The sequence below is a fragment of the Eumetopias jubatus genome, unplaced genomic scaffold (genome assembly GCF_037043125.1).
Source record: "Eumetopias jubatus isolate StellerSeaLion01/CBP00866 unplaced genomic scaffold, mEumJub1_p1.0 scaffold_11, whole genome shotgun sequence".
Lineage (NCBI taxonomy): Eukaryota > Metazoa > Chordata > Mammalia > Carnivora > Otariidae > Eumetopias > Eumetopias jubatus.
This window is the reverse complement of record NW_028274817.1, coordinates 78569915-78858272: the sequence shown is the minus strand read 5'-3', so window position 1 is coordinate 78858272 and position 288358 is coordinate 78569915. Positions and strand designations below refer to the sequence as shown.

At 39.1% G+C, this 288358-nt stretch overlaps 1 protein-coding gene and 1 pseudogene across 1 annotated transcript; both read right to left on the bottom strand.

Annotated features, from left to right (window-relative positions):
• Positions 1-49163: 49163 nt before the first annotated feature.
• On the bottom strand, positions 49164-170031 carry KLF8 (KLF transcription factor 8). The gene is given in 7 exon segments (XM_028093087.2): positions 49164-49345; positions 117966-117986; positions 117989-118104; positions 118751-118862; positions 129398-129485; positions 164404-164483; positions 169974-170031. Coding segments are annotated over 6 exon segments (591 nt in total). The 5' UTR covers positions 164476-164483; positions 169974-170031.
• On the bottom strand, positions 54408-56987 carry LOC114200786 (tetratricopeptide repeat protein 14-like; annotated as a pseudogene).
• Positions 170032-288358: the final 118327 nt, after the last annotated feature.

Below are 288358 nucleotides of genomic sequence, written 5' to 3'. Positions count from 1 at the left end.
CATGGGTGTGGGACATAGTGTATGCAACTTAGGCAGCCAGTGGGTACTACCCTGCAACCTGCATGTGGTACTATGTTTGTGCTGAGGGGTTGGGGAGTAAAATGGTGTCAGCCATCTCCTTTATTCCTGGAGAGATGTTGCAAAGAATACTGACTCTCACATATGCACTGTAAGAAGAGCAAATATTCTCCCCACTTTGTGCCCCAGGCACTCTTCATTTTGCTGTTTCCATTCTGTCTGCCCTCATCTTGCAAGAACTCATGAAATTCAGCTGCTCTCAGTTTCAAAGCCAATGGCTTTGGGGAAATGTTCTGTGCATTCCCCTGTGTGCTCCCCTCTCCCTCACCATTCTCCATAACCACAGCTCCCTCTCCTTCACAACACCTGTGATCCATTTCTCCCCTAAACCATGTCTCTACACTTCCTTCCTACTTTGATGTGGCCTGTTCTCTCCCTTTATTTGTGGAGTTTTTCTGTCAGTCTTCAAGTCGATTTCTGGGGTATTCAGGAAGAATTAATGATTATCTAGTTGAACTGGTGGGACAAAGTGAGCCTGGCATCCTCCTAATCTGCTGCTATCTTCCTACTCCTCAGTATTTTCTTAATACCCATTTACACTTTGACCCATTTTCCTACTCATCTCACCTCTGGTAGCCATCAGTTAGTTCTCTATGCTTAACTGTGTGTTGCTTGGTTTATCTCCCTTTCTTTTTTTCCCCCCATTTGCTCATTTGTTTTGTTTATTAAATTCAACATATGAGTGAAATCATATGGTATGTGTTTTTCTCTAAACTGACTTATTTTGCTTACCGTAGTACATTCTAGCTCCATCTATGTTGCTGCAAATGGAAAGACTTCATTCTTTTTGATGCCTGAGTAATATTCCATTGTGTATATATACACCTCATCTTTATCCATTCATCAGTCAATGGATATTTGGGCTCTTTTCATAGTTTGCTTATTGTTGATAATGCTTCTCTAAACATTAGGGTGCACGTGTCCCTTCGAATTTGTATTTTTGTATCCTTTGGGCACACACCTACTAGTGAAATTGCTGCACCATAGGGTAGATCTATTTTTAACTTTTTCAGGAAACTCCATACTGTTTTCCAGAATGGCCGCACCAGTTTGTATTACATCAATAGTGTAGGAGGGCACCCCTTTGTCCCTGTCCTTGCTAACATCTGTTGTTTCCTGTGTTGTTGATTTTAGCCATTCTGACAGGTATGAGGTGATATATAATTGTGCTTTTGATTTGTATTTCCCTGATGAGAGATGTTGAACATCTTTTCGTGTATCTATTAGCCATCTCCATGTCTTCTTTGGAAAGGGGTCTATTAATGTCTTCTGCCCATTTCTTAATTAGGTTATTTGATTTTTGGTGTTGAATTTGATTAAGTTCCTTATAGATTTTGGATACTAACCCTTTATCAGATATGTCATTTGCAAATACGTTCTCCCATTCTGGAGGCTGCCTTTTCATTTCGTTGTTTGTTTCCTTGGCTGTATAGATTTTTATCTTGATGAAATCCCAACAGTTCATTTTTGCTTTTGTTTGTTTTGCCTCTGGCAACATGTTTAGTAAGAAGTTGCTATGGCTGAAACCAAAGAGGCAGCTTCCTGTGTACTCCTCTAGGAATTTGATGGTTTCCTGTCTTACATTTAGGTCTTTCATACATTTTGAATTTATTTTTGTGTATGGTGTAAGAAAGTGGTCCAGTTTCATTCTTCTGCATGTGGCTTTCAGTTTTTACAACACCATTTGTTGAAGAGATGATCTTATTTCCATTGGATATTCTTTCCTGCTTTGTTGAATATTAGTTGACAATAGAGTTGTGGGTTTATTTCTGGTTTTTCTATTCTGTTCCATAGGTCTATGTGTCTGTTTTGGAGGCAGTGACATACTGTCTTGATGATTACAGCTTTTGAATATAGCTTGAAATCTGTAATTGTGATGCCCCCAGGTTTTCTTTTCTTTTTTAGGATTGCTTTAGCTCTTCAGGGTCTTTTGTGCTTCTTTACAAATTGTAGGATATTTTTTTGTTCCAGCATTGTGAAAAATGCTGTTGGTATTTTGATAAGGATTACAGGAAATGTGTAAATTGCTTTGGGCAGTATAGACATTGTAAGAATATCTGTTCCTCCAATCCTTGAGCATGGAATGCTTTTCCCATTTCTTTGTGTCCTCTTCAATTTTTTTCATAAGTGTTCTGTAGTTTACAAAGTACAGATGTCTTACATCTTTACACATCTTTGGTTAGTTTTATTCCTAGGTTTCTTATCGGTTTTGGTGCAATTTTAAATGGGATCAGTTGAGGGGCGCCTGGGTGGTTTAGTCAATTATGTGCCTGCCTTTGGCTCAGGTCATGATCTCAGGGTCCTGGGATTGAGCCCCATGTCGGGCTCCCTGCTCAGTGGGGATTCTGTTTCTCCCTCTTCCTTGGCCCCTCATCCCCACTTGTGCTCTCTCCTTCTCTCTCAAATAAATGAATACAATCTTTTAAAAAACAAGATCAATTTTTTATTTCTTTATCTGCTGCTTCATTATTGGCGACATAAGTGCAAAAGATTACTGTATGTTGATTTTTTATCCTGTGAAATTGCTGAACTCGTGTATTCTAGAAATTTTTGTGGAGTCTTTCAGGTTTTCAACATATAGAATTATGCCATCTTCAAACAATGAGTATTTGCCTTCTTCCTTGCCAATTTGGATGCATTTTATTTCTTTTTGTTTGATTGCTGAGGCTAGGGCTTCCAGTACTATGTTAAATAGTAATGGTGAGAATGGACTTCCTTATCTTGTTTCTGACCATAGGTAAAAGGCTCTCAGTTTTTCCACATTGAGAATGATATTACCTGGGGGGTCTTTCGTATATGGCCTTAATGATGATGAGGTATGTTACATCTATCCCTACATTGTTGAGTTTTTATCAAGAACAGATGCTGTATTTTATGAAATGCTTTTTTGCATCTATTGAGAGGATCATATGGTTCATATCTTTCTTTTTTTAATGTGCTGTATCAAGTTGATTGATTTGTGAATATTGAACCAACCCTGCAGTCCTGGAACAAATCACACTCGATCTAAGTGAACAATTCTTTTAATGTATTGGTGGATTCAATTTGCTATTATCTTGTTGAGAACTTTTGCCTCCATGGTGATCAGGGATATTGGCCTGTAACCCTCCTTTTTAGTGGGGTATTTGTCTGGTTTTGGAATCAAGATAATGCTGACCTCATGGAAGAAGTTTAGAAGATTTCCTTCTATTTCTATTTTTTGTAATAGTTTAAGAAGGTTAGGTATTAAGTCTTTTCTAAATGTCCCTTTGAATTCCCCTGTTAAGCCATCTGGCCCTTGACTTTTGTTCATTGGGAAATTTTTTATTATTGATTCAATTTCTTTTCTGGTCATGGGTCTGTTTAAATTTTCTATTTCTTCCTGTTTCACTTTTGTAATTTGTATGTTTCTAGGAATTTGTACATTTCTTCCAGATTGCCACACGTCTTGGCATATAATTTTTTATAATATTCTCTTAAATATGTTTGTATTCCTGTGGTGTTGGTTGTGAGCTTTCTCCTTCATTCACTATTATATTTATTTGGGTCCTTTCTTTTTTCTTTTTTGACTAGTCTGGCTAGGGGCTTACGAATTTTATTAATTCTATCAAAGAACCAGATTTTAGTTTTGTTGATTTGTTCTACTATGTTTTTTGTTTGTTTGCTTCTATATCATTCATTTGTGGTCTAATCTTTATTATTTCCCTTCTTCTGCTGGCTTAGGCTTTATTTGCTGCTCCTTTTCTAGCTCTTTTAAATGTAAAGTTAGGTTGTGTATTTGAGAATTTTCTTGTTTTATGAGGTAGGCCTGTAGTGTCATATTCTTCCCTCTTAGGACCACCTTTGCTGCATCCCAAAGGTTTTGGACCGTCGTGTTTTCAATTTCAATTGATTCCATGAATTTGTTAATTTCTTCTATTATTTCTTGGTTAACCCATTTATTCTTTAGTAGGGTGTTCTCTAACTTCCTTGGATTTGAGGTCCTTCTGAATTTTTTCTTGTTGTTGACTTCAATTTTCATAGCAATGTTGTCTGAAAATATGCATGATATGATCTCCATCTTTTTGTAGTTGTTGAGATATGATTTGTAACCCAGTTTGTGATCTATTCTGGAGAATGCTCCATGTGCACTCAAAAGAATGTGTATTCTGCTGCTTTAGGATGAATTACTCTGAATATATCTGTTAGGTCCATCTGGTCCAGTTTGTCATTCATAGCAATTGTTTCCTTGTTGATTTTTTGCTTAGATGATCTGTTCATTGATGTAAGTGGGGTGTAAAATTCCCCTACTATTATTGTATTATTATCAATGAGTTTCTTTATATTTATTATTAATAGATTTACATACTTGGGTGCTCCCAAGTTGGGAGTATAAATATTTACAGTTGTTAGATCTTCCTGATGGATACATCCCTTAATTATGAAGTAATGCCCTTCTTCATCTCTTATTACAATCTTTGGTTTAAAATCTAGTTTGTCTGATATAAGTATGGCTACTCTGGCTTTCTTATGGCATCCATTAGCATGACAGATGGTTCTCCATCCCTCTATTTCAATCTGCATGTGTATTTAGTTCTAAAATGAGTCTCTTATAGATAGCATATTGATGGATCTTGTTTTTTTTTTTTTTCCATTCTGAAACCCCATGTCTTTTGATTGGAGCATTTAGTCCATTTGCATTCAGAGTGATTACTGAAAGATATGAATTTCTTGCAGTTGTGTTACCTGTAGTGTTTCTGATGTTCTCTGGTCCTTTCTAGCCTTTTTTGCTTTTGGTCTTTTTTTTCTCCAGTCAAAGTGTCTTGAAGATTTCTTGCAGGGCTGGTTTAGTCTTCATGAATTCCTTCAGTTTTTTGTTTGTCTGGGAAACTATCTCTTCTTCCATTCTGAATGACAGCCTTTCTGGATAAAGAATTATTGGCTGCATATTTTTCCCATTCATCACGTTAAATATATCCTGCTACTCTTTCTGACTTGCAAAGTTTCTGTGGACAGATCTGTTACGATTTTGATCTGTCTTCCCTTGTATGTTAAGGACTTTTTTCCCTTGCTGCTTTCAGGATTCTTTCCTTATCTGTGTATTTTTTGAATTGGCAATGGTCGGCCTTTGTTGAATTTGTTTGGAGTTCTCTGTGCTTCTTGGATTTTGATGTCTGTGTCCTTCTCCAGACTTGGGGAGTTTTCAGTTATAATTTGTTTGAAAAATTTTCTGCCCCTTTTCCTCTCTCTTCACCTTCTTGGACTCCTATCATATGAATGTTATTATGTTTCAATAATTTTCTGAGTTCTGTATGTCTACCTTCGTGGTCCATTAGCTTTCCTTCCCTCTTCTTTTCAGCTTCATTATTTTCCATCATTTTATCTTCCATATCACTAATTCCTTCCTCTCTTTCATCCATTTTCGTTTTTATGGCATCCATTTTGGTTTGCATCTTGATTATGGCATTGTAAATGTTGGCCAGACAAGATTTTAGCTCTTTGATCTCTGCAGTAAGGGATTCTTTAGTGTCTTGTATGCTTTTTTCAAGCCCAGCTAGTATCCTTATAATTGTTGTTTTAAATTCTAGTTCAGACATCTTATATCTGTATTTATTAAATCTCTGGCCATGAGTTCTACTGCCTATTATTTCTTTTGAGTTGAATTACTCCAACATCTCATTTTGTCCAGAAAAGAAAAGAAGATAGAAAAAATAACTAAGAAAACAAAACAAAAAACAAAGGAAAAAACTGCAATACAAGATCCTGGGTGTGTTTCGTCTGCTTGTTAAAAGAATCCTGATCCTAATATCTATAGCTATATCTATATTTATATCTATATTTATATCTATCTATATTTATATATCTATATATATAGATATATATAATGGATATAAATGAAACATATAAAATATATAAAATTTTTAAAAATAATAAAAAAGAAAATAAATGAAAAAATGGTAGTAAAATATAAAGCATAAAAGTAAAAAAGAAGCTAGGTCTTATTTCCCCTAGAGCTGAAGCTTTGCAACAGTCTATGATCAGTAGACTTAGGGTAAGCAAGGTGTTTGTGCTGGTCTTCTGTGAGAGGGGCCTGTTGTGCTGATTCTCAGGTGGACTTGCCATTGTGGAGATGGGCCTCTATGGTACAGGGGGGATGGGGCTGGTGTGAGTGGCTCCAGCTTCCAGTAGGTAGTCCTGTCTTGTTCCCTGAAGGCTTTCAGTACTGATGGGCGGGATGCATCTGGTAGAGACCTACTCTCTAGCCCTGGAGCTGAAAGTTCTTGCCCCCCACTCTTCAGTGAGCCCTCACAGAACAACAGTCAATCACCTCTTTTTGTCCCTGGTTTCCATCAGAACCCTGTGTTCCCTCTGCCTGTGCCTGAGGTTTTTTTTTTAACTCTGACATGTGACTGAGTTTAAGAACTCCAAATTTTAGGGACTACAATGGCCTGGACCCACACCCTTCCTCTAGGGAAGAGTCTCACCATGCTTTTGCCATTTGCCAGGCATCTCAGGAAAGGGGTCCCACCACTACACTGAGATTTACAGTTTATGGCAAAACAGAGCAGGGAGCCAGCACCCAAGACTCACTGTTCTCAGCAGGTTATCCCTGTTCCTATGCCTGCAAAATGTACAGCATGTTGGCACCACCTGTGCTTCTTGTGACCCAGAGGATCCTCAGACCACTCTTTCACTTCTGAGATTCCACCTCACTTGGCCTCATGAGCACCATTAAGCCGGGCACATCCCCCTCATCAGCAGACCTTTCAGTTCAGATTTTGCACTGCACTGCTTGGAGTAACCTCCATAAGCAGTGTTCCCCCCGCCACCCTACCCACAGGTATATCTCTCCCAAGTGAACTCCCTGTACCTCTTACTTTCACTTGCAGTTTTTGTTCTCTCATACCTCTGATTGATTTCTATGGCATTTAGAATGATCTGATAACTATCTAGCCGTGTTTGCTCCTCTGCCATCTTAACTCCTCCCCCATAATTTCATCTTCTATATCACTGATTTCTTCTGTTGTTTCAGCCATCCGCATTGTCCATTGCATCCATTCAGTTTTGCATCTCAATTACAGCAAATTGGCTACTTTTTAGTTCTTTTATCTCTGTAGTAAGGTATTCTCTAGTATCTTCTATGCTTTTCTCAAGCCCAGCAAATACCCTTATGATCAGTTTTAAATTGTGATTCACTCTGTACTCAGAAAACTATAGAATACTCATGAAAGAAATTGAGGACAACATAAAGAAATGGAAAAACGTTCCAGGCTCATGGATTGGAAGAACAAATACTGTAAAAATGCATATGCTACCTAGAGCAGTCTATACATTTAATGCAATATCTATCAAAATAGCATCAACTTTTTCAAAGAAATGGAACCAAATAACCCTAAAATTTGTATGGAACCAGAAAAAAAACCAAATAGCCAGAGGAATGTTGAAAAAGAAAAACAAAGCTGGTGGCATCACAATTCCAGACTTCAAGCTCTACTACAAAGCTGCAATTATCAAGACAGTATGGTACTGGCACAAAAACAGACACATAAATCAATGGAAGAGAATAGAGAGCCCAGAAATAGACCCTTAACTCTATGGTCAACTAATCATCAACAAGGAAGTAAGGAATGTCCAATGGAAAAAAGACAGTCTTTTCAACAAATGGTGTTGGGAAATTTGGACAGCCACCTGCAGGAGAATGAAAGTGGACCATTTCCTTACACCACATACAAAAATAGACTCAAAATGGATGAAAAACTTAAATGTGAGACAGGAATCCATCAAAATCCTTCAAGAGAACACAGGCAGCAACCTCTTTGACCTCAGCCACAGCAACTTCTTCCTAGAAACACTGCCAAAGTCAAGGGAAGCAAAGGCAAAAATGAATTATTGGGACTTCATCAAGACAAAAAGCTTTGCACAGCAAAAGGAAACAGTCAACAGAACCAAAGACAATTTTTGGAGAAGATATTTGCAAATGACATATCAGATAAAGGGCTAGTATCCAAATCTATAAATAACTTATCAAACTCAACCCAAAGAATAAATAATCCAATCAAGAAATGGTCAGAAGACATGAATAGACATTTCTGCAAAGAAGACATCCAAATGGTCAACAGACACATGAAAAAGTACTCAAGATCCCTCGGAATCAGGGAAATCCAAATCAAAACCTCAATGAGATACCACCTCACACCAGTCAGAGTGGCTAAAATTAACAAGTCAGGAAACGACAGATGTTGGCGAGGATGTGGAGAAAGGGGAACCCTCCTACACTGTTGGTGGGAATGCAAGCTGGAGCAGCCACTCTGGAAAACAGTATGGAGGTTCCTCAAAAAGTTGAAAATAGAGCTAACCTATGACCCAGCAATTGCACAAGTGGGTATTTACCTCATGGATACAAATGTAGTGATCCAAAGGGGCACGTGCACCCCAATGTATATAGCATCAATGTCCACAATAGCCTAACTATGGAAAGAGCCTACCTAGCTGTCCATCAACAGATGAATGGATAAAGAAGAGGTGGTAAATATATATATATATATATATATATATATATATATATATATATATATATATACACACACAATGGAATATTATGCAGCAATCAAAAAATGAAATCTTGCCATTTCCAATGACCTGGATGGAACTAGAGGGTATTAGGCTAAGCAGAATAAGTCAATCAGAGAATGACGGGTATCATAGGATCTCACTGATATGAGGAATTTGAGAAACAAGAAAGAGGATCATAGGGGAAGGAGGGCAAAATGAAAAAGACAAAGCCAGAGGGGGAGAAAAACCATAGGAGACTCTTAATTTTAGGAAACAAACAGGATTGCTGGAGTGGAGGGGTGTGGGAGGGATGGGGTGGTTGGGTGATGGACACTGGGGAGGGTATGTGCTATGGTGAGTGTTGTGAATTGTCTAAGACTGATGAATCACAGACCTGTACCCCTGAAACAAATAATACAGTATATGTTAATAAAAAATTTTTAAAAAATAAAATAAATTGTGATTCAGTGAGGTCCTTGTGTGGCTCAGTCGGTTAAGTGTCTGCCTTCAGGTCAGGTCATGATCCTGGGGTCTTGTGATCGAGCCCCACATTGGGCTCCCTGCTCAGCTGGAAGTCTGCTTCTCCTTTTTCCTCTGCCCCTCCTCCTTCCTCGTACTCTCTCTCTCAAAATAAACAAATAAATAAAATCTTTTAAAAAATAAATATATTGTGATTCAGACATCTTACTTGTATCTGTATTGATTAAATCACTGGTCATGACTTGTTCCTGTTCTTTGTTTTGGTGTGAATTCCTCCATCTTGTCGTTTTGTCTGGGTCACTCTTCTTTTTGTGTGATTGTTGGAAAGCCTGTTGTAGTCCTGCTCCTGAAAGTAATGGCTATATTAAGAAGAGGAAAAAAAAAAAAGAAAGAAAGAAACTAGATCCTATTTCCCTTAGAGCTGAGGCTTTGCAGCACTCTATGATCTTTAGACTTGGTGCAGGCAGTGGGTTTGTGCTGGTCTTCTGAGAGTGGGACCTGCTGTCCTGGTTCTCACGTGGACTTGCCCTAGTGGAGAGATGCACCCGCAAGTTACAGGGTGGTGGTGCCAGGTGGTGTAAGTGGCTTTGGCCTCCACTGGGAGGTGCTGTTGTGCTCACTGAAGTTGGTCAGTGTTGATGGATGGGAGGCCAAATGGCATCGCCATCTCTGTCATCTCTTGGATCTCATGCCCATCACTCTTCCAAAAGCCATTACAGAAGAGCAAACAATCACATCTCTTGTGTCCTCAGATTCTGCCAGATCCCTGCCTTCACCCTCCCTGTGTCAGAGCTGTCCATCTGCCAGGCAGCACAGTACCCCTTTGTTTTATCTCGGGCACCTGACTGGGCTTCAAAATTCCAAATTTTATGGAACTGTGCAGCAGAGACCCATACTGATCCTCTGGCGGAGGGTCTCACTGCTCTCTGTCTGGTGTTGGCTTGTTCAAAAAATGATTGCAAGCCCGGGCAGTAGTTCAGAGTTTTTGGTAACATGTAGCACAACCTGGAACCAAGTCTTGCTGCCCTCAGCTATTGTTTTTATTCCTATGGTAAGGAACAAGGCAGCATATTGGTGCCACTAGTTCTTTTGTCCCTGGAGAGGCCGCGCTGACACTCCCAAATGCACTTCAACCATGGGAAATGTTTCTCCCTGTGTGACCCAGGGTATCCTCAGAGCAAGACACCTGCTCCTGCGTCTCCACACTCCTTCCCCACAAGAGCACAGCCAATCCCAATAAGCATGACCCTGGCAAAGGCACAGACCTCCAAATGTTCATACTGGGCTCCACTACTTATGAAAAACTTGCATTAGTTAGCCCCTCTCCTTTACCCAGACAGTGGTTTTGGGGAAAGATTTTTTCTTGTGCAATCCCCTGCATGGGCTTTCACTCTTTTATCTCTCTCTCTTTCCCTTTCTCTCTCACTCCTCTTTCTGTGGTCAGGGTTCCCTCCCCTTTGCAGCACCTGCAATTCTTTTTCTTCCCCAAATCAACACTCTGTAGCTCCTATCTTCCATGGTGTGGCTGTTTTCTACATGTAGTTGTGCGGTTTTGCTCTCTCAGTCCTCATGTTGATTTCTTGTGTGTTCAAAATGATTTGATATTTATCCAGCTATGTCGAGGGCTGAGGCAAGGTTAGGACACCCCTACTACTCTGCTATTTTAACTCTAACCTCTGCTAGTTATTCTTTTAAATCATGGATTTCTTTTCTGTGCCTCAGGGCTTTTGGGTCTGTGGTGGGTTAAGGACACTGGGCTCAATGAAGCAGCAAATCAGCTCTGAATTTTGGACTCTGCTGTGGTGGGCACTTTCAAAGTAGAGGGGAAGTGTAAATTGTGTTGCTAAGCAGTCTGTCTCATCCATAGAGAGTTAAATCAGTTCCTCAGTCATTTGGTGAATTTCTAGAACAAGATCTTTTATAAACTAACTGGTCTTTTAAGCCATGGTTTTTTTCTGTCCACAAGGACAGGCAAATCTACTCCCAGTTATTCAGTGCTGATTCTTCACATCAGTTCACAGCTTCATGAGTGATGGTTCATTTCATTGCTGTGTCTCCATCTCTGTAACTTTCTCTTTTGTCAACCTTTCTATCTTTTCTTGTCTAGAAGTTGTTCAGTCAAATCTCAGTTCCAGTTCAGGAGGAGTTGCTCTATTAAAGCTGTAATTTGGATCTCTGTGGAAGAGGGGAAAGAAGGGTATTCCTGCATCACCATCATGGGCCAGAACTTCCTGTAATAATTTTGCATGTTGACAGATGGTAACTATACTTCCATGGTGAATATTTCATAAGGTATATAATTGCCAAATCATTATATTTCATACCTTAAAATATTATAATATTGTATGTCAAATATATTTCATTTAAAAAAATTAAAAATAAAAGAGAAGAGTTAATATGGTGAAGGAGTAGGGGGACCCAAAGTTTGTCTCATTCTTTGAATACAGCTAAATAGTTATCAAATCATTCTGAACATGGGAGAAATGAATCAGAGTCCTGAGAGAACAAATACTGCAAGTCTACAAGTAGAAAAGTGTTCAGCATTTGGAAGGTAGGAGGTGGGGATACTTGAATCTGGTGTGATATAGTTGTGGGTACTGTAGCAGGGAGGGAGCCTGCTTAAGGAGGCTACTGCAAAGTATTATAAGCAGGGGAGTACAAAATCAGATTTTCAGAAAATTGCTACAGTGGGGGATATGCCTAGATTAAAGGTTCCCAGGTGATGAAGTGGGATGGAATTACAAGTATGATAGTGTGGTCTGAGGATCTGAGGTCTTGCCTTGGGTGGCAAGAAGAATGGGTGATGCCTAAGTGCTGCACTGTTCCCAGTCATAGGCTCATAGAAGGTGGTTGAGAACAATGAGTCTAGGTGCTGATTTCTGCTCTGTATTGCCATAAATTGTGAACTGCTGCATGTTCCTACCATTTGCTTTCCTGGGACAGGTCTGGCAAAAAGCAGAAGGGTAGTGAGACCCTCCTCCAGAGGTATCATGTGGGTCTATGCCTCAGGAGTCTCTAAAATTTGGAGTTTTGAAACTCAGGCACATGCCTGAGATGAAAAAAGCTCTGACACAAGGTGAACACAGGGTTAGGTTGGAAACCGGTGACACAAGAGTGATTGATTTCTCTTCTATAGAGGCTCACTGAAGACTGGGGGGGGACATGAATTTCCAGCTCCAGGAGTAGTTAGTGGGGAGCCACCATATTCATTCCTCGCATCAGTGTGGAAAGCCTTGATGGAGCAAAAGAGCTGCACCTAATGGAGTCCAGAGCTGCTTACTCCAAGCCACGCCTCCCTGGAGAGGCACAGAGGACTCCCCTTAAAACATCTTCACTAGGACAAGTCCTACCTGAGAATCAGCACAACAATCCCTCTGCCAGAAGACCAGCACAAACAACTGGACCCACACCAAGTTTACTGATCATAGAAGGCTGCAAAGCTTCAGCTCTAGGGGAAAATAGTATCTACCCTCCTTTGTACTTTTTATTTATTATTATTTTTTCACTTATTTTCTTATTTTTAATTTTTATTTTTATATATACTTTATATATACACATTATTTTTGTTCCCTTTTATTGTATTATATAAGTATATCTATTTCTTTCCTTTTAAATTATTTTTTTATTTTTTAATGATTTATTTATTTATTTATTTGAGAGAGAGAGAGACAGCATTAATGGGGGGAGGGGCAGAGGGAGGAACAGACTCCCCAATGAGCAGGGAGCCCAATGTGGGGCTTGATTCCAGGGTCCTGGGATCCCAGAGCCAAAGACAGACACTTAACTGAGCCACCCAGGCTCCCCTCTTTCTTTCTTATTTTGGGATCTAGTTTCTTTTAATAGGCAGACCAATACACACCCAGGATCTAGTTATCTTGTTTTGTGTTCTTGTTCTTGTTATTTTTGTTTTGTTTTGTTTTTCTTTTTCATTCTTCTTTTCTTTTCTGGACATAATGACAAGAAAGAGAAATTCATCCCAAAAGAAAGAACAGGAGGTAGTACAAACAGCCAGGGATTAACCACTACAGATATAAGTATGATAGAATTCAAAACAATAATTACACTAGCTGGGCTTGAAAAAAATGGAGAAGACACTAGAGAATCCCTCTCTGGAGAGATAAAAGAACTAAAATCTAATCAGGCCAAAATTAAAAATGCTAAAACCAAGATGGAGTTCTAAGTGGAGGACATAAAAATGAGGATGGAGGAAACAGAAGAGCAAATCAGTGACATATAAGGTAAAATTATGGAAAATAATGAAGCTAAAAAGAAGAGGAAAAGAAAACTATTAGATCATGAAGGTAGACTTAGGGAAGTCAGTGTTTCCATAAAACAAAGTAATATCTGTAACATGTGAGTCCAGGAAGAGGAAGAGTGGGAAAGAAGGGCAGAAGGTTTATTTGAACAAATTATAGCTCAGAAATTTCCTAATCTGGGGAAAAAAACAGGCATTCAAGTCGAAGAAGCATAGAGAATTCTCCTCAAAACAACAAAAACAGGTCAGCACCACGACATAGAGTAAAATGTACCAACTACAAAGATAAAGAGAGAATTCTGAAAGCAGCTTGGGAGAAGTCCTTAACTACAAGGGTAGATATATAAGGTTGGCAGCAGACCTGTCCATGGAGTCATGGCAGGCCAGAAAGGACTGGGATGCTGTATGGGAAAAATATGCAGCCAAGAATAATTTATCCAGTGAGGCTGTCTTTCTGAATACAAGGAGAAATAGGGAGTTTCCCAGAAAGCAACTAAAGGAGTTGATGAACACTAAACCAGGCCCACAAGATATATTAAGGGGAATCTTTAAGCAGAAACAGAGACCAAATATAGCAAAGGCTATAAAGGAACAGAAACAATCTACAGGAACAACAGCTTTACAGGTAATACAATGGCACTAAATTCATATCTTTCAATAATTACTCTGAATGTAAATGGACTAAATACCGCAATCAATGACATACGGTATCAAAATGGATTTAAAAAAAAAAGACTGATCATATACGGCTTACAAGAAATTCATTTTAGAGTCTAAGATACCACCAAATTGAAAATGAGGGGGTGGGGAACCATTTATGCTAATGGACGTCAAAAGAAACCTGGAGTATCTATCCTTATATCAGACAAACTAGATTTTAAACCAAAGATTGTAATAAGAGATGAAGAAGGACACTATATCATAATAAAAGGATCTATCCAACAAGAAGATCTAACAATTGTAAATATTTATGCCTCTAACTTGGAAGCAGCCAAATATATAATCCAATCAATAACAAACATAAAGAAACTCATTGATAATAATACAATAATACTAGGGGACTTTAATATCCCACTCACAGCAATTGACAGATCATCGAAGCAGAAAATCAAGAAGGAAACAAAAGCTTTGAGTGATACACTAGATCAGATATACTTAACAGATGTATTCAGACCATTTCCTCCCAAAACAGCAGAAGACACATTTTTTTTTGAATGCACATGGAACATTCTCTAGAATAGACCACACCTGGGTCACAAATAATGACTCAACTGTTACAAAAAGACTGAGATCATACCATGCATATTTTCAGACCATGATGCTATGAAACTTGATGTCAAACACAAGAAAATTTTTGGAAGGTCCACAAATACATGGAGGTTAAAGCACATCCTACTAAAGAATGAATAGGTCAGTCAAGAAATTACAGGATAATTTAAAAAAATAAATGGAAGGAAATGAAAATGAAAAGATGGCAATGCAGAACAGCAGCAAAGGTGATCCTATGAGGGAAGTACATTGCAATACAGACTTCCCTGAAGAAACAAGAAAACTCCCAAATACAGAACCTAACCTTACAACTAATGAAGCTGTAAAAAGTACAGCAAATAAAGCCTAAATCCAGCAGGAGGAGAGAAATAATAAAGATTAGAGCATAAATCAGTCATATAGAAATAAAAAAAAAGTAGAACAGATTAATGAAACTAGGAGTTTTTCTTTGAAATAATTAACAGGATTGATAAACCCCTAGCCAGACTTACCAAAAAGAACAGAGAAAGGACTTATATAAGTAAAATTATGAATAAAATAAGAGAGATCACAACCAACACTGCAGAAATACAAACAATTATAAGAGAATATTATGAGCAATTATACGCCAACAAATTAAGCAATCTGTAAGAAATTGATAAATTCCTAGAAAGATATAAACTGACAAACCCGAGACAGGAAGAAATAGAAAACCAGAACAGATCCATAACCAGCAGAGAAATTGAATCAGTAATCAAAAATCTCCCAACAAACCAGAGTCCAGGCTGCAGGTCTTCTCAGGGGAATTCTACCAAACATTTAAGGAAGAACTAAAACTTATTCTTCTGAAACTGTTCCAAAAAAAAAAAAAATAGAAATGGAAGGAAAACTTCCAAACTCATTCTATGAGGCCAGATACCTTGATCTCCAAAGCAGACAAAGACCCCACTAAAACGGAGAAATACAGACTGATATCCCTGATAAACCCGGATACCAAAATACTCACCAGGATACTAGCTAGTAGGATCCAACAGTACATTAAAAAAACATGGCCCCATGGGATTTATTCTTGACCTGCAGGGGGGGTTCAACATCTGCAAATCAATCAACATGATAAGTGACATTAATAAAAGAAAGGATAAGAACCATAAGATTCTCTCAATAGATGCAGAAAAAGCATTTGACATAATACAACATCCTTTCTTGATAAAAACCCTCAACAAAGTAGGGTTAGAGGGAACATACCTCAACATCATAAAGGCTATATATGAAAGACCCATAGGTAATATTATCCTCAAAGCAGAAAAATAGAGAGCTTTTCCTGTAAAGTCAGGAATACCACGGGGATGTCCACTATCTCCACTGTTATTCATCATAGTACTTGAGGTCTTAGCCTCAGCAGACAGCAAAAAAGAAATAAACGACATTCAATTTAGCAAAGAAGTTAAATTTTCAGTCTTTTAGATGACATTATTTTCTATGTAGAAAACCCAAAAGACTCCACAAAAAATTGCTAGAATGGATACAGGAATTCAGCAAAGTTGCAGGATATAAAATCAATGCACAGAAGACTGTTGCATTTGTATACGCTAACAGCAGAAAGATAAATCAAGGAATCGATCCCTTTTACAATTGTACCCAAATCCATATGATACCTAGGAAGAAACCTAACCAAAGTGGTAAATGTACTCTGAAAACTTTAGAACACTTATGAAAGAAATTCAGGAAGACACAAAAAGAATGGATAAACATTCCATGCTCATGGATTAGAAGAACAAACGTTCTTAAGATGTCTATACTACCCAAGGCAATCTACACATTCTATGCAATCCCTATCAAAATAACACCAGCATTTTTCACAGAGCTGCAGCAAAAAATACTAATATGTGTGTGTAACCAGAAAAGACCCCAAATAGCAAAAAAATGTTGAAATAGAAAACCAAAGCTGTGGCATCACAATCCCAGACTTCCAGGTGTATTACAAAGCTGTAATCATCAAGACAGTATTGTACTGGCATAAAAACAGACACATAGATCAATGGAACAGAATAGAGAACCCAGAAATGGACCCTCGACTCTATGGTTAACTAATATTTCCAAAGCGAGGAAATAATATCTAATGGAAAAAAGATATTCTCTTCAACAAATCATATTGGGAAAATTGGACAGCCACATGCAGAAGAATGAAACTGGACCACTTTCTTACACCATTCCCAAAAATAAACTCAAAATGGATGAAAGACCTAAATGTGAGACAGGAATCCATCAAAATTTTAGAGAAAAACACAGACAACAACCTTTTTGAACTTGGCTGCTGCCTTTTCTTGCTAGAGATGTCTCCAGAAGCAAAGGAAACAAAAGCAAAAATAAATTATTGGGACTTCTTCAAGATAAAAAGCTTCTGTATAGTGAAGGAAACAATCAACAGAACTACAAGGCCACCTATGGAATGGGAGAATATATTTGCAAATGACATATCAGATAAAGGGTTAGTAATCAAAATCTATAAAGAACTTATCAATGTGAATACCCAAAAAACAAAACAAAAAATCCATTCAAGAAATGGGCAGAAGACATCAACAAACATCTGTACAAAGAAGACGTACAAATGACTAACAGACACATAAAAAAATGCTCAATATCACTCATCATCAGTGACATGCAAATGAAAACCACAATGAGATATCACCTTACAGGGGTAAGAATGGCTAAAATTAACAAATCAGGAAAAAATAGGTGTTGGTGAGGATGTGGAGAAAGGGCAAACCTCTTACACTAGTTGGTGAGAATGTAAACTGATGCAGCCAGTCTGAAAAACAGGATGGAGTTTCCTCAAAAAGGTAAAACTATTCTACATCTCAGCAATTGCACTACTAAGTATTTACCCAAAGGATACATAAATAGTGATTTGAAGGGACATTGCACCCTGATGTTTATACCAGCATTATCAACAACAGCCAAATTAGGGAAAGAGCCCAAATGTCCACCAGCTGATGAATGGACAGTGAAGATGGTGTGTGTGTGTGTGTGTGTGTGTGTGTGTGTGTGTGTGTGTGTGTTACTCAGCCATCAAAAAGAATGAAATCTTGCCATTTGATTTGTGATGATGTGGGTTGAGCTAGAGAGTATTATGCTAAGGAAAATAAGTCAGTCACAGAAAGACAAATACCATGGGATTTCACTCATATGTGAAATTTAAGAAATGAAACAGATGAACATAAGGGGGATAATGAGAGAAATAAACTGTAAAACAGAATCTTAACTATAGGAACAAACTGAGGGTTAATGTAGGGAAGGTGGGCAGGGTAATGGGTTAAATGGGTGATGGGTATTAAGGAGGGCACTTGTGATGAGCCCTGGGTGTTATATATAAGTGATGAATCACTGAATTCTACTGAAACTAATACTAAGCTATATGTTAACTGATTGGAATTTAAAAAGGAACCTGATGCAAAAAATTATAATGTCATATACTATGTATTAGAAAATAATTATGTAAAATTAAAAAATCTATTTTTTTATTTTTGGAAACCAGAAAAAGAAAAAAATAAACATATTAAATTCAAAATATGGAACGCCAAACAAGATGCTGACATACAAGGCTCCCAAACTCCCTTCATCCCATAAACACACAAAATGTACAGTTACACAGGGTACAATTCCCTCTAAATGAGATCTGGAACTTAGGTAAACAACTCTTACACATTGGCCAAATGTGAAAATACCCACATTGAAATGAGTAGAAAACCTGAGATACATTTTTACCATAAACCCCACCCCAAGCATAATGCCATACAATTGGGAGGGAACTACCAACTCCTAGTTTCTCTATTAAGACCAAAGAATTTGGACCCCACATTTAGCGCTACAACCTGTAAAGCTCTCGCCAAAAAAGATGGTTTCCCAAACCACTTACCTCTGAAAGCCAGTGAGGCTTGTTCCCACGAATCTCACAAGTATAGCAAACAAAGAAATAAGCCTTGTGGATATATGAACACTCACCATGGCTTTTTCTCCAGGGCTTTATGCATAGGGAGCAAGTAAAAATCACCTTTCTCCAAGTCTTTCCTTGAATGAAGTTTATCTGCATATTTTAAGCCTGCTTGAGAATCAGGCTTTTAATTTAGCAAGCAGTATGTATTGAATGTGATTTTCTCCAGAGACTGGGAATGCTGGTGGGCAAGACTCCGGCTTTCTCTCTCTAGATTGTTCCAAGTCACAAGTATCTCTCTGGAAGGATCTTGTACACAAGTCTGTGCTTCTGTATTTCCAGCTTCTACCTAAGAGATGGGTCTCATAACTGTCTGACTTTCAGAGATAAAATGGCTTCCATTCACAAATTCCATAAGACTATAGCAAACAAACAATTATTAACTAGCTATTCCCCTAACCCCAGGACTATGTGCAAAGGAAACAGGCAAAATTACCCATCTTTCAGCCTTTCTTGAAAGAGATTTATCTGCATACTTTAAAAGTGGCTTCCTGTGGGAATAGGCTTCTAATTCAGCAGGCACTTAAGGGATGGCTGCAATCCTCTTGAGCCTTGGGAAGTTGTCAGACACCACTCAAATCTCCCTCCAGCCCTCTGTGATAATAAAACCAAGCCACCAGTATGTAGAAAAATCTTCTACATGCATCTGATGCTCAAGAATTTGCAAGAGTCAACCAAGCAATGGGACCCCACGTTGCCTGGCTCTAATAATCAACAGGGCTTGCATTCACAATTCTCACAGAACTGTAGAAAAAAATAAACAGTTCATAATGGGTGCAAGAGCACCCCCTCCATTGCCATACATTTGAGCTCAGCAGAGAAAGACCAGGCAAAAATGCTCATATCCCAGTTTCTTCCAGGACAGTGCTTAAATACATACTTTCCCAAATGGTATCTGAGGGTTCAGCTTCTAGTCAGTCTCAATCTAGATATCAGCAGTGATTCTCTCCTTTGGGACACTGACAAGTCTTGGGATATCCTCAAATACTGTGAGTAATAAGAACAAAGAACACATTTTGGACAATCGCAAATGTTTGAGAGAAAACTAGGATCATGGGCTGGGCTGATCAATGAGGTTCATTTTCTACAGAAGATTATTCTGTCAAGACTGGGAAAGGTGGCAGTTTTATCCAATATGAAGAAATCACCACAGAGTGTGAAGGAAAATGAAGAAAATGAAGAATATTTTCCAAACAAAAGAACGTGAGAAATAGAAAGTATAAACAAGTACCAAAAAGAAATAACAGAGATAATACAATGACTGCATTAAAAAGTTAACAATTTTAATAGCAGACTAGATAAAATGGAAGAAAAGTTCTGTTAATTTGAAGACAGAGTGGTAGAATTAATTAAATCAGAGGAGTGAAAACAAAGGAACAAACAAAAATCTATACAAAGAATGAAGATAGCTTATGGAATTTATAAAACATCACCTTACACCAGTTAGAACGGCAAAAATTAACAAAACAGGAAACAACAAATGTTGGATAGAATGTGGAGAAAGGAGAACCCTCTTACACTGTTGGTGGGAATGCAAGCTGGTATAGTCCCTCTGGAAAACAGTATGGAGGTTCCTCAAGATGTTAAAAATAGAGCTTCCCTATGACCCAGCAACTGCACTGTATTTACCCCAAAGATACAGATGAAGTGAAAAGAAAGGGCACATGCACCCTACTGTTCATAGCAGCAATGTCCACAAGAGCCAAACTGTGGAAGGAGCCTAGATGTTCTTCAACAGATGAATGGATAAAGAAGATATGGTTCATATATACAATGGAATATTATTCATCTATCAGAAAGGATGAATAACCCCCATTTGCATCAACATGGATGGAACTGGAGGGGATTATGCTTAGTGAAGTAAGTCAGGCAGAGAAAGACAATTATCATATGGTTTCACTCATATGTGGAACATAAGTAGTAGCATGGAGGACCATAGGGGAAGGGAGGGAAATCTGAAGGGGGAGAAATCAGAGAGGGAGAAGAACCATGAGAGACTATGGACCCAAGGAAACAAACTGAGGGTTTCAGTGGGAAGGGGGGTGGGGGGATAGGGTAACAGGGTGATGGGTACTAAAGAGGGCACATATTGTGATGAGCACTGAGAGTTATACATAACTGATGAATCGTTGAACACTACATCAAAAACTAATGATGTACTATACAGTGGCTAACTGAACATAATAATAAAAATATATATTATAAAAGTAAAATAAAATAAAAACTTGAAAATAAACAAAAACAACCCCCTCAACAGCCCAAAAAACTAATATACATATTGTAAGGGTCCCAAAATGAGAAGGGAGACAGAAAGGGGCAGAAAGCTTCTTTTTAAAAATGGTTGCAAATTTCCCTAACCTAGCAAAAGTAGACACCCACATTCAGGAAACCCAGAGAATTCCAAATAATATGAATTCTAAGAGATTCACACTAGGACACATCATTAATAGTCAACAGTTAAAAAAAATAAAGACAAAGAGAATCTTTTTTAAAGTTTTTATTTAAATTCCAGTTAGTTAACATTCAGTGTAATATCAGTTTCAGGTGTACAATATATAAGAAAAAGAGAACCTTTAAAACAGCAAGAGAAATACAGCATGCTACATACAAGGAACCCCCTCCATAAGACCATAAACAGATTTTTCATCAGAAAACTTGCAGGCCAAAGAGGAGGGGATGATGAGCTTAATGTGGTGAAAGAAAAAAAAATGCCAAACAGTAATACTCTACTCAGCAAAGTTATCCTTCAGAATTCAAGGTCATATAAAGAGTTTTTCAGACAAACAAAAGCTGAAGGGGTGTATCACCAGTGGACTTAGGTCTTATAAGAAAGGTTAAAGGAAGTTCTTCAAGCTGAAGAAAGGACACTAACTAGTAAGAGAAAAATATATATAAGCATAAAACCCACTGGTAAAAGTAGATCTATATTTGAAAATCAGAATGCACTAATATTATAGTGGCAGTGAGTAAATCATATATAATTCTAACATGAAATTTAAAAGTATTAAAAATAACTATAATTAGGATATACAATATAAAAGGAATCAAAGTGTCAAAAATGCAAAATGTTGGTGTGGGGCATCTTTCCTCTGTATTCAAAGTAGTTATAAGAACCCCAACATTATATATGTTTTATGTAAACCTCATTATAAGCACAAAACAAAAGCCTATTGTAGATACACAAAAGACAGACAGAAAGGAATCTAAGCATAACTTTACATTAAATCATCAAATCACAAAGAAGAGAGCAAGAAAGTGAGAAATAGCAAAAGAATTGTAATACATCTAGAAAAGAATTAACTAAATGGCAATAGTAAGTCCATACCTATCAATAATAATGTTACATGTAAATGGACTAAATTCTCCAATGTAAAGACATAGAATGGTTGAATGAATATTAAAAAAAAGCATTTGCTTTAAAGAGTCTCACCTCAGCTTTGAGTACACATAGACTGAAGGCAAGGGGATGGAAAAATATATATACCATGCAAATGAAAATAAAAAGAAATCAGATGTAGGTACACCTATATCAGACAAAAATAAACTTTAAGATGGCATTAATAGACAAAGAAAGCCATAATATAATGATAAAGAGGCCAATTTCCTAAGAGGACAATTCTAAATATTTATGCACCCAAATAAGATCACTTAAATATAGGAAGCAAATATTAACAGATCTGAAAAGGAGAGATAGACAACAATATAATAATAACAAGGGACTTCAATATCCCACTTTCAACAATGGATAGGTCTTCATATAGAAAATCAGTAAGAATTGGACTTCTGGGGAAGATGGTGAAGTAGGAAGATCCTAAGCTCACCTCTTCCCATAGATATAACTAGATAACACCTGCATCAGTGTAAATAACTCAGAAAATGACCTAAAGACTGGGAGAACAGATTCTTCCCAGCTTAATGTAGAGAAGAGACCACATTGAAGATGGTAGTAGGGACAGACTTAGGGCTGGGAGCTAAATGGAACTACAGGACTGTTTGCGGGAGGGAGGGACATGGAAGGCACTAGTGGTGGGGGGGAAACAGATCTTCACCCCAGGCACCCCTGGCACAGGGGAACTGCACGGGAAGACAAATCCCCATAACATTGGCTCCGAAAACCAGAGTGGCTGAATTTCCTGAGTTCATGCAATCAGTTGGGCTTAACAACTGGAACTTTTAAAAAACAGTTGGTTCATTCTTCTGATTCATGAGCATGGAATGTATTTCAATCTCCTTGTGTCTTCTTCAATTTCCTTCATAAGTGTTCTGTAGTTTCAAGACTATAGATCTTTTTCCTCCTTGGTTAGGTTTAGTTAAAGGTGTCTTAAGGGTTTTGGTGCTAATGTAAATGGAATGAATTCCCTAATTTTTCTTTCTACAGTTACATTGTTAGTGTATAGGAAACCAAATGATTTATGTGCATTGATTTTGTATCCTGCCACATTACTGAATTGCTGTATGAGATCTAGTAATTTGGGGGTGGAGTATTTTTGGTTTTCCACATAAAGTATCATGTCATCTGTGAAAATAGAGAGTTTGACTTCTTCTTTGCCAATTTGAATATATTTTATTTCTTTTTGTTCTTTGATTGCTGTTGTTAGGACTTCTAGTACTATGTTGAACAATAGTGGCAAGAGTGGGCATCCTTGACGTGTTCCTCATCTTAAGGGAAAGGCTCTCAGCTTTTCCCCATTGAGGATGATATTTGCTGTGGGTTTTTCATACATGGATTTTATGAACTTGAGGAATGTTCCCTCTATCCCTATACTCTGAAGAGTTTTAATCAGGAAAGGATGCTGGATTTTGTCAAATGCTTTTTCTGCATCAATTGAGAGGACCATATGGTTCTTGTCTCTTCTCTTATTAATGTGTTCTATCACATTGATTGATTTGCGAATGTTGAACTATTCTTGCATCACAGGGATAAATCCCGGCTGGTCGTGATGGATAATCATTTTAATGTACTGTTGGATCCTACTAGCTAGGATCTTGTTGAGAATTTTGGAATCCATATTCATCAGGGATATCAGTCTGAAATCCTTTTTGATGGGGTCTTTGCCTCTTTTGGGGATCAAGGAAATGCTGGCCTCATAGAATGATCTGGAAGCTTTCCTTCTGTTTCTATTTTTTGAAGCAGGTTCTGGAGAATAGGTATTATTTCTTCTTTAAATGTTTGGTAGAATTCCCCAGGGAATCCATCAGGCCCTGGACTCTTGTTTTCTGGGAGTTTTTGATCACTGCTTCAATCTCATTACTGGTTATTGGTCTATTCAGGTTATCAATTTCTTCCTGTTTCAGTCTTGGCAGTTTTTAGGTTTCCCAGAATGCATCCATTTCTTCCAGGTTGCTTAATTTATTGGCATATGGTTGTTGATAACAATTTCTAATAATTGTTTCTATTTCCTTGGTGTTAGTTGTGATCTCTCCCCTTTCATTCATAATTTATTAATTTGGGTCCTTTCTCTTTTCTTTTGGATAAGTCTGGCCAATGGTTTATTGATCTTATTAATTCTTTCTTTTTTTCCCACTTCTTTTTTTTTAAATTTTATTATGTTATATTAGTCACCATACAATACATCATTAGTTTTTGATGTGGTGAAAAACAGACATATAGACCAGTGGAACTGAATAGAGAACCCAGATATGGACCCTCAACTCTATGGTCAAATAATCTTTGACAAAGTAGGAAAAAACATGCAATGGAAAAAAGACAGTCTCTTCAATAAATGGTGCTGGGAAAATTGGACAGCCACATGAAGAAGAATGATATGTGACCATTCTCTAACACCATTCACAAAGATAAACTCAAAGTGGATGAAAGACCTCAATGTGAGACAGGAATCCATCAAAATCTTAGAGGAGAATGTTTGCAGTAACCTCTTTGACATCGGCCACAGCAACTTCTTTCAAGATCCATCTCCAAAAGCTAGTGAAACAAAAGCAAAAATGAACTTTTGGGACTTCATCAAGATAAAGAACTTCTGCACAGCAAAGGAAACAGTCAACAAAACAAAGAGGCAGCCCCCAAAACGGGAGAAGATATTTACAAATGACACTGCAGATAAAGGGCTGGTATCTAAGATCTATAAAGAACTTCTCAAACTCAACACCCAAAAAACAAATAATCAAGTCAAAAAGTGGGCAGAAGTTATGAAAAGACACTTCTCTGAAGAAGACATACAAATGGCTAACAGACACATGAAAAAATGTTCATGATCATTAGCCATCAGGGAAATGCAAATCAAAACCACATTGAGATAACACTATACACCAGTTAGAATGGCAAAAATGGACAGGGAAAGATCTTATTAATTCTTCTAGTTTCATTGATCTGCTCTACTGTATTTCTGGTTTTCTAATTCATTGATCTCTGCTCTAATCTTAATTTTTTCTCTTCTGCATGGCATAGTCTTTATTTGTTGTTCTTTCTACAGTTCTTTAAGGTGTAAAGTTAGCTGGTGAATTCAGGATTTTTCTGTTTTTTGAGTGAGGCTTGGATGGCTATATATTTCCCCCTTTGGATCGCCTGTGCAGTATCCCATAGGTATTGGACCAATGTGTTTTCGTTCTCATTGATTCCCATGAATTGACTGAGTTATTTTTTTGACTTTTTTTTTACTAATGCATAATGTATTATTTATTTCAGGGGTATAGGTCTGTGATTCATCAGTCTTCACAATTCACAGCGCTCACCATAGTACATACCCTCCCCAGTGTCCATTACCCAGCCACGCCATCCTTCCCACTGCCCTCCATTCCAGGAACCATCAGTTTGTTTCCCGAGATAAGAGTCTCTTATGGTTTGTTTCTCCCTCTGGTTTTGACATGTTTCATTTTACCCTCCCTTCGCCTATGATCCTGTCTTATTTCTCAAATTCCACATATCAGTGAGATCATATGATACTTGTCTTTCTCTGATTGACTTAATTTGCTTAGCGTAATACCCTGTAGTTCTATCTACTTCATTGCAAATGGCAAGATTTCATTATTTGATTGCTGCATAATATTCCATTGAATATCTATACCCCATCTTCTTTATCCATTCATCTGTTGATGAACATCTAGCCTCTTTCCATAGTTTGACTATTGTGAACATTGCTGTTATAAACACTGGGGTGTATGTGCCCGTTCAGATCACTACATTTGTATCCATGGGGAAAATATCCAGTAGAGCAATTGCTGGGCCATAGGGTATCTCTATTTTCAACTTTTTGAGGAATTTCCATACTGTTTTCCAGAGTGACTGCACCAGTTTCATTCTCACCAACAGTGTAGGAGGGTTTCCCTTTCTCCGCATCCTCGCCAACACCTCTCGTTTCCTGAATTGTTAATTTTAGCCATTTTGACTTGTGTGAGATGGTATCTCATTGAGGTTTCGATTTGGATTTCCCTGATGCCAAGTGATGTTGAGCGCTTTTTCATGTGTCTGTTGGCCATTTGGATGTCTTCTTTGCAGAAATGTCTGTTCATGTCTTCTGCCCATTTCTTGATTGGATTATTTGTTCTTTGGGTTTGATAAGTTCTTTATAGAGTTTGGATACTAGCCCTTTATCTGATATATCATTTGCAAATATCTTCTCCCATTCTGTCAGTTGTCTTTTGGTTTTGCTCACTGTTTCCTTTGCTGTGCAAAAGATTTTGTCTTGATGAAGTCCCAATAATTCATTTTTGCCCTTGCTTCCCTTGCCTTTGGCGATGTTTATTGGAAGAAGTTGCTGCAGCTGAGGTCGAAGAGGTTGCTGCCTGTGTTCTCCTGAAGGATTTTGATGGATTTCTGCCTCACATTTAGGTCTTTCATCCATGTTGAGTCTATTTTTGTGTGTGGTGTAAGGAAATGGTCCACTTTCATTCTTCTGTATATGGCTGTCCAATTCTCCCAATACCATTTGTTGAAGAGACTGATTTTTTTCCATTGGACATTCTTTCCTGCTTTGTTGATGATTAGTTGACCATAGAGTTGAGGGTCCATTTCTGGGCTCTCTGTTCTGTTCCATTGATTTATGTGTCTGTTTTTGTGCCAGTAACATACTTTCTTGGTGATTACAGCGTTTTGGTAGTGCTTGATGTCTGGAATTATGATGCCACCAGCTTTGCCTTTCTTTTTCAACATTCCTCTGGCTATTCAAGGTCTTTTCTGGTTCTGTGCAAATTTTAAATTTGTTCCATTTCTTTGAAAAAAGTTGATGCTATTTTGATAGGGATTGCATTAAATGTGTAGATTGCTCTAGGTAGCATAGACATTTTTACAGTATTTGTTCTTCCAATCCATGAGCCTGGAACATTTTTCCATTTCTTTGTGTCTTCCTCAATTTCTTTCATGAGTATTCTATAGTTTTCTGAATACAGATTCTTTGCCTCTTTGGTTAGACTTGTTCCTAGGTGTCTTATGGGTTTGGGTGAAATTGTACATGGGATCTACTCCTTAATTTCTCTTTTTTCAGTCTTGTCCTTAGTGTATAGAAATGCAACTGATTTCTGCATTGATTTTATATCCTGCCACTTTACTGAATTCCTGTATGAGTTCTAGCAGTTTTGTGGTGGAGTCTTTTGGGTTTTCCACATAAAGTATCATATCATCTGCAAAGAGTGAGAGTTTGACTTCTTCTTTGCCCATTTGGATGCCTTTTATTTCTTTTTGTTGTCTGATTGCTGAGGCTAGGACTTGTAGTACTATGTTAAAAAGCAGTGGAGATAGTGGACATCCCGGCCGTGTTCCTGACCTTAGGGAAAAGCTCTCAGTTTTTCCCACTGAAAATGATATGCACAGTGGATTTTTTATCGATGGCTTTTATGATATTGAGGTATGTGCCCTCTATCCATACACTCTACAAAGTTTTAATCAAGAAAGAATGCTGTACTTTGTCAATTGCTTTTTCTGCATCTACTGAGAGGATCATGTGGTTCTTGTTCTTTTATTAATGTATTGTATCACATTGATTGATTTGCAGATGTTGAACCAAACTTGTAGCCTAGGACTAAATCCCACTTGGTCGTGGCGAATAATCCTTTTAATGTACTGTTGGATCCTATGGGCTGGCATTTTGGTGAGAATTTTTGCATCCATGTTCATTAGAGATATTGGTCTGTAATTCTCCTTTTTGATAGGGTATTTGTCTGGCTTTGGGATCAAGGTAATGCTGGCCTCATAAAACAAGTTTGGAAGTTTTCCTTCCATTTCTATTTTTTGGAACAGTTTCAGAAGAATAGGTATTAATTCTTCTCTAAATCTTTGGCAGAATTCCCCTGGGAAGCCATCTAACCCTGGGATCTCGTTTGTTGGGAGATTTATTTTTTTTTAAGATTTTATTTATTTGACAGAGAGAGATGCAGCAAGAGAGGAAACACAAGCAGTGAGAGTGGGAGAGGGAGAGGGAGAGGGAGAAGCAGGCTTCCCGCCGAGCAGGGAACCCTATGCGGAGCTCGATCCCAGGACCCTGGGATCATGACCTGAGGGAAAGGCAGACGCTTAACCATCTGAGCCACCCAGGCGCCCCTGTTGGGAGATTTTTAATTATTACTTCAATTTCCTTAGTGGTTATGGGTCTCCTCAGGTTTTCTATTTCTTCCTGGTTCAGTTTTGGTAGTTTATACATCTCTAGGAATGCATCCATTTCTTCCAGATTATCTAATTTGCTAGCTCATAATATGTTCTTATGCTTGTTTGTATGTCTTGTAATCTCTCCTCTTTCATTCATGATTTTGTTTATTTGTGTCCTTTCTCTTTTTCTTCTTGATAAGTCTGGCCAGGGGTTTATCGATCTTATTAATTCTTTCAAAGAACCAGCTCCTAGTTTTGTTGATCTGTTCTACTGTTCTTTTGGTTTCTATTTCATTGTTTTCTGCTCTGATTTTTATTATTTCTCTTCTCCTGCTGGGTTGAGGCTTTATTTGCTGTTCTTTCTCCAGCTCCTTTATGTGTAGGGATAGGTTGTGTATTTGAGACCTTTCTTGTTTCTTCAGAAAGGCTTGTATTACTATATACTTTCCTCTTAGGACCGCCTTTGCTGCATCCCAAAGATTTTGAATAGCTGTGTTTTCATTTTCTTTTGCTTCCATGAATTTTTAAATTTCATCTTTAATTTCCTGGTGGCCCATTCATTCTTTAGTAGGATCCTCTTTAGCCTCCATGTATTTGAGTTCTTTCCGACTTTCCTCTTGTGATGGAGTTCCAGTTTCAAACCATTGTGGTCTGAAAACATGCAGGGAATGATCCCAATCTTTTGGTACCGGTTGAGACCTGATTTGTGACCTAGGATGTGATCTATTGTGATCCTAGAATATTATATGGGCACTAGAGAAGAATGTGTATTCTGTTGTTTTGGGATGGAATCTTCTGAATATATCTGTGAAGTCCATCTCATCCAGTATGTCATTTAAAGCCTTTATTTCTTTGTTGATCTTTTGATTAGATGAATTGTCCATTTCAGTGAGGGGCGTGTTAAAGTCTTCTACTATTATTGTATTATTGTCAATGTGTTTCTTTGATTTTGTTTTTAATTGGCTTATAATATTGGCTGCTCCCATGTTAGGGGCATAGATACTTACAATTGCTAGATCTCCTTGTTGGATAGACCCTTTAAGTAGGATGTTGTGTCCTTCCTCATCTCTTATTATAGTCTTTTCTTTAAAATGTAATTTGTCTGATATATGGGTTCCCACCCCAGGTTTCTTTTGATGTCCATGAACATGGTAAATTGTTTTCCACCTCCTCACATTCAATCTGGAAGTGTTTTGGGTCTAAAATGAATTTCTTGGAAAGAACATATCAATGGGTCTTGTTTTTTTAATCCAATCTGATAGCCTGTGTCTTTTGATTGGGGCACTTAGCCCTTTACATTCAGGGTAACTATTCAAAGATATGAAATTAGTGCCATTGTATTGCCTGTAAGGTGACTGTTAGTGTATATTGTCTGTGTTCCTTTCTGGTCTATTTTACTTTTAGGTTCTTTCCTTCCTTTGAGGACCCCTCTCAATATTTCTTGTAGGGCTGGTTTGGTGTTTGCAAATTCTTTTAGTTTTTGTTTGTCCTGGACTATTTTTATCTCTCTTTCTGTTTTCAGTGACAGCCTAGCTAGATATAGTATTCTTGGCTGCCTATTTTTTCTTGTTTAGTGCTATAAATATATAATGCCAGTCCTTTCTGAACTGCCAGGTCTCTGTGGATAGGTCAGCTGCCAATCTAATGTTTCTACCATTGTAGATTAGAGACTTCTTGTCCTGAGCTGCTTTCAGGATTTTCTCTTTGTATCTGAGACTGGTGAGTTTTACTATTAGATGTCAGGGTGTTGACCTATTTTTATTGATGTTGAGGGGGGATCTCTGTGCCTCCTGGAATTTGATCCCTGTTTCCTTCCCCAAATTAGGGAAGTTCTCTGCTATGATTTGCTCCAATATACCTTCTGCCCCTCTCTCTCTTTCTTCTTCTTCTGAGATCCCAATTATTTTAATGTTGTTTCGTCTTATGGTATTGCTTATCTCTTGAATTCTGCCCTTGTGATCCAGTAGGTGTTTATCTCTCTTTTTCTCAGCTTCTTTATTCTCCATCATTTGGTTGTCTCTATCACTAATTCTCTCTTCTGCCTCATTAATCCTATCTGTTAGAGTCCATTTTTTATTGCACCTCATTAATAGCCTTTTTGATTTCGACTTGGTTAGATTTTAGTTCCTTTATTTCTCCAGAAATGGATTCTCTAGTATCTTCTATGCTTTTTTTTTTTTTTTACAAGCCCTGCTAGTATCTTTATAATGGTCATTCTGAACTCTATTTCCGACATCTTTCTAATGTCTGTATTTATTAGGTCCCTGGCAGTCGGTACTGCCTCTTGTTCTTTTTTTTCTTTTTGAGATGCGTTTCTACATGTTGTCATTTTGACCAGAGAAGAATAGATGAATGAGAGAACAAAATGCTAAAAGGATAACAACAACCCCAGAAAAATATACATTAAAGAAATCAGAAGAGACCCGAAACTTCAAGAAATTTGTCATTTTTCTGTTCATAGAATTGCGGCTATTCTTTTCTTCCATCTTCCATTGATTTTGTACGTGTTCTCAATGGTTTGATAAATATCTAGCTGAATTCCTGGGACCAGATGAAATTTCAGAGTCCTAATCCTCTGCCGTCTTACTCCTCCTGAATTGTTTAAGTTCTTCTTTGATTTCCTCATTGACACAAACATTCTATTATTCTTAATTTTATTTTATTATGTTAGTCACTATACATCATTTTTTTTGATGTGGTGATCCACGATTTATTGTTTTAGTATAACACCCAGTGCTCCATGCAGTATGTTCCTTCCTTAATTCCTATCACCAGTCTAACCCATCCCCCCATTCCCCTCCACTTTGAAACCCTCAATTTGTATCCCAGAGTCCATAGTCTCTCATGGTTCTTCATTTTTCCCTTCTGTGACTTAATGTCCTCCATGCTATTCCTTATGTTCCACAAATAAGTGAAACCATATGATAATTGACTTTCTCTGCTTGACTTATTTCACTTAGCATAATCTCCTCCAGTCCTATCTATGTTGATGTAAAAGTTGGGTATTCATCCTTTCTGATGACGGAGTAATATTCCATAGTATATATGGACCACATCCTCTTTATCCATTCATCTGTTGAAGGGCATCTGGGCTCTTTCCCCAGTTTGGCTATTGCGGACATTGCTGCTATGAACATTGGGGTGTGTATGGCCCTTCTTTTCACTACATCTGTGTCTTTGGTGTAAACACTCAGGAGTGCAATTGCTGGGTCATAGGGTAGCTCTATTTTTAATTTTTTGAGGCACCTCCACACTTTTCCGAAGTGGCTGTACCAACTTGCATTCCCACCAACAGTGTTAGAGGGCTCCCCTTTCTCCACAAACTATCCAACATTTGTTGTTTCTTGCCTCGTCCATTTTTGCCATTCTAACTGGTGTAAGGTGGTATCTCAATGTGGTTTTGATTTGAATTTCCCTGGTGGTTAATGATGATGAACATTTTCTCATGTGTCTGTTAACCATTTGTATGTCTTCTTTGGAGAAGTGTCTGTCTATGTCTTCTGCCCATTTTTTTACTTGATTATTTGTTTTTTGGGTGTTAAGTTTCAGAAGTTCTTTATAGATCTTGGATACCAGCCCTTTATCTGTAGTGTCATTTGCAAATATCTTCTCCCATTCTGTGGGTAGCCTCTTTGATTTGTTGACTGTTTCCTTTGCTGTGCAGAAGCTTTTTATCTTGATGAAGTCCCAAAAGTTCATTTTTGCTTTTGTTTCACTAGCTTTTGGACATGTATCTTGAAAGAATTTGCTCTGGCTGATGTCAAAGAGGTTACTGCCTATGTTCTCTTGTAGGATTTTGATGGATTCCTGTCTCACATTGAGGTCTTTCATCCATTTTGAGTTTATCTTTGTGTATAGTGTCACAGAATCATCGAGTTTCATTCTTCTATATATAGCTGTCCATTTCTCCCAGCACCATTTATTGAAGAGACTTTCTTCCATTGCATATTTTTTCCTGCTTTGTCGAAGAATATTTGACCATAGGTTTGAGGGTCCATATCTGGGCTCTCTATTCTGTTTCATTGGTTTTTATGTCTGTTTTTGTGTCAGTACCATGCTGTCTTGGTGAACACTGCTTTGTGATGTAGCTTGAAATTGGGCCAGGTGATGCCCTGGCTTTGTTTTTCTTTTTCAACATTTCCTTGGCGATTCAGGGTTTTTTCTGATTCCATACAAATTTTTGGATTGTTTGTTACAGCACTTTGAAAAAAGTCATGGAATTTTAATCGGAATGGCACTGAAGTTATAGGTAGCATAGACATTTTATTATTGTTTATTCTTCTGATCCATGAGCATGGAATGCTTTTTCATCTTTTTGTGTATTCTTCAATTTCTTTCATGAGTGTTCTGTAGTGCCTAGAGTACAGATCCTTTACCTCTTTGGTTAGGTTTATTCTGAGGTATCTTACGGTTTTTGGTGCTATTGTAAATGGAATCGGTGCTCTAATTTCTCTTTCTACAATTCCATTGTTGGTGTATAAGAGAGCAACTGATTTCTGTGTATTGATTTTGTATCCTGCCACATTACTGAATTGCTGTATGAGTTCTAGTAATTGGGGGTGGAGTCTTTTTGGTTTTCCACATAAAGTATCATGTCATCTTCGAAAGGAGAGTGTTTGACTTTTTCTTTGCCAATTTGAATACCTTTTCTTTTTGTTGTCTGATTGATGTTGCTAGGACTTCCAGTACTATGTTGAACAATAGTGGCGAGAGTGGGTATCCTTGATGTGTTCTTGATCTGAAGAGAAAAGCTCTCAGTTTTTCCCCATTTAGGATGATATTTGCTGTGGGTTTTTCATAGATGGATTTTATGAACTTGAGGAATGTTCCTTCTATCCCTATACTTGAAGAGTTTTAATCAGGAAAGGATGTCTTTAGTCAAATGCTTTTTCTGCCTCAATTGTGAGAACCATATGATTCTTCTCTCTCCTCTTATTAATGTGTTCTATCACAATGATTGATTTGCAAATGTTGAACCACCCTTGTATCCCGGGGATAAATTCTACTTGGTTGTGGTGGATGATCTTCTTAATGTATTGTTGGATCCCATTACATTGTATTTGGGGGTGGATTTTGGAATCCATATTCATTAGGGTTATCAGTCTGAAATTTCCTTTTTGATGGGGTCTTTGCCTGGTTTGGGGATTAAGGTAATGCTGGCCTCATAGAATGAGTCCATAAGCTTTCCTTCTGTTTCTATTTTTTGAAATAGCTTCGGTAGAATAGGTATAATTTCTTATTTGAATGTTTGGTGGAATTCCCTAGGGAATCCATCAGGCCTGGACTCTTGTTTTTTGGGAAGTTTTCGATCACTGCTTCAATGTCGTTATTGATTATTGACCTATACAGGTTGTCAATTTCTTCCTGTTTCAGTCTTGGCAGCTTATAGGTTTCCAGGAAGGTATCTATTTCATTCAGATTGCTCAGTTTATTGGCATATAGTTGTTGATAATAATCTCTAACAATTGTTTCTATTTCCTTGGTGTTATTCGTGATATTTCCCCTTTCATTCATAATTTATTAATTTGGGTCCATTCTCTTTTCTTTTGGAAAAGTTTGACCACTGGTTTTTCGATCTTATTAATTCTTTCGAAGAATCAGTTTCTGGTTTCCTTGATCTAATCTACTGTGTTTCTGGTTTCTAATTCATTGATCCCTGCTGTAATCTTAATTATTTCTCTCCTAATGTGTGGCTTGGGTATCCTTTGTTTCTTTCTCTCTAGTTCTTTAAGGTGTAAAGTTAGTTGGTGAATTCGGGATTTTTGTATTTTTTTTGAGTGGGGCTTGGATGGCTCTGTATTTCCCCCTTAGGACGGACTTTGCAGTATCCCATAGGTTTTGGACCAATGTGTTTTCGTTCTTATTGGTTTCCACGAATTGTTTAAGTTCTTTTGATTTCCTGGTGGACCCAAACATTCTTGAGCAGAGTGGACTTTATATTCCAAGTGTTTGCATTTCTGCCAAACTTTTTCTTGTCATTGAGTTCTAGTTTTAAAGCATTATGGTCTGAGAATATGCAAGGAATAATCTCAGTCTTTTGGTATCGGTTGAGAACTAATTTGAGACCCAGTGTGTGGTATATTCTGGAGAAAGTTCCATGTGTGCTCGAGAAGAATGAGTATTCTGTTGTTTGAGGGTGGAATGTTCTGTATATATCTATGAGGTCCATGTGGTCCAGGATGTCATTCAAAGCTCTTGTTTCTTTGTTGATTTTCTGCTTAGATGATCTGTCTATTGCTGAGAGTGGAGTATTTAGGTCTCCTACAATTAACGTATTATTGTCAATATGAGTTTATTTTGGTTAACAGTTGGCTTATGTAGATGGTTGTTCCCATGTTGGGGGCATAGATATTAAAGGGTGTAGACCCTTTAGGAATGATATAGTGTCCTTCTGTGTCTCTAACTACAGTCTTTAGCTTAAAATCTAATTTGTCTGATATAAAAATTGCTACCCTAGCTTTCTTTGAGTTCCATCGGCATGGAAGATGGATCTTCATCCCTTCAGTTTCAGTCTGGATGTATCTTTAGGTTCAAAATCCAGCATATGGATTGGTCCTGTCTTTTTATCCAATCCACAACTCTGTCCATTTTATGGGAGCATGTAGGCCATTCACAATGAGAGTGATTATTGAAAGATATGAATTTATTGTCATCATGTTGCCTGTGAAGACGTTATTTCTATAGATTGTCTCTGTAAATTCTGTTCTATATCACTCTTGGGGTCGTTCTCCTTTTTTAGAACCCCCCTTAATATTTCTTGCAGGGCCTGCTTAGTGGTCACATATTCTTTCAGTTTCTGCCAGTCTTGGAAGCTCTGCATCTCTCCATCTATTCTAAATGACAGCCTTGCCGGATAAAGTATTCTTGGCTGCATGTACTTCTCATTAAGTACCCTGAATATGTCTTGCCAGGTCTTTCTTTCATTATTCTGATGTTCCTCCCTCTGTACATAATTAATCTCTTCCCCCTAACTGCCCTTAAGATGGTTTCCTTGTTTCTAAGATTTTCGAGTTTTACTATTCCTTGTTCTTGGGAGAGGTACTCCCTGCCTCTAGGACACAAATATTCGTTTAATTTCCCAGATTAGGGAAGTTCTCAGCTATGATTTGCTCAAATATATCTTCTAGTCCACTTTCTCTCTCCAACCCCTCAGGGATCCCAATAATTCTGACATTGGAATGTTACCTGGTGTCACTTATTTCTCTGATTCTATTTTCATGGATTTGAGTTGTTTTTCCCTGGCCTCCTCTTCTTCATTCTTTTCTATGAATTGGTCTACTACTTCACTAATTCATTCTTCCACCTTGCTTACTCTAGCTGTTAGATTATCTAGATTAGATTGGATCTCATTGATAGCATTTCTAACATCTGCCATTTCAGCTTTCATTTCTGGCCTTAGAGACTCTATGTTGCCATTAATCGATTTCTCCATTCTAGCTATCATCTTCACAACTGCTACCCTGAATTCCATTTCTGACATCTTGGTTATATCTGAAACCATTTGCAAATCTGTGGCAGAAGTCAGTCTCTGAGTCTTTCCTATTTTGGGGGTTCCTCCTCCTAGTCATTGTGTTGAGGGTTGGTCGAGGGAATGTACAGATTCCAAATTATTGACCACAACCCAAGCAAGATGCACCTGTTTTATGGGGACCTTAGGGTTTTTGTCCTCTTGTTCTCCCAGCCTGTCTTCTGGGGGAGGGTCCTGCCATGATGTTACTCAGGCAACCCTATTTGGGCAGAGTTGCCCTTCCCCCTGTGTGTATGGGGGGGGAGTGGGCTCAGTTAAAACCGTTTTTGGGGGACTTTTGTTCTCTGGAGTCTTTCCCTGGTGGCTTTCTGCATCTCTTCCGAGAGTCAGAGCAGAAGAGATTGTTTCCAACCCTCTGCCTCAGAGGAGAGAGATCACAGTCTGTTCTTCAGTGAGCTCTCCAAGCCACAGTATCTTTGTTTCTGTCTGTGCTGCTATAAACTGCAGCATCCTGGGTTGTGCTCTCCTCAGTAGTGCTCCCAGTCCTCGCCTCCAGGTCAGGGCACATCTCTGCCCTTTGTGCTTCTAAAACCTCCAGCCACCCCCAGTTAGCACTTATGGCCCTGCAGCTCCAGATTTTAGTCTGGAGGGTTGCCCTAAAGTCCTTTCCCTCTCACTACCTGTCTGCCTTCTTCAAGTCTGTGCCTGGTCCCCAGTGCCAGAGGCTCTTGCACTCCTTTGTTATTTCACCTTCTCGGCACCAGTGCTTATGGCAGGTCCCTCCCCCTTCCATTTATCTTCCAATATCTGCTTGTGGAATCATGACTCCCTGCTTCATACCTCGAAACCAACTGCCTGCGATATTCTGTTTGTAGAGATCCAGATCTATCTTACATTTCAGGCTGATTTCATGGGTGTTCATAGTGTTCTGTTTGATATCCAGCTCAATTCCGGGACCGGTTGGAATAGGGTCCCCTACTCCTCTGCCATCTTTTCCTGCTATCCCCAGCTATTATTTCTTCAAATAAATTTTCAGTCTCATTTTCTCTCTCTTCTTTTTCTGGGATCCCTACAATGCAAATGTTATTATGCTTGATGTTATCATTGAGTTCCCTAAGTCTATTCTCATTTTGCACAATTTTTTTCTCATTTTTCAATATTGATTACTTGCCTTTACAGTGTCTTCCAGGTCACTAGTTCATTTCTTGCTTCCTCTAGACTGCCATTTATTCCATCGGGTTTATTTTAATTTCATTTATTGTGTTAATCTCTGATTGGTTCTTTTTAAAAATCTCTTTGTTAAGGGTCTAACTGCTGTTCTCAATTCCTCCCAAGTCCAGTGAAGTACTTTTATGATCATTACTTTAAATTGTCTGTTGGGCATATTACATCCATTTCTCTTAGGTTGCTTGTTGTGGTTTTGTCTTGTTCTTTTATTTGTAATATAGTACTCTGTCTTCTCATTTTGTCTAACTTTCTGTAGTCTGTTACTGTGTTAAGAAATTTGGCTACATCTCCTGGTTTTGATGATAATGGCTTTATGAAGAAGATGTCCTGGAATGCCCTGTAGTACAGTATTCCGTCTTCCCCAGGACTTGCTGCTTAAGGGAGTGTCCTTTATGTGTGCTGCCTATGTCCTGCTGCTGTGTCCTGGCCATTTTTTCCTTTAGTCCGGTTGTCTACAGGGTCTCTCGTTGCCTGTTGTGGGCAGTATTTTGTCCCAGTCAGGGTGGGGTGAGTTTTATCAGGATGCATGCTGGTCTGCTTGCTAAATGAGCACTGTGGCTGCTACAATACCTGAAGGTCAGAGACATGGTGTTGGCAGGGTTTGTAACAGGGTTTCTTCTGGGGGAGGAAACCCATAGTGTGGGGACTGAGGCAAGTGTGACTGGGAAGGGCAGATCTGCTGAATTATGAATTGTATGAATTATGAATGATGGAGCTTAGGTGTAAGGAAATTAGGTAGTGAGTATGGGTGCTTCACTGCTTCCTGTCAGTGGCCATATGTTTATGCCGGAGGTTTATGGTGGGAAATGGAGCCTGTAAGCTCCTTTCTTCCTGGAATGGTCTCCCTGTGATCCCTGTGATCTAGAACATGCTCTGTTATAAGTAAATAACTTTCCCTCTTGTATGCCTGAGACCTTTTTCAAAGTGCTTCTTCTGCTATATCTCCAGGAGCTGTTTGTCATGCTTTCTCTTTAAGGGCAGGGACTCAGCTTCCTAACACCCTCCAGGCTTTCTCGGAACTGAGCACACCGATTTTTGAAATTCCAGTCTTTTGAAAATCCCACTGGTTGTAACAACCCACGAAATTCAGGCCCTCTCAATTTCAAAGACAAATATTACTGAGATTCATCTTCATTCAGGCTCCCTGGTTTGGAAGTCTGTTTCATGTTCATCTTTGTGCACTGGCTCCCTCCTGACCATAGAGAAGGATGCTCCATTTCCCTTCCAAAGGTTATTTCTGTCCATCATACATTCATTGATGTAAGCTCTTCTCTACTTTTCATTTGTGGAATTTGTTCTTCCAGTCTTTGGTTCATTTTTTTTTTTTTTTTTGTTATTTGCACTGATGTGAATATTTTTTACTTGTATCCCTGGGCCCAGACAAGCCTAATGTCCTCCTATTCTGCCATCTTCCCAGCCTCTGGCAAAAATAATCACTCTTCTGACTTTGTTGTTTACCAGCTATATTACCTTGGGTCACATTCTTATCTGAGCATCTGTTTTCATGCATTTAATTGGAGGTAATGAAGTCTATTACATTGAGTTGTTGTAGAGACTGAATGAGATATTGTATATACAATTATTTACATAAGTATTGTTCCATAGTAATACTATATTATTATTATCATTATTATCTCAAACACTTTTAAAACAAAGTTCTTAAGGACAGTAATAGGTATTGTATTCGCCAAATGTTTTTCTGCTTTAACTGTATATATAGGCATTCTAAATCTGTTTGGCTATGTTGGGATCTTGTTCAGGAAAGATTGAGAACACATGCAAATATTTATACCTGCACTATCTTGTGGAAAAAGAAACAATAAAGACCAGAGCTTAAACTCAGGTTGTCACAGGTTTGGATACCATGAAATGATGATAGATTCAACATTTCCAGAAAGGAACTTTTTATCTGAATTTTCTTGCTATGTTCTGTCACTTGGGGTGGGCTACTCAGTGAACTCTTTGAATAATAATTTACTCAAGCCTTAGTATATCTTTTTCAGGAAAGCCTCACCAAACTTCAGGATGTGATTCTTTCCACATGCATTACATAGATTTGTTATCTCTGAATGTGAGTGAAGCTGCCCAGCATCATCAGTGATGAAATCTTGGGCAAGAGACTTTCATAGTCACAGTAAAGCCTCCTTTCTGTACCACCACCATGTCCTGAACCTTTATGGTGCCCAAATTAAATTGCCTCATGATAAAGTGATAGTGATTTAGTGAATAGCCCTTTCAGTTCTTATGTACAGTCTTCTTTTCCCACCAGACTCACACTGGGGAGATTTGAGGGATATCTGCTATACTCAGAAGCAAAAGTCTACCCTGAAGACAGTTCCAAGGTCAATTTCTATTGTATCCTTCAAGTATGTTGTCTTCTTCTTCATATCTTGGAATTTTTTTTTTGTCTCCAATAGGATATTTCTTCCACCTTCTCATGCTCAACTGCCTGTCAGTTCTCTTTCCAAAATATATTTCTGTTGCATCATGTAGACTCAGTTTACAAGTCATTCCCAGAGATATTTTAATCTTAATCATGGACACATTTTGAGTTATTTCATAACTCATGTTCCCTAAACAACATACAAAAAATTGACTTAGATTTAAGCTGAGAATCCCAATATAGACTCAAGCTGAGATTCAAACTCCACAGAGAAAACTCATGGAAGGAAGAAGGTTGGGGTCAGGATATTTTATATTTTTCTGTCCTCTACTGTTTTTTTAAAAGATGGCTCTTTAAATTTACTATCATATTTGACGTTTTTCATTCTGTCCATCAGCCAAAGAGTCAGTATTAAACTCTCAGTGCACTAGTACTTCTCTTTCTCTCACATTTTACCTTTAAATAAAGACTTTCCAGCCTGTCTTTATCTTTGAACCCATGATTTTCCATGCAGGTATATAAATTGTTGATCGTACTTAAAAAAATTGCAATTTGTCAAACTAATGCAAAGTGCTTTACTTGCATCATCCCATTTAATCTTTATCATGACCCTCTGATGTAGACATCAATACTACATAATTTTTACAAAACAGGAAACAAGGACTTAGATTAATATTTTTACTTAAGTTTAGATTACATTGTTAGTGAGTGGTAGAACTGGCATTAAAATCCAGGCAGATCCACCATGTTTGCAATGATTCTCCACCAGTGGTGGTACTATTCTCCTAAGGGACATTTGGGAATTGGGGGGGTGTTAAAAAATCATGACACATGTTGAAGAAAGTAAGGTAGACTTTATTCAAGGGAAGCAATGCCAATAGGAGTAGGGACCACTGCAATAGAGTCTTGCAGCTGGGGACAGAGATTGGACTCAATTCCGAATACAGCATAAGCAAGTGGGAATTTATAACCAAGAAGCAGGATGGGGTTATGTGAATGAAAAATTACTAAGAGAAAACATCAAGGATAAAGGAGGTTCTGGCTAAAAGGCATTAACAAGATTCTTGCTGAATGAAGGCCAAGGTGACCAGATATCACCTGGGGAATGGTGAAGAATGATGAACCCAATAAGATATTGAAGGTGATAGGATATCAAGTGAGGAGGTTCCAATTAAACTAATTAAGCAGGACTATTGTTGAAATTGAACCATGCAGAGATGATCATGGAAGCCCATAAGTAAGATACATTGAAAAATACTTCAAGTGAGACGCCAATAGGTTTTCGTTAGTGATAGAATCTTTGTCAATACTTTTTTTTTCTTTCAAGAAAAGAAGAGACAATTTTCTTTTCTTTTTAAAACTTAATTTAATTTTATTAAGTTATGTTAGTCCCCATACATTTTTATTCATTGAACAATATAAGTCAATTTTCTCAGTTAGTCAGCTTTTGTTCAGTAAAGACCAACTGAACCAACTGTTGATAATAGAGGATAGTTGTTGGATGCCATGAAAAGTCAGAAATTTAATTAGGGGAGTTTCTATAAAAATAAAATAAAAACAAAAAGTAGTAGTTGAAAATTCAGATTCTAAGCCCAGAAAACAGCCAGTTGAGAAGATTTCTAGATGTTGGACTAGAAGCATATTTAGAAGGAAGATGAGTTAAATGGTGGGAGTATTAGGGAAACCCTGGGTTGCCTCATCCTTCAAACACAGCTAGATAAACATCAAATCATTTTGAATAACTAGGAAGTTGATCTGAGGATTAAGAAAACAATCCACACAATTGGAGGGAGAGAATGTGACAGATATGAGGTTCAGAAATGTGAATTCAGGGAGGGAGAGGCCACAGTGCAGCAGAGGAGAGGGAGACCTTTACATGGAGAGAAGTCAGGGACAAAGGGAGAGAGCAGGAGATAGAGCAGGGCATAAGGTTCACACAAGATGCCTCGGTGTGGAGTTCCCCTGGGTCGCACTGGGAGAGAATGTTCCCCTTCTTGGAGTACATGTGGAAGAGGGTATATTGCCTCTCCAAGGACAAAAGATCCACTGGACACCATTGAGCTACCATTCATCAGCAGAGGACAGAAGCACACACAGAGAGTAGATAACCTGGTGGCAGCTTTTTGCTGTGCTTCACCATAGACTCCAAGCACCTGTGAGGCCATGCAACTGCATTTTTGGGACAGGCATAGCATATGAGGCTCTCCTTTGGGGGATGTTGGAGTGGGTCCATGCCTTGCAGTGTCTTTTAAGATTTAGAGTTTTGAATCCCAGCTGCTAGCCAGAGAGAAAACAGGAGAACTGTGGCACCAGATATGCCAATGGCCAAGGCACAGACAGGTTGAGGGCAGGGATCTGACGAAAGCCTGGGACACAGGAAGAGAGACTATTCACTTTTCTGTGAAGGCTTCCTGAACAGTGGCAGCCTCCCTGGGGATGAGAGGATGGGGTGACGCCATCTTCCACCCCTTCCCCCACTCCTACCAGCACAATCAGAACTCAGAGAGAAACACAGCACCTCCAGCAGAGGCTGGAGTTGCTTACACCAAAACCTGCCCCCTACCCCTGCACCGGGCAGGGGCATCTTTACTAGGGCAGGTATGACTGAACCAACACAGCGGGCCTCTCCCTCGGAATACTAACACAGCTCCCCCCTCAGCACGTACCAAGTCTACTGATCATAGAGTGCTCCAAACTGTCAGCTTCAGTTCTGGTGGAAATAAGGCCAGGCTTTATTCATTCTTTCTTTCTTTTTAAATATTTTTTTAATTTCATTTTATTATTTTTTATTTTTTCTTTAGAATCAGCTTATAGTTTTTTTTTTTTTTTATGTTCAGTTAGCCAGCATATAGTACATCATAAGTTTTTGTTGTAGTGTTTGATGATTCATTAGTTGCGTGTAACACCCGGTGCTCATCCCAACATGTGCCCTCCTTAATACCCATCACCCGGTTACACCATCCCCCCACCACCCTCCCTTCTGTAACCCTCAGTTTGTTTCCTGGAGTCCAGAATCTCTTATGGTTTGTCTCCCTCTCTGATTTCTTCCCATTCAGTTTTCCCTCCCTTCCCCTGTGGTTCTCCCCACTATTCCTTATGTTCCACATATGAGTGAAACCATATGATAATTGACTTTCTCTGCTTGACTTATTTTACTTAGCATAACCACCTCCAGTCCCATCCATGCTGATGCAAATGGTGGGTCTTCATCCTTTCTGATGGCTGAGTAATATTCCATTGTATATATGAACCACATCTTCTTTATCTATTCATCTATTGAAGGACATCATGGCTCCTTCCACCATTTGGCTATTATGGACATTGCTGCTATGAACATTGGGGTGCATTTGCCTCTTCTTTTCACTACATCTGTATCTTTGGGATAAATATCTAGTAGTGCAATTGCTGGCTCATAGGGTAGCTCTATTTTTAATGTCTTGAGGAACCTCCATACTGTTTTCAAGAGTGGCTGCACCGGCTTGCATTCCCACCAAAGTGTAAGAGGGTTACCCTTTCTCCACAACCTCTCCAACATTTGTCGTTTCCTGTCTTGTTAACTTTTGCCATTCTAACTGGTGTAAGGTGGTATCTCATTGTGGTTTTGATTTGTATTTCCCTGATGGCAAGGCGAGACTGTCTTTTTATATCATTGATTTCTGCTCTAATTTTTATTGTTTTTCTTCTCCTCCTGGATATAGACTATTTGCTGTTCTTTTTCCAGATCCTTTAAGTTTAAGATTAGGTTGTGTATTTGATACTTTTCTTGCTTCTTGAGGAAGGCCTGCTATATACTTCCCTTATCAGACTGCATTTGCTGCATCCCAAAGGTTTTGGAGTGTCATGTTTTCATTTTATTTGCTTCCATGTATTTTTCTAATTCTTCTTTAATTTCCTGGTTGACCTATCCATTCTTTAGTAGGATGCTGTTTAATGTACATGTATTTGTGGTCCTTCCAAATTTTTTCTTGTGTTTGACTTCAATTTTCATAGCATTATGGTTGGAAAATATGCATGGTATGATCTCAACTTTTTTTTTTTTTTTTTTTTTTTTTTACCAGTTGAGGCTTGATTTGTGACCCAGTATGTGATCTATTCTGGAGAATGTTCCATGTTCATTCAAAAATAATGTGTATTTTGTTGTTTTAGGATGAAATGCTTGAATATATCTGTTAAGTCCATGTGGCCCAGTGTGTTATTCAAAGTTTTTGTTTCCTTGTTGATCTTCTCCTTAGATGATCTGTCAATTGCTGTGAGTGGGGTCATAAATTCCCCTAATTATTGTATTATTATCAACGGTTTTCTTTAATTTTTTTTATTGATTGATTTATATATTTGGCTGCTCCCAAGTTGGGGGCATAAATATTTATAATTGTTAGATCTTCTTCTTGGATAGACTCCTTTATTATGATATAGTGTCCTTCTTCATCTCTTATTACAGTCTTTGGTTTAAAATCTAGTTTGATATAAGGATGGCTACTCCAGCTTTCTTTTGATGTCCATTAGCATGATAAATGTTTCTCCACCCCCTCACTTTCAGTCTGGAGATGTCTTTGGCTCTAAAATGAGTCTCTTGTAAGTACCATATCGATGGGTCTTGTTTTGTTATCCATTCTGATACCCTGTGTCTTTCAACTGAAGCATCAAGTCCATTTACATTCAGAATAATTATTATAAGATATGAATTTAGTGCCACTGGATTACCTGTAAAGTTGTTGTTCCTGTAGATTGTCTCTGTTCCTTTCTGGTCTTTGTTACTTTTAGGCTCTCTCTCCACTCACAGGATCCCCTTTAATATTTCTTGAAGGGCTGTTTTAGTGTTCATAAATTCCTTTAGTTTTTGTTTGTCCTGGAAATGCTTTATGTTTTCTTCTATTCTGAATGACAGCCTTGCTGGATAAAGTATTCTTGGCTCTGTATTTTTTTCCCTCATTTAACACATTGAATGTATCTTGGCAGTCCTCCTGGCCTGCCAGGTCTCTGTGGACAGGTCTGTTGCCAGTCTTATGTCTCTACCCTTGTAGGTTAAGCACTTTTTCTCCTAAACTACTTTCAGAATTCTCTCTTTATCTTTGTATTTTGCACGTTTTGTTACCATATGTCACGGTTTTGACCTGTTCTTATTGATCTTGATAGTTCTCTGTGACTCTTGGACTTGAATGCTTGTTTCCTACTCCAGAGAAGTTCTCACCTATAATTTGTTGAAATAAACCTTCTGCCCCCTCTTCCTATTCTTCTTCTGGGACTCCTATGATACAGATATTATTTTGCTTTAGGAATTGCTGAGTTTCCTAAGTCTGCCTTCATGATATAATAGCTTTTTCCCCCTTTTGTTTTGAGCTTCAATATTTCCCCAAATTTTTATCTTCTATATCACCTACCCTCTCTTCTACTTCTTCAATCCTCATAATTATTATATGCAGTCTGTTTTGAATCTCAGTTATAGCATGCTTTATTTCAGCCTAATTTTTTAAGTCTTTTATCTCTGCAACAAGGGTTTCTCTGGTGTCTTTTATGCTTTTTTTCAAGTCCAGCTAGTAGTCTCATGACTGTTTTCTAAATTCTTGTTCAGATATATTGCTTATATCTGCTTTGAGTAAATCCCTGGCTGTGATATCTTCCTGACATTTCTTTTGGGGAGAATTCCTCCATCTTGTTATCTTGGCTGTCTCTATCTTTTGCATGTTATGAAAGGTTGTTATGTTTCTTGCACCTCAGAGTAATGCTAAATTAAAAAGAGGTCATACAGCAGGGCCTGGCACTTGAGGAAGTGATTCTGTTGTATGCTGTGTGCACTCTGCTCTTGTGTGTTTTTTAAAAAACATTTTAAAAATGTTTTTTAAAACATTTATTTTATTTTAAAGATTTTATTTATTTATTTATTTGAGAGAGAGAGCACACGACGGGGGGGAGGGTCGGAGGGAGAAGCAGACTCCCTGCTGAGCAGGGAGTCCGATGCGGGACTCAATCCAGGGACTCCAGGATCATGACCTGAGCCGAAGGCAGTCGCTTAACCAACTAAGCTACCCAGGTGCCTTCTGCTCTTGTGTTTTGGCTGCTCTTTCCCACTGGTCAGTCCTCTGCAGAGTTCCTCCTTGCTTGCTGTAGGGAGTCTTTGGACGTTTATTTAAGTGTGCTTTGATTTGTTTGAAAAAGCCTGGGAAAAAAAGGAAAGAAAGAAAAAGAGAAAAAAGAAGCTGCTCCAAAAATAAAAGAAAAAGAAAGGGAATAAAAAAATAGAAAGAAACAGAATAAAAAAAACTATAAGCCTGATTCCAAGGAAAAAGAAAGAAGAAAAAAAGAAAGAAAAAGAAAAGAAAAAAAATGTAGCCTGATCCAAAAATAGAGAAAGGGAAATGAAAAAAATATACTAACAAACAAATAAAAAACTATAAGCCTGATTCCAAAGTGGAGGTGGGGGGAGAAGAATTAGAAAAAAAATATATAGCCTGGTCCTATTTCCATCAGAACTGAAGTGGACGCTTTGAACCACTGTATGATTAGTAGACTTGGTGCCTACATTGTGTTGCCTGTTTTGCTCTTCTGGGGGAGAGGCCTGCTGAGCTGACTCCTAGTCAATCCTACACTAATTAAAACAAACAAACAAACAAAAACACTTGCCAAGCACAGAAGAGCAGGGTTTGATGTAAGTGGCTTCCACCTCCACTGAGGGCCACTGTATTGTTTTCTGATGTCCTATCGCATTGGGCGGAGGTGTAAAATGGTGACACCCACTCTCTTGTCCCTGGACAGGGGATCTCACACCCCCTACTGTTCAGGAAGCCCTCATAGAAAAGTGAGGGCTGTCAGAGCACCTCTCCTGTGTTTATCTCTGGTGAGGCTGGGATTCAAAACTCTTTAAAGGCACTGGCAGCATTGGATCTGCTCCCTCCTCTGGATTAGAGGCCTGCTGTGCTCTGGCCAGTGCCCCTTTTCCATGAAAAACAGTCTCCCACCTGCACAGTGCATGGATTCTGTGCTGTGGCACCAGGAAAAGCAGTGATCTGGTTATCTCCCTTCTGCGTGCATCATAGTCCTTTCTGGAAGAAAGGCTGTTTGTTGGTGCCTGCAGGGTCCTTTGTCCTTGGCGAGTCAATATACCCTCTAACAAATGTACTCCAAGAAGGAGAAAATCTCTCCCTGTGCATCCTTGGTGATCCCTACTCCACTTTGTGTGTGCTCCTTGGCCAGAGTCCTCCTTCTCTCCAAGAATGCACTCTACAACTCCACTCTGGCGAAAATCACACAGTTCCAAAAGCTCAGAAATTGAGCTACAATCACTGTTTACAAAAAAACCTGTGCCACTCAGTTCTCCCAGCCTCCCAGTCTGTAGTCTGATACGTTTTCTTCTTGTGTGAACCTAATGCTGCATTCTCTCAACCTCACTCTCCTTCTTTCCCTTTTCTCTTTCTGTGGAAAGGGTTTCCTCCCCTCTGCAGTGTGGCATATTTTCTCTCCCCCAATTCATTTCCATTCACCTTGCACCTATCACCCTGTCTCCCTCCAACCATGGGAATCCTTTTTCGAATCCTCAGGTCAATTTCCTAGGTGTTCCAAGTCATCTGGCCTCATTACAGTGGTGTTTGAGGGAGGAGGAAAGCCCCGGGTGTCCCTACTTCTCCACCACGTTCACTCCCCACCCCCCATGGCTTCCACATCTAGACTATTGTAAATAATGTTGCAATAAGCATAGGGTGCATATATCTTTTTGAATTAGTGTTTTCTTTTTCTTTGGTTAAATACCCAACAGTAGAAGTATTGGATTATATGGTATTTCTATTTTTATTTTTTGAGGAACTTCCATACTGTTTTTCACAGAAGTTGTAATAATTCATATTCCCACCAACAGATCACAAGGATTCCTTTTTCTCCAAATCTTCACCAACACTTGTTATTGTTTGTTTGTTTGTTTTTATTTTAGCCATTCTAACTGGAGTAAGTGATATCTCATTGTGGTTTAGATTTACATTTCCCTGATGATTAATGATGTTGAACAACCTTTCATGTGTCTGTTGGCTATCTGTAAGTTTTCTTTAGATAAATGTCTATGCAATTTGCCTGCTATTTTTAGATTGGTTTGTTTGTTTTTTTTTGGTGTTGAGTTGTATAAGTTCTATATATGTTTTGGATATTAACCTCTTATCAGGTATATCATTTGCAAATATATTCTCTCATTCAGTAGTTTGTCTTTTCTTTTGTTGATGGTTTCCTTTTCTACATAAAACGTTTTTATTTTGATGTAGTCCCAGTAGTTTATTTTTGCTTTTGTTTCCCTTGCCTCAGGAGACATATCTAAAAAAAAAAAAATGTTGCTAAGTCCAATGGTCAGAGAAATTACTGTCATGCTCTCTTCTGTTTTTATGGCCTCGGGTCTTACATATAGTTATTTAATCAATTTTCAGCGTTGTTTTTTTTTTTTTTTAGTATGGTGTTAGAAAGTGGTCATTTCATTCTTTTGCACGTTGCTGTCCAGTTTTCCCAAGCCATTTATTAAAATGACTGTCTTTTCCCCCATTGAATATTCTTTGTTAGATTAATTGACCATATAATCATGGGAATATTTTGGGGGGGGTCCCTACTCTGTGTCATTGATCTATGTGTCTATTTTTGTACCTGAATCATCTTATTTTGATTACTGTGGACTTGTAGTATATTTTGAAATCTGATACTGTGATACTTCCTTGAGATATAATGTCACCTGTTCACCATACCCAGGTGCTCCAGTGGTGTCTCGTATGTTGGCTGCATGTACCCTACAGTTGTGGGTGAGCTTCATTTGCCTTTAATCCAGTCAGCTGCACTGGCACACTTTGCCTATTGTATGTGCACTGATCAGGGTTTGGTCCTTGTGCTGTTTAGGGGCTTGTTTAAGGCTGCTGTGTGTTTGTCACTGGGTTTTGTCAACAGTCATGCTACCTGCCTGGTCTCAGTCCATCTGTTGCAGTTTTGTGCATGTCAAACTGCAGGGCACTCTCCCTGTACTACCCCCTGAAAATCTGTCATTAGTCAGCTGGGCCTACAGTCAAAGCATATTTCTACCCCAAATCTGAATGCTGGGGCTACAGTCACAGTGATCAGCAGATACTCTGCACTGACAGCTATAAGCTCTGGTTTCTGGGACTGTGAACACACTGGTGTGTGACTATCTCTTCCTCTCTCCAGGGCAGGAGTCACTTTGGTGTGGCACCTAACCATGCCAGCATTGCTTATAAGGCGCTTCAGTGCAGGAGTCACTTTGCAGGGATGCCTGTTGAGTGGAGCAGATTGACTGGTGTGGATTCACAGGGGAACATGGGAGTGGAGCACACGTTGCTAGCAAAATTGGTAGGAGAGTGTTTGAACTGGTTCTGGCTATTTATGTTTAGAGTGTTCTCAAGTGTCCAGTAACTTATGTTTGGGAACAGTAATAGAAATGGTGCCCACCAGCATTTTTGTTCTTGTATTAGTGTATTTTGTAGTGTACAAGTGTAATCTTGTATTAGCCTAAACATGCCTGCCTCTCCAGTACATGTTGTAAGTAAGATTAGTAAATAAATCTATTTTATGTATACCAGGGGCTCTACTAAAACTGCTGCTTCTATGCTGTGTGTCAACCTGGTTGTTATGCTAGCTCTTGAAGGTTGGGATTCAGTTTTTTTGCTTTTTGTTTTTGTTTTTGTTTTTTGCCCTCTGGCTTTCCCAGATCTATGCTCACTGATTTTTTTTTAAGTACCCAGAGTTAAGATCTGCTGATTATAAAAATTCTCAAAGTTAAGCCCCACTACTTTTCAAAGCCAAATGATATGGAGACTCATCTTCCCAGTTTGAGTTCCCCATGCCCTTGTTTGAGGTCTGATCCTCTGTTCTCTGTGTCTGTGGCATTTCTCCCATTTATGGTTCGTCTTGTCAGGGGTATGGTTCCTTACTGCATCTCAGGCCCTCTTACACTTCTTGATGTGGTTTTGTGTCTATGAAACTGTGGAAAGTCTATTCTAGTGCAGTCTATGCTGCTCACATGGTGTCATGGCGCCTGTGGTGCAGGGATAGGTGGTCAGAGCGAGAAAAGCTACGGTTGTAGTCTGTGCACTGGAAGGGCTTGATGCCTGTGCGCTTGCAAAAATGGCAGGTAAGTTCATCTGAACGAGCAAATTTCCAGGAGCAGCCATCCAAGGTACATTTATAAGGCTTCTCTCCTAAAAAGGGGAATATGACAAAATGAAGGGAATCAGAGAAGAAATGTTTGGATACTGGAAAGAGAACAGAGTATATAACCCTTTATCAAGTCTTCGGTCAAAACTTGTTGCAATCGCTTTGAAGAAATGCTCTCTACCCTTACAGAAATACTAAAGAGAAGCCAAGATGGCAGAGTGGAAACCAGGTAGGTGCTGGCTGAAACGGGCCTTTGCTTGACTTCTGGCTCTACTACATACTAGCTGTGTGACCTTAAATAAGTCACTTCTCCCTGATTTTCTCATCTCTAAAGGGGGATAAAAATACCTCAAAGGATGTTTGAAACATTTTTTAAAAAATCACAATAAACAATAAAACTTGGATCCAAACCCAGGTCTCTGACACTATACCACATTATAGTAACCATTACCTCTTCTAATAGCTCCTAATAAATACTCAAAAATAAAACCATACACACAGAGAGAATGTGATTCACTAGAATGGGCCTACCACTAAGGCTACAGGCCTTCTTCTCTGTAAGGTCAGACACTCAAGGGTATGGAATGGAGTTAGAAGACGCTCATCAAACTTTTTGAAATAGCTTTATGCTTGGTATCTTTAGGTCACATTGGGTTTATATATGAAATATGTCTGCTCCAGATAGAAAGGTAAATGAAAAGAAAAGCAATATAAAAAACATTAACACATTATGACCTCATTATGTTGTACAAATCATACACCACATATGTATATACTCAGAATAAAGGCAATATCAATATACTTAAGTGTAAATTATGAGAAATGATTAACAGTGAATGAATATATGGAAAGTGAGGATGAGAGTAGTAGGAAAATAACTTCCTTTTTTCCCACCTTTCTGTATTGTTTGAATGTTTTAAAAATCATGCTGTTGTATCTTATAATAAAAATTTTAAAATAGGCACAGGGAAATTGATGGTTGGAAGTTGGTGATGAAGTAGGAGGACCCTAGGCTCACCTTGTCCCATGAATGCAACTAGATAACTATCAAAACATCCTAAATACTCTAGAAATTTACCTGAAGACTGGCAGAAGAAAGTCCATAACTAAAGGTAGAGAAGAGGCCACACTGAAGAATGTAAGAACTGAAAAGAGAGTTTGGGAGAGAAACCAATTGTGGCTGCTGTGGTGGAGAGGGATCCATGGCTATGGAGAAAGGCAAGAGTCAAGCTAACACACAGGGGAACACACAGAGAAAAAAAATCCCCATAGCAGTTGGCTTAGAAAGCAAGAAGGATTGAATTTCATGAGCCTTGCATCCAGCAGGGCTTAAAACCTGGAGTTTTAAATGTCAGTGGGCTTTGATGGGATAGAACCTGGAGGGCACTGGGGCTGCTCCTAGAGAGAGGGCAGGCAAACGACCAATGGACATACAAATGGAAACAGCAACTGGAAGAGTGCCTAGGGCACAGAGTGGGGAGGTTATTCACTCATCTCAGAGCCTATCCCAGAGTGGTAGTATTTATGGAGAGATCCCTCTGGGAACGAAGGAACTGGTTGGTGCCATTTTCCTCCCCTGCCTCTCAGCATAAGCACAAGACCACCTGTGGGAACCAGCACAGTGCTTACACTCCCTACTTAACCAGCTTGCACCAGGCCCCGCCACCCCATGCTCTGGTGGAACCACCCCTCTGTCTAGCTTGCCTCAGTCCCAGCAGAGTGGACCCCTCCCCCAGAAGACTGCCTCAAAACCCTACTCACATTTTGTCTCCCATCTCATGAGTTTTGCAAAGACTCGGTTCCAGCAGCAGTGGTGACAGGTCTCATTTCACAAACAGTCCAGAGCACAGCTAGTTAAAAAACACTACATTCAGGCCATGGACCAAACATTCCCCACAACAGGTAAGAGAGCTTCTACAGACAACGGCCTGAAGGATATAATGGCCAGGACAAACAACAGAGCACAAACAGCACACAACGGAGACACTCTGGAAAGTGTGAGGACCTGGGGAACAGGGGACACCACAGAAGAGGGCACTACAGGACCTGTTCTTCATAAGGCCATTACCCTCAAGAACAGGAGACATAGCTGAATTTCCTAACACAGAGAAACAGACACAGAGACATAGACAAAATGAGAAGATAGAGAAATTTATCCCAAATGAAAGAACAGGAAAAGGCCACAGCCAGAGATCTAAGCAAAACAGATATAAGTAACATGCCTGATAGAGGATTTAAAGTAATGATCATAAGGATACTCACTGGGCTTAATAAAAGAGTGGAAGACATGAGTGAGACCCATAACACAGAGAACAGAGAGAAGGAATAACACAGTAGAGATAAAGGGCTCAATACATGAAATGAGAAACACACTTGATGGAATGAACAGCAGGCTGGAAGAAGCAGAGGAACAAAATAGTGACCTAGAATATAGAGTAATGGAAAGTAATCAAGCTGAACAAAAGAGAGCAAAAGGAATTATGCAAAATGAGAATAGACATAGAGAACTTAGTGACTAACTCATTCATATAATAGGAGTTCCCAGAAGAAGAAGAGAGAGAAAGGGGCAGAAAATTTATTTGAAGAAATAACAGCTGAAAAGTTCCCTAATCTAGAGAAAGAAACAGATATCCAGATCAAGGTGGCACAGGGAACTCCCATCAAAATTGATAAAGGCAGACCCACACCAAGACAAATAGTAATTAAATTAGCAAAATTTAGTTATAAAGAAACACTTTTAAAGCAGCGAGACAAAAAAAGACAGTAAGTGTCAAGGGAAAACCCATAAGGCTTGCAGAAGATTTTTCAACAGAATCTTTGCAAGTCAGAAGGCATGATATATTCAAACTGCTGATGGGAAAAATCTGCAGACAAGGACACTATATCCAGGAAGGCTATCATTTAGAATAGAAAGAGAGATAAAGAGTTTCCCAGACAAAAACTAAAGAAGTTCCTGACCACTAAACTAACCCTGTAAGAGATATTAAAAGGGATAATTTGAGTGGAAAAGAGAGACCCAAAGTGACAGCCTGAAGGTAAGAAACACAAAAGCTATAACAATGAATATTTTTGTAAAAATGAGCCAACAAACTGACAAAATAAATGGATGTAAAATATGATAACATGTACCTAAAATGGGGAGGAAAGGAGTGAAAAATGGGTTCAAACTTAAATGACAATCAGCTTAATATAGGCTACTATATGCAGAAGATGTTATACACAAACCTAATGGTAACCATATGTCAAGACCCAATGATAAGTTGGGGAAAGATAGCAGTGGAGTAGGAGGACCCTAGGCTCACCTCATCCCATGAACACAACCAGATAACTATTGAATCATCCTAAATATCCAGAAATAGACCTGAAGACTGACTTTTATTGTGGAGAAAAACTCCACAAATAAAGGGAGAGAAGAGGCCACATCAAAGAAGATAGGAAGTGTGGAGACATGGTTTAGGGTAGAAATGGATCCCAGGGGCTGTGGAGGGGAGGAACCATAGTTTCAGAGAGGGTGAGAGAGAGAGAGAGGAGCATGCAGGGGAACATGCAAGAGTGTTTCTCAAAGACACTGTCTTGGAAAAGGAGAGGGGCTGCAATTCATGAGTTCTTGCAATAGTGGAGTTTAAAGCATGGAGTTTTAAAGGACAGCAGGCTTGAATGATATAGAGCCGAGAAGGCACTGCACTGTTCCAGGAGAGTAGGCAGGCAAATAACCCAGAGAGAGCATGGAAACAGTGATCTGAAGAGTGCCTGAAGCACATGGGGAGGAGATAATTCACTCTTCTTGGAGTATGTCCCTGAAGCAGCATTCTCAGAGACATCTCTCTAGGAAAAAGGTGTTGGCTGATGCCATTTCCCTCCTTTGCCCCTCAGCATAAACAGAGCAACCTGTGGGAAGCAGTGCAGTACCAACACTGGCTGCCTAACTTGCATACACCAGGCCTCACACTCCTACACTTTGGTGGGACAGCCCTTCAGAGTCATGCTTGCCTGAGAGCCAGTGCAGCGAACCCCCACCCACCCAGAGCACCTGCACAAATCCCTGCCCACACCATGTTTCCTAACCAGAGATCTCTGCATGGCCTCCGTTCTGGTGGAAGTGGTGACAAGTCTCATTTCATAAGCAGACCAGAGCATACCAAGTTAAAACTCACCAGATTCAGGCCAGGGACCAAACATTTTTCCACAGTAGGCAAGAAGAGCCTGTACAGACATCTGACCTGAAGGATAGAGCAGCCAAAACTCAACAGCAGAATACATGCAACACACACCAGACACTCCTGAAGTGCCAGGCACTGGGCATTACATGACCAGAGAGAAACAGGAGACATAACTGGCTTTTGTAACACAGAGAAGGCAGAAATATTAGATAAAATGCAAAGACAGAGGAATTTATTTCAAATGAAGGAACAAGTTGAGGCCATGGGCAGAGATCTAGGTGAAACAGATATAAGTAATATGCCTGATGGAGAATTTACAGCAACAATCATAAGGATACACACTGAGCTTGAGAAAAGTATACAAGACATCAGTGAGACCCTCTACCACAGAGATAAAAGACTTAAAGAACCAATCAGAAATGAAATTAGATATAAACATGATGCAAGGGAGAAAAGGCTGGAAGAAGCAGTGGAACGAATTATAAACCTAGAATACAAAGTAATGGAAAGTAATTAAGCTGACCAAAAGAGTGAAGGAAGAATTATGCAACATGGGAATAGACATACGGAAGTCAGTGACTCCATCAGACATAATGACATTTGTATTATGAGGAGGTAATTTCCCCTTATCAATCCTTTTTTAAAAAATCTTTTCTATTTTTCATTTTTTTCCAAGTGTTCAATGAACAAATTTAATTTTCTCTCAATCAGCAGGATAAGGTGGACCCAAAGAATTCTCATACACTATAATACCATGAGGAAGCAATACTTTTGAGAATTATCTTTAGGTGAAGTTTAAATCATCACAGTAAGAAATACCATACAGAAACATACACGTGGAAAGCCTAAAAAATGAAGCTGTGAGGAGAACCACAACTGAAACAAATATACTTTGAGAATAGCTAAAAAGCATCTGCTTTCTGCAATCTCTACAAATAAAGTAGCTTTAGGAGTAGAGATTCTTCTGGACTAGAAGACCCAAAACTTTCATTAACAACCTTTTGTGTAATGGCGCTGAATCCCCTGGCATATTATTTTTTTGGCTTATTTCCTTTTTTTTCTCAAATGCAGCTATCTGATTAAATATATTGAGTAAATTCTGAGGTGATTTTTTTTTTTAACTCCACTTTCTGACTGCTCTTTGCTATTCAGGCCATCTGCTTCTGGAACCTCTGTTTTGATATCCTCTTCATAATTATCCTCTATTTCATATTCTCCCTGATTTTTATTTAACGGATATCTTTGCTCATGTCTACTAAAATCACGTGATCCTGAATAAGTGTATTTTTTATATTTTTCAACTGACTTACAGAGTAGTCTGAGCTTGCTGGTGAAGTGGAATGCCTCACGGAACCTGGCTCCCACCTTCTATAGTGCTCTTTTCTTCCCTCTGTATATTTTTCAAATCTTCTATAACTGTAAGTTTTCACTTTGTCCTCTGAATTCCTATAAAAGGAATCTGAGGAATCTCTTCTACTGGAAAAATATTTTTCTGATTTATATGGTTTTTCTGTTTTGCTACTACTTGCCTGAGTATAAAAATCTCTTGGATCTTCAGACCTACCTCCAAAATCATCCGGAATTTCAACTGAAGATGAAGAGAGAGGGCATCTATCTTTCTCTTTTACCTGTTTCTTTTGATATGGTAACCTGTCCTGCTTTTCCAGTAGCTTTTCCACTTCTTGTTTTTGGTTAAGAAAAGATGCTAAAGTATTGGTTGGAACTGGGAAGCACTCATCTTTCCTATTCTGATCTATCTGACTTGAGGAGGCCTTAGCTAAATGCTTTTTGGAACTTCGAGAAGACTCTGAATGGTTCCTCTTATGTTTCTTATGCCTTTTGTGACCAGAAGAGGAAAAGGATGATAATGAAGAATCAGATTCATCAGCAGAAGAAACACTTGAAGAGGAAGAAGTTGATTTTCTTCTTTTCTTCTTTAGCCTTTTCTCCTCTTTTAAGAGCTTATGCAACTTTTCTGCACTTGTTTCTATTTTCTTTGTTTTCTGCTTTTCTTCCTATTCAGCTTGTTTTTCTCTGCATATATTTATGAAGCTTCTGCAAAGCACACTCCGCATCTTTTTTTTTTTAAGATTTTATTTATTTATTTGAGAGAGAGAGAGAGAGAAACAGCACGACAGGGGAGAGGGTCAGAGGGAGAAGCAGGCTCTCCGCTGAGCTGGGAACCTGATGTGGGACTCGATCCCAGGACTCCGGGATCATGACCTGAGTTGAAGGCAGTCGCTTAACCAACTGAGCCACCTAGGCGCCCCCTCCGCATCTTTAAAAGTCTCATCCAAAGCCAAAGCTTTCTTGTAGTAACTTTCAGCATTTAAAAACTTTTCTTCTTCTTCTAACTGCCCTCCTCTTTCTACAAGTGTCTGGCAGAGGTATTTCCTTGCATTCCTATGAGTTGGACAGTTTTCCAATGCAAGCTCAAAATCTTCTATTGCTTTGTTCAGACTTCCTTTTGTTGCATATAATGCTCCACGAGCTACCAAAGCTTCCACATTTTGTTTGTCTATTTCCAAAGCCTTATTGTATTCATGCATAGCATCTACATGGCGTCCAACCTTAAAATAATCAACTCCAATCTTCACACATTTTAAAACCCAAGATGCAGACTGTTTCTTTCTTAATGCAGAAGCAAAATCATCTTCAGAGAAGTTTTTGCTTTGTAGGCCTCTCATTAAAGATGGTGGATTAGATTCATCTATTCCTAGTTTTCCTAGAAGGAATTCAACAACTCCTGGATTAACAAATCCCAAAGAACTCTGCATGATATTTTCATAGGATTCCAAAGAATTGCTATTTAGTTCAACACTTCTCCTGTAGTATAAAGGAAGCTCTTCAGAACTAATTACACCTAGTTTAATACCAGATAGATGTGGTGGAAGAGATGAGCTATATAGAGACACTGCAAGCTTTTCATGGTATCTGTCAATATCTTTGATTCCAGCTCAAATCATGTCACCAGTTTGGTAATATGATAAAGGATCCCCGTGATTACTGTGAGAAGGCACATCTCTTAACAGACAAAGAGCTGTGATTTCTAATGAGATATATCTCTTATGATGCCACTGCCTAAACAAATCAACACCATGAAAAACCCAAATTCCCGAATGGAACTATTTCTTCCAATCACTATATCACCAGGCCCAATATCTCAGAAAAAGAGCTCTCCCCAGTCCATACTAGGTATCTCCATGAACTGTTGTAAAGGTGGCCTGATTGCATAACCACCTTCATTGTCTTCACTGACTTCAGAAGTTGCAGGTGCATCTGATTTCCAGGAAAGTGCAAAAAGCAAATCCGCTTTTTTGGAAATGAATTTTTGTATTTCAATGTTGTCAACTCTCTTCTCTTTTCTGCCCTGTAACTGCTGCTGGGGCAGCGGGCCCTGGGCAGGCACGGCCACCGACCCTAGGAGGCTCCGGAAGTGAGGACTCTCCTGCTGTTCGCTCTGGAGCAGGGAGAGCAATGATGGCCCATGGTAGTTCAGTGACTGCCGCAGAAGGTCCCAGTCCATGGCTAGAGATTGCTGGACCCAAGGACAGGTGAGCTGCTAGCCCTCCCGTTCCGTACCCACTACTTCATCCTGATGGATGCGGAACGAGCCTGGAAGCCGCCGGAAGCACACATCACAGACACTTACACAGTTGTCTCCTTCTATTTTTCATTTTTAGAGTCATATTCTATCCCTTCATTGTAGTTAACCTTATTTTTGGTATATATATATAAGTTGTTCTCTCTTTAAAATTTTGGGATACAGTTTCTTCTAACCGACCAAAATATACCTTAAATCTCTAGTGTATGGCTTTCTTCCAGTCTTTTGCTTGATCACATACTCTCCCTTTTTTTCTTTAATTTCTCTTCTTTCTTTTTTCAACCAACTTATCAATTCCTTTTATAAAAACTTTTATAATTTTCATCATTACAGTCATATTCCATCCCTTCATCATATTTACCCTTATTTTTGTGCATGTATAAGCTTTTCTTTCTTTAAAATTTTGGGAGGCAATCTCTTCTAACGGACCCAAAATCTAGTGTGTGGCACTGATCTCTGCACCAGCCTGATCATATCTAATCACATTCTTTTTCTTTCTTTTTCTTTTTTCTTTCTTTCCCTTTCTTTTCCCCTGGTTTAGGGTCTCTTCTGATTTGTTTAGTGTATATTTTTCTGGGGTCATTGTTACCCTGTTAGCATTTTGTTCTCTCATTCATCTATTCTCCTATGGACAAAATGACAAGACAGAAAAAAATCACCTCAAAAAAAAAAAAAAAGAAGAAGACGACCAAGAGGCCGTACCAACTGCTAGGGACTTAATAAATACGTACATTAGTAAGAAGTCCGAACTAGAGTTCAGAATGATGATTATAAAGATACTAGCTGGGTTTGAAAAAAGCATGGAAGATACTAGAGAAACCCTTTCTGGAGAAATAAAAGAACTAAAATCTAAACAAGTTGAAATAAAAAAGGCTATTAATGAGGTGCAATTAAAAAATGGAGGTTCTAATTGATAGGATAAATGAGGCAGAAGAGAGAATTAGTGATATAGAAGACCAAATGATGGAGAATAAAGAAGCTATGAAAAAGAGAGATAAGGAACTACTGGATCACGAGGACAGAATTCGAGAGATAAGCAATACCATAAGACAAAACAATATTAGAATAATTGGGATCCCAGAAGAAGAAGAAAAAGAGAGGGGGCAGAAAGTATATTGGAGCAAATTATAGCACAGAACTTCCTTAATTTGGGGAAAGAAACAGGCATCAAAATCCAGGAGGCACAGAGAACCCCCCTCAAAATCAATAAAAATAGGTCAACACCCTGATACCTAATAGTAAAACTTACGAGTCTCAGCGCCAAAGAGAAAATCCTGAAAGCAGCGTGGGACAAGAGGTCTGTAACCTACAATGATAGAAACATTAGATTGGCGACAGACCTATCCACAGAGACGTGCCAGGTCAGAAAGGAGTGGCATGATATATTTAGAGCAGTAATGAGAAAAATATGCAGCCAAGAATATTATATCCAGCTAGGCTGTCACTGAAAATAGAATGAGAGATAAAAAGCTTCCAGGACAAACAAAAAGTAAAAGAATTTGCAAAGACGAAACCAACCCTACAAGAAATATTGAAAGGGGTCCTCTAAGCAAAGAGAGAGCCTAAAAGTAACATAGACCAGAAAGGAACACAGACAATATACAGTAACAGTCACCTTACAGGCAATACAATGGCACTAAATTCATATCTTTCAATAGTTACCCTGAATGTAAATGAGCTAAATGCCCCAATCAAAAGACGCAGGCTATCAGATTGGATAAAAAAACAAGACCTGTCAATACGCTGCCTGCAAGAGACTCATTTTAGACCCAAAGACACCTGCAGATTGAAAGTGAGGGGGTGGAAAACAATTTACCATGCGAATGGACATCAAAAGAAAGCTGGGGTAGCAATCCTTATATCAGACCAATTAGATTTTAAACCAAAGACTATAATCAGAGATGAGGAAGGACACTATATCCTACTTAAAGGGTCTATCCAGCAAGAAGATCTAACAATTGTAAATATGTATGCACCTAACATGGGAGCAGCCAATTATATAAGGCAATTAATAACAAAATCAAAGAAACACATTGACAACAATACAATAATAGCAGTGGACTTTAACACCCCCATCACTGAAATCGAGAGATCATATAAGCAAAAGATCAACAAGGAAATAAAGACTTTAAATGACACACTGGACCAAATGGTCTTCACAGATATATTCAGAACATTCCAACCCAAAGCAACAGAATACACATTCTTCTCTAGTGCCCATATAACATTCTCCAGAATTGATCACATCCTAGGTCACAAATCAGGTCTCAACAGGTACCAAAAGATTGGGATCATTCCTTGTATATTTTCAGATCACAATGCTTTGAAACTAGAACTCAATCACAGAAGGAAAGTCAGAAAGTACTCAAATACATGGAGGCTAATGAGTATCCTAATAAAGAATGAATGGGTCAACCAGGAAATTAAAGAAGAATTAACAAAATTCATGGAAACGAATGAAAATGAAAACACAACTGTTCAAAACCTTTGGGATACAGCAAAGACAGTCCTAAGAGGAAAGTATATAGCAATATAAGCTTTTCTCAAGAATCAAGAAAGGTCTCAAACACACAACTTCACCCCACACCTTAAAGGAGTTGGAGAAAGAACAGCAAATAAAGCCTAAACCCAGCAGGAGAATAGAAATAATAAGGATCAGAGCAGAAATCAATGAAATAGAAACCAAAATAATAGTAGAACAGATCAACAAAACTAGCAGCTGGTTTTTTGAAAGAATTAATAAGATTGATGTAACCCTGTCCAGACTTATCAAAAAGAAAAGAGAAATGGAACTCACTCAAATAAATAGAAAAATCCTGAATTCACCACCTAACTGTATACCTTAAAGACCTAGAGAAAAAGCAACAAATGATGCCTAAGCCATGCATTAGAAGAGAAATAATTAAAATTAGAGCAGCAAACAATGAAATAAAAACCAGAAACACAGTAGATCAGATCAACGAAACTAGAAGCTGGTTCTTTGAAAGAATTAATAAGATATATAAACCACTGGCCAGACTTATCCAAAAGAAAAGAGAAAGGATCCAAATTAATAAAATGATAAATGAATGGGGAGAGATCACGACTAACACCAAGGAAATAGAAGCAAATATTAGAAATTATTATCAACAACTCTATGCCAAGAAACTGAGCAATCTGAATGAAGTGGAGGCCTTCCTGGAAACCTCTAAGCTGCCAAGACTGAAACAGGTAGAAATTGACAACGTGAATAGGGCAATAAACAGTAATGAGATTGAAGCAGTGATCAAAAACCTCCCCCCCAAAAAAGATCACAGGGCCTGTTGGATTCCCTGGGGAATTCTACCAAACATTCAAAGAAGAAATAATATCTATTCTACTGAAGCTGTTTCAAAAAATAGAAACAGAAGGAAAACTTCCAAACTCATTCTATGAGGCCAGCATTACCTTAAATCCTCAAACCAGCAAAGACCCCATCAAAAAGGAGAATTTCGACTGATATCCCTGATGAATACGGATTCCAAAATCCTACACAAAATTCTAGCTAACAGGATCCAACAATACATTAAAAGGATCATCCACCACGACCACGTGGGATTTATCCCCAGGATGCAAGCGTGGTTCAACATTCCCAAATCAAACCATGTAATAGAACACATTAATAAGAGGAGGGAGAAGAAACATATGGTCATCTCAATTGATGCAGAAAAAGCATTTGACAAAATACAGCATCCTTTCCTGATTAAAACGCTTCAGAGTATAGGGATAGAGGGAACATTCCTCAAGTCCATAAAATCCATCTATGAAAAAGCCACAGTGAATATCATCCTCAATGGGGAAAAACTGAGAACTTTCCCTTAAGATCAGGAACATGTCAAGGACGCCCACTCTCGCCACTATTGTTCAACATAGTACTAGAAGTCCTAGCAACAGCAATCAGACAACAAAAAGAAATAAAATGTATTCAAATTGGCAGAAAAGAAGTCAAACACTCTCTTTCCTCAGAGGACATAATACTTTATGTGGAAAACCCAAAAGACTCCACCCCCAAATTACTAGAACTCACACAGCAATTCAGTAATGTGGCAGGATACACAATCAATGCACAGAAATCAGTTGCTCTCTTATACACTAACAACACAACTGTAGAAAGAGAAATTAGAGAAACGATTCCATTTACAATAGCACCAAAAACCATAAGATACCTCAGAATAAACCTAACCGAAGAGATAAAGGATCTATACTCTAGGAACTACAGAACACTCATGAAAGAAATTGAAGAAGACACAAAAAGATGGAAAAATATTCCATGCTCATGGACCGGAAGAATAAACATTGTTAAAATGTCTATGCTACCCAGAGCAATCTATACCTTCACTGCCATCCCGATCAAAATTCCAATGACATTTTTCAAAGTGTTGGAACAAACAGTCCTAAAATTTGTATGGAATCAGAAAAGACCCCAAATCGCCAATGAAATGTTGAAAAAGAAATACAAAGCTGGGGTCATCACGTTGCCCGATTTCAAGCTATATTACAAAGCTGTGATCACCAAGACAGCATAGTACTGGTACAAAAACAGACATATAGACCGGTGGAACAGAATAGAGAAGCCACATATGGACCCTCAACTCTATGGTCAAATAATCTTTGACAGAGCAGGAAAAAACGCGCAATGGAAAAAAGAGAGTCTCTTCAGTAAATGGTGCTGGGAAAATTGGACAGCTACATGCAGAAGAATGAGACTCGACAATTCTCTAACACCATTCACAAAGATAAACTCAAGGTGGATGAAAGACGTCAATACGAGACAGGAATCCATCAAAATCCTAGAGGAAAACACAGGCAGTAACCTCTTTGACATCGGCCACAGCAACTTCTTTCAAGATACATCTCCAAAAGCTAGTGAAACAAAAGCAAAAATGAACTTTTGGGACTTCATCAAGATAAAGAACTTCTGCACAGCAAAGGAAACAGTCAACAAAAGAAAGAGGCAACCCACAGAATGGGAGAAAATATTTGCAAATGACACTACAGATAAAGGGCTGGTATCCAAGATCTATAAAGAACTTTACAAACTCAACACCCAAAAAAAAATAATCAAGTCAAAAAGTGGGCAGAAGATATGAAAAGACACTTCTCTGAAGAAGACATACAAATGGCTAAGAGACACATGAAAAAATGTTCATCATCATTAGCCATCAGGGAAATTCAAATCAAAACCCCATTGAGATACCACCTTACACCAGTTAGAATGGCAAAACCGGACAGGGATAGAAACAACAAATGGACAGTTTGTGGAGAAAGGGGAACCCTCTTACACTGTTGGTGGGAATGCAAATTGGTACAGTCACTTTGGAAAACAGTGTGGAAGTGCCTCAAAATTTAAAAATAGAGCTACTATATGACCTAGCAATTGCACTCCTGGGTATTTACCCCAAAGACACAGATGTAGTGAAAAGAAGGTCCATATGCACCCCAATGTTCATAGCAGCAATGTCCGCAATAGCCAAACTGTGGAAAGAGCCGAGATGCCCTTCAACAGATGAACGGATAAAGATGTGGTCCATGTTTACAATGGAATATTACTCAGCCATTAGAAAGGATGAATACCCAATTTTTCCATCAACATGGATGGGACTGGAGGAGATTATGCTAAGTGAAATAAGTCAAGCAGAAAAAGTCAATTATCATATGGTTTCACTTCTCTGTGGAACATTAGGAATAGCAGGGAGGACATTAGGAGAAGGAAGGGAAATATGGCAGGGGGGAATTGGAGGGAGAGATGAACCATGAGAGACTATGGACTCTGAGAAACAAACAGGGTTTTAGAGGGGTGGGGTTTGGGGGTTGGGTTAGCCCAGTGATGGGTATTAAGGAGGGCATGTACTGCATGGAGCAGTGGTTTTTTTTATGAAAACAATGGATCGTGGATCATCACATCAAAAACTAATGATGTGCAGTGTTGTCAGGCTACAGGTGGGTGAGACTGATTAAAGTTTGCATACAATTTGGAGGCGGAGCAAGATGGCAGAGTAGTAGGAGACCTGGATTTCGTTTGGTCTCAGGAATTCAGCTGAAAGGGGATCAAACCATTCTGAACACCTACGAACTCAACCGGGATCGAAGAAGAAAGTAGCAACTCTCTGAATAGAGAAGAGACCACTTACTGTAAGGTAGTATGTGCGGAGAATTGAACCCGAGGCAATATTTGGGAGGATAGACGGCGGGGGAGGGGGCTTCTGTCGGCCGCTTCTGGCAAGTGGTAGAGCCGCAGAGCACAAAATTGGAGCTTTTAGAAGTCAGCTCTGCTGAGGGATGTGGCTCCAGTACCTAAGCTGGGGGTGGAACCCTCCTGGCACAGTGTGGTCTCAGGACCCTCGGGGTCACAGAAAGTCCAGGTGAGCCTGAGTGCGGCAGAGCTCCCAGGTGTCAGAGCGGGGAAGCCAGCTGTAGAGACAGCTGAGGCGCGGGATCTCATCTCGGGGTTGCCATAAACTGGCGGCCCAGTCGAGCTGCTGCTCCTCCAGCAGGGACCCAACAAGCAGCAGAGCTGGGGAGACTCCCCTTCCTCCCCCGGGAGGAGTGGCGCGGGAGCACACTGCAGGGATCTGTTGGGTTTGGAGACTCCACACGGGGTCGGGTGCCAGAGATAGAAATACTCGGTCACAGGCCGGGTGAGCATGGAGTGCGCCTGGAGACCGGGGAGCCGGGAGTGACTGACTGATTTCTCTGGGGGCGCACTGAGGAGCGGGGCCCCGAGTTCTTGGCTTCTCCCGACGGATATTGGGAGGCCACCATTTTCACTCTCATACTCCAAAGCTGTACGGAGAGCTTGCAGGGAACAAAAGCTCCTGAAAGCAAACCCCAGCAGATTGCTTAGTCCGGACCGACAAGGACGGGTCAGTTCCGCCTCCGGCAAAGACATTTAGGTACCACGGCAACAGGCCCCTCCCCGAGAAGATCAGCATGAACAGCCAGCCAAGACCAAGTTTACCGATCAAGGAGAACGGGAGAATTCCAACGCTAGGGGAATACTGCACATAGAATTCATGGCTTTTTTACCATGATTCATTAGTTTTTCAAAGTTAATTTTTTTAACTGTTTTTTTTTAATTTTTCTTTTTCCCTTTTTAAACCAACATCTTATCAATCACTTTTGTAAAAAAAAAATTATTTTTCGTTTTTAGAGTCATATTCTATCCCTTCATAGTAGTTACCCTTATTTTGGCATATATATATATATATAAGTTGTTCTCTCTTTAAAATTTTGAGATAAATTTTCTTCTAACAGATCAAAATATACCTTAATCACTAGTGTATGGATTTGTTCTAGTCTCCTGCCTGATCACATTCTCTCCCTTTTTTTTTTAATCTTCTTCTTTCTTTTTTCAAACAACTTCTTATCAATTCCTTTTATAAAATCTTTTATAATTTTCATCTTTACAGTCATCTTCCATCACTTCATTGTATCAACCCTTATTTTGTACATATATAAGTCTTTCTTTCTTTAAAATTTTAGGAGGCACTTTCCTCTAACAGACCAAAATACACCCAAAATCTAGTGTGTGGCACTGATCTATGCACTAGCCTGATCATATTTGATCATATTCTGTTTTTTTTGTTTTGTTCTGTTTTTGTATGTTTTTATCTCTTTCTTTTTCTTTTTCTTTTCTTTTTCTTTCCCTTTCTTTTCCCCTTGTTCCAGGTATTTTCTGGTTTGTTTAGAGTTATTTGTTGGGGACATTGTTAACCTGTTAGCATTTTGTTCTCTCATTCATCTATTCTCCTCTGGATAAAATGACAATATGAAAAAAATCACCTCAGCAAAAAGAACAAGAGGTAGTACCGTCTGCCAGGGACCTACTCAATACGGACATTAGTACGATGTCAGAACTTGAGTGCAGAATCATGATTTTAAAGATAGTAGCTGGGCTTGAAAAAGCATGGAAGTTATTAGAGACACCCTTCTGGAGAAATAAAAGAACAAAAATCTAACCAAATCGAAATCAAAAGACTATTAATGAGGTGCAATCAAAAATGGGGGCACTAACTGCTAGGATAAATGAGGCAGAAGAGAGAATTAGTGATACAGAAGAACAAATTATGGAAAATAAAGAAGCTGAGAAAAAGATAAAAAACTACTGGATCACGAGGGCAGAATTTGAGAGATAAGTGATACGATAAGACAAAACCACATTAGAATAATTGGGATCCCAGAAGAAGAAGAAAGAGAGAGAGGGGCAGAAGGTATATTGGAGCAAATTATAGAAGAGAACTTCCCTAATGTGGGGAAGGAAACAGGCATCAATATCCAGGAGTCACAGAGAACCCCTCTCAAAATCAATAAAAGTGGGTCAACACCCCAACATCTAATAGTAAAACTTACGAGTCTCAGAGACAAAGAGAAAATCTTGAAAGAAGCTCGGGATAAGAGATATGTAACCTATAATGGTAGAAACATTAGACTGGCAACGGACCTATCCACAGAGACCTGGCAGTCCAGAAAGGACTGGCATGATATATTCAGAGCACTAAACGAGAAAAATATGCAGCCAAGAATATTATATCCAGCTAGGCTGTCACTGAAAATAGAAGGAGAAATAAAAAGCTTCCAGGACAAACAAAAACTAAAGGAACTTGCAAACACACATCCAGCCCTCCAAGAAATATTGAAAGGGGTCCTCTAAGCAAATAGAGAGCCTAAAAGCAGCATAGACCAGAAAGGAACACAGAAAATATACAGTAACAGTCACCTTACAGGCAATAAAATGGCACTAAATTCGTATCTTTCAATAGTTACCCTGAATGTAAATGGGCTAAATGCCCCAATCAAAAGACACAGGCTATCAGATTGCATAAAAAAACAAGACCCATCGATATGCTGTATGCAAGAGACCCATTTTACCCAAAGGCACCCCCAGATTGAAAGTGAGGGGGTGGAAAACCATTTACCATGTTAATGGACACCAAAAGAAAGCTGGGGTGGCAATCCTTATATCAGACAAATTAGATTTTAAAACAAAGACTGTAATAAGAGATGAGGAAGGACACTATATCCTACTTAAAGGGTCTATCCAACAAGAAGATCTAACAGTTGTAAAAATCTATGCCCCTAACATGGGAGCAGCCAATTATATAAGGCAATTAATAACAAAAGCAAAGAAACACATTGACAACAATACAATAATAGTGGGGTCTTTAACACCCCCTGATTGAAATGGACAGATCATCTAAGCAAAAAATCAACAAAGAAATAAAGACTTTAAATGACACACTGGACCAAATGGACTTCACAGATATATTCAGAACATTCCATCCCAAAACAATAGAATGCACATTCTTCTCTAGTGCCCATGGAACATTCTCCAGAATAGATCACATCCTATGTCACAAACCAGGTCTCAACCGGTACCGAAAGATTAGGATTATTCCCTGCATATTTTGAGACCACAATGCTTTGAAACTAGAACTCAATCATAAGAGGACAGTTTGAAAGAACTCAAATACATGGAGGCTAAAAAGCATCCTACTAAAGAATGATTGGGTCAACCAGGAAATTAAAGAAGAATTAAAAAAATTCATGGAAACCAATGAAAATGAAAACATAATGGTTCAAAATCTTTGGGATACAGCAAAGGCAGTCCTAAGAGGAAGGTATTTAGCAATACAAGCCTTTCTCAAGAAACAAGAAAGGTCTCAAATACACAACCTAACCCTACACTTAAAGGAGCTGGAGAAAGAACACCAAATAAAGCCTAAACCCAGCAGGAGAAGCGAAATAATAAAGATCAGAACAGAAGTCAATGAAATAGAAACCAAAAGAACAGTAGAACAGATCAACGAAACTAGGAGCTGGTTATTTGAAAGAATTAAAAAAACTGATAAACCCCTGACAGACTTATCAAAAAGAAGAGAAATGAACCAAATCAACAAAATCATGAATGAAAGAGGAGAGATCACAACCAACATCATAGAAATACAAACAATTATAAGAACATATTATGAGCAACTCTATGCCAGCAAATTAGATAACCTGGAAGAAATGGGTGCATTCCTAGAGATGTATCAACTACCAAAATTGAACCAGGAAGAAATAGAAAACCTGAACAGACCTATAACCCCTAAGGAAATTGAAGCAGCCATCAAAAATCTCCCAAGAAACAAAACCCCAGGGCCAGATGGCTTCCCAGGGGAGTTCTATCAGACATTTAAAGAAGAATTAATACTTATTCTCCTGAAACTGTTCCAAAAAATAGAAATGGAAGGAAAACTTCCAAACTCATTTTATGAGGCCACCATTACCTTGATCTCCAAACCAGACAAAGACCCCATCAAAAAGGAGAATTATAGACCAATATCCTTGATGAACATGGATGCAAAAATTCTCACCAAAATACTAGCCAATAGGATCCAACAGTAGATTAAAAGGATTATTCACCATGACGAAGTGGGATTTATCCCTGGGCTGCAAGGTTGGTTCAACATCCGCAAATCAATCAACGTGATACAATATATTAACAAAAGAAAGAACAGGAATCATATGATCCTTTCAATAGATGCAGAAAAAGGATTTGACAAAGTACAGCATCCTTTCTTGATCAAAGCTCTTCAGAGTATAGAGATAGAGGGTACATATCTCAACATCATAAAAGCCATTTATGAAAAACCTACAGTGAATATCATTCTCAATGGGGAAAAGCTGAGAGCTTTCCCTCTAAGGTCAGGAACACGGCAGGGATGTCCACTATCACCACTGCGATTCAACATATTATTAGAAGTACTAGCCACAGCAATCAGAGAACAAAAAGAAATCAAAGGCATCCAAATCGGCAAAGAGGAAGTCAAACTCTCACTCTTTGCAGATGATATGATACTTTATGTGGAAAACCCAAAAGACTCCACCTGAAAACTGCTACAACTCATATAGGAATTCAGTGAAGTGACAGGATATAAAATCAATGCACAGAAATCAGTGGCATTCCTATACACCAACAACAAGACAGAAGAGAGAAAAATTAAGGAGTCGATCCCATTTACAATTGCACCCAAAACCATAAGATACCTAGGAATAAATTTAACCAAAGAGGCAAAGGATCTGTACTCAGAAAACTATAAAATACTCATGAAAGAAATTGAGGAAGACACAAAGAAATGGAAAAACGTTCCATGCTCATGGATTGGAAGAACAAACATTGTGAAGATGTCAATGCTACCTAGAACAATCTACACATTCAATGCAATCCCCATCAAAATACCATCCACTTTTTTCAAAGAAATGGAACAAATAATCCTAAAATGTGTATGGAACCAGAAGAGACCCGGATAGCCAGAGGAATGTTGAAAAAGAAAAGCAAAGCTGGTGGTATCACAATTCCGGAATTCCAGCTCTATTACAAAGTTGTCATCATCAAGACAGTATGGTACTGGCACAAAAACAGACACATAGTTCATGGAACAGAGTATAGAGTCCAGAATGTACCCTCAACTCTATGGCCAACTAATCTTTGACAAAGGAGGAAAGAATTTCCAATGGAAAAAAGACAGTCTCTTCAACAAATGGTGTTGGGAAAATTGGAAAGCCATATGCAGAAGAATGAAACTGGACCATTTCCTTACACCACACACAAAAATAGATTCCAAATGGTTGAAAGACCTAAACGTGAGACAGGAGTCCATCAAAATCCTAAAGGAGAACACAGGCAGCAACCTCTTCAACCTCAGCCGTAGCAACTTCTTCCTAGAAAGATCTCCAAAGGCAAGGGAAGCAAGGGCAAAAATGAACTATTGGGACTTCGTCAGGGTAAAATCTTTTGCAGAGCAAAAGAAACAGTCAACAATAACAAAAAACAACCGACAGAATTGGAGAAAATATTTGTAAATGACATATCAGATAAAGGGCTAATATCCAAAATCTATAAAGAACTTATCAAACTCAACACCCAAAGAACAAATAATCCAATCAAGAAATGGGCAGAAGACATGAACAGACATTTTTCCAAAGAAGACATCCAAATGTCCAACAGACACATGAAAATGTGCTCAACATCGCTCGGCATCAGGGGAATCCAAAGCAAAACCTCAATGAGATACCACCTCACACCAGTCAGAATGGCTAAAATTAACAAGTCAGGAAATGACAGATGTTGGCGGGGATGCGGAGAAAGGGGAACCCTCCTATACTTTTGGTGGGAATGCAAGCTGGTGCAACCACTCTGTTAAACAGTATGGAGGTTCCTCAAACAGTTGAAAATAGAGCTGCCATACGATCCAGCAATTGCACTACAATTTACCACAAAGATGCAAGTGTAGGGATCCGAAGGGGTATGTGCACCCCAATGTTTATAGCAGCAGTGTTCACAAGAGCCAAACTGTGGAAAGAGCCAAGATGTCCATTGACAGATGAATGGATAGAGAAGAAGTGGTATATATACACAATGGAATATTATGCAGCCATCAAAAGAATGAAATCTTGCCATTTGCAACGACGTGGATGGAACTGGAGGGTGTTATGCTGAGTGAAATAAGTCAGTCAGAGAAAGATATGTATCATATGATCTCACTGATATGAGGAATTCTTAATCTCAGGAAACAATCTGAGGGTTGCTGGAGTGGTGGGAGGGTAGGAGGGATGGGGTGGCTGGGTGATAGGCATTGGGGAGGGTATGTGCTATGGTGAGTGCTGTGAATTGTGCAAGACTGTTGAATCACAGATTTGTACCTCTGAAACAAATAATGCAATATATGTTAAGATAAAAAGAAGAAGAAGATAGCAGGATGGGAGGAATGAAGGGGAGTAAATCGGAGGGGGAGACTTACCATGAAAGACAATGGACTCTGAAAAACAAACCTAGGGTTCTAGAGGGGAGGGGGCTAGGGGGATGGTTTAGCCTGGTATGGGTATTAAATAGGGCACGTCCTGCGTGGAGCACTGGGTGTTATGCACAAACAATGAATCATGAAACACTACACCAAAAACTAATGATGTAATGTATGGTGATTAACATAACAATAAAAAACTAATGATGTATTGTATGGTGACTAACATAAGAAAATTTAAAAAAAAAGAAAAGGAAAGAGAAATGACCCAAATAATCAAAATCATGAAGGAAAGAGGAGAATTCACAACCAACATCAAAGATATACAAGCAATTATAAGAATATATTATGATCAACTATATGCCAGCAAATTAGATAATTTTGAAGAAATGGAAGCATTCCTAGAGATGTATCAACTACCAAAACTGAACCAGGAACAAATAGAAAACCTGAACAGACCTATAACCACTAAGGTAATTAAAGCAGCCATCAAAAATCTCCCAACAAACAAAAGCCCAGGGCCAGATGGCTTCCCAGGGTAATTCTACCAAACATTTAAAGAAGAATTAATACCTATTCTTCTGAAACTGCTCAAAAAAATAGAAATGGAAGGAAAACTTCCAAACTCATTTTATGAGGCTAGCATTACCTTGATCCCAAAATCAGACAAAGACCCCATCAAAAAAGGAGAAGTTACAGACCAATATCCCTGATGAGCATGGATGCAACAATTCTCACCAAATACTAGCCAATAGGATCCAACTGTAAATGAAAATTATTATTCACCACCACCAAGTGAGATTTATTCCTTGGCTGCAAGGTTGGTTCAACATCGGCAAATCAATCAATGTGTTACAATACATTAATAAAGGAAAAAACAAGAACCATATGATCCTCTGAATAGATGCCAAAAAAGCAGTTGACAAAGTACAGAATAGTTTCTTGATTAAAACTCTTCAGAGTGTAGGGATAGAGAATACATATGTCAATATCATAAAAACCATCTATGAAAAACCTACAGCAAATATCATTCTCAATGGGGAAAAACTGAGAGTTTTCCCCTAAGGTCAGGAACATGGCAAGGATATCAACTATCACCGCGGCTATTCAACATAGTACTAAAAGTCCTAGCCACAGCAATCAGAGAACAAAAAGAAGTAAAAAGCATCCGAATCAGCAAAGAAGAAGTGAAACTCCCACTCTTTGTAGATGATTTGATACTTTATGTAGAAAAGCCAAGACTCCACCCCAAAACTGCTAGAACTCATACAGGAATTCAGTAAAGTGTCAGGATATAAAAATCAACGCATAAATTAGTTGCATTTATATACACCAACAGCAAGACAGAAGAAACAGAAATTAAGGAGTCGATCCCATTTACAATTGCACCCAAAACCATAAGATACTTAGGAAAAAATCTAATCAAAGAGGCAAAGAATCTGTAGTCAGAAAAGTATAAAATACTCATGAAAGAAATTGAGGACGACACAAAGAAATGGAAAAATGTTCCATGATCACGGAATGGAAGAACAAATATTGTGAAAATGTCAATGCTACCTAGAGCAATCTACATATTTAAATCAATCCTTATCAAAATACCATTAACTGTTTTCAAAGAAATGGAACAAATAATCCTAAAATTTGTATGTAACCAGAAAAGACCCTGAACAGCAGAATGTTGAATAAGAAAAGCAAAGCTGGTGGTGCACAATTCTGGACTTCAAACTCTATTACAAAGCTGTCATCATCAAGACAGTATGGTACTGTCAGAAAAACAGACACATAGATCAATGGAACAGAACAGAGAGCCCAGAAATGGACCCTCAACTCTATGGTCAACTAATCTTCAACAAAGCAGAGAAGAATGTCCAATGGCAAAAGACAGTCTCTTCAACAAATGGTGTTAGGAGAATTGGAAAGCCACATGCAGAAGAATGAAACTGGACCATTTCCCTACACCATGCACAAAAATAGACTCAAAACGGATGAAAGACCTAAATGTGAGACAGGAGTCCATCAAAATCCTAAAGGAGAACACAGGCAGCATCCTCTTCGACCGCAGCCACAGCAAATTCTTCCTAGAAACATCGCAAAAGGCAAGGGAAGCAAGGGCAAAAATGAACTATTGGGACTTCATCAAGATAAAAAGCTTCTGCACAGCAAAGGAAACAGTCAAGAAAACCTGAAGACAACCGACAGAATGGGAGAAGATATTTGCAAATGACATATCAGATAAAGGGCTAATATCCAAAATCTATTAAGAACTTATCAAACTCAATAGCCAGAGAACAAATAATCCAATCAAGAAATGGGCAGAAGACATGAACAGACATTTCTGCAAAGAAGACATCCAAATGGCTAACAGACACATGAAAAGGTGCTCAACATCACTCGGCATCAGGGAAATCCAAATCAAAAGCTCAATGAGATACCACCTCACACCAGTCAGAATGACTAAAATGAACAAGTCAGGAAACGGTAGATGTTGGCAAGGATGTGGAGAAAGGGGAACCCTCCTACACTGTTGGTGGGAATGCAAGCTGGTGCAGCCACTCTGGAAAACAGTATGGAGGTTCCTCAAAAAGTTGCAAATAGAGCTACCATATGACCCAGCAATTGCACTATTGGGTATTTATCCCAAAGATACAAATGTAGGGATCCGAAGGGGCACATGCACCCCAATGTTTATACCAGCAATGTCCACAATAGCCAAACTATGGAAAGATCCGAGATGTCCATCAACAGATGAATTGATAAAGAAGATGTGATATATATATATATATACAATGGAATATTATGTAGCCATCAAAAAAGAAACCCGGAAATCTTGCCATTTGCAATGACGTGGATGGAATTAGAGGGTATTATGCCACCTGAAATAAGTCACTCAGAGAAAGACATGTATCATATGATCTCACTGATATGAGGAATTCTTAATCTCAGGAAACAAACAGCGTTGATATAGTGGTGGGGTGTGGAAGGGATAGGGTGGGTGGGTGATAGACATTGGGGAGGGTATGTGCTATGGTGAGCACTGTGAATTTTGTAAGACTGGTGAATCACAGACTTGTACCTCTGAAAGAAATAATATATTATATGTTTATAAAAAGAGAGAGAAGATAGTAGGAATGGAATAATGAAAGGGGGGATATCGGAGGGGGAGACGAACCATGAGAGACTGTGGACTCTTAGAAACAAACTGAGGGTTTAAGAGGGGAGGGGTGTGGGGCAATGTGTTAGCCTGGTGATGGGTATTAAAGAGGGCACATATTGAATGGAGCACTGGGTGTTATACACAAACAATGAATCATGGAACATTACATCAAAAACTAATGATGTAATGTATGGTGATTAACATTACATTATAAAATTAAAAAAAAGAAAGAATCAGAGAAAATATTCAGAAAGGATGTCAAAGGAAGTAATAGAATAGCACTAAATACATATCTATCACTAATTACTTTGAATGTCAATGGGATAAATGTTCCAATCAAAGACATAGGATGTCAGAATGAATAAAAAGAATAAGACCCATTTATATGTTGCTTACAAGATACTCATTTTAGACCTAAGGCCACCTGCAGATTCAAAGTGAGGAGACAGAAACATTTTTCTTACAAATGAGGGTCAAAAGAAAGCCAGAGTAGCAACACTTATATCAGACAAATTAGATTTAAAACAAAGCCTGTAACAAGAGACAAATAAGACAATAAATACAATCGAATAGAGTAAATCAAATAGGAAGATATAAAAGTGGAAATATGTATATACCCAATATGGGAGCACCCAATATATAAAACAGTTAATGACAAATATAAAAGAACTAATTGACAATAATGGAATAATCGTCCTTAACACCCCTCTTGCCCTCAATGGGCATATCAAATAAACAGAAAATCAATGAGGAATCAATGGGTTTGAATGACACACTGGGCCAGGTGGTCTGAACAGATATGTTCAGAACATTTCTTTCTAAAACAGAATACACATTCTTTTCAAGCACACAGGGAACATTCTGCAGAATAGATTACACATTAGGTCATAAAACAGGCCTCAACAAATACAAAAAGACTGAAATCATACCATGGACCTTTTCCAACCACAACTGTATGAAACTAAAGGTAAATCATAAAAAAATCTGGAAAGACCATGTGGTGTCTGGGTATCTCAGTCAGTTAAGAGTTTGCCTTTGGCTCAAGTCATGATCCCAGGGTCCCTGGATCAGTCCCCGTGTTGGGATCCCTGCTCAGCAAGGAGTCTGCTTCTCCCTCTTCCTCTGGCCCTCCCCAAACTCTCTCAAATTAGCAAATAAAATCTTAAAAAGATCTGGAAAGACCAAATATACGAGGAGGTTACACAACATTCTACTAAAGAATGAATGGGTCAACCAGAAAATAAAAGAAATTTAAAAAATATAGGGAAACAAATAAAAATGAAAACACAGCACTCCAAAAATTGGGGATGTAGCAAAAGTGGTCCAAGAGGGAAATATATAGCAATACATGCCTATCTCAAGAAGAAAAAAATCTCCAACAACCTAACCCCATACCTAAAAAAGCCAGAAAAAGAACAACAAAACTTAAAGGCAGTAGAAGGAACAAAATAATAAAGATTAGAGCAGAAATAATAAATGATATAGAAACAAACAAAAAAAAACATTGGAAGAGATAAAACAAAGAGGCGGGTCTTTGAGAAAAATAATGAAATTGATAAACCCTTAACCATAGCTATTAAAAAGAAAAGGAAAAGGATGCAGATAAATAAAATCACAAAATAGAGAAGAGAAATAACAATCTATATCACAGAAATACAAGCCATTATAATAGAATATTATGAAAAATTACATGCCAACAATTTGGACAACCTGAAAGAGATGGATAAATTTCTAGAAACGCAAACTACCAAAACTGAAACAGGAGCCTAATAACCAGGAAAGAAAATGAATCAGTAATAAAATATATATGTATAACTCAGTCATAAAATAAATGAAATCTTTCCATTTGCAATGACATGGAAGGAGTATTATGCTAAGCAAAATAAGTCTGTCAGAGAAAGACAGATACCAAATGATTTCATTCATATGTGGAATTTAAGAAACAAATGAGTAAAGGGGGGAAAAAGAGAGAGAGGCAAACCAAAAAACAAGACTCTTAATTATAAAGAACAAACTGATGTTACCAGAGGGGAGGTGGGGTTGGGTGAGTAAAAGGTGTAATGGGAGTTAAGGAGTGCCCTTGTTGTGATTAGACCTGTGTGATCTATGTTATTGTTGAATCATTATATTGTGTACCTGAAACTAATATAACACTCAATACTAATCATATTGTAATTTAAAATATAATAAAATATATATTAAAAATAATTGTGATTACTAGGGGCTGGTGGGTTTTTGATAATGGGTACAAAGTATGTTTTGCAGGGTACCTAAGTCTTGGAGATCTAATATAAAACAATTTGACTCTATTTAAAAATATTGTACTGTATACTTGAAGTTTCCTAAGAGGGTAGAACTTAGAGGTGTTCCCCTTACTAAAAAATAACTATGAAGTAGGGAATATGTTAATAGCTTGATTGTGGTGAATATTTCACAATGTGTACATATATCAAATTAATAAATTGCATATATTAAATATATACACTTTTATTTATTAAAGTTTTTATTTAAATTTGACTTAGTTAACATACAGTGTAATGTTAGTCCCAGGTATACAATATAGTGATTCAGCACTTCCATACAACACCTGGTGCTTATCACAAGTGCACTCCTTAATCTCCATCACCTATTTAACCCATCCCCCCCCAGTGGGCTGGTAACAATCAGTTCGTTCTCTACAGTCAAGAGTGCATTCCTTTGGGGTGCCTGAGCGGCTCAGTCAGTTAAGCGTCTACCTTCAGCTCAGGCCATGGTCCTAGGATCGATCCCTGTGTCGGGCTCTCTGCTCAGCAGGGAGCCTGCTTCTCCCTCTGCCTGCAGCTCCTCCTGCTTGTGCACTCTCTTTCTCTCTCTGTCGAATAAATAAAATCTTTTATAAAAGAGAATGTGTTTCTTCATTTGCCTCCCTCTTTTTTCCCTATGTTCATTTGTTTTGTTTCTTAAATTCCATACGAGTGAAATCATATGGTATGTCTTTCTCTGACTTTGCTTAATAACCTGTAGCTCCATCCACATCACAGCAAATGGCAAGATTTCATTCTATTTTAAAGCTGAGTAATATTCCATTGTATATATATACTATATCTTCTTTATCCATTCATCAGCCAGTGGACACTTGGGCTCTGTCCATAATATGGCTATTGTAAATAATGCTGCTATAAACATCACGGTGCACGTATTCGTTTGAATTAGTATTTTTGTAGTGTTATTGCTTAGCCATAGGGTAGTTCTATTTTTAATTTTTGAGGAACCTCCATACTGCGATTTTTCTGGAAAACATTCGGTTTTTCCAGAGTGGCTGCACCAGTTTGCATTCCCATCAACAGTGCATGAGTGTTCCTTTTTCTCCACATCCTTGCTAACACCTGTTGTTTTCTGTGTTGTTGATTTTAGCCATTTTGACAGGAGTAAGGTGATGAGTGATGTTGAGCATGTTTCCATGTGTCTGGTGGTCATCTGTATGTCTTCTTTGGAAAAAAGTCTATTCATGTCTTCTGCCGAGTTTTTAATTGGATTATTCATTGTTTGGATGATTAGTTTTATAAGTTCTTTATATATATTGGATACTAACCCTTTATCAAATATGTCATTTGCAAATATTTTCTCCCATTCCACAGGTTGCCTTCTGTTTTGTTGATTGTTTCCTTCATTGTGCAGAAGCTTTTGATTTTTATGTAGTCCTGACAGTTTATTTTTGCTTTTGTTTCCTTGTGTTAGGAGACATATCTAGAAAGAAGTTCCATTGGCTAATGTCAAAGAAGTTACTCTCTGTGCTGTCCTCTAGGATTTTTATGGTTTCAGGCTTCACATTTAGGTCTTTAATCCATTTTTAATTTATTTTTTGTGGTGTAAGAAAGTGATCCACTTTTATTCTTTTCCATATTGTCCACTTTTCCCAACACCATTTGTTGAAAAGACATTCTTTTCCCATTGATATTCTTTCCTGCTGTGTTGAAGATTAATTGACCATATAGTTGTGTGTTCATTTCTTGTTTTTCCTTTTCTTTCTTTCTTTCTTTCTTTCTTTCTTTCTTTCTTTCTTTCTTTCTTTCTTTCTTTCTTTCTTTCTTTCTTTCTTTCTTTCTTTCTTTTTCTTTCTTTCTTCTTTCTTTCTTTTCTTTCTTTCTTTCTTTCTTCTTTTCTTTCTTTCTTTCTTTCTTTCTTTCTTTCTTTCTTTCTTTCTTTCTTTCTTTTTCTTTTCTTCCTTCCTTCCTTCCTTCCTTTCTTCTTTCTTTCTTTCTTTCTTTCTTTCTTTCTTTCTTTCTTTCTTTCTTTCTTTTTCTTTCTTTCTTTCTTTCTTTCTTTCTTTCTTTCTTTCTTTCTTTCTTTCTCTCTCTCTCTCTCTCTCTCTCTCTCTCTCTCTCTCTTTCTTTCTTTCTCTTTCCTTTTCATTCTGGTTTTTCTATTCTGTTTCATTGATCTACATGTCTATTTTTGTGCCAGTACTGTAATGTTTTGATTACTAATGCTTTGTAATATTACTTGAAGTACACAATTGTGGTGCCTCCACCTTTTTTTTTTTCAAGGTTACTTTGGCCATTCAGTGTCTTGTGTGGTTCCATACAAATTTTAGGAATGTTTATTCTAACTCTGTGAAAAATGCTGTTGGTATTTTGATAATGAATTACCTTAAATGTTTAGATTTCCTCGGGTAGTATAGACATTTTAACAATATTTCTTCCGGGCGCCTGGGTGGCTCAGTTGGTTAAGAGACTGCCTTCAGCTCAGCTCATGATCCTGGAGTCCTAGGATCGAGTCCCGCATCAGACTCCCCACTCAGCGGGGAGTCTGCCTCTCCCTCTGACCCTCCCGCTCTCATGCTCTCTCTGTCTCTTTCTTTCTCTCTCAAATAAATAAAATCTTTAAAAAAATATTTATTCTTCTAATCCATGACCATGGAATATCTTTTCATTTCTTTTTGTCATCTTTAATTTCTTTCATGAGTGTTTATAGTTTTCACAGTACAGGTCTTTCAACTCCTTGGTTACATTTATTCTTATGTATTTTATTGGTTTTGGTGCAATTGTAAATGGATTGTTTTGTTAATTTTCTGTTGCTTCATTATTGGTGTATAGAAATGCAACAGTTTCTCTACATTGATTTTTTAAATCCTGTGACTTTGCCCAATTCCTTTATCAGTTCTAACAGCTATTTTTTGGTGGAGACTTTCACGTTTTCTATATAGAGTATCACATTTATCTGCAAATAATTAAAGTTTTATTTCCTCCTTGCTGATCTGGATGCTTTTTATTTTTTTCATTGTCTGATTCCTGTGGCTAGGACTTACAGTATTATGTTAAATAACAGTGGTGTTAGTGGACATTCATATCTTCTTCCTGACAGCAGAGGAAAACCTCTCAGTTTTTCCCCATTTAGGATATTAGCTGTGGGTATTTTGTATATGGTCTTTATTATGTTGAGGTATGCTCCCTGTAACCCTACTTTGTTGAGGGCTTTTATCATGAATGGATGTTGTACTTTGTTAAACGGTTTTTCTTCACCTATTGAAATAATCACATAGATCTTATCTTTTCTTTTATTAATGTGATATATCATGTTGATTGTTTTGTGAATATGAGCCACCATTTTAAGCCAGGAATAAATCCCACTTGATTGTGGTGAATGAATTTTTTAATGTAATGTTGGATGCGGTTTGCTAGTATTTTATTGAGAATTTTTCATCTGTGTTCATCATGTATATTGGCCTGTACTTCCTTTAGTTAGTTAGTTTGTTTGTTTATTGGTGTCTTTATCTGGTTTTGGTAACAAGGTAATGCAGGCCTCATAGAATGAATTTGGAAGTTTTCCATCCTTTTCTATTTTTTGGAATAGTTTGAGAAGAATAGGTATTAACTCTTCTTAAATGTCTTGTAGAAGTTGCTTGTGTAGCCATCTTGTCTTGGAATTTTGTTTGTTGGCAGTTTTTTGATTACTGATTCAACTTTTATCCTGGTTATTGCTCTGTTCAAGTTGTCATTTCTTAATTTTCAGTTTTGGTGGTTTGTATGACCTTAAGATCTTATCCATTTCTTCCAGGTTGTCCGATTTTGGGGCTTATTGTTTTTCATAATATTCTCTTATAATAGTTTGTATTTCTGTGGTGTTGGTTGTTATTTCTCCTCTTTTTTATTTGGTCCTTTCTCTTTTTGATGGGTCTGGCTAGAGGTTTATCAATTTCATTAATTTTTCAAAGAACCAGCTCTTTGTTTCATTGATCTGTTTTATTATTTTATTTTATTTTTTATTTTTTATCATTTATATCTGCTCTAATCTTTTTTTTCTTCCTTCTGCTGGCTTTGGCTTTGTTTTTCTTTTCCTAGCTTCTTTAGGTTGAGTTGTTTATTTGAGATTTTCTTGCTTCTTGAGATAGACCTATATCACTATATATTTCCCCCTTACAACTGCTTTTGCTGCATCTCAAAGGTTTTGGACCATTGTTTTCATTTTCATTTGTTTCTATGTATTTTTAAATTTCTTCTTTGATTTTCTGGTTGATTCACTCATTGTTTAGTAGCATATTGTTTAATCTCTATATTTTTTTCTTATGGTTGACTTCTAGTTTCATAGCGTTGTCATCAGAAAAGTTGTATGGTACGTTTTAAATCTTTTCATATTTGTTGAGGTCTTTTTTGTCACCTGATATATGATCTATTCTAGAGAATGTTCCAAGTGCACTTGAAAAGAATGTGTCCTCTGCTATTTTAGGATGGAATCTTCTGAATATATCTGGTAAATCCACCTGGTACAGTGTGTCATTAAAAGTCATTGTTTCTTTGTTGATTTTCTGTTTAGTTCCTCTGTTCATTGATGTAAGTTGGGTGTTCAAGTCCCTTACTTGGGCGCCTGGGTGGCTCAGTTGGTTAAGCATCTGCTTTCGGCTCAGGTCATGTTCCTGGCATCCTAGGATTGAGCCCCGTGTCTGGCTTCCTGCCCAGTGGGGAGCCTGCTTCTCCCTCTCCCTCTGCTGCTCCCCCTGCTTGTGCTTGCTCTCTCTCTCTGTGTCAAATAAATACAATCTTAAAAAAATAAAGTCCCCTACTATTGTTGTATTATTATCAATTAGTCCTTTTATATTTGTTATTAATTATTTTATATATTTGGTTGCTCCCATGTTGGGTGCATAAATATTTTTACAATTGTTATATCTTCTTGCTGGATTGTCATCTTTATGATTATACATTGCCCTTATTTGTGTCTTGTTAAAGTCTTTGTTTTAAATCTAGTTTGTCTAATGTAAGTATTGACACTCTGGCTTTCTTTTAACAGCCATTTGAGTAATAAAATTTCTCTGTCCCCTCATTTTCAGTCTGCAGGTGTCTTTAGGTCTAAAATGAGTTTCTTCTAGGCAGCAAATAGATGGATCTTTTTTTTTTTTATCCATTCTGACACTTTATGTCTTTTGATTGGAGCATTTAATCCATTTACATTCAAAGTAATTATTGATAAGTATGTATTTAGTGCCATTTTGTTACTTGTTTTGTCCTTGTTTCAGGAGATTTTCTCTGATCCTCTCTTGTCTTTGTCACTTTTGGCCTCTCCTTTGCACTCAGTGAGTCCCCTTCAATATTTCCTGCACATCTGGTTTAGTAGTCCTGAACTGTTTTTGTTATTTTTCTGGGAAACTCTTTTTTTTTTAAGTTTTTATTTAAATTACAGTTAGTTACCATATATGTAACATTTGTTTCAGGGTAAAAAATAGTGATTCAGTGCTTCCATACAATACCAGATGCTCATTAGAACAAGTGCACACCTTAATCCTTATCACCTATTTAACCCATGCCCCTACCCACCTCCACTTTGGTAACAATTAGTTTGTTCTCTATAGTTGATGATGTTTCTCATGTTGCCTTTCTTTCTTTCCTTTTTCCCCTTTGCTCAGCCGTTTCTTAGAGTCCAAATCACATGTTATTTGTCTTTCTGTGCATGTCTAATTTTGGTTAGCATTTGTCTCTCTAGCTCCATCCAGGTTGTTGGTAATGGCAAGATTTCATTTTTTTTTTAATAGCTGACCAATATTCCATTGTGTGTGTGTGTGTGTGTGTGTGTGTATCACTTCTTTTTTCTTCTCCTCCTCCTCCTCCTCCTTTCTCTTCCCTCCTCCTCTTCTTCCTCCTCCTCCTCTCCTCCTCGTCCTCCTCCTCTTCTCCTCCTCCTCCTCCTTCTTCTTCTTCTCAAATGTAGAGTTATGTTTTATGGTCTGGGTTAGGGTATATGCCTGGTATCTTGCAGTTTAGAGAACTCTCCAGAGGTTTAGATTTAGGGTTAAGAATTAGGGGTTAGGGTTAGTGTTAGGCTTAAGTTGTTAGTGGTTTATATCAATGAAAGAAGATGATACTTGAATGACAGTTTAAACACAGTGTAGTTTCAATGTGTTTAAGCACAATGCTCTTCCCTTATGCTCCTATGAAGCCATTTACAAACACACATATATTAATGAAAGATGTTATTTGAACAAGGGATTATACACAGTATAGTTTCTGTGAGGTAAGGACAGGGCTTTTCCCATATGCTTCTAACATGTTTATAAATACTTTATATCTTAATGAAAGAAGGTGTTACTTGAAACATGCATTATACACCGTTTAGTTTCATTCAGGTAAGAATAGGCGTATTTCCCCCCATGCTTCTACACATACATTTATAAACACATATATATCAATAAGGAAGTTGCTACTTGAGCGATGATTTATACATAGTGTAGTGTCAATGAGTTAAGCATATGACTATTCCCATATGCCTCTACAGGTATGGGTAGAAACTTTTAATGAAAGAAGATGGTACCTGAAAGAGGGATTATATATAGTGTGGTTTCAGAGTGTTAAACATGTGGATATTCCCATATGTTTCTACACATACATTTACAAACACCTATATCTTATTCAAAGAAGACATTAGTTGAAGAATGTATTACACACATGGTAGTTCCAATGAGCTAAGCATACAGCTATTCTCGTATCTTCCTACACATAACTTTACATACACTTATACCTTAATGACAGTTGATGTTACTTGACAGAAAGTTTATACAGTGTGTTTTCCATGTGTTAAGCATGCAGCTATTCCCAAAGGCTTCTTTTGTTTTTGTTTTTTTTTTAAATTTAAATTCAAGTTAGTTAATATACAGCATAATATTAGTTTCAGGTGTACAATTCAGTGATTCTATACTTACATACAACACCCAGTGTTTATCACAAGTTCACTCCTTAATCCCCATCACAAGTTTAATCCATCCTCCCACCCACCTGCCCTCTGGAAACAATTGATTTGTTCTCTATAGCTAAGCGTCTGTTTTTTTTTTGGTTTGCCTCTCTTTTTCTCCTATGATCATTTCTTTGTTTTTTAAATTCCACATATGAGTGAAGTCATTGGTATTTGTTTTTCCCTTGCTGAGTTATTTCTCATTTCACAGTATGCTCTAGCTCCATCCACATTATTGCAAATGGCAAGATTTCATTCTTTATTATGATTAATATTCCATTAAATATATGTTATATATATATAAGATAGATATATGTATATGTGTGTGTGTGTGTGTGTGTGTGTGTGTATATATATATATATATATATATATATATATATATATATATATATATATATATATATATATATATATAACTTCTTCTTTATCCATTCATCAGTGAATGGACATTTGGACTCTTTCCATAATTTGGCTATTGTTGATAATGGTGTTATAAACATCAGGGTGCATGTATCCCACTGAATCTGTATTTTTGTATTCTGTGGGTAAATACCTAGTACTGCAATTGCTGGATCATAGAGTAGTTCTAATTTTGACTTTTTGAGGACCTTCCATACTATTTTGCAGAGTGGCTGCACCAGTTTACATTCCCACCAATACTGTAAGAGGGTTCCCCTTTCTCTGCATTATGGCCAAAACCTGTTCCCTGCATTATTAGTTTTAGCCATTCTGACGGGTGTTAGGTGATATCTCATTGTAGTTTTTATTTGTATTTCCCGGATGATCAGTGATGTTGAGCATGTTTTCATATGTCTGTTGGCCATATGTATGTCTTCTTTGCAAAAATGTCTATTCATGTTGTTCTGGGCCACTTTTTTACTGGATTACTTGTGTTTTGGGTGTTGAGTTTCTTAAGTTCTTTATATATGTTGGATACCAACCCTTTATCAGATGTTATTTGCAAATATCTTCTCCCATTGCATAAGTTGCCTTTTAGTTTTGTTGGTTGTTTCCTTCACTGTTCAGAAGCTTCTCATTTTGATGAAGTCTCAATAGTGTATTTATGGTTTTCTTTCCCTTGCCTCAAGAGACATATCTAGTAAGAAGTTGTTATGGTCGATGTCAAAGAGGTTACTGCCTGTGTTTTCCTCTAGTATTTTAATGGGTTTTTTGTCTCATATTTAGGTTTTTCATCCATTTATTTATTTATTTTTTGTATGGTGGAATAAAGTGGTCCAGTTTCATTCTTTTGCATGGTGCTATCCAGTTTTTGTCTGGGAAATTCTTTCTTCCTCTTATTCTGAATGATAGCCTTCCTGGATAGAGTATTCTTGGCTGCAGATTTTTCCCATTCAGCACTTTGAATATATCATTACACTCCCTTCTGGCTCACCACATTTCTGTTGAGATATCCCTGGCTATTCTTATGGGTTTTCCCATGTATGTTAAGAACTTCTTTCATTTTGCTGCTCTTAAGATTTTTTTTCATCACTATATTTTTCAAATTTAGTTACAATATGTCTTTATGTTCGCCTGCTTTTGTTGATTTTGATGGGAGGTCTCTGTGCCTCCTGGATCCAGATGTCTGTTTCCTTTCCCAGATTAGGGAAGTTTTCAGCTATTATTTCTTCAAATAAATTTTCTGCCCCCTTTTCTCTCTGTGCTTCTTCTGGGATTCCTATAATAGAAATGTTAGTATGTTTAACAGAGTCATTGAGTTCCCTAAGTCTATTCTCATGTTGCATAATTCTTCCTCTCTTTTGTTCAACTTCATTATTTTCCATACTTTGTCTTCTAGGTCACTAATTCATTCCTCTGCTTCTTCCATCCTGCTGTTCATTGCATCAAGCTTGTTTTTAATCTCATTTATTCCGCTCTTCATTTCTGATTAATTTTTTTAACTCTTTGGTCTCTGTGGTAAGTGTCTCACTGATTATTTGTATACTTTTCTCAAGTTCCGTGTGTATCTTTATGATTATTCTTCTAAATCCCCCATCAGGCATTTTACTTATATCTGTTTCACTTAGATCTTTTGGGTTTGGCCTTATCTTTTTCTTTCTTTTGGGATAAATTCCTCTGTCAATGTCTCTTCCCTCTTCTCTGTGTTAGAAAAGCCTGTTATGTCTCTTGATCCTGAAAGCAATGGCCCTATGAAGAGGTCATGTAGTGTGAGGGCTTGGCACTTCATAGAGTGTCTCTGGTGTGTGCTGCATGCACACTGCTGCTGTATTTTGTCTGCTCTATCCTTCAGGCCAGTCATCTTCAGAGGCTCTCCTTGCCTACTGTGGGTAGTGTTTGGTTTCTGCCTTGATGTGGTTGAATTTTAACTGCGTGTGCTTGGTCTGCTTGTGAAATGAGATCTCTCACCACCTTTATTGGAACTGAGGCCCTGCAGCACTCTCTGGTCAGGAGATGTGGTGTGGGCAGGTATCTGTGCTGGTTTTCTGGGGGAGGGGTCTGCTGGGCAGGGACTGAGGCAAGTGTGACTGAAAGGGCATTCCCACCAATTTGTGTGGTTGTGGGTGTTTGTATATGCAAGTTAGGCAGTCAGTGTGCACTGTACTGCTTTCTGTAGGTGGTTCTGTGTTTATGCTAAAGGGTGCGTGAAGAAAATAGCGCCTGCCACCTCCATTGCTTCTGGAAAGGTATCTCTGTGAATGCTGCCTCTCAGGGACATGCACTGAGAAGAGCAAATAATATCCCCACTGTATGCCCCAGGTGCTCTTGAGATCACTGGTTCCATGTTGTCTGCTGACATGTATTTTGCCTGCTTTCTTTCTAGGAGCAGAGCAATGCCCCTTTGTGCTATATCCAGCCAAGCCTGTTGGCCATTAAAACTCCAGGCTCGAAGCCCTGCTGGTTGCAAGAACTCAGGAAATTCAGGCCCTCTCATTTTCCAAGCCAATATCTTTGGGCAAACATTTTCCTTGTGTGTTCCCCTATGTGATCTTCTCTTATCCTTCTCTGTGACCATGGGTCCCTTCCTTTTGCAGTACTGGCAATCCATTTCTCCCCTAAACCACATTTCCACACTTCCTACATTCTTTGATGTGGCCTCGCCTTTCATTTAGTTGTGTAGTTTGTTCTGTATGTCTTCATGTCTATTTCTGGCATATTTAGGATGGTTTGATAGTTATCTGTTTGTGTTCATGGGACAAGATGAGCCTAGGGTCCTTCTACTCCACCACCATTGTTCTCTAGCTCAAATATACAATTTTAATTCTCAACTACAGTTCATCAAAGTTGTTGGGAAAAAGAATTAAACAAGACAAAAAGCCTGGGGGTGGTGGCAGTAAGATTGGAACTGAGAGCACCTTAATAATAGCTAATATTTGTTGAATGTTTCCTATATGCCAGATATTCTGTTTCACATTATTAATATCCCAAGATAAGTAAAGTGAGGCAAAAAAGGTGAAGTAACTTTCTGCTAATGATGGTAGACTGGGGATGTCAAATCCAGACAGTGTAGCTTCACAATATATGCTCTTGGTCATTTTGTCTACATCCTCAATAAAAGAACTATTTGAAGAATGAGATAATGAAAATTTAGAAACAAATAACTGAGGGCATAAAAGAATGTTAAAAATCAATGATCGATTTTGAGCCAAAGTGATTGAGTAATGCCGCTATTAAAAACTAGAATTTGAAAGTTATGTTTAATAGAAATTGTTGTATCTGCATCTCTTGTTTTTATAATTGTAAGCTCAGTGGAGATGAAGTGCTGCACTGTATGCTAGAGGTGGTACCAAAATAAGTACAAACCTCATGGTTCTCTGCTGAGAGTGTGTCTACCAGAGACAGGGATATTATTCTCTGGCACCCATTGCAACGAACCCTAATCTTTGGAAGCCAACAAAACAGGTATTTCTGCAGTTATCTCAGTTCCAAAGAATCTGTGGAATACCAGGAATATAGAAAAGTATACCTTGGTTGCATACCAAGGTTTAATTCCTACTTACTGTGTTGAGTATTGGAAAACACTCTATCTCTCTAAATGACACCTCTGTCCACCCAGTCCCCCAAAACAGAAATCTGAGTGTTATCAGTGTCGCTTCAATCATCAATACACTTCCTTTTCTGCACATCCACTCCCAAAATACAAGTCAGGTTTTCATCATTTTTTTGTCCTGGATCACTATAGTAGCCTCTTAAGTGGTCTTCCTTCTTCCACTCTTGCACCTGAATGCTTCTCCCACCAATCACTGTACTCAATATGCCCTAGTTATGCTGAACTTCTGTCAGTTATTAAAAGAAGGCAAGCTTATCCCCATATCACAGCTTTTGTATTCTGCTTAGCCAAGAACACTCTTTCCTCAATCTTTGGCATCCCTGGCTCCTTCCCATATGGATTAAATTATTCTATGTATGACTCTTGTTTAAATCTTGACTTGAACAAACATTAAAAAAAACCATTTACTAGACAGTTGGGGAAATCTGATATTAAGAAACATGATATTGAGGGGGCAGAGTTAAGATGGCAGAGAAGTAGGGGGACCTGGGGATTTCTTTGTCTCTTGAACACAATTGTATTGAGGTCAGATAACTTGGAACACCAAGGAAACCTATCTGAGGATTTGAAGAAGTATTTCCATGGTTAGACAAAGAAAACATGGCAGGTGCGAGATGCATGGAAAGGAATTGGGAGAGAAAAAAGCTGCTGTGCTGTGGAAGACATGAAACCCTTTCCACAGGGAGAGAAAAGGGAGAGAGGTGTTGAGAGAGTGTGGGATGGGGTTTGCACAAGAAGAAAACTTCTCAGAGGATAGACTGGGGAGCTAGGAGAATTGATTGGGACAGGTTTTTTTTTGCCAACAGTGAATGTAGCTCAAACTCTGAACTTTGTATGTGTTGGACTTTCACCAAAGGGGAGATGTAGCATGTGCTCCTGGGGAGAAGGAGGGCTCTGGCCCAGAAGCACACCCAAGGTGGTGTGGGATCTCAAACGTCGCACTGGGAGAGATAGCTCCCCTTACCGGAGTATATTTGGAAGAGAGTATATTGATTCTCCAAGGACAAAAGACCTGCAGATGCCAAGAAACAGCCTTTCATTGTCAAGTGTCCAAGGCATGGGCAGAGGGTGGCTAAACTAGCCACTCCCTTTCTTGTTGCCACAGCATAGACTCTGGACACTGCAGAGGTGGTAGACTGTTTTTCTAAGGCACTAGCCAGAGCACAGTGATCCTCTAATCTGGAGGAGGGAGCAGATCCAAGCAGTGTTGCCTCCTTTAAGATCTGGAGTTTTGAATCCCAGCAGCATGCCAAAGATAAAACACAGATTTGGAGTTTTGAATCTCAGCTTCACCAGAGATAAATGCAGGAAAGGTGGGCTCCAGACATGCTGATAGTCCTCGCTTTTCTGTGAGGGCTTCCTGAACAGCTTGGGGTGTGAAAGCCCCTGTCCAGGGACCAGAGAGTGGGGTGCCATTTTACCCTTGATACCAACCCAGCGGGACATCAGAGAGCAGCACAGTGGCCCCCAGTGGAGGTGGAAGCTGCTTATATCAAATCCTGCCTTCTCGTGCTTGGGGCGTGCTTTTCTTTTACTGGGGCAGAACTGACTCTGAGCCAGCATGGCAGGCCTCTCACCCAGAAGAAAAATACAGGCAACACTCGGCATGCACAAAGTCTACTGAACATAGAGTGCCCCATAGCATCCCCTTCAGTTCTGGTGGAAATAGGACCAGGCTGTATTACTTCTTTCTTTCTTTCCTTCCTTCCTTTCCTTCCTTTCCTTCCTTCCTTTCCTTTCCTTTCCTTTCCTTTCCTTCCTTCCTTCCTTCCTTCCTTCCTTCCTTCCTTCCTTCCTTCCTTCCCTCTTTCTTTCTCTCTCTCTCTTTCTTTCTTCTTTCTTTCTTTCTCTCTCTCTCTCTTTTTCTTTCTTTCTTTCTTTCTCTCTCTCTCTCTTTTTTTTCCTTTGGAATCAGGCTTATAGTTTTTTGTTTGTTAGTCTGTTTTTACATTTCCTTTTCTTTTTGGGGGGTAAAGGTTTTTTTTTTAAAGAATATTCCTTTCAGATTTTATTTTATTTTATTTATTTGAGAGAGAGAATGAGAGAAAGAGAGCACGAGAGGGAAGAGGGTCAGAGGGAGAAGCAGACTCCCCGCCGAGCAAGGAGCCTGACGTGGGACTCGATCCCAGGACTCCAGGATCATGACCTGAGCCAAAGGCAATCGCTTAACCAACTGAGCCACCCAGGCGCCCGGGTAAAGGTTTTTTTTTTTTTAAATTTAATTTTATTATGTTATGTTAGTCACCATACATCATTAGTTTTTGATGTGGTGATCCATGATTCATTGTTTTCGTATAACACCCAGTGCTCCATGTAGTATGTGCCCTCCTTAATTGCCATCACCGGGCTAACCCATCCCCCCTCCTCTAAAACCCTCAGTTTGTTTCTCAGAGTCCATAGTCTTTCATGGTTCATCTCTCCCTCCGATTTCTCCCCCTTCATTTTTCCCTTCCTTCTCCTAATGTCTTCCATGCTATTCCTTATGTTCCACAAATAAGTGAAACCATATGATAATTGACTTTCTCTGCTTGACTTATTTCACTTAGCATAATCTCCTCCAGTCCCATCCATGTTGATGTAAAAGTTGGGTATTCATCCTTTCTGATGGCTCAGTAATATTCCATTGTATATATGGACCACTTCCATTTCTTTCTTTCTGGATCAGGCTTCTTTTTCTCTTTTCCATTTCTTTTTTTTTCTTTATTTTTCTTTGGAATCAGCTTATAGTTTTTTCAATTGTCTGTTTTTTTTTTCCCATCACTTTTCCTTTTCTTTTTATTTTGAAACAGGCTTTTCTTTTCTTTTTTTCCCTTTCTTCCTTCCTTTCTTTTTTTCCAGGTTTTTTAAACAAATAAATTGAAGCATGCCTAGATAAAGGTACAAACACTCCACACTGCAAAGAAGGAGGAACTCTGCAGAGGACAGACCAGTGGGAAAGAGAGCCAAAAATGCGACAGCAGAGTGCACACAGCATACACCAGGAACACATCCTGAAGTGCCAAGTCCTGAACAGTGGATGACCACTTCATAAAATAGCATTATTCTGAGGTGCAAGAAACATAACAAGCTTTCATAGCATGCAAAAGATAGAAACTTAGCCAAATTGACAAGACATAGAAATTCTCCCCAAAAGAAAGGTCAGGAAGATATCACAACAAAGGACATGCTCAAAGCAGATATAAGCAATATATCTGAACAAGAACCTAGAAAACAGTCATGAGACTATTAGCTGTACTTAAAAAGAGCATAGAAGACATCAGAGAAATGCTTGCTGCAGAGATAAAGACATAAAAACTAGTCAGTTGATATAAAAATTGCTATGACTAAGATGCAAAACATATTGAATATAATCACTACAAGTAATGAAGAAGCAGAAGAGAGTATAGGGGATATAGAAGATAAAATGATGGAAACTAATGAAGCTGAAAAAAGAGGGCAAGAAAACTATTAGATCATGAAGGTAAACTTAGGGAATTCAGTGATCCCATAAAGCAAAAAATATATCTGTATCATAAGAGTCCCAGAAGAAGAGTGGGAAAAAGGGGCTGAAGGGTTATTTGAACAAACTATATTTGAGGACTTCCCTAATCTGGGGAAAGAAACAAGCATTCATGTTCAAGAGGCACAGAAAACTCCCCTTAAAATCAACAAAACAAGTCAACACCATGACATATTATAGTGAAACTTGCAAAATACAAAGATAAAGAAAAGAAAGAATTCTGAAAGCAGCTCAGGAGAAAAAGTGCATAACCTACATGCATAGACATATAAGGTTGGCAGCAGACCTGTCCACAGAGACCTAGCAAACCAGAAAGGACTGGCATGATATATTCAACGTGTTAAATGGAAAAAAAATATGCAGCCAAGAATACTTTATCCAGCAAGGCTGTCATTCAAAATAGAAGGGAAGATAAAGAGTATCCAAGACAAACAGAAAATAAAGGAGTTCATGAACACAAGCAAGCCCTACAAGAAATATTAAAGAGGACCTTTTGAGTGGAATGTGAGACCAAAAATAACAAAAACTAAAAGGAACAGAGATAATCTATAGGAACAATGACTTTATAGGTAATACAATGGCACTAAACTCTTATCATTCAATGATTACTCTGAATGTAAATGGACTCAATGCTCCAATCAAAAGATATAGGGTATCAGAATGGATAAAAAACAAAACAAAACAAAAAAACCCCCACAAAAAACAAAACCTGTCAAATATGCTGCTTACAAGAGACTCATTTTAGAGCCAAAGACACCTCCAGATTGAAGGTGAGGGGATGGAGAACCATCTACCATGTTAATGGACATCAAAAGAAAGCTGGAGTAGCCATCCTTAGACAAACTAGATTTTAAAACAAAGGTTGCAATAAGAGATGAAGAAGGACACTATATCATAATAAAGGGGTCTATCCAACAAAAAGATCTAACAATTGTGAATATTTATGTCTCTAATTTAGGAGGAGCCAAACATACAAATCAATTAATAACAAAGAAACACATTGATAATAATACAATAATAGAAGAAGACTTCAACACCCCACTCACAACAATGGACATATCATCTAAGCATAATATCTACAAGGAAACAAGGGCTTTGAATTACACACTGGACCAGATGGACTTCACAGATATATTTAGAGCATTTCATCCTAAAGCAGCAAAATACATAATCTTTTCAACTGCATATGGAACATTCGCCAGAATAAATCACATCCTGCGTCACAAATCAGGACTTCAACTGGTACAAAAAGATTGAAATAATACTATGCATATTTTCAGACCACAATACTTTAAAACTTGAACTCAATCACAAGAAAAATTTGGAAGAAACACCAATACATGAATGTTAAAGAACATGCTACTAAAGAATGAGTGGGTCAACCAGGAAATTAAAGAAGAATTAAAAATATATGGAAGCAAATGAAAATGAAAACGAAAACATGACAGTTAAAAACCTTTGGGATGCAACAAAGGCTGCCCTACAAGGGAAGTATATAGTAATACAGGCATTTCTCAAGAGATAAGAAGAGTCTTAAAAACACAACCTACATTACACCTAAAGGAGATGGAAAAAAAAAACCCAGCATATTAAGCCTACATCCAGCAAGAGAAGGGAAATAATAAAGATTAGAACAGAAATCAATGATATAGCAAATAAAAAACAAAACAGAACAATCAACAACAGTAAGAGCTGGTCCTTTGAAAGAATTAACAAAATTGATAACGTCCTAGCCAGACGTTTCAAAAACAAAAGAGAAAGGACCCAAATAAATAAAATAATGAATGAAAGAGGAGAGATCACCACCAACACTGAAGAAATACAAACAATTATAAGAGAATATTATGAGCAATTGTATGCCAACAAAGTAGGCAACCTGGAAGAAATGAATACATTCTGAGAAACATATAAATGACCAAAACGAAAACAGGAAGAAATAGAAAACCTAAATAGCCCCAGAACAAGCAACAGAATTGAATCAGTACTCAAAAATCTCCCAACAAACAAGAGTCCAGCCTGGATGGTTTCCTGGGGAATGCAATCATACATTTAAGGAAGAATTAATGCTTATTCTTTGTTTTAAAAGATTTTATTTATTTTTGGAAGAGAGAGAGAGAGAGCACAAGCAAGGGGAGGGGCATGCAGAGGGAGAGGGAGAAGCAGGCTCCCTGGGGATCCTGATGTGAGGCTCAATCCCAGGACATTGGGATCATGACCTGAGCTGAAGGCAGATGCTTAACTGACTGAACCACCCAGGAACCCCAATACTTATTATTCTGAAACTGTTCCAATAAATAGAAATAGAAGGAAAACTTCCAAACTCATTCTATGAGGCCAGCATTACCTTGATCCCCAAACCAGACAAAGACCCCACTAAAAGGAGAATTACAGATGAATATTCCTGATGAACACGGATACAAAAATGCTCAGCATGATACTAGCTAATCAGATCCAAGAGTACATTAAAAGGATTATTCACCAAGACCAAGTGGGTTTTATTCCTGGGCTGCAGGGGTGTTTCAAAATCTGAGAATCAGTCATCCTGATACATGACATTAATAAAGGAAAGGATAAGAACCACAAGATCCTCTCAATAGATGCAGAAAAAGCATCTGACAAAATACAGCAGCCTATCTTGATAAAAACTCTGAACAAAGTAAGGATAGAGAGAACATACTTCAACATCATAAAGGCCATATAGGAGAGATCCACAGCTAACATCATCCTCAGTGGGGAAAACCTGACAGTTTTTCCCCTAAGGTCAGGAACACGACAGGGATGTCCACTCTCACCACTGTTGTTCAACATTGTACTGGAAGTCCTAGTGTAAGCAATCAGACAACAAAAAGAAATAAAAAAGCATCCAAGTCAGCAAAGAAGTTAAACTTTCAGTCTTCATATGGCACTCTGTAGAAAACCCAAAGACTCTACAGAAAAACTGATAGAACTGTTACAGGAATTCAGCACAATCACAAGATATAAATTTAATGCACAGAAGTCTGTTGCATTTCTATACACTAACAATGAGGTACAAGGAAGGGAAATTGAGGACTCTATCCCATTTATAATTGCACCAAAAACTGTAAGATACCTAGGAATAAACCTAACCAAAGAGGTTAAAAAAAAATCTGTACTCTGAAAACTATAGAACGCTTATAAAAGAAATTGAAGGAGACACAAAGAAATGGAAAAATATTCCATGCACACAGATTGGAAGAAAAAATGATGTTAAAATGTCTATAGTACTGAACACGATCTACACATTCAATGCAATCTCTATCAAAATAACACCAGCGTTTTTCACAGAGCTTGAAAAAAGAATTCTGAAATTTGTATGGAACCAGAAAAGACCCTGAATAGCCAAAGAAATGCTGAAAAAGAAAACCAAAGCCAAGGATGCCTGTGTGTTTCAGTAAAGTGTCTGCCTTCAGCTCAAGCCATGATCTCAGGGTCCTGGGATCAAATCCCACATCAGGCTCCTTGCTCAGAGGGGAGCCTGATTCTCCCTCGTCTGCTGCTGTTCCCCATATTTGTACTCTCTCTCTCTCTCTCTCTCTCTGACAAATAAATAAATAAAATCTTAAAAAAAAGAAAACCAAAGCTAGAGGCATCACAATTCTGTATTTCAAAATGTATTATAAAGCTGTAATCATCAAGACAGTATGGTACTGACACAAAAACAGATGCATAGATCAATGGAACAGAACAGAGAACCCAGGAATGAACCCTCAACTCTATGGACAACTAATCTTCAACAAAGCAGGAAAGAATATCCAATGGAAAAAAGACAGTCTCTTCAACAAATGGTGTTGTGAAAATTGGACAGTCACATGCAGAACAATGAAACTGGACCATTTCCTTACACCATACACAAAAATAAATTCAAAATGGATGAAAGACCTAAGTGTGAGACAGGAATCCATCAAAATCCTAGAGGAGAACACATGCAGCAGCCTCTTTGACCTCAGCAGCAGCAACTTATTTCTAGGCATGTCTCCAGAGGCAAGGGAAACAAAAGCAAAAATACTATTGGGATTTCTTCAGGATAAAAAGCTTTTGCACACCAAAGGAAACAATGAACACAACTAAAAGGCAACCTAGGGAATGGGAGAAGACATTTGCAAATGACTTATGAGATAAAGGGTTGGTATCCAAAATCTATAAAGAACTTATGGGAATTTAGCTGGGTATCTATCAAACCATTTTGAACACCCACGAAATCAGCCTGAGACATAAGAATATATATCCGGATCTCTACAAGCAGAAAAGCGACTGCTCTTTGCAAGGTGGGACGTGCAGAGTCCTGAATCTGTGGGGAGATATAGAAAGATAAACAGAAGGGGGAGGGAGCCTCCTTAAGCTGGCTCCTGGAAAGTGATATAACATGGGAGCATGAAATTGGAACCCTTAGTAATCTGCTCTAGGGAAGAGACATCCCTCTCTGAAAGGGGCTCTGGAAATGAAAAGGCAGAATTCTAGGTAGGGTTTTGGGTCTCAGGTTATGAGAGACCACAGGGCAAAAGGGGATTCCTGAAATGGTAAAGGGCCTGAGCACTGGAGCCAGGAAGCAAATTATGGTCAGCAAACCCAGGAATGGACCCTCAGCTCGGATCGCCAGAAACCGCGAGCCAGGCTGGTAGGTAACTGCTCTTTCCTTGCACAGCCTGAAATAATCTGGAACCTATGCCTGTGACAAGGCAAAATCTTGCAGAGCGGTAGTGGCCCAGAAAGGGCTTTAGGGTGGAACCCAGGACTGATTCTCAGAGCTTCTGGTGCACACAGGAGCCAGCAGCCACTTGCAGTTTTAGAATCACAAAGGGCAGAGGCACTTCTGGGCCCCTGAGACTGCCTCTGAGAGAGTTGCTGTGGGCCTGCATTACAGCAGGCTACAGTTTTCAGTGGCACATGAAGATGTAGAGACTGTTTCTCCTGGGGGTCCATTAAAGAGTGCAGACTGAGATTTTTCTGCTCTGGACCAGAGGTTTGGCTGTGGCCATTTTTGCTCTGATCCTCTGAAGAAGCACCCAGGGAACAAAAGCCACACAGAAGACTGGTTTCTACTGAGCCTATCACCCTGATGAGGGAGGGGCAACTATGCACAGGCAGGGTTACCTGAGAAACAGCTTGGCAGGCCCCTCCCCCAGAAGAAAGCTGGATGAACTGGTGGATGACAATTCTATGGATCCTATAAGAGTGTAAAATCCCAACGCCAGGGGAAAATTGTATATTGACCTCCATGTGTGGCCTCACAGCTTGTTTATTTTTCAGATAGAATTCTCCTTTTCTTTTATTTCTTTTTTTTGCCTTTTTTCATGTTTTTTTCTCTGTTGTATTTTCTTTTTACCTCCTCATTTCAACTAGTTGTCTACTATATCTACTTATTTTTCATAGTCGCTTTTTAACTTGCATTTTTACACACCTATATTTTTTATAGATATATGATTTATTTTAGTCCCTTTTCTTACTCTATTCAGTTTTACCTTTCTATATATACTGATAAGGAAAATCTGTGTCCTAAGATGGCCGACTGAGCCAGCAAGAGTCCCAGTCCTTGCCCCGGGGCTCTTCCAGGTTCTTCTCCCTGCTCTGTTTCCCACGTGGACCAATCCGGGTTCTTCTCCCTGCCCTGCTTTGCAAATGCACCAAAAGTGCCAAGTATGTGGAAGTAGATGTGTATAAGTTGCCCCCTTTGTTTGTGCTCGGGGCTCAGACCTTTGGAGACCACTCTTCTCTGAGCCCACTGGTGTTAAATAAACCTATCCTCCAAGATCTCCAGGTGCCACTTGGTTCTTCCATTGGGTGATCCAGTCCAGTTCTATAACACTTGGTTCCCTGACCAGGAAACCCAACTGCGCTGGCCCATTGTTGCCACCTGTTTGGGGCAATGGCGGGGTGGTGACAGAATGAGGGAGAAGGCGCACCTTGCCTAATTTTCGGCAGTCTCCCACCTCAGTCGCCTTGGGCCGGCCCTGCTCCACTGTTCCTGCTGGACTCAAGGAGACTTGACAGGTGGGGACCTGGTCCCAACATTGGATTCCGGTAAGGCCTGGGGCCCCAGGACCCAGACAAGCCCAAACCCATTGGGGTGGAAGGGGAGCCTGATCACCTCCCAGAGACCTCTTAGAGGTCTCACAGGTAGGGATTCCCAGGGAAGGAATGTAATAACTTCTGGAGTGTGAATGTGTGAGTGAATGTGCAGTCCAACCTGGCTTGCTCAAGTGGACTGATTCTGTGACTCCATGGGCAGCCACCCTTAGGTCCCCAGAAACCTACGGAGTCTGACTGGGCCTGTCTGCGATTCTGTGGTGAATGGCATACAATCTAGGGTGGCATCAGAATAGTTTCCGATCATAAGTCACAACACTGAGACCGCTATGGCTAAGCCTCACCTCAGCTCCTTTGGGACATGGCCAGATTGACATCTGACTGGTTTCCACATCTCAGGAGGCACCCCTTCCCTTTGTCTGTCTCTGTGCCATTGCACATGGGGACATCACCATGGGGTCAGGGCAGAGTAAACCTATGATTCGAGAGACCATGATCATAAATTTCAAGAAGGGGTTTTTGGGAGACTATGGAGTCAGGATGAACCCTGGCAAGTTGAGAACCCTATGTGAATTGGAATGGCCACTTTTGATGTCGGGTGGCCTTCAGAAGGGACATTGGATGTCCCAAGGATTCGTCGAGTATGGCGAGTCATAACAGGAGAACCAGGACACCCTGACCGGTTTCAGTACATTGACTCCTGGCTAGGAATTGCTCAGACCCTTCCTCCCTGGGTGCGATTCACTTGCAATAGGCAGGGACAGGCCAGAGTCTTAATTGCCTCATCCAAGCGACATAAAGAAAATCAGTGAAAGCCCCAGTCTCCACAAATCTTAGCCGGAGATCCTGAGGATGAACCGACCCAGCCCCCACTGTATGTATCCCCAAGACCACCTACACCTGGCCCTTCAGCTCCAGACACTCCGCTGCCATCAGTTTCACTGGTGCCCCCAGGCCCAGAGGATCCACTGGTGCCCCCAGGCCCAAAAGATCCACTTTCTCCAGGACCAGCAGCCAGGCTGTGCTCCAGGCTGGGTGCCAGTGCCCTCCAAATGCCAGTACGAGAGACACGGGAACCCGAGAGGCACAAGGAAGATGGGATGGTCCAACCCGGCCGTTCCATGTTGTATTATCAGCCCTTCTGCACCACCGACCTCCTCAACTGGAAACATAACATCCCAACCTACTCTGAGAAACCACAGGCCATGGTAGACCTCATAGAATCCCTCCTCCAGACTCATCGGCCATCCTGGGAAGACTGCCAACAGTTACACCGCACCCTGTTTAACACAGAGGAAAGGAGAATAATGAAAGGAGCACGACAGTACCTGTAAGAGCACACACAAGGGGGAGTCACAACCCTGCTGCCTGGGTTAATACGGTCACACCCAAAGAACGCCCAGCATGGGACTTCACCACACCTGAGGGACAGGCCCACATCTGCCTATACCAGGAGGTCCTCCTCTGGGGAATCCAGGCAGAGCTAAGAAACCCATGAACATGACTAAGGTATCCTCGGTCACACAACAACCAGGGGAGTCCCTCGAAGACTACTAAGAAAGACTATGTGAAGCCTACAGGATATACACTCCATTTGACCCCAAGGCACAGGAAAGCCAACAGATGGTAAACACCTCCTTCATGGCTCAGGCCACCCCAGACATCAGAAGAAAACTTCAGGGGCTCCTGGGTGGCTCAGTCATTAAGCGTCTGCCTTCGGCTCAGGTCAGGATCCCAAGGTTCTGGGATGGAGCCCCGCATCGGGCTCCCTGCTCCATAGGAAGCCTGCTTCTCCCTCTCACACTCTCCCTGCTTGTATTCCCTCTCTCTGTGTGTCTTTCTCTGTCAAATAAATAAAATCTTAAAAAAAAGAAAAAACTTCAGAAACTAGAGGGTTTTGTTGGGATGAACATAACCCAACTAATAGAGATTGCCAATAAGGTCTACATGAACAGGGAGGTCACAGCCAAATGGGAAGCTGACAAAAAGATGAAAAAGAAAGTCAGCCTCCTCACCACTACCCTGAAAAAAAAGGAAAACACAAAGATGGGGAGACCCCAACCACCAAAAGGGGGGAAACCCAGAACCCCCTTGGCAAGGGATCAATGTGCCTGTAAGAGAAAAGGCATTGGAAAGATGAATGTCCCAACCGGGGAAAGGCTCAAAAGTCCAGCTGGTACAAGGAAGAACCCTGAGAGGAGGACCTCATAGGCCTTGCAGGAATGGACTCAGACTGAGGGGGACCAGGCTCTTTCCACCTTGGCCTCCATGAGCCCCTGGTCAGAATGAAGGTGGGGGGCCAAGCAGTGACTTTTATGGTTGATACTGGGGCCAAGCACTCTGTTGTCACCTTCCCAGTGGCCCCTTTCAGCAAAAGGACTACAACTATCCTTGGGGCTACTGGGACGTGGGCGATACAGCAGCCCTTTTGCCAGGCTCACCAGTGTGAACTAGGGGGCCACAAGGTCCAACATGAATTCCTTTATCTGCCTGATTGCCCCATCCCTCTCCTGGGCTGAGACATACTCTCCAAGCTTAGGGCTTAGATAACCTTTGAGCCCACTGGACACACTAACCTCTGATTGAACCCAAGGCAAGAAGAGATGGAGTCTCTAATACTAGCCATTACTATGCTAGGGGAAGAAGAATGGAGACTATTCTGTGCCCAGGCCCAACCGACCAGCCCGCTAGAGTTCAGACTCACCTTCCCTTCAGTATGGGCTGAAAATGACCCACCTGGACTAGCCCAGAATCGGGCCCCTATCATTGTTGAACTGATCCCAGGAGCCCAAACTCAGAGGCAAAGGCAATACCCCCTTCCACAAGAAGCTAAGATTGGCATCCAAGAACATCTGACCAAACTCATAGAAACAAGTATTCTAGGGACGTCTGGGTGGCTCAGTTGATTAAGCAACTGCCTTCGGCTCAGGTCATGATCCCGGAGTCCTGGGATCGAGTCCTGCATTGGGCTCCCTGCTCAGCAGGGAGTCTGCTTCTCCCTCGGACCCTCCCCCCCCTCATGCTCTATCTCATTCTCTCTCTCAAATAAATAAATAAAATCTTGAAAAAAAAAGAAACAGGTATTCTAGTCAAGTGCCAGTCAGCCTGGAATACTCCACTCCTGCCAGTCAAGAAGCCAGGAGGGGGATACCGACCAGTTCAAGACCTGTGGGCCATCAACAAGGTGACCATCTCTCTGCACCCAGTGGTCCCGAATCCATACATGCTCCTCAGCCAAATCCCAGGGTCATCCAGATAGTTCACTTGCCTAGATTTGAAGGATGCTTTCTTCTGCCTCCACTTAGGTCCCCAGAGCCAGCCACTATTTGCCTTTGAATGGTCTGAACCTGATACAGGGTGCCAGATGCAACTGACTTGGATGCGCCTCCCACAGGGGTTTAAAAACTCACCAACCCTCTGAGGACCTCACCAGCTTCCCAAGAGAGGCCACACGATGCACCCTCCTCCAGTATGTGGATGACCTCCTCCTTGCCAGTGACACACAAGAAGACTGCACAAAAGTCACAAAGGCCCTCCTACAGCTCCTGTCAAACCCAGGATACTGAGCCTCATGGAAGAAGGCACAAATCTGCCAACAACAGGTCTGATACCTTGGTTTCCTCCTCACCCAAGGGAAAAGAGTACTAGGGCCAGAAAGGAAAAGGGTCATCATCTCCCTGCCATAGCCCCAGACAAAAAAAGGGCCTATGAGAATTCCTGGGGGCTGCAGGATTCTGCCACATCTGGATCCCTGGGTACTCAGCAATAGCAAGACCCCTTTATGATATCTCAGGGGGACCAGAACAAGAATCCCTTGCCTGGACTGAGGAAGCAGAAGTCGCTTTCAAAGAGATAAAGACCGCCTTAGGGCAGGCTCCAGCCCTGGGCCTACCAGATGTAGAGAAACCCTTCAATCTCTTTGTGCATGAAAAGGAAAAAATAGCACTCGGGGTACTCACCCAGACTGTTGGACCCTGGCAACGGCCAATTGCTTACCTGTCAAAGAAGCTGGACCCCGTGGCAGTGGGATGGCCACCGTGCCTCAGGGTGCTGGCAGCCACAGTCCTACTCATCAAAGAGGCAGACAAACTTACCCTGGGGCAAGAACTTAACATCAAGGTCCCTCATGGAGTGTGTCCCTCATGCATGCACAGGGACACCGCTTCCTTTCTAACTCTCCTAGCATAATACCAACGGCTCCACTGTGAAAACCCGCAGGTCACCCTCGAAACAGTAAGGACATTGATGAGGAGGAAAAGATGGCAGAGGAGTAGGGGACCCCATTTCACTGGTCCCTGGAATTGAGCTGGATATCTACCAGACCACTCTGAGCACCCATGAAATCAGCCTGAGATGTAAGAAGATCTGGATCTCTACAAACAAAATATCACAGGCCATTGGTTTCGCGGTATGAAGTGGGGAGCTGTGATTCCGCGGGCAGATATCAGAGGATAAACAGCAGCGAGAGGGAGCCTGGCCTTGGGGATCCTACACTGCCCGTGAGCAACAGCCTCACCCGCTGGGGATGGGGCACAGACTCGCAGACCGGTAGTGGCATGGAAAGGACTTTAGGGCAGCTCCCAGAGCAGAAACCTGAAGCGGCAGGATTGTGCATGCGAACTAGGAGTGGCTGGTGGTTTTAGAAGCACAAATGGCAGAGATGTGTCCTGACCTGGAGGCAGGACTGGGAGCGCTGAAGAGGGGCGCACAAACCAGGATGCTGCAGTTTATAGCAGCATGGACAGAAACAGAGACAGTGTGGCCTGGAGAGCTCACTGAAGAACAGACTGTGATCTCTCTGCTCTGAGGCAGAGGGTTGGAAACAGTCTCTTCTGCTCTGACTCTTGGAAGAGACGCAGAAAGCCACCAGGGAAAGCAGCCAGAGAACAAAAGCCCCCCAAAACTACTTACCACTGAGCCCATCCCCCACCATAGGGGAGCAGGGCAACTCTGCCCAAACAAGGTTGCCTGAGGAACAGCGAGGCAGGCCCGTCTACCAGAAGACAGGCTGGGAAAACAAGAGGCCAGCAACCCTAAGGTCCCAAGAAAACAGGTGCCTCTTGCTTGGGTTCTGCTCAATAATTTGGACTCTACACATTCCCTCAACCACCCATCAACAGAAGGACTAGGAGGAGGAATACCCAAAATAGAAAAAACGCAGAGATTATGACTTATGCCACAGATTTACAAATGGATGCAGATATAACCAAGATGTTGGAGATGGAATTCAGGCTAGCAATTGTGAAGACAAAAGCTAGAATAGAGAAATCAATTAATCACAACAGAGAGTCTCTAAGGGCAGAAATGAAAGCTGAATTGGCAGAACTTAAAAATGCTATCAGTGAGATCGAATCCAATCTAGATAATCTAACAGCTAGGGTAAGTGAAGCAGAAGAATGAATAAGCGACCTGGAAGACAATATAATAGATAAAATGGGAAAAGAGGAGGCCAGGGAAAAACAACTAGAATCCATGAAAATAGAACCAGAGGAATAAGTGACACCATGAAGCCTTCCAATGTCAGAATAATTGGAATCCCAGAGGGAGTGGAGAGAGAGGACTAGAAGATGTATTTGAGCAAATCGTAGCTGAGCAATTCCCTAATCTGGGGAATGAAACAAACATTCACGTCCTAGAGGCAGAGAGGACCCCTCCCAAGATCAAGGAAAATAGGTCAACACCCCGGCATGTAATAGTAAAACTTGCAAATCTTAGAACTAAGGAAAACATCTTAAGGGCAGGTAGGGGAAAGAGATGCCTTACATACAGAGGGAGGAACATCAGAAAAACGTCAGACCTATCCATAGAGACCTGGCAAGCCAGAACGGCCTGGCAAGACATATTCAGGGTACTAAACGAGAAAAACATCCAGCCAAGGATACTTTATCCACCAAGGCTGTCATTTAGAACGGATGGAAAGATGCAGAGCTTCCAAGACCAGCAGAAACTGAAAGAATATGTGACCACTAAGCCAACCCTGCAAGAAATATTAAGGGGGGATCCTAAAAAAGGAGAAAGACTCCAAGAGTGACATACAACATAAATTTACTGGGACAATCTAAAAAACGTCTTCACAGGCAACAGGATGACAATTACTTCATATCTTTCAAGAATCACTCTCAACGTGAATGGCCTAAATGCTCCCATAAAACGGCACAAGGTTGCAGATTGGATAAAAAGACAGGAACCATCCATATTATGTCTACAAGAGACTCATTTTGAACCTAAAGATACATCCAGACTGAAAATGAAGGGATGGAGATCCATCTTCCATGCCAGCGGATCTCAAAAGAAAGCTGGGGTAGCAATTCTTATATCAGAAAAATGAGATTTTAAACTAAAGTCTGTAATTAGAGACACAGAAGGACACTCTATCATTCTTAAAGGGTCTATCCAACAAGAAGATCTAACAATTGTAAGTATCTATGCCCCCAACATGGGAGCAGCCATCTACATAAGCCAAATATTCACCAAAATAAAGAGTCATATTGATAACAATACATTAATTGTAGGAGACTTCAATACTCCACTCTCAGCAATACACAGATCATCTAAGCAGAAAATCAACAAGGAAACAAGAGCTTTGAATGATACACTGGACCAGATCAACCTCATAGATATATACAGAACATTCCACCCTACAACAACAGAATATTCATTCTTCACGAGTGCACATGGAACTTTATCCAGAATAGATCACATACTGGGCGAAATCAGGTCTCAAGTTATACCAAAAGATTGAGATTACTCCCTGCATATTCTCAGACCACAATTCTTTAAAACTGGAACTCAATTGCAGGAAAAAAATTGGCAGAAATTCAAACACTTGGAAGCTAAAGACCACTCTGCTCAAGAATGTTTGGTTCCACCAGGAAATCAAAGATGAACTTGAACAATTCATGGAAACCAATGAGAATGAAAACACATCGGTCCCAAACCTATGGGATACTGCAAAGGTGGTCCTAAGGGGGAAATACAGAGCCATCCAAGCCTCACTCAAAAATATAGAAAAATCCTGAATTTGCCAACTAACTCTACACCTTAAAGAACTAGAGAAAAAGCAACAAACGATGCCTAAGCCATGCATTAGAAGACAAATAATAAAATTAAAGCAGAGATCAATGAATTAGAAACCAGAAACACAGTACATCAGATCAATGAAACTAGAAGTTGGTTCTTTGAAAGAATCAATACGATCGATAAACCACTGGCCAGACTTATCCCAAAGAAAAGAGAAAGGACCCAAATTAATAAAATTATGAATGAAAGGGGAGAGATCACGACTAACACCAAGGAAATAGAAACAATTATTAGAAATTTTTATCAACAATGCTATGCCAAGAAACTGAGCAATCTGGATGAAATGGAAGCCTTCCTGGAAACCTATAAGCTGCCAAGACTGAAACAGGAAGAAATTGACAACCTGAATCGGCCAATAACCAGTAACGAGATTGAAGCAGTGATCAAAACCCTCCCAAAAAACAAGAGTCCAGGGCCTGATGGATTCCTTGGGAATTCTACCAAACATTCAAAGAAGAAATAATACCTATCCTACTGAAGCTGTTCAAAAAATAGAGACAGAAAGTTTCCAGACTCATTCTATCAGGCCAGCATTACCTTAATCCCCAAACCAGCCAAAGACCCCATCAAAAAGGAGAATTTCAGACCGATATCCCTGATGAATATGGATTCCAAAATCCTCAACAAAATCCTAGCTAACAGGATCCAACAATACATTAAAAGGATCATCCACCACGACCAAGTGGGATTTATCCCCGGGAGGCAAAGGTGGTTCAACATTCTCAAATCAATCAATGTGATAGAACACATTAATAAGAGGAGGGAGAAGAAACATATGGTCTTCTCAGTTGATGCAGAAAAAACATTTGACAAAATACAGGATCCTTTCCTGATTAAAACTCTTCAGAGTATAATAGGGATAGAGGGAACTTTCCTCAAGTTCATAAAATCCATCTATGAAAAAGCCACAGTGAATATCATCCTCAATGGGGAAAAGCTGAGAGCCTTTCCCTTAAGATCAGGAACACATCAAGGATGCCCACTCTCACCACTATTGTTCAACATAGTACTAGAAGTCCTAGCAACAGCAATCAGACAACAAAAAGAAATAAATGTATTCAAATTGGCAAAGAAGAAGTCAAACACTCTTTTCACAGACGAAATGATACTTTATGTGGAAAACTCAAACGACTCCACTCCCAAATTACTAGAACTCACACAGCAATTCAGTAATGTGGCAGGATACAAAATCAATGCACAGAAATCAGCTGCTTTCTTATACACTAACAATGCAAGTGTAGAAAGAAAAATTAGAGAAAGGATTCCATTTACAATAGCATCAAAATATAAGACACCTCAGAATAAACCTAACCAAAGAGGTAAAGATCTATACTCTAGGAACTACAGAACACTCATGAAAGAAATTGAAGAAGACACAAAAAGACGGAAAGATATTCCATGCTCATGGATCAGAAGAATAAACATTGTTAAAATGTGTATGCTACCCAGAGCAATCTATACCTTCACTGCCATCCCGATCAAAATTCCAATGACATTTTTCAAAGCGCTGGAATAAACAATCCTAAAACTTGTATGGAATCAGAAAAGACCCCGAATCACCAGGGAAATGTTGAAAAAGAAAAACAAAGCTGGGGGCATTACGTTGCCTGATTTCAAGCTATATTACAAAACTGTGATCACCAAGAGGTCATGGTACTGGCACAAAAAGAGACATATAGACCAATGGAACAGAATAGAGAGCCCAGATACAGACCCTCAACTCTATGGTCAAATAACCTTCGACAAAGCAGGAAAAAACATGCAATGGAAATAAGACAGTTTCTAGTAAATGGTGCTGGGAAAATTGGACAGCTACATGCAGAAGAATGAGACTCGACCATTTTCTAACACCATACAGAAAGATAAACTCAAAATGGTTGAAAGACCTCAATGTGAGACAGGAATCCATCAAAGTCCTAGAGGAGAACATAGGCAGTAATCTCTTTGATATCAGCCACAGCAACTTCTTTCAAGATACATCTCCAAAAGCTAGTGAAACAAGAGCAAAAATGAACTTTTGGGACTTCATCAAGATAAAAAGTTTCCACACAGTGAAGGAAACAGTCAACAAAAGAAAGAGGCAACCCACAGAATGGGAGAAAATATTTGCAAATGACACTACAGATAAAGGGCTGGTATCCAAGATCTATAAAGAACTTCTCAAACTCAACACCCAAAAAACAAATAATTAAGTCAAAAAATGGCAGAAGATATGAAAAGACAGTTTTCTGAAGAAGACATACAAATGGCTAAGAGACACATGAAAAAATGTTCATCATCAATAGCCATCAGGGAAATTCAAATCAAAACCACATTGAGATACCACCTTACATCAGTTAAAATGGCAAAAATGATCAGGGATAGAAACAACAAATGTTGGAGAGTTTGTGGAGAAAGGGGAACCTTCTTATACTCTTGGTGGGAATGTAAGTTGGTTTAGCCACTTTGGAAAACATGGGCAATTTCCTCAAAAAATTAAAAATAGAGCTACCCTATGACCCTCAATTGCACTCCTGGGTATTTACCCCAATGACACAGATATAGTGAAAAGAAGGGCTATATGCACCCCAATGTTTATAGTAGCAATGTCTGCAATAGCTAAACTGTGGAAAGAGCCGAGATGCCCTTCAACAGATGAATGGATAAAGAAGATGTGGTCCATAGATACAATGGAATATTACTCAGCCATCAGAAAGGAGGAATACCCAACTTTTACGTCAACATAGATGGGACTGGAGGAGATTATGCTAAGTGAAATAAGTCAAGCAGAGAAAGTCAATTATCATATGGTTTAACTTATTTGTGGAACATAAGGAATAGAATGGAGGACATTAGGAGAAGGAAGGGAAAAATGAATGGGGGGGAATCGGAAAGAGAGATGAACCATGAGAGACTATGGACTCTGAGAAACAGGGTTTTAGAGGGGAGGGCGGAGGTGGGATTTGTTAGCCTGGTGATGGGTATTGAGGAGGGCACATACTGCATGGACCACTGGGTGTTACACAAAAACTATTGATCGTGGATCACCACATCAAAAACTAATGATGTATTGTATGGTGACTAACATAACATAATAAAATTAAAAAAAAAACAGTAAGGACATTAAATCCAGCAACTTTTCTCCCCACAGAAGAGGGGGAACTAGGCATGACTGCTCCGAGGTGACTGATGAAGTCTACATGAGCCGTCCAGATCTGCGGGATCAAGCCATAAAGAATCCAGAGCTCATGGTGTTCAGCGATGGCAGCAGTTACCTACAAGAGGGTGTCCAGAAAGCAGGTTATACAGTAACCACAACCACTGAAGCCCTAGAAGCTAAGGCATTACCAGCTGGATGGTTAGCTTAACAGGCTGAGTTATATGCCTTAGTCCGAGCCCTTACACTCGCTGAAAGCAAATGAATCAACATCTATACTGACTCTTGGTACACCTTTGCTACTGTACATATACATGGAGCCATCTACAAGGAAAGGGGCCTCCTAACTGCTGCAGGAACATCTATCAAGAACAAGGAGGAGATACTGAGACTCCTTGAAGCCATCTGGCTTCCAAAGGAAGTAGCAATCCTGCACTGTAAGGGACACCAGAAAGGAGATGACTCCATAGCATGGGGAAATCGTCTGGCAGATGAGGCAGCCAAGATTGCAGCCAGTGAGGACATAGACAGAGCCCCCTCCCTCACTATGGCCCTAACAACTCTGGAAGAAGTCCCTCCACCCCGTTACACTAAGAAGGAAAAAGAATGGGCCATGGCTAAGGGAGTCACCCTGACTGAAAAGGGATAGTGGATGATGCTAGATGGGTGCATCTTTGTTCCAACATCAACTAGAGGGCATCTAGTCAAGGAATACCACCAACTCACTCATCTGGGGAAAACTGCATTAGAGGCCCTTCTCAAGAAGCACTAGTACATCAGTCAGCTGCCAGCACTATGCCAAGCAGTGAGTGAACGATGCATAGCATGTGCTAAAAATGCTTGGTTTGCACCATGGCCCCCGCCAGGTGTCCAGAGGATGGGAGCAACCCCCTTTGAAGATCTAGAGGTAGACTTCACAGATGTGCAGCCAAGCAGGGGATTCAGACATCTCCTAGTAATAGTATTCACATACTCTGGGTGGGTTGAGGCCTTCCCGACTAGGACAGAGCAAAGCCAAGAAGTAGCTAAAGTCCTCTTGTGGGAGATCGTGCCCCAGTTCAGCCTGCCACTAACAATCCATAGTGACAGTGGGCCCGCATTTGTGGCAGACATTGTACAGGTCTTGACCAAATCTCTCAACATCACCTGGAGACTCCACACCGTTTACTGGCCCCAAAGTTCAGGGCAAGTAGAGAGAATGAATCACACCCTCAAGGAAACTTTAGCAAAATTTTGTCAGGAGACTAACCTCCCATGGCTGGATCTGCTACCCCTAGCTCTCCTGCATGCTCGCCGCATACCTGGGACAGTTTTTTCCCCATTTGAATTAATATATGGACGGCCTCCCCTGTGCTTAGGAAGCCTTCCAGGAAACTTGCGTCAAGTTGAAGATAAAGGGATAAAGGAACAGCTTCAGGCCCTGGGGGCCACCCAAAATAAATTACAAAAGTACACCATCGAGAGGGCCCCAATCTCCTTAGGGTCTCAGGTATACTCCTTCCAGAGAGGGGACTCAGTTTGGGTCAAAGATTGGAAGAAAGACCCCCTCAAACCGCAGTGGACAGGGTCCCACACTCTTCTAACCACTTCCACTGCCCTCAAGGTCTCAGGTGTCACCCCATGGGTCCACCACTCCAGAATGAAGAAAGCTCATTATTTGAATGAGGAGCTGCCCCAGCGGAGAGTCCAGGCAGATTTCATGAACCCACTCTGGCTTCACCTTCGATGAGACCCCACCAACTGATGGACACCTGCTCACCATGGTCCCTGGCTCTCATCAGCGTGATTTCCCTCACCTTAAGAGTCGGACTCTACACTGTTGCCCCTCCTGACTGGACTTTCTCCCAGAGACTTACTATTGTCATTGCTTATTGGGTGTCTCTAAGGTGTATTACTGCACTCACTTGTCCACGGGTTTCATCTGCTGACGGGTTAGCCACAATGACTCCCTCTACCTAAGGTCATAGATCCCACTTTTATTGGCCTTCTGCTGTCTACTCCTGAGTGCATTTCACCATGATTTTCCTGGCCCCAGTCAGTCCCGGTCTTCTGCTACCTGGTGTGCTGTTCCTCCTCACTGCCTCTAGCTTGCCCAGCCCAGCAAGGAGGGCAAACTCTTGTATCACTGTCACTGGCAGATGGACTTTCCAGCTTATCCGCCTCAATCCCGCACCAGGGCCCCCACTGACTTCTTCCACTTGGGATGGGCACACACCAAAGTTTAACCTCCATTTTGATGTATGCCAGCTTCTTGATACCTCCTGGGAACCTCATAGACGGTGTTCCTACCATGGCCCTCACTCTGATTACTGGCTGGTAGATATCTACATCTGTGGGGGCCCTATGCCTCAACAGCCAAACACCTGCCCTCAGTTCTGCTTGCAAGCAAGGGGATGTGAGTCATGGGTGGCAACTTGGCTGGGAATGGAACGATGGTCCACCAGGTGTCACCTCAAACAGTGCAGTGATATCTGGATTTCCTTGTCACGCAAGGCCACCCCATCCTCTTGCCCTATCACTGTATATGCTCAACCTCTCAGTCTAGAAACCAGTGCCACATCATGGGCTACAGGAATTATTCTCCTGTTGGGCCAATATCACCCTATGGGGACTGACCCCATGGCCAAATTTATGATTAAGTCCGTGTTCACTCCAAGACTTATAGTCAACCCCCAGAGTCACACAGAAAATAACTTGCCTTGGTGCATCCTTGGGTCCCCCATCCACATGCAGCAAGCATCTATAGCACAACTGTTAGGTATGATTAATGCCTCCCACCAAGCTCTTAACCATTCAAATCCACCCATCTGACTGCTGGATCTGTATGAAGCCTGGTCCCGCCCAATACCTAGGTGTCATCCTCAACCAATCTACTATGTCACCTCTCATCTCAGCACCGGGGACCTCAGATTATCCCTTTCTGGCTCTGGTACCACTGTATGGCAACACTTCCTCTCCCGTCATGGGCCACAGTTGGGTCTGTGCACCTAACAACACTTTTTTAGCTTGTGATCAAGGTGTATACATATGCATCACCCCGCATAATCAATCATGCACCCTCGTCAGTCTCTTACCTGATCTTTCAGTCCTCCCTGGGAATGATAACCCACTCATATGGAGACATCCTAGCTGCGCTCGGCACTCTCCCGCAGCCATCCCTCTTATCGTGAGCCTGCTGGCCACATCAGGTGTTGCCCTCAGCGGCGCTGGTGTTGGGATGTCTCAGATTCAGTACCAGGGGTTAACTCAACAACTCACGGCGGACTTTTCCGCCCTCACTCAGTCAGCCCTGGCCCTGCAGCACCAACTCGATTCATTGGCCTCAGTGGTCCTCCAAAACAGGCATGGGCTTGACTTGCTCACAGCCACCCAAAGGGGGCTCTGCCTCTTCTTACAAGAGGAATGTTGTTTCTATGCTAATGAGTTGGGGGTGGTCCAAGAAATTCTGACCCAATTGCAGGAATGAGTACATCGCCGGTTGGAAACACTCCAGTGGACAACTTGGTGGGATACCCTCTCACAATGGTTCCCTTGGTTTGCCCCCCTCTTCAGCCCCCTCTTATTGCTTTTCCTCATAGTAGCATTTGGTCCTTGTATTCTTAATGCCCCTTACTAGGTTTATCACTACTCAAATTGCTAAAATCAGACTCTGGTTACTCCTTACTCACTATCGCCCCTTAAAAGATGAAACTGATGCCCTCTAAACTAGGTGTTTCAAGGGGCATGAAAGGGGGGAATGATAAGGAAAATTTGTGTCCTAAGATGGCTGACTGAGCCAGCAGGAGAGTCCCAGTCTTTGCCCTGGGGCTCTTCCGGGTTATTCTCCCTGCTCTGCTTCCCACGTGGACCAATCTGGGTTCTCCCTGCCCCGCTTCATGCACATGCCAAAGTGCCAAGTATGCGGAAGTAGATGTGTATAAATTGCCCCCTTTGTTTGTGCTTGGGGCCCAGATCTTCGGAGACCACTCTTCTCTGAGACTCCTGGAGATAAATAAACTTCCTATCCTCCAAGATCTCCGGGTGCCGCTGGTTCTTCCATCGGGCCATCCAGTCCAGGTTCTGTAACAAGTTTTACTTTCCTTGTAATTTATGGACATAGTGTTCTCTAGCACACAGACCCACATACACCCAAGAACAACTGAAACACCCAGCTTTGTTCACACTGATAGATTATAGCACCACTTCCCAACCCCTCCTTTTTAAAATTTTTCAATTTTTTAAATTTTATTCTTGTGTTTCATTTTGGCTTTGTTTTTTTGATGGTGGCGTCTGACCACTCCTGATTTTGCTGGGGTGCAAATAGCTTGGGTCGTGATTGATATTTTGTACTCTCTTCATTCGCTCAACCATCCCTCAAAAGAATGAGTAGGAGGAGGAACTCCCAATAGAGAAAAGAACCAGAGAAAATGTCCTCTGCCACAGAACTAATGGATACGGACATAAGCAAGTTGTCAGAGAGAGAATTCAGGATAACAATCATGAAGTCAATAGCTAGGCCTAAAAAAAAGCATTAGTGACGGTATAGAATCTCTAAAGGCAGAAATGAGATCTAATCAAGCTGAACTTAAAAATGCTATGAATGAGATGCTGTCTAAACTGGATACTGTAACAGCCAGGGTAAATGAGGAAGAAGAGTGAATCAGTGACCTAGAACATAAGCTGATAGAAAGGAAGCAATCTGAGGAAAATAAGGATAGGCAGCTAGTAGCCCATGAAAATGGACTTAGAGAGATCAATGATGTCATGAAACACTCCAATGTCAGAATTACTGGGATCCCTGAAGGGGTGGAGAGAGAGAGAGAGGACTAGAAGGTACATATTGAGCAAGTAGCTGAGAACTTCCCTAATCTGGGGAAAGAAGCAAGCATTCATGTCCAAAGGGCAGAGAGAACCCCTCCCAAAATCAATAAAAATAGATCAACACCCTGACATATAATAGTGAAGCTTACAAACCTTAGAGCCAAGGATGGTATCCTGAAAGCAGCTAGAGGGAAGAGATTCCTTACGTACAGAGGGAAGAACATCAGAATAACATCCGACCTGCTCACAGAAAACTGGCAAGCCATAAAGGGCTGGCAAGACATATTGAGGCTATTAAATGGAAAGAACATGAAGCCAAGAATACTTTACCCAGGAAGACTGTCATTCAGAAAGTATAGAGAGATAAAGAGCTTTCAGGACAGGCATAAACTGAAAGAACATGTGTCCACCACACCAGCTATGCAAGAAATATTAAGGGGGATTCTGTAAGAAAAGAGAAACCCCAAGAGTCATATAGACTAGAAAGAAACAGAAAACCTACAGAAACAAGGACATTACAGGCAAAACAATGGCACTACATTCATATCTTTCAATACTTACTCCAAATGTAAATGGGCTCAATGTTCCCATGAAAAGACACAGGGTCTCAGATTAGATAAAAATGCAGGACCCATTTATATGCTATCTACAAGAGACTCATTTTGAACCTAAGACAACTCCAGATTGAAAGTGAGGGGATGGAGAACCATTTACTGTGCTAATGGACCTCAAAAGAAAGCTGAGGTAGCAATTCTTAATTCAGACTAATTAGATTTTAAACCAAAGCCCATAGTAAGAGATGCAGAGGGACACTATATCATACTTAAAGTGTCTATCCACCAAGAAGATCTAACAATTGTAAATATCTATGCTCCCAACATGGGAGCAGCCAATTATATAAACCAGCTAATAACTAAAATAAAGAAACTTATTGATAATAATACATTAATAGTAGGAGAACTCAACACTCCAATAACAGCAATGGCAGATCAACTAAGCAGAAGATCAAGAAAGAAACAAGATGGGCACCTGGGTGGCTCATTTGGTTAAGCGACTGCCTTTGTTTCAGGTCATGATCCCAGAGTCCTGGGATCAAGTCCTGCATCGGGCTCCTTGCTCGGCAGGGAGTCTGCTTCTCCCTCTCACCCTATCCCTTTTGTGCTCTATCTCTCTCTCTGTCTCAAATAAATAAAATAAAATCTTAAAAAAAAGAAAGAAACGAGCTTTGAATACATTGGACCATATAGACTTCATAGATATATTCAGAACACTCCAACCTAAAACAACAGAATACTCATTCTTCTCGAGTGCACATGAAATTTTCTCCAGAATAGACCACATACTGGATCACAAAACAGGTCTCAAATGATACCAAAAGATTGAGATTATCCCCTGCATATTTTCAGACCACAATGCTGTGAAACTGGAACTCAAACACAAGAAGAAATTTGGAAGGAACTCAAACACTTGGAAGTTAAAATGCATCCTGATAAAGACTGATTGGATCAACCAGGTAATTAAAGAAAAAATTAAACAATTCATTGAAACTAATGAGAATGAAAACACATTGGGCCAAAACCTATGGGATACTACGAAGGCAGTCCTAAGAGGGAAATACAGCCATCCAAGCCTCTTTCAAAAAATTTAAAAAATCCCAAATGCACAAGTTAACCTTAAACCTAAAGGGCCTGGAGAAAGAAGAGCAAATAAGTCCTAAACCAAGCAAAAGAAGAGAAATAATAAAGATTAGAGCAGAAATCAATGAAATAGAAACCAGAAAAACAGTAGAACGGATCTACGAAACCAGAAGCTTGTTCTTTGAGAGAATTAATAAGATCAATAAACCTCTGGCCAGACTTATCCAACAGAAAAGGGAAAGGACCCAAATTAATAAAATCATGACTGAAAGGGGAGAGATCACAACTAATACCAAGGAAATAGAAACAATCATTAGAAATTATTATCAGCAACCATATGCCAACAGATTTAGCAATCTGGAAGAAAAGGATGCATTCCTGGAAACTTATAAACTACAAAGACTGAAACAGGAAGAAATAGACAATCTGATCAGACCAATAACCAGCAAGGAAATAGAAGTGTTAATCAAAAACTTCCCCAAAAATAAGAATTCAGGGCCAGATGGTTTCCCAGGGAAATTATACCAAACATTTAAAGAAGAAATTATACCTACTCTACTGAAGCTGTTTCAAAAAACAGAAATAGAATGAAAATTTGCAAACTTGTTCTATGAGGACATTACCCTGATCCAACAAGAGGACAAAGATCCCATCAAAGAGGAGAATTACAGACCAATATTTCAGATGAATAGCAATGCCACAATACTCAACAAGATCCTAGCCAATACAATCCAACAGTACATTAAAAGGATTATCCACCATGAATAGGTAGGATTTTTTCATGGGATGCAAGGGTGGTTCAACTTTCACAAGTCCATACATGTGATAAAGCACATTAATAAAAGAAAATACAAGAACCATATGATCTTCTCAATTGACCCAGGAAAAGCATTTGACAAAATACAGCATCCTTTCCTGATTAAAAGTCTTTAAAATATAGGGATAGAGGGAACATACCTCAATATGATAAAAGCCATCTATGAAAAGCCCACAGCAAATATCATTCTCAATGGGGAAAAACTGCGAGTTTTTTCCTTAAGGTCAGGAACACAAAAGGCATGCCCACTCTCACCACTGTTGTTCAACATAGTACTGGAAGTCCTAACCTCAGCAATCAGACAACTGAAAGAAATAAAATGCATTCCCATTGGCAAGAAAGAAGTCCAACTCTCTCTCTTCACAGATGATATGCGAATTCCACCTTATGTGGAAAACCCAAAAGACTCCACCCCCAAGTTGCTAGAACTCATACAGCAATTCAACAACATGGCAGGATACAAAATCAATGCACAATCTGTTGCATTTCTATACAATAAAATGTAACTTAAGAAAGAAATTAAGGCATCAATTCCATTTACAATAGTACCAAAAACCATAAGATACAAAGGATCTATACTCTAGAAACTACAGAACATTTATGAAAGAAATGGAGGAAAACACAAAGAGATGGAAAAACATTCCATGATCATGAATTGGAAGAATAAACATTGTTAAAATGTCTATGCTGCCCAGAGCAATCTACACTTTCAGTGCAATCCTTATCAAAATACCACTGACATTTTTCACAGATCTGGAATAAACACTCCTAAAATTTATATGGAAACAGAAAAGACCTTAAATAGACAATAGAATGTTGAAAAATAAAACCAAAGCTGGGCGAAACACAATGCCTGACTTCAAGCTATATTACAAAGCTATTGTCATCAAGACTCTATGATATTGGAACAAAAACAGACCCATGGATCCACGGAACAGAATAGAGAGCCCAGATATGGACCCTCAACTCTATGGTCCACTAATTTTGGATAAAGCAGGAAAGAATATCCAATGGAAAAAGGAAAGTCTCTTCAATAAATGGAGCTTGGAAAACTGAACAGCCACAAGTAGAAGAATGAACCTGGACCATTCTCTTACACCATACAAAAAGATAAACTCAAAATGAATGAAAGACCTCAATGTCAGACAGGAGTCCATCAAAATCCTAGAGGAGAACATATGCAGTAACCTCTTTGACACTGGCCACAGCAACTTCTTTCAAAAAGTCTTGAAGGCAAGGGAAACAAAAGCAAAAATGAACTTTGGGCTTCATCAAGATAAAAACTTCTGCACAGCAAAGGAAACAGTCAACAAAACTATGAGGAAACCCACAGAATGGGAGAAGATATTTTCAAATGACATTACAGATGAAGGGCTGGTATCCAAGATCTATAAAGAACTTCTCAAACTCAACACCCCAAAAATAAATAATCCAGTCAAGAAATGGGCAGAAGACATGAACAGATATTTCTCCAAAGAAGACATACAAATGGCTAACAGACACATGAAAAAATGCTCATCATTAGCCATCAGGGAAATACAAATCAAAACCACAATGAGACACCACGTTACACCAGTTAGAATGGCAAAAATTAACAAGCCAGGAAACCACAAATGTTGGCACAGGTATTGAGTAAGGGGAACCCTCTTACACTGTTGGTGGGAATGCAAACTGGTACAACCACTCTGGAAAACAGTATGGAGGTTCCTCAAGACAGAAAAATAGAGCTACCTTATGACTCAGCAATTTCACTACTATGTATTTATCCTACAGATACAGATGTAGTGAAAAGAAGGGGCACCTGCACCCCAATGTTCATAGCAGCAATTTCCATAATATCCAAACAGTGGAAAGAGCTGAGATGTCCTCAACAGATGAATGGATAAAGAAGATGTGGTTCATATATGCAATAGAATATTACTCAGCCATCAGAAAGGATGAATACCCACCATTTTCATCCACATGGATGGAGCTGGAGGGGGTTATGCTAAGTGAAATAAGTCAAGCAGAGAATGACAATTATCATATGGTTTCACTCATATATGGAACATAAGGATTAGTGCAGAAGACCGCAGAAGAGGGGAGGGAAAACTGAATGGGAAGAAATCAGAGAGGGAGACAAACCATGAGAGACTCTGGACTCCGGGAAACAAACTGAGGGTTACAGAAGGGAAGGGGTGGGGGGTTAGGGTAACTGGGTGATGGGTACTGAGAAGGTCACATGTCATGAGCATTGGGTGTTATATGCAACTAATGAATCATTGAATACTACATCAAAAACTAATGATGTAGTATATTTTGGCTAACTGAATATAAAAAAAGAGAACTTATGAAACTCAACACCTAAAAATCAAATAATTCAGTCAAGAAATGGGCAGGAGACATGGACAGACTTTTCTCCAAGGAACACAGATAAATGGCTAACAGACACATGAAAATTTGCTTAATGTCACTCATCATCAGAGAAATACAAATCAAACCACAATGAGATGCCACTTCACACTGTTCAGAATTGTTAAAATTATCAACTCAAGAAACAACAAATGTCAGCAAGGATGTGAAGAAAGGGGAACCCTCTTACACTCTTGGTGGGAATGCAAACTGGTGAAGCCAGTCTGAAAATCAGTATAGAGGTTTCTCAAAATGTTAAAAATAGATCTACCCTATGACCCACAATTGCACTACTAGGTATTTATCTAAAGGTCACAAAATAGTGATTCAAGAGGGCACATGCACCCCAGTATTCATAGCAGCGATGTTCATATTTGCCAAACTACGGGAAGAGCCCAGATGTTCATCAACAAATGAATGGATAAATAAGAGTTCACACACACACACACACACACACACACACACACACAGAGAGAGAGAGAGAGAGAGAGAGAGAGAGAGGAATATTACTTAGCCATCAAAAAGAATGAAATCTTGCCATTTGTGGCAAAGTGGATAGAACTAGAGTGTAATATGCTAAGTAAACTAAATCAGTCAGAGAAAGACAAATACCATATGATTTCACTCATGTTTGGAATTTAGGAAACAAAACAGATGAACATAGTGGGAGGGAAGGAAAAATAAAATAAGATAAATACAGAGAGAGAGGCAAACCGTAAGAGACTCTTGACTATAGGGAAGAAACTGAATGTTGCTGGAGGTGAGGTGGATGGTGGGATGGGATAATTGGGAGAAGTAGAGCACTTGTTGTTATGAGCACTGAGTGTTATATACAATTAATTATTCATTAAACTCTACCCTGAAACTAATAACACAGTACATGTTAACTAACTTGAGTTAAAAAAAAGAAAAAATAATTTAAAAGAAATATGATATTGATATTATGGAAAATTGATATCAGGAATTTTTATGTGATAGTAATCCTTTGCCTATTTTTAAAACAAAATAAAATAAAATAAAAATATATTTGAAGTATTTATGACTAAGATGATTTGATGTCTGGAATTTATTACAAAATATTACTGTGGAGAATGTGGGAGTCAGTAGGGATGTGAAAATACAAAATTGGCCATATACTGATATAATTGTTAAAGTTGGGTGAAGGGTACATGAGAGTATAGTAAACTATTCTACTTTTACATTTTGAAATTTTTAGTTTAAATAATATATATTTATACATGTATGTACACATATATACACACATACACATACATGCACATACACACATACACACGTGTGTGTGTGTGGGTGAGTGGAATCAGCCTGCACTCTACATCAAGGAGAAGCAAAGAAAACATCAATAAGAAGAGTGTCACAGGAATGTTGTGACAATGCAGCCTGGAAACTGATCACCTGTTCAGAGCTTCAGGGCACAGCATCTGGGATTCTGGTTTCTTCTATACAAATCCTAACACAGCAAATGTAATGCAGTGCATGTTTACAAGAAAGAAAGGTGCCTTTCTTATCCATGGTGTCCAAAACTCAATTCTGAGCTGGAGATTATTGGGGAGAAGGAGTTTCCAAAGCAGAGGGTACAAATTAATGATTGAGAATCTACATCTGGCCCATAGACAGGTTTCTTTGAGTCCATGGTGCTATAATAATTTTTAATTATATGCCAACATTCAAAATCTAGGACATTTCACATAAAAATCTTGATTTTCTGGTTTTCTTTAAAATTTGGGAAATTTGGTAATGCTTAGTTGGATTTGAATGACAGTTCTTACATTGGGCAGTGCCCTCCAGTTTGGCACAATCTCCATCAGGTCTGCTTTACTTATTATTATTTTTTTAATATGCACATTTTTTTCTAGTGAGCAAAGGTATGCTATAGGTTAGTGGATTGTGCTTAGCTCCAAAACCCTGCTCTAATTTCACCTAATTTAAACTGCCTTTGTGTTTTTCAATACTCAGTAAAACCTGTGGGACTCTGGTAACAAGGGAGGGAGTGATGTTTTTGCTGCTTAATCTTAGCATAAGTGTTATTACTTCCCTATTAGAAAGACCCACGAGTGTTTAATGTGGATAATGCCTATTCAGGAGACACCAGACTTAGTGTTTTCCTAGGTTGGTTTTATAAAAGCTACAACTGAGTAGGAACAAGACATAAGGGTAAAAATCCATTAATGAAGCCTCTGTCCATGAGTATAGATGGATCAGTCTTTGTTTTAAGACTTTCTTCTCTTTCTATCTCTCACAGACTCATGTGTGTGTGTGTGTGTGTGTGTGTGTGTGTGTGTGTGTGTGTGTTGGGAATATGGTGGAGGTGCGCAGACCTGTATGGATTCTGTGGTGGGCTTCAGGTGGGAGCTCTTGGTATACACTTTGCTGCATCCTGCAAAATCACATTGGTGAATCTGTCTTCTCTTCAACTCAAGTGACTCTTCTCCCCGCATTTGGGTCATTGCTGATGGTCTGAGCAAAGAAAGAGATAGTACCAAAGAATGATTTTACCATGGAAGCTAAATAAATGGACTTACATACAATGGAATCCCCTCATACATGCATTTAATTTATGCAAATTTAAGAGTAGGCCTTCAAGAGAAGAAATAATTTAAATAGGTCAAGCAATTCTCTCAACTAGGACATTCTTCTCAGTAAGTGGAGGTCCCAGGAGGTGGTAATGTTTCCTTGGGTTGTTTCTGTTCCCAGTGTGAGCATTTCACTCTAACAAGACTCATTTTTGTATTTACATAAATGTATTTTTTTCATACTACATAGTTGTTAAAATGTAAGACAAGTACTTTATTAGTTATAACACTGGAAGACAAGAGTGCTGCAAACTTACAGAGAGAAAGAGTATGCAACTGTACTTTATGGGAAATTTATAGATTTTCAAGGGCAAAATTGGTGGTCTAGACAATTAGGACATAACTCTGCCATAACATGCATGTCTATGCACATGTGTGATTATAAACTCACACCTTTGCCGGGAAAGCAATTTACCTATATTTTGTTATCCTTAAATGCTTACTATTGTGTCTGAGAATTTGTTCCACTTCTACAACAGACACACACATATATACACAGACAGACCTGAAATAAAGACAAAAGTACTCACTCTTGCTGTAGTCCCTTAATACCCTGTAAAGCCAAAGATCCACTCTCAGTTGCACTCTCCTCACTGTCACTTGGGATATCCAGTGAAGACTTGGAGGTGGTGTAAACTCTCACTAAAATCAAAGAAAAAGAACAGTGTGGGTTACAAATATGTGTGCCTCTGTATCATTTTCAGGATTCCCAGTATGGTTCACAATGAGAAGTAGCAGCAAGATAGAGAAAGAAAAAGCCAAGAAAAAAGAAGTGCATTTGTATGGAAGGAAGAGAAAAACATTTAAATTTTCTTTTTTTATATTTTTATATTTTTTATTTTATTATGTTACTCACCATACAATACATCATTAGTTTTTTTTTCAATATGGAAAATCAATTTTATTTCAATAAATACAAATAAAGAACTGGAAATTGAAATTTAAAATAAAAATAGTACCATTTAAAATAACATAAATCATGAGATACTAAGGCATAAACCTTAGAAAATGCCTGTAAGATCTCTATCTTTTTTTGTTTAAATTATTTTATTGTTATGTTAATCACCATACATTACATCATTAGTTTTTGATGTAGTGTTCCATGATTCATTGTTTTCGTATAACACCCAGTGCTCCATGCAGTACATGCGCTTCTTAAAACCCATCACCAGACTAACGCATTCCCCACCCGCTCCCCTCTAAAATCCTCAGTTTGTTTCTCAGAGTACATAGTCTCTCATGGTTCATCTCCCCCTCTGATATCCCAGCCCCCTGTCATTTTTCCCTTCCTACAATCTTCTTTTTTTTTTTTAACATATAATGTATTATTTGTTTCAGAGGTACAGGTCTGTGATTCATCAGTCTTACACAATTCACAGTGCTCACCACAGCACATATCCTCCCCAATGTCTATCACCCAGTCACCCCATTCCTACTACCCCCTACCGCTCCAGCAACACTCAGTTTGCTTCCGGAGATTAAGAGTCTCTTAGGGTTTGTCTCCCTCTCTGGTTTCGTCTTGTTTCATCTTTCCCTCCCAGTATTTTTTTCAGACTAATTTTATTTTTGTAAATTTTTTTGCCATTTTTTATTTTATTTTATTTTTTTAAATTTTAATTTAATATGTTTTGTCAGTCAACAAACAATACATCACTGGTTTTTGATGTGGTGATTCATGATCCATTGTTTTCGTATAACACCCAGTGCTCCATGCAGTATGTGCCCTCGTTAATACCCATCACTGGGCTAACCCATCCCCCCACCCCCTGCCCTCTAAAACCCTGTTTGTTTCTCGGAGTCCATAGTCTCTCATGGTTCATCTCTCCCTCTGATTTCGCCCCCTTCCTTTTTCCCTTCCTTCTCCTAATGTCCTCCATACTATTCCTTATGTTCCACATATAAGTGAAACCATATGATAATTGACTTTCTCTGCTTGACTTGTTTCAAGTAGTTCCATCCATGTTGATGTAAAAGTTGGGTATTCATCCTTTCTGATGGCTGAGTAATATTCCATTATATATATGGACCACATCTTCCTTATCCATTCATCTGTTGAAGGGCATCTCAGCTCTTTCTACAGTTTGGCTATTGCGGACATTGCTGCTATGAACATTGGATTGCACATGGCCCTTCTTTTCACTATATCTGTGTCTTTGGGGTAAATACCCAGGAGTACAATTGCTGAGGTTGTAGGGCAGCTATATTTTTAATTTTTGAGGAACCTCCACACTGCATCTAGGATTCTGGTTTCTTCTATACAAATCCTAACACATTTAGTGGATTTTCCAAAGTGGCTATACCAACTTCCATTCCCACCAACAGTGTAAGAGGGTTCCCCTTTCTCCACAACCTTTCCAAAATTTGTTGATTCTTGCCTTGTCAAATTTGCCATTCTAACTGGTGTAAGGTGATATCTCAATGTGGTTTTGATTTGAATTTCCCTGATGGCTAGTGATGTTGAACATTTTTTTCATGTGTCTGTTAGCCATTTGTATGTCTTCTTTGGAGAAGTGTCTGTTCATGTCTTCTGCCCATTTTTTGACTTGATTATTTATTTCTTGGGTGTTGAGTTTGAGAAGTTCTTTATAGATCTTAGAAATCAGCACTTTGTAGTGTCATTTGCAAATATCTTCTCCCATTCTGTGGGTTGCCTCTTTCTTTTGTTGACTGTTTCCTTTGCTGTGCAAAGCTTTTTATCTTGATGAAGTCCCAAAAGTTCATTTTTGCTTTTGCTTCACTAGCCTTTGGAGATGTATCTTGAAAGAAGTTGCTGTGGCTGATGTCAAAGAACTTACTGCCTATGATTTCCTCTAGGATTTTGATGGATTCCTGTCTCACATTGAGGTCTTTCAACCATTTTGAGTTAATCTTTCTGTATGGTGTCAGAAAATGGTCGAGTTTCATTCTTCTGTATATAGATGTCCAATTTCCCCAGCACCATTTCTTGAAGAGACTGTCTTTTTTCCATTGCATATTTTTTTCCTGCTTTGTTGAAGATTATTTGACCATAGATTTGAGGGTTCATATCTGGCTCTCTATTCTGTTCCATTGGTCTATATGTCTGTTTTTGTGCCAGTACCATGCTGTGTTGGTGATCACGGCTTTGTAATATAGTTTGAAATCAGGCAACGTGATGTCCCCAACCTTGTTTTTCTTTCTCAACATTTCTTTGGCAATTGAGGGTCTTTTCTGATTCCATACAAATTTTAGGATTGTTTGTTCCAGTACTTTGAAAAATGCAATTGGTATTTTGATCGGGATGGCACTGAAGGTCTAGATTGCTCTGGGTAGCATAGACATTTTAACAATGTTTATTCTTCCGATCCATGAGCATGGAATGTTTTTCCATCTTTTTGTGTTTTCTTCGATTTCTTTCATGAGTGTTCTGTAGCTCCTAGAGTATAGATCCTTTACCTCTTTGGTTAGGTTTATTCTGAGGTATCTTACGGTTTTTGGTGCTATTTTAAATGGAATCAATTCTCTAATTTCCCTTTCTACAGTTGCATTGTTAGTGTATAAGAAAGCAACTGATTTCTGTGCATTGGTTTTGTATCCTGCCACATTACTGAATTGCTGTATTAGTTCTAGTAATTTGGGGATGGAGTCTTTTGGATTTTCCACATAAAGTATCATGTCATCTGTGAAAAGAGAGAATTTGACTTCTTTGCCACTTTGAATACCTTTTATTTCTTTTTGTTGTCTGATTGCTGTTGCTAGGACTTCTAGTACTATGTTGAACAATAGTGATGAGTGTGGTGTGTTCCTGATATTAATGGAAAGGCTCTCAGCTTTCCCCCATTGAGGATGATATTCGCTGTGGGTTTTTCATAGATGAATTTTATGAACTTGAGGACTGTTCCCTCTATCTCTGTACTCTGAAAAGTTTTAATCAGGAACATATGCTGTGTTTTGTCAAATGCTTTTTCTGCATCAATTTAATGGATCATATGGTTCTTGTCTTTTGTTAATGGGCTCCATCACTTTGATTTGCGAATGTTGAACCACCCTTGCATCCTGGGCATAAGTCCCATTTGGTTGTGGTGGATAATCCTTTTAAAGTACTGTTGGATTCTGTTAGCTAGGATTTTGTTGAGAATTTTGGAATCCATATTCATCAGGGGTATTGGTATGAAAATCTCCTTTTTGATGGGGTCTTTGCCTGGTTTATGTAATGCTGGCCTCATAAAATGAGTCTGGAACCTTTCCTTTCGTTTCTATTTTTTGAGACAGGTTCAGGAGAATAGGTATTATTTCTTCCTTGAATGTTTGGTAAAAATCCCCAGGGAATCCATCAGGCCCTGGACTCTTGTTTTTTGCGATCACTGCTTCAATCTTGTTACTGGTTATTGGCCTATTCAGATTGTCAATTTCTTCCTGTTTCAGCCTTGGCAGTTTACAGGTTTCTGGAAGGCATCCATTTCTTCCAGGTTGCTTAATTTATTGGCATATAATTGTTGATAATAATTATGTTTATTTCCTTGGTGTTAGTCGTGATCTCTCCCCTTTCATTCATCATTTTATTAATTTGGGTCCTTTCTCTTTTCTTTTGGATAAGTCTGGCCAGTGGTTTATCGATCATATTAATTCTTTCAATGAACCAACTTTTAGTTTCGTTGATCTGATATACTGTGTTTCTGGTTTCTAATTCATTGATCTCTGCTTTAATTTTAATTATTTCTCTTCTAATATGTGGCTTAAGCATTGTTGATTTTTCTCTAGTTCTTTAAGGTGTAGAGTTAGATGGTGAGTTGGGATTTTTCTATTTTTTTGAGTGAGGCTTGGATGGCTATGTATTTCCCCCTTAGGACCGCCTTTGCAGTATCCCATAGGTTTTGGACTGATGTGTTTTCGTTCTCATTCGTTTCCATGAATTCTTCAAGTTCTTTGATTTCCTGGTGGACCCAAACATTCTTGAGCAGAGTGGTCTTTAGCTTCCAAGTGTTTGAATTTCTGCCAATTTTTTTTCTTGTGATTGAGTTCCAGTTTTAAAGCATTGTGGTCTGAGAATATGCAGGGAATAATCTCAGTCCTTTGGTTTAAGTTGAGATCTGATTTGTGACCCAGTATGTGGTCTATTCTGGAGAAATTTCCATGTGCGCTCGAGAAGAATGAGTATTCTGTTCTTTTAGGGTAGAATGTTCTGTAAATATCTATGAGGTCCATCTGGTCCAATGTATCATTCAAAGCTCTTATTTCCTTGTTGAATTTCTGCTTAGATGATCTGTGTATTGCTGAGAGTGGAGTATTGAGTTCTCCTACAATTAACGTATTGTTATCAAATGACTTTATTTTGGTGAATATTTGGCTTATGTAGATGGCTGCTCCCATGTTGGGGGCATAGATATTTACAATTGTTAGATCTTTTTGTTGGATATACCCTTTAAGAATGATTAAGAATGATATACTGTCCTTCTGTGTCTCTAATTACAGACATTAGTTTAAAATTTGTCTGATATAAGAATTGCTACCCCAGCTTTCTTTTGAAGCCCGCTGGCATGGAAGATGGATCTCCATCCCTTCACTTTCAGTCTGGATGTATCTTTAGGTTCAAAATGAGCCTCTTGTAGGCAGCATATGGAGGGGTCCTGTCTTTTTTTCCAATCTGCAACCCTGTGCCGTTTTATGGGAGCATTTAGGCCATTCACGTTGAGAATGATGCTTGAAAGATATGAACTAATTGTCATCCTGTTGCCTGTGAACACATTGTTTTCATAGATTGTCCCTGTAAATTTCTTTTGTATATCACTCTTGGGGTCTTTCTCCTTTTATAGAACCCCACTTAATATTTCTTGTAGGGTCAGCTTAGTAGTCACATATTCTTTCAGTTTCTGTCAGTTGTGGAAGTTTTGCATTTTTCCATCCATTCTAAATGGAAGCCTTGCCGGATAAAGTATTCTTGGCCGCATGTTCTTCTCATTTAGTACCCTGAATATGTCTTGCCAGGCCTTTCTGGCTTCCCAAGTATCTGTGGATAGGTCTGATGTTATTCTGATGTTCCTCCCCCTGTATGTAAGGGATCTCTTTCTCCTAACTGCCCTTAAGATGATTTCCTTGGTTCTAAGATTTGCAAGTTTTACTATTACATGCTGGGGTGTTGGTCTGTTTTCCTTGATCTTGGGAAGGGTCCTCTCTGCCTCTAGGATGCGAATGTTTCTGTCATTCCCCAGATTAGGGAAGTTCTCAGTTATGATTTGCTCAAATACATCTTCTAGTCCTCTCTTTCTCTCCACTCCCTCTGGGATTCCAATTATTCTGACATTGGAACACTTCATGGTGTCACTTATTTCTCTGATTCTATTTTCATGGATTTTGAGTTGTTTTTCCCTGGCCTCTTCTTTTCCCTTTTTATCTATTATATTGTCTTCCAGGTTGCTTATTCATTCTTCTGCCTCAGTTACCCTAGCTGTTAGATTATCTAGATTGGATTGGATCTCATTGATAGCATTTTTAAGTTCTGCCAATTCAGCTTTCATTTCTGCCCTTAGAGGCTCTTTGTTGCCATTAATTGATTTTTCCATTCTAGCCATTGTCTTCTCAATTGCTAGCCTGAATTCCATCTCCGACATCTTGGTTATATCTGCACTCATTTGTAAATCTGAAGCACAAGTCATAATCTCTGAATCTTTTCCATTTTGGGGGCTCCTCCCTCTAGTCATTGTGTTGATGGGTGTTTGAAGGAATGTATAGAGTCCAAATTATGGACCAGAACCCAAGCAATTGCACCTGTTTTCTTGGGACCTTAAGGTTGCTGACCTCTTGTTTTCCCATCCTGTCTTCTGTAGTAGGGGCCTGCCATGCTGTTATGCCCTGTTTGGGTGGAGTTGCCCTGCCCCCCTGTGGCAGGGGATGGGCTCAGTGGGAATCAGTTTTGGGGGCTTTTGTTCTCTGGGCGCTTTCCCTGGTGGCTTTCCATGTCTCTTCCACAAGTCAGAGCAGAAGAGACCGTTTCTAAACCTCTGCCTCAGAGCAGAGAGATCGCAGTCTGTTCTTCAGTGAGCTCTCCAGGCCATACCATCTCCATTTCTGTCTGTGCTGCTATAAACTGCAATGTCCTGGGTTGTGCGCCCCTCTGCAGTGCTCTCAGTCCTGCCTCCAGGTCGAGGCACGTCTCTGCCCTTTGTGCTTCTCAATCTGCCAGCCGCCCCCAGATCGCACACGGGACCCTGCTGCTCTGGGTTTCCGCCCCAGGGGCTCCTCTAAAATCCTTTCTCTGCCGCTACCCGTCTGCACGTCTGTGCCCCGTCCCCAGCGCACTAAGCTGTTGCTCACTGTCGGTGTAGGATCCCCACGGCCAGGCACCCTACTGCTGCTGTTTATCCTCCAATATCTGCCCACAGAATCACGGCTCCCCACTTCATACCTTGAAACCAACCATCTGCGTTATTCTGTTTGTAGAGATCCAGATCGTCTTACATCTCAGTCTGGTTTTGTGGGTGCTCAGGGTTGTCTGGTAGATATCCAGCTCAATTCCAAAGACGAGTTGAAATAGGGTCCCCTACTCCTCTGCCATCTTTCCTTCCACAAAACGCATTTTTAAGTTCTGCCAGTTCAGCTTTCATTTCTGCCCTTAGAGACTCTATGTTGCCATTAATTGATTTCTCCATTCTAGCTATCATCTTCACAATTGCTACCCTGAATTCTATTTCCGACATCTTGGTTATATCTGAATCCATTTGTAAATCTGTGGCTGAAGTCATAGTCTCTGAGTCTTTCTTATTTTGGGGGTTCCTCCTCCTACTCATTCTGTTGAGGGGTGGTTGAGGGAATGTACAGAGTCCAAATTACTGACCACAACCCAAGCAAGATGTACCTGTTTTATCAGGAAGTTAGGGTTGTCAGCCTCTTGTTCTCCCAGCCCGTCTTCTGGGGGGCGGGGGGCTGCCATGCTGTTACACAAGCAATCTTGTTTCGTCCGATTTGTCCTGCACCCTGTGGGGGGGATGGGCTTAGTAAAAACCGTTTTTTTTTTCAGCTTTTGTTCTCTGGTGGCTTTCCCTGGCTGCTTTATGCATCTCTTCTGAGAGTCAGAGCAGGAGAGATCGTTTCCAACCTTCTGCCTCAGAGCTGAGAGATCACAGTCTGTTCTTCAGTGAGCTCTCCAGGCCACACTGTCTCTGTTTCTGTCTGTGCTGCTACAAACTGCAGCGTCCTGGGTTGTGCGTCCCTCAGCAGCACTCACAGTCCTCACCTCCAGTTGGGGCCCGTCTCTGCCCTTTGTCCTTCTAAAACCACCAGCTTCCCCCAGTTCACACTTGCAGCCTGGCCGCTCCAGGTTTCAGTCTGGGTGGCTGCCCTAAAGTCCTTTCCTTGTCGCTACACAAATTTTGTGACTTCTGACCAACAGTAGAACTTAAAGCCTGGAATTTTAAAGGTCAATGGTCTGGATGGCATTGTATTGCTCTTGGAGAGAAGGCAGGGAAATAACTTATGGAAATAGAGTATGGAAACAGTATTCTCAAGAGCACCTGAGGCACAGAGTAAGGAGGTTATCTGCTCATTTTTGGAGTGCATTCCACAGAGGCAATATTCATGAAGAGACCCTCTGGGAACAAAGGAACTGGCTGGAGCCATTTCTTACACCTGCTCCTCACCATAAGTACAGGGCCACCTGCAAGAACAAGCCCAGCACCAATGCTCACTGACTAACTTGTTTACACTAAGGCCTCATGCTCCAGAAAATGTCCCCTCCAAGTCTTGCCTGCCTCAGTCCCAGCACTGTAAGTCCCCCTTCCCTAGAAGACAGGCACAAACCCTTGCTCATACTGTGTCCCCCACCTCGGGAGATTTGCAGAGCCTTGGTTCCAGTTGTGGTGATGACAGCTCTCATTTCACAAGCAGACTGGAGTACACCTAGTTAAAATATGCCACATTCATTCCAGGGGCCAAATACTTCCCACAACAGGGAAAGACAGCCTCTGGAACTATTGGTCTGAAGGATAAGGCAGCTAGGGTAAAACAGCAGTGCATATGCAGAACATATTGGAGACACTCCCAGATGTGCCAGGCCCTGGGAAACAAAGTTCACTACACAGCAGGGCACTAGAAGTGACTGTCTGAAGGTATGCAACACAAAAGCAGTAAAAATTAGTATTTCTGTAAAAAAATAAGTCAAAGAACTCACCAAAGAAAGGATGCAAAATGGGACAAAATTTGCCTCGAATATGGGGAGGAGAAGAGTAAAAAATGGGTTCAAACTTAAACAACCATCAACTTCATATAGACTGCTATATGCAGAAATGGTTATATACAAGCTTAATGGTACCCATACAGCAAAAAACAGTAATAAATATGCAAAGAAGAGAGAGAAAGAAATCCAAATACACCACTACAGAAATCTAGAAAAGCATGAAAGAGAAATAAAAAAAAAAAGGATCAGAGAAAATCTTCAGAAATAACCACATAACAAATAAAATGGCAATAAATCACAAATCTATCAATGATTGCATTGAATGTAAATGGACTAAATGCTCCAATAAAAAAACATAAGGTCATAGAATGGATAAAAAAAAAAGACCCATCTATATGCTGCCTACAGGATACTCATTTTAGACCTAAAGATACCTGCAGATTGAAAGTGAGGGTACTGAGAAATATCTATCATGCATATGGATGTCAAAAGAAAGCTGTAGTAACAATATTTATATTGGAGAAGATAGATGTTAAAACAAACACTGTAACAAGAGACAAAAAAGGACACTACACAATAATAAAGAGGACAATCCAACAATAACATAAAAACAATTGTAAATATTTATGCACTCATATACAAAAAAATTAATAACAAACATAAAGAAGCTAACTGATAATAATACAATAATGGTAGGGGACTTTAACACCCCATTTACAACAATGGACAGATCATCTAAACAGAAAATCAACAAGAAAACAATGGCTTTGAATGACACACTGGAACAGAAGGACTTAACAGATATATTCAGAATATATATTCTAAAATAGTAGAATACACATCCTTTTCAAATGCAGAAGGAACATCCAGAATAGAACACATAATAAGCCACAAAACAAACCTCAACAAATCCAAGAAGATCAAAGACATATCATTCAACTTTTCTGACCACAATGTTATGAAACTAGATAGAAGTCAATTACAAGAAAAAACCTGGAAAGAACACAAATATATGGAGATCAAGTAATATGCCACTAAACAATGAATGGGTCAACCAGGAAATCAAAGAAAAAACTAAAAAGAATAAGAAAATTAAAACAGAATGGACCAACGCTTTTGGGATGCAGCAAATCACTTCTAAGAGGGAAGTTTATAGCAATACAGGCCTACCTCAAAAAGCAAGAAAAATCTCAAGCCAACACCTGATCTTACACATTAAGAAGCTAGAAACAGGAAAGTAAACAAAACCTGAAACCAGGAGAAAGAAGGAAATAATGAAGATTAGAGCAGAAAACAAATAGAACAGATAGATGAAACTTGGAGGTGGTTATTTGAAAAAAAAAATCAATACAATTGAATCTCTAGCCAGACATATGAAGAAAAAAAAGAAAACTCAAATAAATAAAATCACAAATGATAGAGGAGAAATAACAAATCACCACAGAAATACAAACCATCATGAGAGAATATTATGAAAAACTATGTGCCAACAAATTGGACAACCTGGAAGAAATGGATAAATTCATGGAAACATAAAAACTACCAAGACTGAAAGAGGAAGAAATAGAAAATATGAACTGACCAATAACCAGCAAAGAAATTAAATTAGTATTCAAAAAACTCCCAACCAAAAAAAGCCCAGAAACAGAGGGCTTAAGGGTGAATTCCGCAAAACATTTAAAGAGTTGAATAAGAAAGATACCAGGGGTGGAGTTAAGATGGCAGAGTAGTAGTAGGACCCTATGCTTGCCTGATTCTTGAATACAGCTAGATAAATATCAAATCATTTTGAACACCCAAGAAACCGATCTCAGGACTGAGAGAACAAACTGCACAACTCGAGGGAGAAAAGAAGCTATGTCATGGAAGGTAGGAGATGCAGAGACATGATTTGAGGAAGAAAAGAATCACTAGTGTGGTGGAGGGGATGGAGCCCTGATCACAGAAAGAGGAGACAGAGAGAGAGGGAGAGTGAACAGAGCACAGGACACTGCACAAGAAAAACACTTCCCCAAAACCATTGATGAGGAAAAGAAGAGGGGCTGATTACCGCAAGATTTACAAGCAGTGGAGCTCAAACTAAAGTTTTCGAAGTCTGCACTATCACTGGGTGGAGCATGGTGGGTGTAGAGGTGTTTCTGTGGAGAAGGAAGACATAGGTTGGGAGCAGACAGCATGGTCTGAGGATCCCCTGGGTCGCACTGGGAGAGACAGTTCCCCTTCTTGGAGTGCATTTGGTAGAGGTGGTTCTGCTTCTCCAGGGACAAAAGAGCATGTAGATGCCACTGAGCTGCCCCATTCATTAACATAGGAGCAGAGACACCTGATGAGGGCAGCTAACCTGGACCCAGTTTTTTGCTGCACTTTACCATAAACTCCAAGCCTCTGCGGTTCCTGCAATTGCCCGTCTCAGACAAACCAGCACCAGCCATAGTGTGGTGAGACCATCCCCCAGAGGATTAGGATGGGTTTCTGCTATGCCAGGGTCCTAAAGTTTGGAGTTTTGAAACCTAGCTGGTGTGCCTGAAATAAAACACAAGAGCACTGCATGGCCAGGTGGGCAGACGGATTGGACACAGACAGGGTGAAGGCAGGGATCTGAGGGGTCCCTGGGACACACAAGTGCAGATTGTTTGCTCTTCAGTGAGGACTTCCTGAATAGATACACATGAACTCCCATCTCTGGATGAGAGAGTCGGCTGATGTGATTTTCCTCCTGCCCATCAGCACTGATGGACTTCAGTAAGCATTACAGCACCTACAATGGAGACTTGACCACTAAGACCAAGCTCTGCCCCTTAAGCTCTCTGCAGGTGCTGCTGAACTAGGGCAAGTATGTCTGAAATCCAGAGCAGCAGCAGGCCCCTCCTGCAGAAGACCAAACTCCCCACATGCACCAAGTCTACTGACCCTAGGGTGCTACAAAGCTTCACCTCTAGGGGAAATAAGATCTAGATTCTTTCAACAAGCAGACCAGAGCACACCTAGTTAAAACTCACCACATAATGGACAAGGTCCAAACACTCCCCACTGCAGGTATGGAGAAACTCTACAGAGGACTGACCTGAGGGAAACAGTAGCCAAAACAAAACAGCAGAGTACACTCAGCATATACCAGAAACACCTCCTGAAGTGCCAGGCCCCTGACAGTATAGGAACTTTTTAAAATATAGCCATTACTCTCAGTTGCAGGAAAAATAACAGGCTTTCATAACACATAGAAGACAGAGTCCTAGGCAAGATGCTAAGACAGAAGAATTCACCCCAAAAGAAAACAAGAATAGGTCTGGCCAGGTATCTAATAAAAACAGGTATAAGTAATATGCCTGAACCAGAATTTAAAACAACAATCACAAAGATACTAGCTGGGTTTGAGAAGAACATAGAAACACCAGGGAATTCCCTCAGACATAAAAGACCTAAAAACTAGTCAGGCCAAAATAAAAAGTGCTATAACCAAGATGCAAAACCAACTGTATGTAATGATCACAAGGATGGAAGAAGTAGAGAAAGGAATACGTGATATAGAAGATAAAATTATGGAAACTAATGAAGCCAAAAAGAAAAGGGAGAGAAAAATACAGGATCACAAAAGTAGACGTATGGAACTCAGTGCCTTCATTAAGCATAATAACATTCCCATCAGAGGAATATCAGAAGAAGGAAAGGGAAAAGGGGGCAGGTTTATTTGAACAAATTGTAGCTGAAAACTTCCCTAATCTGGGAAGAAAAGAGACATCCAAGTCCAGCAGGCACAGAGAACTCCCATCAAAATCAAAGAAAACAGGAGAACAGCAAGACATATGGTAGTAAAATTTGAAAAATACAGAGATAGGGAAAAAATCCTGAAAATTGCAAGTGAAAAGAAAACCCTAAACTACAAGGGGAAGAAAAATCAGGTTCACAGTAGATCTGTGCACAGAAACTTGACCAGCCAGAAGACAGTAGCATGATATAGTCAACCTGCTGAATGGGAAAAATAGGCAGCCAACAATATTTTATCCAGCAAGGATGTCATTTAGAATAGGAGAGGTAAAGAGTTTCCCAAACAAAACCTAAAGGAATTCGTGAACACTAAACCAGCCCTTCAAGAATTTTTTTGTGGGGGGGGCCCCTGGGTGGCTCAGCTGGTTAAGCAGCTGCCTTTGGCTCAGGTCATGATCCCAGGGTCCTGGGATCAAGTCCCGCATCAGGCTCCCTGCTCAGCGAGGAGCCTGCTTCTCCCTCTCCCTCTGCCTGCCTCTCTGCCTACTTGTTCTCATTCCCTCTCTATGTCAAATAAATAAATAAAATCTTAAAAAAAATAATTTTTTTGTTTTATATATTCTTTTTAAAAAAATTATGTTAGTCACCATACAGTACATCATTAGTTTTTATTTTATTTTATCTTATTTTATTATGTTATGTTAGTCACCATATAATACATTATTAGTTTTTGATGTAGTGTTCCATGATTCATTGTTTGCATATAATACCCAGTGCTCCATGCAATACATCCCTCCTTAATACCCATCACCCCACTCCCCTCCACTCTAAAACCCTCAGTTTGTTTCTCGGAGTCCATAGTCTCTCATGGTTCATCTCCCCCTCTGATTGCCACCCTTCATTTATCCCTTCCTTCTCCTAATGTCCTCCATGCAAGAAATATTAAAGGAGAATTTTTGAGTGGGAAATAAAGACCAAGAACAACAAAGACTAGGAAAGACCAGGAAAAAATTTCCAGAAACAATGACTTTATGTGGAATACAATGGTGATAAATACATATCTATCAATAATCACTCTGAATATAAATGGACTAAATGCTTCAATCAAAAGACAACGGGTATCAGAATGGATAAACAAACAAACAAACCAGGACCTATCTATATACTGACTAAAAGAGACTCATTTTAGACTGAAAGACACATGCAGATTGAAAGTGAGAGCATGGATGTCAGTGAGAGATTAAAGGATGTCAAAAGAAGGCTGGAGTAGGCGCTTGGGTGACTCAGTCGGTTGAGTTGTGGTTTCGGCTCAGGTCATGATCTTATGGTTTGTTAAATCAAGCCCCAAGTCAAGCTCTGGGCTAGGTGGAGAGTCTGCTTTGGGAAATCTCCACCCTCCCTCTCCACTTGTGCATGCGTGAATACTGTCTCTCTCTCTCTCTCTCTCTCTCTCTCTCTCTCAAATAAATAAATAAATTTTTTAAAGATATTTTTTAAAATAAAAAAAAGCTGGAGAGCCATACTTATATCAGACAAATTAGATTTTATTTTTTAAAAAAGATTTTATTTATTTATTTATTTGTGAGAGTGAGAGAGCACAAGTAGGAGGAAGAGCAGGCAGAAGGAGATGCAGGCTCCCTGCTGAGCAAGGAGCCTGATGCGGGACTCAATCCCAGAACCCTGGGATTATAACCTGAGCCAAAGGCAAACGCTTAACTGACTGAGCCACCCAGGTGTCCCCAGACAAATTAGATTTTAAACCAAAGACTGTAAATAGAGATGAAGAAGGGCACTATATCATAATAAAGGGGTATACCCAACAGGTGATCTAACAATTGCAAATATTCATGCACTCAGCTTGGAGCACCCAAATATATAAATGAATAATAACAAACATAAAGAAATTCATAAGAGTAGGGGACTTTAACACCTCACTTATAGCAATGGAAAGATCATCTAAACAGGATATCAACAGGAAACACCTGTTTTGAATGACATACCGGACCAGATGAATGTAACAGATATATTCAGAACATTTCATCCTAAAGCAGCATAATACACATTCTTTTATTTTTTTTAAATAGACTATATTTCCTTGGTGATTCAGGGTCTTTTCTGATTCCATACACATTTTAGGATTGTTTGTTCCAGCACTTTGAAAAATGCCACTGGAATTTTGATCGGGATGGCATTGAAGGTCTAGATTGCTCTGGGTAGCATAGACATTTTAACAATGTTTATTCTTCCGATCCATGAACATGGAATATTTTTCCATCTTTTTGTGTCTTCTTCAATTTCTTTCATGAGTGTTCTGTAGTTCCTAGAGTATAGATCCTTTACCTCTTTGGTTAGGTTTAATCCGAGGTATCTTATGGTTTTTGGTGCTATTGTAAATGGAATCCTTTCTCTAATTTCTCTTTCTACAGTTGCGTTGTTAGTGTATAAGAAAGCAACTGATTTCTTTGCATTGGTTTTGTATCCTGCCACATTACTAAATTGCTGTATCAGTTCTAGTAATTTGGGAGTGGAGTCTTTTGGGTTTTCCACAAAAAGTGTGATATCGTCTGTGAAAAGAGAGTGTTTGACTCCTTTTTGCCAATTTGAATACCTTTTATTTCTTTTTGTTGTTTGATTGCTACTCCTAGGACTTCTAGTACTATGCTGAACAATAGTGGCGAGAGTGGGCATCCTTGACGTGTTCCTGATCTTAAGGGAAAGACTCTCAGCTTTTCCCCATTGAGGATGATATTCACTGTGGGTTTTCATACATGGATTTTATGAACTTGAGGAATGTTCCCTCTATCCCTATACTCTGAAGAGTTTTAAACAGGAAAGGATGTTGTATTTTCTCAAATGCTTTTTCTGCATCAATTGAGAGGATCATAGGGTTCTTCTCCCTCCTCTTATTAATGTGTTCTATCATATTGATTGATTTGCGAATGTTGAACCACCTTTCATCCCAAGGATAAATCCCACGTGGTTGTGGTGGATGATCCTTTTAATGTATTGTTGGAACATTCTCCAGAATAGATCACATACTGGGTCATAAATCAGGGCCCAACAGCTAAAAAATGATTCTGATCATACTATTCATATTGTCAGACCACAACCCTATGAAACTTGAAGACAACCACAAGAAAAAATTTGAAAAGACCACAAATACATGGAGGTGAAAGAACATCTGACTAAGGAATGGATGGGTTAACCAGGAAAGTAAAGAAAAAATTTAAAAAAAATACATGGAGAGAGAGGAGTAAAGATGGCAGAGGAGTAGGGGACCCTAAGTACATCTGGTCCCTGGAATTCAGCTAGATAGTTAGCAAATCATTCTGAACACCTGCTAAATCAATTGGAGATCTGAGAAAAGAAAGGCTACAATTCCACAAATAGAAAAGTGACCACATTTTGGAAGTTAAGAGGTGCAGAAAATTTAACCCAGGATGATATATCAGAGGAAATGGCAGTGGGGCAGGAGCCGACTTAAGGAGGCTACTGTAAAGTATTATAAGCAGTGGAGCACAAAATTGGAACCTTTAGAAGTCTAGTACAATGGGGCACATCCCTGGCTTAAAGGTGCTCAGGTGGTGAAGTGGGGCAGAATCTGAGCTGGGTTAGCATGGTCTCAGGATCCCTGGGGTCACAAAAAGAATGGAGGTGCCTGAGTACAGAAGAGTTCCCAGCCATCAGAGTGGGAAAGCCAGCAGAAAACAACAACTCTAGGCACCAGCTTTCTGCTTGATGTTGCCATAAACTGTGAACCACTACATGGTTGCACCACCACTCTCCTGGCAGGGGCTCAGCAAAAGGCAGAAGCATGGTGAGACCTCTCCCTCCCCTGGGAAGAACAGTGCAGGTCCACACCCCAGGAGTCCATAAAATTTGAAGACTTGAAACTCAGTTGCATGCCTGAGATAAACCTGAGATAAAAATGTTCAGTCACTGGCTGGTGAACACAGAGTACAGGGAGATCGAAGTAATTGACTGCTTTTCTGCAAGGGTTCACTGAAGAGTGGGAGTTGGGAATTTTCAGGTCTGGGGTGAAAGAGTAGGGCACCACTATTTTCACACCTCCAATCAGTGCTGAAAGCCTTCAAGGAGCAAAACAGCACCACAGAGTGGAATCTGGAGCCGCATAGACTAAGTCCGACACCCTGGCAATGGAGGCGCATTTCCACCAGGGTAAGGGCACCTGAGAATCAGTGAAACTGGCTCCTGCCCCAGAAGACCAGCAAGAACAACTGGATAGCAACAAGTTTACCAATCATAGAGAAATGCAAAAATTCAGCTCTTGTGGAAAACAGTACATAACATTCATTGTGGTTTTTTTTTAATTCCTTAATCTTTCAGTTTTATTTTTTCAGCTCTTTTCTTATTTTTTCAAATCTTTTTCTATTCTTTCTTAATTTTTATTTTATATATATGTTGTACATATTATTTTTGGTTTCTGTTTGTTGTATTTTTTGTATTTTACTTTATTTTCATGTATATATATGAGTCTTTCTTTCTTTCCTATTTTGGGATCTAATTTCTTTTAAAAAGGAGACCAAATTACACTCAGGATCTAGTTTATTGTTTTGTTCTGTTTTCTTTTTGGTTTGATTTTTTTCATATTTGTTTTGTTTTTGTTTTCTTCTGGTTTGTTTTCTTAATTTTCTTCTTTGGCTGTTGCTGTTGGTATTGCTGTTTTTTTTTTCTTTCTTTTAATCCTTTCTGGACATAATGACAAGACACAGAAATTCACCACAAAAGAAAAAAAAGGAGGTAGTACTCACTGCCATGGATAGAATCAATACAGATATAAGTAAGATGTCTGAACTAGAATTTAAAACAACAATTATAAAGATACTAGCTGGGATTGAAAAAAGCATAGAAGACACTAGAAAATCTTTTACTGCAGAACTAAAAGAACTAAAATTTAAACAAGCCAAAATTAAAAACGCTATTACTGAAATTCAATCATAAATTGAGGCTCTAACAACAAGGATAAATGATGTAGAAGAGAGAGTCAGTGGTATAGAAGACAAAATGATGGAAAATAAGGAAGCTGAAAAGAAGAGAGAAAGACAAATCCTGGATCACAAAGGATGACTTAGAGAACTCAGAGTTTCCATACCTTGAAATAATATCCAGATAATAGGTGCCCCAGAAGACAAAGAGAGAGAGGGGCGGGGCAGAAGGTTTCTTTGAATAAATTATAGCTGAGGATTTTCCTAATCTAGGGAAGGAAACAGGCATTCAAAACAAGGAGGAACAGGGGAGAGAAAAGATGGCAGAGGAGTAGGGGACCCTAGTCCAACTGGTCCCCAGAATTGAGCTGGATATCTACCACACCACTCTGAGCACTGACAAAATCAGCCTGAGACATAAGAAAATAGATTCAGATGTCTACAAACAGAATATCACGGGCGGTTGGTTTTGAGGTACGAAGCGGGGAGCCGTGATGTCGCAGGCAGATTTCAGAGGATAAACAGCAGCGGGAGGGAGCCTGGCCATGGGGATCCTACACCGATGGTGAGTGACAGCATCCCGCACTGGGGATCAGGCACAGGCTCACAGAACGGTAGCAGCGGGGAAAGGACTTTATGGCAGCCCCTGGGACAGAAACAGGAGTGGCAGGGTTGCACGTGTGAACTGGGAGCAGCTGGCGGTTTTAGAAGCACAAAGGGCAGAGATGTGCCCTGACCTGGAGGCAGGACTGGGAGGGCTAGAGAGGGGCACACAACCCAGGACCCTGCAGTTTATAGCACCACAGACAGAAATGGAGAAACTGTGGCTGTAGAGCTCACTGAAGAAAAGACTGAGATCTCTCTACTCTGAGGCAGAGGGTTGGAAATGGTCTCTTTGGCTCTGACTCGCGGAAGAGATGCGGAAAGCCACCAGGGAACAAGGGCCCCAAAAAACCGGTTTCCACTGAGCCCATCCCCCGCCATAGGGGGCAGGGCAACTCTGCCCAAACAGGGTTGCCTGAGTAAAAGCATGGCAGCCCCCCCTCCAGAAGACAGGCCAGGAAAACTAGAGGCCAGCAACCCTAAGGTCCCTAGAAAACAGGTGCATCTTGTTGGGTTCTGGTCGATAATTTGGACTTTATACATTCCCTCACCCACCCATAGACAGAATGACTAGGAAGAGGAACCTCCAAAATAGAAAAGACTTCAGAGATTATGACCTATGCAGCAGATTTACAAATGGATGGAGACATAATCAAGATGTCAGAGATAGAATTCAGGCTAGCAATTGTGAAAACAATACCTAGAATGGAGAAATCAATTAATGGCAACATAGAGTCTCTAAGGGCAGAAATGAAAGCTGAATTGGCAGAACTTAAAAATGCTATCAATGGATCCAATCTAATCTAGATAATCTAACAGCTAGGGTAAATGAGGCAGAAGAACGAGTAAGTGATCTGGAAGACAATTAAATAGATAAAAAGGGAAAAGAGGAGGCCAGGGAAAAACAACTCAGAATCCATGAAAATAGAATCAGAGAAATAAGTGACACCATGAAGCGTCCCAATGTCAGAATTATTGGAATCCCGCAGGGAGTGGAGACAGAGAGAGGACTAGAAGACATATTTGAGCAAATCATAGCTGAGAACTTCCCTTATCTGGGGAATGAAACAAACATTCGCATCCTAGAGGCAGAGAGGACCCCTCCCAAGAACAAGGAAAACAGGCCAAAACCCCAGCATGTAATAGTAAAACTCGCAAATCTTAGAACCAAGGAAACCAACCTAAAAGCAGTTGGGGGGGCAAGCAAGATGGCGGAGGAGTAGGAGACCTGGATTTTATCTGGTCTCAGGAATTCAGCTGAATAGGGATCAAACCATTCTGAACACCTACAAACTCAACGGGAGATCGAAGAAAAGAATAGCAACAACTCTCTGAACAGAAAAGCGACCACTTACTAGAAGGTAGGATGTGCGGAAAAGTGAATCCGAGGCGATATTTGGGAGGATAGACAGCGGGGGAGGGGGCCTCCATCAGCCGCTTCTGGCAAGTGATAGAGCAGCGGAGCACAAAGTCAGAAATTTTAGAAGTCGGCTCCACTGAGGGATGTCACTCCAGTGGCTAAGCTGGGGGTGGAACCCTCATGAGACAGTGTGGTCTCAGGACACTCGGGGCCACAGAAAGACCGGGGGTGCCTGAGGGCGGCAGAGCTCCCAGGTATGGGAGCGGGGAAGCCAGCTGCAGAGACGGAGCCGAGGCACGGGCTCTCACCTCGGGGTTGCCATAAACTGATCTGCGGCACAGTCGGGCAACTGCTCCTCCAGCAGGGACCCAACAAGCGGCAGAGCCCAGGAAACTCCCATTTCTTCCCTGGAAGGAGCGGCGTGGGAGCGCACCACAGGGATCTGCTTGGTTTGGAGACTCCACACGGGGTCGGGTGCCAGAGATAGAAACGCTTGGTCACAGGCTGGGTGAGCACAGAGTTCGGCCAGACACAAGGGAGATGGGAGTGACTGATTGCTTTTCTCTGGGGGAGCAGTGAGGAGCAGGCCTCAAGTTCTTGGCTCCTTTGGGCAGAGATTGGGAGGCCGCCATTTTCACTCTCATCCTCCAAAGCTGTACCGAAGCTTGCAGTGAACAAAAGCTCCTGAGAGCAAACCCGAGCAGATTGCTTGGCCCGGACTAACAAGGGCGGGGCAATTCCACCTCCGGCAAAGACATTTGGGAACCATGGCAACAGGCCCCTCCCCCAGAAAATCAGCACGAACAGCCAGCCAAGACCAAGTTTACCGATCAAGGAGAACGGGACAACTCCAGCGCTAGGGGAATACTGCACATAGAATTCATGGCTTTTTTACCATGATTCATTACTTTCTCAAAGTTAATTTTTTAACTTTTTTTTTGAACTTTTCTTTTTCCCTTTTTCAACCAACATCTTATCAATCCCTTTTTGAAAAAAAATTTTTTATTTTTCATTTTTAGAGTCATATTCTATCCCTTCATAGTAGAGACCCTTATTTTTGGCATATATATATATAAGGTGTTCTCTCTTTAAAATTTTGAGCTACAGTTGATTCTAACAGATCAAAATATACCCTAAATCACTAGTGTATGGTTTTGCTCTAGTCTCCTGCCTGATCACATTATCTCCCTATCTTTTTTCTTTTTTTTTACATCTTCTTCTTTCTTTTTTCAAACAACTTCTTATCTTATCAAATACTTTTATAAAATCTTTTATAATTTTCATCTTTACAGTCATTTTCTATCCCTTCATTGTATCAACCCTTATTTTGTACATATATAAGTCTTTCTTTCTTTAAAATTTTAGGAGGCACTTTCTTCTAACAGACCAAAATACACCCGAAATCAAGTGTGTGGCACTGATCTATGCACTAGCCTGATCATATTTGATCATATTCTGTTTTTTTTTTGTTTTGTTCTGTTTTTGTTTGTTTTTATCTCTTATTTTTTCTCTTTCTTTTTTCTTTCTTTCCCTTTCTTTTCCTCTGGTTTCAGGTTTTTTCTGATTTGTTTAGAGTATATTTGCTGAGGACATTGATAACCTGTTAGCATTTTGTTCTCTCATTCATCTATTCTCCTCTGGACAAAATGACAAGACAAAAAAACTCACCTCAGCAAAAAGAACAAGAGGTAGTACCGTCTGCCAGGGACCTACTCAATACGGACATTAGTACGACGTCAAACGTAGAGCTCAGAATCATGATTTTAAAGATAGTAGCTGGGCTTGAAAAAAGCATGGAAGTTATTAGAAACACCCTTCTGGAGAAATAAAAGAACTAAAATCTAACCAAATCGAAATCAAAATGGCTATTAATGAGGTGCAATAAAAAATGGGGGCACTAACTGCTAGGATAAATGAGGCAGAAGAGAGAATCAGCGAAATATAAGACCAAATGATGGAAAATAAAGAAGCTGAGAAAAAGAAAAACAACTACTGGATCACGAGGGAAGAATTCGAGAGATAAGCGATATGATAAACCAAAACCACATTAGAATAATTGGGATCCCAGAAGAAGAAGAAAGAGAGAGAAGGGCAGAAGGTATATTGGAGCAAATTATAGAAGAGAACTTCCCTAATGTGGGGAAGGAAACAGGCATCAAAATCCAGGGGGCACAGAGAACCCCTCTCAAAATCAATAAAAATGGGTCAACACCCCAACATCTAATAGTAAAATCTACAATTCTCAGAGCCAAAGAGAAAATCTTGAAAGAAGCTCAGGAGAAGAGATATGTAACCTATAATGGTAGAAACATTAGACTGGCAACAGACCTATCCAAAGAGACATGGCAGGCCAGAAAGGACTGGCATGATATATTCAGAGCACTAAACGAGAAAAAATTGCAGCCAAGAATACTATACCCACTTAGGCTGTCATTGAAAATTGAAGGAGAGATAAAAAGCTTCCAGGACAAACAAAAACTAAAGGAATTTGGCAACACAAAACCAGCCCTCCAAGAAATATTGAAAGGAGTCCTCTAAGCAAAAAGAGAGCCTAAAAGCAGCATAGACCAGAAAGGAATACAGACAATATACAGTATATTGTATACTGTCACCTTACAGGCAATAAAATGGCACTAAATTCATATCTTTCAATAGTTACCCTGAATGTAAATGGGCTAAATGCTCCAATCAAAAGACAAAGGATATCAGATTGGATTAAAAAACAAGACCCATCCATATGCTGTCTGCAAGAGACTCATTTTAGACCCAAAGAAACCCCCAGATTGAAAGTGAGGGGGTGGAAAACCATTTAGCATGCTAATGGACACCAAAAGAAAGCTGGGGTGGCAATCCTTATATCAGACAAATTAGATTTTTAAAACAAAGACTGTAATAAGAGATGAGGATGGACACTATATCCTACTTAAAGGGTCTATCGAACAAGAAGATCTAACAATTGTAAATATCTATGCCCCTAACATGAGAGCAGCCAATTATATAAGGCAATTAATAACAAAATCAGACAAACACATTGACAACAATACAATAATAGTGGGGGACTTTAACACTCCCCGACTGAAATGGACAGATCATCTAAGCAAAAGATCAACAAGGAAATAAAGACTTTAAATGACACCCTGGACCAAATGGACTTCACAGACATATCCAGAATATTCCATCCCAAAGCAACGGAATACACATTCTTCTCTAGTGCCCATGGAACATTCTCCAGAATTGATCACATCTTAGGTCACAAATCAGGTCTCAACCGGTACCAAAAGATTGGGATCATTCCCTGCATATTTTCAGACCACAGTGCTTTGAAACTAGAACTCAATTACAATAGGAAATTCGGAACGAACTCAAATATATGGAGGATGAAGAGCATCCTACTAAAGAATGAATGGGTCAAACAGGAAATTAAAGAAGAATTAAAAAAATTCATGGAAACCAATGAAAATGAAAACACAACTGTTCAAAATCTTTGGGATACTGCAAAGGCAGTCCATAGAGACAGGTCTATAGCAATACAAGCCTTTCTCAAGAAACAAGAAAGGTCTCTCACAACCTAACCCTACACCTAAAGGACCTGGAGAAAAAACAGCAAATAAAGCCTAAACCCAGCAGGAGAAGCGAAATAATAAAGATCAGAACAGAAGTCAATGAAATATAAACCAAAAGAACAGTAGAACAGATCAACAAAACTAGCAGCTGGTACTTTGAAAGAATTAAGAAGATTGATAAACCCCTGGCCAGACTTATCAAAAAGAAAAGAGAAATGACCCAAATCAACAAAATCATGAATGAAAGAGGAGGGATCACAACCAACATCATAGAAATACAAACAATTATAAGAACATATTATGAGAACTATATGCCAGCAAAATAGATAACGTGGAAGAAATGGATGCACTCCTAAAGATGTATCAACTACCAAAATTGAACCAGGAACTAGAAACATGAACAGACCTATAACCACTAAGGAAATTGAAGCAGCCATCAAAAATCTTCCAACAAACAAAAGCCCAGGGCCAGATGGCTTCCCAGGGGAATTCTACCAAACATTACAAGAAGAATTAATACCTATTCTCCTGAAACTGTTCCAAAAAATAGAAATGGAAGGATAACTTCCAAACTCATTTTATGAGGCCAGCATTACCTTGATCCCAAAACCAGACAAAGACCCCATCAAAAAGGAGAATTACAGACCAATATCCTTGATGAACATGGATGCGAAAATTCTCACCAAAATACTAGCCAATAGGATCCAACAGTACATTAAAAGGGTTATTCACCATGACGAAGTGGGATTTATCCCTGGGCTGCAAGGTTGGTTCAACATCCGCAAATCAATCAACGTGATACCATATATTAACAAAAGAAAGAACAAGAATCAAATGATCCTCTCAATAGATGCAAAAAAAGCATTTGACAAAGTACAGCATCTTTTCTTGATCGAAACTCTTCAGAGTATAGGGATAGAGGGTACATACCTCAATATCATAAAAACCATCTATGAAAAGCCTACAGTGAATATCATTCTCAATGGGGAAAAGCTGAGAGCTTTCCCCCTAAGGTCAGGAATGCGGCAGGGATGTCCGCTATCACCACTGCTATTCAACATAGTATTAGAAGTCCTAGCCACAGCAATCAGACAACAAAAAGAAATCAAAAGCATCCAAATTGGCAAAGAAGAAGTCAAACTCTCACTCTTTGCAGATGATATGATACTTTATGTGGAAAACCCAAAAGACTCCACCCCAAAGCTGCTAGAACTCATACAGGAATTCAGTAAAGTGGCAGGCTATAAAATCAATGCACAGAAATCAGTGGCATTCCTATACACCAACAACAAAACAGAAGAGAGAAAATTTAAGGAGTCGATCCCATTTACAATTGCACCCAAAACCATAAGATACCTAGGAATAAATTTAACCAAAGAGGCAAAGGATCTGTACTCAGAAAACTATAAGATACTCATGAAAGAAATTGAGGAAGACACAAAGAAATGGAAAATGTTCCATGCTCATGGATTGGAAGAACAAACATTGTGAAGATGTCAATGCTACCTAGAACAATCTACACATTCAATGCAATCCCCATCAAAATACCATCCACTTTTTTCAAAGAAATGGAACAAATAATCCTAAAATGTGTATGGAACCATAAGAGACCCCGAATAGCCAGAGGAATGTTGAAAAAGAAAAGCAAAGCCAGCGGCATCACAATTCCGGACTTCCAGCTCTATTACAAAGCTGTCATCATCAAGACAGTATAGTACTGGCACAAAAACAGATACATAGATCAACGGAACAGAAAAGAGAGCCCAGACATGGACTGTCAACTCTATGGTCAACTAATCTTTGACAAAGCAGGAAAGAATGTCCAATGGAAAAAAGACAGTCTCTTCAACAAATGGTGTTGGGAAAGTTGGACAGCCACATGCAGAAGAATGAAACTGGACCATTTCCTTACACCACACACGAAAATGGACTCCAAATAGTTGAAAGACCTAAATCTGAGACAAGATTCCATCAAAATCCTAAAGGGGAACACAGGCAGCAACCTCTTCAACCTCAGCCACAGCAACTTCTTCCTAGAAACATTCCCAAAGGCAAGGGAAGCAAGGGCAAAAATGAACTATTGGGATTTCATCAAGATAAAAAGCTTTTGCACAGCAAAAGAACCAGTCAACAAAACCAAAAGACAACTGACAGAATTGGAGAAAATATTTGCAAATGACATATCAGATAAAGGGCTAGTATCCAAAATGTATAAAGAACTTATCGAACTCAACACCCAAAGAACAAATGATCCAATCAAGAAATGGGCAGAAGACATGAACAGACATTTTTCCAAAGAAGACATCCAAATGTCCAACAGACACATGAAAAAGTGCTCAACATCGCTCGGCATCAGGGAAATCCAAATCAAAACCTCAATGAGATACCACCTCACATCAATCAGAATGGCTAAAATTAACAAGTCAGGAAACAACAGATGTTGGCGGGGATGTGGAGAAAGGGGAACCCTCCTACACTTTTGGTGGGAATACAATTTGGTGCAACCACTTTGGAAAACAGTATGGAGGTTCCTCAAACAGTTGAAAATAGAGGTACCATACCATCCAGTAATTGCGCTACTGGGTATTTACCCCAAAGATACAAATGTAGGGATCTGAAGGGGTACGTGCACCCCAATGTTTATAGCAGCATTGTCCACAATAGCCAAGCTTTGGAAAGAGTCAAGATGTCCATTGACAGATGAATGGATAAAGAAGATGTGGTATATATACACAATGGAATATTATGCAACCATCAAAAGGAATGAGATCTTTGCAACCATGTGGATGGAACTGGAGGGTGTTATGCTGAGTGAAAGAAGTCAATCAGAGAAAGATATGTATCATATGACCTCACTGATATGAGGAATTCTTAATCTCAGGAAACCAACTGAGGGTTGCTGGAGTGGTGGGGTGGTGGGAGGGATGAGGTGGCTGGGTGATAGACATTGGGGAGGGTATATGCTGTGAATTGTGCAAGACTCTTGAATCACTGATCTGTACCTCTGAAACAAATAATGCAGTATATGTTAAGAAAAAAAGAAGAAGAAGATAGCTGGAGGGGAAGAATGAAGGGGAGTAAATCGGAGGGGGAGATGAACCATGAAAGATGATGGACTCTGAGAAACAAACTTTGGGTTCTAGAGGGGAGGGCGTGGGGGGATGGTTTAGTCTGGTGATGGGTATTAAAGAGGGCATGTTCTGCCAGGAGCACTGGGTGTTATGCACAAACAATGAATCATGGAACACTACATCAAAAACTAATGATGTAATGTATGGTGATTAACATAAAAATAGAAGAAGAGAACTTAGGGGGAAGAGATTCCTTATCTACAGAGGGAGATACATCAGAATAATGTCAGACCTATTCACAGAGACCTGGAAAGCCAGAAAGGCCTGGCAAGACATATTCAGGGTACCAAACAAGAAGAATATGCAGCCACGAATACTTTATCCAGCAAGCCTGTCATTTAGAATGGATGGAGAGATGCAGAGCTTCCAAGACCAGCAGAAACTGAAAGAATATGTGACCACTAAGCCGATCCTGCAAGAAATATTAAGGGGGGTTCCATAAAAGGAGAAAGACCCCAAGAGTGATATACAACAGAAATTTACAGGGACAATCTGCGAAAATAACGTGTTCACAGGCAAGAGGATGACAATTAATTCATATCTTTCAATAATCACTCTCAACGTGAATGGCCTAAATGCTCCCATAAATAGCACAGGGTTGGAGATTGGATAAAAAGACAGGACCCAACCATATGCTATCTATAAGAGACTCATTTTGAATCTAAAGATACATCCAGACTGAAAGTGAAGGGATACAGATCCATCTTCCATGCCATCGGACGTCAAAGGAAAGCTGGGGTAGCAATTCTTATAACAGAAAAATGAAATTTTAAAGTAAAGTCTGTAGTTAGAGACACAGAAGGACACTATATCATTCTTAAAGGGTCTATCCAACAAGAAGATCTAACAATTGTAAATATCTATGCCCCCAACATGGGAGCAGCCATCTATATAAGCCAACTGTTCACCAAAATAAAGAGTCATATTGATAACAATACGTTAATTGTAGGAGACCTCAGTACTCCATTCTCAGCAATGGACAGATCATCGAAGCAGAAAATCAACAAAGAAACAAGAGCTTTGAATAACAACCTGGACCATATGGACCTCATAGATATATACAGAACATTCCACCCTAAAACAACAGAATACTCATTCTTCTTGACTGTACACGGAAGTTTCCCCAGAATAGACCACACACTGGGTCACAAATCAGGTATCAACGGATACCAAAAGACTGAGATTATTCCCTGCATAATCTCAGACCACAATGCTTTAAAACTGGAACTCAATCACAAGAAAAAATTTGGCAGAAATTCAAACACTTGGTAGCTAAAGACACTCTGCTCAAGAATGTTTGGGTCAACCAGTAAATCAAAGAAGAACTTAAACAATTCATGGAAACCAATGAGAACGAAAACACATCAGTCCAAAACCTATGGGACACTGCAAAGGTGGTCCCAAGGGGGAAATATATAGTCATCCAAGCCTCATTCAAAAAAATTGAAAAATCCCGAATTCACCAACTAACTCTACACCTTAAAGAACTAGAGAAAAAGCAACAAAGGATGTCTCAGCCACACATTAGAAGACAAATAATTGAGATTAGAGCAGAGATCAATGAATTAGAAATCAGAAACATAGTAGATCAGATCAACGAACCTAAAACTTGCTTCTTTGAAAGAATTAATAATATCGACAAACCACTGGCCAGACTTATCCAAAAGAAAAGAGAAAGGACCCAAATTAATAAAATGATGAATGAAAGGGGAGAGATCCTGACTAAAACCAAGGAAATAGAAACAATTATTAGAAATTATTATCAACAACTATATGCCAAGAAACTGAGCAATCTGGATGAAATGGAGGCCTTCCTGGAAACCTCTAAGCTGCCAAGACTGAAACAGGTAGAAATTGACAACGTGAATAGGGCAATAAACAGTAACGAGATTGAAGCAGTGATCAAAAACCTCCCAAAAAACAAGAGTAAACGGCCTGATGGATTCCCTGGGGAATTCTACCAAACATTTAAAGAAGAAATAATAAAGCTGTTTCAAAATATAGAAACTGAAGTAAAACTTCGAAACTCATTCTATGAGGCCATCATTACCTTAATCCCCACAGCAGGCAAAGGCCCCATCTTAAAGGAGAATTTCAGACCAATATCCCTGATGAATATGGATTCCAAAATCTTCAACAAAATCCTAGCTAATAGGACCCAACAATACATTAAAAGGATCATCCACCACGACCAAGTGGGATTTATCCTTGGGATTCAAGGGGGGTTCAGCATTCGCAAATCAATCAATATGATAGAACACACTAATAAGAGGAGGGAAAAGAATCATAAGGTCTTCTCAATTGACGCAGAAAAAGCATTTGATGATATACAGCATCCTTTCCTGATTAAAACTCTTCAGAGTATAGGGATAGAGGGAACATTCTTCAAGTTCATAAAATCCATCTATGAAAAAGCCACAGTGAATATCATCCTCAATGGGGAAAAGCTGAGAGCCTTTCCCTTAAGATCAGGAACACGTCAAGGATGCCCACTCTCACCACTATTGTTCAGCATGATACTAGAAGTCCTGGCAACAGCAATCAGACAACAAAAAGAAATAAAGGTATTCAAATTGGCAAAGAAAAATTAAAACTCTCTTTTTTTGCAGATGACATGATACTTTATGTGGAAAACCCAAAAGACTCCACCCCCAAATTACTAGAACTCATCCAGCAATTCAGTAATGTGGCAGGATAAAAAAATCAATGCACAGAAATCAGTTACTTTCTTATACGGTAACAATGCAACTGTAGAAAGAGAAATTAGAGAGACGATTCCATTTACAATAGCACCAAAAACCCTAAGTTACTTCGGAATAAACCTAACCAAAGAGGTAAAGGATCTATACTCTAGGAGCTACAGAACACTCATGAAAGAAATTGAAGAAGACACAAAAAGATGGAAAATATTCCATTCTCATGGATTGGAAGAATAAACATTGTTTTTTTTTTAATGTTATTATATTATGTTAGTCACCATACAATACATCATTTGTTTTTGATGTGGTGATCCAGGATCCATTGTTTTCGTATAACACCCAGTGCTCCATGCAGTACGTGTCCTCCTTAATACCCATCACAGGGCTAACCAATATCCTCTCCCCCCTTCCCTCTAAAACCCTGTTTCTCAGAGTTCATAGTCTCTCATGGTTCATCTCTCCCTCCAATTCTCCCCCCCCACATTTTTCCCTTCCTTCTCCTAGTGTCCTCCATGTTATTCCTTATGTTCCACAAATAAGTGAAACCATATGATAATTGACTTTCTCTGCTTGACTTATTTCACTTAGCATAATCTCCTCCAGTCCCATCCATGTTGATGTAAAAGTTGGGTATTCATCCTTTCTGATGGCTGAGGTATTCAAATTGGCAAAGAAGAAGTCAAACTCTCTCTTTTTGCAGACATGATACTTTATGTCGAAAACCCAAAAGATTCCACCCCCAAATTACTAGAAATCATACAGCAATTCAGTAATGTGGCAGGATACAAAATCAATGCACAGAAATCAGTTGCTTTCTTATACATTAAGAATAAACATTGTTAAAATGTCTATGCTACCCAGAGCAATCTAGACCTTCAGTGCCATCCCAATCAAAATTCCAATGACATTTTTCAAAGTGTTGGAACAAACAATCCTAAAATTTGTATGGAATCAGAAAAGACCCTGAGGGCGCCTGGGTGGCTCAGTTTGTTAAGCGACTGCCTTCGGCTCAGGTCATGATCCTGGAGTCCCGGGATCGAGTCCCACATTGGGCTCCCTGCTCAGCGGGGAGTCTGCTTCTCCCTCTGACCCTCCCCCTCTCATGTGCTCTCTTTCTCTCTCATTCTCGCTCTCTCAAATAAATAAATAAAATCTTTAAAAAAAAAGAAGAAAAAAAGAAAAGACCCCGAATTGCCAAGGAAATGTTGAAAAAGAAAAACAAAGCTGGGGGTATCATGTTGCCCAATTTCAAGCTATATTACAAAGCTGTGATCACCAAGAGATCATGGTACTGGCACAAAAACAGACATATAGACCAATGGAACAGAACAGAGAACCCAGATATGGACCCTCACTCAACTCTATGGTCAAATAATCTTCAACAAAGCAGGAAAAAACATGCAATGGAAAAAAGACAGTCTCTTCAATAAATGGTGCTGGGAAAATTGGAGAGCCACATACAGAAGAATGAAACTCAACAATTCTCTAACACCATACACAAAGATAAACTCAAAATGGATGAAAGACCTCAATGTGAGACAGGAATCTATCAAAATCCTAGAGGAGAACAGAGCTCTCTTTGACATCAGCCACAGCAACTTCTTTCAAGATACATCTCCAAAAGCTAGTGAAACAAAGGCAAAAATGAACTTTTGGGGCTTCATGAGGATAAAAAGCTTCTGCACAGCAAAGAAAACAGTCAACAAAACAAAGAGGCAACCCCCAAAATGGGAGAAAATACTTGCAAATGACACTATAGATAAAGGGCTGGTATCCAAGATCTATAAAGAACTTGTAAAACTCAACACCCAAAAAACAAATAATCAAGTTAAAAAATGGGCAGAAGACATGAAAAGACACTTCTCTGAAGAAGACATACAAATGGCTAAGAGACACATGAAAAAATGTTCATCATCATTAGCCATCAGGGAAATTCAAATCAAAACCCCATTGAGATACCACCTTACACCAGTTAGAATGGCAAAAATGGACACGGAAAGAAACAACAAATGTTGGAGAGTTTGTGGAGAAAGGGGAATCCTCTTACACTGTTGGTGGGAATGCAAGTTAGTACAGCCACTTTGGAAAACAGTGTGGAGGTTCCTCAAAAAGTTAAAAATAGAGCTACCCTATGACCCAGCAATTGCACTCCTGGGTATTTACCCCAAAGACAGAGATATAGTGAAAAGAAGGGCCAATATGCACCCCAATGTTCATAGTAGCAATGTCCGCAATAGCTAAACTGTGGAAAGAGCCAAGATGCCCTCCCACAGATGAATGGATAAAGAAGATGTGGTCCGTATATACAGTGGAATATTACTCAGCCATCAGAAAGGATGAATACCCAGCTTTTACATCAACATGGTTGGGACTGGAGGAGATTATGCTAAGTGAAATAAGTCAAGCAGAGAAAGTCAATTATCATATGGTTTCACTTATCTGTGGAACATAAGCAATAGCATGGAGGACATTAGGAGAAGGAAGGGAAAAATGAAGGGGGGGGAATCGCAGGGAGAGATGAACCATGAGAGACTATAGACTCTGAGAAACAAACGGGGTTTTAGAGGGGAGGGGCGAGGGGGGATGTTTTAGCCCGGTGATGGTTATTAAGGGGGGCACGTACCACACGGAGCACTGGGTGTTATATGAAAACAATGGATCCTGATCACCACATCTAGAACTAATGATGTATTGTATGGTGACTAATATAACATAATAAAATTTAAAAAAATTTAGAAAAGAATGAAATCTTGCCTTTTGCAATGATGTGGTTGCAGCTAGAGTGTATTGTGCTAAGTGAAATAAATCTACCAGAGAAAAACAAATACTATATGGTTTCCCTGATATGTGGACTTTAAGAAATAGAACAGATGAACACTGGGGAATGAAAAATAAAAAGAGAGAAGGAGGCAAACCAAAAGAGACTCTTAACTACAGAGAACAAACTGAGGGTTGATGGAGGGTAGATGGGTGGGGGAGTAGCTAAATGGGTGATGGGTTTTAAGGAGGGCACTTTTGATGAGCACTGGGTGTGATGAATCACTAAAATCTACTCCTGAAACAACTATTACACTATATGTTAACTATCTAGAATTTAAATTATAGAGTTTCAAAAAATAAAAAATAAGATACCACAATAACTAAAAAAAGTCAATACATATTCTTCCCAAGCTACTCCAAAAAAATAGAAAAGGATGGAAAACTTCCAAATTCATTCTATGAGGCCAGCATTTCCCTGATAGGAAAATCAGATAAAGCCACCACCAAAAAAAAAAAAAAAAGACAGAGAGAGAGAGAGAATTACAGGCCAATATCCCCGATGAAAATAGATGCAAAAATCCTCAATACAACACTAGCAAATCAAATTTAACAATACATTTTTAAAAAGTCATTCCCCACAATCATGTGGGATTTTTTCCTGGGTTGCAAGTATATTTCAGTATTTGTTAATGAATCAGTGTGATAAATCACATAAATAAGAGAAAGGAGAAGAAGCATATGATCCTGTCAATGAATGCAGAAAAAGCATCTGACAAAGTACAACATCCATTCATGGTAACAACCCTCAGCTAAGGTTTAAAGGGAATATACCTCAATATAATAAAGGCCATATATGAATAACCCACGGCAAACATCATCCTCAATGGGGAAAAACAGAGATTTTCCCCCAGGTCAGGAACAAGACAGGGTTGTCCACTTTCACTATTATTATTCAGCATAGTACTGGACGTCTTAGTGACAGCAATCAGACAACACAAATAAATAAAAGGCATCCAAATCAGTAAGGAAAAAGTAAAACTTTCACTATTTGCAGATGACATGATTCTATATTCTATATATAGAAAATCTGAAAGACTCCACCAAAAAACTGCTAGAACTGATGAATGAATTCAGTAAACTCACGGGAATCTGTTGATTTCCATACACCAATAACGATGCAGCAGAAAAAGAAATCAAGGTATCTATCCCATTTACAGCTGCACCAAAAAATTAAGATAACTATGAACAAACCAAGCCAAAGAGATGAAAGACCTGTAGTCTGAAACTCATAGAACATTTATGGAATAAATTGGACTACACAAATAAATGAAAGACATTTCATGCACATGGATTTTAAGACCAAATATTATTTAAATGTCTATAGTAACCAAAGCTATCTACACATTTAATGCAATCTCTATCAAAATACCAACAGCATTTTCCAGAGGTAAACATTCCTAAAATTTGTATGGAACCACAAAATACACTGAATAGCCAAAGCAATCCTGTAAAAGAAAAGCAAAGGTGGAGGCATCACAATTCTAGACTTCAAGTTATATTACAAAGCTGTAGTAATCAAAACAGTATAGTAGTGGCACAAAAAATAGGCACACAGATCAATAGAACAGAATAGACAACCCAGAAATGACCCCACAGCTATATGGTCAATTAATCTTTGACAAAACAGGAAAGAACATCCAATGGGAAAAAGTCTCTTCAACAAATGCTGTTGGGAAATCTGGACAGCAACATGCAAAAGAATGAAGTTCGACCATTATTTTACACCATACATAAAAATAGTTTCAAAATGGATGAAAGACCAAAGTGTGAGATAGGAAACCATCCAAATCTGAGAGAACACAGGTAGTAACCTCCTGGACATCAGCCATAGCAACTTCTTTCTAGATATGTCTCTTGAAGCAAGGGAAACAAAAGCAAAAAATAAGCTTTGGGGACATCAAAATTAAAGCTTCTGTACAGCAAAGCAACCAAACAACAAAACTAAAAGGCAACCTAAGTAATGTGAGAAGATATTTGTAAATGACCTATCCAATAAAGAACTAATATAAAAAATATATAAAAACTTATAAAACTCAACACCCAAAGAACAAATAATCCAATTGAAAACTGGGCAAAAGGCATGAACAGACATTTCTCCAAAGAAGAAAGGCATCCAAATGGCCAACAGACACATGAAAAGATGTTCTTCATTACTTATCATTAGGGAAATGCGAATCAGAACTGCAATGAGCTATTATCTCACACCTGTCAGAATGGCTAAAATCAACAAGACAAGAATCAACAGGTTTTGGTGAGGGTGGAGAAGGAACACTTGTGCACTGTTGATGGGACTGCAAGCTGATGCAGCCACTGTGGAAAACAGTATGGTGGTTACTAAAGTAGTTAAAAATAGCACTACCCTATTATCCAGCAATCACAGTACAGGGTATTTACCCAAGGAATACAAAAATATCAACTCAAAGGGATACTGATGTTTACAGCAGTATTATTTACAATAGCCAAATTATGGAAGCAGCCCAACTGTCCACTGATTGATGAATGGATAAAGAAGAGGTGGAATATATATATAGAATAGAATATTATTCAGCCATTATAAAGAATGAAATCTTGCCATTTGTATCGACATGAATGGAGCTAGAGAATATAATGCTAATCAAAGTAAGTTGGTCAGAGAAATACAAATACCATATGATTTCACTGATACATGGAACTTAAGAAACAAAACAAGCAATGGGAAAAAAGAGAGAGACAGCCATATCAAGAAACAGATTCTTTAATTATAGAGAACAAACTTATGGTTACAAGAGGGGATGGAGGTGTGGGATGGGTTAAATAAATGATGGGGATTAAGGAGTGCACTTGTCATGATGAGCACAGGGTGTTGTAAGGAATTATTGAATCACTATATTGTATATTATACTGAAACTAATAAAACACTATGTTAAAATGAATAAATAAATAGCATATCTTTTAAAAAGGGTTTGATAAAACATTACCATTATATGTATGTATGTAGGTAGGTAGGTAGGTAGGTATGTATGTATGCTCCACACTCAGCATGGAGCCCAACTCAGGGCTTGAACTCACAACCCTGAGATCAAGACCTGAGCTGACATCAAGAATCAGAGGCTTAACTGAGTAACCCAGGCACCCCCGTTATGATTTTTAAAATTTTAGGTGAGAGTTAGTAAATGCCTGAACTCAGAAAATGAAGAGGGGCAAGAAAAGGCAGTGTCTTCTTCATTTGCCTTTTTTCTTTTTTCCTTCAAGATTTTATTTGTTTATTTTAGAGGTAGAGGGAGAAGGAGAGAGAATCTTAAACAGATTCTGTGCTAAGCACGGAGCCAGACATGGGGCTCGATCCCAGGATCATGAGATTACAACCTGAGCCAAAATCAAGTCACATGCTTAACTGACTGCGCCTTCCAGGCACCCCTGCATTTTTTCAAAAAACCCTCTGAACATGCTCAGAGTGACTAAAAGCATCAAGAAATATGCATACTTTATCTACAGAATCTACTGTTCTCCCTCTACTATGCTATGTCACTCTTGGTTTCTTGGTTTATAAACTTAGAACCCAACTCAGGCCTTGTCTGTGGTCCAAATATTGTTTCAATCTGCCCCTATAAGCCTAACTTCTCTGATTTCCCCCACTGTTACACATACTTTTAAATTTATTTTTATTTCAGTGTAGTTGTCACACTATGTTACATTAGTTTCTGGTGTACAACATAGTGATTCAACATTTCTCTAAATTATCCTATGCTCAGCACAAGTGTGGCTATCATCTGTCACCATATAATACTATTACAGTATCATTGACTATATTCCCTATGCTATACACTTTAATCCCATGACTTATTCATTTTATAACCAGAAGCCTGTATCTCCCACTCCCCTTCATCCATTTTGCCCATTCCCCCACCCCCTCCCTCTGGCAACCATCAGTTCATTTTCTGTATTCAGTGTTTCACATACTTCTAATGTGATCTATCCCTCATGGGTGGATTCATTTCATCCAGGTAAGGAAGTCAGTAGAATTCTATTGGGAGGTAGGGGAAAAGGGAGGGAAGTTGTCAAGAATGGCTCTATTGAACTTAAAAATTTCCTTATACTCTGTACAAAAATACTGATTTGAAGGTACATATACACCCTGATGTTTATAGCAGCATTATAATAGCCAAACTATGGAAAGAGCCCAAATGTCAATCAACTGATTAATGGAAAAAAATGGATATATATATTCCCAGATTAAAAGGCAGAATCCCAGGAATCTCTAAGGAAGAGTAGGACAGCTGTTACTCAATCCATGTTATTTATTTTACTGAAAAACACATTATTCAGGAAAATCCATATTGGAACCTGACCAATAAGAGTATAGAAACTGAAGAACATATAGACTATTCTTTTTTTTAAAGTGTTTTTGAGTATAGTCAACATACAACAGTACATTAGTTTCAAGTGTACAACATAATGATTCAACAACTTTATACATTATGCTATGCTCAGCACAAGTGTACCTATGATCTGACAGCATACAACACTATCACGGTATCATTGACTATATTCCCTATATTGTGCCTTTTATTCCTGTGACTTATTTATTTCATAAATATCTCCCACTCTTCTTCATCAATTTTGCCCATCCCCTCAGCCCTCTGGCAACCGTCAGTTTGTTCTCTGTATTTATAGATCTGATTCTGCTTTTTATTTGTTTGTTTATTCAGTATTTTTTTTTAGATTCCACCATGAGTGAAATAAAGTATTTGTCTTTCTCAATCTGACTTATTACACTTGGCATAATACCCTCTAGGTTCACGTATGTGGTTGAAAATGACAATATTTCATCCCTTTTTGTGGCTGCATAATATTCCGTGTGTGTGTTTGTGTGTGTGTGTGTGTGTGTGTGTGTGTGTGTGTGTGTGTGTGTGTACCACATTTTCCTTATTCTTTAATCTATCAGTGGATACTTAGGTTGCTTTCATATCATAAACACTATTCTAATTGATGAGATAAGGTATTGTAAGGCCTTGTTTCAGCACCCATCATGAGTTGTGCTTCTGTAGACCAAGGCTGCCCTGTGGTCTAGCAATTCTTAACAAAACCCTGTCCATAACAGGGCTTCAATCATTACTCTTCTTCTGCCATCATTATAAGACTTTGTAATGTTGGAAGGACAGTTGTTTGGGTTTTCCTGTTTTATTTTTTTAAAAAAGATTTTGTTTATTGGGGTGCCTGGGTGGCTCAGTTGGTTAAGCGACTGCCTTCGGCTCAGGTCATGATCCCAGGATCCTGGGCTCGAGCCCCGCATAGGGCTCCCTGCTCTGCGGGAAGCCTGCTTCTCCCTCTCCCATTCCCTCTACTTGTGTTCCCTCTCTCGCTGTCTCTCTCTCTCTCTCTGTCAATTAAATAAATAAAATCTTTAAAAAATAAAAAAAGATTTTGTTTATTTATTTGAGAGAGGGAGTGTGTGAGCAGGGGAGGAGCAGAGGGAGAGGGACAAGTAGACGGACACTGCGCTGAAAACACAGCCCAACATGGGGCTTGATTCCAAGACCTTGAGATCATGACCTGAGCTGAAATCAAGAGTCATACACTTTTCAAAGAGATAAAAGACTTCAGGAGTTGAAAATGACATTTTAAAAATGGTCTAGGCCACCCAGGCACCCCTGTGTTTTCCCGTATTAACAGTAATTCTTCACAATGTATCATCACATATTTCCTTCTGTATATATCACTTTCAAGTGTACCTGTTATGCCTAAGTGAATCCAGTCTGTGACAAGGATTTTCTGATTTGTGAATGCTATATTATGCAAGGAAGCTTCCTCAAGAAAAGTCTATGCTCAAAAGCAGCTCTGAAGGTTGAACTTACTGTTTCTTCTTTGTAGCACAAAGACATAATACGACAAGCATTTCATATCTACGTGTTACTATAGTGAATAATTTTTGTGTGCACTGAGAATTCTCTTTTCCATATGGTCAAATAATTTTAATAATAATTCTAATATACAGTCTGATTTCTTCCATATTTTGAATATAACTACACCTATTGTTAAACAAAAAACCCCAAACACTATCTGCTTTACCTTCTCCTTGTACATGACATACTATACTCAAGGATTCTGAAGAGACATAATGTAGGGAGTGAGTTTTCAGCCCAGGGTTTTGATTTTTAAAAATTCTCACTGAGATGACTCAAGATGGCTTCCCATTCCACATATTGAATATAATTACCACAGTTTTAATAGTTCATCTAAGTATTAATTTAAAGCTGTTGCATCAGATTTTTCTCTTTAAATAACCTCTTTTCATCTTCAACATCGTGTGATGGCTTCAGGTTTTAAGGGTTCTGTAGTTAGTCATTATCACTTTTCAAAGAAAGAGAATAGCTACTTTATGCATTTGTTTTTTTAGAACTTCAGGCTGCAGCTTTCTCAGATTTCTGAGTCTATGAAGAAGGCTGGGTATGAAAAAAAACACAGACATGTATGGGAGTAGTTCAAAGAGGAATTTTTTTTATTTCCAAAGTCCTTCTCAAATGTCCAGAATCCTAATCAAATTTTAAGTCAATTTGAGTTGACAAAAAAAGAGTTATTTTTTGATATATCATCAAAGATGATGGATAAAGGCACATAGGACCCCCAATTCTAGAATGAAATCTAGAAAAAGAGTGGTCAATTCAAAATATTTAAGCTCTTGAGCATTTGATGAAGATAGATAGAATGCCTTGGGAGGTCGAGGGTCAGGGGAATCAACTGTCTAAAATAGCTCTGATTTATTTTTTTATTCTAATTTTTCCAAGTTTTTATTTAAATTCCAGTTAAAATACGGTATTATATTAGTTACAGGTGTAGAAGTTAGTGATTCAACACTTCCATACAACACCCAGTGCACTCACAACAAGTACACTCTTTTTTTAATAGCTTTTTTATTGTTATGTTAGTCATCATATAATACATCATTAGTTTTTGATGTAGTGTTCCATGATTCATTGTTTGCGTATAACACCAAGTGCTCCATGTAATACATGCCCTCCTTAATACCCATCATTGCGCTAACCCATCTCCCCCCTCCCCTCCCCTCTAAAACCCTCAGTTTGATTCTCAGAGTCTAGAGTCTCACATGGTTTGTCTCCCCTTCCGATTCCCCCCCTTCATTTTTCCATTCCTTCTCCTAATGTCCTCCATGCTGTTCCTTATGTTACACAAATAAGTGAAACCATATGATAATTGTCTTTCTCTGCTTGACTTATTTCACTCGGCATAATCTCCAGTTTCATCCATGTTGATGCAAATGTTGGGTATTCATTCTTTCTGATAGCTGAGTCATATCGCATTGTATATATGGACCACATCTTTTTAAAAATTTTTTTATTAACATAATATATTATTTATTTCAGGAATACAGGTCGGTGACTCCTCAGTCTTACACAATTCACAGCACTCACCATAGTACATACCCTCGCCAATGTCCATCGCCCAGCCACCCCATCCCTCCCACACCCCTCCACTCCAGCAACCCTCAGTTTGCTTCCTGAGATTAAGAGTCTCTTATGGTTTGTCTCCCTCTCTGGTTTCATCTTGTTTCATTTTTCCCTCCCTTCCCCTATGATCCTCTGTCTTGTTTCTCAAAATCCTCATATCAGTGAGATCACACAATACTTATCTTTCTCTGATTGACTTATTTCACTTACCGTAATACCCTCTAGTTCCATCCACGTCATTGTAAATGGTAAGATTTCATTTTTTGATGGTTGCATAATATTCCATTATATATACATATCACATCTTCTTTATCCATTCATCTGTTGAAAGGCATCTCTGCTTCTTCCACAGTGTGGCTATTGTGGACATTGCTGCTATGAACATTGAGGTCCATATGGCCCTTCTTTTCACTACATCTGTATCTTAGGGGTAAATAACCAGTAGTGCAATTGCTGGGTCATAGGGTAGCTCTATTTTTAACTTTTTGAGGAACCTCCACACTGTTTTCCAAAGTGGCTGTACCAACTTGCATTCCTACCAACAGTGTAAGACGTTTCCCCTTTCTCCACAACTTCTCCAACATTTGTTGTTTCTTGCCTTGTCAGTTTTTGCCATTCTAACTGGTGTAAGGTGGAATATCAATGTGGTTTTGATTTGAATTTCCCTGATGGCTAAAGATGATGAACATTTTTTCATGTGTCTGTTAGCCATTCATATGTCTTCTTTTGAGAAGTGTCTGTTCATGTCTTCTGCCTATTTCTTGACTTGACTATTTGGTTTTTGGGTGTTGAGTTTGAGAAGTTCTTTATAGATTTTGGATACCAGCCCTTTGTCTGTAGTGTCATTTGCAAATATCTTCTCCCATTCTGCGGGTTGCCTTGTATTTTGTTTACTGTTTCCTTTGGTGCACAAGCTTTTTATCTTGAAGTCCCAAAAGTTCATTTTTGCTTTTGTTTCCCTTGCCTTTGGAGACGTGTCTTGATAGAAGTTGCTGTGGCCAATGTCAAAAGTTTACTGCCTTTGTTTTCCAGGATTTTGATTGATTCATGTCTCACATTGAGGTCTTTCAACCATTTAGAGTTTATCTTCGTGTATGGTGTAAGAGAATGGTGGAGTTTCATTCTTCTGTATATAGCTGTCCAATTTTCCCAGCACCATTTATTGAAGAGACTGTCTTATTTTCCATTGGATATTTTTTCCTGCTTGGTCAAAGATTATTTGACCATAGAGTTGAAGGTCCATATCTGGGGTCTCTATCCTGTTCCACTGATCTATGTGTTTGTTTTTGTGCCAGTCCCATGCTGTCTTGCTGATCAATGCACAGAAATCAGTTGCTTTCCTATACACTAACAATGTAACCGTAGAAAGAGAAATTAGGGAATCGATCCCATTTACAACAGCACCAAAAAACATAAGATACCTTGGAATAAACCTAAACAAAGAGGTAAAGGATCTATACTCTAGAAACTACAGAACACTTATGAAAGAAATTGAAGAAGCCACAAAAAATGGAAAAAACTTTCCATGTTCATGGATAGGAAGAATAAACATTGTTAAAATGTCTATGCTGCCCAGAGCAATCTATACTTTCAACGCCATCCCAATCAAAATACCAATAGCATTTTTCAAAATGCTGGAACAAACAATTCTAAAATTTGTATGGAACCAGAAAAGACCCCGAATCACCAAGGAAATGTTGAAAAAGAAAAAGCTGGGGGCATCACATTGCCTGATTTCAATCTATATTACAAAGCTGTGATCACAAAACAAGTGCACTCCTTAATCCCCATCACCTATTTGTTAAATAAATCCCCCCCACACACACACACATCTATCCTCTGGTTACATTCAGTTTGTTTTCTAATTAAGAGTCTGTTTCTTGGTTTGCCTCTCTCTTTTTTTCCCCCACGATCATTTTTTTTGTTTCTTAAATTCCACATATGACTGAAATCATATGCTATTTTCTTTCTCTGACTGACTTATTTCACTTAGCATACTTTTCTAGCTCCATCCACATCATTGCAAATGGTAAGCTTTCATTCTTTTTATGGCTGAGTATTATTTCATTGTATATATGTGTATTACCTCTTCTTTATTCATCCACTGGTCAGTGGACACTTGGGGGAAAAAAAAGAATACTGGGTGTAAGAATGCTGAGTAGTGGGCGCCTGGGTGGCTCAGATGGTTAAGCGTCTGCCTTTGGCTCAGGTCATGATCCCAGAGTCCTGGGATCGAGTCCCGCATTGGGCTCCCTGCTCCTTGGGAGCCTGCTTCTCCCTCTGCCTCTCTCTCGCTCTCTCTCTCTGTGTCTCTCACGAATAAATAAATAAAATCTTTAAAAAAAAAAGAATGCTGAATAGTTGTATGCTACGTTCTTTTCTATTTTGGAACAGTTTTCTTAAGATGTAATTTACTGTCATACATTCACACATTTAAATATAAAAAAATAAAATAGCTCTGATTTAGAGCTTGAAAGTGGGAAGGCAAGACTAGAAATAAAATGAAAGAACAAAATACTCCAGTCAGCACAAGAGGAGGAAAAGAGAAGAAAGAGTATTTTTATGGTAGTAAGATAAAATCCAGTCTCCTAAACAGAAAGAGGAAAACTGCTCTTGTACTCAAGTCCCTTCTAGCTTTGCTCTAGGTTTAAACTAATCATTTTCATGACTGGGTGCACAAATATGTACATCAAGATACATATGTGCACATTCATTGTTTAAGTCAAAAAGTCAGTTTAACTTTCTGAAACTCCAATCCTTCTCCAATAGGAACATCAGGTGTTCATGTATTCAGAGAAAAGAGAGGTGATTGGAGTTGAGTGTTATTATTAAAGAGGGCACGTACTGCATGGAGCACTGGGTGTTATACACAAACAATGAATCATGGAACACAACATCAAAAACTAATGATGTAATGTATGGTGATTAATATAACATAATAGAAAAAAAGTAAAGCCAAAATAAACTTAGAGGGATTTCAAATTTTACATCACCACCAACTCAATAGCATCCGGAAATGTAGCACTATGAGATAAAAGAATTCATCAATTTGTAAAAACTAATGAACTAGGCAATCCTAAAGGCTTGGGATATAGCATCGAGTATAGTGTCAGCTGCGTCCAGGCAAAATAATGTTAGACATGTATATATGTATGTTGTATGTATGCATGTATATATGTGTATGCATATATTGATTCATTAAGTATTTGATTAGTACCTAGCATGAAAATATGGAAAAATTATTACCTAGCATGAAACTATGAAAAATGTAAAGTATAATATGGTGAAGAACTTTTTCTTTCTCAAAGCATCTAAGATTGTTTTGGGGTGCTGTATTATTTACTATATATTAGAAATATATGTATAACACACTGTAGTGGGCTGGATGATGTTCTCCCAAAATATATGTCCACATCCTAATCTCCAGAAGCCATGAATATTACTTAATTTGGAAATAGTCTTTGCAGATATAATTAAACTAAGGATCTTGAGGAGATTATCCTGGGTTATTTGGGAGGGCCCTAAATTCAATTACAAGTGTCCTTAAACAGGTACACAGAGCAGAGACACACACAGAGACACAGAGGAGAAAGCGATGTGAAGATGCAGGTAGATACTGGAGTGCTGAGTCCACAAGCCAAGGAACACCAGCATCCACCAGAAGATGGAAGAGGCAAGAAACAGTTTCTCCCCTAAAACCTTGGAAAGCATCATGGTGATGACACAATTTTGGACTTCTGGACTCTAGAGCCATGAGAGAATACATTTATCTTGTTCTAAGCCACCCAACTGGTGGTAATTTGTTGCAGCAACCCCAGGAAACCAATACCCCACATCAAACCCAGAATATAGGTATTTATTTATTTATTTATTTTTAGCTGCACTAATCTTCTAAAAGTAAGCATAATAAGGATGTGTCAAAAATTGTGTAAGTGGTACACAATAATTAAAGTTTCAGAGACAAAAAATATCAAGTGTAAAAACAAGAGATAGTTACCTAAATTAGTTGACGACTAGAGAACAAGTAATAAGCAGAGCCACATAAGTAAATGGTACAGATAATTTAGCATTCCAGGAAATCAACTGCACTAAGATTAGTAAGAATAATTATCAGTGGAAGTTTTATGGAAGAGATGGAATTGAAATTTGGGCCCTAAGAAAAGTTGGGATTTGGTAAATTAGACAGGCTGATTGAGGGACATTCCAGGCAGAAAGAATGGTATGAGAAAAGGTGTCACTGAGAACCTTTTAGAAATATATGACCCAATTAAATAATACTGTTAACAATTGTTAATTACTTGGGTGTAATATTATTGATGTACTTATGTATGAGAGTGTCATTTGTAGTTGATGCATGTTGAATTATTTATGGGTGAAGTTTCTCGATGCAAATTACTTTCAAAGGCAAAAAATGAGAGAAAGAGACACAGGGAGTTGGAAAGGGTAGAGAGAGAGTGTGTAAATACATGCAAGTATGTGAGAATATGTGTAAAATGTTAACAATATTAAATTGGAGCGGGGGAGACATGTATGCTACAATATGAGCCCTAAAGTTGCTCATACACTTTGTCCAGCTTCTACAAAATAATCAGAAACAAAAAACAAAGGGCAGTGACAACCAAGTATATTCATTATATTGTATATGGTGATATAAGAATTCAAAGAAGGTTGAGCAGCATATGTGTACTGAACTAGACAGCCCCCCACTAATCCTATCTCATGACATAAAAAAATCATATAATGAGCCAAACCAGTAGGCTTCTGCCCACTAGAATATTGCCAACATGGGATTTTTATAGAACACAAGTTCTGAGCCTTTGTTCCCTGGGACATGGCCAGTGTTCTGTGGCCATGTAACCACAAGCACCTTAGCTTTACTAAAAACATGATATCTTGGAGAAGTCAAGAAACAAAAAAGTTTTTAGATTATCTATTATCCAGAATTTTCTATATACTGAACCAATTTCAAAGTGCCTTCAAATTCTGGAAACTTAGTATACTTAAACAATGCATTGAAAAATAATTTTGGAATTGTACTTAAGTGTACTGAGATTTCAAAATAAGGTATCTATGCATGCTTGACAACATTTCACTGAGTATTTTTTATTACATGTCCAACAGATTTTTGTCTAACACTTATACTTGGCTTCTTTTTAGTATTAATTATGACTTAGCACCAGAAACCAGCAGATGTTCTGCAACAATAAAACAATTAAATAATAAAATAAAATAATTAGCAAGTGTTGTGCTAATAGTCCCTAAATGGCAACAGCTACAAGTAAGGTAAATTAAATATTGAATTGGGTTTGGTATTAATACAGTACAAAGGAAAATCACCCCTATGTGCATGTACCTTAAAGTCAATTGTACACCAAAGGCAAAACATTTAATGAGTAAAATGTGACTCTTAAATGTAAGCCAGATACTTAATCTGGTGACTTAAATAAAGAAACAAAGGGTGCCTGGGTGGCTCAGTTGGTTAAGCATCTGCTTTCAGCTCAGGTCATGATTCCAGGGTCCTGGGGTCAGGTTCAGTGGGGAGTCTGCTTTTCTCTCTCCCTCTGCCCCTCCCCCTGCTTGTGCTCTCTCTCTCAAATAAATAAAATATTTTTAAAAAGAGAAACAGATAGTTACTGGATACACAAAACTGCATACTCAACTTTATAGACAATTTAAGGGATTTTCAAGGGTAATTTTGACTGTATTGGGTTTTACTCATGGAATGACTTTAAAACTTAAACCTGAGCAAAATGGGACTTCCACGTCTAACACAGACTGCTTGCCTTTTTAAAAAAATAAAAAGCCTTGTTCTGGGGTGTTCCCAAAGTTACAATTTTCTTATCTGTAAGATGGGAATATTAATAATACCTATCTGTGATGATAAATTTTTTGTCAGTTTGGGTGGCTCAGATATTTGGTCAAACATTATTCTGAATGTTTCTGTGAAGATGTTTTTGGGTGAAATTAATATTTAAATTACTGGACTTTGAGTAAAGCAGATTACCCTCCATAATGTGGGTTGGCCTCATTCAATCACTTGAAGACCTTAATAGACAAAGACTAAGCTCCTCCAAGCAGGAAAGAACTCTTTCACCCAACTGCTGTTGGAACTGCAACTCTTCCCTGGCTCTCCAATCTGCCAGCCTACCCCTATTAAATTTTAGAATCATCAGAATTCTATAGTCATGTGAGCCAATTCCTTAAAATCTCTCTCTCCCTCTCAATAGCTAGGTAGATAGATATATTTTATTTTATATATAAATATATATGTATATATGTGATACATACATTGTTATCTATATCTATAGATATAGAGATAGTGTGTGTGTGTATATACATACGTATATACACATATATGTAGATGGGGGAGAGAGAGGGAGAGATTGAGACATATACATTCTGTTGATTCTGTTTCTTTGGAGAACCTAAATACAGTATCCAACAGAGTTATTATGAAGATTAAATAAGACAATGTATTTAAACTTCAAAGTGTCTGAAATGTGGAACAGTGTTAGGTAAATGACTGCTATTGCCTACCAAGTGTCTAACTTGCCCCTATAGCCTTGACCCCAGAGGTTGTATTTCTTTTAGGCCAGATCTATTCCAGTATTCAGACTTGAAACCCAGGCTTTCAAGTACTTCCTAGAAACCTTCCTTTCCTCACCCCTTTTCAGTTCCCAACATTGTTAGAGAAAAAAAAAAAGAGCTTTAGCTCTATAATGATTACCAGGTACTCAGCACTATTATAGCTCAATATTAGTGTCTCATTTTCCTGATAACTGACCTGTTTGAAGACATGCATTGAGCCACCTTCTGAATTAAGTTGGACTTCCAAGTTGTTTATGAGTTGATCCATATCTGGAAAAAAGACAAGGGACACACAATTTTAGAATAAGATCTAATCCACTATATGCATACAGTATGCCATTTACTCTTGGTTATACCTGTTTGCATTCTATGAACATCATTTTTCAGGACTTACTAGATATTGAGAAGTCAGTGTTTGGATAACATTCTAATTTGTATATTCTACTCATCAAGATGGCCCTGGCTTGTCCCCAACAATATTAGCTGCCCTCCACAAATCCAAATACATGAGAATCTGCTTCTTTCAACCACTCCAACCAGCCCTACCTACAAAAGATCCTGTATGAATATTTACCCTAATGAGCTTCTAAACACATTAGCAGCAAATCTCTCTAAGGAAGTATTTTCTATCTATCTCTCTTAAACACACAAGCTAGGTGGAGTTAATATGAGCAGTCTTCTATTTCCCTGTTCATTTGTTGTTCTATAAAAAGAGAGACTTGGTGGCCTCATTATGCTGCCCTATATACACCATCATAATCATTCCTACCAGAAGTACATACCAGTACTTCTTTAACCAGATTTCCTTTGATCTATCTACAGTTTAATCTCACTAAAGAGGAAAACATAGGGCAAGGAAGATAAATCCACAGCTTGCTTATAACTTAGTTGATCAGATTTTGGATTATTCTAAGTGTCTCCAAATCAATTACAATTTAAGACCTGATTGTGTTTCAAAAGGTAGTCCATAAATCAGTTAATTGTTTTCGATGTCAAATACTTTTACCCATAAAAGTGTCCATTTTATATGTTACTTCACAGTAGCCATTTAATACCTAATGCAGTTAAAATACAACAAATACACAATGAGCAAAGAGACAAAATTATAATACAGCCACACAGAAAAGCAAAAAATAAACCTAAAAATAATTCCTTTATTTTTTGAATGTCAGGAATTGAGGAAACCAGTCCTAATTTGATGGCAATAACACACAAAGAATCTTCTATTGAGATGGTGAGGAAAACTTTCGTGCCACTTACCAAAGAATCTGGAGAATTTTGACACATTAAAGTAGCTCCAATTTAGGGGTGCCTGGGTGGCTCAGTCGTTAAGCGTCTGCCTTCAGCTAGGGTCATGATCCTAGGGTCCTGGGATCAAGCCCCACATCGGGCTCCCTACTCAGCGGGAAGCATGCTTCTCCCTCTCCCACTCCCCCTGCTTGTGTTCCCTCTCTCGCTGTGTCTCTCTCTGTCAAATAAATAAAATCTTAAAAAAATTAGCTGCAATTTAGCTAGAGTGTATTATGCTAAGAGAAATAAGTTAGTCAGAGGAAGACAAATACCATATGATTTCACTCATATATGGAATTTAAGAAACAAAACAGATGAACCTATGGGATGGGGGAAAAAAGATAGAGGGAAACAAACCATAAGAGAGTCTTTATAATAGAGAACAAACTGAGGGTTGATGGAGGGAGGTGGGTGGGGGATGGGCTAGATGGGTGATGGGTATTAAGGAGGGCACTTGTTATGATGAACACTGGGTGTTGTGTGTAAGTGATAAACCACTGAATTCTACTCCTGAGCCAATATTGCACTGCATGTTAACAAACTATAATTTAAATAAACATTTGGAAAAATAAATAAAAAAATAAAATACCTCCAATTTTATCTCAAAACACATGGATTTTCTTTTCTTTCATCCAAGTATATGAATAGAACTGCTCACATATACATCCATCATTTACCAAATATTTATTGCATAATTACTGTGTGTCAGAGGTTATGCTAGGCACATTGTTATCAGTTTGGGATCTGGATCAATCAGACATAGAGTCAGCAAATGTAGCAGAGAGCACAGACCTGAGAGCTAGATGCCCAGGGATTATATCCAATAATCTTTGTCAAGGCCTTTTTATGTAAGCCTCAACTTCTCCATCTAGAATTAAAAGATTTCAAACTGTTTTCTGCAGAGTCCTAAGGCTTCTCTGAAGCCTCTTGGAGGGTGAGGTCAGGGTTGATGGAGGAAGAAGCATATATTTTTTAATTTATTTATTTTTATTTATTTATTTGACAGAGAGAATGCACAAGCAGGGTGAGCAGGAGAGGGAGAAGCAGGCTTCCTGCTGAGCAGGGAGCCCAATGTGAGGCTCGATCCCAGGACCCTGGGATCATGACCTGAGCTGAAGGAAGGTGCTTAACCAACTGAGTCACCCAGGTGCCCCAAGGAAGAAGCATATTAAGGAATAAGCACAGAAATCAGACACAGAAAAATCCAATTTCCATTAAACTGTAAGCTCTTTGCAGGCAGGGTTTTTCATCTTTGATATTTTTTTCCACTGATGTATTTCAAGGGGTTAGAATACTACCTGGCATATGATAGGTGTTCAAACACATATCTGAAGCTTTTTGATGAATGACAGAAAAGGAGAATGAAGAAGTATGCTTTCCCAAGTACAGGAATTAGACAAGAGTGAGAAAGAATGAAAGAAAATTAGAGACATTGTGTATAAGAGATGTTTGAGGTGTAATTAACTATGAAGTATGAGGTGCCAGAGAGGGCAGCTTTTTCTGATTTCAAGGAGGGAAAAAGGGGATGCGATGGTAGAAAAAGAATATTAGGTCAGATGACTGTCATATAGTCCACAGGGGGGCACCACGGAAACCAGGAGAATTTGCTTGGTTGCTGCCAGAAACATTTGTAGGAGAGAGTGAGTGAACTTGGTTCTTTCCATTCACCTATCCTTTCACTAGATGTCATCATTTTTAGCCAGACCAACTTACAAAAGCCATCTCCTATCTGGTCTTCTTTAATTTCTATGGCTTATAAGACAGCAGGGCTGAGGAAGCAGAGTGATTTTGACAAGATATTTATTCCCTATAAACCTAAGACTTCACCTGCCAGAGGCAGGGTGGTAGTGGTAGTACTGATTTAATAGGGTTAATATGAGGATTCCTTGAATTACACTTAAAACAGTTCTTGTCATATAAAAAGTTCTCAATAGCTATTATTATCATCACTACCATTATTATTGTTGATGGCCAGAATCTTTAGCCTTAGCCCAGTAGGTTATCTCCTAGGCATCAAGGAAGTCTTTCCTACATAATGTGTTCACAAACCTCTCCATATCTTATGTTTACAGTCTCAGTTTTTAGCACCACCATCAACCTAGTCTCAGTCTAAAAACCTGAGAGTCAGTCACCTTTGACTTCATTCTCACCATCTCCAGAGATGCAACTGGTTATCAGTTGCAATTAACTCTACAGCAGAAATATCTTTTAAATGTACCCCTTCAGGGCGCCTGGGTGGCTCAGTTGATTAAGCGACTGCCTTCGGCTCAGGTCATGATCCTGGAGTCCAGGATTGAGTCCCACATCGGGCTCCCTGAGTCTGCTTCTCCCTCTGACCCTCCCCCCTCTCATGCTCTCTCTCTCTCTCAAATAAATAAATAAATAAAATCTTTAAAGAAATGTACCCCTTCATCATCTTCTAGTCACTTCTCCTAGCCATGGTAAAAAGGTGTGGGCTCTAGAGTGAGTGTCTACAGTCACATCCTGGCTCTGTAACTTCTTTTTTTTAAGATTTTATTTGTTTATTTTAGAGAAAGGCAGGGGGAGGGGCAGAGGGAGATGGAAAGAGAGAATCTCAAGCAGACTCCCTGCTGAGTGTGGTGCCCCAAGCAGGGCTCAATCCCACAACCCCGACACCATGACCTGAGCCTAAATCAAGAGTCAAGTCCCATGCTTAATGGACTGAGACACCCAGGCGCCCCCTGCCTCTGTAACTTCTTTACAATAAGAACTTGGACAAGTTTTTACTATCTCCTTGTGTCTGTTTCCCCATCTGCAAAATGGGAATAATAATAGTACCAGTATAGAGTTGTCATAAGGATTTATCAAGTTAATATGCATTCAAGTATTTACAACACTTCCTGGCACAAAGGGCATTGTCTGTATGTTTCCCTGACCATCAGGTGAGCCCCCCAATAGTTAACTAGTGACTATTACCTACCTTCTTTTGTATCTTTTAGCAGAGTATCTCCTCTGCTAATTAATGTGCTATTAGTGTCCAATGTGCTAATTAATGTCCAATGAATGAATGATAGTGGGAATAGGGATGGTTATTTAACAGCAATTATATTATAATATTAAATAATACCAATATTATTTAATAGCAATAATCAAGGAGTCTGGGTAACACTTATTGCCCCACTCATACCACCAATATTTTAGTCAAATGACATAAGGGAGATAGCTGACAATTAGGAATATCTCAGCCCTTTCTGCTTAGTATCTTCTCACTTGAAGAACAGCCAAATTGGAATAGCCAATAGGTAACTCTTAGATAACTCTGGACAACATTCTAAATGTTGGTGGGAGTATATATAGAGAAAGCTATCAGAAAGGTGTGTAAACTCTTCCTTTAAAAAATGTTTTAATATTTAGTCAGCCAAAATTTAAAATTGAAGGAAATTTGGGCCTACAGAATGGTCTTAAAGAAAGCTCAGTTTTTCTAAAAAAAAAAAAAGAGAGAGAGAGAGAGAGAGAGAATGAGGACTTTTTAAACCTTTTGCTTTTCTCTAGAGTTGGAGCTTCTGCTCTGTGTCTGGAACAAGACAGTTGCACAGAAGCTGTGAAGAAAGTGGTGAAGAAATGTCCAAAGGGATTTAAGGTATGTCCTGGCCCACTGAGATGTGAATTATATAGTCAGGAGGGCTTTAGAAATACAAATTATCTACTTGAGATAATAACCATCTTTCTGCCTGGATTGGCTCTTCAAGCATTTGTGTCTGGAAGCTGGACTTTTTGGTCCTTCCCCTGAGGGAGTACTGGAGAAGGAAATAGTGGAGGAGATAGGGAGGACTGAGCCTCATCCATAGCAGGTCAATGTCTTATATATGCAGAAAATCACAAACCATATTCCAGGGACTATGATCAGAGAAATTTGATTTGGTAATTTTATCTTCATCATGTTCCCAGGTTTATTTTGTTACCAAAGTGGCATTTTCCACAGTGATCTGTTTGTTTTATGAAAGTGAACAGTTTGTCTAAGGTAGAGGAGCAGATGGCTGGCTAATAGACCATATCTCACTCTTTGGTCAGCCCTGAGAGTGGGAAAAAATGTCTAAGGACAAAAGTGAGCAGTTAAACCTTTAAGGTGGAAACCAAGGAAGAGTCACTGGGGTGTACAACTTCAAAATCAAGCAAAACACTGGGGACCCTAAGAGACTTAAGAAAGTACCTAGTGTCTAAACAAGATAGAGCATTTGGACAATACAAATAATAATTCCTCATTTGTATCTACATAGCTTTACAGTAAGGACATAGTTTTCATATATCATTCCCATTTCACTGATAATGAATTTGGAGGCCCAAGGTTATATAGTTTAGAAATCATGGAATCAGAACTGGAATTCTTATCCTCTGACTCAAATTACGGTGCTCCCTCACTACTTTCCAATATCATAAATCTGGTAAGCATCTTCTTTAAAAAAAAAATAGAACTATCTGCTAAAAGAAGAAGTTTAAGGAAAACAAACCAATCATTTTGGGAAGATCTTGAGCAGATATCATTCACTTTCAACCTCTGATCTGTAAGAAATGCTGGAACTATTGAAAATTGAAAATCAGTATTTTAGAGTTCTGAGATTGTAATTTTTTACAAGTATTACCTGTGTCCTTAATATTAGAAAAAGATAACTAAAGAACAACTAGAATACACATATATTTTCAGACAGTTTAATTGTGTATCTTCCAGGGGAATAGAAAGTACTTTTGGGATGGGCCTCTGGGAAAACCTTCAGGCTACTTTGCAGCATCACATTAACAATAGAATGGTGATAAAAGACCAAAAATTGCCAACATTCACTGAGTACTTACTATGTTCCAGATACTGTCCTAAGAACAAATACTTGTATTAGCTCATTTAATCTTCATAATTCTCAGTGGGCACATTATTTCTTCATTTTTAAAATGGGGAAACTGAACCACAGAGAGATAAAGTAGATTATTCCCAAATCACCCAGCTAATAAATGGCAGAACTGAGATATGAACTATAGCAGTCTAGAACTATAATGAAGCTATAATTCTCTTTGACCTGAGAGCCAGTGAGATCCCCCAGCTCCTGCTTGAAGCAGATCACATAATGAAGAGTAAGTGGTTGCTGGAAAGAAACTACCTAATAAAAGAAGATTGCAAGATCCTCATTTCCCCCAAATAGAGTCACACCTATCACCACAGGAACCACTGGAAAACAAAAATTCAAAGAACCCCCACATATGGCATCTCAGCAGGTAGCTCACTATGATTTTAAAAGTATATTGTATAAATATAGTCTCAGTGTTTTAGAACTAGTCTCCTTGTCCTGTACTGTCATCAAAAGGTAAATTTATTTTTAAACAATAATTAATCTTACATGCAATAAACTGACAGAATGTATATTAAAAGTACTATAATTAAAGAAGGAAGTGTGAAAAAAATGGGAAAATCTTTTAACTAGGAGAAGGGGAACCTAGGTTCTAGTCTAGGCTCCACTGTTATCTAGCAATGTCATTTTGAGTAAACTACTTAGCCCTTTTCAGGTCTCTTCAGTTATAATATTGTATGATATATGGTTCTATGACTAAGACATACAAGGAAGATCTAGAATATCTTTCCAAGTTTCTGCTTAATCTGTGAAATTAAATTCAAGAAAAGCAATTAAGTTCTCCACAAAATTAGGTAAACTTGAGTGTAACTCCCACAGCATTAAAAAAAAACTTTTTATTATGTATAATTTCAAATACATACAAAAATAAAGATGATCCCCCATGTGCCTATTACAAGCTTCAGTGATTTTCAGCTCATGGAAAATCTTGTTTCATCTGTACCCCCACTACTCCCCACCAACTCAATGGGTATTTTTAAGCAAATACCAGATATCATATTATTTCATTCCTATGGCATTTCCGGTAAGACATATTTAATCTTCACAATCCCTGTGAGGTAGGTACTATTGTTGATTCCATTATACACATGAAGAAATAGAGGCTCAGAGAGAGTAAGTAAGCCCAAGGTCACATAGCTGGTAAATTATTGGGATTTGAATCCAGGGATGATGTCTGATACCAAAGCTTCTTTACCCCTTAAAGTACTTGATACTATTCTGCACTTTTTTGAATAGTTTGATGATGTTGAAGATCATAAAAGGTGATTTTGTACCTTAGCAGTGAGCTTTACAATTAAACATTTGCAGAGAGTATTAAAGGATTCCCACTAATCATGATGTTAACCATCAGACAAAACCTCAAGAATACAGAACTCCAGCATGGCATTAAGGCATCAGTTTAGAAAAAGGACAAAGAGCCACAGTAGTATAAGCTCATTGCTCTACAATATCATGTAAAATCTCATGCAATTCACTTAAATACAACATTATTTCATTATTTCATGCAACAGTCTCCCTCCAACAAATTAAACATGGTGCCACTGCAGCAACCAAAAAGAATTTACAATACAGTCGTCCTTGTCAATGGTTAGTACAACAAGTGTTTAAAGGTAGAGACTTTATCTCTTGAATGGCCTTTCCACTCAATGCCTGGGCTCAGAAGCACCAAGTCAAGAAGTTCTAGAAGAGTCCTGGGCCATCTCAATTTGTAGGACAAGAGGTCAGGTTAATAAAGGAACCAATAATCATCAAAGCTACATATTGATTATTAATATTTTTCAAGGCTACTTATTAATTTTATTATTATTTTTCAAGGCTACATATAGATTCTAGAATATAGTTACAAAAACTAGAGGAACTACACAATGTATATTTATCAGAACTAGTTTTTTAAAAAAATAAGAAAATAGATTCACATGATACATTACTATTCTAATTTAAGATGAAACAAGATAACTGACAGGCACAGAAATAAACAAAAAAGCTAGGATGATCAGCCCCAAATAATTAAAAGGTAACTATATGCTCAACATTGTGAAGATCTTCCTGAAGATACTGCACCTTGTTTGCGAGTTTGTAATTCAAAGGAAATAAAATGGAAGCGAAATGCAGAAAAAATGAAAGATATTCTAGAGGAATAAAGGATCAATTTTTTAAAATTAAAAAAATGGAGCTAGGTCAAGGAATTTGCATGGTTACATTTGAGAAAAAAGGAAATAGAGAAAAGACTGTCTTGATAATTATCTTTAAAGGCACACATTAGGAATTTGGAGAAAGCAGAAGTGTTATATTATTATTGGAGATTATAGTCGACTTAAAGAGAAACTTAGTGATAATATTCAAGTCTTTACAGAGAACCTACTAAATACCCAACACTGTAGTAGACACTGTGTGTTTGAGAGGGAAAAGCAGATAATGGTAGATTTCCACCTGTTCCCTACCTGGTTTCTACCCTCAAGGAACTTGCAGTCTAGGTCAAACAGAAAAAACTGGCAGCCCATAGTAGATGCTGGCTTATTCTCACAGTGATGTGAAAAATTAAACTCAAATTAGCTAATAATCTTTCAAAAGCAGATTTCTTTTTTTTTTAATCCGTTTTTTGCTTTTCTGAAAAAGTTGGGAGATCTTACAACATGGAGTCTATACTAGCATGGAGAAAAATTAGCTAGAGCTGATTAATTAGCTCTAATTAGAGAAAAATTAGCTAGAGCTGAAAAGGGTGCTCCTTTTATACAGTGCATGCTTTTCTTTTTATTTAATTTATTTTATTTTATTTTATATTTTATTTTATATTTTATCTTATATTTTATTTATTTTATATTTTATTTTATTATTTTATTTTATTATTTTATTTATTTTATTTTATTTTATTTTATTTTATTTTATTTTATTTTATTTTATTGTTATGTTAGTCACTGTACAATACATCATTAGTTTTTGATGTAGTGATCCACGATTCATTGTTAGAAAATAAGATAGAGAGATTTCAGATTCCAGGTCTATGTGGTGAGATAAAACTAAGAATAAAACAATAGCAACCAAACATCACAAGATAATAGATGCTGCAGTGCTGGATTATGATTTGAGGCTATGAGCACTAATTAGAAGAGGAGACAGCTAAAAGTGGAATAGTAAGAAAAAAATCCAAAGAAATGACCTGTGGTGAGATGGGCCTTGAGGATCTAAAATTGGTCAAGAAAAGACAGAAAGGAAATCCAGTGAGAAGAAGAGTAAGTAAACTCTGCACTCTGTGAAGTCAAGGGTCCCATCTAAATTATTCACCACTCTAACCACAGCTTCTAGCATGATGCCTAGAACTTTGTAGGCATCAATAATTGGTTGCAAAGTGAAGGATAATGGCATAATTTTTTTAAATGTGTTTTAAGGAAGATACCCTGTCAGCGGTCTACAGAATATAGAAGGCAGAAAAAATCAAGGTAGAACTAGAAGCTATTAGAATATTCTATTCGTATCATGGTAAGAGCTTACAAAGGTGTCACAGACTCAATACCTAGAAGAGCCAGGCAGGTTAAGGTTACCTAAGCCAGATGGGGAATATGGTGAACTGAGAATACATGTCCTATCCAAAAGGGGAGGGAGGGAGCGGCTCATCAACTCCACATAATTGTTGACAAGAGGGAATACTGGTGCAGTATCTTCTGCTTATTCAAAAGAAGCTGGAATTCTGAGTTTTAATTAAAATATGATTTTGAAATTCTGGTAATCAATCATTTTTTTCAAAGTATGTGTCTGGGCAAACTGACATACTGGTGCTAAAGACTGAATTGTGTCCCCCACCCCCAAATTCATATGTTGAAGCCCTAACCCCCAATGTGACTATATATGAAGATAGGGCCTTTATGGAAGTAATTAAGTTTAAATGAAGTCTTAAGGGTAGCGCCTTCATCCAAGGGGATTAAGGTCCTTATAAGAAAAGACACCAGAGAGCTCACTCTTTTTCTCCAGGAGCACAGAGAAGAGGTTATATGAGCATACAAGGCAAAGACAGCCTTCTACATTCCAGGAAAAGGGTTCTCACCAGAACCTGGTCATGCTGGTACCTTTATCTCAGACTTCCAGCCTCCAGAACTATAAGAAAATAAATTTCTGTTTTAACCCTCTTAGTCTATGGTATTTTGTTATAGCAGTCCTAGCAAACTAATAAACATACTTACAAGGTTTTTATTGCTGTTAAAAACAACACTGCAAATGTTGGGAAATATATTAAATGCTATTCAATAGAAGACTGTTTAATAAATTGTGGTTCATCCATATAGAGTTGACCCCTGAATGATGAAGGAGTGAGGGGAGCTGACCCCTACACAGTCAAAAATCCACATATAACTTCTGATTCCCAAAAACTTAACTACTAAGAGTGTATTGTTGACCAGAAGCCTAACCAATAGTATAAACAGTTGATTAACATATATTTTATATGTTATATGTATTATATACTGTATTCTTACAACAAAACTAAAGAAAAGAAGATGGTATTAAGAAAATCATAAGGAGGGGGGCACCTGGGTGGCTCAGTCAGTTGAGGGTCCGACTCTTGATTTTGGCTCAGGTGGTGATCTCAGGGTCATGACATTGAGCCCTGCCTGGGGCTCCACTCTTAGCATGAAGCCTGCTTAAGATTTTTTCTCCTTCTCTCTCTGCCCACACCCCCAGGCTTGTACGCATGCTCGCTCACTCTCTAAAAAAAAATCATAAGGAAGAGAAAAATATATTTATAGTACTGTACTGTGTTTACCAAAAAAAAAAAAAATCCATGTATAAGTGGACCCACATAGTTCAAACTCATGTTGTTCAAGGGTCAACTGTAGTGAAAAACTATGCAGTCACACAAAAGAATTTAGGTATTTCTTTACATCAGATAGGGAAAGGTCTCCAAAGTATATTTCAAGTAGACAAAGCAAGGTGTAGAGCAATATACAGAGAGTTTAAAAGTGAAGGGGAAGAAAAAATGTATACATTTACTCATTTTTTGATATGCATAAAATGTCTGTGGAAGGATCCCTAATAACTATAACTTTAGTTGCCTCCAGTGAGGCAAAATGAGTGCCTAGGGGACAGGACTAAGAGGGAGACTCATTATTGTATATCCTTTTGTATATTTTGACTTTTGAGCAATGTAGAATGCATTACCAATTTAATAAATTTTTAAATAAAAAATTTAACAATTTAGGGCAAACAAAATGTGTGTGAGCTGTTTTTGGTCTGTAGGCTAATTGTTTGTACCTCTGGACTAAGTTAAGGTGGTGTCAGAATAAAAAGAAAGGAACTGATGATAGATACAAAGGGGAAAAAAAATAGCCCTTGACAACAGGTAGATAAAAAACTGAGGAAGAGGGAAAAGTTGATGCCAGCATTTTGAGCGTGGAGTATGGGAACCACAACAACCATATTTCCCCCACTGTTTACTACACTGTCATTTATTCTTCTAAGTGCCTTATAAAATTAACATATTTGTTCCTTACTGCAACCTTATGAGGTAGTTTCTACTAGTAACCTCAATTCGTCAATGAGAAAACAAGTGCAGACCTGAAATAACCTCATTAAGATTATGATGATGGTAAGCTGCACGACCAGGGAGGTGAAAAGAAGTTTGGAATGAGGGATGGGGGATGGGGGAAGAGTCTAGGAGTGATGAAGAATTCTATTTTAGAAATGATGAGTTTAAGGATACAATAAAATAGTCAAAATGCTAGTGATTTGATACCTGTATTGGTAACAAATACCTGGATTTGGCTACAGAGTTATATTATATCTTCTTAATTTAAAATGTTTAATAATCCCAGAGTTTTGTTTGCCCACATTACATATATTTAGTTGAAGTACAAGATAACATCTTTTAGTTTATTACACAAAGCACCTAGCATGTTACAGACATTTAAATCGAGAATCTTGCCCCACTACTCTACTTTCTACTCCAAACACACAAGCAACATTTAAATAAAATAAATCACTTAAAGTAACAAAAATGATGAGACTCTCCACTTATGGAATATGAATTAGAAGTCAGGTACTGGGTCCAATGTTTTACTTACATTATTTACAATTACAAATTACCGTATTATTTTAGAGGTGAGGAAACTAAGGCTAGATGATAAAGCTGAGTTGGGAATAATATATACATCAGAAACCCAACTTCAGGTATAAAATCCAAATTAAGGGGTACCTGGGTGGCTCAGTCAGTTAAGCCTCTGATTCTTGGTTTTGGCTCAGGTCGTGATCTCAGGGTCCGGGAATCCAGCCCCACCTCAGGCTCTGAGTTCAGCAGGGAGTCTGTTGGAGATTCTCTCTCCCTCTCCCTCTGGTCCTTCTCTCTCTCTCCCTCTCTCTCTCTCAAATAAATATATAAATAAATCTTTAAAAAATTCAAAATTTGAAAACATTATTATATGAGCATCAGAAAGTAAGTCAAACAAGTTCTCACACTTTCTTTGGGTAAACTAGTTGAGCTTGATATGACAGTTACTCATTCCTACTCTACTTAATAATAAGACGGCCATTGTACTAGATGATCTTCTAGATCAATAATCCCGATTGGGAAAAAGATGGCAGAGGATTAGGGGACCATATTTCAACGGGTCCCCGGAATTGAGTTAGATATCTACCAGACCACTCTGAGCACCCACAAAATCAGCCAGAGATGTAAGATCTGGATCTCTACAAACAGAAGATCACAGGCGGTTGGTTTTGAGGTACAAAGTGGGAAGCTGTGATTCCCTGGGCTGATATCACAGGATAAATGGCAGCAGGAGGGAGCCTGGCCATGGGGATCCTGCACCGCCGGTGAGCGAGAGCCTCCCTCGCTGGGGATGAGGCACAGACTAGCAGACTGGTAGCGGCAGGAAAAGGACTATAGGACAGCCCCCGGGATGGAAACCCAGAGCAGTGGGGTCGCAAGTGAGAAATGGGAGAGGCTGGTGGTTTTAGAAGCACAAAGGGCAGAGACGTGCCCCGAACTAGGGCAGGACTGGGAGCAGTGCAGAGGGGTGCACAACCCAGGACGCTACAGTTTATAGCAGCACAGACAGAAACGGAGATAGTGTGGCCTGGAGAGCTCACTGAAGAAAAGACTGCGATCTCTCTGCTCTGAGGCAGAGGTGTGGAAATGTTCTCTTCTGCTCTGACTCTCAGAAGAGACACGGAAAGCTGCCAGAGAATGAAAGTCCTAAAAAACTGGTACCCACTGTGCCCATCCCCTGCCACAGGGGGTGGGGGCAGGGCAAATCTGCCCAAAAAAGATTGCCTGAGTAACAGCATGGCAGGCCCCTGCCCCAGAAGACAGGCTGGGAGAACAAGAGGCCAGCAACTCTAAGGTCCCTAGAAAGCAGGTACATCTTGCTTGGGTTCTGGTCAATAATTTGGACTCTATACAATCCCTCAACAACCCATCAACAGAATGGCTAGGAGGAGGAACCCCCAAAATAGGAAAGACTCAGAGATTATGACTTATGCCACAGATTTACAAATGGATGCAGATATAAACAGGATGTTGAAGATGGAATTCAGGCTAGCAATTGTGAAGACAATAACTAGAAAGGAGAAATCGATTAAAGGCAACATAGAGTCTCTAAGGGCAGAAATGAAAGCTGAATTGGCAGAACATAAAAATGCAATCAATGAGATCCAATCTAATCTAGAAAATCTAACAGCTAGGATAAGTGAGGCAGAAGAACGAATTAGTGACCTGGAAGACAATTTAATAGGTAAAAAGGGAAAAGGAGGCCAGGGAAAAACAACAGAATCCATGAAAATAGAATCGGAGAAATAAGTGACACCATGAAGCGTTCCAATGTCAGAATTATTGGAATCCCAGAGGGAGTGGAAAGAAAGAGAGAACTAGAAGATATATTTGAGCAAATGATAGCAGGGAACTTCCCTAATCTGGGGAATGAAGCAAACATTCCTATCCTAGAGGCGGAGAGAACCCCTCCCAAGAACAAGGAAAACAGGCCAACACCCTGGCATGTAATAGTAAAACTTGCAAATCTTAGAACCAAGGAAACCATTTTAAGGGCAGGTAGGGGGAAGAGATTCCTTACGTACAGAGGGAGGAACATCAGAATAACGTCAGACCTATCCACAGAGACCTGGCAAGCCACGAAGGCCTGGCAAGACCTATTCAGGGTACTAAATGAGAATAACATGCAGCCAAGAATACTTTATCTGGCAAGGCTATCATTTAGAATGTATGGAGAGATGCAAAGCTTACAGGACTGGGAGAAATTGAAAGAATATATGACCACTAAGCCGGCCATGCAGGAAATATTAAGGGGGATTCTATAAAAGGAGAAAGACCCCAAGGGTGATATACAACAGAAATTTACAGGGACAATCCATAAAAACAATGCCTGCACAGGCAAAATGATAACAATTAATTTATATCTTTCAATAATCACTCTCAAAGTGAATGACTTAATGCTCCCACAAAACAGCACAGGGCTGCAGATTGGATAAAAAGACAGGACCCATCTATATGCTGTCTACAAGAGACTCATTTTGAACCTAAAGATAGATCTGGACTGAAAGTGAAGGGATGGGGATCCATCTTCCATGCCAGTGGACCTAAAAGAAAGCTGGGGTAGCAATTCTTATATCAGACAAATGAGATTTTAAACTGAAGTCTGTAGTTAGAGACACAGAAGGACACTATATCATTCTTAAAGGGTCTATCCAACAAGAAGATCTAACAACTGTAAATATCTATGCCCCCAACATGGGAGCAGCCATCTACATAAGCCAACCTTTAACCAAAATAAAGAGTCATATTGATAACAATACATTAATTTTAGGAGACCTCAATACTCCACTCTCAGCAATGGACAGATTATCTAAGCACAAAATCAGCAAAGAAACAAGAGCTTTGAATGACACACTGGACCAGATGGACCTCATAGATATTTACAGAACATTCCACCCTTAAAGAACAGAATACTCATTCTTCTTGAAAGCACATGAAACTTTCTCCATAATAGACCACATACTGGGTCATAAATCAGGTCTCAACCGATACCAAAAGATTGAGATTATTCCCTGCATATTCTCAGACCACAATGCTTTAAAACTGGAAATCAATCCCAAGAAAAAATTTGTCAGGAATTCAAACACTTGGAAGCTAAAGACCACTCTGCTCAAGAATGTTTACGTCAAGCAGGAAATCAAAGAAGAACTTAAACAATTCATGGAAACCAATGAGAACAAAAAAACACATCAATCCAAAAACTATGGGATACTGCAGTCAGTCCTAAGGGGAAAATACATAGTCATCCAAGCCTCACTCAAAAATATAGAAAAATCCCAAATTCACCAACTAACTCTACACCTTAAAGAACTAGAGAAAAAGCAACAAACGATGCCTAAGCCACACATTAGAAGACAAATAATTAAGATTAGAGCAGAGATCAATGAATTAGAAACCAGAAACACAATAGATCAGATCAACAAAACTAGAAGCTGGTTCTTTGAAAGAATTAATAAGACTGATAAACCACTGGCCAGACTTATCCAAAAGAAAAGAGAAAGGACCCAAGTTAATAAAATGATGAATGAAAGGGGAGAGATAACGACTAACAACAAGGAAATAGAAACAATTATTAGAAATTATTATCAACAACTCTATGCCAAACAATTGAGCAATCTGGATGAAATGGATGCCTTCCTGGAAACCTATAAGCTTTCAAGACTGAAAGAGGAAGAAATTGACAACCTGAATAGGCAAATAACCACTAATGAGATTGAAGCAGTGATCAAAAACCTCCCAAAAAACAAGAGTCCAGGACCTGATGGATTCCCTGGGGAATTCTACCAACTATTCAAAGAAGAAATAATACCTATTCTACTGAAGCTGTTTCAAAAAATAGAAACAGAAGGAAAACTTCCAAACTCATTCTATGAGGCCAGCATTACCTTAATCCTCAAACCAGGCAAAGACCCCATCAAAAAGGATAATTTCAGACCGATATCCCTGATGAATATGGATTCCAAAATCCTCCACAAAATCCTGGCTAATAGGATCCAGCAATACATCAAAAGGATCATCCACCACGACCAAGTGGGATTTATCCCCGGGATACGAGGGTGGTTCAACATTCGCAAATCAATCAATGTGATAGAACACATTAATAAGAGGAGAGGGAAGAACCACATGGTCCTCTCAATTGATGCAGAAAAAGCATTTGACAAAATACAGGATCCTTTCCTGATTAAAACTCTTCAGAGTATAGGGACAGAGGGAACATTCCTCAAGTCCATAAAATCCATCTATAAAAACCCCACAGCAAATATCATCCTTAATGGGGAAAAGCTGAGAGCCTCTCCTTAAGATCAGGAACACAACAAGGATGCCCACTCTCGCCACTATTGTTCACCATAGTACTAGAAGTCCTAGCAACAGCAATCAGACAACAAAAAGAAACAAAGGTATTCAAATTGGCAAAGAAAAAGTCAAACTCTCTTTTTTCGCAGATGACATGATTGTGGAAAACCCAAAAGACTCCACCCCCAAATTACTTGAACTCATACAGCAATTCAGTAATGTGGCAGGATACAAAATCAATGCACAGAAATCAGTTGCTTTGTTACACAATAACAATGCAACTGTAGAAAAAGGAATTAGAGAAACAATTCCATTTACAATAGCACCAAAAACCATAAGATACCTCGAAGTAAACCTAACCAAAGAGGGAAAGGATCTATACTCCAGAAACTACAGAACACTCATGAAAGAAATTGAAGACACAAAAAGATCGAAAAACATTCCATGCTCACGGATCAGAAGAATAAACATTGTTAAAATGTCTATGCTACCCAGAGCAATCTATACCTTCAATGCCATCCCAATCAAAATTCCAATGACATTTTTCAAAGTGCTGGAACAAACAATCCTAAAATTTGTATGGAATCAGAAAAGACCCCGAATCGCCAGGAAATGCTGAAAAGGGAAAAACAAAGCTAGGGGCATCACAACGCCCAATTTCAAGCTTTATATTACAAAGCAGTGATCACCAAGACAGCATGGTACTGGCACAAAAATAGACATATAGACCAATGGAACAGAATAGAGAGCCCAGATATGGGCCCTCAACTCTATGGTCAAATAATCATTGACAAATAGGAAAAAATATGCAAGGAAAAAAGACCATCACTTCAATAAATGGTGGTGGGAAAATTGGACAGCCACATGGAGAAGAATGAAACTCAATCATTCTCTAACACCATACAGAAAGATAAACTTAAAATGGATAAAAGACCTCAATGTGAGACAGAAATCCCTCAAAATCCTAGAGGAGAACATAGGCAGTAACCTCTTTCACATCGGCCACAGCAACTTCTTTCAAGGTACATTTCCAAAGCTAGTGAAACAAAAACTAAAATGAACTTTTGGGACTTCAACAAAATAAAAAGCTTCTGCACAGCAAAGGAAACCATCAACAAAACAAAGGCAACCCACAGAATGGGAGAAGATATTTGCAAATGACACTACAGATAAAGGGCTGGTATCCAAGATCTATAAAGAACTTCTCAAACTTAACACCCAAAGAACAAATCATCAAGTCAAAAAATGGGCAGAAGATATTAAAAGACACTTCTCTGAAGAAGACATACAAATGGCTAACAGACACATGAAAAAATGTTCATTATCATTAGCCATCAGGGAAATTCAAATCAAAACCACATTGAGATACCACCTTACACCAGTTAGAATGGCAAAAATGGACACAGAAAGAAACAACAAATGTTGGAGAGGTTATGGAGAAAGGGGAACCGTCTTACACTGTTGGTGGGAATGCAAGTTGGTACAGCCACTTTGGAAACCAGTGTGGAGGTTCCTGAAAAAATTAAAAATAGAGCTACGCTATGACCCAGCAATTGCACTCCTGGGTATTTACCCCAAAGACACAGATGCAGTGAAAAGAAGGGCCATATGCACCCCAATGTTCATCGCAGCAGTGTCTGCAATAGCCAAACTGTGGAAAGAGCCCAGATGCCTTTCAACAGATGAATGGATAAAGAAGATGTGGTCCATGTGTACAATGGAATATTTCTCAGCCATCAGAAAGGATGAACACCCAACTTTTACATCAACATGGATGGGACTGGAGGAGATTATGCCAAGTGAAATAAGTCAAGCAGAGAAAGTCAATTATCATATGGTTTCACCTATTTGTAGAACATAAGGACTAGCATGAAGGACATTAGGAGAAGGAAGGGTAAAATGAAGTGGGGGGGATCGGAGGGAGAGATGAACCATGAGAGACTATGGACTCTGAAAAACAAACAGGGTTTTGGAGGGGAGGGGGGAGGGGGGATGTGTTAGCCTGGTGATGGGTATTAAGGAGGGCACGTCCTACATGGAGCACTGGGTGTTACACGAAAAAAATCGATCATGGATCACCACATAAAAAACTAAGGATGTAGTATATGGAACTAACATAACAAAATAAAATTTTTAAATTAAAAAAAATAGATCAATAAAAAGACACTGAAGACATTTAAGACTTAAGACATTAAGGTATTTAATAAGGAATAGAAAATAAATTTTTAACAAATTTTTCAGTGCCTGACACAAAGTATGTCAACACATATTTGCCAAATGAATTATATAGCCAAAGGCAATCTTCTCATTATTCATCAATTTAAATGAAGTAATAAACTACAACTGACTCGAGACAAGGGTGAATATGAATGTGTCAAATAATAATGATGCCCCTGCTGGAAGGATGAAGAATAAATGGGTGATCTTTCTCACCACCAGACATACAATATATAGAGAGAAATGATGACTGGACCAGGCTTGGTTTGCTTGGTTATTGGAATTCAATTAGCTGAACCAACAAGGGCCCCATCTCAGAAATGCATATACTAGAAAGATGGGGGCTGGGGGTAAGAAAGTGGTAGTGGCGATCTAGTTCATGTTTTTTAACCAATTTTCTTTCCAATGTATCCCAAAAGCCTAAACAAGAGGGACCTATAGCTCCCCAGAACTCTAGAAGTAGAGCCATTAACCAGTTTGGTCTTGAGGAGGGACTAGATGTACACATCACTTTTACTTGAGTTTATATTTCTCTCCTTCCTGTTAGCTGCCCTCCAAGCTAACCTGAAGACACTGTTCCCAACCTATTCTCTGTGTCACCAAAGATTAACAACCCTCATATACAAGGGTTCCCCCCAAAATTCTGAAGAATGGAATGAGGTCATTTGTGAGTCACTGGATTCTGGTGTCCAAAGGTCCTGTTGGTTATATCATCTTGGTTAAGTTGCCAGAAGAATGAGGGTGAAAAGCAAGCTAGTGGCTCTTTCTCTCAGATGTACTGAAGTCCAGTGGGGGGCACCTGGGTGGTTAAGCATCTGCCTTCAGCTCAGGTCATGATCCCAGAGTCCTTGGGATTGAGTCCTACATCAGGCTCCCTGCTCAGCGGGGAGTCTGCTTCTCCCTCTGTCCCTCCCTCTGCTTGTGCTCCCGCTCTCTCCCTCTCTCTCTCAAAAATAAAGTCCAGTGGAAACAATGTTAAATCAGAAGCAAATAAAACCTGTGTTCTAGCCTCAGCCTTAGGGCAAGCTAATTCAATCTTCTGAGATCTCCTTTTATCCCATCTGCTAGAAGTTTTAAAAAACAGGGAAACACTAGGGCACGTGGGTAGCTCAATTGGTTAAGTGACTGCCTTCCGCTCGGGTCAGGACCTGGAGTCCTGGGATGGAGTCCCCCACATCGGGCTCCCGGCTCAGTGGGGAGTGTGCTTCTCCCTCTGACCCTCTCCCCTCTCATGCTGTCTCTCTCTCTCTCTCTCTCTCTCTCTCTCTCTCTCTCTCTCTCTCTCTCTCTCAAATAAATAAATAAATAAATAAATAATATCTTTAGGAAAAAAACAAACAAGGAAACACTAATTCTATCAATAGTGCTCCAGGGAAAGTCTCAAACCGAATAGGAAAATGAAGACTAAGAGGTACATGCAGCCTCTGTCATATACACCATGGTATTTAATCTATTCAAATATCTTTTGAGATAACATTATCAATCGGCATTCTCTAGAGGAGAAAAGCATTGTCCAGGGTCATGCAATAAGCAGTGGTAATTAGGTTTCAAATCAGATCTGTCTGTTACCCCAAACCATCACAGTCTCTATCAGAATTAAATTCAAATTTAGAGATTATTCTCTTGGTCAAGTTGTTATCACACTGAGTGACATCAGACAAGTGCTTAATGTTTTCCTTTACAATAAAGACAATACCAAAGGAAATAGGGGGCCATTCCCTCGACCATCTGTTTGGATTTATTTTTCCAAAGAATAGATTTTATTTATTTTGCGATTTATATTTCCTCAAATTCTTAGAATTAAAAAAAAAGCCCACAAAAAGGACAGTTCTTCCAAATGACCATTGCAAGTCGATTCGCCACAGCAACCTCAGCAATTCAGCCCAATTCACCTACACAGAGGAACCAACTCCCTTGGCCTTGTCTTGAAGAGCCAGGGAGGGACCTAGACTCCTCCTCTAACCAAGCTCAGCCCCTCCTTAAAGAGACAGCAGGCCCAAAGCAGCTCCTACCCAGGGGCTGCCTCCAGGGGCCTGCCGCTCAGTACCCCAGGTAGCCCCTGCTAGAAACTTCACCCCCTGCCCGCTCCTCTTTCCTTTCTGAAGCATCTCTAGGTATCCTCTACTGCTTAGAGGGTTACTTGGGAGCGTTGGCCTTCTGAACTCTGTTCTCTCTTGCTGCAACTTTGGCTGCATAGGGTTAAGTCAAAGACAAACCTCTCCTTAAGGAGAACTGAGAGGGCCGAGCCAGGGACGGATTAAATTAGACAAATCTATCCACTCCTGGCCCCCCACTCATTTCTCCCTCGAGTCTCCCCCAAAGTGCTTCTCCCCTTCCTAGCCTCTCTTTGCTCAGCCCTTTAGCAAAGTCATTTTTTCCTTGGGTTTCATTTGATTCCACATAGGGTTCATACCCTTGGTTCCCCAACTCTCCTCCAGGCTGCTAAAACCTAAAAAGGTATGGGGGTGCGGGGTAGAATTCAGATCCAGGAGACAGGGGTGTGTGGGTTCTAACCCTGGAGTCACTTACCATTCATGTCGCTAGCTGGTGACTACTGAAGGGTCCGGAGCTCATGCTGTCCTCTGGGAGGCTCATAGTCCTGAGCCAATCCAAGACAGCTGTCTCTCTCACACCCGCCCCTGTCAGCGCACTGGGCGACTAGCTCTCGCCTTCTCTTTCCCGGGCCCCCGCCTGCTATTTTTCTCCTGGCCGGAAAATGAGGAGGAGGGCCAGAGCAGAGGGATTCAATTCAGACACAGCTGGACTACCCTCAAAAAAAAAAAAAAAAAAAAGGGAAACAAAGCCCTCAAGCATCCAACCCCAAACTCGGGGGTTGGGGGTAGGTTAGCAAAGCAGACTTTCTAAAAAGAATCTTCCCCCTGCTTCCAATGCAGATCTTCTCCTCTGCTAAAAATAAAGTGAATTCGCCAAGTCGAAGTGGCCAAGGCTGAGGATCCTCCGTTTCCCTTTCATCTCTGCTAATCCAGTTCCGGCCAAGCCCACTCTCCACCCATCTCTGAACTCCACACACCCTTGAAAAGAGGACTGGGGTAGGAGCTAAGAAAACCAAGCCAAATCCCCAAATACTACTTCAATACAAAGTTGAGGCAGAGAAGGACTCCTTCAAGACAGGTACCCACGAGAAGATACTTCAAGGAGATCCCTTTACTGCGGCAGTTGACGCCATACACCTCAGCGCCTTCCTTTAAAAAAGGCGGGGGGGGGGGGAAGAGCAAATGTTTACATTTGGTGGAAACATATATGGGCACCCCCAGCTCAGGGGAGAGGCTTCGGCGGAAAATGGTAACAATTTGTGAGGGTTCTTGGGGCGAGGTCTCTTAAAGGCACCTAAGTTGTCCCATTAGGGACCTCGCGCCCATGCGGGTCAGAACCTAAAGTGCTCGTTGGGCGACCTGAGTGGATGGGGTGACTCTGTCTCTAGCCCAGCTAGACCCAGAGGAGAGGTGTGACTGTCATGAGGATGGAGTTCCTTAAATGGGACACGCAGGCCGCTAGAGGAGAGTGCGGTGGGAGAAGGTGGAGAAGGGTGGGGCTGAGAACAGAAAGGGAGAAGGGAGGGGGTGGGGCGGAGCCCTGGGCGGAGAGCTCTGGCTTAGCCCTTGGCAGCCGCTTCAGTCTCCCGCAGCAGCAGGTATAACTAATCAATTTCACTTCCTTATTGGTCCCGGAAAGAGGCTTACAAGCACACTGCTTGGTCACCTATCCTTTCTGGTTAAGCTAACCTACCAGGGGAGGATGAAAGGCATGCGGGGATACTGGATGGGGGCTCTCTAGGAAGAGAGGAATGGGAAAAGGGAAGAGCAAGAAAGCTGGTAACTGTAAGCGATAATTACCCGTCCCCGCTCTCCATGGTAACAGTATGACACCAGCAAGGACAGTGAGGTTACAGTATCTTCTAAGGGAGGAGAATAAGAGCAAAGACGAAGGGAGCTGGGGGCATTTTCTCACAAGAGATAAGGGAAGGAGGTGAGGGTGAAAGAGTGGGTGGAGAAGAAAGAATTGAAGGAATTGTGAAACAGAAAGCTCAACACCCTGAGACTGCCTCTCAGCCAAGCATCGGTAGATCCCTGTAGAGATGATTCTTATGGATAACAGCCACATTTCCAGGATTTCTTTGTCCTTGCCTGAAAGTCCCTCTCTAGCTCATTTTAATAGGAGGCCAGGAAGTCATAAGCAACCACAAGCTCTTTTCAGTGCCTCTTCTCTACCACAATTCTTTTAAAGGGGAAGGACGAGAAGAGAGACAAGAAACAAAGCAGAGGGAGTGAGAGAGCAGAGGAACAGAATAAATAATAATAGCTACTGTATATTCAGTACCTAATATGGGAAAGTCACTGGACCAGGTGCTTTTATATTCATCATTTCTCCTTTCTTTCTTTTTTAAGATTTATTTATTTGTCAGAGAGAGAGAGAGAGATCATGTAGAAGCAGGGGGAGCAACAGGCAGAGGGAGAGGGAGAAGCAGGCTCCCAGCTGAGCAAGGAAACCGATGTGGGACTCATCCTAGGACCCTGGGATCATGACCTGAGGTGAAGGCAGACACTTAACTGACTGAGCCATCCAGGCGTCCCATTTCTCATTTATGTCTGATAACAACCCTGGAAAGTAGGTAATATTATACTCTCCAAGATACGTTTTTTTTTTTTTTCAAATAAGGAAATTGAGATTCAGAGCCCAGTACTTCCCAACACATATATGTCCACTTGCTTAATATTTCTACCTGAATGTCTTCTAATCATCTTATCTTCTCTTAGTCTGTCCCAAATTCTCTGTTCTCCCTGCTGTAGTTCACCTGCTAACTACTTGAATGGAAACAACATGCACCATGGCCTTTAAAGCAGCACGCTGAGATTTACCTTTAATCTGCTGTAATCTGAAATCCGTCTACCTCTCAAGCAACAGAGCTTTTGCTGCTTACCTGTTTTACAAATCCCTGAGAATGCCAGCCTTGTTCCATCCTCTATACTTTGGCTCATCTTGCTTTCTTTGTCTGAAATGGCCTAAGATCTCTATCCACCTTCTTGAAAGGACTAATTGAAGATCATCTCCCTTCCTTACTTAATTCCTTCATGCAAAACTAATCATTGCTTCCTCTGTGCTCTTCTCTACCTCAGTGCACATATTTGTTGATATAATTGCCTCCCCCTACTAGATTATAAAGTCCTTGGGGTTAGGCACTAAGCATCATCATTTCTGTAACCTGGGTACCCGGTATTATTATTCACAATAATAATAGTTACTGAGCATTAACCATGTGCCAAACTCTATTCTAAGCATATTCTCTCTCTTCCTCTCTCATATATGTATATGTATACAAACATATATACATATATATTTTATATACACATATAGTCATTGAATCCTTCTAACAACCTATAGGTAGGTTTTGTTACTATCCCCATTTTACAGATGAGGAAAGTAAGGGACAGAGATTAAATAACATGAATATGCATTTGTTGAATGAAATCATATCCCTGTTGAACAAAAGAATATCCCTGTAGTAGGGGTTTTATAAAGAACTCCCTATCTTACTATACCATATTTTTCCACCATCTGCTTAGCTTACAAAGTAAGATGTGTTGACATGAAACCATGTAGACAGATGTACAACTCTCCACACATTCTTTAAAAATGAATCACTTTATCCCATGGAGACTTAGTATCTCAATGTATAAAATTTGGGGAGTTCTACTCAACATAGGATTCCCACTACTCCAACCAATGATATTTTCAGCAACACTAGAAAGTTTTCTCTTAGATTCAAGTTCATGAAAGGAAGTTGAACTGTTTATAGCAAGAATTAATGCATTTTCATGATGTACAGATAAAAATCAGCATGTAACTGAAGTAAAAATTTAAGGAGTAGCCAATACAATTCCTGATTTAAGATAGGTGTGCCTCAAGGTCATAATTCCGAGTTCCTTGTCCAATCTGGAAAAGCTTCTCAAGAAACCATATTCATCTGCAGATAGCTGAACAGTTTACATTCTTATTAACAGTCTTTCTTTCATTTATTTTAAGCCCAAGCTTCTTGTTTGCTTTTTAGTAATACTGCTTCAACTTTATTTGTGGGGAAACTAAGACCTCAGATGGCAAATTTGGTTCTTGTAAAACATAAAGTATTGAAACTTGGAAAACAAACCCAAGATTCTTCTATCCATTTAGTCAATAAAATGGATATTGTGGATATTGTGTTATATCAAGAACCATGCTGTTAGGGGGAGAAAGGAGAACATCCGTCTTTGCAAGAGCCTCCAGTGAAGGAACCCTTAGTTCACCAAGCAGCACATTAGTCCATATTTCCCTTTAGTCTTCTAGAACTGGCTTCTGTCTCAAATTAGGACTCAAAGATGGCTCACAGGGCACTGTGTACTTCATGACCATAGTTAAGGGCAAAGGCAAAACTTTTCCTTTATACTTGGCCTCTTGACATGTCAATTATCATCATGTGGCTGGTGTTGTATAAGTCACAGGAAAGGATGTGGGGGAGGAGGTATGAAGAACTAGAAGTTGTGATCAGTTTCCCTCTCCTAGGAAGCACCACAGGCTCTCCTTTCTATTAGCTGGCTTAAAAAATAAACTGAATAGCGACTTGCAATATCTTCAACTCCTTCCATCTCATCCTAAGCCTTAGGGAGACTGTCTGCTTAAAGCAATAGCCTGTGCTTTCCTCTATACCCAAACAGTCAGATGAAGAATATAAGAGTTAAATCAAGCAAGGAACCTAATGAACAACAGCTAAGAGATATGCAGATACCCCATGTGTAAGGGCCCACAAGATACTGTTCTTCCTTTTCCCTCTTCCTCTTCATCCCCCTGCTTCTCCCACACCTTTTTTTTTTTTTTGAAAGCTAGCTGACAAACTACTAGGGCGGAGCCCAGTCTGAGGGCTGGAGAGAGGGAGGGGAGGAAACGCCTCAGAAAGAGAACTCCACCCTCCCAGCTCCTAGTAAAACAACAACCAAAAAAGGCTTAAGAAGCTGAGGTTAAGAAGAATGTCGGCCAGAATAGGGTGAACTGAGGAAGGGTGGGAAGAGTGAGGGGAATCAAGGGGCTCAGAAGGGTAGAGCTGGTCTGAGGACAAGAGGGAAATCAAGCAATATATAATCAGAAAAGCCTGAATTCTTAAGTTACTGTTGTTCATGGAAGAACAAAATTGTAACTAAAACCGATGCATAGCTCAAATCTAATGGGAAAAAAATTGCCCTCCTCACCCACTTTCTTCTGGCTCTGCAGGTCCCCAGAGGGCATATTCCTCCTGAGGGCTCAGCTAAAAGGAGACCTTTTACCCCTCTGTTAATGTTGAACAAGTGTTAAGTTCCCCAGACATCCCACAGGACAGTGCTAAGTTTATTGCCAGAAAAAGATAAAAGATATTTTGGAGAAGGAAATCTAGTTAGATGAGGAGGAGAAAGCCTGGAAGGAGATTGTGAGAGAAAAACAATGACAACTTATAAGCTATACAACCTTGAGCAAGTGACTTTATTCTCTATAAGTCAATTTCCTCATCTATCTTTTTTAAATTTTATTTTATTATGTTATGTTAGTCACCAAACAATACATCATTAGTTTTTGATGTAGTGATCCACGATTCATTGATTTTGTATAACACCCAGTGCTCCATGCAGTACATGCCCTCTTTAATACCCATCACTGGGCTAACCCATCCCCCCTCCCACCTCCCCTCAAAAACCCTCAGTTTGTTTCTTAGAGTCCATAGTCTCTCATGGTTCATCTCTCCCTCCAATTTCCGCCGCCCTTCATTTTTCCCTTCCTTCTCCTAATGTCCTCCATGTTACTCCTTATGTTCCACAAATAAGTGAAACCATATAATAATTGACTTTCTCTGCTTGACTTATTTCACTTAGCATAATCTCTTCCAGTCGCATCCATGTTGATACAAAAGTTGGCTATTCATCCTTTCTGATGGCTGAGTAATATTCCATTGTATACATGGACCACATCTTTTCATTCATCTCTTGAAGGGCATCTCAGCTCTTTCCACAGTTTGGCTGTTGCGGATATTGCTGCCATGAACATTGGGGTACATATGGCCCTTCTTTTTACTACATCTGTATCTTTGCAGTAAATACCCAGTAGTACAATTGCTGAGTCATAGGGTAGCTCTATTTTTAATCTTCTGAGGCACATCAACACTGTTTTCCAAAGTGGCTGTACCAACTTGCATTCCCACCAACAGTGTAAGAGGGTTCCCCTTTCTCCACAACCTCTCCAAAATTTGTTGTTTCTTGCCCTGTTCATTTTTGCCATTCTAACTGGTGTAAGGTGGTATCTCAGTGTGTTTTTGATTTGAATTTCCCTGATGGCTAATGATGATGAACCTTTTTTTTATGTGTCTGTTAGTCATTTGTATGTCTTCTTTGGAGAAGTGTCTGTTCATGTCTTCTGCCCATTTCTTGACTTGATTATTTGTTTTTTGGGTGTTGAGTTTCAGAATTTCTTTATAGATCTTGGATACCAGCCCTTTATTTGTAGTGTCATTTGCAGATATCTTCTTGCATTCTGAGGCTTGCCTCTTTGTTTTGTTGACTATTTCCTTTGCTGTGCAGAAGCTTTTTATCTTGAAGTCCAAAAAGTTCATTTTTACTTTTGTGTCCCTAGCTTTTGGAGATGAATCTTGAAAGAAGCTGCCGTGGCCGATGTGAAAGAGGTTACTGCCTATGTTCTCCTCTAGGATTTTGATGGAGTTGTGTCTCACATTGAGGTCTTTCATCCATTTTGAATTTATCATTGTGTATGGTGTTAGAGAATGGTTGAGTTTCATTCTTCTGCATGTGGCTGTCCAATTTTCCCATCACCATTTATTGAAGAGACTGTCTTTTTTCCAATGCATATTTTTTCCTGCTTTGTTGAAGATTATTTGACCATAGAGTTGAGGGTCCATATCTGGGCTCTCTATTCTGTTCCATTGGTCTACATGTCTGTTTTTGTGCCAGTACCATGCTGTCTTGGTGATCACTGCTTTGTAATATAAAGCTTGAAATCAGGCAACATGATGCCCTCAGCTTTGTTTTTCTTTTTCAGCATTTCCTGGCGATTCAGGGTCTTTACTGATTCCATACAAATTTTAGGATTGTTTGTTCCAGCACTATGAAAAATGTCATTGGAATTTTTATTGGGATGGCATTGAAGGTATAGATTGCTCTGGGTAGCATAGATATTTTAACAATGTTTATTCTTCCGATCCATGAGCATGGAATATTTTTCGATCTTTTTGTGTCTTCTTCAATTTCTTTCATGAGTGTTCTGTAGTTCCTAGAGTATAGATCCTTTACCTCTTTGGTTAGGTTTATTCTGATGTATCTTATGGTTTTTGGTGCTATTGTAAATGGAATTGATTCTCTAATTCCTCTTTCTACAGTTGCATTGTTAGTGTATAAGAAAGCAACTGATTTCTGTGCATTGATTTTGTATCCTGCCACATTACTGAATTGCTATATGAGTTCTAGTAATTTGGGGGTGGAGTCTTTTGGGTTTTCCACATAAACTATCATGTCATCTGCAAAAAAAGTGAGTTTGACTTCTTCTTTGCCAATTTAAATAATTTTTATTTCTTTTTGTTGTCTGATTGCTGTTGCTAGGACTTCTAGAACTGTGTTGAACAATAGTGGCGAGAGTGGGCATCCTTGTTGTGTTCCTGATCTTAAGGGAAAGGCTCTCAGCTTTTCCCCACTGAGGATGATATTCACTGTGGGTTTTTCATACATGGATTTTATGAACTTGAGGAATGTTCCCTCTATTCTTATACTCTGAAGAGTTTTAATCAGGAAAGGATGCAGTATTTTGTCAAATGCTTTTTCTGCACCAATTGAGAGGACCATGTGGTTCTTCCCTCTCCTCTTATTAATGTGTTCTATCACACTGATTGATTTGCCAATGTTGAACCACACTTGCATCCCGGGGATAAATCCCACTTGGTCATGGTGGGTGATCCTTTTGATGTATTGCTGGATCCTATTAGCTAGGATTTTGGTGAGGATTTTGGAATCCATATTCATCAGGGATATTGGTCTGAAATTCTCCTTTTTGATGGGGTCTTTGCCTGGTTTGAGGATTAAGGTAATGCTGGCCTCATAGAATGAGTCTGGAAGCTTTCCTTCTGTTTTATTTTTTGAAACAGCTTCCAGCGAATAGGTATTATTTTTTCTTTGCATGTTTGGTAGAATTGCCCATGGAATCCATCAAGACCTGGATTCTTGTTTTTTTTTTGTGTGTGTGTGTGTGTTTTTTTTTTTTTTTTGGAGGTTTTTGATCACTGCTTCAATCTTGTTACTGGTTATTGGCCTATTCAGCTTGTCAATTTCTTCCTGTTTCAGTCTTGGCCATTTATAGGTTTCCAGGAAGGCATCCATTTCATCCAGATTGCTCAATTGTTTGGCATATAGTTGTTGATAATAATTTCTAATAATTGTTTCTATTTCCTGGTGTTAGTCATGAACTCTCCCTTTTCATCCATAGTTTTATTAATTTGGGTCCTTTTTCTTTTCTTTTGGATAAATGTGGCCAGTGATTTATTGATCTTATTAATTCTTTCAAAGAACAAACTACTAGTTTTATTGATCTGACCTACTGTGTTTCTGGTTTCTAATTCATTGATCTCTGCTCTAATCTTTATTTCTCTTCTAATGTGTGGCTTAGGCATCATTTATTGCTTTTTCTCTAGTTCATTAAGGTGTAGAGTTAGTTGGTGAATTAGGGATTTTTCTTTTTCTTTTTTTTTTTTTTAGTGAGGCTTTGATGGCTATGTGTTTCCCCCTTAGAACTGCCTTTGCAGTATCCCATCAGTTTTGGACCCATGTGTTTTCATTCTCATTGGTTTCCATGGATTGTTTAAGTTCTTCTTTGATTTCCTGGTTGACCCAAACATTTTTTTCTTTCAATTTTCTTTTATTATATTTTGTTAATCACCATACATTATATCATTAGTTTTTGATGTAGTGTTTCATGATTCATTGTTTGTGTATAATACCCAATGCTCCATTCAATACATGTCCTCTTTAATACCCATCATCAGGCTAACCCATCCTCCCACCCCCCTCCCCTCTGGAACCCTCCGTTTCTTTCTCACAGTCCATAGACTCTCATGGTTCTTATCCCTCACCAATCTCCACCCCTTCATTTCCCCCCTCCTACTATCTTCTTTTTTCTTTTTTAACATATAATGTATTATTTGTTTCAGAGGTACAAGTTTGTGATTCATCAGTCTTACACAATTCACAGCACTCACCATAGCACATACCCTCACCAATGTCTATCACCCAACCACCCCATCCCTCCCACCCCCACCACTCCAGCAACACTCAGTTTGTTTCCTGAGACATATCAGTGAGATCATATGATACATGTCTTTCTCTGACTGACTTATTTCTCTTAGCATAATATCCTCTAGTTCCATCCATGTCAGTGCAGCTGGCAAGATTTTGTTCCTTTTGATGGCTGCATAATATTCCATTGGATATATATACCACATCTTTTTTATCCATTCATCGGTTGATGGACATCTTGGCTCTTTCCATAATTTGGCTATTGTGAACATTGCTGCTATAAATGACCCAAACATTCTTGAGCAGAGTGGTCTTTAGCTTCCAAGTGTTTAAATTTCTTCCATATTTTTTCTTGTGATTGAGTTCCAGTTTTAAAGCATTATGGTCTGAGAATTTGCAGGAAACAATCTCAATATTTTGGTATCCATGGATACTTGATTTGTGACCCAGTATGTAGTTTATTCTGGAAAAATTTCCACGTGAGCTCGAGAATAATGAGTATTCTGTTGTTTTAAGTTGGAATGTTCTGTATATATCTTTGAGGTCCATCTGGTCCAGTGTGTCATTCAAAGCTCTTGTTTCTTTGTTGATTTTCTGCTTAGATGATCTATTGCTGAGAGTGGAGTATTCAGGTCTCCTACAATTAACATATTGTTATCAATATGACTCTTTATTTTGGTGAACTGTTGGCTTATGTAGATGGCTGCTCCCATGTTGGGGATGTAGATATTTACAACTGTTAGATCTTCTTTTTGGATAGACCCTTTAAGAATGATATCATGTCCTTCTGTATCTTTAACTAGAGTCTTTAGTTTAAAATCTAATTTATCTGATATAACAATTGCTACCCCAGCTTTCTTTTGAGGTCTGCTGGCATGGAAGATGGATCTAAATCCCTTCACTTTCAGTCTGGATGTATCTTTAGGTTCAAAATGAGTGTCTTGTAGGCAGCATATGGATGGGTCCTGTCCTTTTATCCAATCTGCAGCCTTGTGCCATTTTATGGGAGCATTTAGGCCGTTCACATTGAGAGTGATTCTTGAAAGATATGAATTAATTGTGATCATATTGCCTATGAAGACCTTGTTTTTATAGATAGCCCCTGTCAATTTCTGTGTATATCACTCTTGGGGTCTTTCTCCTTTTAGAGTAACCCCCTTAATATTTCTTGCAGGGCCAGCTTAGTGGTCACATATTCTTTCAGTTTCTGCCCTTCATGGAAGCTCTTTATCTCTCACCCAATCTGAATGACAGCCTTGCCGGATAAAGTATTCTTGGCTGCATGTTCTTCTCATTTAGTACCCTGAATATGTCCTGCTAAGCCTTTCTGGCTTGCCAGGTCTCTGTGGATAGGTCTGATGTTATTCTGATGTTCCTTCCTCTGTACATAAGGAATCTCTTCCTTCTAACTGCCCTTAAGATGTCTTCCTTGGTTCTAAGATTTGTGAGTTTTACTATTACATGCCACAATGTTGGCTTGTTTTTCTTGATCTTAGGAGGGGACCTCTCTGCCTCTAGGACACGAATGTTTGTTTCATTCCCCAGATTAGGAATTTCTCAGCTACGATTTTCTCAAATATATCTTCTAGTCCTCTGTCTCTCTCCACCCCCTCAGGTATCCCAATAATACCGACATTGGAACGTTTCATGGTGTCACTTATTTCTCTGATTTTGTTTTCCTGGATTCTGAGTTGTTTTTCCTTGGCCTCCTCTTTTCCCTTTTTATCTATTAATTGGTCTTCTAGGTCACTAATTCTTTCTAATGCCTTGCTTAGCCTAGCTGTTAGATTATGTAGATTAAATTGGATCTCATTGATAGCATTTTTAAGTTCCACCAATTCAGCTTTCATTTCTGCCCTTGGAGATTCTATGTTGCCATTAATCGATTTCTCCATTCTAGCTATTGTCTTCACAATTGGCAGCCTGAATTCCATCTGTGCCATCTTGGTTATATCTGAATCCATTTGTAATTCTGTGGCAGAAGTCATAGTCTCTGAGTATTTCTTATTTTGGGGTTTCCTCCTCCTAGTCATTCTGTTAAGGGGTAGTTGAGGGAATGTATAGAGTCCAAATTATTGACCAGAACCCAAGCAAGATGCACCTGTTTTCTAGGGACCTTAGGGTTGCTGGCCTCTTGTTTTCCCAGGCTGTCTTCTTGTGGAGGGGCCTGTTGCCCTGTTACTCATGCAACTCTGTTTGGGCAGACTTGCCCTGCCTCTTGTGGCAGGGGTTCGGCTTAGTGGAAACCGGTTTTGGGGAGCTTTTGTTTCTTGTCAGCTTTCCCTGGCAGCTTTCCGCATCTCTTTTGAGAGTCAGAGCAGAAGAGATCATTTCCAGCCCTCTGCCTTAGAGCAGAAAGATCGCAGGCTGTTCTTCAGTGAGCTCTCCAGGCCACACTATCTCCATTTCTGTGTGTGTTGCTATAAACTGCAGTCCTGGGTTGTGCGCCCCTCAGTAGCATTCCCAGTCCTTGCCCCCAGGTCAGGGCATGTCTCAGCCCTTTGTGCATCTAAACCTGCCACCTGTCCCCTGTTCACACATGTGACTCTGCCACTCTGGATTTCCATCCAGGGGGCTGCCCTAAGGTCCTTTCCTTGTCCCTACCAGTCTGCGAGTCTGTGCTTCATCCCCAGCACAGGAGGCTATCACTCATCATCGGTGTAGGATCCCAACTGCTTGGCTCCCTTCCCCTTCCATTTATCCTCCGATATCTGCCAGCAGAATCATAGCTCCCCGCTTTGTACCTCAAAACCAACTGCTTGCTATATTTTGTTTGTAGAGCTCAAGATCTATCTTCTTACCTCTCAAGCTGATTTTGTAGGTGTTCAGAGTGTTCTGGTATATATCCAGCTCAATTCCAGGGACTGGTTGGAATAGGGTGCCCTACTCCTCTGCCATCTTTTCTCCCTCCCCAAAATTCTACCTGTTAATCCTGGGACTGTCCTCTGGAGAAACACGAAGCAAGGCTACTCCTTCCATGTCATGGCCTCTCAAATATATTACTTTCTTTTCTCTCCTACAAACATTCCTGTTTAACCCATACACTGCACTACCTGTTTTCTTGGTTAATCAGAGCAAAATGATAAAGACTCCCAGGTTAGAGATGTTATTTCACAGAGGCCAAGGTGCTTTCCCATACTGTTAACCAGGGAAAAATCCAAATGTGAGTGTAAATCTCTCTCTTACCAGAAAATCAGAGACAGGGCAAAGGTCATCCCATATTTAAATATAACAATGAAAAATTATAAATAATCTAAGCAGAAAATATTAGAAACCTAAATTACAGTATATACATATGATAGATTGTATAACCATTAAAATTTGAGTTTTTCAATAATTCTCAGTGACCATGAAAATTATTTATGTAATAATGTTAAGTGTAAAAACAAGACACATAAATACATTGACACTATCATATAAATTTTGTTTGACATAAATTGTCACACATTTTTAACAGGAAAAAAAACATTTTAGCATTACAAAAGTATAGCCAAAATGTTTGGAAGATGGCAGCAAAGGAGGAGGACCCTAGACTCACCTTGTCCTATGAACACAATTAGATAACTAACAAAACATCTGAAATACCCCAGAAATCAACCAGAAAACTCCTGCAGTGAATTTGACAACTCAAGGTGGAGAAGAGGACACATCAAAAAAAGGAGCAAGTTCAGAGACTTGGTTTAGGGGAGAAAGGAATGGTGGGTGATGTTGAGGGGCTGGAGCCATGGTCATGGAGAAGGACAAGAGAGAGGAGCACACAGGGGACACACAAGGAGGAGGATCCCCAAAGTCATTGGCTTTGAAAATAAGAGGGGCTGGATTTTGTGAGTTCTTGCAACCAATGGGGCTTAAATTTTGGAGTTTTAAATGTCAGTGGGCTAGGCTGGAATAGAGCCTGGAGGGTATAGCACTGCTTCTGGAGAGAAGGAAGACAAACAACCTTGGGGCAGACAGAATGGAAGCAGTGATCTGAAGAATGCTTGGGGCACACAAGACTGAGAATACTTGCTCTTCTCAGAACTTCTCCCTGAGAGGCAGCCTTTCCAGAGGCACCTCTCCTGGAAGAAAGGAGATGCCTGGTGGCATTCCTCCCTGCCACTGAGCATGAACATAGAGGCACCTGTGGGAAGAAGTACAGCTCAGACACTGGCTGCCCAACTAGTTTACACCAAGTCCCATATCCCTGCACTCTGGTGGAAATGCCCTTCTCAGTCAAACTTGCTCCAGACCCAGTGAGGCAAGCCCCTGCCCAGAAGACCAGCACAAACTCCTGCCAACACCACATCTCCTGATCAGAGAGTATCGCAGGACCTCAGTTCTGGAGATGGTGGTGTCAAGTCTCATTTTATAAGCAGACCAGAATGCACCTAATTTAAAACTCACCATATTCAGGTCAGTGACAGAACACTGCCCATAGCAGGGAAGGAGAAACTCTGCATATGAATGGCCAGAAGGTTAGAATAGCCAAAACAAAATAGCAGAGAACCCATAGCACACATTGGAGACACTCCCTGAAGAACCAGGCCCTGAGCAGTACATGACATTTTCTTCATGAGGCCATTAATTTCAGGAGCATGAAATATAACTGGCTTTTCTAACACAGAGAAGAAGGAAGAGACTTTAAGAAAATGCAAAGAGGAAAGAAGCTATCCCAAATGAAAGAATAAGATAAGGCCACAGACACAGGTCTAAACAAAAGAGATATAAGTTAACGTGCTTGATGTAGAATATAAAGCAACAATCATAAGGGTACTCACTGGGATTCAGGAAAAAAGGAAAGACAGCAAGGAGAGATAAAATAGTTAAAAGAGAATCAATCAGAGATGAAGAATGCAATAAACAAGATTAGAAACAGGCTTAATACAATGACCAGGAGGCTGGAAGAAGCAAAGGAACAAATTGGAGACCTAATAGACAAAGTAATGGAAAGTAATGAAGCAAAACAAAAGAGAGAAATAAGAAGTATGCAATACGAAATTAGACTTAGGGAACTCAGAGACTCTGAAAAAGCCTCCCAGAAGAAGCAAAATAGGGAGAAGAAAATTTATTTGATGAAATAATAGTTGAAAACTTCCCTAATCTCGGTAAAGGAACAGAATCCAAATCCAGGAGGCATAGAGAACTCCCACTGAAATCAACAAAAACAGGCCAACACCAAGACATATTGTCATTAAACTTGCAAAATATAGTGATAAAGAAAAAATCTTGAAAGCACCAAGAAAAAAAAGTCCTCAACTTCCAAGGGAAGACCCATAAGGCTAGCTGCAGATTTCACAACAGAAACATGGCAAGCCAGACAAGAGTGGCATCATATACTCAAAATGCTGAAGGGGAAAGATTTGCATCTAAGAAAACTCTATCCAGGAAGGCTAACGTTCAGAATAGAAAGAGAGATAAAGAGTTTCCCAGACAAAAACTAAAGGAGTTCATGACCACTAAACCAGCCCTTCAAGAAATATGAAAGGGGACACTTTGAGTGGAAAGGAGAGACCAAATGTGACAAAGCCAAGAAAGAATCAGAGAAAATCTCCAAGAACAATGTCAAAAAAGTAAAATGGCAAATATGTATCAAAACAGTGTATCTATCAAAAAATACTTTGAATGTAAATGGACTAAGTGCTCCAATCAAAAGACATAGTGTGTCAGATGCGTGAAACAGAAAAGAAAAGAAAAGAAAAGAAAAAGAAAAAAAGAAAAGAAAAGAAAGACCCATCTATAGCTGCCCACAAGAGACTAATTTTTGAACTGAGGACACCTGCAGGTTGAAAGTGGGAGGAAGAAACATTTATCATGCAAACAGATATCAGAAGAAAGCTCGAGTAGCAATACTTAGACAAGCTACACTTTAAAACAAAGACTAACAAGAGATGAGGAAGGGCACTATTTCAGAATAAAGGGGAAAATCCAACAAAAAGATATAACAATTGTAAATACTTATGCCCTCAACATGGAAGCACCCAAATATATAAAACAATAACAAACAGAAAGGAACTAATTGACAATAATACAATAGTAGGGTACATTAACATCCCCCTTACATCAATGGGATAAATCACCTGAACAGAAAATGAACAAGGAAACAATGTCTTTGAATGGCACACTGGACCAGATGGACTTAACAGATATATTCAGAACATTCCATCCTAAAATAGCAGAATGCACATTCTTTTCAAGTTCACATGGGGCATTCTCCAGAATAGATCACATATTAAGTCACAAATCAGGCCTCAACAAGTACAAAAAAGATTGAGATTCTTCTTGCTTCTTGAAGTAGACCTGTCTTGCTATATTATTCCCTCTTATGACTGCTTTTGCTGCATCCCAAAGGTTTTGGACCATTGTGTTTTCATTTTCATTTGTTTCCATGTAGTCTTTTATTGCTTCTTTAATTTCCTGGGTAACCATTCATTCTTTAGTATGATATATTCTTTAACCTCCATGTATTTGTGGTCTTTCCAATTTTTTTTTCTTGTGGTTGACTTCAAGTTTCACAGCATTGTGGTTGGAATATATGTATGGTATGATACTAATCTTTCTGTACTCCTTGAGGCCTGATTTGTGACCCAATATGTGATATATTTTGGCGAATGTCCCTTGTACTTTTGACAAAATGTGCATTCTGCTGCTTTAGAATAAAATGTTCTGAATACATCTGTGAAGTCAATCCTACACTTATGAAAGAAACAGAACAGGACATAAAGAAATGGAAAACATTCCATGCTTATGGATTGGAAGAAAAATATTGTTAAGATGTCTATACTACCCAACTCTATATGTCTGCTAAGTCCACAAGGGAAAAAGCCATTTTTCCCTTGTTGATTTTCTGCTTATATGATCTGTCCATTGCCATAAGTTGTGTCTTAAGTTTCCCTACTATTATTTTGTTATTATCAATGGGTTCTTTTATGTTTGTCATTGTTTTACATATTTGGGTGTTGCCAGGTTGGGGCATACATATTTACAATTGTTAGATCTTCCTGTGGGATAGACCTCTTTACTATGATATAGTGCCCTTCATTATCTCTTGTTACAGTCTTTGGTTTAAAATCTAGTTAATCTGACATAAGTATGGCTACTCCAGCTTTCTTTTGACAATGATTAACATGATAACTGGTCCTCTATCCCCTCACTTTCAATCTGCAGGCGTCTTTAGGTCTAAAATGAGTGTTGTGTAGGCAGCATATAGTTGGGTCTTTTTTTTTTTTATTATTCATTCTGATACCCTATGTCTTTTGATTGGAGCATTTAGCTCATTTACATTCAGAGTGATTATTGATAGAGTTTAATTTAGTGCCATTGTGTTACTTGTTAAGTCATTGTTTCTGTAGATTTTCTCTGTTCCTTTCTTGTCTTTTTCACTTTTAATCTTTTTTCCCCACCCAAAGTGTCCCCTTTAATATTTCTTGTAGGGCTGGTTTAGTGTTCATGAATTCCTTTAGTTTTTGTTTGTCTGGGAAACTACATCTCCTATTCTGAATGACAGCCTTCGTGGATCAAGTATTCTTGTCTGCATATTTTTCCCGTTCAGCACATTGAATTTATCATGCCACTGTCTTCTGGTCCACTACGTTTCTGTGGAGAGATGTGTTGCTAACCTTATTTGTTTTGCCTTATAAGTTAAGGAGATCTTTTGTCTTGCTGCTTTTAAGATTTTGTCTTTATCTCTGTATTTTGCAAATCAAATACGATATGTCTTTGTGTTGCCCCTGCTTTTGTTGATTTTGATGGGTGCTCTCTGTGCCTCCTGGGTTTGGATGTCTGCATCCTTCCCCAGATTAGGCTAGTTTTCAGCTATAATTTCCTCAAATAAGCCTTCTGCCCCCTTTTTACTCTCTTCTTCTCAGATTCCTATGATACAAAGATTATTACATTTTATGGAGTTGTTGAGATCCCTAAGTCTACATTTGTGATCCAATATTTTTTTCCCTTCTTTTTAGCTTCCTTATTTTCAATCAGTTATATTTTATACCACTTATTAATTCCTCTTATTCTTCCATCCCTTTCACATCTTGGTTATAGCATTTTTGCCCTGACTTGTTTTTAGGTCTTTTATGTCTGTGTTAAGGTACTTCCTGGTGTCTTCTATGCTTTTCTCAAGTCCATCCAGTACCTTTATGATTGTTGTTTTTAAATTCTGATTCAGGCATATTACTTATGTCTGTTTCAATTAGCTTCCTGGCCATAATCTTTTTTTGTTCTTCTTTTTTTTTGGGGGGGGCATAGATGAATTCCTCCATCTTGGCATTTTGTCTGGGTCTCTGTCTCCACTTGTGTGTTTGGAAAGCCTATTAAGTTTCCTGCTCCTAAGAGTAATGGCTTTATGAAGAAGATGTCATATGCTGTCCAGAGACTGATGCTTCAGGAAGTTTTTTTGGTGTGTGCTGTGTGCACTCTACTGTGTTTTGATTGCTCTTTCTCTCAGGTCAGTCCTCTGCAGTGTTTCTCCTTGCCTGTAGGGGGATTGTTTGGTCCTTGGACTGAGTATGGTGAGCTTAACTAGGTGTGTTCTGGTTTGCTTGTTAAAAGAGACCTGATGCTGTTCCCACTAGAATTGAAGCTTTGCAGAACCTTATGGTCAGTAGACATGGTGCGTGCAGGGAGATCTGTTCTGGTCTTCTGGGGGAGAGGCCTGCTGCTCTGGTTCTCATGCACACTTGCCCTAGTAATGCAGCACTTGCAAAGTATAGGTAGGCGAGGCTTAGTGTAAGTGGTTTAGCAGCCAATGTTGGCTGCTGTGTTGCTTACTGAACTTAGTTTATGCTTAGAAGTGGGGGTGAGAAATAGCATCAGTTCCCCCCAATCCATGGAGAGGGGAGTTCACACCCACCACTGTTTGGGAAGCCCTCCCAGAAGGGCAAATATTCTCCCCTCTTGTGTCCCTGCTTTCACCCTGTCTCTGTCTGGGCTATCTGCCTGTCTGGTAGTGCAGTGCAGCTGTGCTTTATCCCAGGTAGACCAGCTGAGTTTTAAAATTCCAAGCTTTAGAGACCTGGCATGGCATGAACCTGGGCTGATCCTCTAGGGGAAGGTCTTGTGTGCTGGGCCTGGTGAAAAGTTTTCTCAGAAGGGCAGATCCACCAAGGCACAGGAGCTTTGAGTTTAGTGTAAATCATAGCAAAAACCTTGTGTCCAGGTTAGCCACCTTCAGGACATGTCTCTGCTGCTATGCTGAGGGGCAGGGGAGCATAATGGTGACTGCCAAGTCTTTTGTGCCTGGAGAAACAATGCCACCTCTCCCAGATGTGCTCCAAGAAGGAGAAATTTTCTCTGCCAATATGTCCGATGGGATCCTCAGATAGAGCCATCTGCTAGTGGGTTATCTGCCCTTCTCCACAAGAGCATTGCAGTGCCTGCTGAGCTCCACACAGGCCATGGTGCAGACCTCTAAAACTCCAGTCTTTGCGCTCTGGTGGTTGTAAAAATTCAAGATAATCAGCCGCTCTCATTTTCCCAGTCAATGCTTTTGGGACATATTTTCCTTGTGGGATCCCTTGTGCACTCTTCTCTCTCTCTCTCTCTGTCTTTCTGTCTCTCTCCGTGATCAGGGCTCCATCCCCTTCATAGCACAGCATCCTTTTCTCCCTTAAATCATGTCTCTGTACCTCCTACCTTGCACAATGTGCATCTGCTCTCCCTCTAGTTGTTCAGTTTGTTCTGTCAGTCCTCAGAATGATTTCTTGGGTGTTCAGAATGATTTGATATTTATCTAGCTGTGTTTGAGTGATGAGGGAAGCCCAGGATCCTCCTACTATTCTGCCATCTTAGCTCTCCTTATCTATTCATCTATTGATGGACACTGAACTTGCTTCCATATTTTAGCTATTGTAAATAATGCTGCAATAATCATAGGAATGCATACATCTTTTTGAATTGGTGTTTTTGTTGTCTTTATGTAAATACCCACTAATGGAATTACTGGATCATATGGTAATTCTATTTTTAACTTTTTTAGGAACTTCAATACTGTTTTCTACAGTTGCTGCACCAGTTTGCATTCCCACCAACAATGCACAAGTGTCCCTTTTTCTCCATATCCTCACAAATACTTATTTCTTATGTTTTTAATTTTAGCTATTCTGACAGATGTAAAGTAATATCTCCTTGTGGTTTTAATTAACATTTCTCTGATGATTAGTGACATTGATCATGTTTTCATGTGTCTCTTGGCCAGGTGTATGTCTTCTTTGGAAATATATCTACACCCATTTTTTTTAGTTGAATTATTTGTTTTCTTGGTGTTGAGTTGCATAAGTTATTTATGTAATTTAGATATTAACCCCTTCTCAGATATATACCTTGAAAATATCTTCTCTCTTTCAGTAGGTTGCCTTTTTGTTTTGTTTATAGTTTCCTTCACTGTACAGAAGCTTTTTTAAAAGATTTTATTTATCTATTTGACAGAGAGAGAGACAGTGAGAGAGGGAACACAATCAAGGGGAGTAGGAGAGAGAGAAGCAGGCTTCCCGCTGAGCAGGAGCCTGATGTGGGGTTCGATTCCAGGACCCTAGGATCATGACTTGAGCCAAAGGCAGACACTTAATGACTGAGCCACCCAGGTGCCCTATACAGAAGCTTTTTATTTTGGAGTAGTCCCAATAGTTTAATTTTGCTTTTGATTCCCTTGCCTGAGAAGACATATGTCAAAAAATGTTTCAGTGGCTGATATAAAAAAAAAATTACTGTTTATGTTTTCTTCTAGGAGTTTTATGATTTCAGGTGTCACACTGAGGCCTTTAATTCATTTTGGTTTTGTGTATGACATTAAAAAAGTGGTCCAGTTTCATTCTTTTGCATATAGTTGTCCTGATTTCTTAGCACCATTCTTGAAGAGACTGTCATTTCCTCATTGTGTATTCTTACTTCCTTTGTCATAGATTAATTGACCATAAAAGCATGGGCTTATTTCTGGGCTTTCTATTCTGTTCCATTGATCTATGTGACTATATTTGTGCTAGCACAATAATGGTTTGGTTACTACAGGTTTGTACTATATCTTGAAATCTGGACTTGTAATAACTCCAGCTTTGTTCTTTTTCAAGACTGCTTTGGCTATTTAGGGTCTTCTGTGGTTCCATATAAATTTAGGATTATTTGTTCTAGTTCTGTTTAAAAGTTTTTTGATATTTTGACAGGGATTGAATTGAATTTAGAAACTGTTATGTTCAGTGGAGCCATTTCATCAGTAATGGTTCCTCCAAACCATGAACATGGCATATCTTTCCATTTCTTTGTGTGCTCTTCAATTTCATTCATGAATGTTTTCTAGTTTTTGAAGTACAAGTCTTTCACCTCCTTGGTTAAGTTTATCCCTTGGTACTTTATTCTTTTTGGTGCAATTGTCAATGGGGTACTTTTCTTAGTTTCTGTTTCTGCTACTTTGTGTATAGAAATGAAACAATTTATGTATATCAATTTTGTATCCTGCATCTTTACTGAATTCATTTATCAGTTCTAGTAGGTTTTTGGTGGTGGCTTTCGGGTTTTCTATACGTAGTATCATGTCATTTGCAAGTGAGTGAAAGTTTTACTTCTTCCTTTCTATTTGAATTTTTTCTTTCTTTCTTTTTTTGGTCTGATTGCTGTGGCCAGGACTTCCAGTACCATGTTGTATAACAGTGGTGAGAGTGGATATTTTTTTCCTCTTCCTGATCTTGGAAGAAAAGCTCTCAGGTTTTCATCATTGCTTATAATGTTAGCTGTGGGCTTCATATATATTCTTACATATATATTCCTATATATTCCTATATATGTGTGTGTGTGTATATATATATGTGTATATATATATATATATATATATATATATATATATATATATATATATAACCTCTTCTTTATCCATTCATCTGTTGATGGACATCTGGGCTCCTTCCATAGTTTGGCTATTGTAGACATTGCTGCTATAAACATTGGGGTGCATGTGCATCTTTGAGTCATTCTGTTTCTATCTTCTGAATAAATACCTAGTAGTGCAATTGCTGGGTCCTAGGGTAGTTCTATTTTTACATTTTTGAGGAACCTTCATCCTGTTTTCCAAAGTGGCTGCACCAATTTACATTCCAACCAACAGTGTAAGAGGGCTCCTCTTTCTCCACATCCTCACCAACATCTGTTGCTTCCTGAGTTACTGATTTTAGCCATTCTGACTGGTGTGAGGTGGTACCTCATTGTGGTTTTGATTTGTATTTCCCTGATGCTGAAAGTTGTTCAGCAGGGTTTTTTTTTGTCTGTTAGCCATTTGCATGTCTTCTTTGGAGAAATGTCTGTTCATGTCTTTTTATCAAACTCAACATCCCAAAACCAAAAAATCCAGTCAAGAAATGAGCATAATATTCTTTATAATACTTTACATTTCTCTGGTGTTGGTTGTTATTTCCCTTTTCTTATTTCTGAACTTATTTATTTGTGATTTCTCCCTTTTTTTCATAATAAGTCTGGCTAATGGTTTGTCGATTTTGTTGATCTTTTCAAAGAACCAGCTCCTGGTTTCAATGATCTATTCAACCGTTTGTTAGTCTCCATTTAATTTATTTCTGCTGTAGTCTTTAGTATTCCTTTTCTTCTACTGCTTTGGGGCTTAGTTTTTTTTTTTTTTCTTTTTCTAGCTACTTTTGGTGTAAGGTTACATTGTTTATTTGAGATTTTTCTTTTTATTGAGGTAGGCCTGTGATCTTTCATCTTAGAACATCTATTGTATTTTAAATATGTTGGATCACTGTGTTTTCATTTTGACTTGTCCCTTCATATTTTTTTATTTCTTCTTTGATGCCTTGGTTGGCCCATTCATTGTCTAGTAGCATGTTATTTAGTCTCAATGCATTTGTATTCTTTCCAGAGTTTTTCTTGTAATTGATTTCCAGTTTCATCAAGTTGTGGTTGGAGGAGATGCATAATATGATTTTAGTCTTTTTGAATTATTCAGACTTGTTTTGTTGCCTTACATGTCATGCATTCTTTGTGAATGTTCCATTCACATTTGAAAAGAATGTGTATTCTACTGTTTTGGGATGAGATGTTCTGTATGTATCCGTTAGATCCATCTGGTCCAATGTGTCATTCAAAGACTCTGTTTGCTTGTTGATTTTCTGTTGGGATGATCTATCCATTGATGTAAGTCAGGTGTGAATGTCCCCTACTATTATTGTATTATTATAAATGTCTTCATTTATGTCTGTTAATAGTTGCTTTATGTATTTAGGTGCTCCCATATGGGGTGCATAAACATTTACAATTGTTCTATCCTCTTGTTGGATTGTTCCTTTTATTGTTATGTAGTGCCCTTCTTTGTCTCTTGCTATGGTCCTTGTTTTAAATTCTACTTTGTATAAGCATGGTTATGTAGTTTTCTTTTTACTTCTATTTGAATGGTAAATGTTATTCCATCCCTTCACTTTTAATCTGCACATGTCTTTAGGTCTGAAGTTAGTCTCTTCTAGGCAGCATACAGATGGGTCTTGCTTTTTTATCCACTCAGTCACCTTATTTCTTTTGATTGGAGCATTTAATCCTTTACATTCAATGTAATAATTGCTAGATTTTACTTACCACCATTTTCTTACTTGTTTCCTAGTTTTTGTATTTCCACTCTTTTCCTGTCTTCCCTTTTGATTTTCTCTTGTGGTTTGATGGCTCTCTTTAGTGATATGTTTGGATTCCTTTGTTTTTTTTTTTTCTGTATCTATTACAGGATTTTTTTTCTATTATAAAATTTTGATTTGTAATAACCATTAGGCTTATATATAACATCTCATATGCAGTCTATATTAAGTTTATGGTCACTTAAGTTTAAAACCATTTTAGAAGCAGTAACTTTTAACCCCCTCTCCACATTTATGTATAGGAGGTCATACTTTACATATATTTTGTGAATCCTTGACTGATTTTTATAGATATAATTGATTTTACTGCTTTTGTGCTTTAACCTTTGTACTGGTTTAATAAGTGATGAATCTACTACTTTTATTATGTTTGTATTTTCCTATGAAATGTTTTCCTTCTATAATTTTCTTATTCCTGATTATGACTTATTCTTTCCACTCAAAGAATTCCCTTTAACGTTTTTTATAAGGCTGGTTTAGTGATGATGTTCTACAGGGTGGTCTCCTTGTGTTATCCCCTGAGAGGTTTTTGTTGGTAGGAAGGTCTGGCTGTCGGACCAGACATCTAACCCCCATCAATTTTTTTGGGATTTCAGTTGAACTGCTGTGTATGGTTGGTTATCTTACCCTCTACCCAGGGCAGGAATCACTTTGGAATGGTACCAGTCCTTGCTGGGGCTACTTGCAGGATGTTTCAGGGCAGGAATTGCTTTGGAGAGATGCATGCCTGTTGAGTGGGGGGTGGAGGGGATGTAGCATATCCACAGGACGATGTGGAGGCATGTTATGTGGTTTTAGCAAGTTAAATGGAGAGTGTTTGCACAAGTTCCTGCAAGTGTCTGCTTATCTAAGCTGGAGCGAAAGGAGAGAAACTACAACTGCCAGCTGTTTTGTTCTTGGAGAAGCCTTCTAAAGATCTCTGCCCCTATGGCTCATGTTCTGGAATTAGTAAATAAATTTTCCCATAACCCCAGGTGCTTTTGAAAGTATCTCTTCCTTGGGGACACCAGGGTGGCTCAGTTGGTTACCTGTCTGACTCTTGATTTCAGCTCAGGTCATTATCTCAGGGTTGTGAGATTGAGCTTGGGCATGGAGCCTGCTTAAGATTCTCTCTCTTCCTTTGCTCCCCCATCCCTTTCTAAAAAAAGTGCTGCTTCTATGCTGTATATTGGTGGGGTTGTTTGTTATGCTGGCTCTTTAAGAATGAGAATTCAGTTTCCTATCACACTCTGATTTTCCCAGAGCTAAGTCTGTTGATTTTAAAAGTACCCCAAATTGGGGCACCTGGGTGGCTCAGTCGTTAAGCATTTGCCTTCAGCTGAGGTCAGGATCCCAGGATCCTGGGATTGAGCTCCGTGTCGGGGGGAGTCTGCTTCTCCCTCTGTCCTGCTTGTGCTCTCTGTCTCTGTCTCTCTCTCTCTCAAATAAATAAATATAATCTTTTTAAAATGAAAGTACCCAAAATTAAGCCCTGATGACTGTAAGAACTCACATAGTTAAGCCCCACTGATTTTCAAAGCCAAGTGTTATGGGGACTCATCTCTCCAGTTCAGGTTTCCCATCTTGGGTGCATGGTGTGGGTCTGCCCCTCTCCCTTCTCTGTGGTTATGGTGTCCTTCCAGTTTGTGGTTAGTCTCATCAGAAATTTGGTTCCTGTCCATGCCTCTGCACCTTATATTCTTTGCAGTGTGATTTCCTATGATTAAATGTGGAAAGTCTGGTTTGCCAATCTTCAGGTCATTTTCTGCATTAGTTGCATTGATGTGGCTGTTATCTAGATGTGTTCAAGGGACAAGGTAAACTTAAAATCCTACTTTGCCATCTTTCCCAAAGTCCCTGTTACATTATGTTTTACATTGTAGTGTAATTATGTCACTAAAATATTATGGGTTTTTCATGGTATATTGCTCAGAATAATGATATGCTCATAATAAAAGAAGATTATTGGTTTTAAGAGGAGACATTGGTGGTATATTTATTGCCAACCTTGTATATAAGAAACAGCCAATATACTTCAGAGTTCCTATCACAGAACACTTTTTGAACCAGCAGAAAGACTGTGTTTTAGCATATCTTATGGTGTACCTGCTGTTGAGTAGGACTCTTTGCTTTTTATCACGCTAATTGAAATTATGGGTTTGGATCCCAGAACTCCAGTTTTGGTATATTACCTCACTACCCCCTGTTTGTATAAAAGTGGAGTTTTAAGGCAGCTCTGACTGCCAGGACATAATCATATGGACATTAGTAAGATGTCAGAACTAGAGTTCAGAATAATGATTTGTCAGAACTAGAGTTCAGAATGTTGACTATAAAGATACTAGATGGGCTTGAAAAAAAACATAGAAGACACTAGAGAATCCCTTTCTGGAGAAATAAAAGAAGTAAAATCTAACCAAGTTGAAAAAAGAAAGGCTACTAATGAGGTGCAATAAAAAAAAATGGAAGCTCTAACTGCTAGAATAAATGAGGCAGAAGAGAGAATTAGTGATAGAGAAGACCAAAAGATGGAGAATAAAGAAACTGAGAAAAAGAGATAATCAACTACTGGATCACGAGAGGAGAATTCAAGAGATAAATGATACCATAAAGTGAAACAATATTACAATAATTGGGATCCCAGAAAGAGAAGAAAGAGAGAGAGGGGCAGAAGGTATATTGGAGGAAATTATAGCAGAGAACTTCCCTAATTTGGGGAAGGAAACAGGCATCAAAATCCGGAAGGCACAAAGAACCCCTCAAAATAAAAAAAAATAGGTCAACACCCCAACATGTAATAATAAAACTTAAAAATCTCAGAGACAATGAGAAATTCCTGAGAGCAGCTCAGGAAAAAAGATCAGTAACTTACAATGGTAGAAACATTAGATTGGCAGTAGACCTATCCACAGAGACCTGGCAGGAAGGACTGGCATGATATATTCAGAGCACTAAATGAGAAAAATATGCAACCAAGAATATTTTATCCAGCTAGGCTATCACTGAAAATAGAAAGAGTGATAAAAAGTTTCCAGGACAAACAGAAACTAAAAGAATTTGTGGTTACCAAACCAGCCCTACAAGAAATATTGAAAGGGGTCCTCTAAGCAAATAGAGAGCCCAAAAGTAACATAGACCAGAAAGGAAAAGAGACAATATACAGTAACAGTCACCTTACAGGCAGCACTATGACACTAAATTCATATCTTTCAATAGTTACCCTGAATGTAAATGGGCTAAATACCCCAATCAAAAGACACAGGGTATCAGATTGGATAAAAAAGCAAGATACATTGATATGCTGTCTACAAGAGACTCATTTTATTTATTTTTATTTTTTTAAAGATTTTATTTATTTATTTCACAGAGAGAAAGATAGCAAGAGCAGGAGCACAAGCAGGGGGAGTGGGAGAGGGAGAAGCAGACTTCCTGATGAGCAGGGAGCCTGATGTGGGGCTCGATCCCAGGGCCCTGGGATCATGACCTGAGCTGAAGGCAGAGGCTTAACAACTGAGCCACCGAGGTGAAGAGACTCATTTTAGACCCAAAGACACCTCCAGATTTAAAGTGAGGGGGTGAAAAATCCATTTATCATACTAATGAACATCAAAAGAAAGCTGGGGTGGCAATCCTTATATCAGACAAATTAGATTTTAAACCAAAGACTGTAATAAGAGATGAGGAAGGACACTGTATCCTACTTAAAGGGTCTAGCCAACAAGAAGATCTAACAATTGTAAATATTTATGCCCCTAACATGGGATCAACCAATTATACAAGCAAATTAGTAACAACATTAAAGGAATAGTAGGGGATTTTAACACCCCCCTCACTGCAATGGACAGATCATCTGAGCAGAAGATCAACAAGGAAACAAGGGCTTTGAATGACACACTGGACCAAATGGACTTCACACATATATTCAGAACATTCCATCCCAAAACAATAGAATGCACATTCTTCTTCAGTGCACATGGAACCCTTCTCCGGAATAGATCACATCCTAGGTCACAAATCAGGTCTCAAACAGTACCAAAAGACTGGGATCATCACCTGTATATTTTCAGAACACAATGCTTTGAAACTTGAACTCAATCACAAAAGGAAAGTTAGAAAGAACTCAAATACATGGAAGCTAAAGAGCAACCTACTAAAGAATGAATGGGGCAACCAGGAAATTAAAGAATTAAAAGAATTAATGGGAATAAATGAAAATGAAAACACAACTGTTCAAAACCTATGGGCTGCAGCAAAGATGGTCCTAAGAGGGTATATACAGCACTACAAGCCTTTCTCAAGAAACTAGAAAGGTCCCAAATACACAACCTAAACCTACACCTAAAAGAGCTGGAGACAGAACAGCAAATAAAGCCTAAACCCAGCAGGAGAAGTGAAATAATAAATATTAGAGTAGAAATCAATGAAATAGAAACCAAAAGAACAGTAGAACAGATCAACAAAACTAGGAGCTGGTCTTTGAAAGAATTAATAAGATTGATAAACCCCTGGCCAGACTAATCAAAAAGAAAAGAGAAAGGACCCAAATAAATAAAATCATGAATGAAAGAGGAGAGATCACAACCAACACCAAAGAAATACAAACAATTATAAGAACATATTATGAGCAATTATATGCTAACAAATTTGACAACCTGGAAGACATGGATGCATTCCTAGAGACGTATAAACTACCAAAACTGAACCAGGAAGAAATAGAAAACTTGAACAGACCCATAACCAGCAAGGAAATTGAAGCACTAATCAAAACTCTTCAAAACAAACAAACAAACAAACAAACAAAAACCAAAACAATAAAAAAAAAACAACAAAAACAAGAGCCTAGGGCCAGACGGCTTCTCAGGGAACTCTACCAAACATTTAAAGAAGAATTAATACCTATTTTTCTGAAGCTGTTTCAAAAAATAGAAATAGAAGGAAAACTTCCAAACTCTTTATGAGGCCAGCATTACCTTGATCCCAAAATCAGACAAGGACCCCACTGAAAAGGAGTATTACAGACCAATATCCCTGGTGAACATGGATGCCAAAAATCTCACCAAAATAGTAGTCAATAAGATCCAACGGTAAATTAAAAGGATTATTCACCACGACCAAGTGCGATTTATTCATGGACTGCAAGTTTGGTTCAACATTGGCTAATCAATCAATGTGATACACTATATCAGTAAAAGAAAGGACAAGAACCAAATGATCCTCTTGAAAGATGCAGAAAAAGCATTTGAAAAAGTACAGCATCTTTTCTTGATTAAAACTCTTCACAGTGTAGGGATAGAGGGTACATGCCTCAATATCGTAAAAGCCATCTGTGAAAAACCCACAGCGAATATCATTCTTAATGGGGGAAAAACTGAGAGCTTTCCCCCTAAGGTCAGGAACACAGCAGCAATGTCCACTATCACCACTGCTCTTCAACCTAGTACTAGATATCTTAGCTTCAGCAATCAGACAACAGCAACAAAAAATAAAAGGCATCCGAATTGGCAAAGAAGAAGTCAAACTCTCACTCTGTGCAGATGATATGATACTTTATGTGGAAAACCCAAGACTCCACCCAAAAACTCCTAGAACTCATACAGGAATTCCATAAAGTGGCAGGTTATAAAACCAATGCACAGAAATCAGTTGCATTTCTATACACCAACAATGAGACAGAAGAAAGAGAAATTAAGGAGTTGATCCCATTTACAATTGCACCCAAAACCATAAGATACCTAGGAAAAAATCTAATTACAGAGGCAAAGTGGTTGTACTCAGAAAACTATACAATACTCGTGAAAGAAATTGAGGAATACACAAAGAAATGGAAAAACGTTCCATGCTCATGGATTGGAAGAACACATATTGTGAAAATGTCTATGCTATCTAGAGCAATCTGCACATTCAATGCAATCCCTATCAAAATAGCATCAATTTTCTTCAAAGAAATGGAACAAATAATCCTAAAATTTGTATGGAACGAGAAAAGACCTCAAATAGCCAGGGGAATGTATAAAAAGAAAACCAAGGCTGGTGGCATCACAATTCTGGATTTCAAGCTCTATTACAAAGCTGTAATCATCAAGACAATATGGTACTGGCACAAAAACAGACACATAGATTAATGGAACAGAATAGAGAACCAATGGAAAAATGACAGTCTGTTCAACAAATGATATTAGGAAAATTGGACAGCCATATGCAGAAGAATGAAACTGGACTATTTCCTTACACCATACACAAAAATAGACTCAAAATGGATGAAAGACCTCAATGTGAGACAGGAATCCATCAAAATCCTTGAGGAGAAAACTTCTTTGACCTCGGCCACAGCAACTTCTTCCTAGACACATCGCCAAAGACAAGGGGAAGAAAGGCAAACATGAACTATTGGGACTTCGTAAGATAAAAGCTTTTGCACAGCATAGGAAACAATCAAATAACCACAAGGCAGCCAACAGACTGGGAGAAGATATTGCAAATGACATATCAGAAAAAGGGCTAGTATGCAAAATCCATAAACAACTTATCAGACTCAACAGCCAGAGAACAAATAATCCAATCAAGAAATGGGCAAAAGACATCAACAGACATTTCTGCAAAGGAGACATCCATATGGTCAACAGACACATGAAAAAGTGCTTAACATCACTCTGTCTCAGGGAAATACAAATAAAAACCACAATGAGATACCACCTCACACCAGAATGCCTAAAATTAACAAGTCAGGAAATGACAGATGTTGGCAAGGATGCAGAGAAAGGGGAACCCTCCTACACTTTTGGTGGGAATGCAAGCTGGTATACCACTCTGGAAAACAGTATGGAGGTTCCTCAAAAAGTTGAAAATAGAACTACCCTACGACCCAGCAATTGCACTACTGGGCATTTACCCCAAAGATAAAAATGTAGTAATCTGAAGGGGCACGTGCACCCCAATGTTTATAGCAGCAATGTCCACAATTGCCAAACTATAGAAAGAGCCCAGATGTCCAATGACAGATGAATGGTTAAAAAAGTGGTATATATATATACAATGGATTATTATACAGCCATCAGAAAAATGAAATCTTGGCATTTGCAGTGACATGGATGGAACTAGAGGGTATTATGCTAAGTGAAATAAGTCAATCAGAGAAAGACAATTATCATATGATCTCACTGATATGTGGAATTTTAGAAACAAGGCAATCTGGGTGCCCCCTTTGTGGTTGGGGTGCCTGGGTGGCTCAGTCATTAAGCATCTGCCTTTTGCTCATTCCGGGGTCCTGGGATTGAGCCCCACATTGGGCTCCCTGCTCAGAGGGGAGCCTGCTTCTTCCTCTTCCTCTTCCTCTGCCCCTCCCACCCCACTCGTGCTCTCTTGTTCCCACTCTATCCTAGATAGATAAATAAAATCTTTTAAAATATAAGTTCTTCTTCCACATCACTGGAATTGAAGTGATGTTATGGTTTTTAATGGGCATACTACATATAAAAGCATTACCAGGGTGCGCTCACTATCCCTGAATATGTCTCCAAGATAGGGAGTCAATGAGTACTAATTTTTGCTTTTAATTAAGTTCTCCAAATAGGCAGCACATACTTTCACTACTATTGTGAATATAGCTGTTAAGTTCACATTCTTGGTCACCATGGATCAGCAAAGCCATATTCCAAGCACCATTAAGGCCTTTCATTATTGGAATTCACATGTTTTTTTAACTAATATTTGTTCGACACATACTATTTGCTATGACAGAGCTAGCAAGAGAAATCAGATATGCTTTTTAAAAAAATATTTTTATTTATTTGAAAGAGAGAGAGAGAGAGCATGAGCAGATGCTTAACTGACTGAGCCATCCAGCTGCCCCAAGAAATCAGATATTCTTACACAAGGAGGAATAAAAGCTAATGAATCCCAGAGGGGAGGAAATAGGAAGAAGTAGCATCATGGGCAAACACCCTGTAGCAAAAGGGATTATATATGCTCACAAACACAAAATGCTAGAGAGATTGGAAGAAAGTGAGTGAGAGTAGTGCAAATTCAGGATGGAGATAGAGAAAGGAGTCAGACTATTCGGGAGTTTATAGAGGTCCTAAAAAATTTTGTTTTGGGTAAACCAAAGAGCTACTAAATATTTTATGCAGAGGTGCAACATAATCCGATATGAATTGTATAGAGATCTTATTGGAGGGAGCTATGTTAGGAGTGTGGTGCAGGATTTCAGCAATAAAGAATTACAGCTTAGAACAGATAGGGACAGAGAAGTTGCAGAGAAGTAGACTAATTTTAGAGATTCTTAGGAGGTGTTATCAATAGAAGTTGGCAATGAATTAAATATCAGAAGTGAGGGAGAAGGAAATATCTAGATGATTCTTAGAATTCTAACTTGAGTACTAGATGAATAGTGATGTCATTCAATGAGGAACAATGTTTAGGGAGGGAAAATTATGAGTTTGGTTTTGGATGTGTTGAGTTTGAGGTGCCTTTTAGGCAATTTAAGTAAGTAATTGTGTATGTGGTTTTCTGAGGACCTGTATACTCACTGTGGAGGACCTAAACCTTACAGAGCACCAATTGCTTCTGTAGACCTGTCTTGACCTATTTATATAAAACCACTTTTCAGAGCTGTTATTTGGGCCTCTTTTCTAGCAGCATTTTAGTCTTAAGGGAGACTTGTTTAGTTTGGAGGCATTTTTTTTTCCTTTTGTCAAAACAACTTTCCTGAATACTCCAACCAACTCTTACTGAATTAACTAGCCATCTCTAAAATAGTGAGGATTTTTTCATTTAACACAAATATTACTAATGTAATGGTGGTAGTGTTAAGTTGTAAGTTGCATTCCCTTTATAAGAACAATAAGAACAGTTATTAGACATTTATATGTGATACATCTTATTTTATAGACTCTGGAGATTAAAAATTAATTAAGATCTACTAACTATCTGCAGGAGACTCCTAGTCTAATGATCAACTTGGCCACCTACCTCTGTCCTATAGCATATAATGTATCAATCGTTATATTTCTAAGTTGGAAGATGACTGACATATGTTGAGCACTTACTATGTGTCAAATATAAAACTAGTATTTGAGATGTATTTGTGTATAGTATAAGGTAGTAAAGAGTGAAAACTCTGGAGTTAGGCTGCCTGGGTTAATCCTGGCTCTGTGACTTTGGGTACATTATTCAGCTTCTCTATGCCTCAATTTCTTCCTTTGAAAATGAGACTAATAGTACTACCTATGTACATTAGGTTGCTAGGGCTGCCACAACAAAGTACCACAACTAGTTGTGTTAAATGATGTAAATTTATTGTCTCACAGCTCTGAAGCCTAGAAGTCCAAAATCGAGATGTCAGCGAGGTTGGTTCCTTCTGAATGCTGTAAAGGAAGGATCTATTCCCAGTGCCTCTTCTTGGCTTATAGATGGCTATCTTCTACCTATGTCTCTTTACATCATCTTCCCTTTATTCATGTTTCTATGTCCAAATTTCCCCTTTTTCTAAAGATGCTAGTCATATTGGATTATGGTTCACCCTAATGACCTCATCTTTTTTTTTAAATTTTATTTTTAAGTAATCTCTACACCCAAGGTGGGGCTCAAACTTACAATCCTGAGATCAAGAGTTGCATGCTCTACCAACTGAGCCAGAGAGGCACCTCCTAACAACCTCATCTTAGCTAATGACATCTGCTAGGACCTTACTTCCAAATAAGGTCACATTCTCAGATAATGGGGGTTAGGACTTCAACATATGAAGAATTGGGAAATACAATTCAGCTAATAATACTGTGTCATATGATTGTTGTGAAGATTACAAGAATTAATCTAAAAAGCATTTAAAGCAATTTCTGGCACATTACACACACTTAATGAATGTTTAACTATTAATTGGCTTGTATTTCATTTAACCTTTATGGCAGTGACCCATGTAAAATAGGTCATTGTAAAGGATAATACTGAGAATCAAGTTCTTACAGATAGTTATTTGTAGATACAGCATTTCAACCTAGTTCTACTGATCCCAAAGTTGATGCATGTTTCACTATACCATGAGTCATCATCAGGTGACTAGGTCATTGTGTGAAGCTGACTGCCACAGAAATATTTTAAGGTACGTTCATTGACTTTGTACCTCTGTGCCAGGATCTCATAATCTATGGGACTCTGATTAGCAACAGCAATTGGTCTTATATACCCTTTATCAATCTAATATAACACTACCTCCATTCTACCCAGGCTAACAACAGTAGCATTGACAATAAAGGGCCTCCCAAAACAATGTGGGAGGAAACTAAGGTTCTCAAAATTCTATCTGCCTCTATTTTCTTTCATAGATACTAGAACAGTCCATTTATTGGATTATTGGACCGTGTCAGCATTGTTTATGCTCTCACTCTGCAAGGATGGATACTTTGCTCTTTTCTTATATGCACAGATATTTGCAAATGGAATATTAAAGGTCTTGGAAATAAGAGGGAAATTGTTGACATACTTCTATGGTTCCTTATAAGTCCCCCCAAATTCTGAATTTTTGGCGTTTGATAGGACATCCCCCAGCATCAATGGTCAATGCAACTTGGCTCCATGTTATTTCACTTGATAAATTATATAATTCATATATCATATGTAAGTTTAGCAAAACTGAAATTTTTGAGGAATGAGTTAGATCCAGCCTCATTTAGGCTACTGGGTTTTTTAGGAGACTACATTTAGAAGCCTACAAAAGTTTTACCTAAAACTGTGGAAACACAAACATTGTCAAGTGATTTATGAATTTTACCACATTTTTCATTCCCTATTAGGACATGGCTGTGTTCACAAAATATCTTAGGATGACCTTTCAAATTGATGAAATCTCACCTGACAGAAAAATATGTGAAGATATATCCCACATCATGACTATCTTGTAGTATGCGCTATGAAAATCCAGCATTAGAAATAAGAGAATATGGGGCCTAAGTCATTGATACACTTTGTTTGCTCACTTATTTATTTTCTTTTAAAGATTTTATTTATTTATTTGAGAGGGAGATAGTGAGAGAGGGAGCACAAGCAGGGGAGAGAGGTAGAAGCAGGCTCCCTGACGTGGGGCTCGATCCCAGGATCTTGGGACCATGACCTGAGCTGAAGGCAGATGCTTAACTGACTGAGCCACCCAGGTGCCCCTGGTTGTTCATTTAAAGTCTGATAAATAATGTGTATTTGATTTTACCTAAAAACTTCCACATGTACGAAAGAGGTATTATACTTAAGAATATGGGTTCCAATACACAAAAATAAATTCAAAATGGATGAAAGACCTAAATGTGAGACAGAAGACCATAAAAATACTAGAGGAGAACACAGGAAGTAACCTCTTTGACATTAGTCATAGCAACTTCTTACTAGTTATATCTCCTGAGGCAAGGGAAACAAAAGCAAAAACAAACTATTAGGACTTCATCAAGGTAAAAAATCTGCACAGTGAAGGAAATGATCAACAAAACTGAAAGGCAACATATGGAATGGGAGAAGATATTTGCAAATAACATATCTGATAAGGGGTTGGTATCCAACATATATAAAGAACTTAAAGAACTCAACACCCAAAACACAAATAATCTAATTTAAAAATGGGTAGAAGACATGAATAGACATTTTCCAAAGAAGACATACAGATGGCCAACAGACACAGAAAAGATGCTCAACATCACGCATCATCAGGAAAATAAAAATTGAAACCACACTAAGATATCACCTCGCATCTGTCAGAATGGCTAAAATTAACACAGGAAATAACAGATGTTGTCATGGATGTGGAGAAAAAGGAACACTCTTACACTGTTGATGGGAATGCAAACTGATGCAGCTACTCTGGATAACAGGATGGAGGTTCCTCAAACCGTTATAAAGAGAACTACTCTATGATCCAGCAATTGCACTACTAGGTATTCACCAAAAGTACAAAAAAATGTTGATTTGAAGGGACAGATGCACCCCAATGCTTATAGCAGTATTATCAACAATAGCCTAATTATGGAAAGAGCCCGAATATCCATCAACTGCTGAATGGATAAAGAAGAAGTGGTATATACATACAATGGAATATTTCTCAGCCATCAAAAAGAATGAAATCTTGCCTTTTGCAATGATGTGGATGTAGCTAGAGTGTATTATGCTGAGCGAAATAAGTAAGAGAAAGCCAAATACCATACGATTTCACTCATATGTGGAATTTAAGAAACAAAACAAATGAACATATGGGATGGGGAAAAAGAGAGAGAGAGAAATCAGAAAACAGACTCAACTATAGAGAACAAACTGGTGATTACTGGAGGGGAGGTGGGTGGGTGGATGGGTTAAATGGGTGATGGGTATTAAGGAGGGTACATTGTGATGAGCAATGAATGTTGTATGTATGTGATGAATCACTAAATTCTATACCTGAACCTAACATTACACTGTATGTTAACTAACTGGAATTTAAAAACTTGAAAAAAAAAAAAAAAGGATATGGGTCCAAAATCAGGATTGTCTATACTGAAATACTACCCCTCTTACTTTCAGTGTGGCCTTGGGTAAGTCATGTAATATCCCTGTGCTTAGGTTTTATTGTTGTGTTTGGTTTGATTTGGTTTGGTTAGGTGAATGGGAATGGAGATAGTACCCAACTCATAAAATTACTGTGAAAAATAAATGAAATTATAGTAGAAAATATTCAGCAAAATATCTGTTTGGTAAGTTCTCAATTAGTGTTACCAACTATTTCTTTTAATTTTTATTGTTGAAGTATAGTTGACAAACAATGTTATACTAGTTTCAGGTGTAAAAGAAAATGATTTGACAATTCCATAAGTTATTCAGTGCTTACCATAATAAATGTACTCACCATTTGTCACCATACATTATTGGAAAATTACTGACTTTTTCTCTATACTGAACTTTTTATATCCATTACTTACTTACTTATTATTTATTTAAAATATTTTATTTATTTATTTTAGAGAGACAGAGAACACAATCAGGGAGGAGAGGGAGAAGCAGGCTCCCTGTTGAGCAGGGAGCCCCATGTGGGCTTGATCCCAGGACCCTAGGATCATGATTTGAGCTGCAGGCAGACACTTAACCAACTGAGCCACCCACCCAGGTGCCCCATGATTTATTTATTTTATAGCTAGAAGTGTGAACCTGAAAGGTGTGAGGTGATACTTAATCGTAGTTTTGATTTGTATTTCATCTGGTTGTCTTCTTTGAAAAATGTTCATATCTTCTGCCCATTTTTAATTGGATTATTGTTTTTAAGATTGTTAGTTTCTTAAGATTTATTCTTTCATTTGAGAGAGAGGAAGAGAACGAGAGAGGGGAGGGGCAGAGGCAGAGGGAGAGACAGAATGTAAAGCAGATTCTGCCCGAAGCATAGAGCCTGACACTGGGCTCAATCCTGGGACCCAGCGATCATAACCTGAGCCAAGATCAAGAGTCAGATGCTTAACCAACTGAGAAACCAGGTGCCCCCAGATATTGGATTTTATAAGTTGTTTATATATTTTGGATACTAACTCTTTTTTAAAAATTTTTATTTAAATTTGATTTAGTTATGATAGAGTGTATTATTAGTTTCAGGGTTAGAATTTAGTGATTCATCAGTTGCATATAATATACAGTGTTTATGACATCAAGTGCCCTCCTTAATTCCCATCAGCTAATTACCCCATGCCCCCCCACCTCCCTTCCATCAACCCTTGGTCTGTTTCCTATAGTTCAACATGTCTTATGGTTTGCCTCTCTCTTTGTTTTCATCTTATTTAATTTTTCCTTCCCTTCCCCTATGTTCATCTGTTCTGTTTCTTAATTCCACATATGAGTGAAATCATATGGTATTTGTCTTTCACTGACTGACTTATTTCCCTTAGCATAATACCCCCTAGTTCCATCCACATCACTGCAAATGGCAAGATTTCATTCTTTTTTATGGCTGAGTAATATTCCACTACATATATACTTATAAATACAACCTATTCTTTACCAATTCATCTGTCGATGGAAAACTGGGCTTGTTCCATAGTTTGGCTATTGTGGACATTGTTGCTATAAACACTGGGGTGCATGTGAACTTTCAAATCACTATTTGTATCCTTTGGATAAATACTTATTAGTGCAATTCTTGGGTCATAAGAGAATTCTATTCGAACTTTTTGAGGAACCTCCATCCTGCTTTCCAGAGTGGCTGCACCAGTTTACATTCCCACCAACAGTGTAAGAGGGTTCCCTTTTCTCCACATCCTCACCAATATCTGTTGTTTCCTGACAATTTAGCTATTCTGATCGGTGTGAAGTGGTATCTCATTGTGGTTTTGATTTGTATTTCCCTGATGCTGAGTGATGTTCAGCAATTTTTCATGAGTTTGATAGACATTTGTATATCTTTGGAGAAATATTTGTTCATGTTTTCTTTAAAAATATATATATTTTAAAGATTTTGTTTATTTATTTAATTGACAGAGAGAGAGAGATAGCGAGAGAGGGAACACAAGCAGGAGGAGTAGGAGAGGGAGAAGCAGGCTTCCTGCTGAGCAGGGAGCCCGATGCGAGGCTCGATCCCAGGGCCCTGGGATCATGACCCGAGCTGAAGGCAGTCGCTTGACCAACTGAGCAACCCAGGTGCCCCTTTATTCATGTTTTCTGCCCATTTCTTTTTTTCCTTTTTCTTTAAATGTATTATGTTATGTTAGTCACCATACAATACATAATTACTTTTTGATGTGGTGATCCACGATCCATTGTTTTTGTATAACACCCAGTGCTCCATGCAGTATGTGCCTCCTTAATACCCATCACCAGGCTAACCAACCACCCCCCCCAAAACCCTGTTTCTCAGAGTCCATAGTCTCTCACGGTTCATCACTCCCTCCGATTTCCCCACCCTTCATTTTTCCCTTCCTTCTCCTAATGTCCTCCATGCTATTCCTTATGTTCCACAGATAAGTGAAACCATATGATAATTGACTTTCTCTGCTTGACTTATTTCACTTAGCATAATCTTCTCCAACCCCATCCATGTTGATGCAAAAGTTGGGTATTCATCCTTTCTGATGGCTGGGTAATATTCCATTGTATACATGGACCACATCTTCTTTATCCATTCATCTGTTGAAGGGCATCTTGGCTCTTTCCACAGTTTGGCTATTGCGGACATTGCTGCTATGAACATTGGGGTGCATATGGCCCTTCTTTCACTACAACTGTGTCTTTGGGGTAAATACCCAGGAGTGCAATTGCTGGGTCATAGGGTAGCTCTACTTTTAAATTTTTGAGGACCTCCACACTGTTTTCCAAAGTGGCTGTACCAATTGCATTCCCATCAACAGTGTAAAAGGGTTCCCCTTTCTCCACAACCTCTTCAACGTTTGCTGTTTATTTCCCTGTTCGTTTTTGCCATTCTAACTGGTGTAAGGTGATATCTCAATGGGGTTTTGATTTGAATTTCCCTGATGGCTAATGATGATGAACATTTTTTCATGTGTCTCTTAGCCATTTGTATGTCTTCTTCAGAGGCGTGTCTTTTCATATCTTCTACCCATTTTTTGACTTGAGTATTTGTTTTTTGGGTGTTGAGTTTGAGAAATTCTTTATAGATCTTGGATACCAATGCTTTATGTGTAGTGTCATTTGCAAATATCTTCTCCCATTCTGTGGGTTGCCTCTTTGCATTGTTGACTGTTTCTCTTGCTGTGCAGAAGTTCTTTATCTTGATAAAATCCCAAAAGTTCATTTTTGCTTTTGTTTCACTAACCTTTGGAGATGTATCTTGAAATAAGTTGCTGTGGGCGATGTCAAAGAGGCTACTGCCTATGTTCTCCTCTAGGATTCTGATGGATTCCTGTCTCAAATTGAGGTCTTTTACCCATTTTGAGTTTACCTTTGTGTATGGTGTTAGAGAATGATCAAGTTTCATTCTTCTGCATGTGGCTGTCCAATTTTCCCAGCACCATTTATTGAAGAGACTGTCTTTATTCCATTAAATGTTTTTCCTTGCTCTGTCAAAGATTATTTGACCATAGAGCTGAGGGTCCATATCTGGGTTCTCTATTCTGATCCATTGGTCTATATGACTGTTTTTGTGCCAGTACCATGCTGTCTTGGTGATCACAGCTTTGTAATATAGCTTGAAGTCGGGCGACGTGATGCCCCCAGCTTTGTTTTTCTTTTTCAACATTTCCTTGGTGGTTCAGGGTCTTTTCTGATTCTATACACATTTTAGGATTGTTTGTTCCTGCACTTTGAAAAATGTCATTGGAATTTTGATCGGGATGGCAGTGAAGATATAGATTGCTCTGGGTAGCATAGACATTTTAACAATGTTGATTCTTCAGATCCATGAGCATGGAATATTTTTCCATCTTTTTGTGTTTTCTTCAATTCCTTTCATGAGTGTTCTGTAGTTCCTAGAGTATAGATCCTTTACCTCTTTGGTTAGGTTTATTCTGAGGTATCTTAGGGTTTTTGGTGCTAATGTAAATGGAATCACTTCTCTCATTTCTTTTTTTTAAAAAAGATTTATTTATTTGAGACAGTGAGAATGAGAGAGAGTACATGAGAGGGGGGAGGGTCAGAGGGAGAAGCAGGCTCCCCGCGGAGCAGGGAGCTTGATGCGGGACTCCATCCAGGGACTCCGGGATCATGACCTGAGTCAAAGGCAGTCGCTTAACCAACTGAGCCACCCAGGCGCCCCACTTCTCTAATTTCTCTTTCTACAGTTGCATTACTAGTGTATAAGAAAGCAACTGATTTCTGTGCATTGATTTTGTATCCTGCCACATTACTGAATTGCTGTATGAGATCTAGTAATTTGGGGGTGGAGTCTTTCGGGTTTTCCACATAAAGTATCATGTCATCTGTGAAAAGAGAGAGTTTGACTTCTTCTTTGCCAATTTGAATACTTTTTATTTCTTTTTGTTGTCTGATTGCTTTTGCTAGGACTTCTAGGACTATGTTGAACAATAATGGCGAGAGTGGGCATCCTTGACGTGTTCCTGATCTTCAGGGAAAGGCTCTCAGGTTTTCCCCATTGAGGAAGATATTGGCTGTGGGTTTTTCATAGATGGATTTTATGAACTTGAGGAATGTTCCCTCTATCCCTATACTCCGAAGAGTTTTAATCAGGAAAGGATGTTGTATTTTGTCAAATGCTTCTTCTGCATCAATTGAGAGGACCATATGTTTCTTCTCCCTCCTCTTATTAATGTGTTCTATCACATTGATTGATTTGGGAATGTTGAACCACCCTTGTATCCTGGGGATAAATCCCACTTGGTTGTGGGGGATGATCCTTTTAATGTATTGTTGGATCCTAGTAGCTGGGATTTTGTTGAGGATTTTGGAATTCACATTCATCAGGGATATTGGTCTGAAATTCTCCTTTTTGATGGGGTCTTTGCCTGGTTTGTGGATTAAGGTAATGCTGGCCTCATAGAATGAGTCTGGAAGTTTTCCTTCTATTTCTATTTTTTGAAACAGCTTCAGTAGAATAGGTATTATTTCTTCTTTGAATGTTTGGTAGAATTCCCCGGGGAATCCATCCGGCCCTGGACTCTTGTTTTTTCGGAGGTTTTGATCGCTGCTTCAATCTCGTTACTGGTTATTTGCCTATTCAGGTTGTCAATTTCTTCCTGTTTCAGTCTTGGCAGCTTATAGGTTTCCAGGAAGGCCTCCATTTCATCCAGATTTCTTAAGTTTATTGGCATATAGTCGTTGATAATAATTTCTAATAATTGTTTCTATTTCCTTGGTGTTCGTTGTGATCTCTCCCCTTTCACTCATCATTTTATTAACTTGGGTCCTTTTTTCTTTTGGATAAGTCTGGCCTGTGGTTTATCAATCTTATAAATTCATTCAAAGAACCAACTTCTGGTTTTGTTGATCTGATCTACTGTGTTTCTGGTTTCTAATTCACTGATTTCTGCTCTAATCTTAACAATTTCTCTTCTAATGCGTGGCTTAGGCATCGTTTGTTGCTTTTTGTCTAGTTCTTTAAGATGTACAGTTAGTTGGTGAATTCGGGATTTTTCTATTTTTTTTGAGTAGGCTTGGATGGCTCTGTATTTCCCCCTTAGGACCGCCTTTGCAGTATCCCATAGGTTTTGGACAGATGTGTTTTCATTCTCATTGATTTCCATGAATTGTTTAAGTTCTTCTTTGATATCCTGGTTAACCCAAACATTCTTGAGCAGAGTGGTCTTTAGCTTCCAAGGGTTTGAGTTTCTGCCAAAATTTTTCTTGTGATTGAGTTCCAGTTTTAAAGCTGTTTGGTCTGAGAATATGCAGGGAATAATCTCAATCTTTTGGTATGTTGAGATCTGATTCGTGACCCAGTATGTGGTCTATTCTGGAGAAAGTTGCATGTGCACTCCAGAAGAATGTGTATTCTGTTGTTTTAGGGTGGAATGTTCTGTAAATATCTATGAGGTCGATCTGGTCCAGTGTGTCATTCAAAGTTCTTGTTTCCTTGTTGATTTTTTGCTTAGATGATCTGTCCATTGCTGAGAGTGGAGTATTGAGGTCTCCTACATTTAACGTATTGTTATCAATATGACTCTTTATTTTGGTGAGCAGTTGGCTTATGTAGATGGCTGCTCCCATGTTGGGGGCATAGATATTTACAATTGTTAGATCTTCTTGTTGGATAGACCCTTTAAGGATGATATAGTATCCTTCTGTGTCTCTAACTACAGAATTTAGTTTAAAATCTCATTTGTCTGATATAACAATGGCTACCCTAGCTTTCTTTTGAGATCTGCTGCCATGGAAGATGGATCTGTATCCTTTCACTAATCTGCAACGCTGTGCCATTTTTGAGAGTATTTAGGCCATTCACATTGAGAGTGATTATTGAAAGATATGAAGTAATTGTCATCCTGTTGCCTGTGAAGATGTTGTTTTTATAGATTGTCCCTGTAAATTCCTGTTGTATATCACTCTTGGGGTCTTTCTCCTTTTATAGAACCCCCCCTTAATATTTCCTGCAGGGCCAGCTTAGTGGTCACATATTCTTTCAGTTTCTGCCAGTACTGGAGGCTCTGCCTCTCTCCATCCATACTAAATGACCGCCTTGCTGGATAAAGTATTCTTGGCTGTATGTTCTTTTCGTTTAGTATCCTGAATATGTCTTGCTAGGCCTTTCTGGCTTGCCAGGTCTCTGTGGATAGGTCTGACGTTATTCTGATATTCCTCCCTCTGTACATAAGGAATCTTTTCCCCCTAACTGCCCTTAAGATGGTTTCCTTGGTTCTAAGATTTGCGAGTTTTACTATTACATGCCTGGGTGTTGGCCTGTTTTCCTTGATCTTGGGAGGGGTCCTCTCTGCCTCTAGGCCACGAATGTTTGTTTTATTCCCCAGATTAGGGAAGTTCTCAGCTATGATTCGATTAAATATATCTTCTAGTCCTCTTTCTCTCTCCACTCCCTCTGGGATTCCAATAATTCTGACATTGGAACTCTTCATGTGTCACTTATTTCTCTGATTCTATTTTCATGGATTCTCAGTTGTTTTTCCCTGGCCTCCTCTTTTCCCTTTTTATCTATTAAATGGTCTTCCAGGTCACTGATTCGTTCTTCTGCCTCACTTACCCTAACTGTTAAATTATCTAGATTAGATTGGGTCTCATTGATAGCATTTTTCAGTTCTGCCAATTCAGATTTCATTTCTCTCCTAGAGATTCTATGTTGCCATTAATTGATTTCTCCATTCTAGTTATTGTCTTCACAATTGCTAGCCTGAATTCCATCTCTGACATTTTGGTTATATCTGCATCGATTTGTAAATCTGCTGCATAAGTCATAATCTTGAGTCTTTTCTATTTTGGGGGTTCCTCCTCCTAGTCATTCTGTGGATGGTTGGTTGAGGGAATGTATAGAGTTCAAATTATTGACCAGAACCTAAGCAAGATGCACCTGTTTTCTAGGGACCTTAGGGTTGCTGGCCTCTTGTTTTCCCAGCCTGTCTTCTGGGGGAGGGGCTTGCTGCACTATTACTCAGGCAATGCTGTTTGTACAGAGTTACCCTGACCCCCTCTGGTGGGGGATGGGTTTAGTGGGTACCAGGTTTTTGGGGTTTTTGTTCTCTGGTGGCTTTCCCTGGTGGCTTTCCATGTCTGTTCTGAGAGTCAGAGCAGAAGATACCATTTCCAACCCTCTGCCTCAGAGCAGGGAGATTGCAGTCTGTTCTTCAGTGAGCTCTCCAGGCCACACCATCTCCATTTCTGTCTGTGGTGCTATAAACCACAGTGTCCTTGGTGTGCGCACCTCTGCAGTGCCCCCAGTCCTGTCTCCAGGTCAGAGCATGTCTCTGCCCTTTGTGCTTCTAAAACCGCCAGCCTCTCCCAGTTTGCATTGGTGACGCTGCTGTTCCAGGTTTCCATCCTGGGGGGCTGCCCTAAAGTCCTTTCCCCACCGCTACCAGTCGCGAGTCTGTACCCATCCCCAGCACGGGAGGCTGTCACTCCTTGGCTGTGTAGGATCCCCATGGCCAGTCTCCCTCCCGCTGTCGTTTATCCTCTGATATCTGCCTGTGTAATCATGGCTCCCCGCTTCATACCTCGAAGCCAATGGTCTGTGATATTCTGTTTGTAGGGATCCAGATCTTCTTACATCTCAGGCTGATTTTATGGGTGTTTAGAGTGGTCTGGTAGATATCCAGGCTACTGCCCATTTCTTGACTGGATTTTTTGTTTTTTTGATGTTGAGTTTCATAAGTTCTTTATGAATTTTTGGTACTAACCCTTTATCTGATATGTCATTTGTGAATATCTTCTCCTATTTTGTAGGTTGCCTTTTAGTTTTCTTGACTGTTTCCTGTGCTGTGCAAAAGCTTTTTATCTTGATGAAATCCCAATAGTTGATTTTCGCTTTTGTTTCCCTTGCCTCTGGAGCAAGAAGTTGCTATGGCTGAGGTCAAAAGTTTGCTGACGTACGTTCTGCTCTAGGATTTTGATGGATTCCTGTTTCACATTTAGGGCTTTCATTCTTTTTGAGTTCATTTTTGTGTATGGTGTAAGAAAGTGGTCTCATTTCATTCTTCTGCCTGTGGCTGTCCATTTTTCCCAATACCATTTGTTGAAGAGACTTTTTCCATTGGATGTTCTTTCCTGCTTTTTGGAAGATGAGTTGACCCACAGATTTGAGGGTCCTTTTCTGGGTTCTCTATTCTGTTCCATTGACCTCTCTGTTTTTGTGCCAGTACCATACTATCTTGATGATTACAGTTTTGTAATACAGCTTGAAGTCCAGAATTGTAATGTCTCCAGGTTTGGTTCTCTTTTTCAACATTCCCTTGGCTATTTGGGGTCTTTTCTGGTTCCATATAAATTTTAGAATCGTTGGTTTCAGCTCTGTGAAAAATGCTGATGATATTTTGTTAGGGATTGCATTGAATGTGTAGATAGCTTTGGGTGTCATAGACAATCTTATTAATTCTTTCAAAGAACCAGCTCCTAGTTTCATTGAGTTGTTCTTCTGTTGTTGTTTTTTTTTTCTGTATCATTGATTTCTGCCCTAATATTTATTATTTCTATTTTGTTTTCTTTTCCACCTCTTTTAGGTGTAAGTTTAGGTTGTATATTTGGGACTTTTCTTGCTTCTTAAGGAAGGCATGTATTGCTATGTTCTTCCTGCTTAAGACCACCTTTGCTGTATCCCAAAGATTCTGAAATATGGTGTTTTCATTTCCATTTGCTTCTATATATTTTTAAAATTCTTTATTTTCCTGGTTGAACCATTTATTCTTTAGTAGGATACTCTTTAACCTCCATGTATTTGTGGTCCTTCTGAACATCTTGTGCTTGACTTCTTGTGCATTGTGGTCTGAAAATATGCATGGTATGATCTCAATCTTTTTGTATTGATTCAGACCTGATTTGCAACCCAGTATGTGATCTATTCTGGAGAATGTCTCATGTACATCAAAAAGAATGTGTATTCTGAAGGTTTAGGATGAAATTCTTTGAATATATCTGTGAAGTCCATCTGGCCCAATGTGTCATTCAAAGCCCTGTTTCATTGTTGATCTTATGTTTAAATGATCTGTTCATTGCTGTGAGTGGGGTGTAAAATTCCCCTATTATTATTGTACTATTGTACAATGAGTTCATTTAAGTTTGTTATTAATTTATTATATATTTGGCTGCTCCTATGTTAGGGGCATAAATATTTACAATTGTTAGATCTTCTCATTGGATAAACCCCTTTCCTATGATATAGTGTCCTTCTTTATCTCTTATTACAGTATTTGGTTTAACATCTATTTTGTCTGGCATAAGGAAGGCTACTCTAGCTTTCTTTGGCTATCATTAGCATGATAATTGGTTTTCCATCCCTTCACTTTCAATCTGGTGGTGTCTTTGGGTCTAAAATTAGTCTCTTGTGACTAGCATATCAATGGGTCTTATTTTTTTTAATCCATTCTGATACTCTATGTCTGGATTGTAGCATTTAGTCCATTTGCATTCAGAGTAATTTTTGAAAGATATGAACTTAGTGCCATTGTATTACCTGTAAAACCATTTTTCTTGTAGGTTCCTTTCTGTTCTTTGTTACTTTTGGACTCTTTCTCTGCTCAAAGTATCCCCCTTAATATATCTTGCAGGATTTGTTTAGTGTTCACAAATTCCTTTAGTTTTTGCTCCTTCTTGGAAACTATTTATCTCTCCTTTTATTCCGAATGACATCCTTGTTGGATAGAGTGTTCTGGGCTGCCTATTTTCCCACTTAGCATGTTGAATATGTCATGCCAGTCCTTTCTGGCCTGACAGGTCTCTGTGGACAGGTCTGCTGCCAGCCTTATGTCTACACTTGTAGGTTAAGGACCTCTTGTTCTGAGCTGCTTTCAGGATTTTTGCTTTGTGTTTATAATTTACAAGTTTCAATATAATATGTCAAGATGTTTATTTATTTTTGTTGATTTTGATGGGGCTTCTCTGTACCTCCTGGGTTTGAATGCCTGTTTCCTTCCCCGGATTAGGGAAGTTCTCAGCTATAATTTGTTCAGATAAACCTTCTGCCCCTTTCTCCTGCTCCTCATCTTCTGGGACTCCTATAATAATGATATTTTGCTTTATGGAATTGCTGAGTTTCCTCAATTTATCTTCATGATCTAATAGTTTTCTTCCCCTTTTTTTTCAGCTTTTTTATTTTTCCTCATTTTATCTTCTATGTCACTGCTCGCTCTTCTGCCTCATTCATCCTCATTTTTATGGCCTCCTCTTGGGACTGAATCTCGGTAATAACATGTAATTTTGCCCTGACCAATTTTTTTTATCTCTACAATAAAGGATACTCTAGTGTCTTATATGTTTTTTTTTCAAACCCACCTTGTATTTTTATAATCGTAGTTTTCAATTTTGGTCCAGACATCCTACTCATATCTGTATTGATTAAATCCCTGGTATTACTACCTCCTGTTGTTTCTTTTGGGGTGAATGTCTCTGTCTTGTCATTTTGTCCAGAAAAGAAGAAAAAAAGAGAAAAAACAAGAAAACCAAAACAACAATAAGAACAACAACAGAAAAAAAAAAAACAACTAGTTCCTCTTAGTGCTTTGATCTACTTAAAAGAAACTAGATTCCAAAATAAGAAATAAATAAAAACATATATATGTATATGTATATGCATATATATGTGTACATATACACATATTTAATAAACTAAAATATGAAAGGAAACAAATATATATATATGTGTGAAACAGAACACCACAACAACCACTGGTGCATGTTCATTGAGACTCTGAGATCTCTGAGGAAACTCGAGATTGCATGGTTAAAAATAACCCAAAAGGATCAGAGTGAAATGCCCTTGGGATGTGTGTGGTCTGTTCTAAAGTAGGCAGCAGAAGATGTTTTGTAGATAGGAAGCCAGCTGTAAACAGCACACTGTGCATTCCCTTCTTTGTTCTCTTATCCTGTGTCAAGGTCCGAGTACAATGGTGTTTACAATTAATTGTTCACAACCAGTTACAGATTTCTTTATTCCTTCTCCACTCGCACTGCTTCACTTAACTAACCCTGTGTATGTGGAAGAATGAGCCTTACTAAGACCCTGCTGTAAATCATTATAGATCTATATCATTGTAGAAGGTATATTAGATTATGGAAAATAAACCTCGGTGCCTCGGGCTGTTTGCTTGAGCTCCCCTGTGCTTTGCTATACTGTCGTCTCTTTTTCTCAGTTCCTTCACCACCCCAGGTCCCCAACTCTCTGAGGTCGACAAGTGATGCCCGAACAAGGACCTGAAGCCCCCGTCGAGGAGTGATCAGCCAGCGATAGGAACCCTACAGAAGGTGGTAAGTAGGAAAGTTTATTACAGGGTTATGGGGCAATCAAATTCAAAAGCATCAGGTTTTGATGCATTAATACATCATTTTCTTAAAGAATATGGAGCTAAAGGTACTAAGCAGCACATAGAAAAATGTTTGGAAACAGTAGTTGAATATAATCCTTGGTTTCCAAAAGAAAGCTTCTTAGTTGAGGAGACTTGGGTCCGAGTGAAAAATAATGTCTTGAAGGCTATGAGACAGGGTGAAATGATTCCCCTTGATTTCTGGCCCATTTGGGCTTTAGTACAAGTGGTGATCAATACTATGGAAACTGGGGATAAGTTATCCCTGGCTGAGGTTGCTAAAGAAACTACCAACTCTTTACATACATATGAATTAGACGATGAGACTTTAGAAAAGGCTAAGACTGAAAGTAAAAAATTTTCACACCTTCACAGTCCTGCTGTCACCCACAGCCCCTCCTCTTTTAAGAGAGGACCCCACCGAAGATGATCAACCTCCCTCCACAGTAGATTTATTTCCTCTTAAACGATCCTCCCTAGCTCTCTCACCTCTCGAAAAGGAACTCCACAGCAAGGGGCTAATGATCTTTTATGGCTTTCCCCATAGACCGAACACAAGCTGCTGGTCCCACCTATGAGGGATTAGATTTAAATGCTTTAAGGGAACTAAAGAAGGCTTGCCACTCATATGGACCCACAGCCCCTTACACTATAGAGATTTTGATAGCTTGGGCAAATTCTGGGGAGTGGATCCCTCATGTTTGGCATATGGTTGCATGGGCTTGCCTTAAGCCACAGGATTTATTACAATGGAAAATGTGGTTATTGGATGCCACCTATATGAAAGCCTGGGCGAATCAGGCTAACCCAGCCATGCACCATATTTCTTTTGAAATGCCTACTGGCTCTGGCCCCTTTTTAGATGTTTGAGAGCTGTTGGTCAACACTCCACCTGCAGCCACAGCGCAGGTATCTGAAATCGCCCTCACAGGTTGGGGAAAGCTAACCCTTTCAGGGGAAGTGGGGCAAAATTATATAAAAATCGTGCAAGGCCCTACAGAAGCATATACTGATTTTATTTCTTGGCTTGAAATGGCTATTGACCATCAGGTCGATAATAAACCTGCTAAAGAGCACTTGCTAAGACAGCTTGCTTTTGAAAATGCTAATGAGGACGGCCAAGCGGCCATCCGGCCACATAGAGAAACAGGAAACATTCTCGATTATCTTTGTCTATGTAGAAATATTGGCACTCTTACACATCAAGCTCAGATAGCCTCCCTTCAGCTCATGGCCCTACAAAAAAAAAAAAAAAAGGATATAAAATGTGGAAAAATAGGACATGTCAAGAAGGAATGCCGTAAAGCCTCCCAACCTAGAGCCAATTCTCCTTTTAATAACGTCCCTAGCCTCTGCCCTCGCTGTGGGAAAGGAAAACATTGGCCCAAGGAATGCGAATCCAAATTTGACAGGCAAGGTAACCCACCCCTGTTAAGGTCAGGAAACGGGATGCGGGGCCCTCCCAGGCCCCAAACAACAACGGGGGCTTCAATATGTCACCTCTCTAGCAGCAACTTCCTGCTGTACACATAAATCCTCTGTGTTATCACTCAGTTCCGCCACCCAGGGAAATGCCACAGTAGATTTAACCACTCCTTTTACAGGAAGTCTTCACCCTGGTCTCAGGCCTCAAAAAATACCCACGGGTTATTTCGGACCTTTACCAAGAGGAACCGTGGGTCTTGTGCTAGGAAGATCTAACTTAAATCTTAAAGGAATCCAGGTGATGATTGGAGTAATAGATTCTGACTATGAGGGAGAAATAATGGTGGTTGCACAGACTCATGTTCCTTGGACCTTTAAGGGAGGTGATAGAATTGCCCAGTTATTATCATTGCCCTATGTACAAATTGGTCAGTCCCAACAGATCAGATGAGGAGGATTCGGTAGTACTGATCCTTTCATGGTTAAATGGGCTTCATTATTGACTCAGACTGATCGTCCTTCTGTGACTCTTAAAATAAGAGTCTAGTAGACTCTTTCTCAGGTCTAGTAGACTCTGGAGCCAATATTTCAGTAATAGCCTCCCAGCATTGACCTAATACCTGGCCCACGCAAGCAACCTCTAGTTCAGTAGAAGGAATAGGTTTTGTGATGGCAGAAGAAATTCAACAAAGTAGTGTGCCACTTAAATGTGAGGGACCAGGGCACCTGGGTGGCTCAGTTGGTTAAGCAACGGCCTTCGGCTCAGGTCATGATCCTGGAGTCCCGGGATTGAGTCCCACATCGGGCTCCCTGCTCAGCAGGGAGTCTGCTTCTCCCTCTGACCCTCTTCCCTCTTGTGCTCTCTGTCTCTCATTCTCTCTCTCTCAAATAAATAAATAAATAAATCTTTTAAAAAAATGTGAGGGACCAGACAGATTAGAAGGAGTTATCCAGGTTTTCATCTTAAGTACCCCCATTAATCTTTGGGGAAGGGATCTCTTGCAACAATGGGGAGCCGAGCTAATCATCCCCCCAAGTCAACCAGCTAATCAAATCATGACAAAAATGGGCTATAAGCCAGGACAGGACTTAGGCAGACAATATCAAGGAATAAAGGAGCCTATCATTGCCCAAGGACAAACTCAAGGGCTGGACTGGGTTACCCTTTTTTCTACGGGCCATTGAGGAAAAGAGGCCTGCCCCTATTAAAATAACATGGAAAACTTCTTCCCCGGTTTGGACTCCTCAAGGTCTCCTTCTGATAGAAAAATTGTAGGCCTTGGAGCAAATTGTTCAAGAACAATTTCAGGCAGGACATATAGAGCCTTCGCAATCTCCTTGGAACTCTCCTGTTTTTGTTATCAGAAAGAAATCAGGTAAGTGGAGGCTCTTAATAGACCTTCAGAATGTTAATCCTGTCATGGAGCCTCTGAGTGCCTTGCAGCCTAGGTTACCCACTCCTACAGCCATTCCCAAACAATGGCCATTGATAATAATAGATCTTAAGGATTGTTTCTATACCATAGCCATTCACCCTGAGGATAAGGAGAAATTTGCTTTTTCTATTCCCAGCACTAACAATAAGGAACCAGTGAGACCATATCAATGGACAGTTTTGCCACAAGGTATGACTTATTCTCCTACCATGTGTCAGTATTATGTTGGCCAGGTCCTCAGACCTGTAAGAGATCATTATCCTCAATCCTATATCATTCATTATATGGATGATATTTTGCTGGTGTCACAAACTGAAACCGAATTACAAAATGTGTATCAGGCCACTTCCCAACAATTGACTTCTGCCGGTCTCATAATAGCCCCGGAGAAAATCCAAACAACTACTCCGGCTTCTTATCTAGGCACTGTGGTAGATAGAACCACCGTGAAACCTCAAACAATGCAAATTCGTAGGGATACCCTCCTTACACTTAACGATTTCCAAAAACCCCTAGGAGACATTAACTGGATTCACCCTCTCCTAGGGATTCCAACTTATAAATTACAAAATTTATTTAACACTTTACAAGGTGATTCTACTATCTAGTCCTCGCACTCTATCCTCAGAGGCAGAGGCTGAATTGCAGTTTGTTGAGGAGCGATTAAAAACTGCCTTTGCTAACAGGTATGATGATTCTCTACCCCTGCTTCTTCTTATTTTCCCTACCCCTCATTCTCCGACTGGTGTCATAGCACAAAAAGACAAACCTCTCGAATGAGTGACTTTACATACAAAAACTTCTGGAACTGTGACTCCATATCTATCTCTTGTCTCTTCACTCATTCTCCAAGGACAAATGTGCTCTATTCAGATTCTTGGTTTTGACCCAGCGCTTATTGTTTTACCTATCTCTTCTAGATCTTTTAAGGAAGTTTTCCCCTTCTCTACTGACCTGCAAATATCTCTTGCTGATTACACTGCATGCATAGGTTGCCACTATCCATCAGGTAAATTCTGGGACTTCCTAAAGCGCACTGCCTGCGTTATAAATCACGTAGTTTGTAATGCCCCAGTCCCCTCAGCTCCTACATACTTTATTGATGGCTCTTCCTCCGGGCGCGCCAGAGTCTGGGGCCCTGCTATTCAGCGCTCCATAAAAACCCCTTACACTTCTGCTCAACAGGTCGAACTTGCAGCTTTATTGTTCTTATTGCAGAATGTTCATTATCCTATAAATATCGTATCTGATTCTGCTTATGTAGCTGGCATTGTTGCGCCTTTGGAAACAGCTCTTATTTCCACAACTCATTCTATCATTAACTCTTTGCTTCAGGAATTGCAATTAGAAATTCAATCTCACAGGGCACCTGGGTGGCTCAGTTGTTAAGCATCTGCCTTCGGCTCAGGTCATGATCCCAGAGTCCTGGGATTGAGCCCCACATCAGGCTCCCTTCTCCATGGGAAGCCTGCTTCTCCCTCTCCCACTCCCCCTGCTTGTGTTCCCTCTCTCACTGTGTCTTTCTCTGTCAAATAAGTAAAATCTTAAAAAAAAAAAGAAATTCAATTTCGAACTCACCCTTTGTTCATTACTCATCCACTCTCATTCTAATCTCCCTGGACCTCTTACACAGGGAAATCAGTCTGCTGATTTATTGGCTACTCCTATTTTTGAAACTCCACAAGCAGAACATACACATCTTCATACCAACGCCAAATGCCTTCGTTCACACTATAAAATACCCTTGCACTCTGCCAGGCAAACAGTCTCTTCCTGTCTTATTTGTCAACCTCTACATTTAACTGAGCATCTGGCGGGCATCTATCCCAGAGGCACAGCTCCTGACTCTATTTGGCAAATGGACATTACTTGTTTTCCCCCTTTTGAACGCCTTTCATATATTCATGTCACAAAAGACACCTTATCAGGGGTTCTTCATGCTACTCCTTTGACAGGGGAAATGGCTGGGCATGTCATTTCTCATTTGCTTGAATGTTTTGCTATTATGGGGTTACCTACTTGTATCAAGACAGACAATGGCCCAGCATACACTAGCAAAAAAGTACGAGAATTCCTTGCAGAATGGCAAATACAGCATATCACAGGTATTCCTTATAATCCTCAAGAACAGGCTGTAGTAGAAAGGGTGCATGCCACCATTAAAAAACAACTCTGTAAAACTATGTCTAAAAAGAAAGGGGGAATCTCCCCCCCCCGGTATGTCATGGCACAAACCTTATTTATTTTAAATTTTTTTAAATCTACCCCAAGGAGAGCCATATACTACAGCGGACAAACATTTCTTGCCAGCCTCAATCTCAACTCAGGATGCACCTATGTGAATAAAAAATGAGGAAAATAATTGGTTGTCTGGGAAATTAATTACCTGAGGCCCTGGTTATGCTTGTGTCTTTCCAGATGGATCCAGTCGAGCAATTTGGATACCTCTTCAGAAAGTCCCGCCCAGGACCGGTGATAAAGACAACAGAAGAGGTCTCTCAGGCGCTGCAGGGATTGACTACCCAGCCCCCTGTCTGAGAGATGGCAACACTCTCCTTGAAGAGACCTCAAAAACGAAAATTGCCCCCGACAACACCTCCAACTTGGGGGCAACTGAAGACCCTCACTCAGAAGGTGGAATGAGTCCTGGAGATGACCAGATCTACCAAAACCCCTGAACATTTGTTCCTGGCTATGTTAGCGGTGGTGACATGAGCCTCTGTGGTAGGTAAAAAACATGCCTACTGGGCATATGTACCCCATCCTCCCTTGTTACATCTAGTCGAATGGACAGAATATGGACCTGCTGTTTTTACAAATGACTCTACTCATCTCCCAGCACCTACATCCTCTGTACCCTCAAAAAATGAATGAATGCCCAAAACCTCCATCATAGAGTGCTTACAGCAGTGGCTGTTTTGAAGAAAGAAAGGGGGAGCTGTGGGAAACAGAATGCCACAACAACCACTGGTGCATGTTCATTGAGACTCTGAGATCTCTGAGAATACTCGAGATTGCATGGTTAAAAATAACCCAAAGGATCAGAGTGAAATGCCCTTGGGATGTGTGTGGTCTGTTCTAAAGTAGGCAGCAGAAGATGTTTTGTAGATAGGAAGCCAGCTGTAAACAGCACACTGTGCATTCCCTTCTTTGTTCTCTTATCCTTTGTCAAGGTCCGAGTACAATGGTGTTTACAATTAACTGATCACAGCCAGTTACAGATTTCTTTATTCCTTCTCCACACGCACTGCTTCACTTAACTAACCCTGTGTACGTGGAAGAATGTGCCCTACTAAGCCCCTGCTGTAAATCATTATAGATCTATATCATTGTAGAAGGTATATTGGATTATGGAAAATAAACCTCAGTGCCTCGGGCTGTTTGCTTGGGGTCCCCTGTGCTTCACTATACTGTCGTCTCTTTTTCTCAGTTCCTTCACCACCCCAGGTCCCCGACTCTCTGAGGTCGACATATATAAAGTATATATAAAAATGATTGAAAAAATAAGAAAACTACTGAAAAAATAATACTAAACAGTACATAATAAATATACAAAGAATGTTATATACAGTTTTCCACAAGCGTTGAAACTTTGCAGCCTTCTATGCCCTGTTAACTTGGTGAGAGTGAGGTAAGGTTTGGTGCAGGACAAGATGGCAGAGGAGTAGGGGACCTGGATTGAATTGGTCCCCTGAATTTAGCTGGATATCTGCCAGCCCATTCTGAACACCCACAAAAACAGCCTGAGATGTAGGAATATATATCTGGATCTCCACAAGCAGAAAATCCATTGTTTTGAGGTATGAAGGATGGAGTTGTGATTCGGTGGGCCGATATTGGAGGATAAAAAAAGGGGGAGGCAGGCGCCATAGCTGGCTACTGGAAAGTGATATAGCACCAGAGCACAAATCATCCTGCATTGGGGGGCCAGTGATAACTTGCAGAGTAGTAGCAGTGGGTCAGGAGGGCCCTGATAATACTGCTCAAATAGGATCCAGGAGCTGAGGGCATGCTAGTGCAGACCCAAGGCCAGCCACTCGCTGTGGACCCAGGACCACTCACAGTTTTAGAAGGACAAAGGGCACAGACAAGTGGGGGCCTGAGTTGACCACTGAGAGGGTCGCTGGGGGTGTGCACTGCCTGTGGGTGGCTGCGGTTCTCAGTGGCACTTACAGAAAGGGAGACTGTGTATTCTGGAGAGTTCAGTGAAGAGCAGACTGTGATTTCTCTGCCCTGGAGCAGAGGTCTGGGTGTGGACATTTTCCTTTACTCTGACCCCTGAAAAGGTGTGAAAATCCTCCAGAGAACAAAAGCCCCCAAAAATGGTTTCCATAGAGCGCAACCCCTGATTAGGGGGCAGGGCAACTCCGCCCAAGCAGGGTTGCCTGAAAAACAGCACAGCAGGCCCCTCCCCAAGAAGACAACCTGGAAGAACAAAAGAACAACAACCCTAGGGTCCCCATAAAACCGTAAAACCCCAACACCAGGGGAAAATAGTATGTTGAGCTCCAGGTGTTGTCTCAGGTCTTGTGTATTTCTAAGATACAACTTTTTTCTTTTTTTTCTTTTTATTCTTTCTCATGTTTCTTCTTTGTTTTTTTTTTCTTTTTACCTTTTCCACATTTCAACTAGATGTTTAATACAACATATTTCATAGTAGTTTTTTAACTTATACTTTTTCACACTTATATATATTTTTATAGATATAAGCTTCAATGCAGTCCTTTTTACCCTATTCAATACTACCTTTATATATGTACCAGTTTTATTTCCCCTGTAACACTGAGAAGTAGTGTCCTCTAACAAAGAGAACAAAATACACCTAGGAAGTACTGAAACACCCTACCTTGCCCACACAGAGAGATTATATACCCCCTCCTCTCATCCCTCCTTTAAAAAATGTTTAATCTTTAATTGTTTTTAATTTTTTGATTTCATAAATTTTACTCTTGTGTTTCATTTTGGCTTAGCTTTTTCAATAGTGGTTTCCAAATGCTCTGGATTTTCCAAGGTGCATCTTGCCTGGATTGTGGTTGATATTTTGGACTCTGTACATTCCCTCAACCACCCCTCAACAGAATGACTAGGAGGAGGAATTCCAAAGAAAGAAAATAACCAGAGACAATGGCCACTCCTGCAGACAGAATAGATATGGATATAAGCAAGATGTCAGAGACAGACTTCAGGGTAACAGTTATGAAGTCAACAGCTAGGCTTGAGAAAACCATTAGTGGCAATATAGAATCTCTAAGGGCAAAAATGAGAGCCAATCAGGCTTAACTTAAAAATGCTATGAATGAGACGCAGTCTAAACTGGATACTCTAACAGCTAGGGTAAATGAGGCAGAAGAATGAATTAGTGATCTAGAAAATAAACTGATAGAAAGGAAGGAAGTCAAGGAGGCCTGGGATGAACAGCTTAAAATCTATAACAGACTTAGAGAGATTAATGATGCCATGAAACGTTCCAATGTTAGAATAATCAGATTCCCTGAGAGGGTGGAGAGAGAGAGGACTAGAAGGTATATTTGAGCAAATTGTAGCTGAGAACTTCCCTAATCTGGGGAATGAAACAAGCATTAATGTCCAAGAGGCAGAGAGGACCCCTCCCAAGATCAAGGAGAACAGACCAACGCCCTGGCATGTAATATTAAAACTCGCAAATCCTAGAACCAAGGAAGGAATCCTGAGAGCAGCTAGAGGGAAGAGATTTCTTATGTACAGAGGTAGGAACATCAGAATAATGTCAGACCTGTCCACAGAGACCTGGCAAGCCAGAAAGGGTTGGCAAGATATATTCAGGGTACTCAATGAGAAGAACATGCAGCCAAGACTACTTTATCCAGCAAGGCTGTCATTCAGAATGGGTAGAGAGATAGAGAGCTTCCAGAATAGGCAGAAATGGAAAGAATATGTGACCACCCAGCCAGCCCTGCAAGAAATACTAAGGGGGATTCAATAAAAGAAGAAAGGCCCCAAGATTAATATAGACCAGAAATTTACAGAGACAGTCCATAGAAACAAGGACTGTACAGACAATAGGATGGCAATAAATACATATCTTTCTGTAGTAACTCTCAATCTGAACAGCCTACATGCTCCCATGAAACAGCACAAGGTTGCTGATTGGATATAAAGACAGGACCAATCCATATTCTGTCTAAAAGAGACTCACTTTGAATCTAAAGACACCTCCAGACTGAAAGTGAGGGGATGGAGAATCATTTATCATGCCAACAGACCTCAAAAGAAAGCTAGGATAGCAAATCTTATATCAGACAAATTAGAATTTAAACCAAAGACTGTTATAAGAGATCCAGAGGAACACTATATCATTCTTAAAGGGTCTATCCAACAAGAAAATCTAACAATTGTAAATATCTATGCCCCCAACATGGGAGCAGCCATCTACATAAGCCAACTGTTAACCAAAATAATCAGATCGATAATAATACATTAATATAAGGAGATTTTAACACTCCACTCTAAGCATTGGACAGATCATCTAAACAGAAGATCAACAAAGAAACAAGAGCTTTGAATGACACATTGGACCAGATGGACTTCGTAGATATATACAGAATATTCCACCCTAAAACAACAGAATACTCATTCTTCTCAAATGCACATAGAATGTTCTCCAAAATAGACGATATACTGCGTCACAAATTGGTTCTCAGCCAATACCAAAAGACTGAGATTATTCCCTGCATATTCTCAGACCACAATGCCTTGAAACTAGAACTCAATCACAAGAAAAAATTTGGAAGGAATTCAAACACTTGGAAGTTAAAGAGCATCCTGCTAAAGAATGATTGGATCAACCAGGAAATTAAAGAAGAACTTAAACAATTCATGGAGTGTAATGAGAATGAAAACACTTCAGGTCAAAACCTATGGGATACTGCAAAGGCAGTCCTAAGAGGATAATACATAGCCATCCAAGCCTCTCTTGGAAAATTAGAAAAATCTCAAATGCACAAGTTAACCTTATATCTAAAGGAGCTGTAGAAAGAACAGCAAATAAAACCTAAACCAAGCAGAAGAAGGGAAATAATAAAGAGTAGAGCAGAGATAAATGAAATAGAAACCAGGAAAACATTAGAACAGATTGCTGAAACTAGGAGCTGGTTCTTTGAAAGAATAAATAAGATAAAAAAAAAAAAAAACACTGGCCAGACTTATCCAAAACAAAAGAGAAAGGACCCAAATTAATAAAATCATGAATGAAAGGGGAGAGATCACCACTAACACCAAGGAAATAGAAACAGTTATTAGAAATTACTACCAGTAACTATATGCCAACAAAATAAGCAACCTGGAAAAAATGGATGCCTTCTTGGAAAGTTACAAACGTTCAAGACTGAAAAAGGAAGAAATTGACAATCTGAATAGACCAATAACCACTAAAGAAATTGAAACAGTAATCAAAAACCTCCCAAAAAACAGAAGTCCATGGCCAGATGACATCCCAAGGGAATTGTACCAAACCTTTAAAGAAGAAATTTTACCTATTCTATTGAAGCTGTTCTAAAAAAATAGAAAGAGAAGGAAAACTTCCAAACTCCTTCTATGAGACCAGCATTACTCTGATCCCAAAACCAGGCAAAGACCCCATCAAAAAGGTAGTTACAGACCAATATCCCTGATGAACATGGATGCCAAAATACTCAACAATATCTTAGCTAATTGGATCCAACAGTACATGAAAAGGATTATTCACCATGACCAAGTGGGATTTATTCCTGGGATGCAAGGGTGGTTCAACATTTGCAAGTCAGTCAAAGTGATAGAGCACATTAACAAAAGACAGGACAAGAACCATAAGATCCACTCAAGTGATGCAGAAAAAACATTTGACAAAATACAACATCGGTTCCTGATTAAAACTCTTCAGAGTATAAGGATAGAGGGAACATTCCTCAATATCATAAAAAAACATCTAAGAAAAGACTGCAGTGAATATCATTATCAGTGTCAAAAAGCTGAGAGCTTTTCCCTTAAGGTCAGGAACACGACAGCGATGCCCACTCTCACCACTATTTTTCAATATAGTGCTAGAAGTCCTAGAAACAGCAACCAGACAACAAAAAGAAATAAAATGCATCCAAATTGGCAAAGAAGAAGTCAAACTCTCTCTCTTCACAGATGACATGTAATAAACCCAAAGGACTCCACCCCCAAATTACTAGAACTCACACAGCAATTCAGCAATGTGGCAGGATAAAAAAATCAATGCACAGAAATCAGTTGCTTTTATATACACTAAGAATGTACCTAAAGAAAGAGAAATTAAGGAATCGATTCCATTCACAATAGCACCAAAAACCATAAACCTAACCAAAGAGGTTAAGGATAGACGTTGCTATAGAGATAGATAGATATAGATGATAGATAGATAGATAGATAGATAGATAGATAGATAGATAGATAGATGATAGATAGATAGATATAGAGAGATAGGTATAGAAACTACAGAACACTTATAAAAGAAATTGAGGAAGACACAAAAGGATGGAGAAACATTCCATGCTCGTGGACTGGAAGAATAAACATTGTGAAAATGTCTATCCTGACCAGAGCAATCTACCCTTTCAATGCCATCCCTATTAAAATACCATTGGAATTTTTTAAAGAGCTGGAACAAACAATCCTAGAATTTGTATCGAACCAGAAAAGACCCCGAATCTCCAAGGTAATGATGAAAAAGAAAAACAAAGCTGGGGCATCACATTGCCTGACTTCAAGCTATATTACAAAGCTGTGATCACCAAGACAGCATGGTATTGGTACAAAAATAGACAAGTAGACCAATGGAACAGAATAGAGACTCCAGAAAAGGACCCTCAACTCTATGGTCAACTAACCTTTGACAAAGCAGGAAAAATATCCAGTGGAAAAAGGACAGTCTCAATAGGTGGTGTCTTCAATAAGTGGTGCTGGGAAAGTTGAACGGCTACCTATAGAAGAATGAAACTGGACCATTCTCTTATACAATACACAAAGATAAAATGGATGAAAGACCTCAATTTGAGACAGGAATCCATCAAAATCCTAGAGGAGAACACAGGGAGTTACCTCTTCGACATCAGCCACAGTAACTTTTTCAACATAAGTCTCCAAAGACAAGGGAAACAAAAGTGAAAATGAATTTTGGGACTTCATTTAGACTAAAAGTTCTGCACAGCAAAGGAAACAGTCAACAAAACTAAGAGGCAACCCACGGAGTGGGAGAAGTTATTTGCAAATGACATTATATATAAAGGGCTGATATCCAAGATCTATAAAGAACTTTTCAAACTCACCACCTCAAAAAATAAATAATCCAGTCAAGAAATGGGAAGAAGGCACGAACAGACACTTCTCCAAAGAAGACATACAAATGGCTAACAGACACATGAAAAAATGCTCAACATCATTAGCCATCAAGGAAATACAAATCAAAACCACAATGAGATACCACCCTACACCAGTTAGAATGGCAAAAGTCAACAAGCCAGGAAACCACAAATGTTGGCAAGGATGTGGAGAAAGGGGAGCCCTGTTACACTGTTGGTGGGAATGCAAGCTGGTACAGCCACTCTGGAAAACAGTATGGAGGTTCCTCAAGACGTTAAAAATAGAGTAACCCTACGACCCAGCAATTGCACTACTAGGTATTTATCCCAAAGTTACAGATGTAGTGAAAAGAAGGTCCACATACACCCCAGTGTTCATAGCAGCAATGTCCAAAACAGCCAAACTGTGGAAGGAGCTGAGATACCCTTCAACAGATGAATGGATAAAGATGTGGTCCATATATACAATGGAATATTACTTAGCCATCAGAAAGGATGAATATCCCCCATTTGCATCTACATGGATGGAACTGGAGGGTATTATGCTAAGTGAAATATGTCAAGCAGAGAAAGACAATTATCATATGGTTTCACTCATATGTGGAACATAAGCAATAGCACGGAGGACCATAGGGGAAAGGAGGGAAATCTGAAGGGGGTGGAATCAGAGAAAGGGATGAAGCATGAGAGACTATGGACCCCGGGAAACGAACTGAGGGTCTCAGAGGGGAGGGGGTGGGTGAAGGTGGTAACAGGGTGATGGGTATTAAGGAGGGCAGATGTTGTGATGTGCACTGGGTATTATGCATAACTGATGAATCATTGAACACTATATCAAAAACTAATGATGTACTATACAGTGGCTAACTGAACATAAAAAATATAAAATGAAATAAGATAAAAATAAAAGTAATAAAGTACTAAAAAAGATTGGTGAGAGTGAGTTGTTTGTGTTGGTCTTCTGTGGGAGGGGCTTGTTGTGCTGATTCTCAGGTGGTCTTGTCCTAGTGCAAATGCACCTCCAGTGTGCTGAGAGGCAGTACTTGGTGTAAGCTCTCTGGACTCCGCTAGGTGGCTCTGTTTTGCTCCCTGAATGCTCTCAGCCCTGATGGGCAGGATGAATATAGCTTTGCCCCCCTCTCTACCCCTGGAGGTGAAAATTTGCATCTCCCCACTCTTCAATGAGCGCTTAAAGAAAAGCTGTCAATCACTCTTGTTTCCCCGGTTTCCATCAGAACTCTATGTTCACCGAGCCTATGACCGAGCGTTTTTATCTCAGGCATGTGATTGTGTTTCAAAACTTCAAATTTTATGGAGTCCTGTGGTGTGGACCCACACTGTTCCTCCCCAGGGAAGAAGTGGGGGTGTGTCACCAATCTTCTGATTGTTACTGGGCGCCTTCCAGGGAAGAGTTCACAAGACTTTGCAGCAGTTTGAAGTTCATGGCAACACAGAGCAGAAAGCTGGCACTTAGACTTGCTGTTGGATACTAAGTCTTTATCAGAAATATCATTTGCAAATATCTTCTCCCATGCCATAGGTTGACTTTTAGTTTTGTTGATTGTTTCCTTCACTGTGCAAAAGCTTTTAATTTTGATATAGTCCCAATAGTTTATTTTTGCTTTTGTTTACCTTAACTAAGGAGACATATCTAGAAAGAAATTGCTACAGCTGATGTCAGAGAGGTTACTTCCTGTGTTCGCTTCTAGGATTTTGATGGTTTCCTGTCTCACATTTAGATCTTTTTAAAAATATTTTATTTATTTGTCAGAGAGAGACAGATACAGAGCACAAGCAGTGGTAGCAGCAGGCAGAGCGAGAAGCAGACTCCCCATTGAACGGGGACCCCCATGTGTGACTCGATCCCAGGACACTGGGATCATGCCCTGAGCTGAAGGCAGATGCTTAACCGACTGAGCCACCCAGGCATCCCTCACATTTAGGTCTTCAATCCATTTTGAATTTATTTTTGTGTATGGTGTAAGAAATTGTTCCATTCTTTTCCACGTTGTCCAGTTTTCCCAAGACGATTTTTTGGAAAGACCTTTTCCCCCCATTGGATAGTCTTACCTTTTTTTTTCCTTAAGATTTATTTATTTGTTTTAGAGAGAGATACAGGAGGCAGGGGAAGAGCAGAGGGGGAGAATCTTTCAAGCAGACTCCCTGCTGATTGGGGAGCTCAATGCAGGGCTCAATCTCACACCTCATGAGATCATGACCTGAGCTGAAACCAAGAGTCAGATGCTTAATCCATTGAATCACCCAGGCACCTCTTTCCTGCTTTTTCAAAGATTAATTGTCCATATAATTGTGGGTATATTTCTGGGTTTTCTATTCTGTTCCAGTGATCTGTCTATTTTTGTGATACTACCATATTGTTTTGATTACTACACCTTTGTAGTATAACTTGGAAGCCTGGTATTGTGATACCTCCAGCATTGCTTTTTTTATTTTCAAGACTGCTTTGATTATTCAAGGTCTTTTGCATTTCCATACCAAATTTAAGATTATTTGTCCTAGTTCTGTGAAAAATGCTGCTGGTATTTTGACAGGGATTGAATTAAATGTGTAGATTGCTTTGGGTAGTATAGATGTTTTAACAATATTTGTTCTTCCAATCCATGAGCATGGAATACCTTTCCATTTCTTTGTATCTTATTCAATTTCTTTCATCAGTGTTTTATAGTGTTCAGAGTACAGGGCTTTCACCTGTTTGGTTAAGTTTATTCCTATGTACTTTATTAATTTTGGTGCAATTGTAAATGGTACTTTTTTTTAATTTCTCTTTCTGCCGTTTCATTTTTAGTATATAGAAATGCAATGGATTTCTGTATTTTGATTTTGTATTGTGAGACTTCACTGAATTCATTTATCAGTTCTAATAGTTTTTTTAGTGAAGACTTTAGGGTTTTCTATATATAGTAATATGTCATTTGCCAATAGTGAAAGTTTTACTTCTTCCTTACCAATGTGAATTTATTTCTTTTTTCTGATTTTTATTACTTTTTTTCTGTTTTCTGATTGCTGTGAGTAGGACTTTCCATAGTATGTTGTATAAAAGTGGTGAGAGTGGACATCTTTTTCTTGTTCCTAACCTTAGGGGAAAAGCTCTCAGTTTTTCCCCATTGAATATGATGTTTAATGTGGGTTTTTTATATAAGGACTTTATTATGTTAAGGTATGTTCCCTCTAAACCTACTTTGTTGAGGTTTTTTTTTTTTTTTGATGAATGGGTGTTGTACTTTGTTACATGTTTTTTGTGCATCAATTGAAATGATCATATGGTTTTCATCCTTTCTGTTATTGATGCTATATATCATGATGACTGATTCGTGAATATGGGACCACGCTTACATCTCAGAAATAAATTGCTCTTGATTGTGGTGAATTAATTTTTTAATGTATTGTTGCATTCAGTTTGCTAATATTTTGTTGAGGATTTTTGCATCTATGTTTATCAGAGATGTAAGTCTGTGGTACTCTTTTTTTTTTTTTTTGGTGCTGGCTTTATCTGGTTTAGGTATCAGGGTAATGTTGGCCTCAGAATATGTTTGGAAGTTTTTATTCCTCTTCTGTTTTTTGGAATAGTTTGAGAAGAATAGGTATCTCTTCTTTAAATGATTGGTAGAATTCCCCTATGAAACAGTGTGGTCCTGGAATTCTGTTGGAAATTTTGTGATTACTGATTCAGTTTTCTTGCTGGTAATCAGTCTGTTCATATTTTCTATTTCTTCCTGTTTCAGTTTTGGTAGGTTATATTCTTCTAGTAATTTATCCATTTCTTCTAGGTTGTCCAATTTTTTGACATAATTTTTATAATATTCTCTTATGATTTTTCTATTTTTGTAGTGTTGGTTGTTATTTCTCCTCCCTCATTTGTGAATTTGTTTATTTGAGTCATTTCTCTCTCTCTCTCTCTCTTTCTTTTTTTTTGGATGAGTCTGGCTAGAGGTTTATGAATACTGTTGATCTTTTCAAAGAATCATCTCTGAGTTTCATTAATCTGTTCTATTGTTTTTAGTTTCTATATAATTTATTTCTGCTTTAATCTTTATTAGTTCCTTCCTTCTGCTGGCTTTGCATTTTATTTGTTCTTTTTCTAACACCCTCAGGTGTAAGGTTATGTTGTTTCTTTGAGATTTTTCTTGCCTTTTGAGGTAAGCTTGCATTACTATATACTTCCCTTTCAGACTGCTTTTGCTGCATCCCAAAGATTTTGGACTGATGTATTTTTTTCCAGTATTAGTGATTCTATTCTATTCTATTCTTTTTTTGTGTGTGTGTATGCTATGTGTGGTGTGTGTGTTGTTTCAGTGTTGTTTTTTGTTGTTTTTGTGGTATTAGTTGTGTGTGGTATGTGTGTGTGGCATATGTTGTGTGCATGCATGGAATCTGTGTGGTGTGTGTTATATTTTGGAGTGTGTGTGGTGTTTGTGTGTACATTTGGTGTGTATGTGTTATATTGTTGTTTGTTTTGTGTGTTTGGTGTGTATAATGTTTGCATGTTATATGTGTGGAGTTTGTGATGTATGTGTGTATTATGTGTGTGGTATATGTGCACTTCCAGTGGGTTTATTGTGTGGTGTGTGGTGTGTTTGTGATGTATACGTAGTGTGTGTGTAATGTGTGTGCGGTATGTGTAATATAGAAATTTTAATAATATTTATTCTTCCAATCCTTGTGCATGGGATATCTTTCCATTTTTTGGGGTCATCTTCAATTTCTTTCATCAGTATTTTATAGTTTCCAAAGTACAGGTCCTTCACCTCTTTGGCTAGGTTTATTCCTAGGTATTTTATTACTTTTGGTGTTATTGAAAATGGTATATTTTTTTAAAATTTCTCTTTCTTCTGCTTCATTATTAGTATGTAGAAATGCAATGGATTTCTGTATATTGATTTTGTATCGTGAGACTTTACTGAATTCATTTATCAGTTCTTGTAGTTTTCTTTGGTGGAATCTTTAGGGTTTTCTATACATAGAGTATCATGTCATTTGCAAACAGTGGAAGTTTTACTTCATCCTTACCGATTTGAATGCCTTTTATTTTATTTATTTTATTTTATTTTATTTTGCTTTCTGATTGCTGTGGGTAGGACTTCCAATACTATGTTGAATGAAAGTGGTGATAGTGGACATCCTTGTCTTGTTCCTGACCTTACAGGGAAAGTTCTTTGTTTTTCCCCGTTGAGTATGGTGTTCACTGTGGATTTTTCATATAAAGCCGAATTATGTTGAAGTATGTTCCCTCTAAATTTATTTTGTTGGTGGTTTTTATTATGAATTGATGTTGTACTTTGTCATATGCTTCTGCATCTATTGAAGAGATCATACAGTTTTCATTCTTTCTCTTATTGATGTTATGTATCACATTGATTGATTTGTGAACATTCAACCACTTTTGACACTCAGGAATAAATCTTACTTCACTGTAGTGAATATTATTTTTTAATGTATTGTTGGATTTGATTTTTTCCTATTTTGTTGACGATTTTTGCATTTATGTTCATCAGAGATATTGTCCTGTATTTCTTTTTTTGGTGGTGTCTTTATCTGGTTTTGGTATCAGGGTAATGCTGGCCTCACAGAATGAATTTGGACGTTTTCCTTCCTCTTCTATTTTTTGGAATAGTTTGAGAAGTATAGGTATTAACTTTTCTTTAAATGTTGGTAGGATTCACCTGTGCAGCCATCTGGTCCTGGAGTTTTGTTTGTTGGGAGTTTTGTGATTACTCATTCAATTTCATTGCTGGTTAATAATCTCTTAACTTTTTCTATTTCTTTCTCAGTTTTTATAGTTTACTTGTTTGTAGGAATTTATCCATTTCTTCAAGTTTGTCCAATGTGCTGACATGTAATTTTTCATAATATTATTTTACAATTATTTCTCTTTCTGTGGTGTTGGTTGTTATTTCTCCTCTTTCATTGGCATTTTGTGTATTTGAGTCCTTTCTTTTTCTCAATGAGTCTGTCTATAAATTTATCAATTTTTTTTGATCTTTTCAAAGAAACAGCTCCAGGGTTCATTGATCTGTATTACTGGTTTTTTGTTTTTTGTTTTGTTGTTTTGTTTTATTTCTACATCATTTAGTTCTGCTCTAATCTTTTATTCTTTTTCTAGCTTTTTAAAAAAGATTTTATTTATTTATTTGACACAGAGAGAGCTAGAGAGAGCTAGAGACAGAGAGCAAGTACAAGCAGGGGGAACAGCAGGCAGGGGAGAAGCAGGCTCCCCGCTGAGCAAGGAGCCTGACGTGGAGCTCGATCCCGGGACCCTGGGGTCATGACCCGAGTCGAAGACAGCTGCTTAACTGGCTGAGTCACCCAGGCATCCCCCTTTTCTAGCTTTTTTTATATGTAAGTTTAAGTTGTTTATTTGAGATTTTCCTTGCTTCTTGAGGTAGGCTTGTATTGTTATAAACTTCCTTCTTGGAACTGCTTTTGCTGCATCCCAATATTTTGGATCTTTGTGTTTTCATGTTCTTTTATGTCGTAATTTCTGATTTGTTCTTTGATTCCTTTGTTGATCCATTCATTGTTTAAGAACATGTTACTTAACCTCCACGTATTTGTGCTTTTTCCATATTTTTTCTTGTCATTGTTTTCTAGTTTCATAGTGTTGTGGTGATAAAAATTCAGGGTATGACCGCCATCTTTTTAAATTTGTTGAGACATGTTTTTTGGCCTCATATGGGTCTATTCTGGGTAATGTCCCATGTGCACTTGAAAAGAATGTATGTTGCCGTTTTAGGATGCAATGTTCTGAATATGTCTGTTAGATCTATCTGGTCTATTGTGTCATTCAAAGCCACTGTTTCCTTGTTGATTTTCTATTTGGATGATCTGTCCATAAATCTATGAAGGGGGTGTTAACGTCCCCTACTATTATTGTATTGCCATAGAGTAGTTCCCTTACATTTGTTATTTGCTGTTTTATGTACTTGGGTATTCTTTATTTTATTTTTTTTTAATTTTTTATTGTTATGTTAATCACCATACATTACATCGTTAGTTCATCATGTAGTGTTCCATGATTCATTGTTTGTGCATAACACACAGTACTCCACGCAGAACGTGCCCTCCTTAATAGCCATCACCAGGCTAACACATCCCCCCAACGCCCTCCCCTCTAGAACCCTCAGTTTGTATTTCAGAGTCCATCGTCTCTCATGGTTCCTCTCCCCCTCTGACTTACTCCCCTTCATTCTTCCTCTCCTGCTATCTTCTTCTTTTTCTTTTTTCTTAACATATCTTGCATTACTTGTTTCAGAAGTACAGATCTGTGATTCAACAGTCTTGCACAATTCACAGCACTCACCATAGCACATACCCTCCCCAATGTCTATCACCCAGCCACCCCATCCCTCCCACCCCCTACCACTCAGCAACACTCAGTTTGTTTCCTGAGATTAAGAATTCCCCATATCAGTGAGGTCATATGATACATGTCTTTCTCTGATTGACTTATTTCACTCAGCATAACACCCTCCAGTTCCATCCACGTCATTGCAAATGGCAAGATCTCATTCCTTTTGATGGCTGCATAATATTCCATTGTGTATATATAACACTTCTTCTTTATCCATTCATCTGTCGATGCACATCTTGGCTCTTTTCACAGTTTGGCTATTGTGGACATTGCTGCTATAAACATTGGGGTGCATGTACCCCTTCGGATCCCTACATTTATATCTTTGGGGTAAATACCCAGTAGTGAAATTGCTGGATCTTATGGTAGCTCTATTTTCAACTGTTTGAGGATCCTCCATACTGTTTTCCAGAGTGGCTGCACCAGCTTGCATTCCCACCAACAGTGTAGGAGGGTTCCCCTTTCTCCACATCCCCGCCAACATCTGTCGTTTCCTGACTTGTTAATTTTAGCCATTCTGACGGGTGTGAGGTGGTATCTCATTGAGGTTTTGCTTTGGATTTCCCTGATGCCGAGCAATGTTGAGCACTTTTTCATGTGTCTGTTGGCCATTTGGATGTCTTCTTTGCAGAAATGTCTGTTCATGTCTTCTGCCTATTTCTTGATTGGATTATTTGTTCTTTGGGTGTTGAGTTTGATAAGTTCTTTATAGATTTTGGATACTAGCCCTTTATCTGATATGTCACTTGCAAATATTTTCTCCCATTCTGTCGGTTGTCTTTTGGTTTTGTGGACTGTTTCTTTTGCTGTGCAAAAGCTTTTTATCTTGATGAAATCCCAATAGTTCATTTTTGCCCTTGCTTCCCTTGCTTTTGGCGATGTTTCTAGGAAAAAGTTGCTGTGGCTGAGGTCGAAGAGGTTGCTACCTGTGTTCTCCTTTAGGATTTTGATGGACTCCTGTCTCACGTTTAGGTCTTTCAACCATTTGGAGTCTATTTTTGTGTGTGGTGTAAGGAAATGGTCCAGTTTCATTCTTCTGCATGTGGCTGTCCAATTTTCCCAACACCATTTGTTGAACAGACTGTCTTTATTTCATTGGACTTTCTTTCCTGCTTTGTCAAAGATGAGTTGACCATAGAGTTGAGGGTCCATTTCTGGGCTCTCAATTCTGTTCCATTGATCTATGTGTCTGTTTTTCTGCCAGTACCATACTGTCTTGATGATGACAGCTTTGTAATAGAGCTGGAAGTCTGGAATTGTGATGCTGCCAGCTTTTCTTTTCTTTTCTTTTTTTTTTTAAAGATTTTATTTTATTTATTTTGAGAGAGAGAATGAGATAGATAGAGAGAGCGAGAGGGGGGAGTCAGAGGGAGGAGCAGAGTCCCTGCTGAGCAGGGAGCCTGATGCGGGACTCGATCCCAGGACTCCAGGATCATGACCTGAGCCGAAGGCAGTTGCTTTACCAACTGAGGCACCCAGGCTCCCTGCTTTTCTTTTTCAATATTTCTCTGGCTATTCGGGGTCTCTTCTTGTTCCATACAAATTTTAGGATTATTTGTTCCATTTCTTTGAAAAAAGTGGATAGTATTTTGATGGGGATTGCATTGAATGTGTCGATTGCTCTAGGTAGCATTGACATCTTCACAATGTTTGTTCTTCCAATCCATGAGCATGGAACGTTTTTCCATTTCTTTGTGTCTTCCTCAATTTCTTTCATGAGTATCTTATAGTTTTCTGAGTACAGATCCTTTGCCTCATTGGTTAAATTTATTCCTAGGTGTCTTACGGTTTTGGGTGCAATTGTAAATGGGATCGACTCCCTGATTTGTCTCTCTTTTGTCTTGTTGGTGTATAGGAATTCCACTGATTTATGTGCATTGATTTTATAGCCTGCTACTTGACTGAATTCCTGTATGAGTTCTAGCAGTTTTTGGGTGGAGTCTTTTGGGTTTTTCACATGCAGTATCATATCATCTGCAAAGAGTGAGAGTTTGACTTCCTCTTTGCCGATTTGGATGCCTTTGATTTCTTTTTGTTGTCTGATTGCTGTGGCTAGGACTTCTAATACTATGTTGAATAGCAGTGGTGATAGTGGACATCCCTGCCATGTTCCTGACCTTAGGGGATAAGCTCTCAGCTTTTCCCCATTGAGAATGATATTGCTGTAGGTTTTTCATAGATGGCTTTTATGATATTGAGGTATGTACCCTCTATCCCTATACTCTGAAGAGTTTTGATCAAGAAAGGATGCTGTACTTTGTCAAATGCTTTTTCTGCATCTATTGAGAGGATCATATGATTCTTGTTCTTTCTTTTGTTAATGTATTGTATCACATAGATTGATTTGAGGATGTTGAACCAGCCTTGCAGCCCAGGGATAAATCCCACTTGGTCGTGGTGAATAATCCTTTTAATGTACTGTTGGACCCTATTGGCTAGTATTTTGGTGAGAATTTTTGCATACATGTTCATCAAGGATATTGGTCTGTAGTTCTCCTTTTTGATGGGGTCTTTGTCTGGTTTTGGGATCAAGGTAATGGTGGCCTCATAAAATGAGTTTGGAAGTTTTCCTTCCATTTCTATTTCTTGGAACAGTTTCAGGAGAATAGGTATTAATTCTTCTTTAAATGTCTGATAGAATTCCCCTGGGAAGCCATCTGGCCCTGGGCTTTTGTTTCTTGGGAGATTTTTGATGACTGCTTCAATTTCCTTAGTCGTTATAGGTCTGTTCAGGTTTTCTATTTCTTCCTGGTTCAATTTTGGTAGTTGATACATCTCTAGGAATGCATCCATTTCTTCCAGGTTATCTAATTTGCTGGCATAGAGTTGTTCATAATATGTTCTTATAATTGTTTGTATTTCTTTGGTATTGGTTGTGATCTCTCCTCTTTCATTCATGATTTTGTTGATTTGGGTCATTTCTCTTTTCTTTTTGATCAGTCTGGCCAGGGGTTTATCAATCTTGTTAATTCTTTCAAAGAACCAGCTCCTAGTTTCATTGATCTGTTCTACTGTTCTTTTGGTTTCCATTTCGTTGATTTCTGCTCTGATCTTTATGATTTCTCTTCTCCTGCTGGGTTTAGGCTTTATTTGCTGTTCTTTCTCCAGCTCCTTTAGGTGTAGGGTTAGGTTGTGTATTTGAGACCTTTCTTGTTTCTTGAGAAAGGCTTGTATTGCTATATACTTTCCTCTCAGGACTGCCTTTGCTCTATCCCAAAGTTTTTGAACAGTTGTGTTTTCATTTTCATTGGTTTCCATGAATTTTTTTAATTCTTCTTTAATTTCCTGGTTGACCCATTCATTCCTTAGTAGGATGCTCTTTAGCCTCCATGTATTTGAGTTCTTTCCAACATTCTTCTTGTGATTGAGTTCTTGTTTCAAAGCATTGTGGTCTGAAAATATGCAGGGAATAATCCCAGTCTTTTGGTACCAGTTGAGACCTGAGTTGTGACCTAGGATGTGATCAATTCTGGAGAATGTTCCATGGACACTAGAGAAGAATTTGTATTCTGTTGCTTTGGGATGGAATGTTCTGAATATATCTGTGAGGTCCATTTGGTCCAGTGTGTCATTTAAAGTCTTTATTTCCTTGTTGATCTTTTGCTTAGATGATCTGTCCATTTCAGTCAGGGGGGTGTTAAAGTCCCCCACTATTATTGTATTGCTGTCAATGTGTTTCCTCGCTTTTGTTATTACTTGCCTTATATAATTGGCTGCTCCCATATTAGGGGCATAGATATTTACAATTGTTAGATCTTCTTATTGGATAGATCCTTTAAGTAGGATACAGTGTCCTTCCTCATCTTTTATTACAGTGTTTGATTTAAAATCTAATTTGTCTGATATAAGGATTGCCAGCCCAGCTTTCTTTTGGTGTCCATTAGCATGGTAAATGGTTTTCCACCCCCTCACTTTCAATCTGGGGGTGTCTTTGGGTCTAAAATGAGTCTCTTGCAGACAGCATATTGATGGGTCTTGTTTTTTAATCCAATCTGATAGCCTGTGTCTTTTGATTGGGGCATTTAGCCCATTCACATTCAGGGTAACTATTGAAAGATATGAATTTAGTGCCATTGTATTCCCTGTAAGGTGACTGTTATTGTATATTGTCTCTCTTCCTTTCTGATCTGTGCTGCTTTTTGTCTCTCTCTTTGCTTAGAGGACCCCTTTCAATATTTCTTGGAGTGCTGCTTTCGTGTTCGCAAATTCCTTTAGTTTTTGTTTGTCCTGGAAGCTTTTTATCTCTCCTTCAATTTTCAATGAGAGCCTAGCTGGATATAGTATTCTTGGCTGCATATTTTTCTCCTTTAGTGCTCTGAAGATATCATGCCAGTCCTTTCTGGCCTACCAGGTCTCTGTGGATAGGTCTGTTGCCAATCTACTCTTTCTACCATTGTAGGTTACATATCTCTTCTCCTGAGCTGCTTTCAGGATTTTCTCTTTGTCTCTGAGACTCGAAGTTTTACTATTAGATGTTGGGGTGTTGACCTATTTTTATTGATTTTGAGAGGGTTCTCTATGCCTCCTGGATTTTGATGCCTGTTTCCTTCCTCACATTAGGAAAGTTCTCTGCTGCTATTATTTGCTCCAATATACCTTCTGCCCCTCTCTCTCTTTCTTCTTCTTCTGGGATCCCAAGTATTCTAATGTTGTTTCATCTTATCGTATCGTTTATATCTCGAATTCTGCCCTCGTGATCCTGCAGTTGTTTCTCTCTTTTTTTCTCAGCCTCTTTATTTTCCATCATTTGGTCTTCTATATCGCTGATTCTGTCTTCTGCCTCATTTATCCTAGCAGTTAGTGCCCCCATTTTTGATTGCACCTCATTAATAGCCTTTTTGATTTTGACTTGGTTAGATTTTAGTTCTTTTATTTCTCCAGAAAGGGTTTCTCTAATAACTTCCACGCTTTTTCAAGCCCAGCTAGTATCTTTAAAGTCATGATTCTGAACTCTAGGTCCGACATTGTACTAATGTCCATATTGAGTAGGTCCCTGGCTGACAGTACTATCTCTTGTTCTTTTTGCTGAGGTGATTTTTTTCGTCTTGTCATTTTGTCCAGAGGAGAATAGATGAATGAGAGAACAAAATGCTAACAAGTTAACAATGTCCCCAGCAAATATACTCTATACAAATCAGAAAAGACCTGAAACCAGGGGAAAAGAAAGGGAAAGAAAGAGAAAAGAAAGAAAGAAAAAAGAAAAAAGAAAAAGGTTAAAAACAAAAACCGAACAATACAAAAAAAAACCCGAATATGATCAAATATGATCAGGTTAGTGCATAGATCAGTGCCACACACTAGATTTTGGGCGTATTTTGGTCTGTTAGAAAAAAGTGCCTCCTAAAATTTTAAAGGAAGAAAGACTTATATTTGTACAAAATAAGGGTTGGTACAATGAAGGGATGGAAGATGACTGTAAAGATGAAAATTTTAAAAGATTTTATAAAAGGAATTGATACGATAAGAAGTTGTTTGAAAGAAGAAAGAAGAAGATTTAAAAAAGAAAAAAGGGAGAGAATGTGATCAGGCAGGAGAGTAGAACAAAACCATACACTAGTTATTTAGGGTATATTTTGATCTGTTAGAAGAAACTGTATCTCAAAATTTTAAAGAGAGAACAACTTATATATATATGCCACAAATAAGGGTAACTACTATGAAGGGATAAAATATGACTCTAAAAATGAAAAATAAAAAATGTTTTTTTAAAAAAAGGGATTGATAAGATGTTCGTTGAAAAAGGGCAAAAGAGAAATTAAAAAAACAGTTAAAAAATTAACTTTGAAAAACTAATGAATCATGGTAAAAAAAGCCATTAATTCTATGTGCAGTATTCCCCTAGCGCTGGAGTTCTCCCGTTCTCCTTGATCGGTAAACGTGGTCTTGACTTGCTGGCTGTTCGTGCTGATCTTCTGGGGGAGGGGCCTGTTGCCGTGGTTCCCAAATGTCTTTGCCGGAGGCGGAATTGCCCCGCCTTTGTCGGTCCCAGCTAAGCAAGGTGCTCGGGTTTGCTCTTAGGAGCTTTTGTTCCCTGCAAGCTTTCTGTACAGCTTTGGAGGACGACAGTGAAAACGGCGGCCTCCCAATCTCCTCCTCAGAGGAGGCAAGAACTTTGGGCTCCGCTCCTCAGTGCACCCCCAGAGAAAAGCAGCCAGTCACTCCTGTGTCCCCGGTCTCCGGCTGCACTCCGTGCTCACTCGGCCTGTGACTGAGCGTTTCTATCTCTGGCACCCAACCCTGTGTGGAGTCTCCAAACCCAGCAGATCCCCGCGGTGCGCTCCCGCGCCTCTCCTCCCAGGGGAGGAAGGGGAGTGTCCCCGGATCTGCCGCTTGTTGGGTCCCTGCTGGAGGTGCAGTGACCCGACTGTGTCACCGATCACAGTTTATGGCAACCCCGAGCTGAGAGCCCGCTCCTCGGCTCTGTCTCTGCAGCCGGCTTCCCTGCTCTGATACCTGGGAGCTCTGCTGCACTCAGGCACCCCCGGTCTTTCTGTGACCCCAAGGGTCCTGAGACCACACTGTCCCGCGAGGGTTCCACCTCCCGCTTAGCCACTGGAGCGACATCCCTCCGCGGAGCTGACTTCTAAAAGTTCCGATTTTTTGCTCCGCAGCTCTATCACTTGCCAGAAGTGGCCGACGGAGGCCCCCTCCCCCGCCGTCTATCCTCCTGATTATCGCCTCAGATTCACTTCTCCACACGTCCTACCTTCCAGTAAATGGTCACTTCTCTGTTCAGAGAGTTGTTGCTACTCTCCTCTTTGATCTCCTGTTGAGTTCATAGGTGTTCAGAATGGTTTGATCCCTATTCAGCTGAATTCCTGAGACCGGGCGAAATCCAGGTCTCCTACTCCTCTGTATTTGGGTATTCTTATGTTGGGTGCATAAATATTTACAATTGTTATATCTTCTTGTTAGATTTTCCCCTTTATTATTATGTAGTGTCCTTCTTTGTCTCATGTTATAGACTTTGTTTTAAAGTCTTTTTTTTTTTTTTTTTTTTTGCCCAATATAAATATTGCTACTCTGGCTTTCTTTTGACATCCATTTGCATGAGAAACATTTCTCCATCCCCTCACTTTCTTTTTTTTTTTAATTTTTTAAATTAACATATTATGCATTATTTGTTTCAGGGGTACAGGTCTGTGATTCATCAGTCTTACACAATTCACAGCACTCGCTATAGTACATACCCTCCCCAATGTCCATCACCCAGCCACCCCCACTACTCCAGCAACTCTCAGTTTGTTTCCTGAGATTAAGAGTTTCTTATGGTTTGTCTCCCTCTCTGGTTTCGTTTTGTTTCATTTTTCCCTCCCTTCCCCTATGATCCTCTGTCTTATTTCTCAAATTCCTCATATGAGGAACCTCCATACTGTTTTCCAGAGTAGCTGCACCAGCTTGCATTCCCACCAACAGAGTAGGAGGGTTCCCCTTTCTCCACATCCCCACCAACATTTATCGTTTCCTAACTTGTTCATTTTAGCCATTCTGACTGGTGTGATGTGGTATCTCATTGAGATTTTGATTTGGTTTTCCCTGATGCCGAGCAATGTTGAGCATGTTTTCATGGGTCGGTTGGCCATTTGGATGTCTTCTTTGCAGAAATGTCTGTTCATGTCTTCTGCCCATTTCTTGATTGGGTCATTTATTCTTTGGGTGTTGAGTTTGATAAGTTCATTATAGATTTTGGATACTAGCCCTTTATCTGATATGTCATTTGCAAATATCTTCTCCCATTCTGTCGGTTGTCTTTTGGTTTTGTTGACTGTTTCTTTTGCTGTGCAAAAGCTTTTTATCTTGATGAATTCCCAATAGTTCATTTTTGCCCTTGCTTCCCTTGCCTTTGGCAATGTTTCTAGGAATAAGTTGTTGTGGCTGAGGTCTAAGAGGTTGCTGTCTGTGTTCTCCTCGATTTTGATGGATTCCTGTCTCACGTTTAGGTCTTTCATCCATTTTGAGTCTATTTTTGTGTGTGGTGTAAGGAAATGATCCAGTTTCATTCTTCTGCATGTGGCTGCCCAATTTTCCCAACACCATCTGTTGAAGAGACTCTTTATTCCTGCTTTGTCAAAGATTAGTTGACCATAGAGCTGAGGGTCCATTTCTGGGCTCTTTATTCTGTTCCATTGATCTATGTGTCTGTTTTTGTGCCAGTACCATACTGTCTTGATGATGACAGCTTTGTAATAGAGCATGAAGTCCGGAATTGTGATGCCATCAGCTTTGCTTTTCTTTTTCAACCTTCCTCTGGCTATTCAGGGTCTTTTCTGGTTCCACACAAGTTTTAGGATTATTTGTTCCTTTTCTTTGAAAAGAGTTGATGCTATTTTAATAGTGATTGCATTAAATGTTTAGATTACTCTAGGTAGCATAGACATTTTCAGAATATCTGTTCTTCTAACCCATGATCATGGAACGTTTTTGTTTCTTTGTGTCTTCCTCAATTTATTTCATGAGTATTCTACAGTTTCTTTTTTTTTTTTTTTGGTGCAAAATGGTGGTTTATTAAAGCATGGGTCCTGTCCCCGTGTGGAGGCAAATAAGGAAAAGGGAGGTTTTCAAGAACTTTCATATGCTATAGAGGACTGACATACAAGATATCAGAGCCATTGTCAAGCTTGTTTCTCCCCCAGCAAGTTATTAACATTAAAACAGTTGAGAGATTCCTGGAAGAATGTCACACATGTCCCACCCAGTTGGCCACTGGGATGGGGTGGGAAAGGTTGTGTTTTTGCTTTGTCTTCAGCTAGCCCCTTCTGCTCCCTCATCATTTCCCCCCTGAGCAATTTTGACCCTTAAATCTAAGGTTGTTGAAGGCAGAAGGTCTCATTTTCTGTAACGTCCTCCTGCTGAGTAAGGGCGTAGATGTGTCCCTACCTAGGGGAGTTACGAAAGGGGAGGCAGCTGAATCTAAGGCTGACATGAAGTCAGGAAGTATCTCTGTGGGTGGTAAGAATCATCTGTTGATGTGAAGTCATGGTAAGGATGGAGTCTCACACTAAGTGGAGAGATACTGGTGGGGTAATCTGGAGTGGGTGGTGTTAAGTCCAGGGGGTGCTCTTCTTGATGGGGTTTTGGAATATAGGTGAAATTCGGTGGGATGAGGTCCAGAGCTGACGACCAAGAATTCCTGAGACATCTTTGGTGCAAAAGGTTCTATAGTTTTCTGAGTACAGATTCTTAGCATCTTTGGTTAGATTTATTCCTAGATATCTTATGGTTTTGGGTGCAGTTGTAAATGGGATCGACTCCTTAATTTCTTTTTCTTCTTTCTTGTTGGTGTATAGAAATGCAACTGATTTCTGTGCATTGATTTTATATCCTGCCACTTTACTGAATTCCTGTATGAGTTCGAGCAATTTTGGAATGGAGTCTTTTGGATTTCCCACATAAAGTATCATATCACCTGTAAAAAGTGAGAATTTCACTTCTTCTTTGCCAATTTGGATGCCTTTTATTTCTTTTTGTTGTCTGATTGCTGAGGCTTGGACTTCTAGTACTATGTTGAATAGCAGTCCATTCCTTCACTTTTAATCTATTTGTTTTTGGGTCTGAAATGAGTCTCTTGTAGGCAGCATATGGATTTTTTTTTTAAATCTACTTCATCACCCTATGTCTGGATAAGATTTGGATGTTTCTTTCATGTACATTCAAAGTAATTATTGATAGGTATGTATTTATTGCCATTCTGTTACTTGTTCTGTGGATGTTTCTGGAGTTTTCCTCTGGTACTTTCTTCCCTTGTTCTCTCTCTACAAATCCTGTATGGGCTCTGGCCAAGAGTCTATTGGAAAAGGCAGATCCTTGGAGGCACAGTGCAGGGGTGGTACAGAGGGGTGGCAGTGCTAACAAGCTTTGTATGTCACAGGAGGGGCCCTGCACCACTGGGACTGAAGTGGCCAGAAGAGCTCCACAGAAGCACAGCGCAGGTGGTGCAGAAGGGGGGCAGTGCTAGCAAGTTTTGTGCATTTGAGTCCTTTGCAGGAGAAACCTTGCAGTGCTGGGACTAAATTGGGCCTTCTGGAGGGGTGGATTGGGGGAAGCACAGTGTGTGTGTATTGGGGGGTTGACAGTGCTAGCAGGTAAGGTATTCAGTCCCTCAGGTGCCTGTGTGTTTACCCTGGGGAGTCCACAAGAAAATAACACTTGCCAGTTCCTTTGTCCCTGGAGGAGTTCCCCCAAGATTCTGTCCCTCTGGGAAAGGCACTGAGTTGAGTAAAAACTCCCTCCCATATGCCCCAGGCATCTTTCAAACTGATACTTAAATGGTATATCTCTGAGGGTTGTTGTACTGTCCCTTTAACAGTAAGCATTCAGTTCCCTCTAGCCCTCCCAGCTCTCCCAGAATTGAGTTCACTATTTTTTTTTTTAATTTCAGGTTTTAAGTCCAAATGATTGTAAAAATTAATGAAATTCAGCCCCTCTGGTTTTCAAAGCCAAATGTTTTTGGTATTTGTCTTCCTCTTGTGGGTGCCCCTGGGTTTGGGGATCAGTTTCTCTTCCCTTTCCATGTCTGTAGCATTCCTTCCCTCCCCTGCCCCCCCCCCACAGTCCTGTGAGTCCCATTAGCTCTCAAATGCGTCTCTGCCCTTTCTACCCTTTTCAATGTGGCCTCTTCTCCATATTTAGTTGTGTGTATTCTACCAATCTTAGTGTCCTTTCGTAAGTTATTTACACTGCTGTGAGTGTTCTCTAGTTGTAACCATGGGATGAGGTGAAACTTGGGTCTTACTCTGCAATTTTCCCTGGAACCATCATCATATTATTGAGCATAACTATGAGCCAGAAACTCTTCTAAGAGTTTTTACCTCCACTACCTCATTTAATTCTCACAATAAATCTCTGCGGTGGGTATACTAATATTATACTCTTTTACAAGCTAAGTGATTGAGGCACAGTGAAGATAAGTAATTTGCCTGAGTTCACACAGCCTGGAAGTAAGCTAAAAGTCAAACCAGAGTAATCCAACTCTGGAGACGGAATGTTCATACACATGTCATATGTGTCTGCAGTTTTGTATTCTACTCTACTTCCACATCTCTCATTTCATTATATTCACCTCCTTGTATTCCTCTCCACCATGGCTCTGAAACTTCTATTACTGGATTACTGTGAAAATTCTAGATGAAGTAATTTGTGTGAACAGAAAGAAGCAGACACTGTTCCTAGAAGAGGGAAGCAAACAGCTAGACCAAAAGGAGGCTTCCCATTGGAATGATCTATTTATGGAAAGTTATGGAAGTCAGGCACAGATTGATGATACTGATTAACAGAAAACATGGAAGTAACATGAGGAATGACATCGCTCAGAGACCCTAAGGCATATGTGGAACCAGGTCAAACTGGAGGCAGAGAAAACAGTTATAAGACATTTTTACTAATTCGGGCACAAAAAAAAAATAGTGAACTCAATTCTGGGAGAGCTGGGAGGGCTAGAAGGACATTGAAAAGATGTATATGACAGAGATTTAAAAAGACACACTTTGATTTTAAAACTCATTAGAGTTAGGTGACATAGGAAAGTGACTCATTTGCACTGCCCAACTCTACAAATGGCACCCCATTAACCCACACAAAAGTATGATCTAGGATAAGAAGATTAAAAAAAAAAAACCCAACTGTACAACTAGTAATTTATTTATCTTTTTCCCTCATTACACTGCCTTGCACATATCTGTTACTCAGTTCACATTTGTTCAATGAAGGGTGTTTGAGAAGTTCACAATACCTCACAATATGACGCTAAATCCAATTCTCTCATTAGCTGTATTTCCATTTCAACTATGTAGTTTTAAGTTTTGGGTTGTTTTGCTCTGTATTTCTGATCTGATTTGCCAGTTTAATAAAACCTTCACAACCTAGACTAAATGCAGAGTTAAACAACTGACCTATTTTTATCTCATTTGGTACCTCAGGTATCTCAGAGGGTATCAATTTGGTGTGTAGATGGGTACAAAGACTTCACAAGTTGTGAAATAATCAAACAGATACATGCTACATCATTGATTTAAAGAGAAACCTCTTTATATTATGTCAAATATGAAAATACATCTGCAATTTCTTCTTTCATCTTTTGGGGTTGGAGTTGGGGTAAGAGTGGCAAATGGTCTCTTTTGTACAAGAATGGTTCTGTGAGAGTAAATAAGTAATAGATTTCCCTGCCATATCTCTAGAGAAAGGATACCCTGACAATTTTACCCAAGTGTGGTGAGTTGCAAAAGGGTTTGACTCTAATATGTTTTCCATTGTTCTGTTCCTTATCAAAAATAGAAGACATGTTGACCAGAGGCACATAATCCATGCCTGAAGGACAGAATTTGAATAACTTTCAAAAGCATCAATAGTTCCTCCAGTCTATCAGAGCTCTTTCCCAGTAAATGGAACTTTGTAAACTTTACATATTTTTCTTATTCATCCTTCAAGATTCAGCTTAAATTCTGGCTCTAGTGTCACCTTCCTGATGAAGAATTTCTTGTCATGCAGTTCCATCATGCAGTTAAGTTCTGTCCTCTAAAGTACTATAGCAACTGGTGAAGATCTGTATTATACATTATAATAGGAATTGTGTGTTTATATTATTTCTTTGAGGGCCTTCATCTTACTTTAGTCTGTGAGCTCAGGGTAGAGTTCATGTGTTATCTGTAGCCCTGGTACTTGACACAGTGTTTGTAACATACCAGGCACTCAGTAAATTTTTCATTCATTTGTTCAGCACTGGAGATTAGTGGAAAAAAAAAAAGTACCTTATGGAAGTTAAATTTTAGTCAGGGGAAATCAACAATAAACAATATAGAATATGTCAGAGAAAATAATATAGTAGGCATGGGGAGTGCTGGAGAGAGTGTTACTATTTTACATAGTCCTGTTTGGGGAGGTAATATTTGAACAAAGTTCTAAAAGAAAAAGAAAGTGAGCCATGTGGATATTGCAAGGAAGAGGATTCCAAGCAGAGGAAATGGCATGTTCAGAGTGCCTGTGGCTTGGCCAGAGAGAATGGGGAGAGGTGGTAGGAGATGGAGTCAGAGAGGGTAAAGAAGCCAAATCATGCAGTTTCTTGTATGCCAGGTAAGGACTTTGGCTTTCAGTTTGAGTGAGGTGGGAAGTCATTAGAGAGCGTTGAGCAAAGGGCTGACATGATCTGACCTAGGTTATAATAGGATCACTCTTGATGATGTATTAAGAATAAATTTTGAGGGGTAAAGAAAGAGTAGGAGGTCCAGTTAAGAAGTTATTACAATACACCAAGGGAGAGATAGTGGTAGTTTAGACCATGGGGAGTATGTGGATGGTGGGAAGAAATGGTTGGATTTGGGATATTCTGTTTTATAATGTTAGAGTCAATAACATTTGCTGATGTATTTAATACATATGAGATACAATTATGACTCTAATGTTTCTGACCTGATCAACTGCAAGAAGTTTCAATTTACTGAAAAAGAGAGGGCTGTGAAGAACAGGTTGTTGAAAGCCATGGGAACTTAGAGTTGTACTTTGGCTAGGTTAAGAATGGGACAAGTTAAAATGAATAGATGAAGATAAATAGTTCATATCTTCCCTAGAGCCAGATTAAGTCTACCTGACTTTGGTGTTTTCTGAGGTACCATTCACAAAATTATAAAACCAAAATTAGTAACAATGATAAAAATTACTGCAATTTATTGAATAGAATATATGTACCAGACATGATGGGAACTTTATATGCATGATCTTATATCTCATCTTTCTCCAGACCATAAAAGTAATAGTTATTTTTTCTTTTTTTTCCAGAATATATAGCTGAGGTTCAGAAAGCTTAAACACTCTGTGCAAGGAATGACACTGTGCTGCTAAGTGCCAAGTATATCACACTCAAAGATCACTATTGTATTTCTACTCTTGCCCATAAACTAGATTTGAACCATCCTTGCTATAGTATGGTTTGTCCATTTTTATATTTCGGGAAATGGATATTGCAGAAGGGAAAAGTTAAGGTCTGACACTAGCAGTCATTCAGACTTAAAGATACCATATTCCAGAGAAGCATTCCCTCATTTAAAAAACAAAACAAAACAAACAAAATAAAAACACATTTGCTGATAAAACAAATAAACAAGAAGAGAGATAGCAAAATTCACAAACACATAGAAATTAAACAACACAAGGCTGGACAACCAATGGGCTAAAACAGAAATCAAAAGAGAAATTAAAAAATATTGAGACAAATAAAAATGGAAATATCAAAACTTATGGGATGCAGAGAAGACAGTTTTAAGAAACAAGTTTATAGTCATAAGCACATACCTCAAGAAAAAAGAAAGATCTCAAATAAACAACCTAACATTATACACCTCAAGGAACTATAAAAAGAGAAACAAACTAGGTCCAAAATTAGCAGAAAGGAAGAAATAATAAAAATTAGATATATAAGTAAAATAGAAGAAGAAAAGCACAATAAAGAAGATTAACAAAACTGAGTTGGTTTTTTGAAAAGAAAAACAAAATTGACAAATCTTTAATTAAACCAAGAAAATAAGAGAAAGGACTTGAATAAATAAATGTATAAGTAAAAGAGGGGATATTACAACTGGCATCACAGAAACACAAAAGATCATGAAAGATTACTATAAAAATTATACAACAACAAATTGGACAACATAGAAGTGGAGAAATTTCTAGAAACATATAGGCTACCAAACCTGAATCATGAATAAATAGAAAATATAAATAGAACAATAATGAGAGAGGAGATTAAATCAGTAATCAGGGGTGCCTAAGTGGCTCAGTCATTAAGCGTCTGCCTTTGGCTCAGGTCATGAGCCCAGGGTCCTGGGATCAAGCCCCACATTGGGCTCTCTGCTTGGCGGGAAGCCTGCTTCTCTCTCTCCCACTCCCCCTGCTTGTGTTCCCTCTCTCGTTGTGTCTCTCTCTGTCAAATAAATAAATAAAATCCTTAACAAAATGAATAAAATAAATCAGTAATCAAAAACTCCCACAAAAGGGAAAATTCAGGACCAGGTAATTTCACTGCTGTGTTCTATCAAATATTTAAAGAATTGATGTCAATCTTTCTCTACTCTTCCAAAAATTGAAGAGAAGGGAACACATCAAACTCATTTCATGAGACCAGAATCACCCTGATATGAAAGGTGGGTAAGAACACTTCAAAAGGAGGCAGCTAAGTTAGTGGAGTAGTAGGGGAATCCTGAACTTGCCTTGTCCCTCAAACCCAGGTAGTCAACATCCAACTATTTTGAACAAGTAAAAATATGATCTGAAGATTAAGAAAACAATCTGCACAGTTGGAGGGAGAGAACATGGCAGATGTGAGGTTTGGAGCCATGAATTAGGAGAGAGGAAAGCCATGGGGCTGCAAAGGGGAGAGAGCAAGAAAGAGCTCAGTGAGTAGGAATCACACAATAAGCCATGGTGAGGAGATCCCCCGGGTCTCACTGGGAGAGATCGCTCCCCTTCCCAGAGTGTATTTGGAAGAGCATATTTTGCCTCTCCAAGGACAAAAGGCCAACTGGGAGCCATTGAGCGGCACTCAAGAGCAGGGACAGAAGTGTGCACAGAGGTTGAATAACCTCTTAACAACTTTTCAGTGTGAGCTACAATAGGCTGAAATCTTGCGTGTGCATTGAGCTGTTGCTTTTCTGAGACAGAACTGAACAGAGAGCAGAGACATGGGCAGACTGCAGATAACCTGGCTGCTGCTTTTTGCTGATTGCCACAATAGATTCAAGCATTTGTGTGGTTGCTTTTCTGGAACAGAATGGAGTCTGGGACTGAGTCACATGCAGAAGGCCTATAACCGGGTTCCAGCCTTTCACTGAGCTTTACAGTAAACTCTAGCATCCATGAGTGAACTGTGTGATTTTCTGGGACAGAACGGTGCTAGGAACACCATGAGGTTCTCCTCCTCCTCCTGCACCTTGCCAGGCTTTTTAAAACTTGGAGTTTTGAATCCCAGCCACCAGCCAGAGATAAAATACAGGAGATCAGTGGCATGGGACATGCCCAAAACCCAGGAACAGACAGGTTAAGGGCAGAGTACTGATGAAAGCCTGGGACATAGGATTTTTTTGTAAGGACCTCTTAAACAGGAGTGGCCAAGAGTTCCTCTCCCCAGGGATAAGAGGGCAGGGTGATTCTATATTCTTCCTCCTCCACCACCCCTTCCTCCAATCCCCTTCACCCTGCACAAACTTCAGAGGGAAACACTGTGCCTCCACTGGACGCTGGAGTCCTGACACTAAAATCCACCTCCCTACACTTGACAGGGGCATATATAAAAGGGCAAGCAAGACAGCTTCTAAGCCAGCCCAGTAGGCCTCTCCCGCAGAAAGCCACAACAGGCCCTTGGCATGTACCAAGTCTACTAATTAAAGAATGCTCCAGAACATCAGTTTCTGGTGGAAATAGGAACAGTATTGCTTTTTTTTTAATTTTTAAAATTTTTAATTTTTCCATTTCTTATCTTTATTTCTTACCATATATATATTTTTCTTTTTTCTTTTCTCTATTTTTTGGTATAAGGCTTATAATTTTTTTTGTCATTTGTTGGTTTCGTTTCCTTCTCTTATTTTTTTGGATCAGGTTTCTTATTTTTTTCTCCTTTCTTCTTTCCTTGCCCCTTTTCCCTGATTTCTATTGTTTGGAGTCAGGCTTATAGTTTTTTGTTTGTTTGTTTCTATTTTTGTTCATTTTCCTATTCTCTTCTCTTGAACAGGCTTTATTTTTTTTCTTTTCCATTTTAATTTTTTCTTTTGCAGGCTTATCTTAACAAACAAATCAAAGCACATTTAGTTAAAGGTACAAACGCAAACACTCCCCACCACAAGCAAGGAGAAACTATAGAGGATGGACCAGTGGGAAAGAGCAGCAAAAACGCAACAGCAGGGTGCACACAGTATACACCAGAAACACATGCTGCAGTTTTTGTTGTTGTTCTTATTTTTGTTGTTTTCTTCTTTCTACCTTTCTTTTCTGGACAAAATGACTAGGAGAAATTCACCCCAAAAGAAAGAATAGGAGGTAATACTGGAGGGATTTAAGCAATACAGATATAACTAAGATATCTGACCTAGAATTTTAAACAGGGGCACCTGTGCAGCTCAGTCTGTTAGGAATCTGCCTTTGGCCACGGTCATGATCTTGGGGTCTTGGAATCAAGCCCCACATTGGTCTCCCTGCTCAGCGGGAGCCTGCTTTTCCCTCATCCTCTGTCCCTCCACCCTGCTTGTGCTCTCCTTTGCTCACTCTATCTCAAACAAATAAGTAAAATCTTTAAAAAAATATATAAACATACTAGCTGGGATTGAAAAAAGAATAGAAGACACCAGAGAATCCCTTACTGTAGAGACAAAAGAACAAAAATCTACTTAGGCTGATATTACAAACACTATTATCGAAATTCAGTCCCAAGAGGAGGCCATAAAAATGAGGATGAATGAGGCAGAAGAGCAAGCAGTGACATAGAAGATAAAATGATGAAAAATAAGGAACCTGAAAAGAAGAGGGGAAGAAAACTAGTAGATCACTAAGATAGATTGAGGAAACCCAGCAATTCCATAAAGCAAAATATTATTATAGGAGTCCCAGAAGATGAGGAACAGAAGAAAGAGGCAGAAGGTTTATCTGAACAAATTATAGCTGAGAACTTCCCTAATCTGGGGAAGGAAACAGGCATACAAACCCAGGAGGCACAGAGAAGCCCCATCAAAATCAACAAAAATAAATAAACACCTTGACATATTTGCAAAGCTTGCAAATTACAAACATAAAGAGAAAATCCTGAAAGCAGCTCAAGACAAGAGGTCCTTAACCTACAAGGGTAGACACATAAGGCTGGCAGCAGACCTGTCCACAGAGACCTGTCAGGCCAGAAAGGACTGGCATGACATATTCGATGTGCTAAATGGGAAAATATGCAGCCAAGAATACTCTATCCAGCAAGGATGTCATTCAGAATAAAGAGGGAGATGAAGGGTTTTGAAAAAGGAACAAAAACTAAAGGAATTTATGAACACTAAAACAGCCCTGCAAGAAATATTAAAGGGGATCCTTTGAGCAGAGAGAGAGCACAAAAGTAACAAAGATCAGAAAGGAACAGACACAATCTACAGGGCCAGTGATTTTACAGGTAATACAATGACACTAAATTCATATCTTTCAAAAATTACTCTGAATATAAATGGACTAAATGCTCCAATCAAAAGACATGGGGTAAAATTTGGATAAAAGAACAAAACAAAACAAAACAAAAAAGCAAGACCCATTGATATGCTGGTTACAGGAGACTCATTTTAGACCCAAACATACCTTCAGGTTGAAAATGAGGGGTTGGAGAAGCATTTATCACGCTAATGGACATCAAAAGAAAGCTGGAGTAGCCAATTTTATATCAGACAAAGTAGATTTTAAACCAAAGACTGTAATAAGAGATGGACACTATGTCATAATAAAGGGGTCTATCCAATGAGAAGATCTAGCAATTATAAATATTTATGCCTCATTTATGCCCCTAACTTGGGAGCAGCTAATTAGGCAAACCAATTAATAACAAACATAAAGAAACTCATTGATAATAATACAATAATATTAGAGGACTTTAATACCCCACTCACAGCAATGGACAGATCATCTAAGCAGAAGATCAACAAGGAAACAAGGGCTTTGAATGACACACTGGACCAGATAGACTTCAGATATTTTCAGAACATTTCATCCTAAAGTAGCAGAATACACATTCTTTTTGATATACATGGAACATTCTCCAGAATAGATCGCATACCAGGTCACAAATCAGGCCTCAAACCATACCAAAACACTGAGATCATAGCATGCATATTTTCAGGTCACAATGCTATGAAAATTGAAGTCAACCACAAGAAGAAATTTGGAATGACCACAAATACATGGAGGTTAAAGAACATCATACTATTGAATGAATGGGTTAACCAGGAAATTAAAGAAGAATTAAAAAAAAATACATGGACGCAAATGAAAATGAAAACATGGCAGTTCAAGAGAGGAAGAAAGGGAAGTTGAGAATGTTTCAAAGAAAAAAAGTAATCTTTGAGTTGAACTTTAGAGGTTGAGAAGATCACAAGGCAAAAAGTAGTATCATTAAAAATTGCTACCATTTATTGAGCATTTAAAATATGCCAGGCATGCAAGAAATTAAAACCCAATTGGCAACCAGGGCCTACAGTGGTGTCCCCAGATCAACTATACGAAGAAATATATTCTGGGAGGTGACTGCTTCATCTAAGTGTCTCCTCCCCAAAAAAGCACTGATAGCACTATGCCACTTGCTTCCACAACTTACTATCTGCATTTTTGGTTTGTTTTAATTCTGTCCCAATCCATACTTTAAACAAGATTTAAAAAGGAAACTATATAGCATCTGATGAGGAGGATAATCATTTATGAAAACAGAATAATTTCTTACTTCTTTATCCATTTCCTCATGCTTTGCATTCATTAACACATCTTTTGAAATTAGAGCCTTCTTTAATATTTACATATATGTAATTTCAGCTTCTTATTCTAAATTTTAATGTTTTTTTCATTTTCAATTAAAGAAAAACATTACCCCTTAAAAAATAAACAAAAAACAAAACAAATAAACAACAACAAAAACATGAACACGACAATTCAAAACCTTTGGGAGGCAGCAAAGGCAATCCTAAAAGGGAAATATATAGCAATAAAGTAGGCAATGAACTTGTGGATATGACACCAAATGCATAAATGATAAAAGCAAAATAGTGGGACTACATCAAATTAAAAAGTTTCTGAACAGTAAAATAATAAATGAAAAGACAACCTATAAAATGGGATAAGATATTTGCAAATCATCTATCTGATAAGGGGTTAATATCCAAAATATATAAGGAACTATTACAACTGAATATCCAATACAAGCAAAAAAATCCAATTAAAAAATGATCAGAGGACCTGAATAACCATTTTTCCAGAGAGAATATCCAAATGGCCAACATGAAAATATGCTCACCATCACTAATCATTAGCGAAATGCAAATCAGAACCACAATGAAACATCACCTCAAGCCTGTTAGAATAGCTGTCATCAAAAAGACAAGAGATAATAAATGTTGGTCAAAATGTGGAAAAATAGGAACACTTGTGTACTGTTGGTGGGAATGTAAATTGGTATAGCTACTATGGAACACACTGGAGGTTCCTCAAAAAAAATAGAAATTAAACTATGATATATTCAAATAATCCCGTTTCTGGGTTTATATCTGAATGAAATGAAATCATTACCCTGAAGAGATACATGCAACCCCATATTCACTGCAGGATTATTCACAGTAGCAGAGACAAGGAAACAAACTAAGTGTCCATCAACAGATGAAGGGATAAAGACAGTGTGGGAGAGGGGGTCCAAGAAGGCAGTTTAAAAAAGCCTTGAACACACCTCCTCCCCTGGACACACCGAATCTACAGATTTATATGGATTACTTACCTCTGAAAAAGATTTGAAAACTAGATGAACTGCTCTCCACGACAAAGGATAATAGGACCACACTGAGTTGGGTAGGGGAGACAGAAACATGGTCCTGCAAAAACAATCCCCCCCAAAGAAAAATCTAACCCAATGCAGCACCAAACAATCAGGAAGGATCTAACCAGATAGGCACTTTTCTCAGAGGGGTGAAGAGTTGGTGTCTTACATTGGGCACCCTGGCCTTTGGATATAAGACAGAAGGATGAACCCCCAGAACATCCAGCTTGGAAAACCAATGGGGCTGACATCAGGGGGTCCTAAGGTGCTATAGTAAACAGATTTCCCTCTTGGAGGTCTTGGATGTGGTCTTGCTCATCCTGAGATACTGGCAAAAAAAGAGAGAGAGAGAGAGAGAGAAAAGGTATTTGAAATGTGCCTAGACTATATGTGAAGGAAGTTAATTTACTTAGGGCATTATCTGGAGGTGGGAGGCAGTTGATCTAGGGCATTATCTGGAGGTGGGGGGCAGTTGAGATGCTCCCCAGAGACAGAGGTGTTGGTGGACATCACTGTTGCATGGTTCACATAGTCTGCTAGTACTGTCTGGTGAGCTTTGCTGTGGCACTCTCCCACTGCTTTGCTGGGATGCATGGGAGCAAATGGTGGTTGCATTGCTGAAGCCAAAGGGCATGAGACAGTTGCAGTGCTTCCTCACTCCCTGGCTGGGATGGAGAACATGAATGGTTAGGGAGTTCTTCTGTTCCCTAGGTAAAATCTGATAGTGTAGATGGTTGTGAAACTTCCTTCCTTTGGCTGGGGCTGGTGTGCATTTGTAGTAGTGGCGTTCTCCTGCTCCTATCCTAAAACTGACATGAATGTCCAGACAAGGCACTGTCCCATTGCATTTCTGAAGACCCTGAATGTGAGCAGCCAACAATTTTTCCAACTGTTTTTCAGATGCCAGTAAGCATGCCCCACTCCTTACACTCTACAGATGCCTTGCTAAAGCCAGTGAGTGAACACACACAATTCATACAGGGGAAACCCTTGATCACCTGGCCCTGGTGGTCAAGACGGATGGCCCTTCAGAGCTCTACAGAACCGTAACAATTACAAGGACAGTACTTAGCAGTTCACCACATGCAGGACACTTCACAGACAGCAGATGGAAACACACCTCCAGTCTTCCTATGAAAAAGGCCTCTTTACTTATCCTGAAGCTTCAGCCTGAAGGACAGGCTTCAGATTTCCCACACATCTCTGGTGAACAAGATCCTCTAAGAGAACATAAGCAGGGTGGAACTATACTTGTATACACATTTATCCTCACTACAGCTCAATGAGACCTCCCAGAAATAAGATTATACATTCATCTGAAGCTCAGATTTTCACAGCTATCATCCAGGGGATATTTGAAGTTCTCCAGATCTGGAAGCCAGTAGGAATTACAATTGAAGCAGCATTGGACTGTAGATTTTTGCATACTTTAAAACCTGCTGCTTGAGGGCCTAGCTTCCAATCAGCCTGAAATTAGGTGTTAAATGAGATTACTCGCATTGAGTCACTGACAGGTCTTGGCACATTCTCAGCAACAGGGACACATCAAGCATAAATCAAGTGGTTCAGAAAATCACAGTATTATTTTATATATTTTTATTATGTTCGGTTAGCCACTGTATAGTACATCATTAGTTTTTGATGTGGTATTCAATGATTCATTGTATGTTTATGATTCAATGTTATGTATAACACCCAGTGCACATCACAACACCTGCCCTCCTTAATACCCATCACCCTGTTATCCCCTCTGCCCCACCTTCTGAGACCCTCAGTTCATTTCTTTTCTGGGGTCCATAGTCTCCCATGGTTCATCTCCATGTTCGATTTCTCCCCATTCAGATTTCCCTCCCTTCCCCTTAGTCCTCTGTGCTATTGCTTATGTTCCACATATGAGTGAAACCATATAATTGTCTTTCTCTGCTTGACTTACTTCAATTAAGATAATCCCCTCCAGTTCCATCCATGTAGTTACAAATGGTGGGTATTCATCCTTTCTGATGGCTGAATATTCCATTGTATATATGGACCACATCTTCTTTATCATTCATCTGTTGAAGGGTATCTTGGCTCCTTCCACAGTTTGGCTATTGTGGACATAGCTGCTATGAACATTGAGGTGCATGTGGCTCTTCTTTTCACTTCATCTGTATCTTTGGGGTAAATACCTATTAGTACAATTCCTGGGTCGTAGGGTAACTCTATTTTTAACATCTTGAGGAACCTCCATACTGTTTTCCAGAGTGGCTGTACCAGCTTGCATTCCCACCAACACTGTAAGAGGGTTCCCCTTTCTCCACATCCTTGCCAAGATTTGTGGTTTCCTGGCTTGTTAATTTTTGCCATTCTAACTGGTGTAAGGTGGTATCTCATTGTGGTTTTGATTAGTATATTCCTAGTGGCTAATGATGTTGAGCATTTTTTCATATGTCTGTTAGCCATTTGTATGTCTTCTTTGGAGAAGTGTCTGTTCATGTCTTCTGTCCATTTTTTGGCTGGGTTATTTGTTTTTGAGTGTTGAGTTTGAGTAGTTCTTTATAGATCTTGGATATCAGCCCTTTATCTGTAATGTCATTTGCAAATAACTTCTCCCATTCCATGGGTTGCCTCTTAGTTTTGTTGACTGTTTCCTTTGCTGTGCAAAAATGAACTTTTGGGATTCATCAAGACAATCATAGTTTTAAAAAGCAACCAAGAGCAAGGATAATTTAGAATGAGAAGAATCATCACCTCCACAATGTTTCTCTTTCTAAAGTGGGAGAAGTAGCTGTTATATCTAATACATAGAAACAGAAAGTCAAACAAAATGGGGAAACATAAAAATATGTTAAAAAAACACAAGACAACTCTTAGAAAAAGAACTTAATGACATGGAGGTAAGTAATCTAACTGAGAAAAAAATTAAAAGTAGTGGTCATAAAGATGCTAAATGAACTCAGAAGAATAAGCAGGAGTGCCTGGGTGGTGCAGTTGGTTAAGCATCTGACTCTTGGTTTTGTCTCTGGTCATGATTTCAGGGTCATGAGATTGAGCCTTTGTCAGGCTCTGTGCTCAGCTATGCTGAGTCTGCTTAAGACTCTCTCTCCCTCTGTGCCTCCCCCTGTCCCTGCTTGTGTTCTCTCTCTCTCTCTAAAAATAAATAAATAAATAAATCTTTAAAAACAGAATAAACACAGTAAGAGAACTTAAACAAAGAACTAGAAAGCATGAGAAAGTACCATACAGAAGTCATAGAGCCAAAAAATACAATTACTTAACTAGAGAAATAAACTAGAGGAGGTTAACATCAGACTGATGAAGTAGAATGGAACAGAGAGCAGGAAGATGTAGCAATGGAACTCACCCAGACCAAACAGCAAAAAGAAAAAAATAATAATTTAAAAAAAAAATAAGGATAACTTAAGGGACCTTTAGAATAACAAAAAGAATAACATTTGCATTATAGAGGTCCCAGAAACAGAAAAACAGAAAAGGGCAGAAAACTTATTCAAAGATTTAATGGCTGAAAACACCCCTAACCTAGATAAGGAAATACAAATCCAGATGAAGGAATTCTAGAGAGTTCCAAATGAAATTAACCTAAAGATATCCACATCAAGATTCATTATAACTAAAATGTAAAAAATTAAAGATAAAGAGAAAATCTCATGGGCAACAAATTGTTACATATGAAGGAAACACCATAAGGCAATGAGCAGATATCTCAGCAGAAACTTTGCAAGCCAGAAGAAATTGGCATGACATATTCAAAGTGCTGAATGGAAAAAAGTTTGCAGCCAAGAACACTCTATCCACCAAGGTTATCATTTAGAATAGAAGGAGAGATAAAGTGTTTATATCCATCAAGAATACTCTATCCATCAAGGATATCATTCAGAATAGAATGAGAGTTTCCCAGACAAACAAAAACTAAAGGAGTTCCTGACCACTAAATCAGCACTGCATGAAATATTAAAGGGGACTCTTTGATTGCAAAGGAGAGACCAAAAGTGAAAAATACAAGAAAGGATCAGTGAAAATCTCCAGAAACAACAACAAATCAAGTAATAAAATGGCAATAAATACATATCTATCAATAATTATTTTGAATGTAAATGGACTAAACACTCCAATCAAAAGACATAGGGTGTCAGAAATGATTAAAAAAACAAGACCCATCTATATGCTGCCTAGAAGAGACTCATTTTAGACCTAAACACATACAGATTTAAAGTGAAGGGATGGAGAAATATTTATCACGCAAATCGATGTTAAAAGAAATCCAGAGTAGCAATACTTACATCAGACAAACTAGACTTTAAACAAAGACCATAAGAAGAGACAAAGAAGGGCACTATATAATCATAAAAGGGACAATCCAACAAAAATATATAATAATTATAAATATGCCCCCCACATGGGAGCACCCAAATATATAAAACAATAACACACATAAAGGAACTGATTGATAATAATACAATAATAGAAGGGGACTTTAACAAACCACTCACTATTCCCAATATTATTCAACATTACAGTAGAAGTGCTAGCAAAAACAATTAGGCAAGAAAAAGAAATAAAGGACATCCATATCAGAAAGGAAGAAGCAAAACTGTCACTATTTGCAGAAGACAAGATAGCATATATAGAAAGCCCTAAAGACTTGAGCAAGAAACATTTAGAACTAGTAAATGAATTCAATAGAGTTGCAGAATGGAAAGTTAATGTACAATAATCTGTTCCATTTTTCAGTAATAACAAATTATCCAAAAAAAGAAAAAATACCACTTAGAATTGCATCAAAAAGAATATGATACATATGAATAAATTAAACCAAGGAGCTTAAGACCTGTACACTGAAAACCATAAGACATTGATGAAAAGAATCGAAAAAGACACAAATAGGAGAGGGAGCAAGATGGTGGAGGAGTAGGTGACCTAAATTTCATCTGGTCCCAGGAATTCAGCTAGATAGGTATCAAACCATTCTGAACACCTACTAACTCAACAGGAGATTGAAGAAAAGAATAGCAGCAACTCTCTGAACAGAAAAGAGATCACTTTCTGGAAGGTAGGTCATGCGGAGAAGTGAATCCGAGGCAATATTTGGGAAGATAGACCACAGGGGAGGGAGATGGCTACTGGCAAGTGATAGAGCAGCAGAGCACAAAATTGGAACTTTTAGAAGTCGGCTCCTCTGAAGGACATTGCTCCAGTGGTTAAGCGGGTGGTGGAACCCTTGCTGGGACAGTGTGGTCTCAGGACCCTCAGGGTCACAGAAAGACCAGGGGTGCCTGAGTGTGTCAGAGCTCCCAGGTATCAGAGCAGGGAAGCTGGCTGCAAAGACTAAGACTAGGAGTGGGCTCTCAGCTCCGGGTTAGCATAAACTGTGATCTGTGGCACAGTCGGGTCACTACTCTTCAAGCAGGGACCAAGAAGCGGCAGATCAGGGGAGACTCCCCTTCCACCCCTGGGAGGAGTGGCATGAGAGTGCACTGCAGGAATCTGCTGGGTTTGGAGACTCCAAATAGGGTCGTGTGCCAGAGATAGAAACACTAGGTCACAGGCCACGTGAGCATGGAGTGCAGCTGGAGACCAGGGAGACAGGAGTGATTGATTGCTTTACTCTGGGGGCTCACTGAGGAGTGGGGCCCCAAGTTCTCGGCTCCTCTGGGGTGGAGATTGGGAGGCCGCCATTTTCTTTCTCATCTTCCAAAGCTGTACGGAAAGATTTCAGGGAACAAAACTTACCCACAGCAAAACCAAACTGATTACTTAGCCCCGCCCCAAACAAGGGTGGTGCAATTCTGCCTCAGGCAAAGACATTTGAGAATCACTGCAACAGGCCCCTCCCCCAGAAGATCAGCAAGAACAGCCAGCCAGGACCAAGTTTACTGGTCAATGAGAATGGCAGAACTCCAGCACTAGGGGAATGCAGCACATAGAATTCATGGCTTTTTCCCCTCATGATTCTTTAGTCTTTCAAAGTTAATTTTTTTAGTTTTCCTTATTTTTTTCTTTTTCTATTTTTTTGAATTTTTCTTTTTCCCTTTATCAACTAATATCTTATCAATCCCTTTTTCAAAATCTTATTTATTTTTCGTTTTTAGAGTCATAGTTTATCCCTTCATAGTAGTTAACCTTATTGTTGGTATATATATAAGTTGTTCTCTCTTTAAAATTTTGGGATACAGTTTCTTCTAACAGACCAAAATGTAACCTAAATCTCTAGTGTATGGCTTTGTTCTAGTCTCCAGCCTGATCACATTCTCTCCCCTCTTTTTTTTTTGTTCTTTTTTAATTTCTCTTCTTTTTATTTTCAACCAACTTCTTATCTTATAAATTCCTTTAATAAAATCTTTTATAATTTTCATCTTTACAGTCATATTCCATTCCTTCATCATATTTACCTTTATTTTTGTACATATATAAGTTTTTCTTTCTTTAAAATTTTGGGAAGCAGTTTCTTCTAACAGACGAAAATACGCCCAAAATCTAGTGTGTGGTACTAATCTATTCACCAGCCTGATCATATTTGATCATATACTTTTTTATTTTTTTAAAGATTTTATTTATTTATTTGACAGAGAGAGAATGAGAGATAGAGAGCATGAAAGGGAAGAGGGTCAGAGGGAGAAGCAGACTCCCTGCTGAGCAGGGAGCCTGATGTGGGACTCAATCCCGGGACTCCGGGATCATGACCTGAGCCAAAGGCAGTCGCTTAAGCAACTGAGCCACCCAGGCGCCCCTCCTTTTTTTTCTTTCTTTCCCTTTCCTCCCCCCCACCCCCGGTTTTGGGTCTCTTTCTACTAGTTTAGTGTATATTTTTCTGGGGTCGTTGATACCAGTTAGCATTTTGTTTTCTCATTCATCTATTCTCCTATGGACAAAATGACAAGATGGAAAAACTCACCTCCAATAAAAAAGAACAAGAGGCAGTATTGATTGCCAGGAACCTAATCAATATGGACATTAGTAAGATGTTGGAACTGAGTTCAGAATGAGGATTATAAAAATAACAGCTGGGCTTGAAAAAAGCATGGAAGATACTAGAGAATCCCTTTCTGGAGAAATAAAAGAACTAAAATGTAACCAAGTTGAAGTAAAAAAGGCTATTAACGAGGTGCAATGAAAAATGGAGGCTCTAACGGCTAGGATAAATGAGGCAGAAGAGAGAATTAGTGAGATAGAAGACCAAATGATGGAGAATAAAGAAGCTGAGAAAAAGAGAGATAAACTACAGGATCACGAGGGCAGAAATCGAGAGATAAGTGATGATGTAAGACGAAATAATATTAAAATAATTGGGATTCCAGAAGAAGAAGAAAGAGAGAGTGGGGCAGAAGGTACATTGGAGCAAATTATAGCAGAGAACTTCTCTAATTTGGGGAAGAAAACAGGCATCAAAATCCAGGAGGCATAGAGAACTCCCCTCAAAATCAATAAAAATAGGTCAACACCCTGAAATCTAATAGTAACACTTACGAGTCTCAGAGACAAAGAGAAAATCCTGAAAGCAGCTCGGGACAAGAGATCGGTAACCTACAAAGGTAGAAACATTAGATTGGCAGCAGACCTATCCACAGAGACATGGCAGTCCCGAAAGAACTGGCATGATATATTCAGAGCACTAAACGAAAAAAATATGCAGCCAAGAATACTATATCCAGCTCGGCTGTCATTGAAAATAGAAGGAGAGATAAAAAGCTTCCAGGACAAACAAAATTTAAAGGAATTTGGAAACACGAAACCAGCCCTACAAGAAATATTGGTCCTCTAAGCAAAGAGAGAGCCTAAAAGAGCCTAACATAGGCCAGAAAGGAACACAGACAATATACAGTAACAGTCACCTTACAGGCAATACAATGGCATGAAATTCATATCTTTCCAAAATTACCCTGAATGTAAATGGGCTAAATGCCCCAATCAAAAGACACAGGCTATCAGATTGGATAAAAAAACAATTGATATGCTGCCTCCAAGAGACTCATTTTAGACCTAAAGACACATCCAGATTTAATATGAGAGGGGTGGAAAACGATTTACCATGCTAATGGACATCAAAAGAAAGTTGGGTGGCAATCCTTCCTCATCAGAAATGAGGAAGGACACTGTATCATACTTAAATTGTCTATCAAACAAGAAGACCTAACAACTGTAAATATCTATGCCCCTAACGTGGGAGCAGTCAATTTTATAAGCCAGTTAATAACAGAATCAAATAAACCCATGGACAACAATACAATAATAGTAGAGGACTTTAACACCCTCCTCACTGAAATGGACAGATCATCTAAACAAAAGATCAACAAACAAATAAAGACTTTAAATGACACACTGGACCAGATGGACTTCACAGATATATTCAGAACATTCCATCCCAAAGAAACAAAATACAATTCTTCTCTAGTGCCCATGGAACATTCTAGGATCACAACAGATCACTTCCTAGGTCACAAATCAGGTCTCAACATGTACTAAAAGATTGGGATCATTCCCTGCATATTTTCAGACCACAGTGCTTTGAAACTAGAACTCAATCACAAGAGGAGAGGCAGAAAGAACTCATATAAATGGAGGCTAAAGAACAGCCTACTAAAGAATGAATGGGTCCACCAGGAAATTAAAGAGGAATTAAAAAAATTCTTGGAAACAAATGAAAATGAAAAACACAACTGTTCACAATCTTTAGGATGCAGCAAAAGCTGTCCTAAGAGGAAATTATATAGCCTTTCTCAAGAAACAAGAAAGGTATCAAATACATAACCTAATGCTACACCTTTTAAAGGATCTGGAGAAAGAACAGCAAATAAAGCCTACACCAAGCAGGGGAAGAGAAATAATAAAGATTAGAGCAGAAATCAATGAAATAGAAACCAAAAGAACAGTAGAACAGATCAACGAAACTAGGAGCAGGTTCACTGAAAGAATTAATAAGGTAGATAAACCCTTGGCGAGACTTAGCAAAAAGAAAAGAGGAAGGACCCAAATAAATAAAATCATGAATGAAAGAGGAGAGATCACAACCAACACCAAAGAAATACAAACAATTATAAGAACATATTATGAGCAACTATATGCTAACAAGTTACATAATCTGGAAGAAATGGATGCATTCCTAGAGATGTATCAGCTACCAAAACTGAACCAGGAAGAAATAGAAAACCTGAACAGACCCATAACCAGTGAGGAAATAGAAGTAGTCATCAAAAATCTCCCAGCAAACAAGAGCCCAGGGCCACATGGCTTCCCAGGGCAATTCTACCAAAGAAGAATTAATAACTATTCTGAAACTGTTCCAAGAAATAGAAATGGAAGGAAAACTTCCAAACTCATTTTATGAGGCCAGAATTAGCTTGATCCCCAAAACAGACACAGACCCCATCAAAAAGGAGAATTATAGACCAATATCTCTGATGAACATAGATGCAAAAGTTCTCACCAAAATACTAGCCAATAGGATCCAACAGTACACTAAAAGGATTATTCACCACGATCAAGTGGGATTTAGACTTGGGCTTCAAGGTTGGTTCAACATCCGCAAATCAATCAATGTGATAAATACATTAATAAAAGAAAGAACAAGAACTATATGATCCTCTCAATAGATGCAGAAAAAGCATTTGACAAAGTACAGCATCCTTTCTTGATTAAAACTCTGCAGAGTGTATCGATAGAGGGTACATACCTCAATATCATAAAAGCCATCTATGAAAAATCCGTGGTGAATATAATTTTCAATGGGGAAAAACTGAGATCTTTTCCCCTAAGGTCAGGAACACTGCAGGGATATCCACTATCACCACTGCTTTTCAACATATCACTAGAAGTCCTAGCCTCAGCAATCAGACAACAAAAAGCAATAAATGGCATCTGAATTGGCAAAGAAGAAGTCAAACTCTCAGGGCGCCTGGGTGGCTCAATCGTTAAGCGTGTGCATTCGGCTCAGGTCATGATCCCGGGGTCCTGGGATCGAGCCCCACATCAGGCTCCCTGCTTGGTGGGAAGCCTGCTTCTCCCTCCCCCACTCTCCCTGCTTGTGTTCCCTCTCTAACTGTGTCTCTCTCTGTCAAATAAATAAATACAATCTTAAAAAAAAAAAAAGAAGTCAAACTCTCACTATTTGCAGATGATATGATACTTTATGTGGAAAACCCAAAAGACTCCACCCCAAAACTGCTAGAACTCATACAGGAATTCAGTAAAGTGGCAGGATATAAAATCAGTGCAGAAATCAGTTGCATTTCCACACACCAACAAGACTGAAGAAAGAGAAAATAAGGATTTGATCCCATTTACAATTGTACCAAATCCATACGATACCTAGGAATAAATCTAACCAAAGAGTCAAAGAATCTGCACTCAGAAAACTGTAGAATACTCATGAAAGAAATTGAGGAAGACACAAAGAATTGGAAAAACTTTCCACGCTCATGGATTGGAAGAACAAATATTCTGAAAATGTCAATGCTACCTAATGTACACATTTAATGGAATCTCCATCAAAATAGCAACAATTTTTTTCAAAGAAATGGAACAAATAATCTTATAATTTCTATGGAACCAGAAAAGACCCCGAATAGCCAGAGGAATGTTGAAAAAGAAAAGCAAAACTGGTGGCATCACAATTCTGGACTTCAAGCTCTATTACAAAACTGTCATCATCAAGACAGTATGATACTGGCACAAAAACAGACACATAGATCAGTGGAACAGAATAGAGAGCCCAGAAATGGACCCTCAACTCTATGGTCAACTTATCTTCAACAAAGCAGGGAAGAATGTCCAATAAAATAAAGTCTCTTCAACAAATGGTGTTGGGAAAATTGGACAGCCACAAGCAGAAGAATAAAACTGGATCATTTCCTTACACCAATCAAAATCCTAGAGGAGAACACAGGCAGCTACCTCTTTGACCTCAGCCACAGCAACTTGTTCCTAGATACAACACTAAAGGCAACGAAAGCAAAGGCCAAAATCAACTATTGGCACTTCATCAAGATAAAAAGCTTTTGCACAGCAAAGGAAACAGTCAACAAAACCAAAAGACAACCAACAGAATGGGAGAAGATATTTGCAAATAACATATCAGATAAAGGGCTAGTATCCAAAATCTATAACGAACTTATCAAACTCAACACCCAAAGAACAAATGATCCAATCAAGAAATGGGCAGAAGACATGAACAGACATTTTTCCAAAGAAGACATCCAAATGGTCAACAGACACATGAAAAAGTGCTCAACATCACTCAGCATCAGGGAAATCCAAATTAAAACCTCAAAGAGATCTACTTCACAGCAGTCAGAATGTCTAAATTGAACAAGTCTGGAAACGACAGATGTTGGCGATGATGCAGAGAAAGGGGAACCCTCCTACTCTGTTGGTGGGAATGCAAACCGGTGTAGCCACTCTGGAAAACAGTATGGAGGTTCCTCAAAAAGTTGAAAATAGAGCTTCCCTACGACCCAGCCATTGCACTACTGGGTATTTACCCCAAAGATACAAATGTAGTGATCCGAATGGGGATGTGCACACCAATGTTTATACCAGCAATGTCCACAATAGCTAAACTATGGGAAGACCCTAGATGTCCAGCGACTGATGAATGGATGAAGAAGGTGTGGTATCTATATACAATGGAATATTATGCAGCCATCAAAAAAAACGAAATCTTGCTACTTGCAATGACATGGAAGGAACTATAGGGTATTATGCTAAGCGAAATAAGTCAATCAGAGAAAGACAGGTATCATATGATCTCTCTGATATGAGGAATTCTTAATCTCAGGAAACCATCTGAGGGTTGCTGGAGTGGTAGGGGGTGGGAGGGATGGTTTGGCTGGGTGATAGACATTGGGGAGGGTATGTGGTGAGCACTGTGAATTGTGTAAGTCTGATGAAGCAGAGACCTGTACCTCTGAAACAAATAATACAAAAAAAAAAAGAAACAAACAAACAAACAAACCACAAGATAGTAAGACCGGAAAAATGAAGCGGGGGAAATCAGAGGGGGAGACGAACCATGAGAGACTATGGACACTGTGAAACTGAGGGTTTTGGATGGGAGGGGTGGGGGGTTGTGTTTGCCCGGTGATGTGTGTTGGGGAGGGCGTGTGTTGGGTGGAGGGCTTGGTGTTGTGCACAAGTGATGAATCATGGAGCCCTGCATCAACAACTAGTGATGTAATGTATGATGACTAACATAACATAATAAAATAAAATTAAAAAAAGAAATTACCAATGACAAAAAGAATAATTACTCATATTCTCATCACGAGAATACCATTGTTTCTATTTTTTTGTATCCTTTCATGGACATTTTTATTGGGATACTTATTTTTAAAATTAAAATAGGTTTCTTCACGGTGTTGTAATCTGCTTTTGTTCCACTCAAAAATACATGTTTTCTTACCAACATAAATACTTCACAACATCACATATACAAATTGTACAATATATTATTACATGTGTGTGCCATGGTTATTCAACAGTTTTTAGTTACTGATATTTAGTCTGTTTCTGATTTTTCCTATGGATAAGGTTGTTCTTAATAATATCTTAAAACGTATTATTTTCTACCATGTTCTCTGGCATTTTCTGTTTTCTGATTCAAGATTCTGACTTGAATGCCCCTGGTCCAAGGAGTTCTTTTCATTCTGTGCTTTGTTTTTATTTGTTTGTTTGTTTGTTTGTTTTTGTTGTCTTTTGTTGGTCACCATAAAGTTCATCTTTGCTTTTTGATGTAGTGTTCCATAATTTATTGTTTGTGTGTGGCACCCAGTGCTCCATGCAGTGTGTGCCCTCCTTGGTGACCCTCACTGAGCTGGCCCATCCCCCTCCCCCAAGACCCTCAGTTGTGCTTCTGTTTTTAATAAGAGGTCTGGATATGATTTTTTTGTTTGTGTTTTGTTTTCTGTAAATAATGCAAGGTGCTGTACATCTGTGAGGGCATTATATGGACTCAGGTGATATAAAAAATATTTAATAACAGGTTAATATAAACTAACATGAATAAAGAGTAAATAAATTGGAAAAAAAGAATTGAAAAAGACACAAATAAATGGAAAAGCATTCCATGTTCATGGATTGGATGGATTAATATTGTTAAAATGTCCATACTACAGATTCATTGCAATTTCTGTCAAGATACTAACTGTATTTTTCAGAAAGTTAGAAAAAATTATTCTAAAACTTGTATGGAACAAAAGAAAAGATCCCAAATATCCAAAACAATCTTGAGAAACATCATAGCTGGAGGCATCACACTTCTTTATTTCAAACTATACTACAAAGCTGTAGTAATCAAAATAATATGGTATTGGCATTAAAACCGACACATGGATCAATGGAGCAGAATAGAGACTCTAGTATGAAACCCACACATATATGGTCAATTTATGACAAAGGAGGTAAGAATATACAATGGGAAAAGAACAGTCTCTTCAATAAGTGGTGTTGGGGAAACTGCACAGTTACCTTTAAAAGAATGAAATTGGACCACTATCTTACAAAATACACAAAAATTAACTCAAAATTGATTAAAGACTTGGATATAATACCTGAAACCCAAAACTCTAAAACAAAACATAGTAAACTGATTAACATAGGTCTTAGTGATTTATGTATTTATTTTTTTGAGGGGACTTGACTCCAAAAGTAAGGGAAACAAAAGCAAAAATAAACAAATGGGTCTACTTCAAACATAAAAGCTTCTGCACAGCAATGGAAACCATCAACAAAACAAAAAGAAAACCTACAAAATTAGAGAAGATATGTGCAAATCATGATTCATATGATAAGGGATTAATATCCAGTATATATATATATATGAACTTAGACAACTCAATAACAAAAAAATGTGATTAAAAATGGTCAGAGGATCTGTGTGGACATTTTTCCAAAGAAGACCTACAGATGGCCAAAAAATACATGAAAAGGTTTTCAACATCACCACTCACCAGGGAATGCAAATCCAAATCACAATGAGGTATCACCTTACACTTTTCAGAATGGCTAGTATCAAAACAACAACAACAACAACAAATAATAATAAATGTTGGCAAGGAAATGGAGAGAAGGAAACCCTTGTGAACTGTTGGTGGGAATATAAATTTGTGCAGCCACTATGGAAAATATGGAGTTTTCACAAAAAAATTAAAAAAAAATAGAGATACCATAACATCCAGCAATTCCACTGCTGGATATCTATCTGAACAAAATGGGAACACTAATTTGTAAAGATATGTGCACTCCATGTTCATTGCAGCATTACTTACAATAGCTAAGATAATGGAAACCATCTGCAAGTTCATCAATGGGTGGGGCATATGTATAAAATGGAACACCATTCACACTTAAGGAGGATGATTAAAAAAGGAATGAAATCCTGCCATTTGCAACAACAGGGATGGACCTTGAGGGTACTATGCTAAGTGAAATATATCAGATAAAGAAAATACTGCATGATTTCACTTATATGTAGAATCAAAACCAACCAACCAACCAAAACAAAACAAAACCCAGATTCATAGATATAGAGAACAGATTGGTAGTTGCCAGAAGGTAGGGTGAAAAATTGTTGAAGGGGATTAAGAAATGCAAACTTTCAGTTATAAAATAAATAATTAATGAATATGTAATGTACAGTATGGGGGATATGCTTATTAATATTGTATTAACTTTCTAAAGTGAGAAATGGTAACTAGATTTATTATGGGGACCATTTCACAATGTATATAAATGTCAATTCACTATATTATACACCTGAAATTAATATAATATTATGTTAATTATACTTCAATATGTTTTTTAATGAAAATGTGGTATGCACATAAACAATGGACTACTATTCAGACATAAAAAGGAGGAAATCTTGCCATTTGTGGTAACAGGGATGGATGACCTTGAAAGAATTATGAAATAATGTGAAATAAGTCAGGCACAGAGAAATATTGTATGATCTCACTTATATATGGGGTCTTAAAAAATAAACTCATAAAAACTGAGTAAATTGGTGGTTGTCAGAGGCAAAAAAGTGGGAAAAATGAGTGAAAGTGGTAAAAGATTACCCTTCCAGTTCTAAGATGAATAAGTTCTGGTGATTCAATAAACTGTATAGTGACTATAGTTAACAGCACTGTGTTGTATACTTGAAAGTTATTAAAAGAACAGATCTTAAAAGTGCTCACCATACACACAAATATTCTATCTATGTGAGGTGATGGATGTGTTAATAAACCTCATTATGGTAAATATTTCACTATATATGTATATTAAATCATTACTGTACAATAGTATATATGTATACTGAATCATCATTATACAACTTTGACTGATATATTATTATATATCAATTATATTTCTTTCTCTTTTTTAAAGATTTTATTTTTTGACAGAGAGACAGTGAAAGAGGAAACACAAACAGGGCGAGTGGAAGAGGGAGAAGCAGGCCTCCCACTGAGCAGGGAGCCCAATGTGGGGCTTGATCCCAGGACCCTGGGATCATGACCCGAGCTGAAGGCAGACGCCTAACAACTGAGCCATCCAGGTGCCCCTCAATTATATTTCAATAAAGGTGGGGAAAAACATTCTTTGTTAAAAAAAAATAGAAGAAAAAGCATGTTTGCTGAGCCTTAGAAAAGGTGCCAGATAATGATATAGAATGTTAATGGGGGAAGTTAAGATGGTGGGGTAGTAGCAAGACCCTATGCTTTTCTTGTCCCTTGAACACAGCTAGATAAATAATGGATCATTCTCAATACCCAAGAAATCAATCTAAGACGGACAGTACAAGCCGCATGACTGTATCCTCCACATTGTGGAGGATAGTAGGTGCAGAGACATGATTTGGAGAAAAAAAGGATTGTGGGTGCTGTGGAGGGAAGAAAGCCCTGATCACGGAGAGAGGAGAGAGAAAGAGGAGAGATAGAAAGCAGTTCACAGGGGATTGCACAAGGAAAACTGTTCCCTCAAGCCATTGACCGGGAAAATGAGAGGGACTTGAGTGTTTAAAACCAGTGGAGCTCAAAGACAGTTTTAGAGTTCTGTGCTGTGCCTGGTGTGGAGCCTCGGAGGCACTGCATTGCTCCTGTGGAGGAGGGCAGAGGCACAGGAGCAGACGGTGTAATCTGAGGACTCCCAGGGAGACAATGGGAAGAACAGTT